Source organism: Coregonus lavaretus, assembly GCF_964263955.1.
Source record: "Coregonus lavaretus genome assembly, chromosome: 8".
NCBI classification, from domain to species: domain Eukaryota; kingdom Metazoa; phylum Chordata; class Actinopteri; order Salmoniformes; family Salmonidae; genus Coregonus; species Coregonus lavaretus.
Window position 1 is genome coordinate 32984187 of NC_139995.1, and position 288358 is coordinate 33272544.

General features: G+C 43.6%; 3 protein-coding genes and 1 pseudogene across 5 annotated transcripts in view; 3 read left to right on the top strand and 1 right to left on the bottom strand.

Annotated features, from left to right (window-relative positions):
- Nucleotides 1–3967: 3967 nt before the first annotated feature.
- Nucleotides 3968–142619, bottom strand: LOC311134335 (SLIT-ROBO Rho GTPase-activating protein 3-like; the record flags this gene model as incomplete). 2 transcript variants are annotated; one of them, XM_084167983.1, is made up of 22 exons in its annotated part: nt 3968–4408; nt 5674–5986; nt 6095–6244; nt 11351–11531; nt 21682–21755; nt 23545–23772; nt 24851–24956; nt 25856–25990; nt 26290–26367; nt 28700–28760; nt 29276–29306; nt 32189–32216; nt 35078–35162; nt 36549–36746; nt 37664–37765; nt 37990–38211; nt 40931–41059; nt 44289–44474; nt 58719–58781; nt 68727–68889; nt 92261–92456; nt 142553–142619. In XM_084167983.1, 22 exons carry the CDS (start codon nt 142617–142619, stop codon nt 3968–3970), a joined length of 3237 nt encoding a protein of 1078 aa, XP_084024109.1. The 2 variants fall into 2 exon arrangements, with proteins under 2 accessions (XP_084024109.1, XP_084024108.1); XM_084167982.1 differs by lacking the exon at nt 29276–29306 and adding an exon at nt 29817–29919.
- A 32537-nt stretch (nt 142620–175156) lies between these two features.
- On the top strand, nt 175157–190586 carry LOC311134018 (tRNA (guanine(6)-N(2))-methyltransferase THUMP3-like; annotated as a pseudogene). Its single transcript, XR_014615387.1, has 4 exons — nt 175157–175192; nt 188662–188739; nt 188916–189407; nt 190567–190586. The product of XR_014615387.1 is annotated as a tRNA (guanine(6)-N(2))-methyltransferase THUMP3-like (transcript).
- Nucleotides 190587–195647: 5061 nt separating this feature from the next.
- On the top strand, nt 195648–207543 carry LOC311133569 (prostacyclin synthase-like). Its single transcript, XM_084167076.1, has 10 exons — nt 195648–195757; nt 196899–197022; nt 197210–197385; nt 198406–198555; nt 199905–200032; nt 200944–201125; nt 203521–203674; nt 205547–205728; nt 206005–206156; nt 206499–207543. Exons 1-10 carry the CDS (start codon nt 195687–195689, stop codon nt 206647–206649), a joined length of 1470 nt encoding a protein of 489 aa, XP_084023202.1. The 5' UTR covers nt 195648–195686; the 3' UTR covers nt 206650–207543.
- Nucleotides 207544–218162: 10619 nt separating this feature from the next.
- LOC311133755 (potassium voltage-gated channel subfamily B member 1-like) overlaps nt 218163–288358 on the top strand; it is a gene marked incomplete at both ends in the record, with an annotated part of 103234 nt that continues 33038 nt past the window's right edge. The window contains one exon of the mRNA XM_084167307.1: nt 218163–218723. Coding sequence (XP_084023433.1) covers nt 218163–218723 — 561 coding nt within the window. The remainder of the gene's footprint in view (nt 218724–288358) is intronic.

Consider the following 288358-nt stretch of genomic DNA (forward strand, 5'->3'; position numbering starts at 1 on the left):
GCTAGTACTCTGGGGACGACGAACGCCGAAGCCTGCCCGAGCAAGGAGGAGGAGCAGCCTCGGCAGAATCCGTGACACAAGGGCATGTATATTTGCTAGTATAGTATAGTTAATTCATTTGTTTTACCTGCTGGATAAAAGGTCAGAAAAGGCCAATATGAGAGGGCAACGTTTTTTTATTTATTTGGACATAAGGGTTCTCAACATCCAAACATTGGCATGGTGTACATTACATCACAAGGGATTTAACCAATCAGCACTCATGAACAGATAGACACGTGTTAAAGAGAGAGAGCGAGAGAGAGAGCGAGAGAGAGCGAGAGCGAGAGAGAGCGAGAGAGAGAGCGAGAGAGAGCGAGAGAGAGAGCGAGAGAGAGCGAGAGAGAGAGCGAGAGAGAGAGAGAGAGAGAGAGAGAGAGAGAGAGAGAGAGAGAGAGACAGAGGGTAACAGTATGACGACAACTCACGCTCACCACCACAGGCACTTAGCCAGTTTGGTCTCTGAATGTCACTTCATAAACATTGTTATCTTAGCCAACATACAACATCCATTACCCAGGTTTAGCATACATTCCAGAAATCAAAACACTTCCTTGAACATCACATACAGCTCAGAGAAGAAGAGAGTTCACCAAGTGCCATATAAACCATGCAAGTAGAGGAGCTAGGATCCATTGACAGGCCCACTGTTGCCTACAACACTGCGATGGTGCATTCACTTCGAAGGATGAGTATATGAGTAGAAGAAGTAAAGGTTCAACCACAGCACAGCCAGTACACAGAGAGAAAACAGAAAGAAAGGATGAAATTATCAATCAGAGATGATTTCACTGAACGATGCCATAAATGAGTAAATGTACAGTAGTCCAAGTCTTCTTTATAAATCTCTTACCCCTCCAGCAATCAACTAGAGCATATTAGACAATCAATCATACAAGTAAATACTCAATTTCAGTCATTCTGGTAGTATGACATCTGAAGGGTTCATAGTAATTCCTCTATAGCAATGTGTACAGTACATATTTACATCATTCTTGTTTTCTTGACATTCCTCAGATGAAATGATATGCGGGAAGGTGTTACACAGGGGAAAAATATGATAAAAGTTTATATCAAACATGACTGACATACTATATTGTTAAAAATGTAATTATACAAGTTCATTAAAAACTGATGATGTGCACAAAAGGCACTTACTCCTTTTAGACGTACATAAACAAAATACTAATAAAAACATTTAAATGTGAAAACAGACTAGTTAGATAAAGATATACATTTTACTTCTGCAAATCAACATTTAGTATGTGCTTTACTTTATCTTTGAAAATACAGTTTATGTATGTTTGAGGAAAATTAACTTGAATGGACTCTTCAGAACTGTGGCTAATAAAAAAAAAGAAATGTAATGCTTGTAGTTCAACGGGACAAATAAAAAAATATTTAGTTGTCATCAGTGACAGTTCCTCTTGATGGAGAGCCCCATCTGTTACCCATACCTGACCAGTATCCACAGTACTTCTAGTTAAAGCAATACCATATATGACCAGCAGAGGGTGTAAGTGTATAACTTCTGTTGCTTGACATGTCTCTGCGTGCCTGCCTGTAGGCTAGAATCTACCCTGCAGGGGGCAGTGTAACAGATGGAGGTGGGCAAAACTCACTCCGCAATGTTGGTGGTAAACAAAACACACATGGCAAGCAAAAGACTGGGATGGGATCATGGCAACTTTTCCAGTGAAAGTATGTATCTCATAGGAAACTGTGTATGGAATCAAGATCTGCACACATAACAGTGGCTGAATAATGTAGATATGATTGATATTGGAATCACAGCTTGAGATTCAGGTTGATAAATCTGTCCTTGATTTATTGTTCCACCTTTGCTGCCAATTCACTTCCATTGCCCAAACGTTACTGCTACATGTTAGTGACAACAGGTATTCACATATTCCAAAATGGTGAACTACTAGGGTATAGCCCAACTCTCGAAAGCAAAAGGCCTAAACATTAAGTCACTTGTGCGTCTTACCGAGGAAAGGCACCACAACAGTCATTGTTGAATTGTCACATTGTTTGAGTCTAATGGTACAGCATAAAACATGCAGGGCAGGGCAGGGCATGCGGTATACAAGGCAGTCCAAACACACAACTATAGGACTGAGCAGAAGCAGGAGGGGGCTTAGGCCAGCTCAGGCTACAATTGAACCTGACAGCTACAGTATAGGCCTACAGTGACATCTTTTTCAGTATGGACTTACATTTCCTCGCTACAAAGGACTGAAAACAAGAAGTGGGATGAGACACTGGAACATGACAGTGAGGATGTTATAACCAATGGGAGGAGAGGTAAGGAAGGTAAGACCACTGTGCTACTGTTATTATATCACAACATTTACAGCTAACTTCTCAGGCAACACTGGAGTTGTCTAGGTAAGATATCACATTTCAGATCCAAAATAATATTGTAACAGTACTTTGCAGCATATTTTGCGCGTAAAAAGCATTACATAAATCAGACTCGAACAGGCAAGAGGTTGCTTTAAAGATGGCAAACTGTGTATAGTATGAAATCAGGTGCATCTAAGGAACTGTCATGGGCACAAATGTGTGTCTAGTTGTGGACTGACTTCACACAGGTTACTGTGTCAGCAGAAGACAGGCTCTTGTGTTGACCTCTAGAGCTGTTGGAACAGTGAGGGGCTATGGGGTAAAGGGCCATGGTCAACAGTATTCTCACAGTATTACAAACTCATAAAAGAGGGCTCAAACCTTACTGTGGCAAACTATGGTATAATACACTAATTTTACTGAATAATATCTTGGAAGTATTTATATGAGGATTGAGACAGCATTTCAACAACAATATAAATGGAATAAAAGCAGACTCAACTCAACTGGAGACTGACTTGGCCTTATTTACAGTGCATGCAGAACCGCTGTGGGCAGGAGAGAGAACATCAGGATCCATTTGAGTGAAGAAGTGCAAATGTAATTTTAACTCATAAATACAATGTGTGGTATGATGACATCCACATGTCCACATTTCTAAACACAACTGTCAGTGCTGTGATGTGTGTGAGATAGGGAAGAAAATAACAAAGGAAGCAGAACCCATTTTATATTTTGTCTTCGTTTGCTGGTTGACTATTTTCATTTTTTTTACAATGCTATTCACATCTCCTTGCCTGTTCCGTCTTGGCCTGTACAAGATAAAAAATACAAAATAAACATACTAATCATAAACTATATACAAATGAAACTACATTATGATCACAGGTTTCTTACAATTAGTTAGTATATTGGTTCAGTTTTCTGCATTTCATATACGTATACAATGTTGACATGTTGTTACTTTGTTGAACATCCCTTAAACTACAGTACAAACAAAAGGCATAACAACTTCAAGTAAGTCTCTATTTACAGCCAAAAGGCCGATGGCCATCTTGGTTACAGTCTCTTAGACTGAGTGTCCAATCCAGTCCAGAGAGAAGAGCGTCTCATACATACCAGTAAGGAGGGATCAGACATAATCTGGACAACCAGTGCAGGATGAAAACCAATGCCAAAATTCCACAAGTACTTCTTCACGTCTTGCAGTCAATGAATTTCTAAGCAGCGGGGCCACAGACTTTTAATTTTGAGGTAAAAACGAAAACGAAAAAAAATATTTTACTTTGAGGTGATTTTATTCATTATTTTCACGTCTGTTTTCACATCAAGCTTCACAGAGTGTTGAGTTAATATGCTATCAAACTCCTACAGCCTCTCCGCCTGCCATCACTATGGCAACTCAGGCTCACTCCAGGAGCTTTCTGATTTCAAGAAATAAAGTAAAACTCAAAACAAGGAGGGAGGGAAAATCCACACCTGATCTCTGAGAACACATTGACAACGCATCATCGCATTTCTATGGTCTTTCCTCTCACTCAAGCCGTTGCAACATGACAACCCTGAGTCTCCCTCAGAGCTACATGGTGCCTGACTGGTCCCCAGCTGCGTTAGCTGCGGAGCTAGCCACGGCAGTGCTGTTGGGGAAGATCTTCTCGGTGGGGGTGACAGCAGGGCTTCCTACCCCGGAGGAACTGGAGCTGGAGGAGCGGTGCCCGGTGGGGGGCGGGCGGACGGGCCTCATGGGCGGGGGGCGCAGCTGGGCTCCGGCCAGACGGGCCGACAGGGCAGGCTTGAAGGTGGACATCATCTCAGAGGTGGAGCTGCTGCTGCGGCGCATGGCGGCATCCGGGTCGCGGATCATGATGGTGTGGAGGGGGCTGCCGGGCTCCGAGTTCACAGGGTTCTTCATGGTGGTGTCCAGGGTGTCCAGCACCACATCTGGCGCCTGCTTGCCCGTGTTTTGGCGCTCCAGCTCACGCAGCTCATGTAGGGCCGTGGTCATGGTCTTCTCTATGTCCTGACATACACAAAATACACAGAAGATGTGAAAGGAGATAATTAATCTGATATAATTGCTAAGCCAAGCTAGGCTAAGTTTAGTTTAGCAATGGTAGTAGCCTGAGCCAGGGCTGCTTCACCGAGGCACATAGACAGACAGTACAGCAGGACATCACATCTGCCTCTGCTCTCCCAGACATCAGCAGCTCTCTATCTAGCCTCTCTCTGCTCCCTCTCCTCACACAGTACAACCCAACACAACGGCACCAAATGAAGAGATTAACATCCCCTTTTAATGGCTGCACACTCATTACCACAGTCACAATCACACACACACACACACACACACACAATCACACACACATGCACACTCTCTCTCACACACACACACACGTTTTGTTCTTCTATCCTCGTGGGGACCTAAAATGCATTTCCATTCAAAATCCAATTTTCCCTAACCCTTAACCCTAAGCCTAACCCTAACTCTTACCCTAACTTTAACCCTAACCTTAACCCGTAACCCCAACCCTTACCCTTAATTCTAACCCTAATTGTAACCCTAACCGTAAACCTAACCCTTAAGCTTAAAATAGCCTTTGTTTTCATGGGGATGTGGGAAATGTCCCCACAAGGGAACATTTTTCTTGTTTTACTATCCTTGTGGGGACCTTTGGGGATTTTAGGTCCCCACAAGGATAGACGAACCAACCCACACACACACACACACACACACACACACACACACACACACACACACACACACACACACACACACACACACACACACACACACACACACACACACAGTCATTAGCACAATCACACACACACTCAGGGTCATCAACATGGGCTCAGGCTAAAATAGGGCTCTAATAGGAGACCATTAGCTGCACTGATCATAACTTTTCCATTTCAAAATCTGCCTCTATTCCTTTTCCAGCTAGCCGACGCTGGGCTTGTGCAGCCATTATCAATGATCATTAGTACTCATTTCAGCATCAACATGAAATGCATTCTGCTCCGGTCTCTAGGGAATGAATATTCTCTGAGTGACTCTGCTGTGTTGAAGGTTTAGAAATACTGTCCTATAAATTAGTTTGGAATATAGTACAACATCACTTGTGCACCACTATTCAAAATATTGACAGGTGATTCCATTCCATATTGTGTGAGGTTCTATGACTGATAAGGTTACATGGCATGGGGAAAAGAGGCTATGCAGTTATACATTGGGCAGAGGTAATACTTTAGAACCTGGGGCTGATAGGACAGTGATGGCCATACCTCTGCCAGGGTATCAGCCTCCAGTGATTTGTGGTCCCCGAGACTGCTGTGGCGTGTGGCCCCTGGTACGTGCCTCAGGGGGTGGCCCTCGGGATAGGCCTTCCTGTCGGCATAGTTGATGCTGCCCGCGCTGCCAAATGTGCCCAGGCGCCTCTTCTCCGGGCTCTCCATGTAACTCCTGCTCACCGCCACCTTCTGGGGGCTACTGGGACAGGCTGCGGCCCGCGGGGGTGTGTCTGTGCCCCGGGGAGGGCTGTGGGTCTCTCCGCTGCGGTGCCGAGGGATGGCGGCCCCGTCAGAACGTAGCCTCACCCTGAGGAGAGAGACGACATCACAGTCACATAGAGTAGGATTAGGTTGGCCCTGGACACTGATCTAAAAAAAACATTTCAATAGGTATTCCTTCCCAGTCGTTACCCACCTCCCCATGACTCCTCCAAAGTTGCAGTCGGGGGAGTGTTCACACGGTGATGGGACGTCATTTTTGGATGAGGCCTTGTCATCCAGCAGTGGTCCGCTGCTCGCCTCGCTGTCCGCCTTCTGACTGAGATTATCTGAGAATGCATCATCCCTGAAAGGAGAGCGAGAGAGCAAGAGAGAAATAGATGAGAGAGAGTATGCACATTATTCATACAGTTGGTAGAGATCTTATTTAGACTGTTGTTTATTCAAACTAATTGGTCCATATTTACAGCGGGCTCTGGTTTTCAATCTGCAGTCAGTTTATCTGTTCCAGAGAGATACTGGAGCCACTTCACTGACTCCTTTTGAAAATTGATCATTCCAATGTATTCCTAACACAGAAAGTAGCAATACGATATAATAATCTGGCCTTACTGTTGATTCAACATCCAAATGGATTCATGAAACAGACACCAGCGATGATTAGTCACACTATAATTGGAGACTAAACGGCTCATCTTTCAAATGATTGCGTACATTTATAACAGGAATTCATATCTGAGGGTGTATTCAATGAATTCATTAGAGTTCTAAACTTAAACCATGCTCTGGCCTTCTCTTTAGCATCTTTACTTCTGCCTCTTAGCCTGATTGACTGACATCAAATCCACATTTAACTGTGTTACCACTTAAGGTGCACTTGTCAGTGAGGTGTCTTTGAGCGAACACATCAGGCATGAACACATCAAGCAGTCATCGTCGTCGTCGGGTGAGGTTGTGTCTCTCTCTGGCGGGAGGTAAGCTTGGCTTATATGGCTTATATACATAGTTTGGCCTTTGTCGAGTAAAGCTTAAACTATGTATTTAGATTGTAGTTAGGTATTGTAGGTAGTTATCGTGGGTTGTTGTATGTAATTATTGTAGGTTAGTATTGTATTCGGCTGAGCCCGGTGAAGCACGAAGCTAGCTAACCCACTACCTGGACTAGCTAGCGGGTAGCTACTGGTAACTATTAGTAACTGTGGATAGTTGTTTCACGCCTGAGAGTACCTGTAATTACGCCAGCTAGCTGCCTACAATAATTACATACAATATTGCCTACCATTCAGCTTTCAGTTTTCTAACCTCATAGTCTGAAGCGTTAACGTTAGGTAGTAAGTGGCTACTGTGCTTGAAATCTAGCTAGCTTGTTGCTACCTGGATAGCTACTAAACAATGGCTGGAACGACCTAGCAAACAGATGCGAACTGGCTGAGTCAATTCAGTGGCTAGCTTTGCACTTGGCTAGCTAACAGTAGCTGCTAGGGGTAAGTTATAACCTACATTTGTGTTTTGTTTTTACATACTGGTAGCCAGAGTCGTTCAAGGGAATTCTGGACATGGGTGACTAGTTAACGTTAGCTTGGCTCTCTCTGTGTGTTCGTGCCGTGGGAGGAGGGGTTTCTTCTTTGTCTGAAAGCAATGGCTAGCTAGTATGCTAACTATTATAGCTAACTAACTGGCTGAATAAGTTGACGACGGTCTCGCTCAAGCTGTCGGGACTAACCCACAACGTTAGACATGGACACAAACGATCTGCTTGGCGTGTTGACACACTGGTGGTTTGTTGTGGCCGAGAATTGGTGCTAAACTGTGTTGTTGGTGCCCTGGACGATTTTCACGGAAGAATACTGAACCAAGTTAGCTAGCTGAATAAACTAAGTTAGTCTATTCCTAGAAAACATTGAACCGCTGTTGTTTACAACAATTAGAGTTTCTAAGGTGGAAGTTGGGAGAGTTATATTTGGGTGTTTCAGTGAAACGTAAGTGAGGGAGGCCCCGCTCTCTCCTTTCCCAGATGTTTAGTTCATTTCATTCCGATCTCCTTTGCATTATTGTAGCCATTTTCTGTAGCCTGTCAACTATCCCTCTGTCTATCCCTGTTCTCTCCTCTCCGCACAGGCTATACAAACGCCTCACACCGCGTGGCTGCTGCCTCTCTAACCTGGTGGTCCCTGCACGCACCACCCACGTGGAGTTCCAGGTCTCAGGCAGCCTCTGGAACTGCCGTTCTGCTGCCAACAAGGCAGAGTTCATCTCAGCCTATGCTACCCTCCAGTCCCTCGACTTCTTGGCGCTGACGGAAACATGGATTACCACTGAAAACACTGCTACTCCTACTGCTCTCTCCTCGTCTGACCATGTGTTCTCGCATACCCCGAGAGCATCTGGTCAGCGGGGTGGTGGCACAGGAATCCTCATCTCTCCCATGTGGACATTCTCTCTTTTTCCCCTGACCCATCTGTCTATCTTCTCATTTGAATTCCATGCTGTCACAGTCACTAGCCCATTCAAGCTTAACATCCTTGTCATTTATCATCCTCCAGGTTCCCTTGGAGAGTTCATCAATGAGCTTGACGCCTTGATAAGTTCCTTTCCTGAGGATGGCTCACCCCTCACAGTTCTGGGTGACTTCAACCTCCCTACGTCTATCTTTGACTCATTTCTCTCTGCCTCCTTCTTTCCACTCCTCTCCTCTTTTGACCTCACCCTCTCACCGTCCCCCCCTACTCACAAGGCAGGCAATGCGCTTGACCTCATCTTTACTAGATGCTGTTCTTCTACTAATCTCACTGCAACTCCCCTCCATGTCTCCGACCACTACTTTGTATCCTTTTCTCACTCGCTCTCCTCCAACACTACTCACTCTGCCCCTACTCAGATGGTAATGCGCCGTCGCAACCTTCGCTCTCTCTCTCCCGCTACTCTCTCCTCTTCCATCCTATCATCTCTTCCCTCTGCTCAATCCTTCTCCCTCCAATCTCCTGATTCTGCCTCCTCAATCCTCCTCTCCTCCCTTTCTGCATCCTTTGACTCTCTATGTCCCCTATCCTCCCGGCCGGCACGGTCCTCCCCTCCTGCTCCGTGGCTTGATGACTCATTGCGAGCTCACAGAACAGGGCTCCGGGCAGCCGAGTGGAAATGGAGGAAAACTAGACTCCCTGCGGACCTGGCATCTTTTCACTCCCTCCTTTCTACATTTTCTTCATCTGTTTCTGCTGCTAAGGCCACTTTCTACCACTATAAATTCTAACCCTAGGAAGCTCTTTGCCACCTTCTCCTCCCTGCTGAATCCTCCCCCCCCCCCCCTCCTCCCTCTCTGTGGATGACTTCATCAACCATTTTGAAAAGAAGGTTGACGACATCCGATCCTCGTTTGTTAAGTCAAATGACACTGCTGGTCCTGCTCACACTGCCCTACCCTATGCTTTGACTTCTTTCTCCCCTCTCTCTCCAGATAAAATCTTGCGACTTGTGACGGCCGGCCGCCCAACAACCTGCCCACTTGACCCTATCCCCTCCTCTCTTCTCCAGACCATCTCCGGTGACCTTCTCCCTTACCTCACATCGCTCATCAACTCATCCTTGACCACTGGCTATGTCCCTTCCGTCTTAAGAGAGCGAGAGTTGCACCCCTTCTCAAAAAACCAACACTCGATCCCTCTGATGTCAACAACTACAGACCAGTATCCCTTCTTTCTTTTCTCTCCAAAACTCTTCAGCGTGCCGTCTTTAGCCAACTCTCTTGCTATCTCTCTCAGAATGACCTTCTTGATCCAAACCAGTCAGGTTTCAAGACTGGTCATTCAACTGAGACTGCTCTTCTCTGTGTTATGGAGGCTCTACACACTACTAAAGCTAACTCTCTCTCCTCTGCTTTTGTCCTTCTAGACCTGTCTGCTGCCTTTGATACTGTGAACCATCAGACCCTCCTCTCCACCCTCTCCGAGCTGGGCATCTCTGGCGCGGCTCACTCTTGAATTGCGTCCTACCTGACCGGTCGCTCCTACCAAGTGGCGTGGCGAGAATCTGTCTCCGCACCACGTGCTCTCACCACTGGTGTCCCCCAGGGCTCAGTTCTAGCCCCTCTCCTATTCTCGCTATACACCAAGTCACTTGGCTCTGTCATATCCTCACATGGCCTGTCCTATCATTGCTATGCAGACGACACACAACTCATCTTCTCCTTTCCCCCTTCTGATAACCAGGTGGCGAATCGCATCTCTGCATGTCTGGCAGACATATCAGTGTGGATGACAGATCACCACCTCAAGCTGAACCTCGGCAAGACGGAGCTGCTCTTCCTCCCGGGGAAGGACTGCCCGTTCCATGATCTCGCCATCACGGTTGTCAACTCCGTTGTGTCCTCCTCCCAGAGTGCGAAGAGCCTTGGCGTGACCCTGGACAACACCCTGTCGTTCTCCGCTAACATCAAGGCGGTGACCCGATCCTGTAGGTTCATGCTCTAAAACATTCGGAGAGTACGACCCTGCCTTACACAGGAAGCGGCACAGGTCCTAATCCAGGCACTTGTCATCTCCCGTCTGGATTACTGCAACTCGCTGTTGGCTGGGCTCCCTGCCTGTGCCATTAAACCCCTACAACTCATCCAGAATGCCGCAGCCCGTCTGGTGTTCAACCTTCCCAAGTTCTCTCATGTCACCCTGCTCCTCCGCACACTCCACTGGCTTCCAGTTGAAGCTCGCATCTGCTACAAGACCATGGTGCTTGCCTACGGAGCTGTGAGGGGAACGGCACCTCCATACCTTCAGGCTCTGATCAGTCCCTACACCCAAACGAGGGCATTGCATTCATCCACCTCTGGCCTACTGGCCCCCCTACCTCTGCGGAAGCACAGTTCCCGCTCAGCCCAGTCAAAACTGTTCGCTGCTCTGGCACCCCAATGGTGGAACAAGCTCCCTCACGACGCCAGGACAGTGGAGTCACTCACCACCTTCCGGAGACACTTGAAACCCCACCTCTTTAAGGAATACCTGGGATAGGATAAAGTAAACCTTCTACCCTCCCTTACCCCACCCCCCAAAAAAATATATTGTACATATTGTAAAGTGGTTATCCCACTGGCTATAAGGTGAATGCACCAATTTGTAAGTCGCTCTGGATAAGAGCGTCTGCTAAATGACGTAAATGTAAATGTAATGATTTGAATGATTTATCTGTGCCTTCTCTTTGTGATATTCAGTCAAGGATCTTCCATTAGTGTTACTGATGTGTGTGGCTAATGACATCAAAGCAAAAAGCTTTTGATACACCTGCCATGTCTAATTACTCTCAGGTTTATATCACTTTAGAGAGGGAGAATTGTTGAGGAAAACACTTGATTACTGTAAGACTGACTGTTTCCTGCCTGCCTGCCTGACTGACAGACAGATTTATGTCAGACTGCTCTTCGTCCATCGCTTAAGCTTCATGTTTATGAATGGATATTACTCACAGGTCCTGCACCACGATGTACTGATGTGGGATCAGTCCGTCCACACCGTTGTGCCGCCCCTCCCACCAGTCCTCAGAGGCGCGGTGATACAGCAGCAGTGACGCTCCCTTCTTAAAGGACAGCTCCCGGGGGGTGCGCCCCACATAGTCAAACTTAGCGATGGCCTCAATCTGCTCCAACTCTGTGGAAATAAAGAACAGCAGGAGAGAAACATAGTCACAACCTGGACCAGCTTCATTTCCTGATGTAATGACATAACTCACACCCCATTGAGATGTGTGGACTGAGTAGCCTACTCTACCCTGGCCTGTGTGTGAGGCCCAATCAAGCTTCACTGAGTTCATTAAGATAAATAAGGATCCCCTTGCTCTAATTACTAAGACCTAAACCATGTTGGCAAACAATGAGAGCATGGCTTCATGTTCTCAGACAATGAAATATCTGAGTTGAAGAAAAATAAAATGAGATGCAGCATTACGATAGAAACTCTATTCTCTAACAGGGAGGATGGTTACTGTTTGAGTGATACACTTCGATTCCAAGCATTGTTGTGAGTTGAAGAGCAGCTGTCATTGAGTACCAATCAACACCAGTGCCACCAATGAGCACATACACAACTCTACGCTCTATGCTAACACTGTAGTCTGATCAGGGAACACTACTATCCCAACAGCTAGTAAACAGGTTGACAACACATTCAATCCAATGACTTGGTCCTTTAATTACATTATGGGTCCCAACACACCAAACTACTCACACACCAATAGCCAGAAGAAACAACTTTCATGCTGTAGACAGCCTGTTGAAAGAACAGACACACAAAGGCACAGGCTCTATTTGTCTGTAAGCAAACATCAGTCACCATTCAACCCTGGACCAGAGGACATTAGAAGACCTGTCTCTGCTACAAGCCGCTCTGTTCCACAGCGACGGTGCCAAGGGAGGGGGTATGAGGGGTGAGGGATGTCTGCGCACGCATGCAAACACACACGCACAACACAACACACCCTGGGGCCAGGCTGATATCAATCACACAAAGAGCCTGATGACTTGGGACACACGCAACCTTGGGGACATGTCCCATAGAGGAGAGATTGACTTCATCACTACTTGTATTTGTAAGAAGTGTTGGCAAGCTGAATGAATCGAGCTGTCTGTTTAAACTACTAGCACACAGCTCGGACCCATGCATACCCCACAAGACATGCCACCAGAGGTCTCTTCACAATCCCAAAGTCCAGAACAGACTATGGGAGGCGCACAGTACTACATAGAGCCATGGCTACATGCAACTCTATTCCACATCAGGTAACTGATGCAAGCAGTAGAATCAGATTAAAAAAACAGATACAAATGCACCTTATGGAACAGCGGGGACTGTGAAGAGACACACACACACAGGTACAGACACACGCATATGCACACAAAAGATTGTACTCTACACACACGTACATCATAATATTGTTGCATGGTGGTATTATACAATTTGTATTGTAGATATATAGTAGAGTAACAATGTTATATGATGTACTGTTTTATGTGTGATGTAAGTGCCTTAATGTGTTTGGACCCCAGGAAGAGTAGCTGCTGCCTTGGCAGAAACTAATGGGGATCCATTATAAATACAAATACAAACAGAGATATGCACATGTAGTGTGTGTTCAAAATGAGAAAGGAATCTAAGCTAGTCCCCAGGCTGTCAGATTTCCCATCTAGATTTCCCTGTTGGGGTGGGAGGGTGTGTGTGTATGTGGCAGGACTGGCCTTGACCACTGGTACTACAGCCACAGGAAACAAAAACAGAGACAAGGGGTCAGTCGGGGTTAAACACATGTATAAAATAAATTGTCTCCCAACAGGAGATTTCCAAGTCAACCAGAAAGCCTAATCAGTTCCATTAGGAGCTCCATCCAGGGGTGAACTTACCTACAGTAACATGGAGAGAAAGGGAGGAAGAGGAGGAGGAGAATAGAGGAGGAAGATGAGATGTAGGAGGAGGAGGAGGAGGAGGAGGAGGAGGAGAATAGAGGAGGAAGATGAGATTGAGATTGAGTAGGAGGAGGTAGAGGAGGAGGAGGAGAGAGGAATAGGAAAGAGAGGGGTGGAGAGAGAGAGGAGGGAGAGAGAGACAGAAGGACATGGCAGGGTAACATTGTCTATCTTTGTCCCCCTCGTTAAATAGAGCTCTTTCGCTTCCTCAGAAACACAATAACATGTCTGCCTGTCTGTAGTGACGGTAAGATCCCTGTGATCATGACAATAACTCACAGTTTCTCTCCAAACAAGAGCAAATATTCAAAGCAAAAACACTAGCTGATGGCCACAATAGTCAAACTAGGCCCACAACGTGGTTTTATAGTATTTATATAGACCTCAAGTTCTAGATTCAGCTAGAAAATGTTGCTATGTCGGGCTATAGGACCATGTCTCTAGATCCAGTGTGAGGGCCAGGCTGTGTAGGGCGGCATTGCCTCAAGTCTGAGAAGAGCCAAGACAGGACCATGTGACTCTCATTCCCTCCAAGCACACTAATTAAACAGCGGGAGACCACGATCCAGCGCCAAGAGCTATGCCCTGCCTGGCCTGCCTGGCTGTGCCTCTGTACTCTCCTCTCCTCCCAGCTCTCTGCAGGCGGAGCTGTGTGGGGCAGTCAGCCTTTGTCCTGCTGTTTGGTTCAGAGGGCTGGGGAGGGTGTTAGCACTCATTACCGACACACCAATCACTACAGATGGGGCTTCCCGATAGGGTTACCCTAGCCTAGCTTAGCGTAGAGTAGTACACTACGGGCCTGCCCATTGAGAGCTAGCCGATAGCATCTCTGGTGTTGTTACTCATGTTTTGCGTTTAGCCCAATTATTCTGTCAGGGCTCTGAGCAGAAAAAGGAAAATACAAAAGGCACAAAGGAGGAAGTCCCATGGGACCCGTTTACTATCGCTGAACAAAGAGAGAGCAAAGGATGGGAGAGAGAGAGATATATAGAGAGAGAGCTACAATGGGAGAGAGGGGTAGAGGGATGGAGAGAGAGAACGAGAGAGAGAGCAAGAGAGAGAGAATAAGAGAGAGGTGGGGGTTGCCAACACACAACCTTGTCTCAGGCTTGAAGCATGATGTGTTCCTGTGCAGCCCTAAGCTGTCACAGTCTATCTGAGCTGTGCCTAGGTCTCTCCTTCAGTCTAAAAAACACACAGAATAAGGTCACTCAGCACGCAACTCCATCTACACAGCCTTCTTACACGCCAGATCACATTCATACTGAGCACATCCAACCATAACACGCAATACCTCTCCTGTCCCAATATCAACAGGGTCTATATCTATCACGGGCTTTGAAACAACCACATTCAACCTTAACCCTTTACACTCGTGGAAATTAGCCTACAGTGAGGGAAAAAATTATTTGATCCCCTGCTGATTTTGTACGTTTGCCCACTGACAAAGACATGATCAGTCTATAATTTTAATGGTAGGTTTATTTGAACAGTGAGAGACAGAATAACAACAAAAAAATCCAGAAAAACGCATGTCAAAAGTGTTATAAATTGATTTGCATTTTAATGAGGGAAATAAGTATTTGACCCCTCTGCAAAACATGACTTAGTACTTGGTGGCAAAACCCTTGTTGGCTATCACAGAGGTCAGACATTTCTTGTAGTTGGCCACCAGGTTTGCACACATCTTAGGAGGGATTTTGTTCCACTCCTCTTTGCAGATCTTCTCCAAGTCATTAAGGTTTCGAGGCTGACGTTTGGCAACTCGAACCTTCAGCTCCCTCCACAAATGTTCTATGGGATTAAGGTCTGGAGACTGGCTAGGCCACTCCAGGACCTTAATGTGCTTCTTCTTGAGCCACTCCTTTGTTGCCTTGGCCGTGTGTTTTGGGTCATTGTCATGCTGGAATACCCATCCATGACCCATTTTAAATGCCCTGGCTAAGGGAAGGAGGTTCTCACCCAAGATTTGACGGTACATGGCCCCATCCATCGTCCCTTTGATGCGGTGAAGTTGTCCTGTCCCCTTAGCAGAAAAACACCCCCAAAGCATAATGTTTCCACCTCCATGTTTGACGGTGGGGATGGTGTTCTTGGGGTCATAGACAGCATTCCTCCTCCTTCAAACACGGCGAGTTGAGTTGATGCCAAAGAGCTCCATTTTGGTCTCATCTGACCACAACACTTTCACCCAGATCTCCTCTGAATCATTCAGATGTTCATTGGCAACCTTCAGACGGCCCTGTATATGTGCTTTCTTGAGCAGGGGGACCTTGCGGGCACTGCAGAATTTCAGTCCTTCACGGCGTAGTGTGTTACCAATTGTTTTCTTGGTGACTATGGTCCCAGCTGCCTTGAGATCATTGACAAGATCCTCCCGTGTAGTTCTGGGCTGATTCCTCACCGTTCTCATGATCATTGCAACTCCACAAGGTGAGATCTTGCATGGAGCCTCAGGCCGAGGGAGATTGACAATTATTTTGTGTTTCTTCCATTTGCGAATAATCGCACCAACTGTTGTCACCTTCTCACCAAGCTGCTTGGTGATGGTCTTGTAGCCCATTCCAGCCTTGTGTAGGTCTACAATCTTGACCCTGACATCCTTGGAGAGCTCTTTGGTCTTGGCCATGGTGGAGAGTTTGGAATCTGATTGATGGATTGCTTCTGTGGACAGGTGTCTTTTATACAGGTAACAAACTGAGATTAGGAGCACTCCCTTTAAGAGTGTGCTCATAATCTCAGCTCGTTACCTGTATGAAAGACACCTGGGAGCCAGAAATCTTTCTGATTGAGAGGGGGTCAAATACTTATTTCCCTCATTAAAATGCAAATCAATTTATAACATTTTTGACATGCGTTTTTCTGGATTTTTTTGTTGTTATTCTGTCTCTCACTGTTCAAATAAACCTACCATTAAAATTATAGACTGATAATTTCTTTGTCAGTGGGCAAACGTGCAAAATCAGCAGGGGATCAAATACACTGCTCAAAAAAATAAAGGGAACACTAAAATAACACATCCTAGATCTGAATGAATGAAATAATCTTATTAAATACTTTTTTCTTTACATAGTTGAATGTGCTGACAACAAAATCACAGAAAAATGATCAATGGAAATCAAATGTATCAACCCATGGAGGTCTGGATTTGGAGTCACCCTCAAAATTAAAGTGGAAAACCACACTACAGGCTGATCCAACTTTGATGTAATGTCCTTAAAACAAGTCAAAATGAGGCTCAGTAGTGTGTGTGGCCTCCAAGTGCCTGTATGACCTCCCTACAACGCCTGGGCATGCTCCTGATGAGGTTGCGGATGGTCTCCTGAGGGATCTTCTCCCAGACCTGGACTAAAGCATCCGCCAACTCCTGGACAGTCTGTGGTGCAACGTGGCGTTGGTGGATGGAGCGAGACATGATGTCCCAGACGTGCTCAATTGGATTCAGGTCTGGGGAACGGGTGGGCCAGTCCATAGCATCAATGCCTTCCTCTTGCAGGAACAGCTGACACACTCCAGCCACATGAGGTCTAGCATTGTCTTGCATTAGGAGGAACCCAGGGCCAACCGCACCAGCATATGGTCTCACAAGGGGTCTGAGGATCTCATCTCGGTACCTAATGGCAGTCAGGCTGCCTCTGGCGAGCACATGGAGGGCTGTGCGGCCCCCCAAAGAAATGCCACCCCACACCATGACTGACCCACCGCCAAACCGGTCATGCTGGAGGATGTTGCAGGCAGCAGAATGTTCTCCACGGCGTCTCCAGACTCTGTCACGTGCTCAGTGTGAACCTGCTTTCATCTGTGAAGAGCACAGGGCGCCAGTGGTGAATTTGCCAATCTTGGTGTTCTCTGGCAAATGCCAAACGTCCTGCACGGTGTTGGGCTGTAAGCACAACCCCCACCTGTGGACGTCGGGCCCTCATACCACCCTCATGGAGTCTGTTTCTGACCGTTTGAGCAGACACATGCACATTTGTGGCCTGCTGGAGGTCATTTTGCAGGGCTCTGGCAGTGCTCCTCCTGCTCCTCCTTGCACAAAGGCGGAGGTAGCAGTCCTACTGCTGGGTTGTTGCCCTCCTACGGCCTCCTCCACGCCTCCTGATGTAGTGGCCTGTCTCCTGGTAGCGCCTCCATGCTCTGGACACTACGCTGACAGACACAGCAAACCTTCTTGCCACAGCTCGCATTGATGTGCCATCCTGGATGAGCTGCACTACCTGAGCCACTTGTGTGGGTTGTAGACTCCGTCTCATGCTACCACTAGAGTGAAAGCACCGCCAGCATTCAAAAGTGACCAAAACATCAGCCAGGAAGCATAGGAACTGAGAAGTGGTCTGTGGTCACCACCTGCAAAACCAGTCCTTTATTGGGGGTGTCTTGCTAATTGCCTATAATTTCCACCTGTTGTCTATTCCATTTGCACAACAGCATGTGAAATGTATTGTCAATCAGTGTTGCTTCCGAAGTGGACAGTTTGATTTCACAGAAGTGTGATTGACTTGGAGTTACATTGTGTTGTTTAAGTGTTCCCTTTATTTTTTTGAGCAGTGTACTTTTTTCCCTCACTGTATATGGATCGGGCCAAATTGAAATGTTTCTAACAGAAGAACTATAAAAAGCATATGTATGATCATGGTAGCAATTGAAAGAGAACACTTTGGAGATTATGGGGAAATGATCAGACCAAAGGTGAGGACATAACAGTTCAACTGACACAAGACTGAATCCAAACATTACACTGTCGATTTTATTCACATTTACATTTACTAATAATAACGAAATCTGAAGATACTCTGGATACATTTAGTAACATAATAAGAATATTCATGGCCATTTTGGGGTGGGTGCAACATAAGAAAAAACGGGTTTGAGTGAGAGGTCTAACTGGTGTCTCCAAGTGGCCACACACCTCTCCAAAGTGTGCACAGTTCCTAAGTAATTTCAATGCACTTTTATGACTCAAGGAAATAGCCTTCAAATATAAAGTACCTTTTTGAACTTTCTTAGCTTTGCCGTTGAGGAACTGAAGCAAGCACACTTGTAGTTGTTTTGTTTGGAACACAGCCCTGCCTCCCCACCATCACACAACTACTGTTGTTGTTTACGCAACGCAAAACCTTCCCATTATAAATCTCAATCTGGGTCAGGTGGGCATGATTTGAAAGCTTGTTCTGTTCCCAACATGATTAGCTAAATTATAAAATAGAATCTTACAGTGTTAGGCTTTCACAAGGCACTGCATACAAACATATTGTAATTTTGGTGAGCAAAGAATGGAGTGGAGATAGCTCCCGTGTAGCTCAGTTGGTAGAGCATGGCGCTTGCAACGCCAGGGTTGTGGGTTCGATTCCCACGGGGGGCCAGTATGAAAAATTTATACACTAACTGTAAGTCGCTCTGGATAAGAATGTCTGCTAAATGACTCAAATGTAAAATGTCATGAGTACATTCATTTCCGAGTTTGTTGCGCTTGGTAGTTGGTAGTTGTTAGACACGTTTAGAACAGCTGTCAGTTGAATCCCATAAAGCAATATACAGCGGACAGCCTGAATTCTGATGTCATATATAGTATGTTACTGTACAGCCACTGAGTTCCAATTGAGGCGCTTATCAATGACCAAATCTGCCATTTTCAACCCGTATAAGGGATGAGAGGGTCTGTGAGTGTAAAGGGCTAAAATCTTTTATAACCTTATATCAACTGCTCATCAGCTTTATCAAATCTACGATATATCTGCTGTTGTAATTGATATTACAAATCAATCTGTCCGTCTCTATGGGGGACATTGTGGTCCATACAGTGGGGAAAAAAAGTATTTAGTCAGCCACCAATTGTGCAAGTTCTCCAACTTAAAAAGATGAGAAAGGCCTGTAATTTTCATCATAGGTACACGTCAACTATGACAGACAAATTGAGATTTTTTTTCTCCAGAAAATCACATTGTAGGATTTTTAATGAATTTATTTGCAAATTATGGTGGAAAATAAGTATTTGGTCACCTACAAACAAGCAAGATTTCTGGCTCTCACAGACCTGTAACTTCTTCTTTAAGAGGCTCCTCTGTCCTCCACTCGTTACCTGTATTAATGGCACCTGTTTGAACTTGTTATCAGTATAAAAGACACCTGTCCACAACCTCAAACAGTCACGCTCCAAACTCCACTATGGCCAAGACCAAAGAGCTGTCAAAGGACACCAGAAACAAAATTGTAGACCTGCACCAGGCTGGGAAGACTGAATCTGCAATAGGTAAGCAGCTTGGTTTGAAGAAATCAACTGTGGGAGCAATTATTAGGAAATGGAAGACATACAAGACCACTGATAATCTCCCTCGATCTGGGGCTCCACGCAAGATCTCACCCCGTGGGGTCAAAATGATCACAAGAACGGTGAGCAAAAATCCCAGAACCACACGGGGGGACCTAGTGAATGACCTGCAGAGAGCTGGGACCAAAGTAACAAAGCCTACCATCAGTAACACACTACGCCGCCAGGGACTCAAATCCTGCAGTGCCAGAAGTGTCCCCCTGCTTAAGCCAGTACATGTCCAGGCCCGTCTGAAGTTTGCTAGAGTGCATTTGGATGATCCAAAAGAGGATTGGGAGAATGTCATATGGTCAGATGAAACCAAAATATAACTTTTTGGTAAAAACTCAACTCGTCGTGTTTGGAGGACAAAGAATGCTGAGTTGCATCCAAAGAACACCATACCTACTGTGAAGCATGGGGGTGGAAACATCATGCTTTGGGGCTGTTTTTCTGCAAAGGGACCAGGACGACTGATCCGTGTAAAGGAAAGAATGAATGGGGCCATGTATCGTGAGATTTTGAGTGAAAACCTCCTTCCATCAGCAAGGGCATTGAAGATGAAACGTGGCTGGGTCTTTCAGCATGACAATGATCCCAAACACACCGCCCGGGCAACGAAGGAGTGGCTTCGTAAGAAGCATTTCAAGGTCCTGGAGTGGCCTAGCCAGTCTCCAGATCTCAACCCCATAGAAAATCTTTGGAGGGAGTTGAAAGTCCGTGTTGCCCAATGACAGCCCCAAAACATCACTGCTCTAGAGGAGATCTGCATGGAGGAATGGGCCAAATACCAGCAACAGTGTGTGAAAACCTTGTGAAGACTTACAGAAAACGTTTGACCTGTGTCATTGCCAACAAAGTGTATATAACAAAGTATTGAGAAACTTTTGTTATTGACCAAATACTTATTTTCCACCATAATTTGCAAATAAATTCATTAAAAATCCTACAATGTGATTTTCTGGATAATTTTTTCTCATTTTGTCTGTCATAGTTGACGTATACCTATGATGAAAATTACAGGCCTCTCTCATATTTTTAAGTGGGAGAACTTGCACAATTGGTGGCTGACTAAATACTTTTTTCCCCCACTGTAGATAAAACACTGTCCCTGGTCTGACTAACCACTTTAATATTGAACGTCTCATTGCATGAATTAGATCCTCTATATATGAAGCTGAATGTTAACCCACGGCTACAGTACATTGGCGGTTTCTGCATGTCACGTACGTTGAAGAACGGGTCAGACCAAGGTGCAGCGTGAAATGCATCCATGTTTATTAAACCGAATAAACATACAAAACAACAACAGGCAACGAAAAGTGACGTCGGAAGGCTATACACACAAGCCAAACTCACCGAGCACAAAACAAGATCCCACAACACAGGCAGGAAAACTGGCTGCCTAAGTATGATCCCCAATCAGAGACAACGAGCGACAGCTGCCTCTGATTGGGAACCACACCCGGCCAAACATAGAAATACAAACATAGAATCAACACACACATGATATTCACACCCTGACCAAACTAACTAGAGTTCTATAGGTCAGGGCGTGACACTGCATCTGATCTCAATTATAATGGGAGGTCCAGTCCAGTCCAGACACACTGAGCTGCAGTGCTGCAGTACACAGCAGAGCCACAGCTGCCTGGGGAGGCAGACAGACAGATAGACAGACAGCAGGGCTACCAGATACAACCAACCCTCCATCTTTAACATAGACAGCACAGGCTATGCTGTTATGTCATACTTTAGTAGACTATAAGCATGTCTAGCACCAACACTAAGAGCCACAGCAGGATAAACAGCAGTGCAGTTACAAAAACAAACACAACCCAGAGAGTAATGAAACTTAAGACAACAGCAGGAAGGCAAGGGAAACAACACAAGCTTCAGGAGTTTTTCAACAACCAATTGGCTAATTCCGATTAGCTGTGTAGCCAGCTAGCTACAGCACATTTATCTTAATCAATCACCCAAACCGTTCCTCTACAGAGTGTCTGAAGAAGTAAAGGAACCCCATGTTACTGACCGTCATCACTGGTGTGTGGCTCGGTCCCGTTGTCAGCCTCATCGATGGTGCCTGGCTCACTGTGGGGGCTGTCACTGTGGACACAGAGAGCGAGATGGACAGTCAGTCAATGGTCAACTCAGACACACCCACAACACTTGCATAGGTTACATGGTACTAAACTAAGGAAAGATGAGTTACAGGTCATACTTGGATCTGTTCCAAGTAAGTAGGGGGCATTTATATCAGCATATTTCTCTAGAAAGTAGTACAAGTTACAGTTGGACCAGCTCCAGGTAAAGGATTCATTTTACTACAGGCCATAGGCCTACGAAAAATCAGAATATTGATGCACGCTAGCTTGTAAGCCATCCCTGTGAGTTTTGATATGCAAAACATTCCCAAGCAGTATTATTGGCATCTGTGTAATAGAAATATAGTACACAGACACACACATATTGACACCCCCCCACACACACACACAATCACCACATACGTTGCTGCTATTATTTACGACTATATTTATTCTGCAGCTCAGACACTTTTCCCTGGTTTCATGAACATATCTACCTCAACTATCACCAGTATATTATTATCTTAGGGTATTATATCCAAGCACTGTCTGTAAAAGCATGTGCTTGAGAAAATACCACCCCCATAGGAATGCACTCATGCTGCCTAGCATCCTCATCTCTACTACACACTCCAAATTCCCCTCTTCTCACCACATTATCAAGCCGGATGATAATGTAGTCTGTGAGAGACCATACCATATGCTGGAGCCGCCAGAAGCAGAACAGTCTAACTGTACTGGTGCTTAACCCAGGGTTACGCATGTGACATTATTGCTGCTTTAGCCTTAGCCATACAGTGTGTCTTCAGTGCTTGTCGTAAAGGTGTTGACCTCCCAGGTCTAGCTACAGTTGAAGTCGGAAGTTTACATGCACTTAGGTTGCAGTCATTAAAACTAGTTTTTCAACCACTTCACAAATTTCTTGTTAACAAACTCTAGTATTGGCAAGTCGGTTAGGACATCTACTTTGTGCATGACACAAGTAATTTTTACAACAATTGTTTACAGACAGATTATTTCACTTATAATTCACTGTATCACAATTCCAGTGGGTCAGAAGTTTACATACTCTAAGTTGACTGTGCCTTTAAACAGCTTGGAAAATTCCAGAAAATGATGTCATGGCTTTAGATGCTTCTGATAGGCTAATTGACATCATTTGAGTTAATTGGAGGTGTACCTGTGGATGTATTTCAAGGCCTACCTTCAAACTCAGTGCCTCTTTGCCTGACATCATGGGAAAATCAAAAGAAATCAGCCAAGACCTCCGAAAAAAATGTGTAGACCTACACAAGTCTGGTTCATCCTTGGGAGCAATTTCCAAACACCTGAAGGTACCACGTTCATCTGTACAAACAATAATACGCAAGTATAAACACCACGGGACCACGCAGCCGTCATACCGCTCAGGAAGGAGACGCGTTCTGTCTCCTAGAGATGAACGTACTTTGGTGCGAAAAGTGCAAATCAATCCCAGAACAACAGCAAAGGACCTTGTGAAGATGCTGGAGGAAACCGGTAAAAAAGTATCTATATCCACAGTAAAACGAGTCCTATATCGACATAACCTGAAAGGCCGCTCAGCAAGGAAGAAGCCACTGCTCTAAAACCACCATAAAAAAGCCAGACTACGGTTTGCACATGGGGACAAAGATCGTACTTTTTGGAGAAATGTCCTCTGGTCTGATGAAACAAAAATAGAACTGTTTGGCCATTTTACTAGGATTAAATGTCAGGAATTGTGAAAAACTGAGTTTAAATGTATTTGGCTAAGGTGTATGTAAACTTCCGACTTCAACTGTACTTCTCACCAGTACTCCTCTCCTCCAGTCATGCACTTCTCATAGACCGGCCCGTCCAGCTCACGGTGGCTGGGGAAGATGACCTCGTTGTGGATGATGATGGTCTTGATGACCTCATTGACATGCGCCTGGATGGCTACAGGGTCCTGTCCGTCGGGGATGGGCATCAGGGTGGGGCCAAAGCAGATGGCCAGGTTATAGGGATCCATCATGTTCTCATCGCTGTACTGGGATAGGCTGGAGGGGAAGAGAGAGAGAGATGAACCACTGAACTCCATATTTACAGTATGAGGTGAATTGATGGGTGGATCCATTAAACTCAAAGACCTACGTTTGCCAATAAAAGTGAGGCCTATCTGTTTCCCAAATCCTCTAATATAAAGAGGGTTGAGTATGGCTGTGACTGTAAAGACTCTACACTCTACAGTGGGTTGAGATCTACAACTTCCCTGAAGTAGCAACATGTCCTTTACTATCTGAGCTGAGATCCATTTTGGACCTCCACCCCATCTCAGTATAAGAAAATCCTTAAACCCCCTACCATTAGTTACCTTAACCCCCAACATCCCAACTTAGCTAGCACATTCCTCAGTCTCCCTGTTTAGTTGTAGCTTAGATTCCCACACCCATCCAACCTTAACACACCTGCCCTTAAAACTGAACAGTTTAACAGGCCTATTAATAAGCCATCCTGGTTTAGGGGGCAGTAAGCCCATCCTCCCTTCCAGCAGCATCCTAGTTAGGGAAAAGGCCTGTCCTTACACTCATCTGCTTTAAGAGGTGCTCTTAATCAGAACATAGTGGTGTGGAGCTGGAGCAGTAAAGACCTACAGTTGGTCCAGAGCCTAACTGTCTGAGGGGGGCATAAAACACAGAGGTAAAAGTCAGAATGTGGAATCAAACGCTTTGTTCTGCAGGGGAACCAAGCAAAGGGAGCATCAATAACAGCCCAATAAAACAGGACAGGTATATTACTGGGTTGATGGATGAGTTTCCGAGCAGGCACGTCAATAAGTTCTAAAGCGCTGCCGGCATTTGTGGTAATAAATAGGACGTGAACAGTAGGGCTGTTCAATAACTCTGGAAATCAATGTCTTTTCCTCTCTGAATACTGCAGCAGTGATTCACTAGTTCTGTTAATTTAGTGCAATACAGGGATTTTTCTATTCCCCAAGACTTTATAAAAGTTATAATTTCAGACCTTTACCCTATCCTGTTATACTGTATGCCCTTAGTATATAGGTACTCTGGTATAGGGACAACTCTATTCAACAACTGTGATATGTGAGTTGTTATGTCAATATGGTCGACTTACTGATTGAGGAACGCGAACAGGTATCTCATGACGATGATGACGGTGCGAGGAAGAGTCACAATAATCTGCTGGACGTGATGCGCTCTCTCAGCTCCAGACTCCAGTTCTGAAACAGAGGAAGACCAGAGCGTTATAACACCACCTGGCACTGAGATGAATGGGAGGAAGATACAGACCATGATCTATTGAATATACAGAATGAGCAGACCTTATCAGGGCGCTGGCAGTCATACTAAGGGTACAGTCATTTTATTTGATTTATTTAACCTTTATTTAACTAGGCAAGTCAGTTAAGAACAAATTCTTATTTACAATGACGGCCTACACCAGCCAAACCCGGACGACGCTGGGCTATGGGACTCCCAATCACAGCCGGTTGTGATACAGCCTGGAATCGAACCAGGGGGTCTGTAGTGACGCCTCAAGCACTGAGAAGCAGTGCCTTAGACCGCTGTGCCACTCGGGATGACAACACAAACACTCCTATTATTAATAGATAACCCCTCCTCATTTAAACTAGAGGATGTGGTGAGTGACTGGGCTATCTGGAGCAGGGGAAAACACAGCAAAGCTGCGCTGAGTTAGTAGACTGATGTGGCCCCCTCGCTCCTCTCTTCCTATTGGGTTTCTATTAAATCACAGGCAGGCAGACAGCCGTGGTGTTGAGATTGTTTCCATATGTTCCATACCCTGCTATACCATAAATAATTATCATAAATAATTGTGTGTAGGGTGTTGTGGTTGGGAAGTGATGATCTATCTGTGGACCTGGAGGGTGGCTTCTCTCTCTTCTATTCTGATTCTATCTCTACTAGTGACGTACCCACAGTCCATTAAGACAGAGTGTGAATAATCCAAAGGCATGTACTGTACCGTAGCCCCAATGGTGTTATTTCACCACCCAGATGGGTAGGGTTATGGTATCATTTCAGTTACCCTGAACACATTTACTACATTGACCAACAGTGTTCGGTGGGGGCACCAGGGGCTCTAGAGTCTACTCACTGATAGTAGAAATGAGGTCCAGGAAGCGTTCCTTGGGGAACAGAGGGTTCTCCAGGCCCCTGAAGTACAGCTTGAGGACCCCTGCCACTGAGTTGATGTCATGTTCATTCTGGTCTTCAATCAATGGGTCTTCACCTTGAAAAACAATTGCGCAGAGTAGAGTTATTATTTTGGAGTATCTGACCACTGCAACAGAACTGAATCTGTAAAAAGATGAACCATTAAAGACTTAATTACTGTACATAAAACATTTTAAAGAGGGATTAAAATTTTTTGCTTGCTACATGTAGGTCTTATATTCTAGAAAATAATATAAAGATATCTACTGTATGTCTGAAGTTCAATGGGTTTGTTGTGTTATTGATCCTGAGCTGTAGAGGAAAAACAAAAAGCTAATCTATCACCAATTACCCCCAGTCTCACTGCGGACCTACCTCTCTCAAATGAGTTTTTAATATCATTGACCTCCACCTGGGATCCAGGCACACGGAATATGCCCTGCTGCTGGAGCCCTGCAAGACATAGAAACATAATACTGAGTCCAAGGCTGAGCCTGAGCCCACCATTATCCCCAAACCCAAATGGCCGCTACATGAAAGACCAATGGGAAACACACAACAGAGAGCAGGAAATGTAATCTGGTCATAAATGGATGTGTTTTTTCTTCTTACAGGAGAGGGCCCCTCGGTTGGTCTGCTGCATATGGTTTCTGTTAGAGAACCCCTAATCAGTTTATGGGGGTTTCATTAGGTCTAGGGGGATAGGGGAAGGGAGGGGTCAGGGAGGGGGTACAGGCCTTGGGGCTACACCACTCTGGCTGGAGTCAGATGTGGTGGTAGACAGAAGGATGAAGATACGAGGAGGGAGGGGGGAGAGGGAAGGAAGTCCCTATGCGTGATGTGCTGCCACACTCCTGTCACAAATCAAATCAAATGTTATTTGTCACATGCGCCGAATACAATGTCCCCTGTAGCTCAGTTGGTAGAGCATGGCGCTTGCAACGCCAGGGTTGTGGGTTCGTTTCCCACGGGGGGCCAGTATGAAACTGTATGCACTCACTAACTGTAAGTCGCTTTGGATAAGAGCGTCTACTAAAATGTAAATGTGAAATGCGTAGACCTTACAGTGAAATGCTTACTTACAAGCCCTTAACCAACAATTACGTTTTAAAAAAGAATACCTAAAAAAATAAGAAATAAAAGTAACAAATAATTAAAGAGCAGCAGTAAAATAACAATAGCGAGGCTATATACAGGGGGTACCGGTACTGAGTCAATGTGCGGGAGCACCGGTTAGTCGAGGTAATTGACATAATATGTACATGTAGGTAGAGTTATTAAAGTGACTATGCATAGATAATAAACAGAGAGTAGCAGCAGCGTAAAATAGGGGGGGGAGGGGGCAATGCAAATAGTCTGGCTTGGGGGTAGAAGCTGTTTAGAAGCCTCTTGGACCTAGACTTGGCGCTCCTGTAACGCTTGCCGTGCGGTAGCAGAGAGAACAGTCTGTGACTAGGGTGGCTAGAGTCTTTGACCATTTTTAGGGCCTTCCTCTGACACCGCCTGGTATAGAGGTCCTGGATGGCAGGAAGCTTGGCCCCAGTGATGTACTGGGCCGCACGCACTACCCTCTGTAGTGCCTTGCGGTCGGAGGCTGAGCAGTTGCCATACCAGGCAGTGATGAAACTAGTCAGGATACTCTCGATGGTGCAGCTGTAGAACCTTTTGAGGATCTGAGGACCCATGCCAAATCTTTTCAGTCTCCTGAGGGGGAATAGGTTTTGTCGTGCCCTCTTCACGTCTGTCTTGGTGTGCTTGGACCATGTTAGATGGTTGGTGATGTGGACACCAAGGAACTTGAAGCTCTCAACCTACTCCACTACGGCCCTGTCGATGAGAAAGGGGCGTGCTCAGTCCTCCTTTTCCTGTAGTCCACAATCATCTCCTTTGTCTTGATCACGTTGAGGGAGAGGTTGTTGTGCTGGCACCACACGGCCAGGTCTCTGACCTCCTCCCTATACGCTGTGTCGTCGCTGTCGGTGATCAGGCCTACCACTGTTGTGGCATCGGCAAACTTAATGATGGTGTTGGAGTCATGCCTGGCCATGCAGTCATGGGTGAACAGGGAGTACAGGAGGGGACTGAGCACGCACCCCTGAGGGGCCCCCGTGTTGAGGATCAGCGTGGCGGATGTGTTGTTACCTACCCTTACCACCTGGGGGCGGCCCGTCAGGAAGTCCAGGATCCAGTTGCAGAGGGAGGTGTTTAGTCCCAGGGTCCTTAGCTTAGAGATGAGCTTTGAGGGCACTATGGTGTTGAACGCTGAGCTGTAGTCAATGAATAGCATTCTTACCTAGGTGTTCCTTTTGTCCAGGTGTGAAAGGGCAGTGTGGAGTACAATAGATATTGCATCATCTGTGGATCTGTTGGGGCGGTATGCAAATTGGAGTGGGTCTAGGGTTTCTGGGATAATGGTGTTGATGTTAGCCATGACCAGCCTTCAAAGCACTTCATGGTTACAGACGTGAGTGCTACGGGTTGGTAGTCATTTAGACAGGTTACCTTAGTGTTCTTGTGCACAGGGTCTACGGTGGTCTGCTTGAAACATGTTGGTATTACCGACTCACGTCCTTCACTTCAAGCTGAGAGCACTAGGGGCTGAGGTGTTAAATCATAGCAGGTATGTCTCAAGAGCTATAGATGTTTTAGTAAATGGATTACCTCTACCCAGAGGATATGTCATCTGTTATGAGGAGTTCACTGTGGAGTTCATATCTTTCTATTGGTGTTTTGAATACCATTCAATACAGTCAATACAGTAAATGTGTCATTTTAATAGACTTACCATACAAATTGATGTGTCGAATACAGCTCTCAACCACAAGAGGAATAGGTTGACCTGAATCCTGAGAGCAAATCATGGCAATAGTGAGAACAAAGCATGGATGACTGACACTAACTAGAAAAGTATTAACCACAAATACTATACTGTCCATATTGATAGATTCTGATGTTATTGTGAAGCATCACTGCATAATAAAATACATTTCAGCATACTGTGTATTCTATTAATCAGCGCATTGAGTATTCTAGGCCTACCCTGCACCCCGCCATAAGGAAACAAATACCTCTTCTTGATGGCTTCATAAACAGCAGTGTCCACCAACATTCATATGAGCACCATTAAAGTGACAGATAGAAACCATTGCTATTCACAGCCCCTCATTACAGCAAGAAAACAGTCATGAAACAAGTGGAGTAGCAGTGACATGCTATTGGAGCTCATTACTACGACTGCGTATGGAGGAGAAGGCAGAAATCAGCATGTAGAGCTATTAGTGTAATAGTTTTCAGGTGGCCCCACTCTACAGCACCGTGCCACGCGCCCTACCTCCCATCCTACTACCCCCACTGATAGTACCTGGTTGCGGGTACGGGCATTCCGTCTTCCCCTGGGGCAGAAAGCAGTGCAGCAAGGAGGTGCAGAGGAAGGGAAGCAGAGAAGCAACACAGTTAGAGAAGCACAGATGACAGACAGACAGAGCCCCCCCTGGAGGCCTGGAGGATAAGCACAGGTCAAGGGCCGCTGGGATGGCTTGAAATGCAGTGAGATGGGGTGCAGTGAGGGACAGAACCAACTAGCACAGGGCTCTCTACAGAGCCACTATGGGGACTATGAGACACAGTATCCTCACGTCTGAGGATAAGCAGAGGTTAGAGGTTTGTGCTACTGCTACATCTAAAAGGATAGGGAGACACTATTCCTCTGCCACCCTGTCTGTGTGCATCGTCAGAGCCATGGGAAGAAGTGGAGGTAAGGTTAAAGACAGTGGTTACAGGATGAGGTAGAGCAGTGAGCAGGAGGAGAGAGCAAGGGAGAGAGGAGGAGAGGACCCTAGCCACCCTCTCCCTCCAGCCCCACAGAGGGCGCTCATTCACACACCCCAGCCATGGGTGGGTACCTTGATGAAGGTCTCCATATTGCCGTTAAACAGTTTATGGTTATAGATGGAGCGCGGCCTAGGCTTCCGCATTTTCTGTGGTTTAGGGGGTAGAGTGGGGGGCCTGGGGAGATGACGGGTGAGGAGGGGAACAAAAACACCATATGCTGTGAAACAGTTGAAGGAACACACAAGGCTGAAATGTAGTTATAAAAACATCATCTCTCAACAGCCCTGACTTCCACCTTCCCAAATATCCCCCTCTGCTCTATTTATTTTTTGGGAAATGTGTGTAGGCGGGAGGAAGTGATCCATATCCGAATGTTGAAAATTCGACTAAAACTAGATATTTTATCACTTACTGGTGTGTGTTATTTAAACCTGATGGCTCTGCCCTGTAATTAACCCCTAGGCAGCGCTGGGCTGGGCAGGGCTGCTGGGAGTGTTGGGTCCCTGAATGTCTCTAGGGCTGGGGGCCCCTTCATAAAACCCACTCTGACTGACTTATTGAAAACATAAGAGAGGTTAATGACTCCTAATGTATAGCTGAATGTAAACATTATTAATCAGAGCTTATAAAATCAAGCACACCTGCTGATAGTTCAGGTTATCCCTCACATATACACTGAGTGTACAAAGCATTAGGAACACCTTCCTAATATTGAGTTGCACACCCCCCCTTTTGCCCTCAGAACAGCCTCAATTCGTCGGGGCATGGACTGTACAAGGTGTCGAAAGCGTTCCACTGGAATGCTGGCCCATGTTGACTCCAATGCTTCCCACAGTTGTGTGAAGTTGGCTGGATGTCCTTTGGGTGGTGGGCCATTCTTGATACACACAGGAAACTGTTGAGCGTGAAAAACCCAGCAGCATTGCAGTTCTTGACACAAACCAGTGTGCCTGACACCTACTACCATACCCTGTTCAAAGGCACTTCAATATTTTGTCTTGCTCATTCACCCTCTGAATGGCACACATACACAATCCATGTCTCAATTGTCTCAAGGCTTAAAAATACTTATTTAACCTGTCTTCTCCCTTTCATCTACACTGATGGAAGTGGATTTAACAGGTGACATCAATCAATAAGGGATCCTAGCTTTCACCTGGATTCACCTGGTCAGTCTATGTCATGGAAAGAGCAGGTGTTCCTAATGTTTCGTACACTCAGTACAGTGTGGTTAGCAGACCAATGGTACTTCGGCAAGGCCCATCATGGACAGGGCAAGCTAAAGTTTGCCTGGCTACCCAGACTCCTTGTTCTGGCCAAAGGCTATGCCACGCCCACGGACGTTAGTTTCTTCTCCGCAATGAGTCTGGATCTGAGTACCTCCCCGACCCTTCACCAAATGCAAACACATTTGGGGCCATCTGATTGGTCAAGAAACCGATGGGTTGTGCCAGAGCCAGAACACAAGTGGGTAAAGCGCCGGTCATTGGCATTGATACTCTGATTGGCTAGAGACGATCCAATCGCTGATGACTTTGTTTTGTACAATGCCCCTTGTGCCCCTCATCACCACAAATGATTTCAATGATGGCAGTCTCAGACTAAAGAATGTAGCGAACGATAGAGCAGTGGAAAAATTTAGTGTGAGTCGTCAGGCTAAACCAAAGTATCATTCCTACAAGATATTTAAGTCTTATCCAAATAATATGACAAAACATGTTAAAATACACTTAGGGATTTACTTCATTAATTTCACACACACACACACAAACAGGCACACACGTGCGCACACACACATTCACACCAAGTTGTCTGTGTCCCATAGATGGTAATTTGCCCTCAGAGGGAGGTAGAGCTGACAGTGTTCAGGTTTCATTATTCAGGGCCTGGCATGGCCCCACACAACACACACAACACACACACACACACACACACACACACTAACAGCTACCCAATATGCCTGTTCCATCTGCACTGCGGCCCTGGAGCCCTTCCCAGAGACAGACAGCCCTCTCCTCTCTGCCATCCACCCCGAACTCTAAACACAGCCTCAACCATTCTGCTCATTGTGGCTTTGCAACACATAATGCTTAGGTTTGTATTAACTCCTGGCAATAAGGTAAATGGAGCAGAAAATAACAGTTGTATGTGAACCAGATGCTCTGAGAACTCCATACTGTATGACCTGCAGTAGCTTGTTCCTTTGTTTTTTATCAGACACCCACTGACATCATAGTACCTTAAATATGCACCATGAACTTTGGATACATACATAGATGTAGGTTATGGTTCATTGGGGACTTTGTCTATTTGGCTGAAGACTTGAAAGGCATAGTGTAGGACTTTGTATATTTTACAGTCACATTTTTATATTCATCATACAATGATCATTATTACTCTAGGCCGGGATTTGAAATGGTTCAGTTATCTTCAGACATCTTACCTCGTAGTCCCACATTCAGCCCTTTCTCCTGCAAACACAGAAGAGAGAAATGTCATTAAGAATATGAGTGCATTGCATGCACAGTGCACAGGCTAACTCCTGCTTCTCTATCAGGGCTCAGTGAAGGATTTAATGGGAATAGTCAAAGCTATTGAGGGAGAGCTGAATGGTCTAGCAACAACAGCATCCCTGAGACAAAGGCATTTAGCTGTCGCTGTAGAAACCTCCTAGGGCATCCTGTGGGGTGCAGGCCCGCTGCCCGGGGGAAGAAAAGGGCTCTGGGTGGGAGGTGGAAGATGGAGGACTGGGGGTACAGGGGGGGTCATCTCACACTGGTGACACTGAGCAATGTCAGCGCCAGCTCACTGAGCCCTTTGTCCCAAAGCCCTGTGCATGTCTCAACACACACAGAGACACATGTGCACGCATAAACACCAAACCTAAACTTTCACAAATAGTTTCACTTTCTTTCAAACTTTCACGAAACCCAAACTTTCACACCCCCCCCCCCCCTCTCTCTCTCACACACACAACCAATACACGTTGTCTAGTCTCAGGTAAACACAAGACATTGAGTATAGGTTAGGCAATGAAGAAGTCAGTTAGGTCTTATTACTGTAATCCGTATCCATCAGAAGGGCTCTCCCACTAACCACAGCTCTAACAGCTGCATCTATGAACTCATTTCAAAGCCAATAGTTAATCAAGAGTTTATTAGCTAGTGTTGAAAAAAGCCCTTTGTCTATTAAATAGAATCCACTGAGCATTGACTGAATGTGCCTTGTTGTGTACAACAAGCAATAACAGTACACTGCACTATTCCAGCATTCTGTTGTTTCCTTTCTGTCAGCTTTAGAATGAGAGACGATAGTGATGACTGACCCATTTCTCTATACATGTTGGCAGTACAGATGCCATATCTTAATTTCATCATCCTGTTGCTATCAGACCATTTCTTACATGAATATGTTATGTTGATTGTCCTGCCATCCAGGTCTCCAGTTGGTCATTTTGTACATGTATGTTGTTTACGCAATCCAAAAACCGTCAATTATAAATCGCAATCTGGGTCAGGTGGGCATGATTTAAAAGCTTGTTCTATTGCCAACATGATTAGCTAAGTTATAAAATATGATCTTACAGTGTTAGGCTTTCACAAGGCAATTCAGAGAAACAGATTGGAATTTTGGGGTGCATAGAAAGGAGTCATGACTCATGAGTGCATTCAGGTGCGTGTGCCGCAGGAAATTTTCTTCACAATAAACAAACATTAGCTCATTCTGTTCAGAACAACCCAGGGTATGACGCCATGTCATCTTGTAACTGTACATCAAACATAGTGATCATAAACGTGATTTGGAAATGTGAACTGCACATTTGGACTCACAGGTGTTTGGCTTGCTTTATTACATCAAAGCGGTATTTATTATAATCCTCAACGTCTCATCTTTTAAAATACATCAAGTCATCTTAATTTATAGCATTTCCCTCACTAACAACAAATTAGTGAGGGATGAGGGCAGCTTCTTGTCACGCGTGGTGCTCAAGTTCAGAACGGCTGTCAGTCAAAACCCATACAGCGCTGTGAAGTGCAGAGTCAGTGTAAAGGGTTAAGTGTCTTATCGTAACTACAAGAATACAGCAGCAATTGGTGACTGAAGTACTTTTGTTCAAATGAGCAGAATGCTTTATGTAAAAGCTGCAAAGTTGTGGTCTCAATATTCTAAACCTACACATCAAATACAGCGCCATAATCTAACAATAGGCAATTCATCATTATGATGGTGTATTTTGTATGACTAGCTGTGAATTCTACCTGCGTTAAATTGAGATATTCATGGTGAACCTCTCTAAAGTATATAATACAGAAGATCTGTGATTTCCACTCAGAACCCAGGAGGGTAGCTATCCCAGCCATGTTGAGTAGTTTCCATGTTGACATAGTGCTGTAGTAATCTATACAGCTAGGTCTGATGTGTGCACCATGTGGTATTCTCCATGGTCACTAATAACACATTCATGCATGTACACACACACACACACACACACACACAAACATACACACACACACACACACACACACACACACACACACACACACACACGCTTAATGAGCAGGCTTGATTGATCACCTGAATAATTAAACATGGTTGGTACCTGCAGCCGCCATATGGGCTATGTTCACATGAAAACACATTCAAGCAGTACGAGGTATTAGTTCATAGAGATCTGAAGATGACAGAGGAACATTAGGGATGCCTAAACTGACGAGACAAATCCATGTCGACCAAGTTTGTGCACTGTCTGTGTGCATGAGGTGAAATTGTGTGTGTGTGCATGGCCTCAGTTGGTTGTGCCTGCTGTCCCTCTCTACTAGGTGAACCCCTGGTGCAGTAGCAGCTGCTGAGATGGGCCTGTGCTGCTGGGAGCTGGGACATCCTGACTGATTGGGCGTAAACTGCTCACGGCTGAGGTGACAAAGGTCTCCCTGGGAGGGGTCTCTGTGAGAGGGGCGGGGGTTTCTATTACCCACACTCCTCTAGGATCCTCCTAGAGGCTACAACATACCTCTTCCCTGGTTCCCTACTGCCCCTTGAGAAGACACAAGTCCCTGTGGTCTCCTCCCTCCTCCTCAGCCTGGTTCAGCTCTGCTCATTAGATAAGAGCTCCACAACACTACTGGGCCTGAGGGCGACCATTTTACAGACCCATGAAGTATCCCAGGGATTTCTGGTTCCTAATGAGCTAGGCGTTGACACGCAAGGCCTGGCGCCTGCCATTAACACCACTGTGACCAGGAGGAAGTAGGAGCATTAAGTGAAGGGGTGTCAAACTAACATTGATGTAAATAGACATAATGTCATTGGTGGAGAGACTGAGGGGCCTTACCTTCTCCCAGTGTCTGCTTCAGGAGGTCATGCTTGGCCTGCAGTTTAATGATGAGGTTGCTGCCGTTCAGGAACTCCTTGAATTTCTGTGAACTCAGACAGACCAGATGAAGGCATCAGTGAGTGAACAGCGCTAATGGGATGTGACTTGAACAGACGTAGCTGCCTACCATCCACCACCGAGGCCAGAGAACACATTCAGTCAGTTTCACTCTGAACGGAACAAACTCAATCTGTTCCAGGGATAATTGCATTTCCATGTGATTTCGAAAGCATGGAGCTTGTCATATGTGTATATGGAATAGTGTGATGGCTGATGGCTTGATGTTGATATGCAGTACCGTACACTGCAGTGCCCCGCACTAAGCTGACGCTCAAGGTCCTTTTAGTCAGGGAGTAAAGGCTATGGTAGTACAGCCAGGTCTGTTACTTAAGTGTGAAACAGATATAACAGGCAGTTGCCCTGAGACATGGCTCCATATCTTAGGGGCAAAACAATCAGGTATGAAGGCTATGTAAAACAGGCAGGTATGAAGGCTTTGTATAACAGGCAGGTATGAAGGCTATGTGTAACAGGCAGGTATGAAGGCTTTGTATAACAGGCAGGTATGAAGGCTTTGTATAACAGGCAGGTATGAAGGCTATGTGTAACAGGCAGGTATGAAGGCTATGTATAACAGGCAGGTATGAAGGCTATGTATAACAGGCAGGTATGAAGGCTATGTATAACAGGCAGGTATGAAGGCTTTGTATAACAGGCAGGTATGAAGGCTATGTATAACAGGCAGGTATGAAGGCTATGTATAACAGGCAGGTATGAAGGCTATGTATAACAGGCAGGTATGAAGGCTTTGTATAACAGGCAGGTATGAAGGCTTTGTATAACAGGCAGGTATGAAGGCTATGTGTAACAGGCAGGTATGAAGGCTATGTATAACAGGCAGGTATGAAGGCTATGTATAACAGGCAGGTATGAAGGCTATGTATAACAGGCAGGTATGAAGGCTTTGTATAACAGGCAGGTATGAAGGCTATGTATAACAGGCAGGTATGAAGGCTATGTATAACAGGCAGGTATGAAGGCTATGTATAACAGGCAGGTATGAAGGCTATGTATAACAGGCAGGTATGAAGGCTATGTATAACAGGCAGGTATGAAGGCTATGTATAACAGGCAGGTATGAAGGCTTTGTATAACAGGCAGGTATGAAGGCTATGTGTAACAGGCAGGTATGAAGGCTATGTATAACAGGCAGGTATGAAGGCTATGTATAACAGGCAGGTATGAAGGCTATGTATAACAGGCAGGTATGAAGGCTTTGTATAACAGGCAGGTATGAAGGCTATGTATAACAGGCAGGTATGAAGGCTATGTATAACAGGCAGGTATGAAGGCTATGTATAACAGGCAGGTATGAAGGCTATGTATAACAGGCAGGTATGAAGGCTATGTATAACAGGCAGGTACTCACAGTGAAGTAGAAGACCTCTGTCTCCTGCTGGTTGGCCCGTCTCTTGGCCACGTTCAGTTTGCTCATGTAGGTCTCAGAGGCCACAGACTTGATGGACTCAGTGGAGCGGCTATGCTGGAAGGCATCGGACACATCAAAGTCCTCCACAGTCAGCATGTCCTGCAGCGTCTGCATGGTGGCGTCCAGAGTCTTCCTCACCTACAGCAATGGGAACGATTCAACAACTGAAAAGATTGACAAACAAACCAGGATTTCCTCCTCATTCATCTGATCTAGGTCCTTTCTAACATAATAGGCCAGTTAGAAGCTTTTTAGCTCCAGGGTTCCCTATGACATGTGCAAGGTCAAGTGTGAGTGATCACTGGCATATCCAATTTCAAAGACAAATCGACCCTGAATAACAATGGAAGACCATTGACTGTAGCTGTATGACAGCTGGCAGCCTTCCTCTAGCCTAAAACAGGTACAGGGCTCATTCCTGGCAGTGTACCAGATGACCCGCCGGTCAGCCATCCATCAGAATAACAGCAGAATATGAAGAGCGTCTGGTCTGGCTGGATGACATGCAGGCTGTATGTAAAAGGGATGCAGGCTCTTTCTCTACAGCTCTGAGATTACCCGCCAGTTATATGAGACGTTATGAGACATAGGGAGATATGAGACAGAGCCAAGGCATAGCCATCAGGGCAGGCTTTAGCTAGCCAGCCAGGGCCATTAGCACCTCTGTTAGAACCTGCATCAACTCAGAGGGAGAGAGGTGTGTCTGTGTGTGTGTGTGTGTGTGTGTGTGTGTGTGTGTGTGTGTGTGTGTGTGTGTGTGTGCGCTGCCTGCTGAGGACTAGTCATCACAACACACAATATCCCATCAACAGTGATGCACTGTATCTACATGGATACAGTGCATCAAGTTCATTCACAAGCTGAATATACACTCTGCTCCCAGGGATTGTGTGTGGGCCACTGAAATGAAATCGCGATGAGAGCTGATGGTATCTAAAGACTGGCTGAGTTCGGGCGTGTCAGAGAGAGAGGTGACAGAGGCACAGAGGCTACAGGGCGGTCTCAGTGGGGGGAAGCAGCAGACACACTGTGGGGACGCTATCGTGAGCCCTCACCTCTTCGTTCTGGATCTTGAGCATGGTCAGGCGGGACTGCAGCTGGTGGTAGCGCATCAGGAGCTCAGTCTGCACTGGCTGCTGGGCACTCACCTGGCACACCTGAAGGGACGCATAGACAGAGAGGTATAGGCCGAGCAACTTGGTTTTTCACAAACTATCTCACAGGATTGGAAAAAGCATGCTTGCTGCTTCTGCTGGCATGAATGTGGTTTCCATGGTTTAACAAATATATTGGTTGTACTTGTAACTTGGATACATTTCGATAAAGATATAGTATGAATCTAGAAATGTACCAAATGTATCAGTCATTTAACACCTCTCACCTCGTCCCCCATGTGCGGCAGGTACTCGAAGCGCATGGGAGGGCAGAACACCTGGTTGTGCATGTCCATGATCTTGTGCTTGTCACTGCGGGAGTCCAGGTTGTCCACGGCATTCTCGACGATGTCCAGGCCCTCATGCCGACTAGTCTCCAGGTTGTACTCAGCTGACAGATAGGTCCTGAAAGTACGTGCCAGGCTGGCATGGTAGCCAAGGTCGCAGCACTATAGAGAGACAGTCATTATAGTTATATACAATAAATAACATAGGAGTAGAATATAATAAAGGGTTCGATCCCCGGGACCACCCATACACAAAAAATTTATGCACGCATGACTGTAAGTCGCTTTGGATAAAAGCGTCTGCTAAATGGCATATTATTATTATTATTATTATTATTAAAGGAGTTTGTCATGACCACATGACCTGACTGTAAGCATACACCTTGGGTCCAGAGGTTTCCAGCTCAGGTCACGTGTCTAAGAACATCCTGGCCCTAATTATGAACAACCTGACAAACCAGCCTGAATCCATGCCCTCATTATACACAAGTCAATGTGATAAACTCAGTCTTTAGCATGCATACGATTCAGTTACACAATTCCGCTCATTTTCTAAGAGCAAGTTACTAACCTGACCTCCAACATTAACTAAATTCCAAATTAGACACTGTTGTGGGTTGACAGGCAGAAATAGAATAATAGAATAGACCAAATTAGAAAAGCAAGTACAGTAGGACACCTAAGATAATTAGCTCAACCATGGAGCTGCATAAACTAACCTCATTACTATAGCCAAGTGGGTTTCTAAGAGGCTGGAGGGGCCTGAGTCTGACTGCTTTGTGATTCACTAAACGCTCTTTAAAATACACACAGGAAGTTGCGCTCGACTCCAATGATAAACCCCCATAGCAGCGATTGTTTTATAACAGGATCAGTGTACAATGAGGAAGGATATGGGAGCACAGAGCTCTTTATGGTACAGAGTTGTATTTCAACAGCCACATCCCATAAGAAACACACTGGCTGGCTGGAATGAGTTCCATGCTTTGATTTCATCAGGGTCCTATCATGAGTAGACTGCAGCAGGAGTGCTGACAGGCAGAATAGTGGTACTGCAGAACTGATGACATTGTTTACTTGCATGCAAAAGACGTCTGTATTATATTTCCATTGATTCGGATGGACAGGGCTGACTTCTTGCAGTGTGGATGTCTGTTTTGATGTCTGGCTGCTAGTGACTGTTTCTGTGTGGCATGACAAACAGGCCCTTATCCTCTGCCCAGCTTGTGGCGGCACAGCACAGCGAGTCATGCTCACAGTCCCTTTCCCTGCAGCGCGGCAGGATTTGGGATGACATGGCCCCTTTCGCTTGCCAGACACAGGAAGCTGCTCTAACAAAGTGACCCAGCACAGAGACACAGCCACCAATCAGAGGTCTCCGTCTGGCAGACCCCTGTGTAGCCTACAGCTCCTGGCTAGCTCTTTCACTCTTCACCCAGTTGATGTTTAGAACCATTTAAAGAGAAAAATCCTGGATGCAATCTATCTCATTGCCAGAAGTCTGGCCAGCCTCAAGCCTCTCAGTTCAATCGCATCATATGTTTCTAGGCATACAGTACTTTAAATATGCAGGATCTCTGTATCCAACTCCCTGACCTGTTCGGAGTATCAGGAAAGGCCAGGCAGGCCTGGGGCAATACCACAGTAACCACATAGCAGTAGACCGGCAGGGAGGTGGGGGAGGACATCTGGGGGTAGATCCACCAGGTAACCTGGGGCTGAATGATCCCTGCCACAACCACCAGGTAACATGAGGCTGAATGATCCCTGCCACAACCACCAGGTAACCTGGGGCTGAATGATCCCTGCCACAACCACCAGGTAACCTGAGGCTGAAAGATCCCTGCCACAACCACCAGGTAACCTGGGGCTGAATGATCCCTGCCATAACCACCAGGTAACCTGAGGCTGAATGATCCCTGCCACAACCACCAGGTAACCTGGGGCTGAAAGATCCCTGCCACAACCACCAGGTAACCTGGGGCTGAATGATCCCTGCCACAACCAGCAGGTAACCTGAGGCTGAATGATCCCTGCCACAACCACCAGGTAACCTGAGGCTGAATGATCCCTGCCACAACCACCTGGTAACCTGAGGCTGAATGATCCCTGCCACAACCACCAGGTAACCTGGGGCTGAATGATCCCTGCCACAACCACCAGGTAACCTGGGGCTGAATGATCCCTGCCACAACCACCAGGTAACCTGGGGCTGAAAGATCCCTGCCAACCACACTGGTCACACTGCTGCCTGCATACACAGAGCCTGTGTGTGTGTGCATGCGTGTGTGTGTCTGTGTCACCCAGGGTCATGTTTCACCATCAGTGTGTTTTGCTTGGCTCCCTGGGAGAGTGTGGTGTGTGACAGTGACAGGGCCACGCTCCGCTCCACGTCTCTCAGCACAGCTTCCAAAGGGGCCTTAGCCCTCCCAGATAGATGAGAGCATGACAGAGGGAGGAGAGGAGAACAGGGGTAAGAGAGGGAAGAGAAGACCAGGAGGAAGGCATTCTGACTGTCAACACTGAACCATTCCCTTGACAGGAAGTCATCATTTATATTCCAGAAGAATCATAACAATGCCTTTTGGGTGGTAACATACAGTAGGAGTGTAATGTATACCTGGCAAAGCCATTCAGTTAGGCATATAACAACAGTACTACTGGGTGGCTTAGAACAAAACTGTTGTGTTTGAGATTAAGAGACACAAAATGGAGGTAAACACTTTCAGTCAAACCAACAGAGCAGCTTGTACCAATACAGCAAATGGGCTGAGAACCGTGAAACAGATGGTGAGAATATCTAGTGTAGCAACGTTAGACCAACATTAGACAATCCCAGCTGAGAGACACAAACCAACCTGTGTGCCTATCGCATACTTACATCAATCATATCAGAGACATCGTGGATGTAGTATTTCGCCACAACGGCATTCGTTGCTGCCAGGTTCAACAAATAGTCATTGCGGGCTTTAGTGCACTTCAGCTTGTTTTCGGAGTACTTGGCTTGTCTCTGGGGGAAGGAGAGAGAAATGGAGAGCAGACAAAGAGGGGCTCAAATAGAGTCCATGAAATTAAGCAACATTGAGTGGGCTAAATGGTATTTGCACAATAACATAGGAGGATTGCTGTGCAGCCTTATGGCCTGGCATAGTGTTGTCAGGAAAGAGGTCAGAGGGGTCCACTGTAAGAGAGGTTCTTTAAGAAGCTTCCTGTAGACAATAACAGCATCATAAGTGGTCTACCCAGGCTGGTCCTTCACAGTCCCACCCTCACAGCCATTCTGTCTTTCTGCTAACACTTGGCACAACAATCTGCACAGCCCATATGTGAACAATGAAACAGCCATAAAATACTGTTTCGGTTCAGTTTGCTTGCAAACAAAAACAAACTCACACAAACATTCACTCTAGTGTTCTCCAATTGTGCTCACACATAAAACAAGTCATGTTTATAATGTGTCAATGAGAAGTAATCTACGAGAATGTGTATATTTCTCATTGCGCAGTAGATTCACAGTGCAAATAACACAAAGCTCTAGATGGTGCACCGTCTTTGTTGTTATGGTTAACTGGACATGTTGCATCTGCTTAAGGCATCCAGCTGGGAAATATTCAATGATTCATAAAACTGAATAAGTAGTCGTCTGCTGTTCACATAGCATCACTAATGGATGTTAGTAGACCGATACATAATGGTATTGACAAAATCAATTGACTTAAATGGAAAGCAGTGGCACAGAATCATTGAAACTTGGCTCACAAAGCAGGACTAAAGAGAGAGACAATTTAACAGCCAAACATTGACGTGTGTCTGCGTGTGTGTGTTTGAAACCACTCCTTATCCTCTTCCAGATGGATAATACTGGATAGCATGTACTTCAAATATACAGTGGGGAGAACAAGTATTTGATACACTGCCGATTTTGCAGGTTTTCCTACTTACAAAGCATGTAGAGGTCTGTAATTTTTATCATAGGTACACTTCAACTGTGAGAGACGGAATCTAAAACAAAAATCCAGAAAATCACATTGTATGATTTTTAAGTAATTAATTTGCATTTTATTGCATGACATAAGTATTTGATCACCTACCAACCAGTAAGAATTCCGGCTCTCACAGACCTGTTAGTTTTTCTTTAAGAAGCCCTCCTGTTCTCCACTCATTACCTGTATTAACTGCACCTGTTTGAACTCGTTACCTGTATAAAAGACACCTGTCCACACACTCAATCAAACAGACTCCAACCTCTCCACGATGGCCAAGACCAGAGAGCTGTGTAAGGACATCAGGGATAAAATTGTAGACCTGCACAAGGCTGGGATGGGCTACAGGACAATAGGCAAGCAGCTTGGTGAGAAGGCAACAACTGTTGGCGCAATTATTAGAAAATGGAAGAAGTTCAAGATGACGGTCAGTCACCCTCGGTCTGGGGCTCCATGCAAGATCTCACCTCGTGGGGCATCAATGATCATGAGGAAGGTGAGAGATCAGCCCAGAACTACACGGCAGGACCTGGTCAATGACCTGAAGAGAGCTGGGACCACAGTCTCAAAGAAAACCATTAGTAACACACTACGCCGTCATGGATTAAAATCCTGCAGCGCACGCAAGGTCCCCCTGCTCAAGCCAGCGCATGTCCAGGCCCGTCTGAAGTTTGCCAATGACCATCTGGATGATCCAGAGGAGGAATGGGAGAAGATCATGTGGTCTGATGAGACAAAAATAGAGCTTTTTGGTCTAAACTCCACTCGCCGTGTTTGGAGGAAGAAGAAGGATGAGTACAACCCCAAGAACACCATCCCAACCGTGAAGCATGGAGGTGGAAACATCATTCTTTGGGGATGCTTTTCTGCAAAGGGGACAGGACGACTGCATCGTATTGAGGGGAGGATGGATGGGGCCATGTATTGCGAGATCTTGGCCAACAACCTCCTTCCCTCAGTAAGAGCATTGAAGATGGGTCGTGGCTGGGTCTTCCAGCATGACAACGACCCGAAACACACAGCCAGGGCAACTAAGGAGTGGCTCCGTAAGAAGCATCTCAAGGTCCTGGAGTGGCCTAGCCAGTCTCCAGACCTGAACCCAATAGAACATCTTTGGAGGGAGCTGAAAGTCCATATTGCCCAGCGACAGCCCCAAAACCTGAAGGATCTGGATAAGGTCTGTATGGAGGAGTGGGCCAAAATCCCTGCTGCAGTGTGTGCAAACCTGGTCAAGACCTACAGGAAACGTATGATCTCTGTTATTGCAAACAATGGTTTCTGTACCAAAAATGAAGTTCTGCTTTTCTGATGTATCAAATACTTATGTCATGCAATAAAATGCAATTTAATTACTTAAAAATCATACAATGTGATTTTCTGGATTTTTGTTTTAGATTCTGTCTCTCACAGTTGAAGTGTACCTATGATAAAAATTACAGACCTCTACATTCTTTGTAAGTAGGAAAACCTGCAAAATCGGCAGTGTATCAAATACTTGTTCTCCCCACTGTACATGATTCACTAACTCAAATTGCACATGTCCATTATCATGCATCGGAGAAAAGGGGATTATGGCTTGATTGTCTCCTCTCCCTCTTCAACTTTGTTTGGAGGTAGCTAGGAGGATTCTGAATGAGACTGCCACTGTAGCCTGCAAAATTAAGTTACTAGGCAGCGCGAAGAGAAATAACGTTCATAGTTACAGCAAGTTAGAAATAGTGAGTGTGGTTGGTATGGTTCTCCTGGCAGCATCTCTGTAGAGATGGCAGCCTGAGGAGGGAGGAAAGCTGTCGGCCTGACAGCCTTTTGATTCCCTGAGCTGCACTGATAATGGAGATGCATTTGCATGAAGAAATTCCCCCTGAAAATCAAATCAAATTGTATTTGTCACATGCGTCGAATACAACGGCTGTAGGCTTTACCGTGAAATGCTTGCTTATGAGCCCTTCCCAACGATGCAGCTGTCAGAGTGCATGTATGTGTATGTGTCTAGCTGTGGACCCATGCTCTGGTCGGTCGGCTCCGTCTCAGAGTGGTGAGCTTACACAATGGACCTGCACCCACTCTCACACAGCCTTACTATCTTCTCATTCACGTACTACTAAGAGGGTCTCTCTGGCCCAAAATGGGCCCACCATGATTCAACCCGCCGCACAAAATACCACTTACGGAAGTGACTAGGCTGAAAACATACAGAACTAGCAGCAGTCCCAGCCAACAGCTCTTACGGTCATCAAGCCTTGGTGTCACCCTCACCTTCTCCTTCATCTTCTCGATCTTCCTGACAGAGCTGCGTCTCTGGGGCCGGTCCTCGTGGCGCAGCAGGTGTACGTTGAGGTCACCAGACTTACTGAACTGCTTCTCCTCCTGCTTCTCAGCGTCCTTCAGCTTGCTCTCAGCGCTGATGCTCTCTGTGTGGTACATGTGGTAGGTCTTCATCACCTGGAGGAGCAGGAGCAGGACACGGGAGGATGAGGAGGGTGTAACAAAAACTGGACATAGAGTGAACAAATGGGTGACCTGAGGTGACACCTAGTTTCAAATGTTTAATTTTAATCTACATACTAACAACAAGCTGCATGATATAGTCCCTTCAACTTTGACATGTGGAAGCTGTTATTTGCCCCTTTGTTGGCCTAAGCTCAGTGAGCGTACACACACGCATACACATGTACGTGCACACACACAGACACACACAAATTACACACACTGCAGGGTGTTTGTTTCTACTTCAGTGTTCGTGTCCCCCATATAGCGAGCAGATGCCAGTCAGATAATGTTTTCAATAGAGCATGACTGGCAGACAGACAGACAGACAGCACAGAACAGTGTCTAACCATCAGACAGACAGACAGACAGACAGACAGACAGACAGACAGCACAGCGGGTCTAACCATCAGACAGACCGACAGACAGACAGCACAGCGGGTCTAACCCTCAGACAGACACAGACAGACAGCACAGCACAGTGGGTCTAACCCGCTGTTCTGTGCTGTCTGTCTGTGAGGGTTAGACCCATTGTTCTGTGGTGGGGCCTCAGGAGGTCTTGGTGGCCCATTCTGCATCCTTGTAAAGTAGAGCCCTGATGTGCGCAACATCTTAAAATGCCTCCTGTGCGTGTTACTCGACAGTGAGGGAGACCCAGTACTATAACTAGATACACCCCAGGATGTTAGACTGACTGAGAGCCTGACATTAACGCTAGGTTGTTCTCTTCCAGTAGTTAATGCTCACTTTGTGTAGCATCATGTGACCGGATGGTATGGCTCCCTTTAATCTGGAAAGAGTACTAGACACTTATGAGACCATCACAGGGTTAATGGGTTAGTTTGGGTTATGTCAACTCACACACAGACAGAATCTCTACTATTTCCAGCTGACTGCTACTGTATGATAGTAAGGTTTCTTAGTCAGAAGAACAGCATATTTTCGTCATCTAGTCAATGCTTTGTTCAACAGAGCTCCACTGCACAAGGAGTGTAAAAAAAAAAGACAAACATTTGAAAGACAAACACTTCAAAGAAAAAACACAAAGCAAAAACAAACTCTAATCTACTCTGGTATATGACAGAGCTCAATGTAGAAACAAGTCACTCCAGTATTTCGAGAAACTAGGCTAGCAGTGTGCATCCCTAGGTTGGCAACCAATTTCTCCAACAACGTGAAAATAAAATAGGGTTTCCAGTCAACTTTGAGCAGCAACTAAAAGACCTGCAGCTAAAGACAAAGTCATTTGCAGGAACATTGAGGTGAGGCAGGGTTTACCTTCCAGGAGGTGTGTGTATGTGTGTGGTTACTGTATGTCTCCACTCAGACAATGCCCTAAGGCAATTTTACTTAAGAACACGCTCTCTGTTTTTGCACCGATGAAAGCTACCAGGAACATATTCCATTGTGGATATACAGACAGACGTGATTTCCACTTAAAGTGAGCCGTGGCTGCAGCATTGAAATGTTAATGCTGAGACCTCACCCAACCTAACATGACAGACAGATAGCACAGCACAGACAGAACAGAATAGTGGGTCTAACCCTCAGACAGACAGACAGACAGACAGACAGACAGACAGACAGAACAGAACAGTGGGTCTTACTTTTAGAATTGGAATTTGGTTTACTTTCTGAATTGCCTGGAATTGCAATTTCCACTTAAAGTGAACTGTGGCTGCAGCATTAAAGAGACCTTACCCAACCTAACATGTTTCCGCAAATGTGCCACTTTCATATTTTATTCTGTGTTCTATGAGCCTGTGAATTAAAGCCAAATAGTTTTCCCGTAGTTTTTCAATTGGAAAATATGAATGTGTTGTGTGAGGAGACCTGTCACAATAAACATGTCCATTATGACTAACAATTACCATGACAGTCAGAGGAGCACCCCGGAATGAAACTGGAGAGAGATGGAGAAACTGGGCCTGTTGTGGCACTGAGACGGTCTGTATCAGACTGTTATGCTCATCTCAGACCCAGGGTGGAGACTGAGAGAGCACATCATCTCCATCATTTTCTTAATTTGTTGAAACAAATTTACTACCAGGGTGGTGTGGTGCTGCATTCATTAGACAAACAGCCTCTAGTTGAATAACAAATGAACCAAGTGAACTGCAGCAGGATTTTTGGTTCCTGTACTGTCTGGATCAGCGCAGCCAGGTGAGTAATTGACTCTGTGATCCACTAAAGAGATTGAAGCTCTTTGCTCTCATTTCTCATTTCAGATTCACTATATGTAATTCAAGCCACGAGCATCAAGCCTCACGCCCTCAAATCAATATCTGTCTCAGCAGCAGCAGCAGCAGCAGCAGATACTTTAAACAATGTTTGAACAATAGCTTAAGCCTTAAATCACACCCCTCTGTGTTAGTGCATGTGAAAGGCATTCACAAGGCATTCTGCAATTCTACTTCTGACTAAATATGTGGTATCTGAGGAATTTATGACTTTGCTAACGTTTTCAAATGGTATCTTGGAGGATGTTGATTCAGCTTAGGGAAGCATCTGGGGAGCAGTTTTATAGGGGCACCCCATAAAACAGAGGAAGTCTGTTGTGTGGAGTCATGGGATTGGTCTGTATGGGAAAACACCCATATCATGGTAAAGATTATAAATACTTGGTTGAGACAAAGGAGGATAGAACAACATATTATTTTTGAGTCATTGTTCTCCAGATGCCTGGAGACGTCTGTAAACTTATGCTGAAATCTTGTGATATAAATAAACCTTTATAATCAAAGTACAATGTAAGCGGACTCCTTGGTCTCACAGCAAAGATTAGCATTATTCTTTATAAACAACAGAAATGGCGGCGAGGAACGTTTGGGACGTGATGCGTCTCTCCAGTGTTCCATTCATGTGCGGCGAAGTGACTCCCGCCCAAGACGCCGGCTCATAAGGTGAGATTTCTCACAATTTTGTGCGCTGGTTGGTTCGCTTGCTTATGGGTGTGTGCGCTGGAGAAATGTACAGTTTAAAATACTTATGTGTGCAGATTTTGCTGTTATTTGCTGTGGGATAGGAGTCCGTTCTAAAAATTCTAAATTTGCTTGCGCTGGTAACAACGCAAACAGGGGGGGAGTGTCTATAACTATTGAATAATATAATGAAGGAATAAGGCCAGGGTAAATGTATACAAATTAGACCATTGCGAATCTATGGAAGCCCTCTAACGAGGCGATCATTAGGATGGGCCGAAAATCCTAAAAACACGTTAGGTGTATTTAGGTGAGTCCCGGGGGCTTGAGGTTGTGGTATATATATTCGGTTGCAAGTTACCTCTCAACATGTGGTTGACTAATTATATGATTGATGTGACCGCTCATCGACATGTCCGCGACCTCGTGGTAGCAGAAATTTAGGAACAATGGAATTATACGGCGCAATGTAGGTAGCATACTGCCTTAGAGGTCCATAGGAATGGGACGAGCCTCTTAAACTGTGTATGTATGTGTGTATGGGAGAGAGAAAAATGGTGGAGTGGAGACGTGTCTGAGCTGTGTGTCAACTCATGTTGGGATGGAATTTGTGTTGGAGATCTTGTGAGTCTCCGTGGGTGAGAACGTTGGTGGTTGTTAACTATATGTGAGCCCCCTGGAAGGACGTTAAGGTTAAAAATGTCATGACTCTCTATAAAAAGAGAACGTTTACTAACTATTAGAATATCATGAGCCTACAGGGAGGAGTTTTTAATAGTGTATAGAGATGTTTTGTAATGGATAAGAAAATAACTATAAATCTGCAGATTAGGATAAAGGGAAGTTAAGACACTTCAAAGTAGGATTTGTGTTCAATGTCTTATGTGGTTTGTGAGCTCTGTTAAATGTTACTGTTTGCCTCATGAAGAACGGAGGTAAAGTTGGCGTGTCTACTTTCTGTTGTTTAGCTGGGAGGGAGCTCCATCCACTCTGAAATCGTATTGGTGTATGAACTACGCATGCGCGTGATTTTATGACCTTAGAGTTACGTAGGGCAAATATGCCACTCCCCTGTCTGCACTGAGCTGCTGGGAGACGCAGACTCAGAGCAGACAAAGAGAGAGAAGATTTAGACACTAATAGTGTATTCTGGTTGTTAAATCGGCTGTTGTTTAGCGATGAAACTGTTTTCTTGAGACCTATCGAATTGATAAACTATGTTGACGGATTAAAAATAAATAAAATAAAATGTTATTGAGCTATTTATACTATTCTTGAGTTAAGTTGTTTGCTTATTTCTTAGAGCGAATGTGACTAGAGGGGTATTGAATGGTTGTAATAACCCAGTGAGTGCAAAAACTACTAAATTATTGTCTGTTTCTTTGTTCTTCTGTCATATGAGAGAGGAAGGAGGAGACAGAGAGAGAGAGAAAGTGCTGACGTGTACATCACGCGACAGGGTGTGCTGCGACAGGGTGTGCTGCAACAGGATCAAGTCAAACTAAGGCCAGTACTGTTCTATTTACAAAACTTACCTTCCCATACAGGATATTTTGTGTGCCTAGCATATTTGATGTTGTGACAATTTGACAGGGACTTGGCAACAGACTGATCAATTGATGTAATTGCATATTGGAGTTTTTGTGAATAAGTTGGTTTGATTAGAGTTGTGTTGGGAATCGAGTACTGACATTATTCTGTAAAATTAAGGTCATTGGGTGCTTATTAAGCAATTGGTTTGTGAGTACTGTAGTGTTGCTGGATTATAGGTCTTTCTTTTTTGGATTGCTCTGAAGTTGACTACTTTCCTTTACTTTTCCTGATCGGATGTGATAAGATTGCCACTAATTAATAAATTGGTAAAATAAATAAATTTGAGAAGAAAAAAAAAAGAAGAAAAAAAGTTTTATAGATATATTGATTGATTGATTAATTACTTGTTTAATTAAATAAAAAAATAAAATAAAAATTAAAAAATTAAAAAGGGAGGGACCCATAAGCTATATAGTCTAAAATAATAAAATAATTCACAATAAAGGAATATAAAAGAGTTGTTACAATGGGGAAAAAGGACATAAAAACTATGAAAGTAATTACTCCTGTTGATGTAGTACAAAATAGTAATCCTCTAGTTAATGGTATTGCAAGGTTATCTGGAAAATGGAATAAACGTTGGCCTGACATTGAACAACCATGGCCAGTGGAAGGGACTCTTAACCCTGACGTCATCAACATAATGAAAGTGCTTCTGTCAATTCATAAGGCAGATCAAAAGAAAGGGGGAAAAAGGGAACAACGTAAAGAAAAGAGACAAAGAGAGCTGGGTGTTCTTAAGCTGTTTGAAAATGAAGGACAAAAACTGATGAAAGATACCAACGATAAAAGAAACAAAGATATAGAGAAAATTGTAAAAGCAGTGAAGGTGACAGAAAAACTAATGACAGAAGTCAGTACACCTTTCTCACATACGGATTCAGCAAAAAGACCCCCACCTTATGAGAAAGAAGTAGAGTTTAAGGACGTCTATCCTCAGCTTCCAGTGATCATTCAGGAGGGTGATTATTGCATCAGAGATGAAGATGAACGAATAATAGAGAGAGGACAAGCAGAAACAACCATAAAAATGAATCCAAACTCCAAAAGTAAGAAAAAAACGAGATGTCTGGAAACTAAGGGTGGAGTGAGGTTCAGGAGGATGGAACTTGATGATGATGATCAGAGTGATTCAGAAGAGATCATGGGTGGATATGACCCTGTGATCAGACGGAGGTTGGCCAGAGCGGAAAGAAGGGGTGATGGATGTTTGAAGAAGAAGAATACAAGATATTCCAGTTCTGATGAAAGCGAAGATGAAGACAGCGATAAAGATTTGGAGATTAAAGATGCTTCATATTCAAGAGGATTTTATCCTACAATGACTAGCACAGAAGAAATAGAAAGAGATATAGACCGATGCGTATCATGCCTGGATAAAGTGAATAATTTAGAAGAAGTAAGAGAACTGGAACAACAACTCAAGAAGCTGAAGATACAGAAGAAAAAACTGCTGAGAAAAGGACCCCAAGAATTGGAGAAAAAGTATACATTGAGGCCAAGGAAAGAGGGCACCAGTAAGAAGATGATGCCAGTGATCATTCAAGGACAAAACCTAGAATATAAGCCTTTTCAAAATACCGATATGTCAGATATACTTGAGAAGCTGCCTACTCTTCAAGATGGAGCCTATCCTTGGATTTCAAAATTGGAAGAAATTATGGTGGGAACACAGTCAGCCATAGGAGACATTAAGATACTTTTGGCTAATCTCCTTGGGATTCCAGATATGGAAGAAATATTTCAGAGAGCTGGACTCAATAGATATGTGGGGACTGCAGTGAATGATCCTGAATTGTTGGCTGCAAGTAGGAATCGGCTGTGGAGAGCACTGAAAGATATGTTTCCAACAAATGTGCATCCTGACAACATTCTGATTGATCCACTAGGACAACAAGAAAATCCGAGAGCCTATGTGTCAAGAGTCCATCAAGTGTGGAGAAATATTACCGGAAATGATCCAGATGTGAGTCAAATTGAGCAGTCAATTTTGAGAGCTAAACTGCAGATGGGACTGCCCTCACCAGTAAGGAGCAAACTGGCAGAGGTGGTTGGACTTGGAAGCATGACAAAAGGCGTCTATACAGATCATATAGCCCATCAAGTGGATCTGTACAGGAAAAAGGAACACAACCAGAAATAACAGGACCAAGAAACTCTCAGAAAACTCAATCAAATACAACTGGTGGAGAATAAGAAGGAGAAGAAAAGCTTTGGTTATGAAGAATCAGTGTGCACCAAATCAACAATCACTGCCACAGCTTCAACCGGACCAGTTCCAACCGCAATTGTACCAGCCACCAATAGTGGTACCAGTTGTTTCATATCCACAGCCAGTTTCTGGACAGACACAGAATTGGAGAGGAAGAGGAGGAAGATTTAAGCCATACTTTCAGCAATCTTAAGAAGTGTGTTATAATTGTGGACAGGTTGGTGACTTTGCTGTGAGTGTAATGGGCCAGAAGGAAACACTAGAAAGAATTTCAGAGGAAGATACAGGAGCAAGTGAAGATCATCTGGAGGACAGGTGAACCCCTATAGGGGCCCGGAGCAAGGATTCTAGGGGTGCCCAGAAGATCCGAAAGGGGGGTGTCAGCTAGCTGGTAGCATCAGGACCGGAAAAAGATCCAACAATTGAAGTGAAAATAAACAACGGACTATGGGAAGTGATGATGGATAGCGGAAAGGCTTTTATCTGTGTTCAGCCTGAAGAGGTTACACATCTCCCTATGTCCAATCAACTCATTAGGACAATCGGATTCGAGGGAGTAAAACAGCTGATTCCTCTTACGGAACCAATTGAGCTCTGCTATAAAAATCTAAAAAATTACAATACCCATACTGGTATCAGAACATACACCTATTGCATTGTTGGGAAGAGATGCATTGTGTAAGTTGAACTGTACAATAAGATGTACACCAGACGGCTGTCTGGTAGAAGTGCCAAAGGAAAAGGTTTACCAATTGTTGATGATGACAGAGATGGATTTGTCTTTAGTATTCTGGATTAGAAATCTCAGTGAAGATTCTTTAAAGAAGGCTAAGGTTAGGAGAAAGATTACAAAGGAGTAGGGTTTTTGGGAACCATATTGGCTTGAAAAGATTGACTATATCATAGGCAGGAGGAAAATCTGTCTGAAAAATAATGTTTACAGGGGGTAACTGTTATTCTTGGTTACATTCCTACACCAAGAGGTGCATAAGATGTCAAACTAAGCTAAAAGATGCTCAGTCGTTTGCCAAGTCTGTGTGTAAAGAAGTCATAAGCAGGTGGGGATTACCCGATCACATATCCTAAAATTAGTGGGAAAGGAATTTGTGGATAAATCAGTGAAATGGTTTTTGAAAAAATGAAGAGAAAAGTCAGATTAAAAAGTTACGAAAAATAGGGTTGAAGTAACTCTGGGACAGTCAGCTCAGCTCCCATGTAAGTGCACGAGAGAGAACAGTGGTGAAGGGAAATTTAGAGTTCAGTGGGAAGATAGATATGGCAGGAGTTTAGATCTGTTAGGAGCAGTTGCATTGAGAAAGTATGCGTTGCTGAATGATAAGAGAAGAATGAAGATTGAGGGTGATTGCCGTATCTATATTTACAATTCCCAGCAGGAAGATCAAGGTGATTATAAATGTATTTTTTATAATCAACAGTTTGAAAGTGAGGGATTAGAGTTGGGACTGAGAGTTGATGTAGTGACACTAGTGGTGATAGATGGAAATACAAGTAAAGAGTTCAAAGCTTTAGGGAGAATGGATGAATCAACAACAATGACATCAACACTTCAGCCTATTATAACAACAGTGAGAAGCAATTCAACTCTTTCAACATTGACAGTTATTAAAGCTATAAATGTATCACATTTGATTACAAGGGAGCCAATCGCTCCAGCACCAATTTTAGAGGAAAAGACTGTCATTAGGGTTAGGATTGGTGGTACAGCTCATCTTCCTTGTAGATGTGAGAGATGGAGTGGGGTGGTGACGTTCCTCCCACATGGAGAGATAATTATGGAGAAGAAGTGTTGTTATCAGGACCAGAAGTAGAAGCTGTGCCCCCTAGTCAAAGGAAGTATATTTTGTACAACGATATGAAGTGGAAGAGGGTTATGAGTGATTGCTCACTTATTTTGCGTAATGTTACATGGAAAGATCAGGGAGAATATATGTGTACTTATTTAGTGCAAGCATTAAAGTTTGTTCCGGCTAAGAATTATTGGTTAAAAGGCTATGTAACTCGTAAGGTGACGCTTATGATGGAAGATATGAAGTCTGTTGAAGCTTCCACAGTCACCAAAGGAGTTCAGGAGAAGTATATTACAGTAGCCACTCCAACAGTAAATAATACACAGAGGATATCTGTAACTTTCCTACTGGAAATAGTTAAGAGTATTAATACATCAACTAAAGCAACTATTTTAATAGCAACTTTGAAAGAGATTAATGGTACGACGGCAATAACAAATTTAGGAAATATGACACAGACACCAACAACAACTTTTCTGAAACTAAAGGATGTAGCAAGAGTGACTCAGGAGTTTATGATACGGATGGAGAGTGCTGTCAATGGTAGTAAGGATAGTGTTGAGATAGGAGAGCAGATGGTAGTAGAGAATGATGTAGATTCATCTGAAATAGTGCAGAATACTATCATGGAGGTACAGGATGAGTTCTTTGATTTTAATGGAAGACAATAAGATATATCTGATCAATACCGCTCGTTAGGGAAGAGAGAAACTAAATGGAAGGCATATGGATTTGATTCTTCTGTTTTGCAAATTAAGGATGGATGGGCAGGTAGGAATCTTTGGTTCCAGCAGTTAATTCATTCTGTAAGATCAGTGAGGAATCTTGAGGGTCCATGTCTGTTGAGAATTCCAGCACCAGGCACATGGGGGTCTATCTTAGAGACGATAGCTAAACCTCTATCAAGTACGTGTCAATCTTATGCTTTATCATGGCTGTTGTATCAGCAACAATCATTAACAGATACAATAATGTCGTTGTCGAAACATTTGTTTAGGCCTAGGTTTAAGTGTTCTTGGTTAAATGAATTACCCTATGTGAATTTGTTAGATGGGAAGGGAAATCAGTTAACAGCGATTCCTGAAGCATTGGAGGTGAAACCAATGAGGGCTAAAAGCTGTTTTTGTTCTAATAAAACATATGTTGGAAAGGGTATGTTTATGGGAATATCAGATTGTGATGATTATATGATGACTTTGGGTAAGCATGAACATAAGGTTAGTAATGATAAATATAATGTAACTTTTTATGTTCCAGTTAGTAAGAAGAGCAGGACTTTGATGGTGAAAGATCAGCTTTTGCCTGGTAATGTGACTATTGGGAATTTTAGAGATATTTGGTGGGTTTGTGGTGATAAAGCGTATATATTCTTACCCTATGGATGGACAGGATGTTGTTACATGTCGACGTTGAAGCTTACATATGAGGTTTTTACCATTAAAAGAGGGGAAGCACCGGACACAGATAAATCTGAGTCTAGGTTTGGAAATAGGGTGAAAAGGGACATGGCGGAATTTCATAGTCTGGAAGCCTACCATTGGAGGATAAGTCTAGGAGAGAAGTGGGGACTGGGACTTTTTCCATGGTATGGTGTAACATTTTTGGCAGATCACATTGATAATATTACCTATACTTTGCAGGGTTTTGCAAATGAAACGATAAGAAGGTTTAACCTTCTGTCGAATACTCAAAGAAGTCACAGACTGATGCTGTTGAAACATGACATGGCTCTTGACTATATTTTAGCAAAACAAGGTGGCTTATGTTTGGCTATGAATTTGACGGGGGATGATTGTTATACTTTGATCCCAGATAGTTCCGATAATATCACTAGTGTTATAGATGAATTGAAGAATATAAGGGATGCGTTTGGTAGATCTGAAGGAGCTGGATGGTCAGCGAAGGCTTGGTTGCAAGATCAGTTAGGCCCAGTGGGAGCAGTGATGGTTCAGATTTTAGTAGCAGCTCTGAGAGCGATGTGTGTGATGTTTTGCTTTTGTACATTGTTATTGACTTTTGCGAAGGCTATGATATTGAGATGGGTTGGAGTTGTGATGCCTGGAGATAACACTCAGATGCCGTTGTTAACTGTTACTGATCTAGATGAAGATGAACAAGTGGGACTGGATGGAGTATTGATGGATAGATATCCATTTTGAATATCCGATTATTTTTCAAATGTTTTAAATATTAGTGTGATTTTAGTATTTTGTGATGAATCAAAGGGGGGAAATGGTATGTGATTCATTTTATATATCATTTTTATATTTTTAGTTGATATTGATGTTTAAATTTGAATGTGTTGTTTTGCAAAAGATACTGTTTGGTCTTTTCTTTTCTTCCAGAAGCATATGGGGGAATGTGTAGAGGGGATTCAAATACTCAAACATGGACAATATGAAAGGACAATATGAATGGACTGGAGGAAGTGGAACAAGGAAGGTGTGGAAATGTTCCGATTCCATCATCAACGATGCATTGGAAGTCGACACTGCTGAGGAGATGATGTGTAGTGGACTACATTCCAGTGTCTGCAATGATATATAGACATATTTGCATGTGTAATACATAATTTGTGTCATATTCTTTCTGTATTAATTTTTGTAGAATGATATTTGCTGTTATTGGGTACATGTGGGGATCTCAGATGTTTTTGTTTATTTCGTGGATGCTTAGGGGTCTAGGCAGGGATAGAGAGAATCCACAGGAGGGTCCGATGGGTTGACCAGCCTGAATGTGGACATTTTTGATTGTATTTTGTTTGCTGAGGCTTTCATGTGTATTCAAATTGCATCATAGTTTCAAATGCATTGATAAAGATTTATGAATTGATCTGGAGTACTTAGGTGGTTGCCTGGGGCAGAGGGGCCGTGAGAGAATTTTACTGTCTTGATCGATTGATGGATATTTGGAAAGAAGGCTGCCAGACAGGTTTTTCGCTCTCACACTCCATAAAGATTTGTTCATATTTCATAGAAATGTATTTAGACTCCATAGAAAAATGTGTTTTTGGTTTATTGTTAAAGATACTCAATACGATAAATTGTTATTTGTCATAATCCTATTCTTTTTGTTTTTGAGACTTAATTTGTCTCGAAGGGGGGAATATGTGGTATCTGAGGAATTTATGACTTTGCTAACGTTTTCAAATGGTATCTTGGAGGATGTTGATTCAGCTTAGGGAAGCATCTGGGGAGCAGTTTTATAGGGGCACCCCATAAAACAGAGGAAGTCTGTTGTGTGGAGTCATGGGATTGGTCTGTATGGGAAAACACCCATATCATGGTAAAGATTATAAATACTTGGTTGAGACAAAGGAGGATAGAACAACATATTATTTTTGAGTCATTGTTCTCCAGATGCCTGCATACGTCTGTAAACTTATGCTGAAATCTTGTGATATAAATAAACCTTTATAATCAAAGTACAGTGTAAGCGGACTCCTTGGTCTCACAGCAAAGATTAGCATTATTCTTTATAAACAACAAATACATTGTTGCTTGCAGTCCATAAGATCGGTCATCTGATTACCAATTAGCTAAAAGCGTCAAATGTTCTAGGAGCTAAATTGCTCCGCTTGTTTTTTTGGCGCCCGGTGCTTTCCAACTGAAATTGTATACAGAGAATAACTATATCAATAGTGGAAACCATAATCATCATTATCATCGCCATCAGAGTCTTTCAGAAAAAAGTAACTGCTGTAGGTTTCTGATTAGTTCGATTTTTGATTGGGCACCACGAGGCAAATGGGGCTCGAAGACGAGAGGGACAATTTGAGAGCCTCTCCCCATTATCATAAAACATTATCATGGCTATTCTATCTGATAGCAGCCAACATATTTAGCCAAGCCATGGCTGGGCTGGGCCTAGCTATTGAAGAGCAGGGGGAGTAGGAGAATAATGATATGTTCCTCTGTCTGCTCTCTGATGCATTTGGACAATTCTGGCTGTGACCTTGAAATGCACACCACTGCTGGAGCAACCCCCCTGAGCTGTACCCCACACAGGGTAGTGGCTTGGACACCAGTTAAATCCACTTCAATCAGTGTAGTTGAAAGGGAGGAAGAAGGATTTTTAAGCCTTGAGACAATTTAGACGTGGATTGTGTATGTGTGCTATTCAGAGGGTGAACAGGCAAGACAAAATATTTAAGTGCCTTTGAACGGGGTATGGTAGTAGGTTCCAGCCACACCGGTTGGTCTCAACAGTTTCCCGTGTGTATCAAGAATGGTCCACCACCCAATGGACATCCAGCCAACTTGACACAACTTTGGGAAGCATTGGCATCAACATGGGCCAGAATCGACACCTTGTAGAGGCCATGCCACAACGAATTGAGACTGTTCTGAGGGCGACTCAATATTAGGAAGGTGTTCTTAATATTTTGTACACTCATTGTATATTTTACTTTACTGGGTAAGGGCTATAGTGCATTACAGGTGAAAGTCTGTCTTTGGTCCTTTGGCCCTGATCTTTGTTGATTATCTTTTTGTTTCTCTTTAAAATTAGGTACCTATTTGTAACTCTCTACAACCCCTTTTCACGGCGTTGTGGTGGACATGTCCTTTGATAGCCTGTCACTCATGACATCAGATTAATAACTCATCCAGTCTGCTGTCCTTGGGGGGTAGCTAGAGGACTGCTGAAGCTGCCTGGAGCCTCTCCAGACATGGGCACAGTGTCTCCTTCAGTATCAACTTCACAACTCGAAAGGCGGGCACAAGCACAGTGTCACACAGTGTGCCCTTCATTTCTCCCTGGTAACAATGGAAAGTTTACAGAAGAGTTAATAAGGCACAGAGAGAAGCCCTGACGGACACATAGATACAGTAGACCCGATGGTAGAGCAAATGGTGGTTAGAGAGTTTGCATTCCTGTTACTTTGGGCCCAGCCACTGGCATCAGAACAGCCTGCAATGTGGATGTGATTTGAGCTGCAGCCTGCAACTGGCCCACTTGGAGAGAAATGCAATGTTCCATTCCATCATTATAACAATCACCCTCCCCCTCCTCCTCCTCCTCCTCTCTCCCCCTCCCCTTCCCCCTCCTCCCCTCCCCCTCCCCTCATCCCCCTCCACCTCCCCCGCCTCCTCCTCCCCCCCTCCTCCTCCCCCCTCCCCCTCCTCCTCCTCCCCCTCCTCCTCCTCCTCCTCCTTATCATCCTCTCCATCTGAGCTAAACACTGCAGTTGGAGAGAGAGAGAGAGACAGAGAGAGCGAGCAAGCGAGAGATAGAGAGAGAGATGGAGAGAGAGAGAGCAAGAGAGCGAGACGGAGAGAGAGAGAGAGAGAGAGACAGAGAGAGACAGAAAGAGACAGAGAGAGCGAGCGAGAGAGTGAGAGAGAGAGATGGAGAGAGAATGAGAGAGACAGAAAGGGAGAGAGAGAGACAGACAGACAGAGAGACTGAGACCGAGAGAGGAACGCTAGCCTCATCACATGGCTCTCAGTAGAGGCCCTGATACTGGCTGTGTCTGGATGAAGGGATGCATCGAGAGGAGAGAGGGATGGATTCTGACAGGGGGGAGAAGATGGGTTTTGTTGTACTCACAGTGTAGAGTTAGTTTGATTCTGACGTGAGGAGGAGATTGATTTAGTTGTACTCACAGTGTAGAGTCCATTTGATTCTGACAGGGGGGGGGGGAGATTGGTTTTGTTGTACTCACAGTGTAGAGTTCGTTTGTCACTTTAACCAGCTCCTCGTGCATCTGAATCCCAATGTCCTTGCTCTGAAAAACAAGGGGTTGGAAAACAGTTAGGGCCAATGCACATCAATCAATGCACTGCCATGTATTAACAAATAGCAAAAATAGTGATGAATATCCTGTACCAAGAAACTGACAGGAAATGTTTTTCAGTGTGTGGGTGGTGATCGACACTGGATCGATTTGAATCTTGACAGCAGGTTAAGAAGGTGTACATACAGTACAGAGAGAGACACCCTGAGAATGAGCATAGAGTATAAACATGTGATGGATGGACAGAAAAAGAGAGACTTCCTGCCAGACCAGCCAGTGGAACACAATCAACCACTAGACTAGTGAATTAACTACTTCCCCTCTGGCCTCGCTCTCGCTGTGTGAAGAGTGCTGGAGTGTGTGTGGTTTCATGTTCCACCCCGCGCTGCCTCTTCTTGTGATTATTACATGTGGGCTATGTTTAGCTACTGATGTTTAGGTGTTGATTGTTAAAGCTGCTGTTCAGTTGTGATGCTTGATGGGTAAATGTCACATCCCTCTCCTTATGAACTGCCACCTCTGATCTGTACTGAGTGCATGGGAAAACACCCCCACTCAACGGCTGAACCATCAACATCAGCAGGTATAGTGTTACCACTTACAGTGGGGGAAAAAAGTATTTAGTCAGCCACCAATTGTGCAAGTTCTCCCACTTAAAAAGATGAGAGAGGCCTGTAATTTTCATCATAGGTACACGTCAACTATGACAGACAAATTGAGAAAAGAAATCCAGAAAATCACATTGTAGGATTTTTTATGAATTTATTTGCAAATTATGGTGGAAAATAAGTATTTGGTCACCTACAAACAAGCAAGATTTCTGGCTCTCACAGACCTGTAACTTCTTCTTTAAGAGGCTCCTCTGTCCTCCACTCGTTACATGTATTAATGGCACCTGTTTGAACTTGTTATCAGTATAAAAGACACCTGTCCACAACCTCAAACAGTCACACTCCAAACTCCACTATGGCCAAGACCAAAGAGCTGTCAAAGGACACCAGAAACAAAATTGTAGACCTGCACCAGGCTGGGAAGACTGAATCTGCAATAGGTAAGCAGCTTGGTTTGAAGAAATCAACTGTGGGAGCAATTATTAGGAAATGGAAGACATATAAGACCACTGATAATCTCCCTCGATCTGGGGCTCCACGCAAGATCTCACCCCGTGGGGTCAAAATGATCACAAGAACGGTGAGCAAAAATCCCAGAACCACACGGTGGGACCTAGTGAATGACCTGCAGAGAGCTGGGACCAAAGTAACAAAGCCTACCATCAGTAACACACTATGCCGCCAGGGACTCAAATCCTGCAGTGCTAGACGTGTCCCCCTGCTTAAGCCAGTACATGTTCAGGCCTGTCTGAAGTTTGCTAGAGTGCATTTGGATGATCCAGAAGAGGATTGGGAGAATGTCATATGGTCAGATGAAACCAAAATATAACTTTTTGGTAAAAACTCAACTCGTCGTGTTTGGAGGACAAAGAATGCTGAGTTGCATCCAAAGAACACCATACCTACTGTGAAGCATGTGGGTGGAAACATCATGCTTTGGGGCTGTTTTTCTGCAAAGGGACCAGGACGACTGATCCGTGTAAAGGAAAGAATGAATGGGGCCATGTATCGTGAGATTTTGAGTGAAAACCTCCTTCCATCAGCAAGGGCATTGAAGATGAAACGTGGCTGGGTCTTTCAGCATGACAATGATCCCAAACACACCGCCCGGGCAACGAAGGAGTGGCTTCGTAAGAAGCATTTCAAGGTCCTGGAGTGGCCTAGCCAGTCTCCAGATCTCAACCCCATAGAAAATCTTTGGAGGGAGTTGAAAGTCAGTGTTGCCCAGCGACAGCCCCAAAACATCACTGCTCTAGAGGAGATCTGCATGGAGGAATGGGCCAAAATACCAGCAACAGTGTGTGAAAACCTTGTGAAGACTTACAGAAAACATTTGACCTGTGTCATTGCCAACAAAGGGTATATAATAAAGTATTGAGAAACTTTTGTTATTGAGCAAATACTTATTTTCCACCATAATTTGCAAATAAATTCATTAAAAATCCTACAATGTGATTTTCTGGATTTTTTTTCTCGTATTTTGTCTGTCATAGTTGACGTGTACCTATGATGAAAATTACAGGCCTCTCTCATCTTTTTAAGTGGGAGAACTTGCACAATTGGTGGCTGACTAAATACTTTCCCCCCCACTGTAATAGCCTATATGATGTGGTCAAATACAATCATGCAGTTCATTGATGTCTTTCCATCTATCCATGCAAGTAGATGACATCAGTAAAGCTTAGAAAAGGCACAATCAGATGTTTAATCTTTCCCTGTTGTCAACCAATGTCCAGACTGTCATTCTGTCATGTTATGTACAGTGTTGTTTTTCAAAAGGAGCCTTGAGAAATAAGCTGTAACTGATGGAAGCTTGACTTGTCAGTGAAATTGAGTTCTCCTAACAGCCTTCAAGATGGATCAGGACTCTGAGTAATGTGTTTTACAAAGGACATACACTCAGTGGCCAGTTTATTGGGTACACCAACCCGTTCACGAAAATGGTTCGCTCCTACAGACAGTGAGTGACATGGCCGTGGCAGACAGGCATCGAAGCATTCAGTTACTGTTCGATTGAATGTTAGAATGGGCAAAACAAGAGACCTAAGCGACTTTGAGCGTGGTATGATCGTCGGTGCCAGGCACGCCGGTTCCAGTATCTCAGAATGATGCGACAAACAAAAAACATCCAGTCAGCGGCAGTGGGTGAAAACAGCTTGTTGATGAAAGTTCGAAGGAGAATGGCAAGAATCGTGCAAGCTAACAGTCGGGCCAAAAACAGAAAATAATGGCGCCGTACAACAGTGGTGTGCAGAACGGCATCTCGGAACGCACAACTTGTCGGTCCTTGTCACGGATGGGCTACTGCCACAGACTACCACACCGGGTTCCACTTCTGTCAGCTAAAAACAAGAATAAGCGGCTCCAGTGGACCCGCGCTCACCAACACTGGACAATTGAGGAGTGGAAAAACATTGCCTGGTCCGACGAATCCCAGTTCCTGTTGCGTCATGCTGATGGCAGAGTCAGGATTTAGTGTAAGCAGCATGAGTCCATGACCCCATCCTTCCTGGTGTCAACGCTACAGGCTGGTGGCAGTGGTGTAATGGTGTGGGGAATGTTTTCCTGGCACACTGCAGCATTTACAGCCATCCCACACAACTTAGCTATTGATGATGAGAGTGGGAACACACCTGGTATTGTGGGAGCTCAGTGAGAGAAAGTAATTGCTAGCATGGCTGTACGTGCCACAGAAAGCAATCTGTTCCTAGATTGAGACTACAGGGGCGTGTGAATCCACCTACACAACACATTACTGTGTTCACAGAAAACGAAGTAGGCACACAAAGGAAATAACACCTTTACTAACTTCACAGAAGTACGACTCTGACTAACCTTTTCTCAGAAAAGTTTTCTAGAGCAGAGACCATGAGTAATTACTCTCTCAAACTCTCACGGTTAACAGTACCTTTCATTACTACCCACACACACATGTAGGACGTTTCACGCTTCCATATTGTCCCCAAAGCCTCCACTGTCTAAGAGTCCCTACTGTTCCAGGCCCTAGCTCTGTGTATACTGAATCTGATATATGGTCCCTTTATGTCCATGTCTGCTAGGATTTATGGTTCTGCCTGCTATGGTGGCCCTCTGTGGACATAAATCATAATGGAGGGTAATACTGTGGGATCGATAGAGTCAGCAGCACTGCTACACACTGACTCTACAGCACAGAGCCAAGCACCAGGGCTGATCGCTAAACACACACAAGCCTCATACACTCACACTGAATCACACACACACATACACACACAACCATATACACATACACACAAACACACACACACACACAAACACACAAAGATGCACATAAGCTCGCACGCAGGCACACATACACCCTTTTCATGCTTGACCGCACATCATCTATTTTTGTATGGGTTACGCAGAACAGGTTGAATTCATATCCATAACAACCAAGCCCTAACATACGCAGGCTGATGACGAGTCAAAATTGGAACATGGAATCAATCATGGAGGGAGGGGCTCATAGCAACAGGAGGAGGGGCCAGCTGAGATGGAATTTTCGGAGCTTTCTTTGATTGGACAATGCTTGTGTCCCACTAAACCCTTTAAAATATATTGAGAAAAGATGGAGAGAAAGAGAGAGAGAAAGAGAGATGTAGCCAAATTGTTATTTTCTTTTACCGTCATCATCAGAACTGGGAGGACAGGGAACATGTCCTGTTAAATCAGATATGAAAGAGCCTTGCCCTGAATGTGATAAGAAATACAGTACCGGTCAAAAGTTTGAACACACCTACTCATTCAAGGGTTTTTCTTCATTTTTTTATTTTCTATATTGTAGAAAAGTAGTGAAGACATCAAAACTATGAAACAACACATATGGAATCATGTAGTAACCAAAAACAAATCAAAATATATTTTATATTTTATATTATTCAAATAGCCACCCTTTGCCTTGATGACAGCTTTGCACACGCTTGGCATTCTCTCAACCAGCTTCATGAGATAGTCACCTGGAATGCATTTCAATTAACAGGTGTGCCTTCTTAAAAGTTAATTTGTGGAATTTCTTTCCTTCTTAATGCGTTTGAGCCAACCAGTTGTGTTGTGACAAGGTAGGGGGGTATACAGAAGATAGCCCTATTTGGTAAAAGACCAAGTCCATATTATGGCAACAACAGCTCAAATAAGCAAAGAGAAACAACAGTCCATCATTACTTTAAGACATGAAGGTCAGTCAATACGGAACATTTCAAGAACTTTGAAAGTCACACTTAACCAGCATGGCTAATACAGCATTCTGCAGTGATACGCCATCCCATCTGGTTTGCGCTTAGTGGGACTATCATTTGTTTTTCAACAGGACAATGACCCAACACACCTCCAGGCTGTGTAAGGGCTATTTTACCAAGAAGGAGAGTGATGGAGTGCTGCATCAGATGACATGGCCTCCACAATCCCCCGACCTCAACCCAATTGAGATGGTTTGGGATGAGTCGGATCGCAGAGTGAAGGAAAAGCAGTCAACAAGTGCTCAGCATATGTGAGAACTCCTTCAAGACTGTTGGAAAAGCATTCCAGGTGAGGCTGGTTGAGAGAATGCCAAGAGTGTGCAAAGCTGTCATCAAGGCAAAGGGTGGCTATTTAAATAATCTCAAATTTAACATATATTTTGATTTGTTTAACACTTTTATGGTTATGTGTTATATGTGTTATTTCATAGTTTTGATGTCTTCACTACTTTTCTACAATGTAGAAAATAATTTAAAAAATAAAGAAAAACCCTGGAATTAGTAGGTGTGTCCAAACTTTTGACTGGTACTGTATGTGAAAGCCTCCTGGCAGCTGTTGAATGGCATTTGTATGCATGAGTGGCTGTAATGTCAGACACTGCAGAGAGAGAGAATGTAGAGCAGAGCAGAGCGGGGAGTGGACAATCCTGATGCAACACACAGTAAGAATATAGATGTGACAAGTCAGATAGTGCTGGCCTACAAATAATACATTCATGAAATGCTCTCTTCTCTCTAAAAAAGAGGGAAGAACACAGTGCAGCCTGATTCTATTGTTTGTTCCATTTGTCTTGACTGGATTTTGAACTGTACACCCCACTGAGACCTTGCAGTTCTCGACTGAGCCATGGCTCGACATGGGTGCTTTAATTAAGCAATAATGCACGAGGGGGTGTGGTATAGCAGCCTATACCATAACCTATACCACACCCCTGGGTAGCCTAACGGTTAAGAATGATGGACCAGTAACCGAAAGTTTGCTGGTTTGAATCCCTGAGCCGACTAGGTGAAAAACATTTTTTTTTGTCATACCGGTGGTATACGTAAGGGATAATCGACGAGGGGCTATGCGGAGTGGAATGCAACTGACCTTCCACGGAGTTGCATTATTTTCCAGAGAACGCATAGAGCCCCGAGTTGATTATTCCTTTTATACCATGGCTATAATTTAACACATTTGCTGCTAGAAATGTGTTCATTTGCTGGTAGAAATGTGTTCAACATCCTCTGAAGTAGCTAGCAAGTTTACTAGACAGCTACAGTAGTTGCTGTGGTAACCAAACAAACAGACTTGCTAGTTTATCTAACCAAACCATCAGTCCTAGCTTGCCATTATGAAAATTAAATAATGCCAATAATGTTTTCAATTCAACTTTTGCTTTCATAAGCAGCTCAAACATAGAACATGTAAGAATAAACTACAGCCATTGAATTCTACTGTGCAAATATACTGTGCGTTATTTAAGCAATAAGGCCCGAGGGGGTGTGGTACAGTGGGGAAAAAAAGTATTTAGTCAGCCACCAATTGTGCAAGTTATCCCACTTAAAAAGATGAGAGAGGCCTGTAATTTTCATCATAAGTACACGTCAACTATGACAGACAAAATGAGAAAAAAAAATCACATTGTAGGATTTTTTATGAATTTATTTGCAAATTATGGTGGAAAATAAGTATTTGGTCAATAACAAAAGTTTCTCAATACTTTGTTATATACCCTTTGTTGGCAATGACACAGGTCAAACGTTTTCTGTAAGTCTTCACAAGGTTTTCACACACTGTTGCTGGTATTTTGGCCCATTCCTCCATGCAGATCTCCTCTAGAGCAGTGATGTTTTGGGGCTGTCGCTGGGCAACACGGACTTTCAACTCCCTCCAAAGATTTTCTATGGGGTTGAGATCTGGAGACTGGCTAGGCCACTCCAGGAACTTGAAATGCTTCTTACGAAGCCACTCCTTCGTTGCCCGGGCGGTGTGTTTGGGATCATTGTCATGCTGAAAGACCCAGCCACGTTTCATCTTCAATGCCCTTGCTGATGGAAGGAGGTTTTCACTCAAAATCTCACGATACATGGCCCCATTCATTCTTTCCTTTACACGGATCAGTCGTCCTGGTCCCTTTGCAGAAAAACAGCCCCAAAGCATGATGTTTCCACCCCCATGCTTCACAGTAGGTATGGTGTTCTTTGGATGCAACTCAGCATTCTTTGTCCTCCAAACACGACGAGTTGAGTTTTTACCAAAAAGTTATATTTTGGTTTCATCTGACCATATGACATTCTCCCAATCCTCTTCTGGATCATCGAAATGCACTCTAGCAAACTTCAGACGGGCCTGGACATGTACTGGCTTAAGCAGGGGGACACGTCTTGCACTGCAGGATTTGAGTCCCTGGCGGTGTAGTGTGTTACTGATGGTAGGCTTTGTTACTTTGGTCCCAGCTCTCTGCAGGTCATTCACTAGGTCCCCCCGTGTGGTTCTGAGATTTTTGCTCACTGTTCTTGTGATCATTTTGACCCCACGGGGTGAGATCTTGCGTGGAGCCCCAGATCGAGGGAGATTATCAGTGGTCTTGTATGTCTTCCATTTCCTAATAATTGCTCCCACAGTTGATTTCTTCAAACCAAGCTGCTTACCTATTGCAGATTCAGTCTTCCCAGCCTGGTGCAGGTCTACAATTTTGTTTCTGGTGTCCTTTGACAGCTCTTTGGTCTTGGCCATAGTGGAGTTTGGAGTGTGACTGTTTGAGGTTGTGGACAGGTGTCTTTTATACTGATAACAAGTTCAAACAGGTGCCATTAATACAGGTAACGAGTGGAGGACAGAGGAGCCTCTTAAAGAAGAAGTTACAGGTCTGTGAGAGCCAGAAATCTTGCTTGTTTGTAGGTGACCAAATACTTATTTTCCACCATAATTTGCAAATTATGCAAATTGATTTTTTTTCTCAATTTGTCTGTCATAGTTGACGTGTACCTATGATGAAAATTACAGGCCTCTCTCATCTTTTTAAGTGGGAGAACTTGCACAATTGGTGGCTGACTAAATACATTTTTTCCCCACTGTATATGGCCAGTATACCACGGCTAAGGGCTGTTCTGGACACAGCCCTTAGCCCTATTATATTGGCCATTTACCACAAACCCCCGAGGTGCCTTATTACTATTATAAACTGGTTACCAACGTAATTAGAGCAGTAAAAATACATGTTTTATAAAGGCCTTGAATGTTTATAAAGGGAAATAATGCACACTCTAGAATGCCCTTCAAGCCAATCAGAAACAAGTATTCAACAATGCCATGGTATAAGGTCTGTTATAAACTGGGTGGTTCGAGCCCTGAATGCTGATTGGCTGAAAGTTGTGGTATATCATACCACATACAGCGGTTCCTTTTTATAAACATTCCTTTTTACTAATCTAATTACATTGGAAACCAGTTTATAATAGCAATAAGGCACCTCGGGGGTTTGTGGTATATTGCCAATATACCACGGGTAAGGGCTGTATCCAGGCACTCCGCGTTAACCGTGGTATATTGGCCATATACCACACCCCCTCGGGCCTTATTGCTTAAATATACCACAGCTTTCAGCCAATCAGCATTCAGGGCTTGAACCACCCATAATTACATGAAAATGTTAGCGAACTACCTGTAAAAGCGTCAAACATGTCCTTATCAAAAAGCTTGTGAGACCTTGAGAATGTTCCAGAGGTGTGAGAAACCAGTTATTACCATACCAGACAGGCAACCTAGACAACCAGTACTGGTTCACAGTCCAGCAGAGGCCATGACTAACTGGTCTAGCTCTAACCAGACTCAGAGGCTACTAAACTGTGGTCCTCTGTAGCTCAGCTGGTAGAGCACGGTGCTTGTAACGCCAGGGTAGTGGGTTCGATCCCCGGGACCACCCATACACAAAAAATGTATGCACGCATGACTGTAAGTCGCTTTGGATAAAAGCGTCTGCTAAATGGCATATTATTATTATTATTATTATTATAAACCTCCAACAGAGAACACCTCACTGAGGGGAGATACTACAACAAAGACCTGTGTCTTTTTCCCTGGACAGATCAGGTCTAGAAAAGGCCTAAAGTTTTTCCTGGTCAGGTCAAAGGTCAGATCACATGGTCAGGAAAATGGCACTATCTATGAGGTATTCATTTATGACTGTCTGGATATCAGAAATCTTGGGCATCACTGGGTCTTTCTTTCATGGGCTGCTTGATTCACTTGTAGCCTATTCAGCTCTCTCCTCCATTAATTTGCTTGACAGCTACAAATCTACGCAGCATATTTCTTTAACATGTTATTCATTGTCACCTCTAGGCCTGCCAGTGAGTGCGCATAGCTCCATTCATATTACCAGCCAGAGGAAAAGCTACTTGAGGACAGTTGACTGACTGACAGGAGGCTGTGTTGTTCTGTTTTCAGCCCTGGCTGGTGCTCTCTACAGCATGTGTTGCTTTTCCCCCAATTCACATTCCTGCTGACACACACACGCACAGTAGTGTGTGAATGGAGGATGGCAGTGCGGGCTTGGTCTCACCTCCAGGAAGGCCTGCCAGGTGTAAACAGGGGTCTGGTGTTTGGGTTAGACCTCAGTCAACCCTGCTACTCCACTACTACTCCACAGGCCACATGGAACCGACAGAGGTATACAATGTGCTGACACACGGGTCAGCTGGTAATGCAGCCGCTCAAAAAACATCACTGCTCACATAGTCTCAGAGTAGCCTACCGTCATTCTGTATACTAAAGTTAGAGTATGGAAAGGATGGAGGCAAATTGCTTTCTTTCAGACTCATTTCAAAAGGCCTGGTTTGAAAGCTGGTTTGAATGCGGTTCTAACCAAAAAAGCAATGAGGCCTGGTGTTATTTGTGTATGATTACGATCTTAGAGAAAGACCAATCGACATGCCCATTACTGCTCAGCAAACTCACGATAAAAGCCAGAGCTCTTTTGTATCTTTGCCTCTGACCACATGGGCACTGGTGATAAGGAAAGGAGTAAACAGAGGGACAGACAGAGGGAAGGACGGACAGAGGGATGACTGACGTATTAACTGACCTTCTTGAAGAGGCGGATGACATCCTCGCTGATCTGGGCAAGGCGGACGATGACGTTGTTGGTGTAGATGTCATTGAGGGTGGCGTGGTCCCTGCTCTCCCTCCTGGTCTGGTTCAGTACCAGGTACCAGCAGTTCACACTGGACAGCAGGTGCTGGTCCTTCCTGAATACAACACAGAGAGGAAGTGACATTAGAGTGATTAGCAATGCAAGTGTTACTGTAACATACTGTACATACCTGTGGTATGTCTCTGCTTTTATCATTTCAATATTTCAAAGGTCTACTATCTGATTAGGGAGTCTATTCAACAGGCTCAACTGATAGGGGTATAAACAGACCAAAAGTGATGGTCAGAGCAAATCTCTGAACTCCCACAGCAGAACCCTTTGACACCACCCTCATAATTCATTTTCATTTTGTGCACCAGACAGACTGACAGGTTGATGACTTGCCATTAAGTTGAGCATAACCCATCCCCAGTAAATGTGAGTGAGTACATTACCCACGGTTGCACTGGGTAGTCAACACCCACGCATGCATTATGATTTTGTCTGTGACAGCTTTTGTTGGAGTAAGAAATTAGGGCTACTAAGGCTGATTCCAGTTCACACTAAACAATACAGCTGCTGCATGATCCCATTGTTGGCTGACTGCAGAGACTTAACAACACTGACATCAGACATCATAGCACTCTCTCTCTGCCTCGGTCTCTCCCGACTCTCTCTCTCTCTCTCACTCTCCATCTCTCTCTACCTCTCTACCACTGACCCTATCTCTCTTCCTCTCTCCATCCTTCCCTCCCTCATTCCCCCTCTCTATCCCCCCTCTCTCTCTCTATCCCTCTATAGTGATCGCACTAGGCCAGAACAGACGCCATTAGTTTCTCTTGCAGCGCTCTGGTCTGACACGGCATCGATTACTTAATTCCTTAACGCTGGTAACCATAATGAACCTGAGAGACATGCACACACACACACACACACACACACACACACACACACACACACACACCCCTGTCCCCACCCCTGTCTAAACCCTATCTCAACAGTAATCAATCAACAAACTCTGGGGAAGAGGACAAAGAGGAGAGAGGGGTCTGAGGCAGAGTGAGGGAGATAGCAGGATAGGGCTTCACTGAGCCGGGGTGAAAACTGCACATGCAATTACTGCAAATAAAAGGGATGAGCACTAACATCAAAGGCTCCCCTCTACAGAGCACTTCCGCAATGTTAATCACTTCTAATGAAGCTGATATCTGTCTGTTCCAGAGTGCTGCTACCATTATCCCCCACTTACCCCCACAGCAAAACACCACAATGTACACAGCTAACATGCTGTACAGCCATATGGTTCTACCACAGCCATACATACTGACACTCGATGACTCTGGTGAGATGCTATTGCAGGTAAACTCAGCTGTCCCAAGATTAATCTCACCATTTGCAAAGGGATTAACGGTCTCAGAGAGACTAGATAGAGGAAACATTAGGCCTGTGGGTGACTCTCTAACCACAATACAAACTCAATGTGGTGAAACATGTTCTCCTTGTCTTCTGGGATGGCCGATTTCCTGTTTCGGCACCTTATTCTGCCGGCACCTTATTCTCAACCAGTTCTGGTTGAGTCACCTATCTGGCTATGAGAGCTGCAGCTCCTCGCTGTGTAATTGGTGTTTGTGGATGAGAGGCCAGAGATGCTTAATCACATCCTTAAGCACGACCAGGCTCATACACACACACACACTCTCTCTCCCCACTCCCAGTCGCTCTCTCTCTCCCTCTCTCTCCCTAGCCATCCAAACAACAAGGCTCTATTCACAGGGCTCCCTGTCTGAAGTACTGTACTCCTCCTCTGCTCGGCTAGGCAGGAACGCTGAGCAGGCATCTCCAAGCCCCTGTAATCCCTGATAAAATATTCATCTGCCCGTAAAATCACTGTTTTCCCTGATTATTAAAATAAAGTCAGCTGTTTAGCGTGACAGCAGCTCAGGGCTAGTTGGGTGTTGCCTGGGAGAGTGAGAGAGGGAGAGGGAGTTCCAACGCTCTGTGACAAAGCAACTGTGTGTTCAAAGGCGCTGAGGTATTTGGGCATCTGGGTCCACAGCCTCAGCCTTATTATTATTCACTAGAACAAGTACAGAGTTTTGAGCTACATACATACAATACCTTAGCTGCCTATTCATTGTGACTTTCAATGCAGCATTGAAACTGCAGACGCTGCAAAAACCCACCCACACCACGAGACCATAATTATAAGCAGAGCCTCCGAAAAGAGACACATCTGAGAATCTGGCCAGGCCTGTCACCGTTTCTCTGGGTCCTGGGTTAAACCCTTTTCCTGAGGAAATAGACAAAAGCAAGAAAGCTCTCTTCTCCCCAGCTGCTATCTTCATTTCACAGGAAGTGGGAGCAGAAGGCAGGCAATTAGACCTGTGTGGCTGCAGCAGGACACATCTCTTCTCCGAGAGGGAGGGAGGGAGCTGAATATTTTCAACCAGTGATAGATGCAGCCCACTGTGGCCCTGGTTTTATAGTACTAGAGCACAGGGTTGCAAACCCACAGGTCACAGCTCTAGTATAAGTCATACAGGGCCTCCTCATTCTCAGACCTCACACTTTACACTATATCTCCTCCCTGTGTCTCCAGGTCGGCTGCAGCCAGCTCTCCTTCCTGTCTTTCTGGATGGTTGAGTGTCAGTCAGCAGCCTGACTGCAGGGTAATACAAAGCTTCAAAGGGTTCAGTCCCCCCAGTCATTATGGAGTCGGGTATCATTAACATGGAGAGGGTGGAGGATGAGCTCCCTGGCTCTCTAGAGGAGTGAGGGGTAAGGAGAGGGGAGAGGAGAGGAGAGGAGAGGAGAGGAGAGGAGAGGAGAGGAGAGGAGAGGAGAGGAGAGGAGAGGAGAGGAGAGGAGAGGAGAGGAGAGGAGAGGAGAGGAGAGGAGAGGAGAGGAGAGGAGAGGAGAGGAGAGGAGAGGAGAGGAGAGGAGAGGAGAGGAGGAGAGGGGAGAGAGGATAGGAGAGGGGTTAGGAGAGGGGTTAGGAGAGTGGAGGAGAGGAGAGGAGAAGAGAAGAGAAGAGAAGAGAAGAGAAGAGAAGAGAAGAGAAGAGAAGAGAAGAGAAGAGAAGAGAAGAGAAGAGAAGAGAAGAGGAGAGGGGAGAGGAGGAGAGGGGAGAGGGTATGAGAGAGAAGAGAAGAGAAGAGAAGAGAAGAGAAGAGAAGAGAAGAGAAGAGAAGAGAAGAGAAGAGAAGAGAAGAGAAGAGAAGAGAAGAGAAGAGAAGAGAGGAGAGGAGAGGAGAGGAGAGGAGAGGAGAGGAGAGAGGACAGAGGAGAGGGGAGAGGGGAGAGGGGAAAGGAGAGGGGAGGGGAGAGAGGAGAGGAGAGCCTCTCTACAGCATCTGGCTCATCTGTTAGGACAGGGATTACCTAACTTTTTCACTCGGGGCCCCCCTTCCAGCATTGGGGAACATACCGCAAAACCCCCCCCCCCCCCCCCTCTGTGTGTGTGTGTGTCTTTGGAATCTGAAAATGCCTTGCTAATCATTTAATTCTCCATAATGTAGTCTATACCCTTAACAAGTTTAAGTGATGTGTAGAAAAATGCTCACTCTTTATTCACGGAAGCATAGGACTTCCACAAGGAAGTGTGCATTATTAATCACACCAGGGCTGCTTCCCAAATGGCACCCTATTCCGTATATAGTGCACTACTTTTGACCAGGGCCAAGAGCTCTGGTCAAAAGTAGCGCACTATATAGGGAATAGGGTGCCATTTGGGACGCAACCCATAACTTAGAGCTCTTTAAAGAGCTTTTAATCCGCTCTGCACTGCTTATCTCAGCAGAACCTATTTTTTGGGGAAGGAAGGCAGTGCCAACATTTGATAGCAAGCAGCTGCAGACTAGGCCAGAGCAATGTGGTGGTGGTCCTGCTCTGACCCCACCACACCACCGAGGAAAGACTCAGTGATGGGCGCTGTACAGATGATGAGGGGCTGTACAGTCAGTGGGCTGGGTAGGACTGGTTTGCACACAGATCAGAGGACATATGGTTCTCATTTATGTCCGTAGGTTATAAATGGATTGGTTCAATGCTATCTGTATAGAGAGAATATGATGTACAGAACATACTGGAGTCTATCCTAAGGAATATTCATTCTAACCACTTGGGGGAATGCAGATTGGCAGCCCATGGTCTGCCTCTGACCCAAAGGCAAGTACGCCAACCTAGCAACCCTATGCATAACGCATAGCATTCTGCTGGGAGTCACTGGGAAATTGATGCCCTCTCATACTCATAAGCGTATGAATAATTTGTGAAGGAATTACTGGCACGTGACCATGAATACTGCGCATTAATTATCAGCCGTTCAGGCTAAAGCTTAATAAGGCTTCCTTGCTGATTGAGTTATCTGAAATCCTTTTATCAAATAACATCCATAAAGACATAGGATATTTTTACATTGCAGAAGGGGTCAGTATTTGGACCAATTAAGAAATTAGATATTAGATTAAATGTCAAAGGCAATCAATAGAACTTAGAGTTATGGGCTGTAGCCCATAGCATGTAGCTACATACTGCATTGCAGGATGGTTTGGTTTTTAATATGAAACAGTACAGTTCTTATTTATAATGAAAAACCATGTAAAGTCAGTCTTTCATGTTTTGCAGTAACTGGTACATGTTTTGTGTTTTGTAGCCAGACAGGGAGCTGGACAGATATTGCAGGCAGGAACATCAAATGGAACGGGGTTAAGACAAATAAGAGGAGGCCACCAGAGTGATTGTAGTTAAACAGAACGAGCATGGAGGAGACAGTCTGGCTCAGCGCGATACCAGGGCAATCATTAATGATGACCCCTTATACCCACACACACACACGCACGCACAGACACACATACACAGACACACAACACATGCACTAACACACACACGCACGCACAGACAGACACACATACACAGACACACAACACATGCACTAACACACGCAGGCACGCACAGACAGACACACATACACAGACACACAACACATGCACTAACACACGCAGGCAGGCACAAACACGGTCACACACACGGACACAAACACGGTCACACATGAACAAGATTGGACGTTAATGGAAGCTTTATCTTATCTCTCTCAGACAGGTTATGTTTCCTTTCAATATTACATGAGCTGCTTTCTAATGGCTTGATTTCTAATCCCTGTTTTGACTGACCATATTCAGCCATTTTAATTTAATAGGGTGTGATTAAAATCCCCATTTAATGATTAACCCTGAAATGTTTCCTCAATCAATGTCTTTTGTCTGTCTCATAGACATTGAAGACCATTCAATGAGCAATAGGAAGTGCCTGAAGTCCCACAGACACAATGGTTTAAAGTGATAGTTCACTCCACAATCAAACTTGATTTGATCTCTAAGTGGTCTAATGTCAAGATGAGTCCATGTCCCATGTCATCTGTTGTGTTGATCTAGCTATATGCAAAAAATGAAAAAGATAGGCACCATCTAAAGGGTAGAGACAAGCCCTCGCCCACTCTCTGACAGTGAGGCAACCATTTAATGGAATAGCAAATAGACTTCTGGTGGTTGGTGTTTTGGTGTGGGTTGGTTGGGTTGACTGGGACCAGACTGACAGATCTCAAGCAGAGACCCAGGTAGGCTGGAGCAGTACACTCTTAGAAAGAAAAGTGCTATCTAGAACCTAAAAGGGTTCTTCGGCTGTCCCCATAGAATAACCCTTTGAATAACCTTTTTTGTTTGCAGGTAGAACCCTTTCGAGTTCCATGTAGAACCCTTTCCACAGAGGGTTCTACATGGAACCCAAAAGAGTTCTACCTGGAACCAAAATGGGTTACAGCCGAAGAACCCTTTTGTAGGTCTGAGTTGAGCTGAGCTGCAGGGATCTCTTGCATACTTATGCCCTTGGCTTCTCCTTTCATGTGGTCCAATCGGAGGGGGAGTGTTGGGATGCTTCACCCTCATCTTAATTAGTCTAACGAGAGATACTAGAGCTGCCTGATATGTTAATGTAGATGAGCCAAGATGAGACCGAGCAGACAGAGAAGCTGTAAACTACAGTGGCGCTGGGCATTGTATCAGTGACTGCTGTCGTAAACTCAGCTCATAAAGCCGCGTTTGTACAGTGTGGGTTAAACCAACAGGACCGGGGAAGCGACCCAGCAGCTCAATGTGGACGTCTGCCCTGGCCAGGCCAACCAGAGTCTTTAACTGTGCAGTCTTCATTTCCCATAGTGTTGTGCAGTGCAGAGCAGAGGCAGCGGACTGCCATGCATGAGTTGCTAGGCACCGGAGGGGTCGTGCTGTTCATGGCCTATTCTTCCACAGAGAGCTGGGCTGCTGGGGCAACCTCACAACTCAGAAATATCCACAGAGAGACAGGGAGAGATAAAATGAGAGTTGGAGCTTGTTTGTGTTTAAACTAATGAGACAGTAAGAACAGGGTAAAAGACAAGTATCCATATTACATACGTGGGTGATAAATACTGTAACTGTATATACACTAGACGTTGTGCCCAGAGTTTACTTACGAAGTGAGGGTCTTTAACAAGGCCACTGTCAATGCTAATTGGTTGAACATTTTTATGGCTGTGTTTTGTCTTTGTTAATGGAGTCCAAAGGAAGCCATTTTAGTCATTTAGCAGACGCTCATATCCAGAGCGACTTACAGTTAGTGAATCCATCTTAAGATAACTAGGTGGGACATCTTAAGATAACTAGGTGGGACAACCACATATCACAGGCATAGAAAGTAAAAAAATTCCTCAATAAAGTAGCTATCAGTAGAGTCAGATGTGGCCCTCATAAAGAAGTGTGTGTAATCAAAGTGTCAACCCACAAATATCCAGTGTGTGTGTGTGTCTCGCCGGATATCTACACACAGCCAAAGACTCTGTGGCTACAGACTTGTAGATGGCTGCTTTACACTGCAGCACTATGAGTGAGTACAGTGGTTGAGGCAGTCTTGGCGAAGGCATTGAGGTGGCAGAGGGAGATGAGATGCAGAGTCTGGTAAGAACTGTGTGGCTGCTGCCTGCTCTTCAACAACTGTTTGGATTGGTCTACTAGAAGATCTACTGTACAGTCAGTGCAAATGTGTTGGTTAAGCCAAAGCGTCTGCAGCAGCACAGGCCTGTTAACTGTCTGCCTGGCCTTGGGGACCCTGGTGCAGGCTGCCTCCTCTAGAACAGCTGGCCTCAATTACTGAGTCAAATCCCCATCCAATTCCACAGGGCCTGAACTCACTGGACGATACAAAGCCCTCTGAAACACACCCTCTCTACTCTACTGCCTGCACTGACATGCAATGCTTCATAACTACTGTTATGATCACTGTTATCACATTAACCTAGTTAGCCTTTAGAATGTGTCAAAGTGTAGCTTGCTATTATATTCAAAAGTTGGGAGTACAGTTCATACTGTACAGACAGAGAATGAGGAGTACATTTTGCAGCATACGACCACACTGTAATCAAATGCTGCATTGTAAAGGCTGGGGCTGGCTAACAAGCTGCAAATCTATCACTGGCAGCCCACCATGGCAGAGAATAATCAAGTTATCCATTGATGTAATAGGAAACAAGGCCCATTCTCTTAGCATGCATGGCCGCGGCCATGCCTGGACCCTATAGGATAATACTGGTGAAGGCCTGGCTGGCTGTGAGTCCCTCCTCAGCCCAGAGCTACAGGAACAGGAGCTTTATATGGGGATATTCTGGAGTACTGATACATCAGCTTTGCCAATTAAAATTGAGGTTTCATCCAGAATGAGATTCCTTTTTTATCGCCTTTGGATGGTTTGAGATTTCTAAGGAGTAAAGAGGAAAAATCATTTTCGCTTGCATATTCTAAGAAGGATGTTTATATCCTAAGGCTATCGGTTTTAGAAAGATTACAGTGAGAAAGAGACAGCGTGGAGTAGTATCAGATCTGGCCAGAAAACTTGGCAAGAATGGATGTATATTGAACAAAAATATAAACGCAACATGTAAAGTGTTGGTCCCATGTTTCATGAGCTGAAATAAAAAATCCCAGAAATGTTCTATATGCACAAAAAGCTTAGAATTAAAAAGTTATGGTTGGATATTATTCATCCTAATCAGACAGGTTTTTTACATGGACGATACATTGGAGATAATTTAAGAGAAGTACTGGAAACAATAGAACACTATGAAAAATCTGGGAAACCCGGTCTGGTATTCATAGCTGACTTTGAAAAGGCTTTTGATAAAGTATGACTGGAATATTTCAATTTTGGAGAATCTCTTATACAATGGGTTAAAGTTATGCATAGTAACCCTAGGTGTAAAATAGTAAATAATGGCTACTATTCCGAAAGTGTTAAACTGTCAAGAGGAGTAAAACAAGGTTGTCCACTATCGTCATATCTATTTATTGTGGCCATCGAAATGTTAGCTATTAAAATCAGATCCAACAATAATATCAATGGGCTAGAAACAAAGGTGTCATTGTACGCTGATGATTCATGTTTTCTTTTAAATCCACAATTTGGATCCCTCCACAGCCTCATAGAGGATATAGATAATTGTTCTAACCTCTCTGGATTACAACCAAATTATGATAAATGTACTATATTATGTATTGGATCACAAAAAAATACAACTTTTACATGACCGTGTAGTTTACTAATAAAATGGTCTGACAGTGAAGTGGACATATCCCGAAAGAAAGAAATGGTCTCACTACAATAAATGTTAATAGAAAGTTAGCAAAAATAGTTAAGATCTTGCTACCATGGAAAGGAAAATACCTGTCTATTTGTGGAAAAATCACCCTGATTAACTCTTTAGTCATATCCCAGTTTATCTATTTGCTTAGGGCCTTGCCTACACCTAGCGACTTGTTTTTTAAATTATATGAGCAAAACATATTCCATTTTATTTGGAACGGCAAGCCAGACAACATTAAACGGGCCTTTTTATATAATGAATATGAATTCGGAGGGCAGAAATGATTAAATATGAACACATTAGACCTCTCACTAAAGGCTTCAGTCATATAAAAGTTATACTTAAATCCGAACTGGTTCTCTAGCATATTAGTAAGAATGTCTCACCCCATGTTCAAGAATGTGCTTTTTCCCTTTATTCAGGTTACAACCTCTCACTTTCGGTTGTTTGGAAATGAAATAATATAAAAAAATATAGCTATTTTTAAAACAGACATAGAAAGTTGGTTGCAATTTCAGTTTAATCCATCAGAAAAGACAGAACAAATATTACAACAAATACTATGGTTAAACTAAAATATACTAATTATAATTGATATAAAAAATAATATTTCTGGAAAAATTGTTTAAAAACTGTATAATCTTTGTAAATTATATCATAAATAGGACTGGAGGAGTTGTCACACATGCAGCTAACAAAAATATATGGATATGTCTGCTCTAGTCAAAATTACAACCAACTATTTGCAGCATTACCGCAAAAATGGAAGAGGCAAGTGGAAGGGGGAAAAAGTAAGGAACTTGTCTGTCGGCCCTGCATTAAAGACCAAAATTGGTTAAAGAATATTGTAATAAATAAAAAAGTATACCAGTTTCATTTAAGGACCAACAAATTGCCAGCTGTGCCATATAGATTGCTAAATAGTTGGGAAGAGGTTTTCGATGTACCGATTCCAGGGCACATGGTTTATGAACTGATACACAAAACAATGCTGGAATCAAAATGTTGAGTTTTTCAATTTAAATTATTATTCAAAATTCTTGCAACCAATAGAATGTTATATATATGGGGCATACAACCATCCCAGCTCTGCAGATTTTGCTGTGAAGAGACAGAATCATTAGATCATATGTTTTGGTACTGTCCATTTGTAGCTTGTTTTTGGTCGCAGGTTCAGGAATGGCTGACAAATTGCAACATTTACCTGGAGCTAACTCTACAAATAGCACTGCTGGGTGATTTAGAACGTAATAGTCAATTGATAAATAATATAATAATACTCTTAGCAAAAATGTTTATCTTTAATTTACAATCTGTAGAATCTATGAGAATAGAAAGGTTCAGAACTTCTGTGAAACATCACAGCACAGTTGAAAGATATATGGCAAATAGAAATCAAAACTGGATGGTGTTCAGAGATAGATGGGAGGGGATGAGTGGAGCTGAAGGGTGGGACTAAATATAACAAGATAACTAATGTAAAATATACTGTGTCCGTAAAATGTAAATAGGTTCAGAACTTTTGTGAAACAGCACAGTTTAAAAATATATGGCAAATAGAAATCAAAACTGGATGGTGTTCAGAGATAGATGGGAGGGGATGAGTGGAGCTGAAGGGTGGGACTAAAAATAACAAGATAACTAAGGTAAAATATACTGTCTCTGTAAAATGTATATAGTATGTATAAGCTGGAAGTAGAAGCCTAAGTGTTGTTGTCCATTAGTTTACTCCAATTAGAGGAGGGGTGGTAAGGTTTTAAGAAAATAATAAAGGAAAAGATATACACTACCAGTCAAAAGTTTGGACACACCTACTCATTAAGGGTTTTTCTTTAATTTTACATTGTAGAATAATAGTGAAGACATCAAAACTATGAAATAACACATATGGAATCATGTAGTAAACAAAAAAAGTGTTAAACAAATCAAAATATATTTTATATTTGAGATTCTTTAACTAGCCACCATTTGCCTTGATGACAGCTTTGCACACTCTTGGCATTCTCTCAACAAGCTTCTTGAGGTAGTCATCTGGAATGCATTTCAATTAACAGGTGTGCCTTCGTAAAAGTTAATTTGTGGAATTACTTTCCTTCTTAATGCGTTTGAGCCAATCAGTTGTGTTGTAACAAGGTAGGGGGGTATACAGAAGATAGCCCTATTTGGTAAAAGACCAAGTCCATATTATGGCGAGAACAGCTCAAATAAGCAAAGAGAAACGACAGTCCATCATTACTTTAAGACATGAAGGTCAGTCAATGCGGAACGTTGCAAGCGCTATGATGAAAGTGGCTCTCATGAGGATCGCCACAGGAATGGAAGACCAAAAGTTACCTCTGCTGTCGAGAATACAGTGGGGGAAAAAAGTATTTAGTCAGCCACCAATTGTGCAAGTTCTCCCACTTAAAAAGATGAGAGAGGCCTGTAATTTTCATCATAGGTACACGTCAACTATGACAGACAAAATTAGAAAAAAAAATCCAGAAAATCACATTGTAGGATTTTTTATTAATTAATTTGCAAATTATGGTGGAAAATAAGTATTTGGTCACCTACAAACAAGCAAGATTCTGGCTCTCACAGACCTGTAACTTCTTCTTTAAGAGGCTCCTCTGTCCTCCACTCGTTACCTGTATTAATGGCACCTGTTTGAACTTGTTATCAGTATAAAAGACACCTGTCCACAACCTCAAACAGTCACACTCCAAACTCCACTATGGCCAAGACCAAAGAGCTGTCAAAGGACACCAGAAACAAAATTGTAGACCTGCACCAGGCTGGGAAGACTGAATCTGCAATAGGTAAGCAGCTTGGTTTGAAGAAATCAACTGTGGGAGCAATTATTAGGAAATGGAAGACATACCAGACCACTGATAATCTCCCTCGATCTGGGGCTCCACGCAAGATCTCACCCCGTGGGGTCAAAATGATCACAAGAACGGTGAGCAAAAATCCCAGAACCACACGGGGAGACCTAGTGAATGACCTGCAGAGAGCTGGGACCAAAGTAACAAAGCCTACCATCAGTAACACACTACGCCGCCAGGGACTCAAATCCTGCAGTGCCAGACTTGTCCCCCTGCTTAAGCCAGTACATGTCCAGGCCCGTCTGAAGTTTGAAACCAAAATATAACTTTTTGGTAAAAACTCAACTCGTCGTGTTTGGAGGACAAAGAATGCTGAGTTGCATCCAAAGAACACCATACCTACTGTGAAGCATGGGGGTGGAAACATCATGCTTTGGGGCTGTTTTTCTGCAAAGGGACCAGGACGACTGATCCGTGTAAAGGAAAGAATGAATGGGGCCATGTATCGTGAGATTTTGACTGAAAACCTCCTTCCATCAGCAAGGGCATTGAAGATGAAACGTGGCTGGGTCTTTCAGCATGACAATGATCCCAAACACACCACCCGGGCAACGAAGGAGTGGCTTCGTAAGAAGCATTTCAAGGTCCTGGAGTGGCCTAGCCAGTCTCCAGATCTCAACCCCATAGAAAATCTTTGGAGGGAGTTGAAAGTCCGTGTTGCCCAGCGACAGCCCCAAAACATCACTGCTCTAGAGGAGATCTGCATGGAGGAATGGGCCAAAATACCAGCAACAGTGTGTGAAAACCTTGTGAAGACTTACAGAAAACGTTTGACCTGTGTCATTGCCAACAAAGGGTATATAACAAACTATTGAGAAACTTTTGTTATTGACCAAATACTTATTTTCCACCATAATTTGAAAATAAATTCATTAAAATTCCTACAATGTGATTTTCTAGATTTTTTTTCTCCCATTTTGTCTGTCATAGTTGACGTGTACCTATGATGAAAATTACAGGCCTCTCTCATCTTTTTAAGTGGGAGAACTTGCACAATTGGTGGCTGACTAAATACTTTTTTTCCCAACTGTATGTTCATTAGAGTTACCAGCCTCAGAAATTGCAACCCAAATAAATGCTTCACAGAGTTCAAGTTTACATTTTAGTAATTTAGCAGACGCACTTATCCAGAGCGACTTACATGAGCAATTAGGGTTAAGTGCCTTGCTTAAGGGCACATCGGCAGATTTTTCACCTAGTCGGCTCGGGGATTAGAACCAGCGACCTTTCGGTTACTGGAACAACGCTCTTACCCACTAAGCTACCTGCAGCCCCAAGTAACAGACACATCTCAACATCAACTGTTCAAGGAGACTGTGTGAATCAGGTCTTCATGGTCGAATTTCTGCAAAGAAACCACTACTAAAGGACACCAGTAATAAGAAGAGACTTGCTTGGGCCAAGAAACACGAGCAATGGACATTAGACCGGTGGAAATTTGTCCTTTGGTCTGGAGTCCAATTTGGAGATTTTTGGTTCCAACCGCTGTGTCTTTGTGAGACACACCTCCAGGATATGTAAGGGCTATTTTACCAAGAAGGAGAGTGATGGAGTCCTGCATCAGATGACCTGGCCTCCACAATCCCCCGACCTCAACACAATTGAGATGATTTGGGATGAGTCGGACCGCAGAGTGAAGGGAAAGGAGCCAACAAGTGCTCAGCATATGTGGGAATTCCTTCAAGACTGTTGGAAAAGCATTCCAGGTGAAGCTGGTTGAGAGAATGCCAAGAATGTGCAAAGCTGTCATCAAGGCAAAGGGTGGCTATTTGAAGAATCTGAAATATAAAATATATTTTGGTTACTACATGATTACAAATGTGTTATTCATTGTTTTGATGACTTCACTATTATTCTACAATGTAAAAAATAGTAAAAACTAAGACAAACCCTGGAAGGAGTAGCTGTGTCCAAACATATGTGTGCCTTACCAAATAATGTCCAATCAATTGAATTTACCACAGGTGGACTCCAATCCAGTTGTAGAAACATCTCAAGGATGATCAATGGAAACAGGATGCACCTGAGCTCAATTTCGAGTCTCATAGCAAAGGGTCTGAATATTTACGTAAATAATGTATTTCTGCTTTTTATTTTGAATACATTTGCAAGAATTTCTAAAAACCTGTTTTCGCTTTGTCATTCTGGGGTATTGTGTGAAGATCGTTGAGGAAAAAAAACAATTCAATCCATTTTAGAATAAGACTGTAACGTAAAAAAAACTTGGAAAAAGTCAAGGGGTCTGAATACTTTCCGAATGCACTGTATATATATATATATATATATATATATATATATATATATATATATATATATATATATATATATATATATAAAACATTTTTTTATTTTTTTTCAAGAAAATCTGTGGGGGATTGGAAATGATGCAGACAATACAGTTGAAGTCGGAAGTTTACATACAGTGAGGGAAAAAAGTATTTGATCCCCTGCTGATTTTGTACGTGTCACGATCGTCTAAGGAGGAGGACCAAGGCGCAGCGTTGAAGGTGAACATATTATTTATTATACTGATCACACGATCAAAACAACAGACGATAACGTGATGTCTACGGTTTAACACAAACCAAATAAGAACAAGAAACCACAAACACAAAGGAAAAGACAGACAGTTTAAATATGGCTCCCAATCAGAGACAACCAGCTGACACTCGTTGCCTCTGATTGGGAGTCACTCAGGCCAACATAGAAATACAAACTAGACCCCCAACCTACAACACAAAACATAGAAACTAACACCCTGGCTCAACATACGAGAGTCCCCCGAGCCAGGGCGTGACAGTACGTTTGCCCACTGACAAAGACATGATCAGTCTAACATTTTAATGGTAGGTTTATTTGAACAGTGAGAGACAGAATAACAACAAAGAAATCCAGAAAAAAGCATTTCAAAAATGTTATAAATTGATTTGCATTTTAATGAGGGAAATAAGTATTTGACCCCTCTGCAAAACATGAGTTAGTACTTGGTGGCAAAACCCTTGTTGGCAATCACAGAGGTCAGACGTTTCTTGTAGTTGGCCACCAGGTTTGCACACATCTCAGGAGAGATTTTGTCCCACTACTCTTTGCAGATCTTCTCCAAGTCATTAAGGTTTCGAAGCTGACATTTGGCAACTCAAACGTTCAGCTCCCTCCACAGATTTTCTATGGGATTAAGGTCTGGAGACTGGCTAGGCCACTCCAGGACCTTAATGTGCTTCTTCTTGAGCCACTCCTTTGTTGCCTTGGCTGTGTGTTTTGGGTCATTGTCATGCTGGAATACCCATCCACGACCCATTTTCAATGCCCTGGCTGAGGGAAGGAGGTTCTCACCCAAGATTTGACGGGGCGTCCATCGTCCCTTTGATGCGGTGAAGTTGTCCTGTCCCCTTAGCAGAAAAACACCCCCAAAGCATAATGTTTCGACCTCCATCTTTGACGGTGGGGATGGTGTTCTTGGGGTCATAGGCAGCATTCCTCCTCCTCCAAACACGGCGAGTTGAGTTGATGCTAAAGAGCTCAATTTTGTTCTCATCTGACCACAACACTTTCACCCAGTTCTCCTCTGAATCATTCAGATGTTCATTGGCAAACTTCAGACGGGCCTGTATATGGGCTTTCTTGAGCAGGGGGACCTTGCGGGCGCTGCAGGATCTCAGTCCTTCAGGGCGTAGTGTGTTACCAATTGTTTTCTTGGTGACTATGGTCCCAGCTGCCTTGAGATCATTGACAAGATCCTCCCGTGTAGTTCTGGGCTGATTCCTCACCGTTCTCATGATCATTGCAACTCCACGAGGTGAGATCTTGCATGGAGCCCCAGGCCGAGGGAGATTTACAGTTATTTTGTGTTTCTTTCATTTGTGAATAATCGCACTAACTGTTGTCACCTTCTCACCAAGCTGCTTGGCGATGGTCTTGTAGCCCATTCCAGCCTTGTGTAGGTCTACAATCTTGTCCTTGACATCCTTGGAGAGCTCTTTGGTCTTGGCCATGGTGGAGAGTTTGGAATCTGATTGATTGATTGCTTCTGTGGACAGGTGTCTTTTATACAGGTAACACGCTGAGATTAGGAGCACTCCCTTAAGAGTGTGCTCCTAATCTCAGCTCGTTACCTGTATAAAAGTCACCTGGGAGCCAGAAATGTTTCTGATTGAGAGGGGGTCAAATACTTATACTTATTGATGCAAATCAATTTATAACATTTTTGACATGCGTTTTTCTGGATTTTTTTGTTGTTATTCTGTCTCTCACTGTTAAAATAAACCTACCAATAAAATTATAGACTGATCATTTCTTTATCAGTGGGCAAACGTACAAAATCAGCAGGGGATCAAATACTTTTTTCCCTCACTGTACACCTTAGCCAAATACATTTAAACTCAGTTTTTCACAATTCCTGACATTTAATCCTAGTAAAAAATCCCTGTCTTAGGTCAGTTAGGATCACCACTTTATTTTAAGTGATAGCAGAGAGAATTATTTATTTCAGCTTTTATTTCTTTCATCACATTCCCAGTGGGTCAGAAGTTTACATGCTACCAAATACTAATTGAGTGTATTACCTTTAAATTGTTTAACTTGGGTCAAACATTTCGGGTAGCCTTCCACATGCTTCCCACAATAAGTTGGGTGAATTTTGGCTCATTCCTCGTGACAGAGCTGGTGTAACTGAGTCAGGTTTGTAGGCCTCCTTGCTCGCACACGCTTTTTCAGTTCTTCAACCACACATTTTCTATAGGATTGAGGTCAGGGCTTTGTGATGGCCACTCCAATACCTTGACTTTGTTGTCCTTAAGCCATTTTGCCACAACTTTGGAAGTATGCTTGGGTCATTGTCCATTTGGAAGACCCATTTGCGACCAAGCTTTAACTTCCTGACTGATGTCTTGAGATGTTGCTTCAATATATCCACATACATTTCCTTTCTCATGATGCCATCTATTTTGTGAAGTGCACCAGTCCCTCCTGCAGCAAAGCACCCCCACAGCATGATGCTGCCACCCCTGTGCTTCACGGTTGGGATGGTGTTCTTCGGCTTGCAAGCATCCCCCCTTTTCCTCCAAACATAATGATGGTCATTATGGCCAAACAGTGCTATTTTTGTTTCATCAGACCAGAGGACACTTTTCCAAAAGTACGATCTTTGTCCCCATGTGCAGTTGCAAACCGTAGTCTGTCTTTTTTATGGCTGTTTTGGAGCAGTGGCTTCTTCCTTGCTGAGCGGCCTTTCAGGTTATGTCGATATAGGACTTGTTTTACTGTGGATATAGATACTTTTGTACCGGTTTCCTCCAGCATCTTCACAAGGTCCTTTGCTGTTGTTCTGGGATTGATTTGCACTTTTCGCACCAAAGTACGTTAATCTCTAGGAGACATAACGCGTCTCCTTCCTGAGCGGTAGGACAGCTGCATGGTCCCATGGTGTTTATACTTGCATACTATTGTTTTTACAGATGAGCGTGGTACCTTCAGGCGTTTGCTCCCAAGGATGAACCCGACTTGTGGAGGTCTACAATATATTTTCTGAGGTCTTGGCAGATTTCTTTTGATTTTCCCATGATGTCAAGCAAAGAGGCACTGAGTTTGAAGGTAGGCCTTGAAATACATCCACAGGTACACCTCCAATTGACTCAAATGATGTCAATTAGCCTATCAGAAGCTTCTAAAGCCATGACATCATTTTCTGGAATTTTCCAAGCTGTTTAAAGGCACAGTCAACTTAGTGTATGTAAACTTCTGACCCACTGGAATTGTGATACAGTGAATTATAAGTGAAATAATCTGTCTGTAAACAATTGTTGGAAAAATTACTTGTGTCATGCACAAAGTAGAGGTCCTAACCGACTTGCCAAAACTATAGTTTGTTAACAAGAAATTTGTGGAGTGGTTGAAAAACGAGTTTTAAAGACTACAACCTAAGTGTATGTAAACTTCCGACTTCAACTGTACATTGATGGAAGCCATAATCTATCTGCAATATTAAAGCTGATCTACCCCCAAAATGTATATTTTTAAATAAGCATATTTCTCTAAAATGTTGTGCACAAATTTGTTTACATCCCTGTTAGTGAGCATTTCTCCTTTGCCAAGATAATCCATCCACCTGACAGGTGTGGCATATCAAGAAGCTGATTAAACAGCATGATCATTACACAGGTGCACCTTGTGCTGGCGACAATAAAAGGCCACTCTAAAATGTGCAGTTTTGTCACACAACACAATGCCACAGATGTCTCAAGTTTTGAGAGAGCGTGCAATTGGCATGCTGGTTGCAGGAATGTCCACCAGAACTGTTGGCAGAGAATGTAATGCTAATTTCTCTACCATAAGCCGCTTCCAACGTCATTTTAGAGAGTTTGGCAGTATAACCAACTGGCCTAACAACCACAGACCATGTGTAACCACACCAGTCCAGGACCTCCACATCTGGCTTCTTCACCTGCGGGATCGTCTGAGACCAGCCACCCGGACAGCTTTTTTTAATTTTTTTATTTCACCTTTATTTAACCAGGTAAACCAGTTGAGAACAAGTTCTCATTTACAACTGCGACCTGGCCAAGATAAAGCAAAGCAGTGCGATAAAAACAACAATAGGCTAGTTAGTATTAACACTGGAATGATAGATGTGCAAGAGATGATGTGCAAATAGAGATACTGGGGTACAAATGAGCAAAATAAATAACAATATAGGGATGAGGTAGTTGGGCGGGCTAATTTCAGATGGGCTGTGTACAGGTGCAGTGATCGGTAAGGTGCTCTGACAACTGATGCTTAAAGTTAGTGAGGGAGATAAGTGTCTCCAGCTTCAGAGATTTTTGCAATTTGTTCCAGTCATTGGCAGCAGAGAACTGGAAGGAATTGCGGCCAAAGGAGGTGTTGGCTTTGGGGATGACCAGTGAGATATACCTGCTGGAGCGCAGACTACGGGTGGGTGTTGCTATGGTGACCAATGAGCTAAGATAAGGCGGGGATTTGCCTAGCAGTGATTTATAGATGACCTGGAGCCAGTGGGTTTGGCGACGAATATGTAGTGAGGACCAGCCAACAAGAGCGTACAGGTCACAGTGGTGGGTATTATATGGGGCTTTGGAGACAAAACGGATGGCACTGTGATAGACTACATCCAATTTGCTGAGTAGAGTGTTGGAGGCTATTTTGTAAATGACATCGCCGAAGTCAAGGATCGGTAGGATAGTCAGTTTTACGAGGGCATGTTTGGCAGCATGAGTGAAGGAGGCTTTGTTGCGAAATAGGAAACCGATTCTAGATTTAACTTTGGATTGGAGATTCTTAATGTGAGTCTGGAAGGAGAGTTTACAGTCTAACCAGACACCTAGATATTTGTAGTTGTCCACATACTCTAGGTCAGACCCGTCGAGAGTAGTGATTCTAGTCGGGTGGGCGGGTGCAAGCAGCGTTCGGTTGAAGAGCATGCATTTAGTTTTACTAGTGTTTAAGAGCAGTTGGAGGCTACTGAAGGAGTGTTGTATGGCATTGAAGCTCGTTTGGAGGCTTGTTAACACAGTGTCCAATGAAGGGCCAGATGTATACAAAATGGTGTCGTCTGCGTAGAGGTGGATCTGAGAGTCACCAGCAGCAAGAGCGACGTCATTGATATACACAGAGAAAAGAGTCGGCCCAAGAATTGAACCCTGTGGCACCCCCATAGAGACTGCCATAGGTCCAGACAACAGGCCCTCCGATTTGACACATTGAACTCTATCTGAGAAGTAGTTGGTGAACCAGGCAAGGCAGTCATTTGAGAAACCAAGGCTATTTAGTCTGCCAATAAGAATGCGGTGGTTGACAGAGTCGAAAGCCTTGGCCAGGTCAATGAAAACGGCTGCACAGTACTGTCTATTATCGATCGCGGTTATAATATCGTTTAGGACCTTGAGCGTGGCTGAAGTACACCCATGACCAGCTCGGAAACCGGATTGCATAGCGGAGAAGGTACGGTGGGATTCGAAATGGTCGGTGATCTGTTTGTTGACTTGGCTTTCAAAAACTTTTGAAAGGCAGGGCAGGATGGATATGGGTCTGTAACAGTTTGGATCTAGAGTGTCACCCCCTTTGAAGAGGGGGATGACCGCGGCAGCTTTCCAATCTCTGGGGATCTCAGACGTTACGAAAGAGAGGTTGAACAGGCTAGTAATAGGGGTTGCGACAATTTCGGCGGCTAGTTTTAGAAAGAAAGGGTCCAGATTGTCTAGCCCAGATGATTTGTAGGGGTCCAGATTTTGCAGCTCTTTCAGAACATCAGCTGTCTGGATTTGTGTGAAGGAGAAGCGGGGGGGGGGCATGGGCAAGTTGCAGCGGAGGGTGCAGAGCTGGTGGCCAGGGTAGTGGTAGCCAGGTGGAAAGCATGGCCAGCCGTAGCAAAATGCTTGTTGAAATTCTCGATTATTGTAGATTTATCGGTGGTGATAGTGTTTCCTAGCCTCAGTGCAGTGGGCAGCTGGGAGGAAGTGCTCTTATTTTCCATGGACTTTACAGTGTCCCAAAACTTTTTGGAGTTAGTGCTACAGGATGCACATTTCTGTTTGAAAAAGTTAGCCTTTGCTTTCCTAACTGCTTGTGTATATTGGTTCCTAACTTCCCTGAAAAGTTGCATATCGCGGGGGCTATTTGATGCTAATGCAGTGCGCCACAGGATGTTTTTGTGCTGGTCAAGGGCAGTCAAGTCTGAGGAGAACCAGGGGCTATATCTGTTCTTAGTTCTGTATTTTTTGAATGGAGCATGTTTATTTAAGATTGAGAGGAAATTACTTTTAAAGAACAACCAAGCATCCTCTACTGACGGAATGAGATCTATATCCATCCAGGATACCTGGGCCAGGTCAATTAGGAAGGCCTGCTCGCTGAAGTGTTTTTGGGAGCGTTTGACAGTGATGAGGGGTGGTCGTTTGACCGCGGACCCGTTACGGACGCAGGCAATAAGGCAGTGATCGCTGAGATCCTGGTTGAAGACAGCGGAGGTATATTTAGAGGGTAAGTTAGTCAGGATGATATCTATGAGGGTACCCATGTTTACGGATTTAGGGTTGTACCTGGTAGGTTCGTTGATAATTTGTGTGAGATTGAGGGCATCTAGTTTAGATTGTAGGATGGCCGGGGTGTTAAGCATATCCCAATTTAGGTCACCAAGCAGTACGAACTCTGAGGATAGATGGGGGGCAATCAATTCACATATGGTGTCCAGGGCACAGCTGGGGGCTGAGGGGGGTCTGTAGCAAGCGGCAACAGTGAGAGATTTATTTCTGGAAAGGTGGATTTTTAGAAGTAGAAGCTCAAACTGTTTGGGCACAGACCTGGATAGTATGATAGAGCTCTGCAGGCTATCTCTACAGTAGATTGCAACTCCACCCCCTTTGGCAGTTCTATCTAGACGGAAAATGTTATAGTTGGGGATGGAAATTTCAGAATTTTTGGTGGCCTTCCTAAGCCAGGATTCAGACACTGCTAGAACATCAGGGTTGGCGGAGTGTGCTAACGCAGTGAATAACTCAAACTTAGGAAGGAGGCTTCTGATATTTATGTGCAGAAAACCAAGACTTTTACGGTTACAGAAGTCAACAAATGATAGCTCCTGGGGAGTAGGAGTGATACTGGGGGCTGCAGGGCCTGGGTTAGCTTCTACATCACCAGAGGAACAGAGGAGGACTAGAATAAGGATACGACTAAAGGCTTTAAGAACTGGTCTTCTAGTGCGTTGGGTACATAGAATAAAGGGGGCAGTTCTCCGGGCGTTGTAGGAAAGATTCAGGGCATTATGTACAGAAAAGGATATGGAAGGATATGAGTACAGTTCAGGTAACCCTAAGCGTTGGGTAACAATGAAAGAGATAGCGTCACTGGAGGCACCGATTGAGCCGATTGAGCCGGTCTCGGCGTGTATGGGGGGTGGAACAAAGGAACTATTTGAGGCAGTTTGAGAGGGACTAGGGGTTCTACAGTGAAATTGTATAATAAGAACTAACCCAAACAGCAATAGGCAAGGCATAATTGACATGGGAGAGAGGCATAAAGCAGTCACAGGTGTTATTAGAGAGAGCTAAGACAACAACTGGAAATAGCGATAACGTTTGGACTAAGGCTAAACAGAATAAACAGGACAGGGTACCGTGTAAAGGAACAGTCCAGCAGGCATCAGCTGTGCAGCTGAGTGATCATAAGGTCCAGTGAACAGCAATATGTGAGTCCGAGAGCAGTTCAAATTGGTGCTTCAGCACAGCTAGCAGGGAGCACAGTTGTAGTTTGCGTGTGCTAGCGGGCCGGGGCTGGCAGATGGATCTTCGTGGTCGTCGCAACGGGAAGCCTGTTGAAACCACATCAGAATATTTCGTCGGCAGACCAGTCGTGTTGGATCGGCGGGGCTCAGTGTCAACACTAGGAGGTCCCGTCCGGTTGACAGAGAGGTAGATAGCCGGGAGATGGGCCTGAGGCTAGCTCAAGGCTAACTGGTGCTTGCTATAGGGCAATGGTAATCAGCCAACAACAGGTTGCAGCTAGCTAGCTGGTTGCGATGATCCGGCGCTAGGGTCCAGTGATTCCGGCAGAAAGCTGATGAAACTGTGGAATTTCTGCACAAACTGTCAGAAACCGTCTCATGGAAGCTCATCTACGTGTTCGTCGTTCTCACCAGGGTCTTGACCTGACTGCATTTCGGCGTCATAACCGACTTCAGTGGGAAAATGCTCACCTTCGATGGCCACTGGCACGCTGGAGAAGTGTGCTCTTCACAGATGAATCCCAGTTTCAACTGTACCGGGCAGATGGCAGACAGTGTATATGGCGTCATGTGGGTGAGCAGTTTGCTGATGTCAACGTTGTGAACAGAGTGCCCCATGGCGGCGGTGGAATTATGGTATGGGCAGGCATAAGCTAAGGAAAATGAACACTTTATCGCATTTTATCGATGGCTATTTTAATGCACAGATACTCTGACGAGATCCTGAGGCCAATTGTTGTGCCATTCATCCGCCACCATCACCTGATGTTTCAGCATGATATTGCACGGCCCCATGTTGCAAGGATCTGTACACAATTCCTGGAATCTGAAAATGTCCCAGTTCTTCCATGGCCTGCACACTCACCAGACATGTCACCAGTGGAGGCTGCTGAGGGGAAGAAGGCTCATAATAATGGCTGTAACGGAGTAAATGGAATGGCATCAAACCATGTGTTTGATGTATTTGATATCATTCCCCTATTCCGCTCCAGCCATTAACACGAGCCCGTCCTCCCCAATTAAGGTGCCACCAACCTCCTGTGCATGTCACCCATTGAGCATGTTTGGGATGCTCTGGATCGACGTTTACGACAGCATGTTCCAGTTCCCGCCAATATCCAGCAACTTTGCACAGCCATTGAAGAGGAGTGGGACAACATTCCACAAGCCACAATCAACAGCCTGATCAACTCTATGCGAAGGAGATGTGTCGCGCTGCATGAGGCAAATGGTGGTCATATCAGATACTGACTGGTTTTCTGATCCACGCTCCTACTTTTTAAAGGTATCTGTGACCAATAGATGCATTATCTGTATTCCCAGTCATGTGAAATCCATAGGTTAGGGCCTCATTTATTTATTTCAATTGACTGATTTCCTTATATGAACTGCAACTCAGTAAAGATCTTTGAAATTGTTGCATGTTGCATTTATATTGTTGTTCAACGTAACTTCATGTGTACTCAACAAGTTCACACGCTCTCAGACAATACAAAAACAAATCTGCACACCCAAGCACACACACAAACATAGAGTAGACACGTGTGCAAGGCAAGTAGACCCACAAACACATGCTCACACGCACACACACACACACGCACACACACTCACACACTCTCTCCCTTGCTGCCTCAGATACAGTTTAAATGTTTGTCTCAGTTTGAAGCTAGGTAGTCTCTAGCCATGTCGTGGTCTCATCTCTGCAGGGAGGGGAACTCACTTGAACTGGTGGTGTTCTCTGGAGCTGCGGATCTTGTTGGAGAATCGCTCTGCCAGTTTCTCCAGGCTGCGGGAGTACTCCAGCTGGATCTCAGCCTTGCGGCGGAAGAAGTCCTGCAGGTCCTGCAGCAGCTGGATACGAGACTCGGACTGCTGCTCCAGGCATTTGAACTGCTCCACCAGCTGGTTACGGATCTCTGTATATCAAAACACAAAACAGGAAGTTGGCAAGAGTCAATCAGGGTCATCGTCTCCAACAGATCAAGGTATGGGGAGGGATTCAATCAACCCTTCCTTCGCTATGTTTGCTATCTTTGTTGTCACGTGCTCCCCCAAATGTCTCTGAAACCATCTATCTGAAAATAGTTAATGTATTTGCTATTTTACACCACCCCAAATCATTCTGTGGATTTATTCAAAAAGGATTTAAAAAAGTGCAAAAGAGACATTTCACTTTATCTTATTATGGGTTTATAATAATTCTGTTATGATATTTGTGCCAAGGATTATTTTCCAACTGTGAAATAGGTTACGGAGGGCAGTAAAATCTCATTAACACTCACACAGTTTCTTATTTTTTAAACCGGGAATGTTTTCCCTCAAATTGCTGCCAATAACATTGTAAGTTAACATTTTGTAAAGTTAGTGTGGGAGAAGTGGAGAAATTATTTTTATCGATCAATAAAGACAAACCTCCTGGCATTGATAACTTAGATGGAAAGCTACTGAGGATGGTAGCTGACTCTATGGCCACTCCTATCTTTCATATCTTTAATCTGAGTCTAGAGGAAGGAGTTTGCCCTCAGGCCTGGAGGGAAGGCAAAGTCATTCCGCTACCCAAGGGTGGTAAAGCGGCCTTTACTGGTTCTAACAGCGGACCGATCAGCTTGTTGCCAGCCAGCTCTTAGCAAACTGTTGCATTTTTTTTGGGACCAAATGTGACCCGTTTCAAGAAGCTAGGCGTATGCCGCACGTCATTACTTCAAAGGAGAGGATTTTTTTTTTTTTTTTTTTTTTTTTTTTAATGATTTCTTATCAAAATGCGTTTTGGGCAGAAATGCTTTCTGGAACATGTAAACTTTCATGTGCCTTAATAACAAATGTGTATGCCATCTGTAAATACGAATACAATTGTTAAATTACGAGCCTAGTTGGTTTGGCCACGGAAAAGGAAAGGAAGCTTCCCGTTTGCCGTGATTGGCTGAGATAATGGATGGGCTGGACATGCTGAGAGATGAGTTCGGATTGGTCTGCCATGTAGCATACTTCTGTCTATAACGTGAGCTGCTCAGTATGTGAAGATAATCCTTTCTACTGCGGCTTTTTTGAAAGATATAACGTTAGCCATGGACTGCTCTCAACAACATTGCTGCCCTGAATTTAGCAGGCGCTACAGACAAAGATCAGTGGGAAAGAGTTGTGATTGACTACTACTACGGTCAGTGTGAAATGGAGTGACTTTACACAATGTGGGCTAAACAAGCTGTAACTACAAACAAAACATGACACGTGCCGAATACAACAGGTGTAGACCTTACAGTGAAATGCTTACTTGCAAGCCCTTAACCAACAATGCAGTTCAAGAAAAAGAGTTAAAAAAATATTTACTAAATAAACTCAAGTAAAAAATAAAATAAAAAGTAACACAATAAAATAACAATAACGAGGCTATATACAGGGGGTACCAGTACCGAGTCAATGTGCGGGGGTACAGGTTAGTCGAGGTAACTTGTACATGTCAGTAGGGGCAAAGTGAAAGTGGGGGGGGGGGTGTCAATGTAAATAGTTTGGGTGGCCATTTCATTAACTGTTCAGCAGTCTTATGGCTTGGGGGTAGAAGCTATTAAGGAGCCTTTTGGACCTAGACTTGGCGCTCCGGTACTGCTTGCCGTGTGGTAGCAGAGAGAACAGTCTATGACTTGGGTGACTGGAGTCTTTGACAATTTTTTGGGCCTTCCTCTGACACCGCCTATTAGATAGGTCCTGGATGGCAGGAAGCTTGGCCCCAGTGATGTACTGGGCCGTACGCACTACCATCTGTAGTGCCTTTCGGTCGGATGCCGAGCAGTTGCCATACAAGGCGGTGATGCAACCGGTCAGGATGCTCTCGATGGTGCAGCTGTATAACTTTTTTGAGGATCTGGGGACCCATGACAAATCTTTTCAGACTCCTGAGGGGGAAAAGGTGTTGTCGTGCCCTCTTCACGACTGTCTTGGTGTGTTTGGACCATGAAAGTTTGTTGGTGATGTGGACACCCATGAACTTGAAACTCTCGACCCGTTCCACATGTGAATGGGGGCGTGTTTGCCCCTCCTTTTCCTGTAGTCCACGATCAGCTCCTCAGATTGAGGGAGAGGTTGTTGTCTCTGACCTCCTCCCTATAGGCTGTCTCATCGTTGTTGGTGATCATGCCTACCACTGTTGTGTCGTCAGCAAACTTAATGATGATGTTGGAGTCGTGCTTGGCCACACAGTCATGGGTGAACAGGGAATACAGGAGGGGACCAGCATGGCAGATGTGTTGTTGCCTACCCTTAACACCTGGGGGTGTCCACATACAAAAGTATGTGGACACCCCTTCAAATTAGTGGATTCGGCTATTTCAGCCACACCCGTTGCTGACAGGTGTATAAAATCAAGCACACAGCCATGCAATCTCCATAGACAAACATTGGCATTAGAATGGCCTTACTGAAGAGCTCAGTGACATTCAACGTAGCACCATCATAGGATGCCACCTTTCCAACAAGTCAGTTCGTCAAATTTCTGCCCTGCTAGAGCTGCCCCGGTCATCTGTAAGTGCTGTTATTGTGAAGTTGAAATGTCTAGGAGCAACATCGGCTCAGACTCGAAGTGGTAGGCCACACAAGCTCACAGAACGGGATCGCCGAGTGCTGAAGCGCATAGCGCGTCAAAACCTTCTGTCCTAGGTTGCAACACTCACTACTGAGTTCCAAACTGCCTCTGGAAGCAATGTCAGCACAATAACTGTTCGTAGGGAGCTTCATGAAATGGGTTTCCATGGCTGAGCAGCCGCACACAAGCCTAAGATCACCATGTGCAATGCCAAGCGTCGGCTGGAGTGGTGTAAAGCTCGCCGTCATTGGACTCTGGAGCAGTGGAAACGCGCTCTATGTGATGAATCACACTTCACAATCTGGCAGTCCGAAGGACTATTCTTGATTTGAGTATGCCAGGAGAAGGATACGTGTCACAATGCATAGTGCAAACTGTAAAGTTTGGTGGAGGAGGAATAATGGTCTGGAGCTATTTTTCATGGTTCGGGCTAGACCCCTTAGTTCCATTGAAGGGAAATCTTAATGCTGCAGCATACAATGATATTCTAGACAATTCTGTGCTTCCAAGTTTGGGGAAGGCCCTTTCCTGTTTCAGCATGAAAATGCCCCTGTGTACAAAGCGAGGGCCATACAGAAATGGTTTGTCATGATCGGTGTGGAAGAACTTGACTGGCCTGCACAGAGCCCTGACCGCAACCCCATCGAACACCTTTGGGATGAATTGGAACACCGACTGCTAGCCAGGCCTAATTGCCCAACAGCATTGCCTGACCTCACTAATGCTCTTGTGACTGAATGGAAGCAAGTCCCCGCAGCAATGTTCCAACATCTAGTGGAAAGCCTTCCCAGAAGAGTGGAGGCTGTTATAGCAGCAAAGGGGGGACCAACTCCATATTAATGCCCATGATTTTGGAATGAGATGTTTGACGAACAGGTGTCCACATACCTTTGGTCATGTAGTCTATTTTTGACATTGCTACTATGCAAATATGCAAGTAACCATTTAACTGTACCATTTACACCTTCTGTATCCTGTGCATGTGACAAATTAACTTCGATTTTATTTGATATAGTGTGTGTTTACCAGAGACGGTAATGTGAAGAACAACATGATCTGCACCAAAGTCAGATTAGGATATAGGCCAAGGACTAGATAAAGTATATTTTTACTACTACTTTTACCACTTTTAGTCTTGAAATCTTTGATTATTTACTACACTACATTACTCTGTTTAGCACATGGCCCCACATGTGACTCCTTAAAGAGATGGGTGAGGCTTAAGAGGGTGTGAACGATTCTGAATGGGTGTAGACAAAGAAGAGCTCTCCAGTAGGTGTACCAAAACATTCAAGGGCATTTTCTAAAAAGTGGGGTTACAAGTTTATCAACTTTGAAAGCAGAATTACTTTCCCATTGTTCCTCAACTGCAGTCTATGATATACAATTTTCTAGCTCTGAATCTCTACTTCTATCCAAAAAACACAATTTCAAATGTTGCTACGTAGGACCGAATCCAGGTGGTAGGGTCACAACTACAATGCTATTTCGCTGTAAACAAATTGACAACAGACTTTCAGCATGCTTATACAGTGCATTCGGAAAGTATTCAGACGCCTTGACCTTTTCCATATTTTGTTACTTTACAGACTTATTCTAAAATGGATTGAATCTGGGGGTTTTCTCATCAATCTACACACAATTACCCCATCTATGACAAAGCAAAAACTGTTTAGATATTTTTGCAAATGTATTAAAAATGAAAAACTCAAATATCACATTTACATAAGTATTCAGACACTTTACTCAGTACTTGCTTGAAGCTCCTTTTGCAGGGATTACAGCCTCAAGTCTTCTTAGGTATGACGCTACAAGCTGGGCACACCTGTATTTGGGGAGTTTCTCCCATTCTTCTCTGCAGATCCTCTCAAGCTCTGTCAGGTTGGATAGGGAGCGTCGCTGCACAGCTATTTTCAGGTCTCTCCAGAGATGTTCGATCGGGTTGAAGTCCGGGCTCTGGCTGGGCCACTCAAGGACATTCAGAGACTTGTCCCGAAGCCACTCCTGCGTTGTCTTGGTTTCCGCCCCAGTCTGAGGTCCTGAGTGCTTTGGAGCAGGTTTTCATCAAGTATCTCTCTGTACTTTCCTTCGTTCTTCTTTCCCTCGATCCTGACTAGTCTCCCAGTCCCTGCCGCTGAAAAACATCCCCACAGCATGATGCTGCCACCACCATGTTTCACTGTAAGGTTGGTATTGGCCAGGTGATGAGTGGTGCCTGGTACCCTCCAGAGTTCAATCTTGGTTTCATCAGACCAGAGAATCTTGTTTCTCATGGTCTGAGAGACCTTTAGGTACTTTTGGCAAACTCCAAGCGGGCTGTCATGTGACTTTTACTGAGGAGTGGCTTCCGTCTGGCCACTCTACCATAAAGACCTGATTAGTGGAGTGCTGCAGAGATGGTTGTCCTTCTGGAAGGTTCTCCCATCTTCACAGAGGAACTCTGGAGCTCTGTCAGTGTGACAATCGGGTTCTTGGTCACCTCCCTTACCAAGGCCCTTCTCCCCCGATTGCTCAGTTTGGCCGGGCAGCCAGCTCTAGGAAAAGTCTTGGTGGTTCCAAACTTCTTCCATTTAAGAATGATGAAGGCCACTAGGTTCTTGGGGACCTTCATTGCTCAACACAATCCTGTCTTGGAAGTGTGCAAAGCTGTCATCAAGGCAAATGGTGGCTATTTGAAGAATCTGAAATATAAAATATATTTTGATTTGTTTAACACTTTTTTGTTTACTACATGATTCCATATGTGCTATTTCATAGTTTTGATGCCTTCACTATTATTCTACAATGTAAAAAATAGTAAAAATAAAGAAAAACCCTTGAATGAGTAGGTGTGTCCAAACTTTTGACTGATAGTGTAACAAAATGTGGAAAAAGTCAAGGGGTCTGAATACTTTCCGAATGCACTGTAAATACTATGCATGCCAGTTTCTCTTGGCTAAGAGTTGAGATTGACTGTATCACTTCTTCTTTGTATAATAATAATATGCCATTTAGCAGACGCTTTTATCCAAAGCGACTTACAGTCATGTGTGCATACATTTTTACGTATGGGTGGTCCCGGGGATAATGTTATAAGAAACATTAATGTGTTGAAAATTCCAAATTGTTTGCATAGTCAACTTACACACAGTTCTGACACACACACTTACCCCACCAGACAGGCCAACAGGGATCTTTTCAAAGTCCCCAAATCCAGAATAAATTAAAGAAAGTGTACAGTATTATATAGAGACATTACTGCATGGAACTCCCTTCCATCTCATATTGCTCAATGAACCGCAAACCTGGATTCAAAAAACAGATAAAGCAACACCTCACGGCACAACGCCTTTCCCCTATTTGACCTAGATATTTTGTGTTTATGTATTGATATGTAGGCTATGTGTGCCGTTTTTAAATGTATGTAGTTCGGTCCTTGAGCTGTTCTGTCTATTAATGTTCTGTATTATGTCATGTTTCATGTTTTGTGTGGACCCCAGGAAGAGTAGCTGCTGCGACTTCCTCCGAGGCTGCCTCCCCTCCTTGTTCGGGCAGGCTTCGGCGTTCGTTGTCACCGGCCTACTAGCCACTGCCGCTCCATATCTCATCATTCCATTTGTCTTGTCTTGTCAATTACACACACCTGGTTAATATCCCCTCATAAGTACATGTATAAGTGTTCCCTCTGCCCCCTTGTCCTTGTGGGTGATTGTTATTTGTGAGTTGAGTGTAGCTCGGTTGAGCTACCCGTACGTTGTATTTCCGGGGATATTGTTCCCCGTGTGCCTGTATTTTGTTGACGCTATCCAGCGTAACTGTGTCCTACGGAATAAACTCTGTATTCTGTGATTTACCCTCCTGCGCCTGACTCCTTCAAATCACATTCTCACATGCAACACCTCATGGGGATCCTAATAAAATACAAAAAGTTGGCTTAAAAAGTAACAGTTTTCACCTTGCACACCTAACAACCATGAAATGTCTGGTCACATATTTCCAAGCATATTTCCAAGCAGCTCACACAAGTGTTTCCCTCTCTAACAACCCTCAGGCAAAGCTATCAATCAGCACCACACATCATGTCTGAAAGAGTTGGAAGCTTAATGTTGTTGGTCCCTGAGTTGTAGTGTAGTAGTCTTTTCTGTTTTCAAACAGACTGTGTTTACCCTGTTTCCACCCTGGGCTATTGAACATCTCTTTAGGAAGATGAGACACGACCGCCTGCTGAATGTAATGTAGTGTAACGGCTCCAGAGCTGAGCTGAACTAAGATGAGTTGTGTGAGAACTGGCTTCAGGAATTCGTACAGCAGTGGACCTATAATCAACTGCTGTCAATGAGTAGGTGCATCAAACCCTCGCTTGGACTAAATCCTGTATCAGAAGCAACCAGCATCTATGAGGGGAACCTGACACTGGCAGTCTCACTGCAGATACTTGATGCTGGTGGGTACCCAGGAGAGAAACCTGAGTCTTCATCGGCTTTGTAGTGTTGTCATTGAGATCCAACTCTGCCTCGACTAAAGAACAAAGACTGGCCTATTTTACAGAACAAACCAGCAAACCTGAGATTCCTCTTTCTGATCTGCATAAATGAGCTCCTGTAAACAAATGCAATAAAAGGGAAATATTATTTGAAAGCAAAATAATACTGACTAGCTACTGGATTGAAAGGTGGTATCACTAGCCAACAGAAAGGGAAAGCCTTGACCTGCGGAATCAAAGCTTTTTCATGTGTAATACAGTATGTATTAAAGGCTCTTTATTTATTTTTTTTTTTTTTATTTTTTTTTGGGGGGGGGGGGGGGGGTTCTTGGGCAAAGAGTGACTGTAAGCTTAAAGAACAGTGATATGGGATGACGGGGGCAGAGCAGCTAGATGTTAAATAGGATTGGCACCGTCCATTTACCTGGTGCACAGAAAGGTTCAGATGCCTTCATCCTTTGTTTGTGTTCTGTAATACAAGGTGAAGCTCTTTCACTGCTGCAGGCTTCAGAGCACTGCTTGGAGAAAGAATGTGAGTAGGTTATTCTTTGCTGAGGCTTAGAGAATAGTTTGAGTCTTGGATTTGTCTGAGGTCAACAGAAAAGCCTATCATTGTGGCTTCATGTACTCCAGGAAAGATCAAAACTAGGAGGTCCCTGGGAAATAGCTTTGTCATAGGACATTAGACATATCACATGCCATGGGGGTGACACTTTGAACGGCAAATGTACTGGTAACTGCACAGCACCACCACAGCAAAAAACATGTTTCCAAGCTGCGGAGGGTGTAATTTGGTCAGCCAAGCCCTACCAGTGGATATATAGTCTGTGACTTAGCGAAGGGAAGCTAGCCATTTGTGTTTATCATCTGTCCCTGTGATGTTGTGCTGCCTGGCCCCAGGCCCGAGCGGCATGCTACAATCTGTGGTTAACCATTGTCCCAGCCCTTCTCTTTACCCAGGTGCCTCCCTCCCTCACCCTCCTAGCTTCTGTGGCTTCAGCCTGCAAGGGCCTTCATAGAGGTCTCCTTAAACCAGTACCATCCCTGGAGATGCCTGGCTACTACTACTACAACACACACATTCCAATCCATACTTCCAGGTACTGTGAGCCTTTCCCCGACCAAATGACAGACTCCTTTCTTTCTATTATTTTCTCTCGTTTTCCCTCTCAGCACGTAGGCTCCAGTGACAAAACAAGCAGAGCCAGGAAAAACGCCCCAGAAAAATCTGACACCGATTCGCATGAATGGCAGGGAGGACTTTTTAAAACACTCTCATAAAAAACGGGGGACTGTGAACCAGCAGCTGCAGCGGTGGATTTGACAGACGATTTTGAAAAAATAGGTCACGCGTGCCAGAAGTGTGTTCTCGCCTCTTAGAAACCATGAGCAATTGCAGAATTATTCCCGATTCCTCGTTTTGCGCCTCCTCTGTGGTTTATTTGAAGTGTCTGTACCCTCGGTGGTTCTTTTCAATCTGTGAAGAGGGGGAATGCTGTGAATTTAGGCCTGCAGTTACAGACAATGCTTTGCCCTTTTGAACAGTACCAAAACAAGTCTTGTAGCCAGCATTACATCAGTTCAAAGAAACATTTTCAAAATGGACCATTTAACAGAATCAAAAATAAACATTCTGGATTATGTGTAAACATCAATGGTTTATGGAATTAAAAGGAATCCATGACATCAAATGTAAACTGCTTGATTATTGGCTATGGCCCAATACTTTGAGAGCATAGCAATCAAGTTATTTGAAAAAAGGAGCTTGTTTGAGGCTGTGAGCACCCTATTTGAAATTAAAATGAGAATTTCAAACAGTGTTTTTGGTTCACTTGTTCATGCATTTGTATGGATAATAAGCATGGACTACTCCCAGTCTTGGGGATAGGGGGAGGGAAGATGGTGGTAATTCAAGGGGAGATGGAGGTAATTAATGTCCACAAAATGAACAAGAGCACTTCTAATTAGATGTAGGCCATAAGAACAACCTTTAATTGAAGGGTACAATTTTATTGGCTTTGACACTGTTGTTTGATTAGGCAATGCAGCAATTACATACGACAAGTGTGCAGCATTTCTTCTCTACACGTGTTTCCATGTGGAGATAGGGCTGAGACAGAAATAGCCTGATGAGGCAATTCTACCACAATTACATATGAGGGAGGGAAGCTACTTACTGAACAATATTGCTCCTACAACAGAGCAGCCCTTTTGTCTATTTACAACACTTAATTTGGGAGTTAACTACCATACACTGTCTGAGTTTGATACCAGAACAAAAATTCAAATTCAGCACAGATACCTAACAGTAAGATCATCCGTGGCAGATGCAGGCCACATTATACATTACATTCAAGTTCAGCAATCAGTACTCTAGTAAATGTATTTTGCAAACAGTGTCAAAAATGCCATCTTATTTTTAGCTCTGCGCATTTGCTGCAATCTTTGAGTTGATCATCAACTATCTGTCACGATCGTTTAAGGAGGGGTCAGACCAAGGCGCAGCGTGAAATGCGTACATGTTTATTTAACTGATAAACACACGACAAAACAACAAACCAACGAAACGTGACGTCCTACGGCTACACACAAAACAAGCCTACTCACGGAACAAGATCCCACAACTAACGAGTGCCAATAGGCTGCCTAAGTATGATCTCCAATCAGAAACAACGAGCGACAGCTGCCTCTGATTGGGAACCACACCGGCCAACATAGATCTACACATACTAGATCATACACATAGATATACACAACATATAATATTCACACCCTGACTCAACATATAAGAGTCCCCTGAGTCAGGGCGTGACAGTACCCCCCCCCCCAAAGGTGCGGACTCCGACCGCACAATCTTTACATAACAGGGTAGGGGCCGGGTGGGCATTCCGCCTCGGAGGGGGATCCGGCTCCGGGCGTGACGACCACATACTCTCCGCCTCCCTATTGCACCCCTGGTCTGGTCTGGACCTCAGCGCGCTGCTTCCCCTCTCCTTCCTCCCACGATACTCCAAGCCCTGTCTGAACCCTGGTGTGGGAGACCCCGAACCTGGAGAGGAGCTGACGTCTGGGTCTGGACTGGAACCGCTGACCGGAGCTGGACCGGGCGCCGGTGGAGCGGACCAGTCAGGCTCCAGACTGGAGCAGCTGACCGGAGCTGGACTGGACCCCGGTGGAGCGGATTGCTCTGGCTCCGGAGTGGAGCAGCTGACCGGCGCTGGACTGGACCCCGGTGGAGCGGATTGCTCTGGCTCTGGAGTGGAGCAGCTGACCGGAGCTGGATCAGGCACCGGTGGAGCGGACTGCTGTGCCGTGCCGGACTGGCGACACGCACCACTGGCTTGGTGCGAGGAGCAGGAACGGGCCGGGCCGGACTGGCGACACGCACCACTGGCTTGGTGCGAGGAGCAGGAACAGGCCAGGCCGGACTGGGAACACGCACCACTGGCTTGGTGCGAGGAGCAGGAACGGGCCGGGCCGGCTGGCGACACACACCACTGGCTTGGTGCGAGGAGCAGGAACAGGCCGGGCCGGACTGGGAACACGCACCACTGGCTTGGTGCGAGGAGCAGGAACGGGCCGGGCCGGACTGGCGACACGCACCACTGGCTTGGTGCGAGGAGTAGGAACAGGCCGGGCCGGACTGGGAACACGCACCACTGGCTTGGTGCGAGGAGAAGGAACGGGCCGGGCCAGACTGGTGACACGCACCACTGGCTTGGTGCGAGGAGCAGGAACAGGCTGGGCCGGACTGGCGACATGCACCACTGGCTTGGTGCGAGGAGCAGGAACGGGCCGGGCCGGACTGGGAAGGTGCACTGGTGACAGAGTGCGTATCGCCGCATACCTGGGTTCCTTTATTAACCCCCGCTCCTTCTGCTGCCTAACCAGCTCCTCTCTCTGTGCCTCTACTTCCTCATTTTCCCTACGAGCCTCCTGCAGTGCCTCCTCTTGAATGGATCTCTCTCGCTCTATTCTATCTATCAGCCCCCGTAATATGGTGGCCTCCTCTCTTACCCTGCAGATCCAATCCTTCTCTCTTTCTCGGCACTCCTCCTCCAGTGAGGACTCCTCCGGGAGCCCCCACGAGTTAGGGAACAGAAACTCATCGTCGTCGTCGTCATCTTCCGACTCCTCAGTATAATACTGTTCCCACTCTTCTTCCCATGGTCGTAGGGAATCAATCTGGAAACCCACCGGGTGCAGTGGTTGGGGCTCCTCTCTCTCGCTCCCCGACCACCCCTTTAGCCACCCCCAAAAATTATCTTGAGGCTGCTTCTCGGGCTTCCTCCTCGGCCGGCTTCTGTGTTGCCATTGCTCCTCTCCTGCCTGGGCTTCCTTCTTCGCCCAGGGTCCTTTTCCCGCAAATATCTCCTCCCAAGACCAAATCTTCCCCACCTGTGTCCAGGGTGTTCGGTCCTCCTGGGCACGCTGCTTGGTCCGTGTTTGGTGGGATCTTCTGTCACGATCGTTTAAGGACGGGTCAGACCAAGGCGCAGCGTGAAATGCGTACATGTTTATTTAACTGATAAACACACGACAAAACAACAAACCAACGAAACATGAAGTCCTAAGGCTACACACAAAACAAGCCTACTCACGGAACAAGATCCCACAACTAACTAGTGCCAATAGGCTGCCTAAGTATGATCCCCAATCAGAGACAACGAACGACAGCTGCCTCTGATTGGGAACCACACCGGCCAACAGATATCTACACATACTAGATAATACACATAGATATACACAACATAGAATATTCACACCCTGACTCAACATATAAGAGTCCCCTGAGTCAGGGCGTGACACTATCGTGCTTCTCCGCAGCATAAATCGATATCAAATGATTGTACCAATCCAATCACTACCGCACTTTAAAAAGAATGTGACTTTTCTGGCAAGCCAAAGTGATGAGGCAGTATTACTGTCTCTCCCTGAAAGTTATTGGCGTCACAGGCTTCATTCATTATGCAGTTAAGCATGCAGACAGATGGGCCTTTGTGGAGAGGCATCAATCCACAAGCACTTGTTTATCCCTGAACAGCTTTCTCTGTATTGATGAAACTGTAGGGCTGTGTGGATGTAACTTGTGTGTACAGTGAATATGTCTGCAATAGAGAATGCACTCCGTACAGTACAGTACTGGCTTGGGCGATATACCATTTATACCGTATACCGGGGTATTTTGAAATAACGACGGTATGATTTTCAATACTGTTAAAAATAATATTGTTTTTTATTTATTTATTTATTGGGGGGGGGGTTGGGGGCTACACCGCTGCTTATAACTATAAGTTCAGTATAACTATAAGAAATCTAAGATGTGTCAAATAAATTATATCCAGCTCAGGGCTCCAGCTATGCATTTGGTTGACTAACTTGCTAGCTAAGTGGCTAGATGTCAAGATCAAGCTTTTTGGTTACAGCAGAGACATTCAATCCCCTCCTGGATGGACCAAGATCCCTGTTGCCTAAATTGTTTTGTGCATCAAAAATAATAAAAAAATATATATATTTAATTTGTGCACTTCCGGTAATACCGTATACCCTGGTATGTATGGTACAGAAACGGCATGACAGTATGAAAATCTGGATACCGCCCAACCCTAGTACAGAATGAATGCTTCTCTGAATGTATGTATGAAAGACTGTACTGAGGTGCAATTTGCATGCCGGTAAACTCTTACTAATGTAAAACATTGTCACGACTTCCTCCGAAGCTGCCTCCCCTCCTTGTTCGGGCAGGCTTCGGCGTTCGTCGTCACCGGCCTTCTAGCCACTGTCGCTCCATATCTCAGCATTCCATTTGTCTTGTCAATTACACACACCTGGTTCATATTCCCCTCATTAATCAAATCAAATCAAATTTTATTTGCCCCATGCGCCGAATACAACAGGTGTAGACATTACCGTGAAATGCTTACTTACAGCCCTTAACCAACAATGCATTTTTTTTTTTTATAAAAAAGTAAAATAAAACAACAACAACAACAAAAGTGTTGAGAAAAAAAGCAGAAGTAAAATAAAATAATAGTAGGGAGGCTATATACAGGGGGGTATCGGTGCAGAGTCAATGTGCGGGGGCACCGGCTAGTTGAGGTAGTTGAGGTAATATGTACATGTGGGTAGAGTTAAAGTGACTATGCATAAATAATTAACAGAGTTGCAGCAGCGTAAAAATATGGGGTGGGGGTGGGGGGGCAGTGCAAATAGTCCGGGTAGCCATGATTAGCTGTTCAGGAGTCTTATGGCTTGGGGGTAGAAGCTGTTGAGAAGCCTTTTGGACCTAGACTTGGCGCTCCGGTACCGCTTGCCATGCGGTAGCAGAGAGAACAGTCTATGACTAGGGTGGCTGGAGTCTTTGACAATTTTGAGGGCCTTCCTCTGACACCGCCTGGTATAGAGGTCCTGGATGGCAGGAAGCTTGGCCCCAGTGATGTACTGGGCCATACGCACTACCCTCTGTAGTGCCTTGTGGTCGGAGGCCGAGCAGTTGCCATATCAGGCGGTGATGCAACCAGTCAGGAAGCTCTCGATGGTGCAGCTGTAGAACATTTTGAGGATCTGAGGACCCATGCCAAATCTTTTCAGTCTCCTGAGGGGGAATAGGCTTTGTCGTGCCCTCTTCACGACTGTCTTGGTGTGTTTGGATCATGATGTGGTGATGTGGACACCAAAGAACTTGAAGCTCTCAACCTGTTCCACTACAGCCCCGTCGATGAGAATGGGGGCGTGCTCAGTCCTCTTTTTTTTCCTGTAACCCACAATCATCTCTTTTGTCTTTGTCGCGTTGAGGGAGAGGTTGTTATCCTAGATCAGCGTGGCAGATGTGTTGTTACCTACCCTTACCACCTGGGGGCGGCCCGTCAGGAAGTCCAGGATTCAGTTGCAGAGGGAGGTGTTTAGTCCCAGGATCGTTAGCTTAGTGATGAGCTTTGAGGGTACATGTATAAGAGTTCCCTCTGCCCACTTGTCTTTGTGGGTGATTGTTTCATGTGAGATGAGTGTAGCTCGGTGGAGCTACCTGTACTTTGTATCCGGGGTATATTTTCCCCGTGTGCCTGTATTTGTTCCAGTGCGCCTGTTTTGCGCACTGGACTGTTGACGCTATCCAGCGTAACTGTGTACTACGGAATCAACTCTGTATTCTTTGATTTACCCTCCTGCGCCTGACTCCTTCAAATCACACTCTCACAAATATGTCCTTCAGTTTATATTGTAGATTACCTCCCACCAGCGCACCTCAGCTTGGCTCTGCTGTCTCATGCCCATATCTTAACCAATGTCAGATCTCCAATAATCATATCTTTAGTTTGTCAGGAATGTCTAAATCACAGTCAATTAACAAGATGTTGGACTTATTTGCACTTTAAGCACTTGCACTTTTTTATGCAAATGCTGGTCCAACCAAATTCAGACATTTTAAGACTTTGCACTTATCCTGCCGACTTGTTTGTAATTATTCTGTAAATATTTTTGTTGTTGTTGTTTTTGTGTTTTGTCTGTATGTACTTTTGACTGCTGCTAAATGAATTGCCTCTTGAGGGCATAACGTTTTCTGAAATCCCTTGCTTAATTAATGCATCTACGTAAATCTGTGTGACAAAGTTGCCTAAGTCTTACTTTGCATTTTCTTTGTTCAACTCACACATGATATTAACTGCAGTAGTCTGTGTATGACAAATGTTATCAGGCAGGTGTGACCTGCAGTCAGAGAGGTCCTAGCTCATTAACCAGCCCTGTGAGAGCAGAGGGCAGAGATAAGGAGTAGGGATGGGCATTTTACCTTTTTTGACTGTTCAAGTAGTCGCATAATTTTTTTTCGAGTACTGGAATAAATAAATAAAAAAGCTATAGATCAAGGAAAACATTTGTCTATATGCCAACAGAGCTCAACAATGCCTAATTTATCATAACCATTACAGAGAACAAATCCTAATTGATAAATTGCCTCAAATATATTTAGTCAATAAAAAAACAGGTGCCATTTCAGATTAATTTATTGAAACTGTAATATCAACTGGTTATGTTATATCGTGGTACACAATCTTCAAAAAGGTAGTAACCTCAGCAGTGTGGCGCTTGCTTGAAGAAGCCTATGGCTGTGCAATGGCATAGCCTAGTTTTGTTAATTTAACAGACAAGACGCTCTTATTTCCCGAGCCCTTAGCATTGTCAAGACACCTATTTTAGTGCTAAATAATTTGCATCTCGCGTCTAGAACAGTTATTCTTAAAGAGTGATCATTTAAAACGGTGCTCAATTTGGCAAGTTGAAAGACAAATTTTTCAGGGTTACAAACCAAAATCTCTCTTCTTTTCGATATACAGACATTTGATTGAGTTTATTATGCCATGTCTTTGGAATGAATTAACAATTCTACATTGAACACTGCATGTGGATGAATTATGGCCAGGACATCTGTTAGGCCTAGGCTTAGTGATACTGATGAAAATACGCTCTGTCTTTATCAAATTAATGTATAGCCAATGTTGACTTTGTGGCTGTGGTAACTAGTGACAATGGCAAAGTAGCCTAAGCAAAAATTATTCCAAAACTGCATCTCATTGTCGGAACACATATTTCCATACTTCTGTTAACCAGTCCATTTAGAATTTGTGATAAAACTGTCGTAATTTGACAAGGAATGTAGCTCGTGTATGCCATCAGTTAGATACGTTTTTATAGGCATTTATTTCTGTAGATGCACTCAGCACGCATGTGTAGAGGGAGAGGTCAGAACGTAAAAGTGAGACATGAAAGGGAAAGGACATTTAGGGAGGAGAACTGTGTGATGCTTGGCTTGGTTTCTTTTTTGTTATGTCCTGCAAATGCACATGTACAACTGGAACACTAGAGTCAAAGCACATTAACGTTGTCTAGTTTTATAGTATTTGAATAAAATGTGATATCTGGTTAAAGATCAATTTTGATATCCGTTCAAGTACTCGATTACTCATGCCGATCCCTAATAAGAATGGACCACTTCAACTCTGACCTTGGGATGATACATCATCATTATCACCGCCTAGCCTAAACCTCCACTGCCACCACCACCACAAGGCACCTGCTCAATAAGATCACTACACCATCTGGGACAAAGTCCCAGGACAGGACAGGAATTATAAAGTCAGTGGACTCTGTCTGTCAGTCGCACCAGAGAGCAGGATGACCTCCAAGAACAATACCAGGATGTAGGAGATCCCTGAACTTTGACCTCTCCACAGAAAAAAATCATATAATGGCAGCTGCAGGGCGTTGTAGTAATGTGTGCTGAGCATGACTGCAGCCGGCCAGAGAGCAGAAGGCCGGGGGAAAGAGAGAGTGAAAATAAACAGTCAGCCCAGACCAGACCAGGCCCAGGTTAGAGTGAGGACCTGCTCCACAACTCCATGTTTTAGCTCCCGCAAGTCATAAATCTCACTTAATCTAAGATATTTTTATCTTCCTCTGTGGTTTCCTACAGAAAATCAGGAAAAGGGCCCACAGATGCAGCGTGGAAATGTAGCACAAGCACCATATTGTTCAGGAATTTCAACAAAGGCTTTATAGAGGGTTAACGCAATTAGCATAACATACTACTTTTTCCACCCATCTTTTCATTCACAAATGCAAGAATCCTGGTTTCTGATAGTCTCTAGTGTGGATGTACAATCTGCCTATCTCAATATAATATATGAGGATATCTTTAAACCAGTAATAAAGACATCACAAACATCAGAGGGTACGTCATTACCCTACGGTCGTTAAGCTCAACCTGTGCTTCCTAGAAGTCGTTCCAGGACACTGCTGAAGCGCCAATGCAGTAGTTTTGTGCACAGCTGCCATTTTGGAAGGTTACATAACGACTCCTCCAGGCAATTAAGTTGGAACAGAATTGATTAACCTCCTGCGGCTGCATTAATGTCACTTCATTACCACCAAGGACCTGAGCAGGTCTGGAAAGGGGTGGGGGGAGAGGGGTAAGGATGGGGGTGGGGTGAGAGAGAGCGAGAGAGAGAGAGAGAGAGAGAGAGAGAGAGAGAGAGAGAGAGAGAGAGAGAGAGAGAGAGAGAGAGAGAGAGAGAGAGAGAAAGGTAAGGATGGAGTGGGGGGGTTGACATACAGAGCATCTGAGGAAAAATGTTGGGGTGAGGAACAGTGCACAAATGAGAGGAAACGTCAACACACAAACTGGTGTGTCCTGTGTGCACGTGTGTGTCCTGGAGTGTGTGTCCTACAGAGCATCCTCAGGGTGGCTTGGCTGGGGAGTGGGGAGTGAGGAGAAAGGCACGGTGTGAGCCAGCCTATGCAACCAGTGTGCAGTGGAGCAGACTGCTTTAGCCTGATAGCCCTGGTGGCTTGGCTGGGGAGTGGGGAGAGAGGTACGGTGTGAGCCAGTTAGTGCAGCCAATGTGCAGTGGAGCAGACTACATTAGTCTGATAGCCCTGGTCATCTCATCTCACACAGGCCACTTACAGACAGACAGACAGACAGACAGACAGCAGAAGCCATTTCCCATCATCTCCATGCCACACTCTCACAAGACGCAGCTGTAAACATGGTTGGTTTCACCTAGGGCTGTGGCGGTCAAAAAATGTTGTCAGCCGGTTATTGTCATGCAAAAGACTGCCGGTCTCATAGTAATTAACCGTTAATTAAGATAAACACGTTTGGCATCTTCAGGCCTCCACGCATACAGCTGCATACAAGCCACTGATGCGCGCCTTTCGAACATCTACAGTCTAATAAATCAATTGAATATGCACCATCACAATAAATCCATTATTTATTTTAGGCAGGTCTAAAGAAACATTATGATATGATGAAAATGTATATCAGAAGAACAGAATATGAGTTGGCCTACTGTATGTTATCTGGCTATGTGCCATACCATAGGCTATAGGCTTGTTCATTTAGCAGATAAGATATTCGTATAAGTCCCGTGTCATTATTTTTATAATATATGATTTTATAGTAAGAAGACGAAGAATATAACTGAACTTAGCTGAATAGAAAATATAATTTCCCCATTCCAGAGCGAGTGCGCATATGAAGTGGCTATGTTGAGGGTAAAAGTGATCATTTGAAACAGGTCCTATACAGTAGATGTATTATTTATTTGGCAGTTGTGAATGATACACACCTTAGAATGTCTTAGAAATCAAAACATATATGGGCTGCATGGTGCGACTACAGGCTACTGATGATTTGAGAAAGTCGCAAAAAAAGCTTGCGCTCTGTTCCTTGACTGGTTGACTCAGGCTACACACGCTGTTATCTCAAGTGATCACATTTTCACCAATTAGACCATTCTCAATTGAATCTTGTGTTTACTAATATGTAAAATTTGTTTTGATTTAGAATGGTCCGTTATCAAATGGGCAGGAACAGGGGCAGGGGGAAAAATACATGTCATCTGTATGCACTGGAATAGCGAAAGAAGGCCGCTTTCCCACAGGTTCATTTTTCAATCATGCTGGGTAGGCTACTCCTGTTACAGTGGGGAAAAAAAAGTATTTAGTCAGCCACCAATTGTGCAAGTTTCCCACTTAAAAAGATGAGAGAGGCCTGTAATTTTCATCATAGGTACACGTCAACTATGACAGACAAATTGAGAATTTTTTTCTCCAGAAAATCACATTGTAGGATTTTTTATGAATTTATTTGCAAATTATGGTGGAAAATAAGTATTTGGTCACCTACAAACAAGCAAGATTTCTGTCTCTCACAGACCTGTAACTTCTTCTTTAAGAGGCTCCTCTGTCCTCCACTCGTTACCTGTATTAATGGCACCTGTTTGAACTTGTTATCAGTATAAAAGACACCTGTCCACAACCTCAAACAGTCACACTCCAAACTCCACTTTGGCCAAGACCAAAGAGCTGTCAAAGGACACCAGAAACAAAATTGTAGACCTGCACCAGGCTGAGAAGACTGAATCTGCAATAGGTAAGCAGCTTGGTTTGAAGAAATCAACTGTGGGAGCAATTATTAGGAAATGGAAGACATACAAGACCACTGATAATCTCCCTCGATCTGGGGCTCCACGCAAGATCTCACCCCGTGGGGTCAAAATGATCACAAGAACGGTGAGCAAAAATCCCAGAACCACACGGGGGGACCTAGTGAATGACCTGCAGAGAGCTGGGATCAAAGTAACAAAGCCTACCATCAGTAATACACTACGCCGCCAGGGACTCAAATCCTGCAGTGCCAGACGTGTCCCCCTGCTTAAGCCAGTACATGTCCAGGCCCGTCTGAAGTTTGCTAGAGTGCATTTGGATGATCCAGAAGAGGATTGGGAGAATGTCATATGGTCAGATGAAACCAAAATAGAACTTTTTGGTAAAACTCAACTCGTCGTGTTTGGAGGACAAAGAATGCTGAGTTGCATCCAAAGAACACCATACCTACTGTGAAGCATGGGGGTGGAAACATCATGCTTTGGGGCTGTTTTTCTGCAAAGGGACCAGGACGACTGATCCGTGTAAAGCAGGGTTCTTCAATTCCGGTCCTGGAGGGCCGAAACACTTCTGTTTTTTTATTTCTACCTGGTAGTTAATTGCACTCACCTGGTGTCCCAGGTCTGAATTAGTCCCTGATTAGAAGGAGAGGATGAAAAACAGAGGTGTTTCGGCCCTCCAGGACCGGATTTGAAGAACCCTGGTGTAAAGGAAAGAATGAATGGGGCCATGTATCGTGAGATTTTGACTGAAAACCTCCTTCCATCAGCAAGGGCATTGAAGATGAAACGTGGCTGGGTCTTTCAGCATGACAATGATCCCAAACACACCGCCCGGGCAACAAAGGAGTGGCTTCGTAAGAAGCATTTCAAGGTCCTGGAGTGGCCTAGCCAGTCTCCAGATCTCAACCCCATAGAAAATCTTTGGAGGGAGTTGAAAGTCCGTGTTGCCCAGCGACAGCCCCAAAACATCACTGCTCTAGAGGAGATCTGCATGGAGGAATGGGCCAAAATACCAGCAACAGTGTGTGAAAACCTTGTGAAGACTTACAGAAAACGTTTGACCTGTGTCATTGCCAACAAAGGGTATATAACAAAGTATTGAGAAACTTTTGTTATTGAGCAAATACTTATTTTCCACCATAATTTGCAAATAAATTCATAAAAAATCCTACAATGTGATTTTCTGGAGAAAAAAAATCTCATTTTGTCTGTCATAGTTGACGTGTACCTATGATGAAAATTACAGGCCTCTCTCATCTTTTTAAGTGGGAGAACTTGTACAATTGGTGGTTGACTAAATACTTTTTTTCCCCACTGTATTTCACTCCAAGCATCAACCACTGTTTGAGGAACATGCAGCCTCTCGCTACGCGACAGGTGATATTCCGACCAAACTCTGTATGACACGTGCTCTCCAACCCTGTTCCTGCAGCTACCCAGTGCTTAATTTGGGAAACCAAGTGAAATCTGTTCGGGAACATCAATAATAACATGTTTTCACAACTAAACATATTTAATTAAACTGTTGATAGCCCCTCTCTCTGCACGCTTGAGAAAGAAATGAAGGAGAGAGAGGAGGAGATGTAAATGCACGGTGTTGAGATATTCTGTAGCTAAAGGTAATGTGTCAGCCTATTAATTATGAAAATATAAAAAATACCCTTTTACTAGGCTATTCAAAATCAAATACAAATTCACTATAATTGTAGGCTAACTATGTAAGCCGCCCTGCACAATCAATGAACAAACAGCATCGCCTAGGCCTATACATTCTCTCCCAGACTCATAGATAGAATGTTTGGAGTGTAGCAAAAGATAACCAGTCCATCCAGTAAGCATAATAATTCAATCCACACTCAAAGTCGACTACTAGAATTTGTTCAATTTTGGAGTATAGGCTAGACCAATTATGCACCAAAGACATCTTAAATCAGCTTTTTAAAAATGTTTTTCTGCCTTGTGTAAAATGCGGTAGGCTATGTATTGTATAACGGCACAATCATTATAAAAATAAAAAAATACATTTGGGCTTGGGCTCATATATACATTTACATTTGAGTAATTTAGCAGACGCTCTTATCCAGAGTGACTTACAGGAGCAATTAGGGTTAAGTGCCTTGCTCAAGGGCACATCGACATATTTTTCACCCAGCCATCTCGGGGATTCAAACCAACGACCTTTCGGTTACTGGTCCAACGCTCTTAACCGCTATGCCTATGCGTATGCATAAGCTCTAATATGGGGGTTTTGAATTAATCATCACCTTAGAAAGCGCTGTCCATTTCGTTGTGTTAGGCTTGAAACAACATCCACAACAACCATGTTTTACACTGTTTCAACCTGCTGTTGAACTTCTTTCTTCAAATTGATCAATCATAGCGAAGTGAGTTTTAAAAGCAAGATACTGTTTTGATGATAAGTGTTGATGTGATTTTCGATTGCATTTGCATTGATGTCAGAGTGGTTAGAGGGACAATAAAAGCCATGAGTACCAGTCCATTAGCGACCTACCAATGCATGTCCAGAGTGCATAAGATTACTGTGAATCAACGGTCACATGGATTTTTATTGCGGTCATGACTCATGACTGCCGGTGTGGCGGTAATACGGTCACCGCAACAGCCCTAGTTTCACCACAGGGCATTACAGTCCCCCATTATGACCTCAAACACTGTTGCCTGTTATGGTGAGTGGAGTGCATCATCTCAACAGATCATTTCTGATCCTTCATGTTGGCTGGCACCCACATGAGGAGGAGAGATGCAGGAATCCAAATGGGGATCCTGGGGGAAGGTGCGTGTGTGTGTGTGTGAGCGAGATCAAAACGTTTGCAGTGCATCTGTGAATACTCCATTATAAAGAGAGGCATTAGTAACAGACACTGAGCCTCAGCCATGCTTTGTGACAAAGGAGGTGAGAAATACTCCAACACAGCCGATATGAATATGAATATGAATGAGTCGGAGAGTCGTGGGTGTAAAGGGAAACACAGGAGGTTCATGGGTTTGTGTAACATCTGGGTGCGCGCATGAAAAATAAACAGCCTCAGAAGGAATTAGCCTCCTTGGCAACAATATCCCAGGCCTGCCATACCATTGTGGCATAACTCACACACACATGCATTACACACACATGGAGCACATACACACACACAGAGCACACACACACATACGCAGCAGACAAAAGTGTCTGCCTCCGAGCCAAATTCACTCATCTAATCCCCTACACAGCTTTGCAATATCTGGCCTCTCTACTGCAGAGCTTACAGTCTCCTTGCTCTCTGCCAAATGCTCATGAAAATCAGCTTGGAGTAGACTCTCATACTGCACATGCCTGATGGCAATAGCCTAACCTCATCATCGCACTCTTATCGTCTTCCATTGCTGACTGATAGCTTTAGGTAGGTGTGGTAGACATGGCATCCCTGTCTGTGTAACCCTCTCTCCCTCCTCCTCCAGGATCAGTTTTCCCCTCTTCCTCTGTGTCTAATCCCTGTTGTAGGGCACTGTCTGTCTGTCTGTCTGTCTGTCTGTCTGTCTGTCTGTCTGTCTGTCTGTCTGTCTGTCTGTCTGTCTGTCTGTCTGTCTGTCTGTCTGTCTGTCTGTCTGTCTGTCTGTCTGTCTGTCTGTCTGTCTGTCTGTCTGTCTGTCTGTCTGTCTGTCTGTCTGTCTGTCTGTCTGTCTGTCTGTCTGTCTGTCTGTCTGTCTGTCTCTCCCTCCCTCCCTCCCTAGTGCCAGCCCTCTCTGTCTGTCTGCCCTCTCTCTCCAGTGGCTGTTACACCCAGACCACTGCAGCACGGCACAGCCTCTCTGCTCTGGTACCACATAAGGCAGTAGCAGCATAGGCTGATCAATGGCTGGCCAGGACCCAACTGATGGAGCATCCTAAAGAGATCCGTGTATGTCAGCCTATTTATCATGTATCCCTGGTCATTATCTTCTGGTTCTTATTAGGAACTCCTGTTGAAATGAGATTGATACAGTTCAACCCAGGGAGGGATAAATATTCCTTCTGCATTGAATAAACGTTTGTCACATGCTTATAGGTGAAGTAGCCCTATGTCTTCTTGATGACGCAATCTCAATCGCACTCCACACTGCCCTTTCCCACCTGGACAAAAGGAACACCTATGTGAGAATGCTGTTCATTGACTACAGTTCAGCGTTCAACACCATAGTGCCCACAAAGCTCATCACTAAGCTAAGGACCCTGGGACCAAACACCTCCCTCTGCAACTGGATCCTGGACTTCCTGACGGGCCGCCCCCTGGTGGTAAGGGTAGGCAACAACACATCTGCCACGCTGATCCTCAACACAGGGGCCCCTCAGGGGTGCGTACTTAGTCCCCTCCTGTACTCCCTGTTCACCCACGACTGCGTGGCCAAACACGACTCCAACATCATCATTAAGTTTGCTGACGACACAACAGTGGTAGGCCTGATCACCAACAACGATGATACAGCCTATAGGGAGGAGGTCAGAGACCTGGCAGTGTGGTGCCAGGACAACAACCTCTCCCTCAATGTGAGTAAGACAAAGGAGCTGATCGTGGACTACAGGAAAAGGCTGGCCGAATAGGCCCCTGTTAACATCGACGGGGCTGTACTGGAGCGGGTCGAGAGTTTCAAGTTCCTTGGTGTCCACATCACCAACAAGAGGAGGGCCCCAAAAATGGTCAAAGACTCCAGTCACCCAAGTCATAGACCGTTCTCTCTGCTACCGCACGGCAAGCGGTACCAGAGCGCCAAGTCTAGGACCAAAAGGCTTCTTAACAGCGTCTACCCCCAAGCCATAAGACTGCTGAACAATTAATCAAATGGCCACCCGGACTATTTACATTGACACCTCCCCCCCTTTGTTTTTACACTGCTGCTACTCGCTGTTTATTATCTATGCATAGTCACTTTACCCCTACCTACATGTACAAATTACCTCGACTAACGTGTACCCCCGCACATTGACTCGGTACCGGTACCCCCTGTATATAACCTCGTTATTGTTATTTTATTGTGTTACTTTTTTTGTTACTTTTCTTTTTACTTAAGTTTATTTAGTAAATATTTTCTTAACTCTTTCATGAACTGCATTGTTGGTTAAGGGCTTGTAAGTAAGCATTTCACGGTAAGGTCTACACCTGTTGTATTCGGCGCATGTGACAAATAACGTTTGATTTGATTTGATGTGTAACAGTATTGCTTCCGTCCCTCTCCTCACCCCAACCTGGGCTTGAACCAGGGACCCTCTGCACACATCGACAACAGTCACCCTCAAAGCATCGTTACCTATCGCTTCACAAATGCCACGGCCCTTGCAGAGCAAGGGAAACAACTACTTCAAGGTCTCAGAGCGATCGATGTCACCCATGGAAACGCTACTAGCGCGCACCGCTAACTAGCTAGCCATTTCACACCGGTTACACTCAACCCCCCTTTGACCTCCTCCTTCTCCGCAGCAACCAGTGATCCAGGTCACAGCACCAATGTAACAGTATTGCTTCCTTCCCTCTCCTTGCTCCTTGTGCAGAGCAAGGGAAACAACTACTTCAAGGTCTCAGAGCGAGTGACGTCACCGATTGAAGCGCTACTAGTGCGCACCACTAACTAGCTACCCATTTCACACCAGTTACACATGGTATGGTGGAGATTTGCCAATCATAATCATAATATTATGTGAAAATTGCTTGAGTGAAGTATTATTTGATTGGTGATATATCTTGATTCCCTTTCAATTGCCTATGCTTTCTATCTCGATTTCTTCAAACAGTTACCTATTGAGTGGAACACTGTGACATACTGTATCTAAAAGGAAGGAAACATGGGGGGAAATAATAGGACCTTTAGACTGTAAATGTCATCGCCACATCACAAGTCCAGAAGTTCAGAGTCAGACAGACCACTTCACAGTGAGAGAGAAATCACGGCCAGCCTCTTTCGCTCTCTCTCTCTCCCTCTCGCTCTCATCTTTCATAACCATTGATTTTCTCTCCTTCCTGAGTATCATCATCACAGTGTCAGTATGCTACACAGGGCTGAAGCTTCAGGGAAGCAAAGACCCTGGCGCACCAGACACGTCCTTTCACAACACCAGCCGTCAATCACAGCCGTATCCAGGCACCAGCTGCCATGGAGGACTACGGAGAATGGGCCACATGGTGTCTCCATGGCAACACAGGCGTGCACGGGTCTCTTGGGAGCAGCTGATTGGAGGAGAGCAGGGTGGGGGAATGTGGATTGGTGGGGGAGTGGGGTGAGAAGGCACGTGTAGGTTAACTTCTTGCGACATGACATGAATGTTATTCTCTCTTTCTGTTTCTGGGTGTATAGCAAGCTGAGGCATTGGATGTATCAAATAATGTCAATATAAAACGTAATCTTGTGTTATTCCTTTGTATTATTGCTGCTCTGAAACACATCCCTTAGCAGAGTTAGTAAATACAATGGCTTTATATCTCCCTAGCACTAACCCTGAACATCCTTTGGAGCGATACAGTACTGTCTTGGTGCAGCTAACGTTTTTATGTACAATATATGTCATCTTCTACAATCACATCATTTATCAAATGCACTATACCTGCCATCTAAATTGGCAATATTGTAGAGCATGATGTCTGATTAGAGTATTTTAACAGGTCTAGCCATTATGATATTGATGCTCTATGGCAAAAGATGTATTTGGAGCCAAAGTGTTTCCCTGCCAGACTAATGCTCATACATTAGAACTAGACCGTTTCCACAGAGGTCACATGCTGCCTCAGAACAGTAAGCTGAAAACACAGGGAGACCTCATGTATTCTGGGAGAATACTGTACCACCACCACAGCTACATACAGCAGCTACAGTAGAAAGAGGAACTTCCTATATATGACATAAAACAAGGGCCAGACCGAGAGAGACTAGAATCTGAAGTCAAATATCTACTGTTTGCTGATGATCTGGTGCTTCTGTCCCCAACAAAGGAGGGCCTACAGCAGCACCTAGATCTTCTGCACAGATTCTGTCAGACCTGGGCCCTGACAGTAAATCTCAGTAAGATAAAAAAGGTCCAGTTGCCAGGACCACAAATACAAATTCCATCTAGACACCATTGCCCTAGAGCACACAAAAAACTATACATACCTCAGCCTAAACATCAGCGCCACAGGTAACATCTACAAAGCTGTGAACGATTTGAGAGACAAGGCAAGAAGGGCCTTCTATGCTATCAAAAGGAACATAAAATTCGACATACCAATTAGGATCTGGCAAAAAATACTTTAATCAGTTATAGAACCCATTGCCCTCCATGGTTGTGAGGTCTGGGGTCCGCTCACCAACCAAGAATTCACAAAATGGGACAAACACCAAATTGAGATGCATGCAGAGCAGAATTAGGCCGATACCCGCAAATTATGAAAATCCAGAAAAGAGCCGTTAAATACTACAACCACCTAAAAGGAAGCGATTCCCAAACCTTCCATAACAAAGCCATCACCTACAGAGAAATGAACCTGGAGAAGAGTCCCCTAAGCAAGCTGGTCCTGGGGCTCTGTTCACAAACACAAACAGACCCCACAGAGCCCCAGGACAGCAACCCACCCAAATCATGAGAAAACAAAAAGATAATTACTTGACACATTGGAAAGAATTAACAAAAAAACAGAGCAAACTAGAATGCTATTTGGCCCTAAACAGAGAGTACACAGTGGCAGAATACCTGACCACTGTAACTGACCCAAACTTAAGGAAAGCTTTGACTATGTACAGACTCAGTGATCATATCCTTGCTATTGAGAAAGGCCGCTGTAGGCAAACCTGGCTCTCTAGAGAAGACAGACTTATGTGCACACTGCCCACAAAATGAGGTGGAAACTGAGCTGCACTTCCTAACCTCCAGCCAAATGTATGACCATACTAGAGACACAAATTTCCCTCAGATTACACAGACCCACAAAGAATTCAAAAACAAACCCAATTTTGATAAACTCCCATATCTATTGGGTGAAATACCACAGTGTGCCATCACTGCAGCAAGATTTGTGACCTGTTGCCACAAGAAAAGGGCAACCAGTGAAGAACAAACATCATTGTAAATACAACCCATATTTATGTTTATTTATGTTCCATTTTGTACTTTAACTATTTGCACATAATAATGACATTTGAAATGTCTTTATTCTTTTGGAACTTTTGTGAGTGTAATGTTTACTGTAAAAAATGTTTCTTGTTTATTTCACTTTTGTTTATTACAGTTGAAGTTGGAAGTTTACATACACCTTAGCCAAATACATTTAAACTCAGTTTTTCACAATTCCTAAACATTTAATCCTAGTAAAGATTCCCTGTCTTAGGTCAGTTAGGATCACCACTTTATTTTAAGAATGTGAAATGTCAGAATAATAGTAGAGATAATTATTTATTTAAGCTTTTAGTTCTTTCATCACATTCCCAGTGGGTCAGAAGTTTACATACATTCAATTAGTATTTGGTAGCATTGCCTTTAAATGTTTAACTTGGGTCAAACGTTTCGGGTAGCCTTCCACATGCTTCCCACAATAAGTTGGGTGAATTTTGGCCCATTCCTCCTGACAGAGCTGGTGTAACTGAGTCAGGTTTGTAGGTCTCCTTGCTTGTACACGCTTTTTCAGTTCTGCCCACAGATTTTCTATAGGATTGAGGTCAGGGCTTTGTGATGGCCACTCCAATACCTTGTCTTTGTTGTCCTTAAGCCATTTTGCCATAACTTTGGAAGTATGCTTGGGGTCATTGTCCATTTGGAAGATCCATTTGCGACCAAGCTTTAACTTCCTGACTGATGTCTTGAGATGTTGCTTCAATATATCCACATAATTTTCCTTCCTCATGATGCCATCTATTTTGTGAAGTGCACCAGTCCCTCCTGGAGCAAAGCACCCCCACAGCATGATGCTGCCAACCCCGTGCTTCACGGTTGGGATGGTGTTCTTCGGCTTGCAAGCCACCCCTATTTTCCTCCAAACATAACGATGGTCATTATGTTCTAAATTTGTTTCATCAGACCAGAGGACATTTCTCCAAAAAGTACAATCTTTGTCCCCATGTGCAGTTGTAAACCGTAGTCTGGCTTTTTTATGGCGGTTTTGGAGCAGTGGCTTCTTCCTTGCTGAGCGGCCTTTCAGGTTATGTCGATATAGGACTCGTTTTACTGTGGATATAGATACATTTGTACCTGTTTCCTCCAGCATCTTCACCAGGTCCTTTGCTGTTGTTCTGGGTGTCACGATCGTTACAGGAAGTGGACCAAGGCGCAGCGTGATAAGCGTACATTCTTTTAATGAGTACACACACGAACAAAACAATAAACGATACGTGAAGTCCTAGGGTTAAACACAAACCTTACGGATCAAGATCCCACAAATGACAAGTGCACAACAGGCTGCCTAAGTATGGTTCCCAATCAGAGACAACAAGACACAGCTGCCTCCGATTGGGAACCACCCCGGCCAACACAGAAATACACGATCTAGAAAAGAACACATAGAAAACAAAACATAGACACTACACATAGAAACTAACACCCTGGCTCAAAATATAAGAGTCCCCAGAGCCAGGGCGTGACACTGGGATTGATTTGCACTTTTCGCACAAAAGTCATCTCTAGGAGACAGAACGCGTCTCCTCCCTGAGCGGTATGACGGCTGTGTGGTCCCATGGTGTTTATACTTGCGTACTATTGTTTGTACAGATGAACACGGTACCTTCAGGCATTTGGAAATTGCTCCCAAGGATGAACCAGACTTTTGGAGATCTACATTTATCTTGGCTGATTTCTTTAGATTTTCCCATGATGTCAAGCAAAGAGGCACTGAGTTTGAAGGTAGGCCTTGAAATACATCCACAGGTACACCTCCAATTGACTCAAATGATGTCAATTAGCCTATCAGAAGCTTCTAAAGCCATGACATCATTTTATGGAATTTTCCAAGCTGTTTAAAGGCACAGTCAACTTAGAGTATGTAAACTTCTGACCCACTGGAATTGTGATACAGTGAATTATAAGTGAAATAATATGTCTGTAAACAATTGTTGGAAAAATTACTTGTGTCATGCACAAAGTAGATGTCCTAACCGACTAGCCAAAACTATAGTTTGTTAAAAATAAATTTGTGGAGTGATTGAAAAACGAGTTTTAATGACTCAAACCTAAGTGTATGTAAACTTCCAACTCCAACTGTATCTATTTCACTTGCTTTGGCAAGGTAAACATATGTTTCACATGCCAATAAAGCCATTAAATTGAATTCAGAGAGGGGGGGGGGGGGGGGGAGAAACAATGAGGGGGGGGGGGGGGGGGGGGAGAAACAGAGAAATAGAGAAAGAGAGACGGGGGTAGCGAGAGAGAGGGGGAGAGAGAGGCTCAGGGGCATGTGAGGAAGAGCAAGCCTTGTGCTTCCTGTCCAGTATCCTCCATGTCCGCTGCTCTCTGGCCATCTCCAGCCCACAGTCTCTGGAGACCCCCAACCAACTGACCAAGCAAACATGCCCTCAAAAAGAACTGCATTTCTGTGATGGTACTTTACAATGGCTGCCAGTGTACCATTACCTACAGATCAAGAGTGCCTAGTAGTCTACTTTAAACACCAGTAATGTACTGTCTATTTAAGCATGCAGATCTGAAAGCTCTTACTTAGACACACTCAACAGATGAGTTTCTCTCTTTCGTGTGTCTCTCACTCTTCCTTTGTTAAGGAAAATAATCGCCTCATCCAGAAAGAGTCATCAATTATTCACTGCAATCCTTCTCAGTGTTTGCCAGGAGTGACATGTGGGTCCAGATCAGAGACAGTACAGTGGTGATGAGAGACTAGGGCATAGTAATGTAATAATAATGCCCTGCTGTGCTGGGAGTCCTGGGCCAGTGTGAAAAGCTGAGAGTCATGAATGCCTATAATTGGGAATGCACTACTGAGGCCACTGGGACCAGACAGTGTTGACAGTTGAGACAGTGTAAGAGAGCAGAGCAGGACACTGGAGACCCCATCCATAGACAGACTGGATTGTGACTTAACGTCAGTGTTGGAATCTATTCTGCAGGGGGGCTCACCTGTAGAGCACAATGGAGTAATTCACAAAACACAGCTTAAAGTCTCCCCTGTGATCCACAGTCATGAGCCTGCCTCAGACATTCCACAGGGCTACTTGTTAAAACAATCCTCTCTGCACATGGATTCATCGTTGAGCCATAGTACAGTATAATGTATGTGTGATGTCAAGTGAATGTATAAGCCAGGGGTGTCAAACTCATTTTCACCGCGGGCCGCATTCAGTCTTCACTGAGATCCATAGGGCGACGCTTAAAATTGATGATATTTCCTTGCCGTCAAAATCTGCAAAACATAGTTCTCCATCCATCGCTTTTGGAATTTCCAATGCTCCCTGACTATCTAGCTTTCGTTTTGATGACTGTTAGCAAGCTGGACAGAGTGAAATTACTTTAAAAGTAGGTCCATTATCATTTCTACACAGTTTCGATTTGGTTTGAGTCATTTCAATGTCGATTATAATATTTATTTTACTCAAACCACCCACAGGCCAGATTGAATGGGATCGTAGGCCGGGGCCCTGAGTTTGACGCATGGGGTATAAGAAAATGATTTAGCTCCACAGTGCTCTTGATCTAATATATCCATCTAGAGTAGACTGCTAGCAGTTTCGCCACCTATGTTTAGTCACTTGACAGATGTGCTCTTCTAGATCTTCCGTAATGTATAATGGGAGTCTGTGCTGCGATGCTACAGTACATCTCAGCTGTGCTGCTAATAGCTGTCTCAGCTAATTTGTGTTTTTTTCACTTATTAACAGTGTTTTATGGCACATGTGCTTTATTGCTATATCATATTGTTAATCAGCCAGGGGTAATTAGGAGTTTATTAATAACTAAACATTTTTACTTTTTCTCTCTTCCTATTTTGTGAAGTGCAGTAGGTCTAGCTAAGAGTTGGCAGTGTGCTGTTGCTAATGTTACTGGTTTTAGGAGGGTAGTGTTATTTTAGCACTCCTCACCGCTGGCCATCTCAGTGACAGAGAGGTTAAATCATCTGAAAAGTAGAGTGGCCCCGCTGTGTCCTCCATGGAAATTCCTTGGCTAGGAACTAATGTGGCCTCAAGACCATGCAATAATTTCCCCTGCCTGGCCGTGCTCCCTGAGCACACACTTATTTTTGGGATTTTCTTTCTTCCTTTTCTGTAATGGTTTTTGAGGCTTTTGTCTCATTCACAATTCTTTCGAGCACATAAAGCTGACTGCACGCTGAGTTGTGTGAGATCCTGTATTGAAATGGCAGTAAGTATTCAGGAAAATTAAATCTCATTCCAGTCGCATACTGACTGTATGCCAAAGTGTACTACATCAATGCCGAGGCAAACATAATGCTTGAACCTGGGGACGAATCTGTTATTGTAACAGACAAATGAGAAAGTAATACCCTGCAGATCACTCATTAAGCAGAAGCATTTGCTTTTCAACAAAGGTCTGATTATTTCTGTAATCCATGGAAAATGTATACAAACTAACAATTTATTGTGAGCAGCTGCAGTCACTTCAGATTTGGCCAATTGGGACCAGGACAACTACAGTACAGCAAACACTGATTGCATTGGCTAAGTTGACCAACACATTGACCTTTATGGTGAGGCAGGGCCTTATCATAGTTTACAGTGATATAATGTAGACCAGTGTTTCACAGATGGTGGTTTGGAACTTGGGGACCATAGACATCATATAAACTAAATAATTGGTTGGGACACACTGGTTGGTACTCACGGCCCAATTCCTTCACACTAGTCTCATTACGCTGTGGCCAGAAATCTTGTTTTGATTATTAGGTGGATCATGGCACAGACAACTAATGACAACTGATCTAGAAGCATTATTAATGCCAAATATTCATACTGTTGATTATAGTTGGTTATCAACAAAGGGAAATAAGAAGCTCGTCATCTTGGGCTTACCCGGAGACATAATCAGTGGTGGAAAAGGTACCCAATTGTCATACTTGAGTAAAAGTAAAGATACCTTAATAGAAAATGACTCAAGTGAAAACCAAAACAAACAATAGACAACTATTGCAAAATATACTGTGTCCGTAAAAGTGCCTTCGGAAAGTATTCAGACCCCTTGACTTTTTCCAAATTTTGTTAAGATACAGCCTTATTCTAAAATGGATTAAATAAAAACAATTCCTCAGCAAGCTACACACAATACCCCATAATGACAAGGCGGAAATAGGTTTTTAGACATTTTTGCAAATATATTACAAATAGAATACAGAAATATCTTATTTACATACACTACCAGTCAAAAGTTTGGACATACCTACTCATTCAAGGGTTTTTCTTAATTTTTACTATTTTTTACATTGTAGAATAATAGTGAAGACATCAAAACTATGAAATAACACATGGAATCATGTAGTAACCAAAAAAGTGTTCAACAAATCCAAATATATTTGAGATTTGAGATTCTTCAAATAGCCACCCTTTGCCTTGATGACAGCTTTGCACACTCTTGGCATTCTCTCAACCAGCTTCATGAGGTAGTCACCTGGAATGCATTTCAATTAACAGGTGTGCCTTGTTAAAAGTTAATTTGTGGAATTTCTTTCCGTCTTAATGCGTTTGAGCCAGTCAGTTGTGACCTTTTTCTCCTAAATGGGATTATACGTTTAACAACTTCTTAAGCAGCATTACTTCCCCATGTTGTTTTCTCCAACCATAGTGTATGACATACAATTTTGAAGGTCCGATTGTACTTAAATAATTGCAGCCTTACCGCAAAAATGGAAGAGGAAAGTGGAAGGGGGAGAAAGTAAGGAACTTGTCTGTCGGCCTTGCATTAAAGAACATAATTGGTTAAGGAAAACTGTAATAAAAAAAATAAGTATATCAGTTTCATTTAAGGACCAAAGGATTTACAGCTGTCCCATATAGATTGCAAAATAGTTGGGAAGAGATTTTTTGATGTACCGATCCCATGGCTTGTGTTTATGAACTTATACGCAAAACGACACCAGATTCAAAACTTAGAATCTTTCAATTTAAATTATTATATCAAAATTCTTGCTACCAATAGAATGTTATTTATATGGGGGATACAATCTTCCAAGCTCTGCAGATTTAGCTGCGAAGAGACAGAATCATTAGATCATTTGTTTTGGTACTGTCCATTTGTAGCTTGTTTTTGGACACAGGTCCAGGAATGGCTAAAGGATTGCAATATTTACCTGGAGCTAACCTTGCAGATAGCATTACTGAAAATGCTATTGATCGATAGTAAATCGATCAATAACATAATAATACTTTTAGCAAAAATGTTTATTTTCAATTCACAATCTGTAGAAACAATGAGAATAGAAAGGTTCAGAACTTTTGTAAGACATCACAGTACAGTTGAAATATATATGGCAAATAGAAATCCTATATGGATGGTGTTAAAAGATAGATGGGAGGTGTTGAATGGAATTGAAGGATGAGACTAATAACAACTAACAACAAATAATAACAAGATAACTAATAATGTAAGCATACTGTGTCCATAATAAGTATATAGGTTGTAGGTTGGGGGGCTTTTGTGAAAGAACACAGTTAGAAAGATATGGCATATAGAAGCAAACCGGATGGATATCATGAAAATGATCAGAGAGGTTGAGAGTAGAGGAAGTTCAGGAGAAAAAACAAATAAAATATAATTATTGTAAAATTGACTGTGTCCATAAAATGTAGATAGTAGTTATAAGCTGGAAGTAGAGGCCTAAGCATTGTTGTTCACTAGTTTACTCCAAGTTGGGAAAGGGTGGTAGGGTTGGAAAGTAATAAAGGGGAATATATATATTTGTTAGAAGAAAAGAAAAAAACAAGAAAAAAAACAGGTGTGCTTTCTTAAAAGTTCATTTGTAGAATTTATTTCCTTCTTAATGCTTTTGAGCCAATCAGTTGTGTTGTGACAAGGTAGTGGGGGTTTACAGAAGATAGCCCTATTTGGTAAAAGACCAAGTCCATATTATGGCAAGAACAGCTCAAATAAGCAAAGAGAAACGACAGTCCATCATTACTTTAAGACATGAAGGTCAGTCAATAAGAAACATTTCAAGAACTTTGAAAGTTTCTTCAAGTGCAGTCACAAAAACCATCAAGCGCTATGATGAAACTGGCTCTCATGAGGACAGCCACAGGAATGGAAGACCCAGAGTTACCTGTGTTATTTAATAGTTTTGATGTCTTCACTATTATTCTACAATGTAGAAAATAGTAAAAATAAAGAAAAATCCTGGAATGAGTAGGTGTTTCCAAACTTTTGACTAATACTGTATATATACAGTTGAAGTCGGAAGTTTACATACACTTAGGTTGGAGTCATTAAAACTTGTTTTTCAACCACTCCACAAATTTCTTGTTAACAAACTATAGTTTTGGCAAGTCGTTTAGGACATCTACTTTGTGCATGACACAAGTCATGTTTCCAACAATTGTTCACAGACAGATTATTTCACTTATAATTCACTGTATTACAATTTCAGTGGGTCAGAAGTTTACAAACACAAAGTTGACTGTGCCTTTGGAAAATTACAGAAAATGATGTCATGGCTTTGGAAGCTTCTGATAGACAAATTGACATAATTTGAGTCAATTGGAGGTGTACCTGTGGATGTATTTCAAGGGCTACCTTCAAACTCAGTGCCTCTTTGCTTGACATCATGGGAAAATCTAAAGAAATCAGCCAAGATCTCAGAAAAATAATTGTAGACCTGGAAGTCTGGTTCATCCTTGGGAGCAATTTCCAAACGCCCGAAGGTACCATGTTCATCTGTACAAACAATAGTACGCAAGTATAAACACCATGGGACCACGCAGCCGTCATACCGCTCAGGAAGGAGACGCGGTCTGTCTCCTAGAGATTAAAGTACTTTGGTGTGAAAAGTGCAAATCAATCCCAGAACAACAGCAAAGGACCTTGTGAAGATGCTGGAGGAAACAGGTACAAAGTATCTATATCCACAGTAAAACGAGTCCTATATCGACATAACCTGAAAGGCCGCTAAGCAAGGAAGAAGCCACTGCTCCAAAACCGCCATAAAAAAGCCAGACTACGGTTTGCAACTGCACATGGGGACAAAGATCATACTTTTTGGAGAAATGTCCTCTGGTCTGATGAAACAAAAATATAACTATTTGGCCATAATGACCATCGTTATGTTTGGAGGAAAAAGGGGGGGGCTTGCAAGCCGAAGAACACCATCCCAACCATGAAGCACAGTGGTGGAAGCATCATGCTGTGGGGGTGCTTTGCTGCAGGAGGGAGTGGTGCACTTCACAAAATAGATGGCATCATGAGGAAGGAAAATTATGTGGATATATTGAAGCAACATCTCAAGACATCAGTTAGGAACTTAAAGCTTGGGCGCAAATGGGTCTTCCAAATGGACAATGACCCCACGCATACTTCCAAAGTTGTGGCAAAATGGCTTAAGGACAACTAAGTCAAGGTATTGGAGTGGCCATCACAAAGCCCTGACCTCAATCCTATAGAAAATGTGTGGGCAGAACTGAAAAAGTGTGTGCGAGCAAGGAGGCCTACAATCCTGATTCAGTTACACCAGCTCTGTCAGGAGGAATGGGCCAAAATTCACCCAACTTATTGTGGGAAGCATGTGGAAGGCTACCCGAAATGTTTGACCCAAGTTAAACAATTTAAAGGCAACGCTACCAAATACTAATTGAATGTATGTAAACTTCTGACCCACTGGGAATGTGATGAAAGAAGCTTAAATAAATCATTCTCTCTACTATTTTTCTGACATTTCACATTCTTAAAATAAAGTGGTGATCCTAACTGACCTAAAACAGGGAATTTTTACTAGGATTAAATGTCAGGAATTGTGAAAAACTGAGTGTAAATGTATTTGGCTAAGGTGTATGTAAACTTCCGACTTCAACTGTACATAGATTTTATATATAAAATCTATATATCTATCTATCTATGTATGTATATATATATATATATATATATATATATATTTACAAAATATATATACTTTTACTTTTACTTTACGATTTGTTTTTTAAATATACTTAAGTATTAAAAGTAAATGTAATTGCTAAAATATACTTAAGTATCAAAAGTAAAAGTATAAATCATTTCAAATTCCTTATTGTCACGTTCGCTTAAGGAGGAGGACCAATGCGCAGCGTTGAATGCGTACATATTATTTATTAAACAGATCACCCGATCAAAACAACGAACGAAACGTGAAGTCCTTCGATACACACAAACCAAAAGGAACAAGAAACCACAACACCGATAGTTAAATATGGCTCCCAATCAGAGACAACCAGCTGACACTCGTTTCCTCTGATTGGGAGTCACTCAGGCCAACATAGATATACAAAACATAGACTTACACACCCTGGCTCAACATAACATAGTCCCCAGAGCCAGGGCGTGACAGTACCCCCCCAAAGGCGCAAACCACAACAGGGGAGGGACCGGGTGGGCACTCCGCCTCGGCGGCGGATCCGGCTCCGGACATGACCCAGGCACGGGTTGTGCTGGACTGACGACGCACACCCCTGGCTTGATGCGTGGAGGAGGAACGGGCCGGACCGGGCTGACGAAGCGCACCCCTGACTTGGTGCGGGGAGCAGGAATGAGCCGGACCGGGCTGACGACGCGCACCACTGACCTGGTGCGGGGAGCTTGGATGGGCCGGACTGGGCTGGCGACGCGCACCACAGACTTGGTGCGGAGAGCAGGAACGGGCCGGACAGGGCTGACGAAACGCACCATAGACTTGGTGCGGAGAGCAGGCACGGGCCGTGCCGGACTGACGACGCACACCACTGGCTTGGTGCGGGAAGCTTGGATGGGCCGGACTGGGCTGGCGACGCGCACCACAGACTTGGTGCGGAGAGCAGGAACGGGCCGTGCCGGACTGACGACGCACACCACTGGCTTGGTGCGGGAAGCTTGGATGGGCCGGACTGGGCTGGCGACGCGCACCACAGACTTGGTGCGGAGAGCAGGAATGGGCCGGACAGGGCTGACGACGCGCACCACAGGCTCGGTGCGAGAGGCAGGAACAGGCCGAACCGTACTGGGGACACACGCCACTGGCCCTATGCAGGGATCAGGAACGGGCCGGACCGGACTGGTAATACACCCCAGTACCTCTCGCCGTGCCTCCACACTTTCCCTCTCCTCTGTGACCAGTGGCCCCCTTAACCTGGCGGCCTCCTCTGCACACCCGCTGGACCGCTCCATCGCGGCCTCCGGCTGCCCCGTTGTCCACGTCGTGAGCCCCCCCCTAAAAAATTTCTGGGGTTCTCTCCTCCCCGTGGACCAGGCCTCCCTAGCTCTCGCCAGACTCTCGATCCATTGCTTCATAGACCAGCCTCTCTCCTCTTCACTTAGCGTGGCCCAGCCGAAACTCCTACTCCCCTGATCCCAGGTCCTTCCTCTCTCCTCTTCACGCTGCTTGGTCCTGTCTTGGTGGTTTCTTCTGTCACATTCGCTTAAGGAGGAGGACCAATGCGCAGCGTTGAATGCGTACATATTATTTATTAAACAGATCACCCGATCAAAACAACGAACGAAACGTGAAGTCCTTCGATACACACAAACCAAAAGGAACAAGAAACCACAACACAAAGTGAAAAGACCGATAGTTAAATATGGCTCCCAATCAGAGACAACCAGCTGACACTCGTTGCCTCTGATTGGGAGTCACTCAGGCCAACATAGATATACAAAACATAGACTTACACACCCTGGCTCAACATAACATAGTCCCCAGAGCCAGGGCGTGACACTTATATTAAGCAAACCAGATGGCACGATTTCCTTTATTTCCGGATAGCCAGTGGCACACTCCAACACTTAGACAATCATTTACAAATGAAGCATGTGTGTTTAGTGAGTCCGCCAGATCAGAGGCAGTAGGGATGACCAGGGATGTTCTCTTGATAATTGCGTAAATTGAAAAATTTTCCTGTCCTGCTAAGCATTCAAAATGTAACGAGTACTTTTGGGTGTCAGGGAAAATGTATGAAGTAAAAAGTATATTATTTTCTTTAGGAATGTAGTGGAGTAAAAGTAAAAGTAGTCAAAAATATTAAAAGTAAAGTACAGATAACCAAAAAAACTACTTAAGTAGTATTTAAAAGCATTTTTACTTAAGTACTTTACACCACTGGACACAATGCAATAATATTATCTCTACCACCTAATACAACTGATGAATATTGCAAAAGACCCATATGAATTAATCAATGCAACTAGATTACAATCGTTTGGCCCCGAGAGTGTTGGTTTGATTGCATAAAGCAATCTGAGGCTGTGTGTACCACTTGGCCTTGTTACTGTAATACCTTACACTGCATGGATGGCTTGCTGCATTGATCTCGCTCTATTTGATCACAGAGAAGCTGCCTTGTAGCCTGGAGCAAAACAGACAGACACTCCCAACTTCGCATAATTCAAATGGGATGTCATCATTGTTAAACCAAAGCTCATAGTCAATAAAATCAGCAAGCCTAAAACTAAAGATTGAGACGGCTTGATATGAAATAATAAAGCACATGCCTTGTTAAGCACGTTCACTTTTTACATGCCAGCAGCGCAGCCATGACAAATTTGGGATGTAAACAAAATATATATTCTGGAACCAATGTTTCCAGATTTCTATTAAATATGACCAATACTTAATTACAATAGGAGTGAAATAGTTCCTTCCAAAAAATGGTAATTGGGTATGTTAAAAAGCAGCTTTTCTCTGTTGGAATGGTGTGGGCGTACCTAGGGCTGTGACAGTCATGACATTTTGTCAGATGGTTATTGTCATGCAAAAGACTGCCGGTCTCACGGTAATTGTCCATTAAATAACATAAACACATTTACCATCTCCAGGCCTCCACGCATACAGCTGCATACAAGCCACTGATGAGCGCATTTCGAACATCTACAGTCTAATAAATCAATTGAATATACACAAACACCATAAATCCATTATTTATTTTAGGCAGGCCTAAAGAAACATTATGATATGATGAAAATGTATTTCAGAAGAACAGAATATGAGTTGACCTACTGTATGTTATCTGGCTATGCGCCATGCCATATGCAGTAGGCTTATTCATTTAGCAGACAAGATATGCTTATAAGTCCCGTGCCATTATTTTATATTATAGGATTTTATAGTAAGAAGAATATATTTGAACTTAGCTGAATAAAATAGAAAGGATATTTTTCCCATTCCGGAGCGAGAGTGTGCGCATATGAAGTGGCTATGTTGAGGGTAAAAGTGATCATTTGAAACAGGTCCTATACAGTAGATTTAGAGTTATTTGGAAACTTCAGTCGTGAATGATACAAACCTTAGAATGTCTTAGAAATCAAAACATATATGGGCTGCATGGTGCGACTAAAGGATACAGGATTTGAGAAAGTCGCCAAAAAAGCTTGCGCTCTGTTCCTTGCCTCAGGCTGCACATGCTGTTCTCTCATCAAGTGATCATATTTTCACCCATCAGACTATTCTCAATTTAATCTTGTCTTTACTAATATAGAATGGCCCATTATCAAATGGGCAAGAACAGGGGCAAGACAAAAAATACATGTCATCCACACTGGAATAGCGGAGGAAACTTTCCCGCAGGTACGTTTTTCACGCATGTAGGGTAGGCTACTCCGGTAATTTCGCTGCGTGACAGGTGATATTCCGCCCAAACTTTGTATGCCATGGGCTCTCCAACCTTGTTCCTGCAGCTACCCAGTGCTTAATTTGGGAAACCAAGTGAAATCTGTTCAGGTACATCAATAGTAACATGTTTTCACAACAAAACACTGTTGACAGGAGAGGAGAGAAGGGAGGAGATGGAAACTCACGGTGGTGAGATATTCTGTAGCTAAAGGCAATGTGTCAGCCTATTAATTATGAAAATATAAAAAATGCCCTATTACTAGGCTATTCAAAATCAAATACAAATTCGCTATAATTGTAGGCTAAATCTGAATTTGTTTAATTTAGGCTAGACCAATTATTTACCAGGGTGGTCACATGTGCTAGCAAGGCAGAGGTCCTGGGTTCGAGCCTCGGTGTGATCCGAATAAGGAGGAAGTGGTACTCGCTAGGAAAGCAGCGTGACGGCCTTTACATGGGCGTATACCGGTCATTAATAATATTCATGAGAGTAGACCGCTGATTGGCCAGCTCATCGTCTATGTGGAAATAGCAAGCATTTTTAAAACGTACTGTTTGAGGTGGGGTTTTTTTTAAGTGTTTTTTTTTCTCCAATTTATGCTTTGGCCACAAATATGAGTATAGGATTAGTCAACAACATTATTTGGGTATGAGTTAACTAAATATGTTAACTTTTAAAAGTGAGATTTTCACTGGACAGTTACTTTAAAAATAATATGCTAAGGCAAAACAGAAGAACACAGAGGGATAATCAGAAAAAATATTTAGGCATAGTATTGTTCCGTTCCAAGCTCAACTTACTAAAGTTCTTAATAGGGAATTATTGTCAGATGTGCAAAATAGTATTTATTCTCTAACCATTCACATAATTTCACTGAAAGGCTGAAGACTAGTTGTACCTGTGCAGTACGTACAGTACACATCTCTGACTGTATCTCAGTAATAGTAATGGTGTGATCAGTAGGGGTGACTCTAAATATCCCAGGGGTGTTTAGCAGACCTCTGGGTAACATTGACATTACACAGACAGAGTGCTTTTGGGCATACCTGCTACATGAGATGTTCATCAAATCCCACTCAGGTTTTTATTGAATCTGAAGAGCAGGTTGAGTTTGTTTGCTTTTGGTCTGGCTGAGGAGAATCTGCAGAGAACGGCTTCTCAACAGCCCAGCAGTAGAAACCTGAGCCCAAAGGTGTGAAAACTCCCTTGACCAGACTACAGAGAGCTGCCTGCCTGCAGTAACATGACCCTGTTTCCTCTGCACCGTGTGTGTGTGTGTGTGTGTGTGTGTGTGTGTGTGTGTGTGTGTGTGTGTGTGTGTGTGTGTGTGTGTGTGTGTAGGCATGTGTGTGTGTGTGTGGAAGGCTGCCAACAGGACAGGCAACCTACTGCCCCCTAGCAAGGGCTGGGCATAGGGGGAAGAGGGAAAGAGAACAGCCCAACATAAATAACAGACAAATCTAATAAAAATGGACCATTCACAAGACAACCACGCCATGGGAGCTGCGCCATAAGGCCTGGCTACACAACTGAGTGGTTTAGAAGGAATTATGAAAGGGGAGAAAACAAGCGGTGGAAATGCGGCAGAAATTTGTTTTTTATCAAGCCAATCTAGCAGAGAAGGAAGCTGTAATGGATGAACAAGAAGGAGCTGAGATTAGAGTATGTTGTGTCTCACCCGATAGTGGGCACAACACAAACACCTCAGATTATGTAAAATAGGGTCTAAGCTACAACCTATGTGAATATGAAAAAAAATCACAGTTTACGCGTTTTTAGATAATTTACGTTCACAAGGTAAAAAATAATAATAATTCAAGAAATTATAAAATAGTTTGACAACCCTGTTTGTAAGCTTTAAAATTAAATAAATCTCAAACGTTAATATTTTTCAGTGACGAAGACATGGATGTCTCATGGTAGGGTGGGGTATTCAAAATGGGTCAACTTTGAGCATCTCTCTTAAATGTTTTGGCAAAGTAACTTTCTGACCACTTTTACCATGGGCAAACATGTACGGAAAGTTTCGTTCAAATTAAAATGGGTGCGGTCAAAAAGTGATTGAAATCAAATGGAACTACCCTCATACATCTTCATCCTCGTGAGCTCAAATGACTATTAAAATAATTCACTGATAACTTACTGAAACCATTCTATTAATGTTCTATCAATACAAGCCAAGCAACCTTGCAGGAGCCAGCTGTGCTGTGCCATGGCCTATCAGAAAGGCACCACTGATCATCAATCCCCTCTCTTTCTTGTATACATCATCCATACCGAAAACGCAATAACTCACCATATAACAGGTGCCACTTCACAAACTGAATCTAATTATGGTAGCAAACAGTGGCTGGTCACTAGAGAAAGAGAAACCTGCCATTGTTAACCAACTGATGTCAGAGCCCCCCTGTGTTGGTGGCTGGAGACCCTCTGTGTGTTTGAGCAGCTGAGAAAGAGTGATGAGGCGGATTTCTCCATAAATTAGCATCAGTCTCTCTCTCCCTTACTCTCTTTCAAGGCCTTGTCTTATACACAGCCAGGCTTTATGGAACAAGAGCAAAGCTCCCATGGCAGCTTCAGGTGTATGCTGAATAATAAATGGTTGAATGAACAAAACTGCCTTCCAGTCGTCACAGTGGCATGGCAGAGAGAGAGAGGAGCCATACTGGAGAGGTCTGGCCAATGGCAAGCTAAAGACGAGAGATGTTGTTAACTAGATCCCAGTGCCTACTTCTAGTGAAGGTACACACTCCAATCCTCAGTACTTATTATTTCAATGCATTGCCTGCCAAAATGTCAAGCGGTCTGAAAAATCTCCAAATGCACTGTGTATATATATATACACTACCAGTCAACGGTTTGGACACACCTAGTCATTCAAGGGTTTTTCTTTATTTTTACATTGTAGAATAATATTGATGACATCAAAACTATGAAATGACACATATGTAATCATGTAGTAACCAAAAATATATATTTGAGATTCTTCAAATAGCCACCCTTTACCTTGATGACAGCTTTGCACACAGCTTTGCACACATTTTCCCATTCCGGAGCGAGAGTGCGCGCATATGAAGTGGCTATGTTGAGGGTAAAAGTGATCATTTGAAACAGGTCCTATACAGTAGATGTATTATTTATTTGGCAGTTGTGAATGATACACACCTTAGAATGTCTTAGAAATCAAAACATATATGGGCTGCATGGTGCGACTACAGGCTACTGATGATTTGAGAAAGTCGCCAAAAAAGCTTGCGCTCTGTTCCTTGCCTCAGGCTGCACATGCTGTTCTCTCATCAAGTGATCATATTTTCACCCATCAGACTATTCTCAATTTAATCTTGTCTTTACTAATAGGCTATGTAAAATTAATATGTCGTTTTAGAGAATTTGGCAGTAGGTCCAACCTGCCTCGTGTAACCACGCCAGCCCAGGACCTCCACATAAGGCTTCTTCCCCTGCGGGATCCGGGATCGTCAGAGGGGGGAGGGCAGGGTGCTGAGGAGTATTTCTGTCTGTAATAAAGCCTTTTTGTGGGGAAAAACTCATTCTGATTGGCTGGGCCTGGTTCCCCAGTGGGTGGGCCTATGCCCTCTGAGGCCCACCCATGGCTACACCCCTGCCCAGTCATGTGAAATCCATAGATTAGGGCCCCCTGCAGACCCCTCGCGCCCCACAGTTTGGGAACCACTGGTCTAGCTGACGGAGTCAGTACAGGTGCTTCAGTGCCAAGACTGAGAGACTAAAAAACTGCTTCTATTACCAGGCCATCAGACTGTTTACTAGCCATCATTAGCCGTCTACCAGGTCATGCACACTCACTCACACAAATCACACACACAAGCTATCACACAGCCAATGCTGCTGTCCCATGTCATAGAGACTTGAACCACTGGACACTTCTCGTTTCACACTGAGTATTTAAATACTGTATTCCCGGACAAAGCCCATTCTAATATTTCTACTACTGTACTTTGTATTTAGTCACACTGTTTATACACATCATATATTTATTTATATACTGGATTCTTGACATATATAGCTCACTCTAATATACTGTATCTACATTTTACATTTTAGTCATTTAGCAGAATCTACTGCTGTATATCATTCTTATTATATCGTGTTAAATTCTTCCGGTGTACATACGTATAGATTGCATTTTGATTACTGTTACAGTGCTATATGATTTGTTAAATGGATTCTTCCTGAAGTTCTTGATTTCCTATTATTTGTTTTTTGTACTTGTTTGATATTTTACTGCATTGTTAGCAGCTAATAACATAAGCATTTCGCTGCACCCGCTATAACATCTGCTAAACTGTGTATGCGACCAATAAACTTTGATTTGATATAAGGCAACATTAGGTTTCACTTCCATTATTACCAGCAGTTACATACATACAATCTCAGTAGCAGTAATCCTCCAGTGGAAGTTCCCCCTCTCCTCTCATCATCTCCTAGCATCTGAGGGGTCTCAGGGGATCATCAACCATAAGCTCCTACAGCACAGCATAAGTGGAACCACTGTCAGAGGGGAGCTTTCCCTCTCTCACATTGCAACTCAACCCCGCCCACTTAGCAACACTGATGCTTAGGAGTGTCCTACCCTTTCTCTTGGCGCCTGTTCAGTCACTTATCACACTATACAGCTTACACATATTAATTAGGTGGGTGCTTATATCACACATGTGAATTGGAAATGTTTTTTTTGCATATGTAAAATTTGATTAATTGTTCAGCAGTCTTATGGCTTGGGGGTAGAAGCTGTTAAGGGGCCTTTTGGTCCTAGACTTGGCACTCCGGTACCGCTTGCCGTGAGGTAGCAAAGAAAACAGTCTATGACTTTGGTGACTGGAGTCTTTGACAATTCTTTGGGCCTTCCTCTGACACCGCCTAGTATATAGGTCCCTCTGTAGCACCTTACGGTCAGATGCCGAGCAGTTGCCATACCAGGCGGTGATGCAACCAGTCAGGATGCTCTCGATGGTGCAGCTGTAGAACTTTTTGAGGATCTGAGGACCCATGCAAAATCTTTCCAGTCTCCTGAGGGGGAAAAGGAGTTGTCGTGCCCTCTTCACGACTGTCTTGGTGTGTTTGGGCCATTATAGTTTGTTGGTGATGTGGACACCAAGGAACTTGAACCTCTCAACCCACTCCACTACAGTCCAGTCGATGTTAATGGAGGCCTGTACGGCCCTCCTTTTCCTGTAGATCACGATCAGCTCCTTTGTCTTGCTCACATTGAGGGAGAGGTTGTTGTCCTGGCACCACACTGCCAGGTCTCATGTTTTGGATGGCTTACATTATTTACAGCATTTCTGAAGCGTTCAGGCTTCTCTAGCATGCTAAAATATTCCCTGTCTTCCCATTTTTACAGTAGTAGAAGACAGTTCAGATTGATCAAGATGGATTCTCTCTCTCTCTTCATTATTCTTAATGATCTAGCTCCATCTCTTATTTGCCTCATTTGAATTTCACACCCCAAGGCCACTACCCTCAGATGCATAGGAACACAGTGACAGCAGCACGGGGCTGGATTATCTAGGATGGCACTGGGTGAAATTGCATCATTGATATCATCATCATAGAAAACATGTCTCGCCCAGCCCAGTGATAAACATGGTGAATAACAGATTGACACGCTTGACAATAATAAGATACTAATCCCCAGCTTCAACCCAGACGGAATTCCCTAATAGCCTTTATCTCAGGCCTAAATCACAAATCCAATCTCTCAGTCTGTGATCCATTACTAAATTAGAGATAATCCCAGACTTTGAAATCAATGAAACAGAACTATGTACAGAAAGGTGCAGTGAGACAGGTCAAGGCAACATAAGGATAGTTGATGCCAGCCAGTGTGTTCATCCACACTATTATAGGGTGTGAACAGTGAGAGTAAACACATTCAGTCTAATTGATCACAGATCATATACAGTATTGTCACCACGCCTTTAATACTGTATGTGTCACACCCTGGCTCTGGGACTCATTATGTTGAGCCAGGGTGTGTGCATTCTATGTGTTCATGTTCTATGTTGGGTGTCTAGGTTGTCGATGTCTATGTTTGTATTGAGTGACTCCCAATCGGAGGTAACGAGTGTCAGCTGTCGGCTCGTTATCTCTGATTGGGAGCCATATTTAAACTGTGTGTCTTCACCGTGTGTTTGTGGGTTTTTGTTCCTAGTCAGTCATTGTCACTGTGGACTTCACTATCGTCATTTATGTTGTTGTTTTCGTGGTTGCTTTAATTAAATAAAGTCAACATGTTCGCTAAACACGCTGCGCCTTGGTCCGCTTCCTTAGACGATCGTGACAGAAAAACCCACCATACCAGGACCAAGCAGCGTGTCCAGGAACAGGCAACCTGGACGTGGGAGCAGCGTCGGAGGGTCGAGAGGCAACCCCAATAAATTTTTAGGGGGGGGCACACGGCATGGACGACGGGGCTGACGGAGGCAAAGATGGGGCGAATCCAGGAGGCCACCAGGCCAGGGGTACACCGCCCTGTACGTCCTGTGCAGATGCCTCACACAGAGTGTGTGAGGGTAGGCATTCAGCCAGGACGGGTGGTGGCCGCTGTTCACTCCAGGCCTCCTATCCGTCTCCACAGCCCGGTCCGGCCTGTTCCTGCCACCCGCACCAAGTCTACGGTGCGCGTCGCCAGCCCGACCCGGCCTGTTCCTGCCACCCGCACCAAGTCTACGGTGCGCGTCGCCAGCCCGACCCGGCCTGTTCCTGCCACTCGCACCAAACCTACGGTGCGCGTCGCCAGCCCGGTCCGGCCTGTTCCTGCCACTCGCACCAAGTCTACGGTGCACGTCGCCAGCCCGACCCGGCCTGTTCCTGCCACTCGCACCAAACCTACGGTGCGCGTCGCCAGCCCGGTCCGGCCTGTTCCTGCCACCCGCACCAAGTCTACGGTGCGCGTCGCCAGCCCGATCCGGCCTGTTCCTGCCACCCGCACCAAGTCTACGGTGCGCGTCGCCAGCCCGACCCGGCCTGTTCCTGCCACTCGCACCAAACCTACGGTGCGCGTCGCCAGCCCGGTCCGGCCTGTTCCTGCCACTCGCACTAAGCCAGGGGTGCGAGAAGTCAGCCTGGTAAGGCCCGTTCCTGCTCCACGCACAAAGCCAGGGGTGCGAGTCGTCAGCCTGGTAAGGCCCGTTCCTCCTCCACGCACAAAGCCAGGGGTGCGAGTCGTCAGCCTGGTAAGGCCCGTTCCTCCTCCACGCACAAAGCCAGGGGTGCGAGTCGTCAGCCTGGTAAGGCCCGTTCCTCCTCCACGCACCAAGCCTACGGGGTGCGTCGTCAGCCCTGTCCGGCTCGTTCCTGCTCTCCGCACCAAGTCTGTGGTGCGCGTCGCCAGCCCATTCCGGTCCATTCCTGTTCCACGCACCAAGCCAGGGGCGCGTGTCGTCAGTCCGGCTCCGGCCAGCGGGGCTAGACAGGACCAGGGGTACTTTGGGGGGTGTATTGTAGGGTGGTGGTCAAGGCCGGAGCCAGAACCGCCACCGAGGAGGTATGCCCACCCAGCCCTCCCCTGTTTGGGGTTTTTGAGGCGCGGTCGCAGTCCGCGCCTTTAGGGGGGGGTACTGTCACACCCTGGCTCTGGGACTCATTATGTTGAGCCAGGGTGTGTGCATTCTATGTGTTCATGTTCTATGTTGGGTGTCTAGGTTGTCGATGTCTATGTTTGTATTGAGTGACTCCCAATCGGAGGTAACGAGTGTCAGCTGTCGGCTCGTTATCTCTGATTGGGAGCCATATTTAAACTGTGTGTCTTCACCGTGTGTTTGTGGGTTTTTGTTCCTAGTCAGTCATTGTCACTGTGGACTTCACTATCGTCATTTATGTTGTTGTTTTCGTGGTTGCTTTAATTAAATAAAGTCAACATGTTCGCTAAACACGCTGCGCCTTGGTCCGCTTCCTTAGACGATCGTGACAGTATGGCCCAGAGTAAGACATTCAGTCAAATAAACTAAACCTACTTTTGCCTAATTAGAGTCTGGGCAGTAGGTAGCCTAGCGGTTAGAGCGTTGGGCAAGTAACCGAAAAGTCGCTGGTTCAAAAACCCGAGCCGACAAGGTGAAAATTCTGTCGATGTGCCCTTGTGCAAGGCACTTAACCCTAATTTGCTCCAAGGGTGCTCTACTACTATGGCTGACCCTGTAAAACAACACATGCACCTACCTGCTGTATGTGACAATAAAATATATATAGATTCTCTAACGCTGCGTTTAGACAGGCAGCCCAATTCTGATCTTTTTTTTCACTAATTGGTCTTTTGACCAATCAGAACAGCTCTGAAAAAGCGCTTACGTAAAAATATCAGATGTGATTGGTCAAAAGAACCAAGAGGCAAAAACACAACATGGCATAAAGATTCATAGAAATTATCATAACATTTCACTATAAGCTGCATGAAAAACAACATCTGTATATATTTGTTTCATTACACCTTAAGAGCCTATCATCCACATGAGAAGACCCATCAGCCAGACCCAGATATGTCCCCTGTGAGAGTCAGCTGTCTGGACTCTGGGGAGATGTGTTTGATGCCCTGATAGAGTAAAACATCTGTTCAGAGCAGAAGCCACATACGCCTGAATACAGACCCTAAAAGACCTGCAATGTTGTTCAGTCACAGCACAGACAGCAAAGACCCCCTTCCCCTCCACCTCACTCTCACTCACACACACACACACACAGATCAGCTTGATGCTCAGAGGGTGCTCTGTGACTTCATAAACATCAGCCAGCTTGAGGCAGAAAAACACACATACTGTAGGGGTATGTCATGCTACAGTATGTTTATATTTAATCCAGCTATATTAATTATAATGACACTCTGAGAGCTGGGATATTTCCTCCAAGGAATTCTGGCACATGGATTTTTTATCATATTTCCAATGCAGGCTACTATTGTTTGTAGCCTATTCCCAAGGTGGCACATGCAATATAATGTAGATTACCGTATTAATCATTCATCTATGTGTGTGTGTGTGTGTGTGTGTGTGTGTGTGTGTGTGTGTGTGTTCTCAGTCAACTTACCTTGTAAAATAAGAGTAATAAAATAAATAAACACACTGACCCTAAAACAAACCAGACGGAAAAGCCCATGTCCGAGTCCACCTTTCTAAATCTTTACTATGACCCATCCGTCTTCTAGGGTGCATCGTTGAAGAATGGACCTCAGCTATGAATCATATTATCATAAGGAGGAAACATTTGAACGTTTGGGGTTTCTCCCACATGTCCACTGGCCTTATTAATGGGCCCTAATCAATAGGCCGACAGAAGTTCATTGACATATCACCTGCAAAACAGCTACAAAGAATAGTGGTGCTGATGATAAAGGTGACCAAGCTAACCACCACTGGCCAACCCAATCTGCCTGTTCTCATAGACTAGACGTAACATAGTAAATGTAAATATTGGACACTCAAATTAGTAATATATTTTATGTTTTGGTATGGTTACATAAGACAGAAGGTTACTTAAGGCAAAAACTAAAGTAGGGTGGTTGGTCGGGGTGGATGGGTAAGCATATAACGCGAATGTATAGAAACCAAAAGGTTGCTTGTTCAAATCTCATCACAGACAACTTTAGCATTTTAGCAACTTCTTACTACTTTTTAACTACTTTGCAACTACTTAGCATGTTAACTAACCCTTCCCCTAACCCTTTTATCTAACCCTTCCCTTAACCCTTTAACCTAACTCCTAACCTTAACCCTAACCCCTAGCCTAGCTAACGTTAGCCAGCTAGCTAACGTTAGCGTTAGTTACCTAGCCAATTCTAGCAAAAACAAATTGGAATTCATAACATATCATACGTTTAGCAAATTCGTAACATATTGTACATTTTCAAATTCGTAACATATTGCACGAATTGCAATTCGTAACATATCATACGAAATAGATTATGGACATCCACAAATTAATACATCCCATACGAAACATAACATCTCATACTAAATGGCAAGATCGGATTTACATACAGAATAATACGAAATGCTCTGAGTCCAGGTTGACCCAATGAGTAACCTAATTTATAGCAGGCATGAAGATCCAACGAGTGATGGACTCTCAGTCTACTGCTCTACTGCACTCAGAACTGGCAGAGGCACAAAAGCAAAACGTTATTTACTTATGATTCATTGAAATGCTGTATTGCGACTATTTGTTTCAAAATACAGTAGCCTTTATGCGTTCCCACTTTTGTCCCATGTGTCATTTAGCTTGCAGGGCTATTTATGCAGACACAAGATCCAAAAATTTTTTCTAATTTGCATATCTTTTATTACCCACCTTTGACTTGCGTTTCATATTCTCCTATGATCTCCTTGTCCTTCTTGACTCTAGTTTGAGATGACATTTTTCCTGAGATATGAGGTTGAGACTCGGTGAGATGTCGAGGCTTGCTCGAGAGGTCCTCTTATGATTCTCGACTCTTGCTGCGTTTTTCTCCGTATTCTCTGCTGTTTGTGTCCAATTAGTTCAATGCAACAAAAAAATCGTAACTTTCCAAGTAACACTTGACACTAAATAAAGAAATGCAACGCGAAATTCTATAGTTAGCTCCCCTAATGTTCACCTGCATAGGGCTTGTATGTCTCTCTCTTAAGTATTATGCTTATGTGAGAGAAGAGGGGCTCGTCCTTTCTTGAGATAGCATGCCATCCAAAGCAAAAGCTGCAGCGGAGAAAAACAAAACCATTCTACTCATAGCAAGAAAATGATGGACATAAAATGATGGGAGTGTAGGCAAGTCGTTCACCCATTCCGGTGGTTGGTGTTTTCTAGTGGCCAAAAATGAATAGTTGTGCGTGCGCAGTGGACACGGATCATTCTTTGATTAGCTGTGCGCGCTCTGAAAATATGCGCTGCTGGGTGAGATGAATTGAGTCGAACATCATACGAGTCTCTCTCTCTCTCTCTCTCTCTCTCTCTCTCTCTCTCTCTCTCTCTCTCTCTCTCTCTCTCTCTCTCGCTCTCTCTCTCTCTCTCTCTCGCTCTCTCTCTCTCTCACACAAATTTTGGTGTGTGAAATGTGGTATCTTTTTCTTAAATTTGATATCTTGCATTTTCTTCAATATTGGCTAAATAGTGTCTTATTCTGCCATTCTAGTGTCTTATTCTGTCATAAATGGTTGTTTATTATGCTGTAATCATTTAAATGCAATCAATGGCCATGATTAGGTGACAGGCACTGCTATTAAAAGCTCTCAGTCAGTACATTTTTCAATGTTCTCCTGCTTTGGTTTTTGTTAACCAATAACTTACATTCACATTCATGTTTATATTAGAAGGTGCATTGGCCCAAACATATTTATAATCATCTATTCAGAGAGAAACATAGCAAACACCCTTCTTGCCATGGCAACCCACCTCCAGCAGTGCTAACACACATTAATATCAACAGCACTAAAGTTCCTCCTTTGTGGCGAGGGAGAGCCTTTGCTGTCTTTTGACTCTCAGGTTAATGTGTGCAGACACCACACACTGTTATATCACACACACTTGATATGTAGGTCCTGTAGTGGGGTGGGAGGGCAGCAGTCATGTACTGGGGGTGGAATGTGAGGGGAAAATGCCTGACTCAGTGTGCACGACTGCATGTTGCTTGGATATGCAATATGTGTGTGTGTTAGGGGGACATAGTTATGCAAGGCCAGTGTCGTGTTGATAGTTAAAGGTGGACTAGTGCTGTTTGTTCCAGAGGTCTGCACAGCCATGGGAGATATGAAGGCCTATCATGTCAATAATTCACTGTGACTGGGATTATTCATTAAAACCCTCTGCACCTCTTTAGTACCAATGAAACTGGAAAACACATGATTTATCTTCATGGTACTTCCTGCTTTAAATAAAGGTTAATTGTTTACTTATTTAGGCCCATTGCCCCATGAGGAACATAGGCCATCAACGATGCCTCTCTAGCGAACTTGACTTTGGGCAGTCTTCTCCTTCTCATTCCAGGAGTAGTCAATCTTTCTGTGCTCTGGTTAGATGGAAAAATAAATACAAATAAAGGTTAGAGGAAAAACAATCATCATATGAAGGACTGCACACATAAACACACACTCAACGTATGTTGGATCTGTCGTTTCCTTGCTCTTGTTTTGATAAATAGAGATGTCATAGACACAAATTATGCAATGTGTTACACAGCAGAATATTTATTTTAGGCATGGCAATAGGGATGTGAATGTAATACTTGCTGTGCCAATGTTATTGTAACTGAGCCCTAAACATTGTGTTGGCGCAGGATCTGAGTGTGAAAAATGGTCTAGAACACAGTAGAAACAAAGGAATATAGGATTGATGGAACTCAAAACTCTCATTGGAGATGGCTAAAAATATAAAGTACTCTTACATTATTCTAAACAATGCAATGAAAAGTAACAGTCCTCCATTCTAAATTGTTCACACACGTCTGATTCTCACATTTGGTTCAACTGTTCGTAGCCAATTAAAGCTATACCACATTTGCGCTTTCCACAACATTCGCAGCCTTCTAAATCATCTGTTACAGTAGTGCCAAAATGAGTTGTGTTTGTTTGTTAGGCTGGCTGGCTCTTCCTTCCTGCACACCTGTCTGCTATGTTAAATGGGGGATGGCAGTGGCACACTATACTGTACTTACTTGTCTTATTCCTTTAAAGGGCCTCAACGGTGCATCTCCAGCGAACTCTGTTCTGGGTGGTTTTCTCGACTTCATTCCAGGTGGTTCCTTCCATCTTCATCTCCTCCTCATTCATCATTCTCAATGTCTTCTTTGGGTGAATCACAAAGCAGATAATTCTGGGAATATGAGGAGAAGCAACATTTTTGTGACTTATTACCGTTATGAACGTAGAAACTTGCAGTTTGTATCTGTGCTAGAATGGTTTAAAAGGCCATCAAATCTAAAATAAAACAATTATCCCACCGGTGCATCCCTACAAATGTCATACAATTGACTCCAGGCTATGCTTAAAAAACGCTCTTAACCCAGATAGAAAGTACAGTGGCTTGCGAAAGTATTCACTCCCCTTGGCATTTTTCCTATTTTGTTGCCTTATAACCTGGAATTAAAATGTTGATGATTTTTTGGGGGTTTGTATCATATGATTTACACAACATGCCTACCACTTTGAAGATGCAAAATATTTTTTCTTGTGGAACAAACAAGAAATAAGACAAAAAAACAGAAAACTTGAGCGTGCATAACTATTCACCCCACCAAAGTCAATACTTTGTAGAGCCACATTTTGCAGCAATTACAGCTGCAAGTTTATTTGGGTATGTCTCTATAAGCTTGGCACATCTAGCCACTGGGATCTTTGCCCATTCTTCAAGGCAAAACTGCTCCAGCTCCTTCAAGTTGGATGGGTTCTGCTGGTGTACAGCAATCTTTTAGTCATACTACATTCTAAATTAGATTGAGATCTGGGCTTTGACTAGGCCATTCCAATACATGTAAATGTTTCCCCTTAAACCACTCGAGTGTTGCTTTAGCAGTATGCTTAGGGTCATTGTCCTGCTGGAAGGTGAACCTCCGTCCCAGTCTCAAATCTCTGGAAGACAAACAGGTTTCCCTCAAGAATTTCGCTGTATTTAGCGCCATCCATCATTCCTTCAATTCTGACCAGTTTACCAGTTCCTGCCGATGAAAAACATCCCCACAGCATGATGCTGCCACCACCATGCTTCACTGTGGGGATGGTGTTCTCGGGGTGATGAGAGGTGTTGGGTTTGCGCCAGACATAGCGTTTTTCTTGATGGCCAAAAAGCTCAATTTAGTCTCATCTGACCAGAGCACCTTCTTCCATATGTTTGGGGAGTCTCCCACATGCCTTTTGCGTGTTCGCTTATTTTTTTATTTAAGCAATGTCTTTTTTCTGGCCACTCTTCCATAAAGCCCAGCTCTGTGGAGTGTACGGCTTAATGTGGTCCTATGGACATATACGCCATTCTCCGCTGTGGAGCTTTGCAGCTCCTTCAGTGTTATCTCTTTGTTGCCTCTCTGCTTAATGCCCTCCTTGTCTGGTCCGTGAGTTTTGGTGGGCGGCCCTCTCTTGGCAGGTTTGTTGTGGTGCCATATTCTATCCATTTTTTAATAATGGATTTAATGGTGCTCAATGTAATGTTCAAAGTTTCTGATATTTTTTTATAACCCAACCCTGATCTGTACTTCTCCACAACGTTGTCCCTGACCTGTTTGGAGAGCTCCTTGGTCTTCATGGTGCCGCTTGCTTGGTGGTGCCCCTTGCTTAGTGGTGTTGCAGACTCTTTGGCCTTTCAGAACAGGTGTATATATACTGAGATCATGTGACACTTAGATTGTACACAGGTGGACTTTATTTAACTAATTATGTGACTTCTGAAGGTAATTGGTTGCACCAGATCGTACTTAGGGGCTTCATAGCAAAGGGGGTGAATACATATGCACGCACCACTTTTTCGTTATTTATTTTTTAGAATTTTTTGAAACAAGTAATTTTTTCATTTCACTTCACCAATTTGGACTATTTTGTGTATGTCCATTACATGAAATCCAAATAAAAATCCATTTAAATTACAGGTTGTAATGCAACAAAATAGGAAAAACGCCAAGGGGGATGAATACTTTTGCAAGGCACTGTATGTAGAAATGATAATGGACCTATACATTTAGAAATAACTGTCCTTTTTTCTGGCCCACAAATATATTTTGACAAACAAATCAGTCTTAAGAAAACTGTGTGGCCCTCCGTTGAATTTCAAAATACATGCCAAAATTATTGCCCATCCGTTCTAGGGGAAGGCGATATAACTGATTAGGTGACTATTCATGCCCAGTTTGGAGGCGCAAAGTTTGGTGCAGGGGTTTAGTTTCCATCTGCCATTTATAAGCTAGAAGATGCTTGTTGAGGCATTCTTAAGTGCAGCTTTAAGATAAAGAAGCTGCAGCACACTGTGAAGTGTTAGACAGTTTATTGTATATTTTTCCATTTGTAAATATTAATGTGCTTTGCTGTAAATGAAACACCTGAAAGACTGTTGTCCAGTGCCTTCCTGCTATCTCCCTTGGCCATGAGACGCGTTACTGTCTCACATCTTGAAATACAATAGATTTTATGTAGCAATCTTTCCGGATATGGATTCTGCAGACCAATGTAAGGTAGAGTAAAAATTTGATTTTGTAATGATTCAAGACCTTCCTCTCTAGACACTTTGAAATGGAAAATAATGTCCATCGTTCTTGACCTCGCTAATTGCTTTACCAACCCACAAGATTTGTCCGAGGTTGTCTTATCAGGTGCACAAATTGTTTACGTATCACCCTCCATTGATTCTTGGAAGATAGTTAGCTAATGATTTTTAAATGACTCTGATGGCACTCGAAAGTAAAGCTCATAATTGTGCCTGAGCCTTATGTCAGTGGGTGTGGGAGTAGGTTTCGACACCAGCTTGGCACAGTGCTTCCATCTATGAGGACATGCTAGTGCATAAATGAGGTGTGGAGATGAAACAGTCAGTCTGAAGAGTCTCTCTAAGCCCCAGAACATCAATTCCCACTCATCTGGGCACACTCTTAACATGACCCTGATGCCTCCCCAGGAATAATGACTGTAAAAATAGGATGTGGTTTCTCCCCCCGCCCAGCCCAGTGCTGTCTGAATATATTTTCTGGCTGATGAACACCTACCTGCCTAAGGAGAATACACAGCCCGGTTCCCAGTGTTTGTGTACCCTCTGTTGTTGTATAATAAATGCCCATCCGTATGTGTTACTGTCTACTGTACCTGTGTTGTACTGCAACTCCTGTGGAGGGCCTGTGATGCTGACCAGCTGTGTTGGAGCGCTGCAAGACTTAGAGAAGAAGACCCCCTAGAAGGCCAGAGTAATACCACGATGGATTCTGCTCCTTTGTTTACCACAAAAAAGTTGGAGCATAGCCCCACCTCTCCTCTCCCCCCATTGCTCGGCATTTCAGGGGGGAAAGCCTGGGAAACTATGACATCACTGTTTTTCAGGCACAAAGATCCATTGTGAAGCCCCCTTCAGTATTTCATTCTAAAGAGCCAGTGGGAGCCACTGCTAGTCTCCACACCAAACTGAGGCACAAGGGAAACAATGTCCGCACCCAGGGATTCTGTCTGGGCCTTGTCAGAGAAACAGAATTAGAATAATACTGTGAGAGAGAAAAATAACGAATATAATAGAGCATTTTGGTATTTGAAAATTCCCCCACTACATAATGAGGTTAATTCCTGTGGTGCGTAAACAAGTGGAATGAGTGTATCTCTCTGTAGAGACTTTCTATAATATGCTACATCATTTGCTTTTCCTACGAAAAACTATTTTTATTACAACTGTACACAAAAAAGTGGTGCCGCTACAAATGCAGCAAATTATCTTTACTTCGGAATACTGCATGTACAATATGCTTAAAAAGCAAATAGTGTACAATCCGGCAATATTACACCTTGGGATCAGTAGCTAAATAAACAACAGATTTCTGACATATTACACCACTGGGAGAAAGGAGAGTGTAATCCTCTGTAGAAGTAAAGAGGTAGAAGTGTGAGATTGAATACCCAACTAGACCATTGACTGCTGGAGGTCAGAAGTCAGGGAGTTTGTCAGAGCTCTGAGATTGCAGAGAGGGGGAAACGCTGCCAGGAGAGCTCCTTCCCAGTGTTCTCCTCTCGTCTCCTCTCGCTCCCTCCATCCATCCATGGATGGCTTTGCATGGACATTACAGCCTTTCATATCACCAATAATCCCTGAGAAATGGCTAAAGCTCAGTGCACTCACAGGCTCAGAGCGATCCCTAATGGGAGCTATATACTGTCTCCAGTACTGCAGGATTGGTTTCCACACAGTCCATACTGGGTATGTAAACATTGTTACTCACAATAGACATTTCATACCTGAATGGAAAATAAAATGTGTCCTGTCACTTTTTGTCTATTGCTTCCATATTGTTGGTGCCAACATTTGGTTCATAGTGATACAGTTTAAATTAGCTCTCAGTTCACTGAAATGACATTTTCTTGAAGGTCTGCTCTACAGGGTGACAAGAACAATCCTGACATTTGAGAAATGTTACTCCAGTGAGAGGAGATTCCTTTTGATAGAACTCAAAATAACTCTCAGCTTTGTGTCTCTGGAATGCATGAGTTGAATGCTGACATAAATTATATGTTTGGTAAAAATATTAACTATATCCATGCCAAATCATTAGTATAATATAACGATATTCACTGGAACTTTGTTGCTCCTCTATTACCCCAATAATGTTTTCAGTGTGCAGAAGAAAAAATGATTGATACCCATTTGTTGGCATTGTTAGTGACCCATTCTTTTACATTTATTCCACACTCTAAAAATACATAAGAACATGTCTTGTTATGGTCACATTAATAGTCATTACCCAAGCTGTACGTGCAGCCGTACACTCCTCAGAAATCTGAAAAATGTCCTGCATCATAAACTGGCCTCAAAGTTTTTATTTGATGGTGCACATCTGTCTCTCAGCTGCAGTGGGCTATGTATTGTTCTTTGTCACTGTTAAGTGAATTCAGGTCATGAGTCACTGATTTCATTTATTCAACTCAGTGAGAGCGGCTCGGGACTCTGGCTAAAGGAATCTGAGGCCTTGACTGAAATCCAAGGGGGAGGACTGGAGGTCTATACTATAGTAATCATTTTAAGGAGTTCTCTGATAATAACCCTGATGCCAGGTGTCTGCCTATGCTTACAATAAAATATTGTTCATGGTACAGCGAATAACGGAAATGTGTGTTCTGCTCTCACTACTCAACTCCCCCAGATGAGATGGCACACCAACAGTTGAGAGGAGCTTATTAGCACAGTTCTTCTAGCAGTCACTTCTCCCCTTATGAGTAATACCACATTGAGAGAACCCGAGGAACACTCTCAACAAAGACCCTCTAAATCCCTAAGGGTTTTTCCTTCATCATACAAGATTGCTTAGAGCTCCCTTTCATGTTAGTGAATAAAGTGACACTGGAGAGCCAGAGCCTGCATTCTCAGCTTCACTCAGAGTGGGAGAGTATAGTCCAAACACTGAGAATGGAGAAGTGTTAGAGGTTGCCGCCCAAATGGCACCCTATTTATTTTATAGTGGACTACTTTTGACCAGGGCCCATACGGAATAGGGTGCCATTTGGAACACATACTGAGTGTGACTATAGTTATCCAGACAGACACTCCATGGCCCTCTGACAGTCAGCAGAAGTAACAGGATTGGAAGCTCAAATTGTGCTAAATGGATGACCCCTGGATCAGAGGGGAGGGGCAGACAAAAGGAGTGTCACCATGGCCCCTTATGAGTGACCCCAGGGCTGTGGGATGCTGACAGATTACTACAATAGGGATGGACAGACTGTTTGGTACAAACACACAGGGGTTCCTCATACTTAACCCTAAGATGAGTTACCAGATCTCATCCTATGTTCTATTGGGTTTTTATATGCCTCTATCTACAGTGTTCTCCTCTCATATAATTTGTATAGCTGTAATAACATTATTTAATATAATACTGATGTATTTATTTAGAACTTACCTATCTGTTTAAAGCTCCTGCAGTTTGAGATTGTTTTTGTACAAAGTTCCTGAGAAAATATATCTCTGACCAACTGTCTGCAGCACCATACAGCCAGTTGCTGTGTGGGAGTCTTCTTTCCTTGGCATCAACACACACCCACGGACCTCTGACTCCACACTGACTAATCTACAGTATGTGTTAGAGATAGAACTTTAAACATGTAGGAGTACACAACTGTCTTAGCTTAATTAGCAAACTCAAGTTATGTTTAATTGATATGGCTTAACATGTAAAGAGTACCGCAGGATGGTGTGCTTCTTGCAAATGTAAAGTTATAATTAAGTATAATTTCTTTGTGTGTGACATGACCAGAAAAAACTGTGAGCTCTTATTATACCTATAGCTAGTTAGAACACATAGTTACAATACCACTATCTGTTCACCACTTTTCACAAAGAAAAAATCTGATTACTTTCCCTAACATACAGAGTACATACATGTAGCTGGCCTAGTGTTGGATGATGAGTTATCCAATTTGTAAGTCGCTCTGGATAAGAGCGTCTGCTAAATGACGTAAATGTAAATGTAAATCTATGGCACTGACCCAGACTTCCAGCTGATGACAAGCTCTGCTGCTCATCTCTCATCACACTTTCACATGGGACAATGAATCAAAGATGGAGATGTGACACACAGAAACAGACAATTATTCTACTAACCATTCGCTGGATAAGCATGGGTAACTGCTAAGGATGGGTAGTGAAAGGAAGAGAGGAAGGTGATGATGGATTTTCAAAACCCCAGATGTATAGGACTGACCTGACTACAACTATGGTCTGAACAAACAAAGACGTATATGCAATATAGGTGTGGAAAATACAAATGTATGATTTTTACAGAGTGCAGAGGTGACACTTAAAACATTATAGGCTTTCATCCCCCCCTCTTGGATATGGGATGTCTTATACAGTTTAATAATAAGCCACTTTATCGAACATAAATATTCCTCTCCTTTTCTGTAAACAGTGGATAAACAGACTGACTACCCTTCTATTGAGAGCTCATTTTCCCTGGCAAGCCTTTAGGTTCCCCTAATTACAAACACAACGTAAGCTAAGAAACGTACACTGGCCATGGAGAGAGAAGTATGACAAATAAGTATAGACCCTTTTCCAGTACACGACACACTGACGTCACTTACAGATGCGCACGACTCTTGGTGGCAGTAAGAAAGCCATCGCCACCTGCGCCCATTCAACATAGCCTAGATTGATGTTTTTATTACTTCTAAACAAAATAACTTTTTGGGTTTCTCATACGCTTACAATGATGTTTTGATACTTGCTTGAACAGTCGCTAATATTATATTTGGTTGTGATCTTTGCAAAATTATTTTGGATGCAGCAGTTGTTAGCTAAAATGCTAACGCTTGTTGATATAGGCTGTAGCAACAGCTAGCCAAAGAGCCATTTTACTGGTTGAAGTTTAAGTGTTTTTTAAGTATAATGCAGTTGATTTGCGATGATGACACAAACATTATATTAAGCAGAACATTCATACGAGCCTTCAAATCCAATTGTAATCCAAAAGTAGTGTGAAATGCACTCATAAGCGATATATAAGATCCCCTTTGTTCTGCCACCAACTTGTGCACATTGCTCTCGTGCGGCAATGTTTGTAAACACAGAAAGGGTCTATAGCAGGTTTGATAAGTGTCCCCTTTTCTCTTTTCCTTTCAACCCTTTCTATATTTTCCCCTTTCTTCTCTTCTGTTTGGGGTTGGGGGTGAGAGTGGGAGCGTGTGTGTGTGTGTGTGTGTGTGTGTGTGTGTGTGTGTGTGTGTGTGTGTGTGTGTGTAGTATGGCTGGCAGAGTGGAGTGTGTGATGGATAGAGGATCATGTGTGGTGGATAGGCAGGCAGGCAGGCAGATCTCCCAGGCAGGCAGGCAGCTACAGCCCCTCCAGACCCCATGCAGCAGGGAGCAACAAACAATCCTATCTGGACCACAGAAACCCAGTCATGTGGTACAGGCTGCCATGGTGTTGTTTCTCTTGTTTCTCTCTCTTTTTAGAATATCAACTCAAGCATTCATTCGCACCGTCTCAGTGCTACGTTAGATTGAAGGCTAGAAAAGACTAATAGTACAAAGCTGCTTTTCATTAATGCACAGCAAAACAATTCCCTTAGATTGGGTTTAACCCCTAATCTCTTTGGTGGGCTTGGCATGAGCAAACCTTGGGATTTTAAATGTCATTTTAAGTTAAGTTATTACTCACATCCAGATATATTGCAAATAACTTTAAGTCTACAGCATGTAAAGCTATTTGTGGTATAATCCCATTCTTGTCACTGTAGCTGTCACGGTTTCGGCTGCCTCTCTCCCTTGTTCGGGCAGGCTTCGGCGTTCGTTGTCTCCGGAATACTAGCTGCCACCGTTGTATGTTTCATGTTCGTTTGCTTTTGTCTGATTGTTGTCACACCTGTTTTCATTTAGTGTCATTAGTGTCCTATTTAGTTCTCGTTGTGTTTGTCAGGTGTTGTGTGTTATTGATTTTTGTCAGTCGTGTTTTTCGCTCGGTTGAGCTTCTCTCCACTGCGCTGGAGTTATTTCGCACCTGTTCTGTGCGCTGTTGTTCATTTTCGCCTTCGTGCGTATTTCGCCTTCGGGCAAGTGTTGTCCGTTTGCCGTGTTTGGCATTAATACAAGTCTGTTGGATTATCCGTCTGCGTCCTGCGTTTGATTCCACCACTGCACCTACAGCACGCGTTGACAGTAGCTAACATGTGAAGTCCCTTGTTGGTGTTATCTATATATTAACAGTTCAATATTTTAAGTTCCAGTCAACTGTTGATATCTGCTTGCCAGTTCTGTAGGCTTTACGTCTAGGCTATTCACCTGTGGTTCACTAATGCCCTCTACCGGAGATATTGTAAACTAATTGCATGCTTCCTATAATCTTTGCCCATGGTTGTGAAATCCTGGGAATTTACCAAATGGGAAAAATGTGTGGGGATTTTTGCACACTGACTACCCTTTTATTCTCTTTGTCAACAAATTAGACATACTCTTCCATACAAATAATAAGAGGCTTTATTTAGGTTTTGAACTTCAATGAAATAGCCTAACATTGTACTTGTAGCCTACTTTGTAACATTGCTCAAATTATCAATTTCAAATTATTTTCTTATGTGCACCTGACCCACTCCTCCAAAAAATGAATTTATTTAGCTCTCTGTCCTTGTTTTGTTATTTTTAAATCCTTAGTTGCTCACGCAGACATGTCCATAATTCCTTCCTTTGGGTCACTGTGAAGCTGGTGTGGTGGACCCTTCGGTACTGTGAATCTGTGTGGTGGGATTTGAAGGATCACAGAGGCGGTTGGTGACAAGGCCTCAGATGCACAGATCCCCTTCCACCAGAAGAATGGAGAAATGTGCTGGCATGGTTGCCATATCCCATCCCCATTCCAAAGGCCTTTCTTGGTAGAAAACTTTGCCAGACTTGCCAGAACTTTGACTTCTTAAAGATTGAGGTGGTGTGAGAGGGTAGAAATCACATAGTATGCACTGTTGATCTGTTCTCCAGAAAGTATTTGTTTCCCAATATGCTTTGGATCCAGAATGGACAGTTGAAGTCGGAAGTTTACATACACTAAGGTTGGAGTCATTAAAACTCATTTTTCAACCACTCCACAAAGTTCTTGTTAACAAACTATAGTTTTGGCAAGTCGGTTAGGACATCTACTTTGTGCATGACACAAGTAATTTTTCCAACAATTGTTTACAGACAGATTATTTCACTTATAATTCACTGTATCACAATTCCAGTGGGTCAGAAGTTTACATACACTAAGTTGACTGTGCCTTTAAACAGCTTGGAAAATTAGAAGCTTATGATAGGCTAATTGACAACATTTGAGACAATTGGAGGTGTACCTGTGGATGTATTTCAAGGCCTACCTTCAAACTCAGTGCCTCTTTGCTTCACATCATGGGAAAATCTAAAGAAATCAGCCAAGACCTCAGAAAAAGAATTGTAGACCTCCACAAGTCTGGTTCATCCTTGGGAGCAATTTCCAAACGCCTGAAGGTACCACGTTCATCTGTACAAACAATAGTATGCAAGTGTAAACAACATATCCCACTGGCTATAAGGTGAATGTACCAATTTGTAAGTCGCTCTGGATAAGAACGTCTGCTAAATGATGTAAACGTAAACCATGGGACAACGCAGCCGTCATACCGCTCAGGAAGGAGACGCGTTCTGTCTCCAGGAGATGAACGTACTTTGGTGCGAAAAGTGCAAATCAATCCCAGAACAACAGCAAAGGACCTTGTGAAGATGCTGGAGGAAACAGGTACAAAAGTATCTATATCCACAGTAAAACGAGTCCTATATCGACATAACCTGAAAGGCCGCTCAGCAAGGAAGAAGCCACTGCTCCAAAACCGCCATAAAAAAGCCAGACTACAGTTTGCAACTGCACATGGGGACAAAGATTGTACTTTTTGGAGAAATGTCCTTTGGTCTGATGAAACAAAAATATAACTGTTTGGCCATAATGACCATTGTTATGTTTGGAGGAAAAAGGGTGGAGCTTGCAAGCCGAAGAACACCATCCCAACCGTGAAGCACGGGGGTGGCAGCATCATGCTGTGGGGGTGCTTTGCTGCAGGAGGGACTGGTGCACTTCACAAAATAGATGGCATCATGAGGAAGGAAAATGTGGATATATTGAAGCAACATCTCAAGACATCAGTCAGGAAGTTAAAGGTTGGTTGCAAATGGGTCTTCCAAATGGACCCCAAGCATACTTCCAAAGTTGTGGCAAAATGGCTTAAGGACAACAAAGTAAAGGTATTGGAGTGGCCATCACAAAGCCCTGACCTCAATCTTATAGAAAATTTGTGGGCAGAACTGAAAAAGCGTGTGCGAGCAAGTAGGCCTACAAACCTGACTCAGTTACACCAGCTCTGTCAGGAGGAATGGGCCAAAATTCACCCAACTTATTGTGGGAAGCTTGTGGAAGGCTACCCGAAACGTTTGACCCAAGTTAAACAATTTAAAGGCAATGCTACCAAATACTAATTGAGTGTATGTAAACTTATGACCCACTGGGAATGTGATGAAAGAAATAATACTATTATTCTGACATTTCACATTCTTAAAATAAAGTGGTGATCCTAACTGACCTAAAACAGGGAATCTTTACTAGGATTAAGTGACAGGAATTGTGAAAAACTGAGTTTAAATGTATTTGGCTAAGGTGTATGTAAACTTCCGACTTCAACTGTATGTTGCTGCGTGAATTGGCTTGACACAAAACTAAAATAAAATAAAATCAAATGTTATTTGTCACATACACGTGTTCAGCAGATGTTATTGCGGGTGTAGCAAAATGCTTGTGCTTCTAGCTCCGACAGTGCAGTAATATCTAACAATTTCCCACCATATACCCAATACACCCAAATCTAAGTAAGGAATGGAATTTAAGAATACATACATATATGGACAAGCAATGACAGAGCGGCATGGACTAAGATATAGTAGAATATTATAGAATACAGTATATACATATGAGATGAGCAGAGCAAGATATGTAAACATTATTAAAGTGACTAGTGTTCCATTTCTTAAAGTGGCCAGTGATTTCAATAGGCAGCAGCAGCCTCTAATGTGCTAGTGATGGCTATTTAACAGTCTCATGGACTTGAGATAGAAGCTGTTTTTCATTCTCTCGGTCCCAGCTTTGATGCACCTGTACTGACCTCGCCTTCTGGATGATAGTGGGGTGAACAGGCAGTGGCTCGGGTGGTTGTCTTGATGATATTTTTGGCCTTCCTTTGACATCGGGTGCTGTAGGTGTCCTGGAGGGCGGGTAGTTTGCCCCCGGTAATGCGTTCGGCAGACCGCACCACCCTCTGGAGAGCCCTGTGGTTGTGGGCGGTGCAGTTGCCGTACCAGGCGGTGATACAGCCCGACAGGATGCTCTCAATTGTGCATTTGTAAAAGTTTGTGAGGGTTTTAGGTGCCATGCCAAATTTCTTCAGCCTCCTGGGGTTGAAGAGGCTCTGTTGCGCCTTCTTCACCACACTGTCTGCGTGGATGGACCATTTCAGTTTGTCAGTGATGTGTACTCCAAGGAACTTGGAGCTTTCCACCTTCTCCACTGCGGTCCCGTCGATGTGGATAGGGGGATGCACCCTCTGCTGTTTCCTGAAGTCCACGATCATCTCCTTTGTTTTGTTGACGTTGAGTGAGAGGTTATTTTCCTGGAACCACACTCCCAGAGCCCTCAACTCCTCCCTGTAGGCTGTCTCGTCATTGTTGGTAATCAAGCCTACTACTGTTGTGTCGTCTGCAAACTTGATGATTGAGTTGCGTGGTTAACCACGCAGTCATGGGTGAACAGGGAGTACAGGAGGGGGCTGAGCACGCACCCTTGTGGGGCCCCAATGTTGAGGATCAGCGAAGTGGAGATGTTGTTTGCTACCTTCACCACCTGGGGGCGGCCCGTCAGGAAGTCCAGGACCCAGTTGCACAGGGCGGGGTTCAGACCCAGGGCCTCAAGCTTAATGATGAGCTTGGAGGGTACTATGGTGTTGAATGCTGAGCTATAGTCAATGAACAGCATTCTTACATAGGTATTCCTCTTGTCCAGTGTTGCAGGGCAGCTTCAGTGTAGAGTTATTTTTATTTGTATGTTGCTTGCTGTAGGTTACTGCCACTTCCTCTTTGCTCTTGACATCCTGTACAACTTGCTTGGCTGTCTTGTACAGCGTTTCCATTGTTTGCAAACGTATGTCCTTGAGGAGAAGGTTAAGCCCATGAGCTACGCACCCAATAGGTGTAGTGAGGGTAGGCCTCCTCCACTTGTGCCCAGGCAGCCTTCATGTTTGCTGCACTGTCAATAACAACAGCAAACACCTTATGTGGTCCAACGTCATTGATGACAGCTTTCAGCTCATCAGCAATGTTTGTGTGTGTGTGTGTGTATTGTCCCTTGTGACTGTTGTCTTGAAAACCAATGGTGGAATAGTGGAGACTGTAATTTAGGATGCAATCCCCTCGTTCATTTTACCACACCTAAGAGATAACAGCAACACTGTCTTCCTTCTCTGTTGTTTCCTTCGCCTTTCCTTGCACTCTGTTGAACTCAGCTTCCAGCAAATTAGTAGACAGAGCATCTCTGTTGGGAGGAGAGTATCCAGGGCAAATAATATTGAAGAATCTCTTCCAGTACACATTCTCTGTGAGCATGAGGGGTGAGCCTGTGGCATATATAGCTCGAGCCAGGCAGTCATCTGCATTCTTGTGGCTATGGTCTTCCATCGTATGGCAGAACAATGGTTCTCGTGAGCTTTGATATAATGTTGCATTCTTGCATTTGGTTAAATGTACCTGCAACTTTGTGGCATTCTTTACATATTGCTTTGTACAATAGTTGCACATGTACATAGTCTTCCCATCATCATTAATGGCTGGGGTGAAATGCTTCCACACATCTGATACTAAACATGGCATTCTTACACCCATAGAAATAAAGGGGGAAATAATTATGAATGTTTAAATTACACATAACAGCATGAAACAACATGCATTTTAAAGGTAGCCTACAGAAGGATTTCCCAACCCTCTCTTCGGGCTCAACAGACCTTTTACAAGCCTTTGACTAATTGAATCAGGAGTGCCAGTTTAGGGTTAAAACATGTATTGTATGGCAAAATTAAAGGGAATCTCCTTTTAAAAAGATGAAATACACGAGTGCTTTTAAAATTCCCTACATTACAAACAGTCCTTCGAAAATGTGCATGGACATTTACCAGAAATGTCCCTTTTTGCCACAAGCTGCTATACCAGCTACTAGATGAAGCTAGATAATGTTCGCTAGACAACTTTGTCCATGATAATATAATACTAACACGTGTCAACAAAAATACGTTTATCTACTGACTTATTTGTATTTATCCACAACTCAGTGAAAGGAACATTAAACGCGGAACTTTCTATTTTCGTTGATGCAACCCGGATGTACTCTATTACCCACATGGGTTTGTAGTTGTTTGAGGAAGCATGAGACAACAAGCTGTTATGGGTGGAAGATGGCACATTGATGCCATCTGTTGGTAAATGTTCATTACTGCAACTCCAGTGTTTTACCGGTGTACTTGAGATACCCGGATGTATTGCAATATACTGAACAAGACTGGTTACTCGCATCAATGCCTCTGCCTCGTTATTTAACATTCAAACATGGTGTCAGAGTCGGATAACTAACCATGCTTTCCGCAAATTAGAGTCACCTGTTCTGGTTTTAAAAAGCTTAGTTGAGTAAAACTTCTCCGGAATTGTCCTTAGCTAGATTGAGTTTGCTAGTTAGCTTCAGTGTTGTTAGCACCGTTTAGACATGGCAGCGAACATTTCCCCTCCCGCCGTTATGAAGCTCAGCGGAGATTGGAGCACAAACTGGGATACGTTTAGAGGTGAATGGGAGGACTATGCACTAGCAACGGGACTTCGGGAAAAGGACGATGAGGTAGTGGCTGCCACTTTGAGGACTATAATGGGAGCAGAATGCCGACACGTATACAAACACAACCTGAACCTAACAGCAGCTCAGCAAGGTAACGCTACAGCTATTCTTGATGCTCTCGAACTTTACTTTAAGCCAGCAAAGAACGTTATCTACGAGCGTTATGTTTTCGGTTGTTGCAAACAGGAGGACGGGGAGTCCATTGACAGCTTTGTCACTAAGCTAAGGGAAAAGGCAGCTACATGTGACTATGGTGCTTTAAGAGATGAACTGATCAGAGACAAGATAGTGCTTGGCATAACTGATGAGGGCACTCACAGACGTTTGCTGAGAGAACGTGACCTGACACTAGTCTTGGCAGTGGAGACATGCCGTGCAGCAGAGCTTACAGATATACAGATAAGGTCCATGGAGCTAGAAAGGCAACATATGGACAATGTCAATGCTACATTCAGGCAGCCAATAAAGAAATTCCCTTTTGCCACAGCTAATGCTAATACTACAGCCAACTCTGCAGTAGACAACCCCAATGCATGCCGATATTGTGGCATTTCTCATGGACGAGGAAAAGAACACTGCCCAGCCTATGGAAAAATATGCAAATCCTGTGGTACAGCTAATCACTTCGCAAGGGCCTGCATGAAAAGCAAGAGAAAGGAGGGTAAAGTGCACTCTATTGAAATAAACACAGATGAAGGGAACAACAGCACAGAGGATGTATATGCTAGCGAGTGCATAGGGGCAGTAAGGGCAAAAGGAAAAAAATGGTTTGTCACTCTGCTACTTAATAATAAACCACAGCAATGCCAGCTAGATTCAGGGGCCACATGTAACGTTATGAGCCTTAAAGATAAAAGGAGGCTCGCGCCCAGAGACAAACTCACACAGAGTAGCACCAAGCTGAAACTGTATTCAGGCCAGTTCATGACCTCTTTAGGCCTGTTTGTGACAGAGTGTGTTTTACGTGGCCAGAAACACACTCTTGAGTTTGAAATAGTTGAGGCTAGTCAACAGCCATTACTGTCAGGTTCTACATGCGAGCGCCTTGGGCTTATTAACTTCACCATCCCAGCTGATCTTAACATTATAGACAAAGTCCAGGCTGGGCCCCTGAGCAAGGAGACTCTCCTAAGCAAGTACCATGATGTCTTCAACGCACCGGTCGAGTCAGTTCCCGGCGAAGTCCACTTTGAGTTGGATGCAGCAATCCAGCCTGTCCAGTGTGCACCTCGCAATGTACCAGTGGCCATGAAAGCAGCTACAAAGGCTCAGCTTGACAAATACGAAGCAGATGGCCACATCATATCCGTCACCGAGCCTACAGACTGGATAAGTAATATGGTTATCGTCAAGAAACCAGACAAGCTACGGATATGCATAGATCCTAAACACCTCAACCGGGCTCTGAGACGTTCACATTACATTATGCCCACGTTGGAGGATGTTCTTTACAAGCTCCCAAAGGCCAGAGTCTTCACGCTCGTGGACGCCAGAGATGCCTTCCTGCAGTGCAAGCTTGACGAGCCCAGCAGCTACATGACCACCTTTTGGACACCCTGGGGCAGGAAGAGGTGGTTGAAGCTCCCGTTTGGTGTCTCCGTGGCTCCAGAGGTGTATCAGCGGAAACAGCACGAGCTGTTGATGGGACTCAGCGGCGTGGAACCCATAGCAGATGACATCCTCGTAGTGGGCTGTGGGGACAGTGATGAGGAGGCAGAATGTGACCATGACGCCAAGCTGCTGGCCCTGATGGTCAGATGCAGACAGGTCAAGCTAAGGCTAAGCATAAAAAAGCTTCAGTTTAAAGTGCCAGAGGTTCGCTTTCATGGGCACGTCTTGTCCTCCACCGGATTGAAGGCGGATCCAGAAAAAGTGAAGGCTGTCTTGGATATGCCCCACCCATCTGACGTGAAGGCAGTGCAGCGCTTCGTCGGATTCGTCACCTACCTGGCCAAGTTCCTACCGCGGCTCTCTGAAGTGTGTGAACCACTAAGGAGGCTCATGGACAAGGACACCATCTGGCATTGGCTCCCAAAACATGACACAGCGGTGAGGGAAATAAAACAACTGGTCACCCAGACACCTGTACTGCGATACTACGATGTGTCAAAACCTGTCACGATTCAGAGTGACTCAAGCCAGTATGGACTGGGCTGTTGCCTCATGCAAGAGGGCCAGCCTGTGGCATTCGCCTCTAGGGCACTCACTCCAACAGAGCAGAACTATGCCCAGATAGAGAAGGAGTGCCTCAGCATTGTATTTGCATGCCAACGCTTCCACCACTACCTGTACGGGCGTGACAATATTACCGCAGAGACAGATCACAAGCCCCTTATTGCTATATTCAGCAAGCCTCTCCTGAATGCCCCGAAACGACTGCAGAGCATGCTACTGGCCCTACAAAACTACAACCTCAAGGTGGTGTATAAGCCAGGGCCAGAGATGTATGTGAGTGACACGCTCAGCAGGGCTACTGCATCAGGCACTCACACACGCTCCATGCATGAACAACACGCAGTGTGCAGCTTACAAACAGAGCAAGTGGATGTTGAACACATCAACCAGGCTGACTACCTCAATGTTACGGACCAGCGCCTTATACAAATCAGACAGCACACAGACAGGGACGAGCAACTCCAGGCATTGAGGTCTGTGATTCTGATGGGCTGGCCCGACTGCAAGGAAGAAACTGCTTTAGCCACCAGAGAATATTGGCCAGTCAAAGAAGAGCTCAGTGTTCAAAACGGAGTCATATTCAAGGGTCAGAGAGTCATTATTCCCCGGTCTCTGCGCCCTGAGATGTTGGCGCGCGTGCACTCAAGTCACATAGGAGGTGAGGCCTGTTACAGACAAGCACGTGACACACTGTATTGGCCAGGAATGCAGAGTGAAATCAAAGACTATGTCAGTAAATGCACAATCTGCAATGAATATGCCATTGAGCAACAGAGAGAGATGATGATGTCCCACGAGCTACCAATGCGCCCCTGGCAGATAGTAAGTCTAGATTTCTTCCAGCACAGTGGCAAAGACTTTCTGCTGGTAGTTGATCATTACTCAGACTTCTGGGAGATTGACCTCCTCCCCGACCTCTCAGCAGAGACAACGATCAAACGCTGCAAGGCTCAGTTTGCCCGCTATGGCCAGCCAGATAGGGTAATTTCAGATAATGGACCCCAATTCTCCGGATGTGAGTTCCGAAAATTTGCTGCAGAATGGGAATTCGAGCATGTCACTTCATCACCACGACACCCAAAAGCTAATGGGAAGGCTGAGTCGGCAGTCAAAATTGCAAAGAACCTCTGCAAAAAAGCTCTGCGAGAGGGCAAAGATGCCTGGAAAGCAATCCTGCAATGGCGCAATACCCCGACAGAAGGCATGGATAGCAGCTCGGCCCAGCGCCTCATGGCACGGCGTTTAAAAGCAGCTCTGCCAGTAGCAAGCACTCTCCTGGAGCCATGTGTGGTGACAGACGTGCTGGTGAAGCTACGTCACAGAAGACAGGTCTCCAAGTTCATCTACGACAAATCAGCAAAAGACTTACCTGAGCTCAGGGTGGGTGAAACGGTGCGAATGAAGCCACTACCAGGGGACCGGACGGGCCTCTGGAGACTCGGATCCTGTGTACAGAAAGTGGCACCACGCTCCTACTTGGTAGAAGTGAATGGATCACTGTACTGTCGTAACAGGGTTGACCTTCGGATTGCTGAGCCAGCATCCACTCAGAACTCGGATGGTCATAGGGGTCGCATGACAAAAGACGGAACCCCAGCAAGTCACATGGGGCCTGAGGCACTGGGCAAAGAGCCAGGGGATCACAGGTCGGCCACTCCCTCGCCCATCAATACTCCCCTTAGACAGTCAGGTGACACGCCTGTGCGGGAGCCCGCAGTCCACGCAGACAAGCCCCCTGTCTTTTCACGCTGCGGGCGTCTGTCCCAGCCACCAAAAAGACTTAATCTGTAGGTTTCCCATTAGGGATTGTTGACAGACAGAGATAAAAGTGAAGAGAGTATCAAAATGTGTTAAGTGGTTAATAAAAAAATAAAAATAAAAAAAATACTTAACTGTTCATGTTGGAAATTACTACTAGGTTTGTTTTGTTAGTGAATTGACAGTTCCTGTCCTATTTTATAAAAGGGAAGATGTTATGGGTGGAAGATGGCACATTGATGCCATCTGTTGGTAAATGTTCATTACTGCAACTCCAGTGTTTTACCGGTGTACTTGAGATACCCGGATGTCTTGCAATATACTGAACAAGACTGGTTACTCGCATCAATGCCTCTGCCTCGTTATTTAACATTCAAACATAAGCTATGCACTGTGAGCTTTTATCCAGCAATACACCGGTAGGCTTCACCAAGCAAACAACCTTTTGATTCAAAGGAATGCTGATGGATGTTACTAGACGCTTGATAGATGTTGCCAGAACATTTGACACGAGTAGCTTCAGCCAAGTAGCTAGCCATAATAGCAGAGATTTGAAATGTGCTTGTTGAGAAAAGATTTCAGTCAAGCTGTGATAATAGAGTTCATGTGTTTCTAGTGATTTGTCCTACTGTAACCCCGTGGTGAATTGCTCTATGTATGCATAATGTTGTTTCTAAATTCCTTCTCCAGGTACATTCCTGCTTCTTGTAGTCACTGGGAACATTGAAGTGTAGTATTTATCTACTTATCCAGTGACTGGCAGCCTATAGTAAGTACCACAGCGTCACAAGACAGTAGGGACGGGCAGCAGTGCCCTCTGGCGGTGGGAGTGGAAACAAGCAGCCAGTCTGCCAGTGATGAGGAGATAACCTGTGACAGCTTGAATTATCACGTGGTCAAAGCTACTGTTCTTCGTACTCAGACTTATGTGGAGTTTGCTAGAGACAAAGGAAATCTGTTTGACAGATGGCACACTGCTAGTAAGGTAAATTATTTTAACACTCTACGGGAGTTAATCTTGTTAGAAGAGTTTAAAAATTGCTTACCCGAACGCATTGTAGTTTACCTAAACGAACAGAAAGTATCCTCACTGTCGGAAGTATCTGTATTGGCAGACGACTTTGTGTTGATGCACAAGAGCGTGTTTTCGGCTCGTACGGAGAGCAGGGCCCACTCTTAGCCCTAGTCGATCAGCAGTACATCCAGTACGCCCGAAAGATGTGCGTCACTGTTTCTGTTGTCATAAGGTGGGACATATGGTTAATGATTGCTCCTGCTAAAACGCAAACGGGGGATGCCTCTGCACGCCAGGCCGCCAACGAGTGTTGGGCTGATTCATACAGTTGTACGGCCGGAATCAAAACAGATGCCTCATAGTAAATGTGGTTTGAAAGTCCCAGTCCCAGATCGCAGTTATGAACCGTTCATTTTTGAGGGGTTTGTTTCCATATCAGATGACGAAGCGTCTCCGCGTCGGGTTAGAATCCTTAAGAGATACTGGTGCGGCGCAGTCGTTCATACAATTTGATGTGTTGCCCTTGTCCGATAATACACATTGTGGTTCCAGTGTGTTAGTACAGGGAATTGAAATGGGATTCGTCCCAGTGCCATTGCACTTTGTGAACGTACTTTGTGAACGAGTCAGTCAGTGGATTATTCAGAGTTGGAGTACATCCTATGTTGCCAGGAAAAGGTGTGACAGTTATAATGGGCAACGATATTGCCGGAGGAAAGGTGATAGCCGTATTGGAGGTATTAGATGAAAGTGACCAGTCTCTCTCTGAGGAGCTGGCACAGTTATCCAGATGTATTGCACCACCTGTTTCTGGTTGTAAAAGCCAGTCAGTTGTGTTTTCTGACAGATACTCTTTTTCTTTGTGAGTATGGATACTGTGGTGTCTTGTTTTTGTGTACTCACTTGTATGCTGTCTAGTCCATATTGGACCTATGTTGTTTGTTTGTGCCTGGGAAAAGGGGGGTTTAGCAAGTGGCCCTTGGGCATACACTACCCGTAGGAAAACCTTGTCTAAACACACTACTTAGACCTGAGCGGACCACCCACTGTATTTTTGTATGTTTAGCAGTAAGCTGAGCGGTTCTTGAGGCAGGCAAGATCATTTTACTTTTTTTTTTACTTTATTGTTTCATTCCTTGCGTCCAGCTCAGCCCCTTTTCCCCAAACCGTTTACCAGACGCTCAGCCCCTTTTCCCCAAACCGTTTTCCAGACGCTCAGCCCCTTTTCCCCAAACCGTTTTCCAGACGCTCAGCCCCTTTTCCCCAAACCGTTTACCAGACGCTCAGCCCCTTTTCCCCAAACCGTTTACCAGACGCTCAGCCCCTTTTCCCCAAACCGTTTACCAGACGCTCAGCCCCTTTTCCCCAAACCGTTTACCAGACGCTCAGCCCCTTTTCCCCAAACCGTTTACCAGACGCTCAGGCCCTTTTCCCCAAACCGTTTACCAGACGCTCAGCCCCTTTTCCCCAAACCGTTTACCAGACGCTCAGCCCCTTTTCCCCAAACCGTTTACCAGACGCTGCACTTGATTAATTTATGAAATTGCTTCTTCCAATTATTGATAAACATGCACCTGTTAAGAAACTGACTGTTAGAACTGTTAAGGTTCCATGGATGGATGAGGAATTTAAAAACTGTATGGTTGAACGAGGTGGGGCAAAAGGAGAAATTTAGAAATTATGTGACTAAACTCAACAAAAAGAAGAACAACCTGTATATGAAGCCAAGATCAATGATATAAAGACTGATAGAAAAAAAAACTTGAGTACTTTAAATGAAATTATGGGCAGAAAGACAAACCTCTTTAATCAGATCAGATGGCTTATTCATCACAAAACCATTTGATGTTGGCAATTATTTTAATGATTGCTTAATTGGCAAAGTCAGCAAACTTAGACAGGAAATGCCAACAACGAACAGTGAGCAATCATATTCATGCATAAAAAATACAAATAATTAAAAGAAAAGCATTGTCAGTTAGAATTGTGTAAAGTTAGTGTGGGAGAGGTGGAAAAATTACTGTTATCGATCAATAATCACAAACCTCCTGGCATTGACAACTTCGATGGAAGGCTACTGAGCATGGTAGCTGACTATATGTCCACTCCTGTCTGTCATATCTTTAATCGGAGTCTAGAGCAAGATGTTTATCCTCAGGCCTGAAGGGAAGCCAAAGTCATTTCTCTACCCAAGAGTGGTAAAGCGGCCTTTACTGGTTCTGACAGCAGACCTATCCGTTTGCTGCCAGCTCTTAGCAAACTGTTGGAAAAAATTGTGTTTGACTAAATACAATGCTATTTCTCTGAAAAACAAATTGACAACAGACTTTCAGCAAGCTTATAGAAAAGGGCACTCAATTTGTACTGCACTGACACGGTGGGGGTTCCAAGGGTGGCTTTTGACCATTATTTTGGATTCCTCATGTTTAACTCATTGTTGATAAAGTTTGGTCCAAATAGGATGTTAGGTACTATATTTATTGAATATGATATAAATTAAAATTGACAATTTGGGTGCAATCAATTAGCTTAATTTCTCAGAGATCAAATTATATTTCAGCAAAATGTTTCCGGAATGCTTATCTTCTGTTTCTAACTTCAGAAACAATTTTCAAATAATCTGAGATGATGCGTGTCATGGTTTGCAGAAATGACATGGAACGACCCATACAATTTTAAAATGCAATATTGGTGTACAATTTCTATTTAAAATATCAACGGGATGCAAAAGTGACTTTATTCGTGGAACGACCCATGCTACCTTCCATGAATAAATAAAATCACAATGAGATTTCCTGAACTTCTGGTTTGGGTGGCAAACCCATTTTCTTGGGAACGCAAGTATGAAATGGTTTTGTTAAGTCTACACCTAGTATCTTCTCTTGTGAGAACAGAATAGTTTGCCAGATGGTCCGTCATAGTTTTCACATGAAATCTGACAGAGACTTACTGGGAATGCCATCCAAATTACCTGTGAGTCATGACATATGTTTCAAACCCCGTGGCTTTAACAGTCTAGGGTGGATGGAAAAGAGACCCGTAACATAACTCATGTGAATTATAATATTGATAGGAGAGATCCACTCTACTTCTGTAACTCTACTAAATATCTATGGGCCAAACATTGATAACCCCTCTTTTTTCAAAAGAGTCCTTGCCCTGATTCCAGATATCTCCCATACTAATCTGGTCATTGGAGGGGACCTTAACTGTGTACTAGACCAATATTTGGATAGATCCTCTACCCGGCGAACCCCTACCTCCTATTCATGCGAATTCTTGAATACCTACATAAAAAATTCGAACTTATTTGATTGAATCCTATTATACATAGCACAGTCCGAATCTGGAAGCAAATTAAAGTCCACTTTGAGCTTAGACCAATATCATTCATGCTCCCTGTTGCCAGGAATCCCTCCTTTGCCCCCTCTAACCTTGATAACACCTTTGAGCGATGGGGAGAGTTGGGGATAAGTACCATAGGGGATTTATATATAGGAGGGACCTTTGCTTCCTTTGAATCGCTGAGGGAAACTTATAACCTTCCCAGAAGTAACTTTTTCAGATACCTACAAATTAGAGACTGTTAGAAAACACCTCCCAACATTTGGGAATGCTAAACCTTCCATGTTTGACAGATGCATAAAAATATGCCCCACCTCAGACAAACTGATATCTCGTCTATATGACGCTTTTCAATCTGCTAGCGCACCCTCTACTGATGCCATTAAGGCAAAATGGGAGGAAGAACTAGGGACTGACATTTCGGTGGCAGACTGGGAGGATAACTTGGAGTATATCCACACCTGCTCCATTAACTCCAGACATCGTCTCATACAATATAAGGTATTACACAGATTACACTATTCCAAAACTAAACTGCATAGGATATTTCCTGATACATCCCCTATGTGTGATAAATGTCAGGTTGAGCAGGGTACACTACTCCACTGCTTTGCCCTATACTCTAGCCTGTATGGTTATTGGTGTGGAATTTTTGGGGTCCTCTCTGAAGTTCTGGAGACTTCAAAAGACCCAGACCCGCTTCTGATAATCCTGGGAGTGTCCGATTCCCTAAACGGATTAACCAACTCCCAAAAACAACTAATCTCTTACAGTCTCATTTCGGCAAAAAAATTAATCTTGTTGTTTTGGAAAAGGAGGGAAGCGCCCTCTACCAAATTATGGCTCAGCGAATTGGCAAACACTGTACACTTAGAAAGATTAGATATATTCTGAACAATAAATTATCAACATTTGATCAAATCTGGCAGCCTTTCCTCTCTTACTTGGACCAGCCGGCGCTGTGAATCTGTACTTTTTAATGCACTCTCAATTGTCATATTGTAATCTACCTTTGGGCAGCGTGTGCTGGCCCCGCCACCCGAGCAGTCGGGAGGGGAATAGGGTGGAATAAGGGGGGGGGGGGGATAAAGGGGGGTATAAGTGGGGGGGTTACATCTACCCTTTTTCTTTCTACCTGTCCCTGTTCTGTATGTCGTGTTTTGTAATATTTGTTTTGTGCCCAGAACTCTGGGTCTTGTTGTTCATGTCTGTTCTCTTATGTTTAGATAAGAACTGTACACGTGTCTTTCATACCTATACACCATTCTTGTGTGTGTTCAATAAAAAATATTTGAACGGAATTATGATATTGACAAGGAACAGTGAGAACAAAATACACCGACAACCATATGCTACCATCAAACACAAATTGTTTATTATAAACACACGGTAAATGGTTTGGGGAAAAGGGGCTGAGCTGGACCCAAGGAATGAAACAATGTTTTTTTTTTAAACTAAACTGATCTTGCCTGCCTCAAGAACCGCTAAGCTTACTGCTAAACATACAAAAATACAGTGGGTGGTCCGCTCAGGTCTAACTAGTGTGTTTAGACAAGGTTTTCCTACGGGTAGTGTATACCCAAGGGCGACTTGATAAACCCCCATTTTCCAAGGCACAAACAAACAACATAGGTCCAATATAACCTCCTGAGTGGCGCAGTGGTCTAAGGCACTGCATCGCAGTGCTAGCTGTGCCACTAGAGATCCTGGTTCAAATCCAGGCTCTGTCGTAGCCGGCCGCGACCGGGAGACCCATGGGGCGGCGCACAATTGGCCCAGCGTCGTCCAGGGTAGGGGAGGGAATGGCCGGCAGGGATGTAGCTCAGTTGGTAGAGCATAGCGTTTGCAACGCCAGGGTTGTGGGTTCGATTCCCACGGGGGGCCAGTATGAAAAATAATATATGCACTCACTAACTGTAAGTTGCTCTGGATAAGAGCGTCTGCTAAATGACTAAAATGTAAATATGGACTAGACAGCAAACGAGTGAGTACACAACATCTGGTTAGCCTCCCGAGTGGCGCAGTGGTCTCTGTCAGAAAACAGAACTGACTGGCTTTTTAAAACCAGGGGATGTGACATGGTAATGAAAAACCAGAAACAGGTGGTGCAATACAGAGGATTGGTCCACCTCAGCAATCAGCAGATGAACGGATGTCGGACAGGTGGGACACCCCAACGACCACCAATCAGGAAAACAAGGCACACCTGTGATTAGGGCTGAAGGAGTATAAAACATTTTTTTTTTAATTTTAAAATGTATGCACTCACCAACTGTAAGTTGCTCTGGATAAGAGCGTCTGCTAAATAACTCAAATGTAAGGAGAGGAAAAACAAATACACATACAGGATACCTATATCCGTAACACTCCCACCCTTAAAAGAGCAAACCAACAATGGTTTGCGACTCATGTACTATCACAACACACAAAACAAATTCAAAGAGTAAAAGCATCCTCACGGGATAGAAAATAAATCCTATATCTCTAAACACGAGACAAAGCATCTGCCATCACATTATCCGAACCCTTTTTATGGCGGATCTCCAAATTATATTTTTGCACAACAAGTGCCCAACGCATAAGGCATTGGTTCTGGTTGTACATACAGTGGAGAAAAACTAAGGGGTTATGGTCAGTATACACTATCACTGGTAGTGCACTGGAACCAACATAGACTTCGAAGTACTGCAGAGCTAACAACAAAGCTAGAGCTTCTTGTTCAATGGTTGAATAGTTAGTTTGACATTTGTTAAATTTCCAAGAAAAATAACAGACAGGATGGTCCACTCCACTCTGGTCCGGCTGCAGTAGAACAGCACCAGCACCTCTGGCACTAATATCTACCTCAAGTGTAAACGGCCGTTAAAAATCTGGAGCAGCAAGAACAGGGGTACTGCATAAGAGTGCTTTAGCAGTGTTGAAAGCAGTGTGACAATCCACAGACCATACAAACTTTCCCGCAGGACTGAGCAAATCCATTAATGGAGCAACTACCGTAGAGAAATGTTTACAGAAACTATGGTAGTAGCCAACCATCCCTAAAAAGCGGCGTAGCTCTCTTCTGGTGGTAGGTGCTGGAAATGCAGTTATAGCCGAGACCTTGGCATCAACAGGGCGCACCTGACCATGGTCGACCTGTTTCCCGAAATAAGTAACAGTGGCCTTCCCAAACTCGCACTTTGCTAGACGTTCACACACTACCCTTAGTGTTAATATGATCTGACCACTCAGTTGAATAAATTACCAGATCATCAAGGTAAGCACTACAATTAGGAACTCCAGCCAATACGGTGTTAACATTTTTACATTTTAGTCATTTAGCAGACGCTCTTATCCAGAGCGACTTACAGTTAGTGAGTGCATACATTATTATTTTTTATTTTTTCATACTGGCCCCCCGTGGGAATCGAACCCACAACCCTGGCGTTGCAAACGCCATGCTCTACCAACTGAGCTACATCCCTGCCAGCCATTCCCTCCCCTACCCTGGACGACGCTGGGCCAATTGTGCGCTGCCCCATGGGTCTCCCGGTCGCGGCCGGCTACGACAGAGCCTGGATTCGAACCAGGATCTCTAGTGGCACAGCTAGCACTGCGATGCAGTGCCTTAGACTACTGCGCCACTCGGGAGGCTAACCAGGTGTTGGAAAGTGGCTGGTGCGTTCCGCATCCCAAATGCCATGACAGCATATTGTAGGAAGTTGTCTGGGGTCACAAAGGCAGAGATGTCGGAGGCACGTGAGGTTAACGGCACCTGCCAGTAACCTTTTAGAATATCTAGGTTGGTTACATAAGTAGCAGCACCAACAGTGTCAATACAGTCATCCAGTCTGTGTAACGGGAACGAGTCGGGCACTGTGACAGAATTTACCTTTCGATAGTCTGTACATAACCTGGATATCCCATCAGGTTTGGGAACCAGAATGCACGGAGAACTCCAAGGACTTGAACTTGGCATAGCCAGGTTATTCTCCAGCAAATAACCGACCTCATCCATCATTATCTTTCTTTTAGAGACATTGACACGATAAGCATGATGGTTGATAGGTGCAGCATTTCTAACATTAATGTCATGTTCTAACACATTTGTGCACGTAGGAACATCATTAAAAAGACATGGAAAGCTGTGTAATAGCCTCACAATATCATCTGACTGTCCGTCCGTTAAATGAATCAGGCTTGACGGGAGAGACAGCAGCATCTCTGAATTGGGCAATCTAGCACACTGCTGCTGAGTATTGCGCAACTCTAAACCATCTCCGTCCACATCATTAACATGACCTCCCACTACAGCCGCAGCAGCAATAGAGACAGCCGTTTCGGCCAGTTTCTCTGGACTGTCTATCTGGGTGACGGGTCTGGTGTGGTATGTCTTCAACATGTTAAGACTCTTTTTCTTTGTGAGTATGGATACTGTGGTGTCTTGTTTTTGTGTACTCACTTGTTTGCTGTCTAGTCCATATTGGACCTATGTTGTTTGTTTGTGCCTGGGAAAAGGGGGGTTTAGCAAGTGGCCCTTGGGCATACACTACCCGTAGGAAAACCTTGTCTAAACACACTACTTAGACCTGAGCGGACCACCCACTGCATTTTTGTATGGTTAGCAGTAAGCTTAGCGGTTCTTGAGGCAGGCAAGATCAGTTTAGGGGTTTTTGACTTTATTGTTTCATTCCTTGGGTCCAGCTCAGCCCCTTTTCCCCAAACCGTTTACTGTGTGTTTATAATAAACATTTTGTGTTTGACGGTAGCATATGGTTGTCGGTGTATTTTGTTCTCACTGTTCCTTGACAATATTCTAATTCGCATGAGTTATGTTACGGGTCTCTTTTCCATCCACCCTAGACTTTTAAAGCCACGGGGTTCGTAACATAAACGTTATGTTACAAACCCCCCACGTAGGCTTTCCAAAAAGGCATCCAAATCAAAAGTAGCCATTTTCAGCTAGCAACACGATCTGACGAATACTGCACACGAAACCAGCTAGTCACAGCTGCCAAGCTCAACACTGAACCAGACACTGAAAAATTTGCATGAGTATCAATGAGAGTCAACCTCTGATTCCCTAAACACAGGTACTAAGGTGATCTGTCTACTAATATCAAAAGTAGCAGACGACACAGCTGGTGAGGACGGCTCACTAGCAGGCATAGCAGACTAATCTCGCTGTCTCTTCCTCCAGTTCCATTTTACGCATCTCCAGTTCTTGATCAAGTCTAAGCATCTCCAGTTCCATCTTACGCGTCTCCTGTTCTGCCTCTAGCTTACGCATCTCCAACTTTTCTCGCCTGATTTGTGCCCTCTCTTCCGCCTACATTTGGAGCTGTGTCCAGCAGACATCCATCCTGGCATCACTGTTGGACAGTGGGGAGAGTGGGTCAAAACGGGGCAATGTGGCTGGAGCCTTAGCCTCGCCCTCGTCCTCAGACGCCGACGGGCTTACAGGAGCAGCAGCCACATCCTCTACAGGAGCTGCAGGCTCAGGCGGCGGTAACTCAAGCACTCGCTCGTTCAATAATACCTCTAACACCACTTTCCTAACTTCCGCTTTCACTAAAACCCTCGGTATGGGTATAGAAAAGTGGTCAGCCAAACCCTGTAGATCCACTCTACGGCAATTATCAAAAACCCATGCCTGCTAGGCAGAGTTGCAAAGAAAAAGCCATATCTCAGACTGGCCAATAAAATTAAAAGATTAAGATGGGCAGTCTGAGATATGGCTTTTTCTTTGCAACTCTGCCTAGAAGGTCAGCATCCCGGAGTCGCCTCTTCACTGTTGACGTTGAGACTGTTTTGCAGGTACTATTTAATGAAGCTGTCAGTTGAGGACCTGTGAGGCGCCTGCTTTTCAAACTAGACACTAATGTATTTGTCCTCTTGCTCAGTTGTGCACCGGGGCCTCCCACTCCTCTTTCTATTCTGGTTAGAGCCAGTTTGCGCTGTTCTGTGAAGGGAGTAGTAATCGCTGCTAAACGTGCTTCAACAATGTACTGAGTAAAGGGTCTGAATACTTATGCAAATGTGATATTATTACTATTATTTTAATTTTTAATTAGCAAGAAATTCAAAAATACTGTTTTTGCTTTGTCATTATTGGGTATTGTGTGTAGATTGAGGCAAAAAAAAACGGTTTAATCCATTTTAGAATAAGGCTGTAATGTCACAATGTGGAAAAAGTCAAGGGGTCTGAATACTTTCAGAATATACTGTGTGTATATATACACACCAGTCAAAAGTTTGGACACACCTACTCATTCAAGGGTTTTTCTTTATTTTTACTATTTTTTACAATGTAGAGTAACAGTGAAGACATCAAAACGATGAAATAACACATATGGAATCATGTAGTAAACAAAAAAGTGTTAAACAAATCAACAAATATTTTTAATTTGAGATTCTTCAAATAGACACGCTTTGCCTTGATGACAGCTTTGCACACTCTTTTTTTTACTAGAAAATAGTAAAAAAGAAAAGAAAAACCCTTGAATGAGTAGGTGTGTCCAATCTTTTGACTGGTACTGTATATATATATATATATATATATATATATATATCTATCAACACCTCCCCCATAAGCATTCATGTCTCTTCTATATATGTTATAGCATTGTATTGCTACTGCTGTATAGGGGTAAGGTGACTAGGCATCAGGGTCTATGATAAACAGAGTAGAAGCAGTGTATATAATGATTGTATGTGAGTGTGTGTGTAAATGTGTAAATGTATATGCATATTTTGTGTGTGTGTGTGTGTGTGTGAGCAAATGGAGTGAGTATTTGTATGTGTTGGAGTATCAGTGTGTGTAGTGTGTAGGGCCCTGTGAATGTGCATAGAGACTCAGTCTGCGTAGCCATTTTTTTAGCTATTTAGCAGTCTTATGGCATGGAGACAGAAGCTGTTCAGGAACCTGTTGGTGTCAGACTTGATGCACTGGTACCGAATGCCGTGCGTAAGCAGAGAGAACAGTCTATGGCTTGGGTGGTTGGAGTCTTTAATGATTTTCCGGGCCTTCCTTTCACAACGCCTGATATAGAGGCCCTGGATGACAGAGAGCTCGGCTCCAGTGATGTACTGGGCTGTCCGCACCACCCTCTGTAGTGCCATGCGATCGAGGGCGGTGCTATTGCCATACTAAGCAGTGATGCAGCCAGTCAAGATGCTCTCAATGGTACAGCTGTATAACTTTTTGTGGATTTGAGGGCCCATGCCAAACCTTTAATTTCCTGAGGTGGAAGAGGCGCTGTCACACCTTCTTCACGACTGTGCAAGTGTGTGTGGACCATTTTAAGTTCTTAGTGATTTGGACACCGAGGAACTTAAAGCCTTCGACCCGTTCCACTGCAGCCCTGTCGATGTGGATGGGGGCGCGCTCACCCCCCCCCCCCCCCCATTTCCTGTAGTCCACGATCAGCTCCTTGGTTTTACTGATGTTGAGAGGGAGGTTGTTGTTCCGGCCCCACACTGCCAGGTCACTGACCTCCTCCCCGTAGGCTGTCTCATCATCGCTGGTGATCAGGCCTACCACCGTCGTGTCGTCAGCTTGATGATGGCGTTTGAGTCGTGCGTGGTCATGCAGTTGTGGGTGAACAGGTAGTACAGGAGGGGACTAAGCACACACCCCTGTGGGGCCCCCCGTGTTGAGGGTCAGCGTGGCAGAGGTGATGTTGCCTACCCTCACCACATGGGGTCGGCCTTCGCAGGAAGTCCAGGATCCAGTTGCAGAGGGAGGTGTTCAGTCCCAGGGTCCTAAGCTTGGTGACGAGCTTGTAGGGGACAATGGTGTTGAATGCTGATCTGTAGTCAATGAACAGCATTCTCACATAGGTATTCCTCTTATCTAGGTGGGTGAGGGCAGTGTGGAGTGCAATTGAGATTGCGTTGTCTATGGATCTGTTGCGGTATGTAAATTGGGAGTGGGTCGACGGTGTCTGGGATGATGGAGTTGATGTGTGCCATAACCAGCCTTTCAAAGCACTTCAGGATTACAGATGTGAGTGCTACAGGGCGGTAGTCATTATAGCATGAAGCCTTAGAGTTCTTGGGAACAGGAATGATTGTGGTCATCTTAAAACATGTGGGGATTACAGACTGGGACAAGGATAGGTTGAAAATTACTGTGAATATACAGTGGGGAAAAAAAGTATTTAGTCAGCCACCAATTGTGCAAGTTCTCCCACTTAAAAAGATGAGAGAGGCCTGTAATTTTCATCATAGGTACACGTCAACTATGACAGACAAAATGAGAAAAAAAACTCTGGATAAGAGCGTCTGCTAAATTACTCAAATGTAAATGTATATATGAGCCCAAGCCCGAATGTATTTTTTTTTTTTTATAATGATTGTGCCGTTATACAATACATAGCCTACCGCATTTTACACAAGGCAGAAAAACATTTTTAAAAAGCTGATTTAAGATGTCTTTGGTGCATAATTGGTCTAGCCTATACTCCAAAATTGAACAAATTCTAGTAGTCGACTTTGAGTGTGGATTGAATTATTATGCTTACTGGATGGACTGGTTATCTTTTGCTACACTCCAAACATTCTATCTATGAGTCTGGGAGAGAATGTATAGGCCTAGGCGATGCTGTTTGTTCATTGATTGTGCAGGGCGGCTTACAGAGTTAGCCTACAATTATAGTGAATTTGTATTTGATTTTGAATAGCCTAGTAAAAAAGGGTATTTTTTATATTTTCATAATTAATAGGCTGACACATTACCTTTAGCTACAGAATATCTCAACACCGTGCATTTACATCTCCTCCTCTCTCACCTTCATTTCTTGCTCAAGCGTGCAGAGAGAGGGGCTATCAACAGTTTAATTAAATATGTTTAGTTGTGAAAACATGTTATTATCGATGTTCCCGAACAGATTTCACTTGGTTTCCCAAATTAAGCACTGGGTAGCTGCAGGAACAGGGTTGGAGAGCACGTGTCATACAGAGTTTGGGCGGAATATCACCTGTCGCGTAGCGAGAGGCTGCATGTTCCTCAAACAGTGGTTGATGCTTGGAGTGAAATACAGTGGGGGAAAAAAGTATTTAGTCAGCCACCAATTGTGCAAGTTCTCCCACTTAAAAAGATGAGAGAGGCCTGTAATTTTCATCATAGGTACACGTCAACTATGACAGACAAATTGAGAAAGAAAATCCAGAAAATCACATTGTAGGATTTTTTATGAATTTGGAAAATAAGTATTTGGTCAATAACAAAAGTTTCTCAATACTTTGTTATACAGTGGGGAGAACAAGTATTTGATACACTGCCGATTTTGCAGGTTTTCCTACTTACAAAGCATGTAGAGGTCTGTAATTTTTATCATAGGTACACTTCAACTGTGAGAGACTGAATCTAAAACAAGAATCCAGAAAATCACATTGTATGATTTTTAAGTAATTAATTTGCATTTTATTGCATGACATAAGTATTTGATCACCTACCAACCAGTGAGAATTCCAGCTCTCACAGACCTGTTAGTTTTTCTTTAAGAAGCCCTCCTGTTCTCCACTCATTACCTGTATTAACTGCACCTGTTTGAACTCGTTACCTGTATAAAAGACACCTGTCCACACACTCAATCAAACAGACTCCAACCTCTCCACAATGGCCAAGACCAGAGAGCTGTGTAAGGACATCAGGGATAAAATTGTAGACCTGCACAAGGCTGGGATGGGCTACAGGACAATAGGCAAGCAGCTTGGTGAGAAGGCAACAACTGTTGGCGCAATTATTAGAAAATGGAAGAAGCTCAAGATGACGGTCAATTACCCTCGGTCTGGGGCTCCATGCAAGATCTCACCTCGTGGGGCATCAATGATCATGAGGAAGGTGAGGGATCAGCCCAGAACTACACGGCAGGACCTGGTCAATGACCTGAAGAGAGCTGGGACCACAGTCTCAAAGAAAACCATTAGTAACACACTGCGCCGTCATGGATTAAAATCCTGCAGCGCACGCAAGGTCCCCCTGCTCAAGCCAGCGCATGTCCAGTCCCGTCTGAAGTTTGCCAATGATCATCTGGATGATCCAGAGGAGGAATGGGAGAAGGTCATGTGGTCTGATGAGAAAAATATAGCTTTTTGGTCTAAACTCCACTCGCCGTGTTTGGAGGAAGAAGAAGGATGAGTACAACCCCAAGAACACCATCCCAACTGTGAAGCATGGAGGTGGAAACATCATTCTTTGGGGATGCTTTTCTGCAAAGGGGACAGGACGACTGCACTGTATTGAGGGGAGGATGGATGGGGCCATGTATCACGAGATCTTGGCCAACAACCTCCTTCCCTCAGTAAGAGCATTGAAGATGGGTCGTGGCTGGGTCTTCCAGCATGACAACGACCCGAAACACACAGCCAGGGCAACTAAGGAGTGGCTCTGTAAGAAGCATCTCAAGGTCCTGGAGTGGCCTAGCCAGTCTCCAGACCTGAACCCAATAGAAAATCTTTGGAGGGAGCTGAAAGTCCGTATTGCCCAGCGACAGCCCCGAAACCTGAAGGATCTGGAGAAGGTCTGTATGGAGGAGTGGGCCAAAATCTCTGCTGCAGTGTGTGCAAACCTGGTCAAGACCTACAGGAAACATATGATCTCTGTAATTGGAAACAAAGGTTTCTGTATCAAATATTAAGTTCTGCTTTTCTGATGTATCAAATACTTATGTCATGCAATAAAATGCAAATTAATTACTTAAAAATCATACAATGTGATTTTCTGGATTTTTGTTTTAGATTCCGTCTCTCACAGTTGAAGTGTACCTATGATAAAAATTACAGACCTCTACATGCTTTGTAAGTAGGAAAACCTGCAAAATCGGCAGTGTATCAAATACTTGTTCTCCCCACTGTATACCATTTGTTGGCAATGACACAGGTCAAACGTTTTCTGTAAGTCTTCACAAGGTTTTCACACACTGTTGCTGGTATTTGCCCATTCCTCCATGCAGATCTCCTCTAGAGAAGTGATGTTTTGGGGCTGTCGCTGGGCAACACAGACTTTCAACTCCCTCCAAAGATTTTCTATGGGGTTGAGATCTGGAGACTGGCTAGGCCACTCCAGGACCTTGAAATGCTTCTTACGAAGCCACTCCTTCGTTGCCCGGGCGGTGTGTTTGGGATCATTGTCATGCTGAAAGACCCAGCCACGTTTCATCTTCAATGCCCTTGCTGATGGAAGGAGGTTTTCACTCAAAATCTCACGATACATGGCCCCATTCATTCTTTCCTTTACACGGATCAGTCGTCCTGGTCCCTTTGCAGAAAAACAGCCCCAAAGCATGATGTTTCCACCCCCATGCTTCACAGTAGGTATGGTGTTCTTTGGATGCAACTCAGCATTCTTTGTCCTCCAAACACGACGAGTTGAGTTTTTACCAAAAAGTTATATTTTGGTTTCATCTGACCATGTGACATTCTCCCAATCCTCTTCTGGATCATCCAAATGCACTCTAGCAAACTTCAGACGGGCCTGGACATGTACTGGCTTAAGCAGGGGGACACGTCTGGCACTGCAGGATTTGAGTCCCTGGCGGCGTAGTGTGTTACTGATGGTAGGCTTTGTTACTTTGGTCCCAGCTCTCTGCAGGTCATTCACTAGGTCCCCCCGTGTGGTTCTGGGATTTTTGCTCACCGTGATCATTTTGACCCCACGGGGTGAGATCTTGCGTGGAGCCCCAGATCGAGGGAGATTATCAGTGGTCTTGTATGTCTTCCATTTCCTAATAATTGCTCCCACAGTTGATTTCTTCAAACCAAGCTGCTTACCTATTGCAGATTCAGTCTTCCCAGCATGGTGCAGGTCTACAATTTTGTTTCTGGTGTCCTTTGACAGCTCTTTGGTCTTGGCCATAGTGGAGTTTGGAGTGTGACTGTTTGAGGTTGTGGACAGGTGTCTTTTATACTGATAACAAGTTCAAACAGGTGCCATTAATACAGGTAACGAGTGGAGGACAGAGGAGCCTCTTAAAGAAGAAGTTACAGGTCTGTGAGAGCCAGAAATCTTGCTTGTTTGTAGGTGACCAAATACCTATTTTCCACCATAATTTGCAAATAAATTCATTAAAAATCCTACAATGTTATTTTCTGGATTCTGATTCTCAATTTGTCTGTCATAGTTGACGTGTACCTATGATGAAAATTACAGGCCTCTCTCATCTTTTTAAGTGGGAGAACTTGCACAATTGGTGGCTGACTAAATACTTTTTTTTCCCACTGTACCTGCCAGCTGTTCTGCGCATGCTCTGAGAACGCGCCCTGGAATACCATCGGGCCCCGCGCCCTTGCGGGTATTGACCTGATTAAAGACTTTACTCACGTCTGCCTCGGAGAGCGAGATCACCCAACTTCTGGGTCGGTGGCGGCCCTCACACCCGGCACAATGTTGTTATTGTCAAAGCGTGCATTTTGAGTTTGTCTGGTAAAGAGGCATCGTTGGGCAGATCACGGCTGGGTCTTCCTTTGTAATCCGTAATGGACTGTAGCCCCTGCCACATGCGGCAGGCGTCAGAGCCAGTGTAATATGATTCCTCTTTATTCCTATATTGCCCTTTTTCTTGTTTGATGACTCTAGGGAGGTCATAGCAGGACTTCTTGTACTTTTTTCTGTCCTCAGCCATAGCCTCAGGGTTGTCTGCGACAGACCTGTGCGCGGTAGCCCTATCCTTTAGTTTAGCGCCAACCTCAGTGTTAATCCAAGGCTTTTGATTGGGAAAGCATCGAAACGTAACTGTCGCCGATGCATTTCCTAATGAGGCCGGTGATGGAGGAGGTTAGCTCGTCTACGTTATCGGCGGAGTCCCGAAACATATTCCAATCAGCGCTAGCAAAGCCATCCTGTAGCATAATCTCTGATTCTGGAGACCATTTCTAAACGGAGTGAGTCAGGGTAATTCCTGTTTTGAGCTTCTGCTTGTAAACAGAAAGTAGGAGTACGGAGTCATGATTTGATTTGCCGAATGGCGGACGAGGGAGGGCCTTGTATGCTTGCTTGTGGATAGAATAACAGTGGTCTAGGACTTTATCGCCCCTAGTGGTGAGGGAGATGTGTTGATGGAAGTTGGGCATCACATGTCTTTATGACGCAGAAATAAAATCGCCGGCAAGAAGAAAAGTGGTCTCTGGATGTAAGTTTTTCTGCTTGGTTATAGCCTCGTACAGTTCGTTAAGTGCCAGCTTGTTATATTTCTTGTCCTGAGGTGGAATGTATCCAACAGTCACGATAACAGCTGAAATCTCCCTTGGGAGGTAAAAGGGTGAATTGCTGTAGAGACTTTTGTCCTTCTGGCAAGTTCTCCCATCTCAGCCAAGGTCCTTGTTGCCCTGTTGCTTAGTTTGGTCGGACGGCCAGCTCTAGGCAGAGTCTGGGTAGTTCCATATTTTTTCAATTTCCCAATATTGGAGACCACTGTGCTCTTGGAAACTTTCAACACCATTCCCCAGATATACACTCAGTGTACAAAACATTAAGAACATCTTCCAATATTGAGTTGCACCTAAATTCGTCGGGCGCGGACTCTACAAGGTGTCGAAAGCGTTCCACAGGGATGTTGGCCCATGTTGACCCTAAATGCTTCCCACAGTTGTGTCAAGTTGGCTGGATGACCTTTAGGTGGTGGACAACACGGGAAACTTTTGAGCGTTAAAAACCCAGCAGTGTTGCAGTTCTTGACACAAACCTGTGCGCCTGGCACCTACTACCATACCCCGTTCAAAGGCACTTAAATATTTTGTCTTGCCCATTCACCCTCTGAATTGCACACACACACACAATCCATGTCTCAATTGTCTCAAGGTTTAAAAGCCTTCTTTAATCTTTCTCCTCCCTTTCATCTACACTGATTGAAGTGGATTCAACAAGTGACATCAATAAGGGATCATAGCTTTCACCTGGTCAGTCTATGTCAAGGAAAACGCGGGTGTTCTTAATGTTTTGTATACTCAGTATATAATGGGGCAATTTAACCATTACACATAACAAATCCTAATTGCTATGATAAATTAGGCATTGTCGTGCACTGTTGGCATAGGCCTATAGATAAATGCGCACATATTTATTTCCAGTGCGAGCCTTGTGTTAAACATTTTTATTCCAACAGTCAAAATATTGGCAAATGCCCATCCCTAGTATCAGTTCTCATTTGTGCCACAAAAAAAGTTTGCATTTGAAACAGTGGTCAGGTAAAGAAAACCAAAGCATGGGGGGGGGGGGAATTTGGGTGCAATCAATTATCTTAATTTCTCAGAGATCAAATTGTATATCAACAAAATAATGTTGCATGAAAATTTGGGGTAGGTGCAATATAAGACAAAACAATGACAGGGGTTTTAATGAGAGGCCTAACTGGTGTCTCCAAGTGGCCACACACACCTCTCCAAAGTGTGCACAGTTCCTAAGTATTTCCAATGAACTTTTATGATTCAAGAAAGAGCCTTAAACTATAACGTTTTTTTTTAAGGAGAAAAAACATTCCTTTAATTAACAATAATATGTGAGAACAGCATTTTTGGTGAACAAATGTTTCATTTTGGCATTATAATAAGGTTGGTAGCAACATGGAAAATCGTTGTGGAAATCTGTTGCAGCTGAAGTCGACTACAAAATCCACAATGCAATGCTCTCTCTATGGGCTGGCTGGCAAGCTAGCTAGCAAATGTAGCTGCACACAATAATACCAAAGACAATATCCGCATGAAAAGTAGCTAGTTGGCTGTAAAATCGCCTAAACAGACTGCACTATCAATTTAGGAGTCTACAATCTCACCATGTTCAACCTGCAGATCAATGTGCCTCACAGTGGAGTCTTTAATATGTCTTCTTCTTCTTCTTCTGTGGGTTTTATGGCGGACTACATCCAAAAGTTGTATTGCCGCCACCAACTCGACGTTTTGAAACCAAAATAAAAATAAATCCATAATGAATAGTGATTCTAACAATCCACCCTAATTAAAAATAGTACATTGCCAAAACAAACTAAACTCCCACTTCTTCCTCCTTTTAGTTCTCCATACCTCCCTTCTGAGGCTATAGGACCTGAGAAGGTAGAACGACTCTTGCTAATATTCCATGTAAGTCCCTTGCTGTGAAATATTTCAGCCCCAGGAACCGCTCTGCCGCAATCACAATGATTTCAATCTTCCTCGATCTTTTCTCCACCTTGGCAGTGCCCTTTTCACACTTCTGCATATGAAATGCTCTGTGCAACCCTGACTTTGCCACCTCATTCTCTTTTACCCTTGTGGGGCATTCAGAAGACGTGGCTTCATGATTCCCACAGCAATTACAACATGTCACATTGTCTTCACTTTTATAACACATATGATATTTTCCACATCTTGTACATCTCGGCTTCTCCCTTCGGCAAACACTTTCTACATGACCAAAAGCTTTACAACGTTCACACTGCATTGTTATTGGGATAAATGTTCTAACTCTGTAGTTAATATACCCTAACCGCACTTCATTAGGGATGGACTCCATTTCAAAAAACAAAATAACATAAACTCTTCACTTTTTCCCCATTCACCACTCGATTCATCCGAAGTGCTTCAATCACTCCAGGAATATGTTTCATCTCTTCCAAATCAACTAACCACGAAACGCCAGATATAACCCCCTTAAGGGGTGCCTGTTCCGAAGCGACACACACAACACTTCAAACTTACCAAATCGATTAAGACACAACGCACGTTCCTTCTGATCCGCAGAATGACAAAAAATCAAAACAAGCCCGCCACTCGTGATCCTCACATCCTTCACTTTACCCAACACTCTCTCCACCAGTTTGGATAACTCAAATGGTTTCTTCAAGATTGGTACTCTGCTCAGCTGCTCCTTATTAACAAGACATACTTAAAGGGTCATTCTCATCACTGTACCCTACTTTGCTCCGTTTTCCATTCTTTTGAACAATACTCAAATTCTCCTTGATTCTACCGCCATTGTATTCAGATTCCACTTCATCATCCGCTTCCGCCATTTTCTGTCTCCATCAGCTACCCGTTCTCAGAGTGGAGTCTGACATTCGCAGCGGCAGATATACTTCTGAGGAGATGGGAAACGTTTCCCATGTTACGTCAATGGGCCGTACGGTGCATTCTGGGCGATTCTGAGACAAGGAGAGCTCTCTTTCAAGGGAGTTCAAAAACCCAACATTAGCACAAATGTAATCAACAAGAAGTACAACATTACAAATCTTTTCCGAGATGTGAGATAATTAACTTGCTATCTGTAATAATGTATAGCTTTGGAATCGTGATATTACGGACTTCCGAGGAAAATAGGCATGTTTCTCAACATATACACTGACTTTGAGAAGGGATTGCGTGACTATTAGCAACGTGAACACGATTGGTCGATAGTCTGCTGGGTGGGGCGTTATACTTCCTTCTTTCATTGGATTCCTATCTCCTTTCTATAATATCTCTGGCAATGCATCACGCAATGCACCCTGGACTAAAGAGGCAGACCTGTAGGAAAAATGTGCTAGACCCTCCATTAAAATTACACATTTCTCAAGGTAGGAATGTCGCAAAAATATGATCAATGGATCATTCGAGAGAAGACATCGTCCCCAGTTATGACATCTGCCAGTGTTGAAATCTGACATGATATACGTTTTCGCGATCTAAAAGTCCTATTCCTATTAACTTCCAGTGTAGTGAGAGCGACTTTATCGCAGTGCTACGTCATACCGGAGAGATTTCCGCCTGCTTTTTTATCTATTTAACCTTTATTTAACCAGGTAAGCCAGTTGAGAACAAGTTCTCATTTACAACTGCGACCTGGCCAAGATAAAGCAAAGCAGTGCGATAAAAACAACAACAACACAGAGTTACATATGGGATAAACAAAACGTACAGTCAATAACACAATAGACAATCTATATACAGTGTGTGCAAATGTAGTAAGTTATGGAGGTAAGGCAATAAATAGGCCATAGTGCAAAATAATTACAATTTAGCATTAACACTGGAGTAATAGATGTGCAGAAGATGATGTGCAAATAGAGATACTGGGGTGCAAATGAGGAAAATAAATAAATATGGGGATGAGGTAGTTGGGTGGACTAATTACAGATGGGGTGTGTACAGGTGCAGTGATCGGTAAGCTGCTCTGACAACTGATGCTTAAAGTTAGTGAGGGAGATAAGAGTCTCCAGCTACAGAGATTTTTGCAGTTCGTTCCAGTCATTGGCAGCAGAGAACTGGAAGGAATGGCGGCCAAAGGAGGTGTTGGCTTTGGGGATGACCAGTGAGATATACCTGCTGGAGCGTATACTACGGGTGGGTGTTGCTATGGTGACCAATGAGCTAAGATAAGGCGGGGATTTGCCTAGAAGTGATTTATAGATGACCTGGAGCCAGTGGGTTTGGCGACAAATATGTATTGAGGGCCAGCCAACGAGAGCGTACAGGTCACAATGGTGGGTAGTATATGGGGCTTTGGTGACGAAACTGATGGCACTGTGATAGACTACATCCAATTTGCTGAGTAGAGTGTTGGAGGCTATTTTGTAAATGACATCGCCAAAGTCAAGGATCGGTAGGATAGTCAGTTTTACGAGGGCATGTTTGGCAGCATGAGTGAAGGAGGCTTTGTTGCGAAATAGGAAGCCGATTCTAGATTTAACTTTGGATTGGAGAGGCTTAATGTGAGTCTGGAAGGAGAGTTTACGGTCTAACCAGACACCTAGGTATTTGTAGTTGTCCACATATTCTAAGTCAGACCCGCCGAGAGTAGTGATTCTAGTCGGGCGGGTGGGTGCAAGCAGCGTTCGATTGAAGAGCATGCATTTAGTTTTACTAACGTTTAAGAGCAGTTGGAGGCTACGGAAGGAATGTTGTATGGCATTGAAGCTTGTTTGGAGGTTTGTTAACTCAGTGTCCAATGAAGGGCCAGATGTATACAAAATGGTGTCGTCTGCGTAGAGGTGGATCTGAGAGTCACCAGCAGCAAGAGCGACATCATTGATATACACAGATAATAGAGTCGGCCCGAGAATTGAACCCTGTGGCACCCCCATAGAGACTGCCATAGGTCCAGACAACAGGCCCTCTGATTTGACACATTTAACTCTATCTGAGAAGTAGTTGGTGAACCAGGCGAGGCAGTCATTTGAGAAACCAAGGCTATTTAGTCTGCCAATAAGAATGCGGTGATAGACAGAGTCGAAAGCCTTGGCCAGGTCGATGAAGACGGCTGCACGGTACTGTCTTTTATCGATCACGGTTATAATATCGTTTAGGACCTTGAGCGTGGCTGAGGTGCACCCATGACCAGCTCGAAAACAAGATTGCATAGCGGAGAAGGTACGGTGGGATTCGAAATGGTCTGTGATCTGTTTGTTAACTTGGCTTTCAAATACTTTCGAAAGGCAGGGCAGGATGGATATAGGAATGCCAATAACTCAGATACATGTGAAAACATGAAATTACCCAGGGAATTGAAAGAACATCACTCAGAGATGAAGAAAAACAGTATAACATTCAAAATGGGTGAAGCTTTCCTTTAACTCCCCTAGCTGTGCCTTTGAGGAACTGAAGCAAGCACACTTGTAGTTTTGTGTTTGTTTGGAACACAGCCCTGCATCCCCACCATCACACAATTACTGTTGTTATATACGCAATCTGAAAACAGTCCATTAGAAATCCATCGGGTTGGCATCATTTGAAAAAAAATTATACTGCCAGCATGACTAGCTAAATTATCAAATACAATCTTAGTGTTACGCTTTCACAAGACACTTTAGAGAAACACATAACCATAGTAATTTTGGTGTGCATAGAATAGAGTCATGAGTGCATTCAGCCCTAGCTACTTTGTTGCTTAGACAAAGTCATTTCTGAAGATTCTTATTTATTTCACGTGATTAGTAATTCATGTACGTTCTCCCTCATTTTAAGGTCAACACTGTTACCTGAACTGAACTCTTGTTTTAATGTTTTTTAAATATTTTTTTCAAAATAAACATTGAACATCTAAAAGTCAAATCATAGTGTAAAAGCAGGTGAGCTGTTTCTACTCTTTTTGGCCAATTGTGGGTGTTTTGTGGTTAGAAAACTGAGGGGGTCGAGCATAACACGTCAACCCTATTACTCATAGACAGGTAACCTCGAAATGTTTTAACAATTTCAAAAACAATTGTGAAGCTTGCATTAAATTGCCCCTCTCTGTTGCACATAACAAGCGTCCATTCCCCCTGTCACAAGGGGACTTAGTGTCTTCAGAAAGTATTCACACCCATTGACTTTTTCCACATTTCGTTGTGTTACAGCCTGAATTTAAAATAGATTAAATCGAAATGTTGTGTTACTGGCCTACACACAATACCCCATAATGTCAAAGTGTAATTATGTTTTTAGGAATTTTTACAAATGAATGAAAAATGAAAAGCTGAAATATCTTTAGTCAATAAGTATTCAACCCCTTTGTTATGGCAAGCCTAAATACGTTCAGGAGTAGAAAATGGCTTAACAAGTCACATAATAAGTGTGCAATAATAGTGTATATAAAAAAGCAGACATTAAATATCCCTCTGAGCATGGTGAAGTTATTAATTACACTTTGGATGGTGTGTCAATACACCCAGTCACTACAAAGATACAGGCGTCCTTCCTAACTTAGTTGCCGGAGAGGAAGGATACCACTCAGGGATTTCACCATGAGGCCAATGGTGACTTTAAAACAGTTACAGAGTTTAATGGCTGTGATAGGAGAAAACTGAGGATGGATCAACAACATTGTAGTTACTCCACAATACTAACCTAATTGACAAAGTGAGAAGGAATACTGTACAGAATAAAAATATTCCAAAACATGCATCCTGTTTGCAATAAGGCACTAAAGTAAAACTTCTAAAAATGTGGCAAAGAAATTAAGTTTATGTCCTGAATACAAAGCGGTATGTTTGGGGCAAACACAACACATCACTGAGTAACACTCTTCATATTTTCAAGCATGGTGGTGGCTGCATCATGTTATGAGTATGCTTGTCATTGGGAAGGACTACGGAATGTTTTGGGGATAAAAATAAATGGAATAGAGCTAAGCACAGGCAAAATCATAGATGGTTCAGTCTGCTTTCCAACAGACATTGTGAGACAAATTCACCTTTCAGCAGGACAATAACCTAAAACACAAGCTAAATCTACACTGGAGTTGTGGCCTAGTTACAGTGGCCTAGTTACAGTTTTGACTTAAATCGGCTTGAAAATCTATGGCAAGACTTGTAAATGGCTGTCTAGTAATGATCAACAACAAACTTGACAGAGCTTGAAGAATTTTTAAAAGAATAATGTGCAAATATTGTACAATCCAGGTGAGCAAAGCTCTTAGAGACTTACCCAGAAAGACTCACAGCTGTAATAGCTGACAAAGGTGATTCTAACATGTATTGGCTCAGGAAGTTGAATACTTATCTAATCAAGATATATTAGTGTTTTGTTTTTCAAAAATGTTTCACAAATGTTATAATTTTTCTTCCACTTTTACATTACAGAGTATTTTGTGTAGACAGTTGACAAAAAAATTACAATTAAATCAATTTTAATCCCACTTTGTAACACAACAAAATGAGGAAAAAGTCAAGCGGTGTGAATACTTTCTAAAGGCACTGTATGGCTATAGTTATTTTAGTCATTTTTCTTAATTTAACCTCATGAAATGGAATTCTGTTTTTTATTAAGTTGGGGAAAAAACCAAATTACATTACCCAAAATCCACTCTATAGGTGGAACAACCCAGCCTACATTTACTATTACTGTAACTCCAGAATTAGTCCAATATCCTTTCATCTTGATTTACAAGTATTGCAAAACCATATGATGTTTTATTGGCTACTTTATTATGACTATCACAAGAGCATTGTGATTATGATTAAATAAGGATGCTATTGAAACTGATTTTAAATTCTTTATAAAACCTCAATCTTTAGTGTGGTCATCAAACTTTTGATTAACTTTGCACACATTTACAATGGTTTGTTTACCTTGTCTGTGACCATACCATTGAATAAATTCAAAATATAGCCTAGCTTTTTTACCAGTGCCTCCTCTTTCTAGGTGCATACTCTGAGGTCTGTGGACAACTTGTTTGTTGTGGTTGAAGAGTATGACAACTATCAGTTTAAAGACTCAAAGGTATGTCTCTTTTTATTACAGCACAGCCAATAAGGAACCTGAATTCATACAGCTCTTACACTTTCATTTAAACTATAACATTCACGTTGGTAATGAAAGACCAGTCCCCTACACTTTATAACGTGCCTCTCCCTCTCAGGGTATTTGATAGAAACATTACCAGTTCTGTCCAACAGGATGAGACATTGGAGGACTTGCAGAAGCTGGCCTCCAAGCTGCCATGGACCAATGCATTGAAGGTCTGGAAACTGAACACCTCTCTGAAGAAGAAGAGGGGACCCCATAGACGGTCCCAATGGGAGAGTAGGGAGAGATAGAGACCGAGGCAAAGCCAACAAAGCCGTTGTGGAGAGGGACGCCGTGGAGACTGTCACCACGGAGACAGAGAAGCTGGAGCTTGAGGCACCTACTGCAGGCCAGGGCGTGGGGGCGAGGGGAGGCCGGGTCACCTGACCTGGAGAACAGCCCCCAGAGTGCGCAGCAGACGGTGGAGGGGCAGGAGCCAGAGGGGCAGGAGCCCAGGGCGAAGGTTCTGAAGTTATGTGTGACGTGCAGCAGAGCAGGAGACAAACACAGCTTCTCCCCAAACGAGACCACCAGGGACTTTGGTGGCGCCGTGCAAGACTTCTTCCAGTGGAAAGCGGACATGACCAAGTTTGATATCGAGGGTAAACATAACATAACATTGCAGCCTGTTCCAACGGGACTGGCACCCACTGAATTCCTCTGCCCTAGCCAAAAGAAACCCTCTTGCTCACATGCTTGTCAAGATAAGCCTGTGAGACACATAACTCTTGAATTGATTACGTTAAAAAGAAAACAAAGAGGGAAGGAATAACAGTTCTGAGTATAAATATTTTCCATCTAAATAAATAGGTATGGTCACGTAATGTGATGTATATAAAAACAAAGAGAGTCACACACTCCATATGTATAACCTCCCAGTCATTTATTGGGTAAAAAAACACCCAACGTTTCGGCACAGTGATGCCGAGACTGGTGTTTATTTACCCAATAAATTACTGGGAGGTTATACATATGGAGTGTGCGACTCTCTTTGTTTTTATATCTTCAAATCAAATCAAATTTTATTGGTCACATGCGCCGAATACAACAGGTGCAGACATTACAGTGAAATGCTTACTTACAGCCCTTAACCAACAGTGCATTTATTTTAAACAAAAAAAGTAAGAATAAAACAACAACAAAAAAAGTGTTGAGAAAAAAAGAGCAGAAGTAAAATAAAGTGACAGTAGGGAGGCTATATATACAGTAAAATAAAGTGACAGTAGGGAGGCTATATATACAGGGGGGTACCGTTGCAGAGTCAATGTGCGGGGGCACCGGCTAGTTGAGGTAGTTGAGGTAATATGTACATGTGGGTAGAGTTAAAGTGACTATGCATAAGTACTTACTTAACAGAGTAGCAGCAGCGTAAAAAGGATGGGGTGGGGGGGCAGTGCAAATAGTCCGGGTAGCCATGATTAGCTGTTCAGGAGTCTTATGGCTTGGGGGTAGAAGCTGTTGAGAAGTCTTTTGGACCTAGACTTGGCACTCCGGTACCGCTTGCCGTGCGGTAGCAGAGAGAACAGTCTATGACTAGGGTGGCTGGAGTCTTTGACAATTTTGAGGGCCTTCCTCTGACACCTCTTACAGTTTATTCACCGTTAGTCAGCACCTCTACACTAAATAATTTTCTCTGGGTGTGCACCAGCTCATGCTTTTTATTACACGTAATGTGATGTAAAATCAAATGACTCAAGTTTCTGGTCATTGAAATGGGTGATGAGTGTGTTTCCATTATATTTTCTGTGTGTGTGTTACCAGGTCCTGCTGAACATCAATAATGTTGAGGTAGTGATTGGCATTGCCCTGGCAGAGGAGTCTCCACAGAAGAAACATCACCCACTTTGGACCCACCACGCTGCGCTCCACCCTGTGCTATGGCATGCTCAGGTCTCCTACTCTCCCTCCATTCACAATCATTACAGTCAAGCTAAACACACAAAGTTCTCTCTACCTCATGCTGGCACTGTGATAATGCATGGGTGCAATACAGATTGGGATAAAGGGACCCCATTATGTGATTTCTTGATGCAACCTGTTTTGATATACACACAATATATACAGTAGTGCTTCATGTAAAGTATGTTTCCTCTAATTGATTCATATATGTGAAAATCATATTTGGCATAAAGACAAATGTGATATTTGTGAGTCTCTCTCATTGTACAGACTCCGTAAGCCTCAGGCACCTGATGTTATACTTGATCCCATGTGTGGAACTGGAGCTATACCTTTGGAGGTAAGACGGAGAATCACATAATGTTTTGAAAAAAATCAAATTTGACTACGGTAACTGACTTTGCCTTCCATGAAGTAGTAATCAGATAGTATAGCCTACTGAGTAATTGAATGTCTCTACCAGGGAGCCATTGAATGGCAGCACGCGTTTCTACCTGGCCGGAGACAACCATGACATGGCAGTGAGCCGCACAGTCAACAACATCTGTCACATCCAGAAGAAGAGACAAGGGCAGGTGAGACAGCAAATCAAACCATACATAAGTGACTTCATGTGAATAGTCACCCCTCACAACATAGAAAATGATGGCTTTGATGTTGGATCATGCAAGACAAAGTGATGAGATCCCTTTGATCGTTAGTTGTGTTAAATCTACAGTGCATTCGGAAAGTATTCAGACCACTTTACTTTTTCCACATTTTGTTACGTTAAAGCCTTAATTCTAAAATTGATTTAATCGTTTTTCCCCATCTATCTACACACAATACCCCATAATGACAAAGCAAAATGGTTTTTAGACGTTTGCTAATTTATTTACGGAAATATAACATTTACATAAGTATGCAGACCTTTGCTATGAGACTCGAAATTGAGCTCAGGTGCATCCTGTTTCCATTGATCAACCTTAAGATGTTTCTACAACTTGATTGGAGTCCATCTGTGGTAAATTAAATTGACTGGACATGATTTGGAAAGGCACACATCTGTCTATATAAGGTCCCACAGTTGACAGTGCATGTCAGAGCAAAAACCAAGCCATGAGGTCAAAGGAATTGTCCGTAGAGCTCAGAGACAGGATTGTATCGAGGCACAGATCTGGGGAAGGGTACCAAAACATTTCTGCAGCATTGAAGGTCCCCAACAACACAGTGACCTCCATCATTCTTAAATGGAAGAAGTTTGGAACCACCAAGACTCTACCTAGAGCTGGCCGCCTGGCCAAACCTTACAAAGCTCCAGAGTTCCTCTGTGGAGATGGGAGAACCTTTCAGAAGGACAACCATCTCTGCAGCACTCCACCAATCAGGCCTTAATGGTAGAGTGGCCAGACGGAAGCCACTCCTCAGTAAAAGGCACATGACAGCCCGCTTGGAGTTTGCCAAAAGGCACCTAAAGGACTCTCAGACCATGAGAAACAAGATTCTCTGGTCTGATGAAACAAAGATTGAACTCTTTGGCCTGAATGCCAAGCGTCACGTCTGGAGGAAACCTGGCACCATCCCTACGGTGAAGCATGGTGGTGGCAGCATCATGCTGTGGGGATGTTTTTCAGCAGCAGGGACTGGGAGACTAGTCAGGATCGAGGGAAAGATGAACGGAGCACAGTACAGAGAGATCCTTGATTAAAACCTGCTCCACAGCGCTCAGGACCTCAGACTGGGGTGAAGGTTCACCTTCCAACAGGACAACAACCCTAAGCACACAACCAAGACAACGCAGAAGTGGCTTTGGAACAAGTCTCTGAATGTCCTTGAGTGGCCCAGCCAGAGCCCGGACTTGAACCCAATCGAGCATCTCTGGAGAGACCTGAAAATAGCTGTACAGCGACGCTCCCCATCCAACCTGACAGTGCTTGAGAGGATCTGCAGAGAAGAATGAGAGAAACTGCCCAAATACAGGTGTGCCAAGCTTGTAGTGTCATACCCAAGAAGACTCAAGGCTGTAATCACTGCCAAAGTTGCTTCAACAAAGTATTGAGTAAAGGGTCTGAATACTTATGTAAATGTGATATTTACTTTTTTTTATTTTGAATACATTTGCAAACATTTCTAAAAACCTGTTTTTGCTTTGTCATTATGGGGTATTGTGTGTAGGTTGACGAGGGGGAAAAAAACAATTTGATCAATTTTAGTATAAGGCTGTAACGTAACAAAATGTGGAAAAATCAAGGGGTCTTAATACTTTCCGAATGCACAGTATAAACTCCCCAACCCTGCAGTACACCCAGGCTGCCCATAGACACGGTGCAGTGGGACCTGTGTCATCTGCCCATGAGAACCAGCTCAGTGGACATCATTATCACTGACATGCCCTTTGGGAAGAGGTAGATACCACTGTACTGTTTCAATTAACAACACTCAACGTTGACTAAACCTCCCAGATATGGGTCATTTATTAATGGAATGTATTCATATTGTTTACATGGCTGACGTGTACTTTGTGTGGTTTTCTTATACAACTGGGACCTGTATCCGCCCTGCGTAAGAGAAATGGCTTGGGTGTCCAGACCAGGCTCAGGGAAGGCTGTCATCCTGACCCAGGATAAGAAATGCTCTCTTACGTAAGACTGTGTAATTCGTGGTGGAGTGGGGTGGATAGACGTGTCTCCTAACCTGTCTGTACCGGATGGCATCAGGTAAATTTCCAGAAAATGAGTAGTTGAGGAAGTTGTATCATATTGATTTCATTAATCCACACCACTATTGTCTTTGTGAACAAACCTGTTGTGAGAGTATAGTATGGACTGAGTCTACTCTGTTTCTGGTGTACATGGGCCCTTGGCCAGATGGCTTTTCTCCAACAATATTGTGGTGTTTTAGCGTGAATGGTTTGTGCAATGAGTGTTTTGTGACGGGGTGTATCTGTCTCCCTCAGGCCATATCGAGGATTGAAGGACTCTGGCGGAAGCATCACACTGTCTGGGTCAATGTAGGTGGCCTACACGCAGGAGTGTTCCTCCTCAAACAGACCGCAGGGATCTTTGGCCAAACCCCAGAAGACGTCCAGGAAGCACTAGAAGAAAAAGCAGCAAAGGAAAAGGAGGATAAGTTTACATTTACATTTACATTTAAGTCATTTAGCAAACGCTCTTATCCAGAGCGACTTACAGTTAGATGCCAAGTTAAGCCCCACCTATACAGAAATAGACTTTAGAAATGGCAGAAAAAATTACCTTTTGCCGTTATTTATTTGATGAACCTATTTTGCCAGTTTTTTTTTGTTCAAGGTCCAAAAGTGAGTATGTCTCATAGGGAAGCATTTCCTACGTTTTTTCTGTATTGTTATTGACAGATGACGTTTGGGTTAAGTGAAAAAAAGTTGGCGGCCTATTTATTACAACCAGTTTCCTTTTCATGTTAAACCCCAGCGTTATAAGAAGTTGTTGTGGTACATCTGAGTGCCAGTTATATAAATGCAATTCATTAATCATCCACGGTTCTTTTAGCTACAGTAGGTAAGCAAGGCTATTGATTTACACCCCCATTGTGTTGTTGAGGGAATCAGTTGAATTACCACACCTCTCCATTCCATTGACGACTTGTTGGTAGGTTCTGTAAGATGACTCTTATGGTCAATAAAACCTGTTTCCAAACATGCCTAGATCAGTTAATGTTGATGTAATGGATTTTTTTTAATGACACTTACAGACTATACACACTCACTCATGCATCACCCAGCTGCATAATCAGTGACAACAGTGTCTCATCCTTACATCAGTTACGTCTGCTGCTGTTGCGAAACAGATACACCTTTGATGTGACATCAGTCTACCTCTTTTTACATTTGTGAGTTTGACACATTACCACATCATCAACTGAAATAAAAGTGACTGCATGCTTTGTCTACATATGACAGACTAGGTACATTTCAGCTTATTTTATTGAAATATCCGTTTTAAAATGTTGACCTGAATAGCATGTAAGTAAACAGTGTCATTAATTGAGGTAAGCAACCCATGATGTAGCCAAGTACCTCAACTCCTCCACGGAGTTGAGTGCTGCCTGGAGTTTTTGTAATTAACCTCCAACTCCTTCCAGTCCCTGTGCAGTTGATACTTTAAAAAATGTAAATTCTTAAACCCTTACCATGTACCTATGTTTGTCCTCTGTTGCGTGCCTTTGTTTGCTGAAACCATACTTTTTAATAAAACGTCAATCAAGGACAACCACTGACTGTTTCCTTATTGCTGTTGCTCTAAAACGGCAACTCCGCACGAATGGGATCGTGCCAATTGATTATCAATGAGGAAACAGTCGGTGGTTGTATTTGATTCACGTTTTATTAAAAAAGTATACATTTTAGTAAACAAAGAAAGGCAACAACAACAGGACACACTTAGGTACATGGTAAGGGTTTAAGAATACAACAAATTGAAGTATGGACTGCATAGTGAGTCAGAGGTAAAAAATACATAATTTTAATTCTCTGCGCTATTGTTGACCACCGGTGGAGTATCATTATTTGGGATATTATCAAGGCTAATCTGATTACAATCATACACATGGGTGGGTTTGTTTTGTTTAGGCTTGGATGTATCTGGAAATAGATCTAAGGCTCTATTCAATTCCTAACCCTGAGTATCAGCTTTATAGCACCGTTGACAATTAAAGGCAATGTTCCCGCGGTCGCAGAGACTGCATTCACGGTAAACGCTGCATATGTCGGCGCAATCGTGAAATTACCTTGACATTTTAACACCGATCTTCCGCTATATCTAGTCGTAGGCCTACGTGAACTCGTGCAGATAGGTAGATGGATGAGGCAACATGCAGCGTGACGTCGGCGAACACCCTCGAACGCCTTCATTGGATGACGACAAAATAAATAGCACTATGTCTGGTGAAGCCTGTAGTCTTAAATTATTCAGACGTATTCACTGCTGCGCACCAACGTGCAGGTACATCTTTCTAGAAATTGCGCTATGATTTGGACGATACTTTTGCTTGTCCAGGGCATACTTCTCTTATTCATACTTGTTTCGAAACGCTCCAGGTGAGTACACTTTTCTAAAATCAATGTTCTACTGGGCTAATTTCTATGCATGCACTACATACATTAAATACGACATGCATGCTTTCTGTATTATATTGTGGACTTTTCGAACTTGTTTCCACCTGTGCACATAATGTTATTTTCTTAGCCCACTAGTTTACTTATCTAATAGGTGTATTGCCTACCCAGCATAAACTAACCCAGCATGAAGTTGTATTTACCATAAACCTAAAGTAGTCCAGATACAGCTTGATAATAGCATAGCTGTATTGAACAATAGATTAGTTAAATGAGCTGTCTGCTGTCAATTCTTTTTGAGAGGGAAGGTTGAGATAATTCTGAGATTAACCAAAAACCAAGAGATTTACTATAATAAATTAACACGTTTGATCATGTCTTTGTAATATTGTATCATATTTCACTTGGCTTAACTCATCCACAAACCACTAAACCATTTGGGACACATCAAAGCATGCACTTACGCTCTTAGTTTAGTGGCCTGTTCTATTAACCATTTACTCTCCCAAGCTGTGTTTGGAATGTGGTTAAACAGCTAGCCATGGTATAGAGCAGTGTTTCCCAACTCCAGTCCTCGAGTGCCCCAACATCACACATTTGTGTTGGAGCCCTGACAAACTCACCTGATTCAACTCATTGATGGTTTGATGATTAGTTGACAAGTTGAATCAGGTGTGCTTGTCTGGGGCTACAAAAAAATGTGTACTGTTGGGAGTACTGGAAGACTGGAGTTGTTATACACTGGTATAGATGGACCACTTACATGAGAAATCTAAAGGACTATTTTCACTGGCTAGTCTTAAATGTAAACTTATGTGTGTCAAGGGTTCATGAAGGCACTGCTGTTTTCATCCTTGCTTACTGCTTTGGATAAACTGATGGGCTCATTCTATTATAAATGTTATTGGGAGAGTTCCGGCTTTAAAACTTCTTGGCTAAGCTGTATCTATTTTACTCACAGCTGTGTCACAGAATGTACTGATAAGAGCCAGGCATGTGTATATTGAATAGTCAATTGATTTCGGATACAGTTACTATATCAACAGACAAAATCTGTTGGTATGAACAAATATGGGTTTGAATATTAGCAGTTCAAAATTACATGTTTTTTCTTTCTATACAGGTCAGAGAAAGAGCCACCTTTAGACAAAGGAGTTATTCCATGGTTAGGCCATGCCGTTGAGTTTGGAAGAGATGCTGCCAAGTTTCTAACCCGTATGAAGGTGAAGCATGGTGATATCTTCACGGTAAGAGTGGTGATATGAAACTCATTCCTCAATATCATCTACGTAAAATGTATGTGCCTGAACCTGATCGTCTATTCCTGCCTGTTCTTTCCTAAATTCCTGACTACATCGACAGTAAATTTAAATTCTTCACCATTCAGGATGAGTGTTGGTGTGTCCCACTTATTGATTCTGTGTGTGTGTGTAGGTGCGTGTGGCTGGGCGCTATGTGACAGTGCTGCTGGACCCCAACTCTTATGATGCTGTGATAGAGGACTCTGTGTCCCTGGACTTCACACGCTACGCACAGGTTCTCATGGACAGAATCTTCAGCCTGCGGCTCCCCAATCACAACCCTGCTGTAGAGAAGGCCATGATAAAACAGTACGTCCCTATCCTTAGCACTGTGTCACATACTCCATTCTGTGGGCCAGCCCAAAAACAGCTGTACATGCCCATTGATACGGTCAGAGAATGACACATTTAAGTTTTGACATATAGACGATTAAGGACAGCATTGTCCAGCCAATAACTGGATCCTTACACAGGTATAATATTCAACTCTGTGTGTGATGTTGCTCCCTGGCTCCACCGTAGTCTAACTCAGGCACCTCCCTGAGACAGAGAGGTGCCTGGGACCAGGGATTACCACATCGACATTCACAGATATCACTACCATCACTATGGCCTGATTAGCCTCATGTTATTGTTTATAAATGCATACTGTGTCAGAGTGCGAAGCAAATGTACTCACCTCCCTCTATGCTGTTGATTGGCACTGTTGTGGAACTATCTCAGAATATCTAGGCCATTGTGTAGGTTACAGTGCTATAGTGCTTTTCTTCTGGCTTTGTAGAGCATAGACGACAAGCTCTCTGGGCGGCAGGTAGCTTAGTGGGTAAGAGCGTTGTGCCAGTAACCGAAAGGTCGCTGGTTCTAATCCCCGAGCCGACTAGGTGAAAAATCTGTCGATGTGCCCTTAAGCAAGGCACTTAACCCTAATTGCTCCTGTAAGTCGTTCTGGATAAGAGCGTCTGCTAAATGACTAAAATGTAAATGTAATGGATTTTGAATCTACAGAGCAGCATTGTACCCTGCCACACAGGTGTACTGCACTGACATAGCCTCCATTTTATAGTTCAGACTGATCAGGTACAGTATTTCCACAGGCAACACCTGTGTTTTATGGTGTTTTTCCATAGAGGCGTGATACTACACCTGTCTTCACAGTGCCATTACTTAGGTAAATAAGCCTTGTCCGAGCCAGAACAACCCATAGTACACCCCTGGACAGAACACTAGTCTAGGACACCATTAGGTAAAAGTGAATTACAGGTTTGGCCTTGATGACATCATATATGACGAACAGTCCTTTCTCTTGACCTTAAACCTTTGTGTCCTCAGGCACTTTGAGGGCGAGAGCCTGTCCTGCCTCAGCAGCACCATGCACCACCACCTCCAGTCCCTGCTGCTGCAAGCCCAGAGTCCCTGTCACAACCAGACCGACTGGAACACGGACGGGCTGTTCAGCTTCTGTTACAGTTTTCTCTTCAGGTACGAACGGAAGAGTTCCTATACCTCCCTCCCTTCTTCACTCATTCACCCACGCATCCCCAAGGGCCTACGTCAAACGCCTTGGATAAACAGTTTACGTACCAGCCCATTCCACAAGCCACTTGTTTGTAAATACACCAGGAAGAATGTTTAGTCACACATGAGGCATCTAATGAAATGAAAGCGCAGTGCCACTCATGAAGCTCCTGTTCCAGGCTGCCCTTCCTGTAGAACTCCGCTGCCTACACACTTTAAAAGGGGTTTTATTTATAGCGTTGCCAGAGATGTTTGAGTTGGTCATTTAAACATTCAGCGTCCAAATGGGGACCAGATGATTTGGTCCTGACTTCTCTTAGCATTAGGCAACATCATTACTTAATAGGTCAGACACTGTGAAGCAAGGGTTCTCAAAGTTGGGTCTGCGGGCGTACTGCATGGGGTCCACAGGCAGATCTCAAAATATAACATTAATAATGTTATTTTTTATTAATATTACTAACAACAACAGATTACAATTATTTTGGCCAGATTACAATTATTTTGGCCAAGGGATATAGTAATCTACAATTTACAGTATGATCTAAACCCTGGGCAACATGGGCCTGGGTCACAGGGATATTGGTATCCACAGTACTCCACCAATTATACATTTTTCAAGTCGATATTTCTTGTATTTCCCAAAAATGTTTTGTTAACATAAATGCACTGTAATTTAAGCTTTAAAACGGCATAATGTGCAGAACTGCAGAATATTAGCTTGAAAACTGCTAAATTGTCTCCAATGCCAAGAAGAGGGCCTTTAAAAATGTCCTTCCCAGGGACAGAGACTTGGTAGAAGTCCTTGTATGCTATTTTTATGTCACTCGAGCTGTGTTCTAATTATGTGGGGGTGCCTGATGAATTTACTATCCGAAAGTGGTCCCCGGCCCCAAAACGTTAAAAAAACCCTGCTGTGAAGTCATCAGGGATGAAGAAGAGGAAGATTTATGCTAAATGGGAAGTTTATACTAGTAATACCCCACACTGAACAGTTCAGGTGGCTGGGCGGTGGCCGGTGTGAAACAGGAAATGTTCCTGTTGACCTTCAGTGGGAGGATGCCACTGTGGGTAAGGTATTCGTCCATCGATAGAATGCTGATCTTAACGATCACTTAAAGCTGAAATCCTTAATGATTCTTCCATGCCTGTTTGCAATATTACAACAACAAAGAAGTTACTGCAAACAATGAACACAATTTTTTCCCCTCTGACATAATTGTGCGTGCGATAGAAGAGCACACTTATGTACTGCATTTTTTTTGTTTTTTTCAACATGCCACATACTCACCTTCCCACTCTCTCTCCCTCAGGGCAGGGTACCTCACACTTTTCGGAGGGGAGCAGAACAACAACAGAACAGACCCCTCTGACGTCTATAAGGAGTACCGCAAGTTTGACAACCTCCTGACCAAAATGGCCAGGACCACACTGAAACCAGGTGACTTCATGAAACATTATGAGCCACAAGGTTTTACATCTGTGGAAAGGTACAGTGGCAGCTTGGCGTGGGAGTTGATCAAAAAATAGGTGTGTCCGATCTTAGAGCTTAATTCAGTTTGGATGTGGTATTATAGTTTGAATGTTTTACCCTGTTGTATTATAAAGACTGAATAGGGGAAGAATTAAATCTGTATTATCCAGATCACTTTACATGACTCAACTTTTTATACATATCATTGAGTCAGCTGGCTGTTTGTGATTTGTCATTGTATGGACTCACTGTGGTGACATCATCAGTAAAAGGGCTTTAGTTTGTTTTTTGGTTGCCATGGTGCGGTCACTGCAGTGAATTACTTTATCTGAGTGGGTCAAATGTTTGAATCCCATTTCCGACTCACATTGGCTTAATTACTCATGGTCCCTATGTCGTTTCTTCTCAGTTATACACCTGCTTCATCTACAGGCTCTATCTGATGTCCCTTGGCACACCTGTCTGTGTTCTCACCCTCTCACTGTCACCTGTCCTTTTCACCCTCTTCTATCTGATCTTACTGTTCTCTAACTATACATACTATATTTGTTTGTACCTCCCGGCTTACTCCCACATATCTCCTGTTTCTGCCCTACCCGTGTCACTATTTTCACCTCTTTCTATTCATATGGCATATTTGTGGATCTGTCTTACCTTGCATGTCACACCTATAACTCACTCTTCATGTTTCTCATGTTCATGTTACCCACCTCTCCCACCCGTATCTGTGTTTTAATGATTATGTCACGTGTATCTATCTATCGACACTTGACTCACTAATCAAGGTAGCTCAGTCTGATCTCATCTGTTTTACCAATGTGTGTGTCTGTGTTTATTCTTGACTCACCTGCCTGTGTGTTCCTGTGCGTGTGTGTCAGAGGAGAAGCGGACCGCCCAGAAGGTGAGGGGGCGTCTGTGGGAGCTGTTGGCCCCGGTGGGGCTGGGAGAGGGCTCCGGGTCCAGCCCCTGGCTGAGAGGCTACAGGCACCTTCTGCAAGAAGAGGGCACTGACGAGGAGACTCAGAGGAGAGCCCTGCTGCTGCAGCTCTGGGCCACACAGGTGAGTCACAGTGACTCCCCCATCTCACCTCCCCTCCCTAAGAGGAGTAGTGGCCTTTTTATTGTCACAAATCAAGCGCTGCCCAGCTATTTAAAGCTGTTCTGAATAGGTCTTGTGAATGATTGGTGAAAATCCTTGTTCCATTGCACCCATAGAAAAATTCCTTTCTATTCAATAGCTTTTTGGAGGTGGGCCAACAATGATACCTAGTAATACAGCAGCATGTCCTCCTGGCTAGCAGCCATCTTAAACATTAAAATGTTCCAATACAAAGACACTCGCATGCCAATGTTAGATGCTAGACTCGATTGGTTAGGGTTGTTACCCTTTGTGGAATTCAGCTACCCACAAGGTGTGCCTCTCAAATTCTGATTCTACTGTACCAGTTTGTCAGCAACACCTTACACTTTGTCCAACCATTGTAGAATACATTTGTGATAAGTGATTTATTTTTAAAAGACTATAAATAAATACTAGCACATGCTGTTCTTTAAGATGAATACTAATGCTGTATTCTCAACCATTGGAGTGTATGGAAAAACCCTAGAACAGTTAGACCTTATTTTAGTGTTGTTATCTTAGAGGGGACAGACATCCTATCCCTATGTTAGACTACTCCCAGTGGGCTCCAACTAAACATGGCCTCAGTGGGATTTTCTCAAGCTCTCTTTGCTGCTAGAATTGTTGTCACAGAGCTACTATGGTCTGCTCATCCTGCTCTAGCAAGGACTTCCCTACTTAAAGATGCAAATGGATGTAATACTAATCTTTACCACAAGAGTGCACTAGTAGCCTCTTTATGGACTGTAGATAAAAGTGCCTGATGCCAGCTAAACAGACACAAAGGTGTCTTCGGGTATATCTGAACACATTATGATACCAAGTACATTCTGAGTACTCAGCTCCTGCTTAGCATGGTTGGGGTCAATTCCATTTAAATTCTAGTCCGTGCAGGAGGTACACTGAAATTCCAATTGTCTTCAATGCTTTTCAATGAAGAATATTCTGAATTGGAATTTGGTTTACTTTCTGAATTGAAATGGAATTACCCCAACCCTGCTGCTTAGACATTTTACTTCACCCATTGAGCACTGATAACTGCATCTACAATTTCCCACAGACACATGATCTACCATCATCATGCAACCCTTGATTGTCATTTTTCAGTTCCCCTAAGAATGTAGTGAAGAACATAATGTGTTACCACAAAAATAACTTGTGTATTGTATGTAACTCCTAGATAGTGTATAGTGTAGCATATTACATGGCTAGTGCTGAGCGATTAACCGAAATGTCGTTGTTTTTTTTTTTACAACTAATTGACCGACGTCGGTTCAATTATTTGAATTCCATTTCCTTCTGGTTTTTTCTGTGAGCTCGATGTACAGTTTCTATAGAGATAAATCAGATCGAACTTGAACAGTGCGATGGCGTTGTAGTGGTAATTAACTACAATGACCATAATCCATTATGCACCTGCTTAAACTTGTCCGGTCTGTGCGAAACAAGAGAACACACTATCGAGAGGGATAGAAAGTGGAGTGCTTCGTGAGCCAGAAAATACATTATCTAAGTGATTGGTAGTTGGCATTCAGCAGTCATAAAAGTATGCCTTATTTCCTTTTTGAAGAACTATTAAAATAGTGATTTTGTCAGATCGCATAGAGCAGCTCTATATGAGATGATGACTTGGAATAAAAGAATAAAGTCATCAAATAAAACAAATATTTGTATTAAAGTAATGTGAATAAATTATGGTAAATGAGTGATAATCAGTAATGGGCAGTCACTACCATCATGGGACTTTTGTTAATTGTTTTATTCTGTGTTACAGCTTTCAACTCACACAATGCATAGTGCATTTAATGTCTAATCTTTTTTTATTGAAATCAAGAAACTTGATAGTTTTTTTAAATAATCGAACCCAAACCAAACCGACCCCAAAAAGCACAAATCGCTCAGCACTATACATGGCAAACATTGTTTAGTCTGGAGGTGATGTAAATTCAGTGGTCTTTCCACTCATGTACAAACACAGACAGATGGCCAGGATAGCCCAGTGTGCCCTCGAACACTCCATATTGAGTCTCTTTGGTGTCTAATGGCTTTCCTTTTAAAGTAAACCATTACAGCACTTACCCCCTGACAGTAGCCAGAACATGGTTCTCTATCATAGACACAGGAAAGGAACCGGTCTAATTCATTAGGCCTTGTGATTTAACTATATTAACAAGTGATGGTTGCCCCTATGAGAGAAAATAGTAAGAGCTGGCATGTGGTGTGTAATGTTCTCTTATCCTGTTACTTAATTGCTACCTGCAGAGTCTAACTGAGAACCATCGGAAAGGGAACTCACTGTGCCATTGTCTTCATGTCAACCTTCATTTGTTGCCAGGGTAACGTTGGACCTGCTGCATTTTGGCTGTTGGGTTTCCTGTTGACAAACCCTGAGGCCATGAGGGCGGTGAGGAGAGAGTTCAGCAGCATCTCTGAGCAGGACTCTGCACAGTGTCCCCTACTGGACCGGCTGCAGCACACGCCTGTGTTTGGTGAGTGTTTCTTGTTTACTGGATCATCTGCACAAAGACAAGGAGCTTCATCCCTATGGGCAAATGTACCCTAATGAACAGAGTATTTCTGTTTTGAAATCATGAGGGAAAAGAGGGTGGGTGGGTGGGAGGAGAGATTGGTTGTGTGTGTGTGTGTGTGTATATATATATATATATATATATATATATATATATATATATATATATATATATTAGTACCAATCTAAAGTTTTTCTTTATTTTTATTTTCTACATTGTAGACTCAAAACTATGAAATAACACATGGAATCATGTAGTAACAAAAAAAGTGTTAAACAAATCAAAATAAATATATTTTATATTTGAAGTTCTTCAAATAGCCACCCTTTGCCTTGATGACATCTTTGCACACTCTTGGCATTCTCTCAACCAGCTTCATGAGGTATGCGTTTGAGCCAATCAGTTGTGTATACAGAAGACAGCCCTATTTGGTAAAAGACCAAGTCCATATTATGCAAGAACAGATCAAATAAGCAAAGAGAAACGACAGTCCATCATTACTTTAAGACATGAAGGTCAGTCAATCCGGAAACGTTTCTTCAAGTGCTGTCGCAAAAACCATCAAGCGCTATGATGAAACTGGCTCTCATGAGGACCGCAACAGGAATGGAAGACCCAGAGTTACATCTGCTGCAGAGGATAAGTTCATTAGAGTTACCAGCCTCAGAAATTGCAGCCCAAATAAATGCTTCAGAGTTCAAGTCACAGACACATATCAACTGTTCGGAGGAGACTGTGTGAATCAGGCCTTCATGGTCGAATTGCTGCAAAGAAAGCACTACTAAAGGACACCAATATGAAGAAGAGACCTGTTTGGGCCAAGAAACACGAGCAATGGACATTAGACCGGTGGAAATCTGTCCTTTGGTCTGGAGTCCAAATTGGAGAATTTTGGTTCCAACCGCCGTGTCTTTGTGATACGCTGTGTGGGTGAACGGATGATCTCCGAATGTGTATTTCCCACCATAAAGCATGGAGGAGGAGGTGTTATGGTGTGGGGGTGCTTTGCTGGTGACACTGTCTGTGATTTATTTAGAATCACCCAACCTCAACCCAAGTGAGATGGTTTGGGATGAGTTGGACCGCAGAGTGAAGGAAAAGCAGCCAACAAGTGCTCAGCATATGTGGGAACTCCTTCAAGACTGTTGGAAAAGCATTCCAGGTGAAGCTGGTTGAGAGAATACCAAGAGTGTGCCAAGCTGTCAAGGCAAAGGGTGGCTATTTGAAGAATCTCCAATATAACAACATTTTGGTTTGGTTACTACATTATTCCATATGTGTTATTTCATTGTTTTGATGTCTTCACTATTATTCTACAATGTAGAAAATAGTAAAAATAAAGAAAAACCCTTGAATGAGTAGGAGTGTCCAAACTTTTGACTGGTACTGTGTGTGTGTGTGTGTGTGTATGTGTGTATATATATATATATATATATATATATATATATATATACATCACACTGTTCCCAGGTGAGTGGCCACACATACAGTAGTCTTTGCCTGTGACCCTAATAAGCTCAATGACTAAAGGACCAGGGCAGATCCACCTGCTCAGGCCCTGAAAGTTGCTCTCAATTATCTAATGGCTCCCATGTCACCATCAACAGGTGCTCTAACCTCCAGTGCAAATAATGACCACATAAGGAAAGTGCCACTAACCTGAAGATGGAAACCTGCCTTGAGCCCTTTTTTAAAGTGTAACTCCTCTTCAGGGACTCCTCAAATGAGAATGACCTTGGCGAATCTATTACGCGGACATAACCCCTGTATGCTTAATGAGTCTGTGTACATTAGTGTTCATCCTCTTCTTTTCTTTGTCCTCCCCCCTCCCAGACAGTGCCTTAGAGGAGACGCTGAGGCTCAGTGCTGCCCCCTTCATCACCAGAGAGGTAGTGCAGGGAAAGACCCTGCACATGGCCAATGGGCAGGAGTACCAGCTCAGGAGGGGGGACAGAGTGTGTCTGTTCCCCTTCATTAGCCCTCAGATGGATCCTGAGATCCACCAGGAACCACAGGTATGGATGTCAGTTGCCTCTCACACATGAACAAAGAATAGCTCCCTAATAAGTTACACAGCTGCGTCATTGCGTTGTCCTTCTCCACCCTACAGTACCAGCCAGTTCGTGGAATACACAGGGAAATTGTAGTAAATAATTGGGTAATAACAGGCTAATATTGCCATATGATATGGTTGTGTGCAGCAGGAAGCGTGGGGGAACAGTCATGTGTGATCATCATTTGTCAGCATGAGCTGGGTTCACTGCTTTACCTCCCTGCGTTTCCTGTCATAGAGATTCAAGTACGAACGCTTCCTCAACCAAGACGGATCTGTGAAGAAGGACTTCTTTAAAGGAGGGAGACTGCTCAAGTACTACACCATGCCATGGGGCGCAGGCACCAACGGCTGTGTGGGCAAACGCTTTGCCATCAGCTCCATCAGACAGTGAGTGTTTGAGTGTTCCTTGTCTTAGGGGGAGGTCAGAGATCCCCACTTCACCCAAATCAAGGACATTACTTAAATCTGGTATTGATTATCTCACCTTACAGCAAATGCCATTAAAGGAAGATGGAAGGCTTAGCAGCTGTCTTTTACTAAGCAGGTGTCTATGCAAGATTGGGTTACAGTGACATGAATTTCACTGCTATGCAAATTGAACATGCCAAAAGATAATATAAATGGATTCTGCAAAAACTGGTGTGTGCAATGGTCAATGTTACAGTTTAGGCACGTTTGTAGTGTATTATGCCAACAACTCACCTATTGTGTGTCTATCTGTGTGTTCAGGTTTGTGTACCTGGTGCTGTCTCATCTGGATCTGGAGCTGTGTGACTCAGAGGCTCAGATGCCAGAGGTGAACACCAGTCGCTTTGGGTTTGGAATGTTGCAGCCTGAAGGAGACCTGGCCATCAGATATAAACCTAGACATTCACATTGAAGACAGGGTGTTGATCTCTCAAACCAGAATAATTTCAAAATGTTAATGACATATGTCCATATAATGTCTTGTATCTATTTTTGTATCAGCACAAATGTACAGTGTAATGTTATTTATCTTTAATTGGAATGTATATATTTCACTTTAAAATAATCATTTCATAACAATAACATATTGTTTTTGTTCTAGACTATTTTGTTTGTAAAATAAGTTGTATCAATGATTAACCTGGCTCCATAAAACCAGCTTCAAGTGTTTAAAGTGCATTACATATACACTATTGCACCACCTCATTAGTAAAACATTTTCACAACATAACATACATTTGGAGCTTATCCCAGTGATTAAATAGTGTTCCAAATCATCTCCAGTCCCATGATGGTTGTGGCCATTGCATCAGGGAACTATTTGGTGGATGCTTTGAGAGTAATTGGGCAGCTGGTGCTCTTTAAACAGATCAAACCACACATTTGTCACACTAACCATGTTTCCATCCACAGTATTTATGAGAGTGAAATCATACCTATTTTATCATAATAATCAGCTGTGATGGAAACAGGAAATGTCGGTACATTTAAAAAATAAAATGCCGACATAATTTGTTCGTTCGACATGGTGGGATCTTTATGTCAAATTCATTATGGCAGAAATGGCGGTGGAAACGCCTTTATACGAAACGCCTTTATACTGCAAATATTGATATAACTATCATATCGAAGTGAATTTGGAGTCGCACGATGATATGGTGTGTGGTCCTCCCACTACGACTCAGGAAACCATGCAGTTTTTTAGGCTACATGTGGAATAACTTGAATTTCACAGGGTGATGAAAGAAAATGCATTGTGATATTGATGTTCCTTTTCAATAAATATCTAGGGTCTTATTCTAGTGACATGATGATAGATGCTTGACTACCGTTTGACAATACAAATATTCTTGCTCTTAGACTATCCACAATAATCTCATGTAGACTAGCCTACCCGCACTGTAATTGCGAGCTGTTGTCTAGAGCGCACGTGCCAAGACCATAGTAGGCACATTTACTATTTAATGCAACAGTTTTTGTGACAAAACTATCGGTAGAGTTGAAAATGCGATGGAAACACATTGAACTTTAGGTTTTTATTCGGTACATGAAAACTTAAACGAAGAAGTACGTTTTGTGTGCGCTACATCATCACGCAGTAATTTTTATCCAGAAGTCCATTTGACGGAAGCACACCACTGCTGGGGAAAATGCGCATATTTTCTTATTGCAGTTTTTTGAATATTCGCATGAAAATCTGTCGCCAAAAGGGATTGAACGTTATTTATAATAAGGGTTACATGGAGAAAATTAGACCTGAAATTAAAATGGCTGGCCCTCCCTAAAGCGAAATACAGTGTTCAAAACATTAAGAACACCTTCCAAATATTGACTTGCAACGAAACTGTCCCTGTTTGCAAATTATTACATCCGAGACGTCATTAGGAATCTAAGCATGGTACTTTCAAAAGTTAGGTCTACCTTTCCACTCCAGACAGAGTAGGCCTACCGACGCAGAACGTAAGTTTAACTGCTGGTTACATGGCTTAACCCAACGAGAGGTCACAAGTGTTTCCCTAGAAGCTGTCTGGGTATAAACATCTTCTATTGTACAAAAAGTGAATAGTTTAAATCAATTGATAGTGACAGAATTAGATTACTTCTCAAGCAAAGTCAATTTTTTGTCTAGCCTCTGATATCTCCATATCGGAGTCACGTCTTTCCCGGGTATTTTACAGCTTGTTTCTAGCATAAAGCATCGCGGACCAAAGCGCTGTTATAGATCACTTTATATATTTTATCTTCTTCAAAATCGTAAACTAACAAGGGGTACGCCTGTGCTTTTCGTCATTTTCTTTAATAAAAGGTAGGCCTACAGCATAACCTCTCATACCCCCTCAATTCGAGTCTTGGTTATAACTTAACAGACACAGAGGTAGGCTATTTAAAGAGTGCATGGTGGGTGGAGGAATTGACCGACAAATCTATGGATATAGCAGGCTATAACCTAATTTCGTCTGTCAAACAGGTAGTCCTGCCTATTATTTCTTAAATAGGAAGAAATAGGCTCCAACCCAAAACCCTCTTGTTAGTAAAGTCTAAATAAAAATGAAGACGTTGAAATTAATTATGTCTACTCGAATTTGCCTACTTTCAGTACCATGAGCTGTCCATTTCCGAGTGATTGTTTCGCGCCTGCTGCTTCACGTTTCAGCACCACAATGTAAATTACTCTCATCTGTTTTATTGTGAGGTCAATAATTCTGATAAATACATCATGGGCAAGAAACATATTGTTTTTAATAAAATCAATTATAGTAGTAGAAAGCTATCAAAGTTGACCTGTGGTCCTCCTCATCTCTGCACTCTCCTTCTCAAACTGAACGGAACATAGGCTATAGGCTAGTCTGTGCGCAAGATATTGCGTTTTTTGGACTAAGCCTAATAATGCCTTTTCCAGCATGATGGAGCACCTTGCCATAAGGCAAAAGTGATAACTAAGTTGCTCGGGGAACAAAACATCGAAATTTTGGGTACATGGCCAGGAAACTCCCCAGACCTTAATCCCATTGAGAACTTGTGGTCGATCCTCAAGAGGCGAGTGGACAAACAAAAACCCACAAATTCGGACAAACTCCAAGCATTGATTATGCAAGAATGGGCTGCCATCAGTCAGGATGTGGCCCAGAAGTTAATTGACAGCATGCCAGGGCGGATTGCAGAGATCTTGAAAAAGAAGGGTCAACACTGCAAATATTGACTCTTTGCATAAACTAAATGTAATTGTCAATAAAAGCCTTTGACACTTATGGAATGCTTGTAATTATACTTCAGTATACCACAGTAACATCTGACAAAAATATCTCATAACACTGAAGCAGTGAACTTTGTGAAGACCAATACTTGTGTCATTCTCAAAACTTTTGACCACGACTGTAGTTTTATGTACACTATCCCAGCAACTATCTTAGAAATATACTGCTAAAAAAAATAAAGGGAACACTTAAACAACACAATGTAACTCCAAGTCAATCACACTTCTGTGAAATCAAACTGTCCACTTAGGAAGCAACACTGATTGACAATAAATTTCACATGCTGTTGTGCAAATGGAATAGACAACAGGTGGAAATTATAGGCAATTAGCAAGACACCCCCAATAAAGGAATGGTTCTGCAGGTGGTGACCACAGACCACTTCTCAGTTCCTATGCTTCCTGGCTGATGTTTTGGTCACTTTTGAATGCTGGCGGTGCTTTCACTCTAGTGGTAGCATGAGACGGAGTCTACAACCCACACAAGTGGCTCAGGTAGTGCAGCTCATCCAGGATGGCACATCAATGCGAGCTGTGGCAAGAAGGTTTGCTGTGTCTGTCAGCGTAGTGTCCAGAGCATGGAGGCGCTACCAGGAGACAGGCCAGTACATCAGGAGACGTGGAGGAGGCCGTAGGAGGGCAACAACCCAGCAGCAGGACCGCTAACTCCGCCTTTGTGCAAGGAGGAGCAGGAGGAGCACTGCCAGAGCCCTGCAAAATGACCTCCAGCAGGCCACAAATGTGCATGTGTCTGCTCAAACGGTCAGAAACAGACTCCATGAGGGTGGTATGAGGGCCCGACGTCCACAGGTGGGGGTTGTGCTTACAGCCCAACACCGTGCAGGACGTTTGGCATTTGCCAGAGAACACCAAGATTGGCAAATTCGCCACTGGCACCCTGTGCTCTTCACAGATGAAAGCAGATTCACACTGAGCACATGTGACAGACGTGACAGTCTGGAGACACCGTGGAGAACGTTCTGCTGCCTGCAACATCCTCCAACATGACCGGTTTGGCGGTGGGTCAGTCATGGTGTGGGGTGGCATTTCTTTGGGGGGCCGCACAGCCCTCCATGTGCTCGCCAGAGGTAGCCTGACTGCCATTAGGTACCGAGATGAGATCCTCAGACCCCTTGTGAGACTATATGCTGGTGCGGTTGGCCCTGGGTTCCTCCTAATGCAAGACAATGCTAGACCTCATGTGGCTGGAGTGTGTCAGCAGTTCCTGCAAGAGGAAGGCATTGATGCTATGGACTGGCCCGCCCGTTCCCCAGACCTGAATCCAATTGAGCACATCTGGGACATCATGTCTCGCTCCATCCACCAACGCCACGTTGCACCACAGACTGTCCAGGAGTTGGCGGATGCTTTAGTCCAGGTCTGGGAGGAGATCCCTCAGGAGACCATCCGCCACCTCATCAGGAGCATGCCCAGGCGTTGTAGGGAGGTCATACAGGCACGTGGAAGCCACACACACTACTGAGCCTCATTTTGACTTGTTTTAAGGACATTACATCAAAGTTGGATCAGCCTGTAGTGTGGTTTTCCACTTTAACTTTGAGGGTGACTCCAAATCCAGACCTCCATGGGTTGATAAATTTGATTTCCATTGATAATTTTTGTGTGATTTTGTTGTCAGCACATTCAACTATGTAAAGAAAAAAGTATTTAATAAGATTATTTCATTCATTCAGATCTAGGATGTGTTATTTTAGTGTTCCCTTAATTGTTTTGAGCAGTGTATAACTTTGTTCTGTGCTTCTCCTAGCATTCACTTCAGAGCCTATAGCAGCCAAACTCAACTGGCGGACCGCGGTCCGGGTCCGGACCCAGAGAAGGGTCATTCCGGACCGAACAACATCGCATTTTGTTATATATACGTCAATACATTATTTTTAGACAGCTTAAAAAAAAATCTACCGAGCGCAGCGGCCTCTTTAACTCAGCAACCTCTCTTTCTCGCGCTCTCTCTCGAAGCAACGCCCACCTCTACTAGTGCCCCGTCTAATCCAATCGTGTGGTTATATGCAAATACCAGAGGCCGCGTTTTACCCAATCACATTAATCAAAATATCCTAAGTGGAACCTTGGGACAAGCAGGCAGAAATTACATTAATCCAAATATCCTCCGCGGAACCTTGGGACAAGTAGGCATAAAGAAAAATAAAGATTTGACCGCGGTTCAACTGTAAAGATCACAGATAGAAGGAGCTTAGTTACCAGTATCTTAGTTAATATGGCTTGTTAAAAAAAAAAGATAAGTTGAGTCTGAAAACCGTATTTTCAAAGACGTGTGGATGGAACAGTATTTAATCATTCTCCCCGCAACTAGCACAAAACCAATGTGCCTGATATGCAGTGAGTCCGTAGTTCTCGTGAAAAGTGCCAATGTTTAGCGCCATTATGACACCAGATATAGTAAATTCGATCAGACGTATCCCCTGAACACTGAGGTGAGAACAAACAAGATTAACCAACTCAAATCCCAAAATGAGAGGTCCACCAAAATCATTATCAATTCTCTGAGAGCCCAACAACGTGCAATGGAGTGTTTACTGAGGTTTTGGGAAAACACAAACAAAAACATTTTCAGACGCTGAGATGGTAAAATAATGCATGTGTGAAGTTGCTGACACCTTGCTTGAAGGTAAACAAAAAGATGAGCTCAGGGGAAAGATCAAACAGATCCCACTGTCAGATTCCACAGCAATGAGGATAACTGAAATATTAGCTGAAGATTTTACTTCACAACTTGATGAGGCCATTCAGAATGCAGCATGCATTTCATTAGCTGTGGATGAATCAACAGATAATACTGATAATGCCCAGCTTCTGGTGTTTGTCAGATTTTATAAAGAAACAAAGAAGGAATTCTGTGAGGAGCTGTTGGGTTTAACAAATCTAGAAGCACACACACGGGGAGAGGATATCCATGAGATGCTGACAAAAAGGGGGATAGATCTGAAGTCAGTGGTTTCCATCACCACAGATGGAGCTCCAGCCATGATAGGAAGAGGGAGGGGACTGGTTGCATGTTTGAAAGAGGACCACCCTGACCTGGCATCATCCATCAATCTGTCCTGTGTGCCAGTCTGGGAAAATAGTATTCTGAGGTCATGACAACGATGATGAAACTGATCCAACTTTTTGAGAGCAACATCATCCCCACAACAGCGCCTGCTACGAGGCATTCTGACAGAGGCCAATGCCAGTTTTGATGACTTACTACTGCACAACAATGTCAGATGGCTCAGCAAAGGCAGGGTTTTGGAATGCTTTTAGGCCATTCAGGAGGAAATCAAAGCTTTCTTATCAGAGTAAAAGAGTGACAAGGCAACTCAGTTTTCTGAGTTTTTGGTAGATGAGGAGAAGATGGAAACAGTTGCATTTTTGACAGACATTACATCACACATTAATCAACTGAATATGAGCTGCAGGGATGGGACAACACAGTGTGTGATATGATAACAGCAGTCTGGGCTTTCCAGAAGAAATTGGAGCTTTTCAAGAATGATCTCCAGGGAGAACTTGTCTACTTCCCCAATCTTCTGGTGCAAACGCAGGGAGACAAAGATGTTCCCAACCATGTTGATTTCATCCAGAAGCTGATGGATAACTTCTAGGCTCGCTTTGATGACTTCATGTCTTAAAGTAATGGTGGACTCTCATTTCTCTTTGCTTATTTGAGCTGTTCTTGCCATAATATGGACTTGGTCTTTTACCAAATAGGGCTATCTTCTGTATATCCCCCCTACCTTGTCACAACACAACTGATTGGCTCAAACGCATTAAGAAGGAAAGAAATTCAACAAATTAACTCTTAACAAGGCACACCTGTTAATTGAAATGCATTCCAGGTGACTACCTCATGAAGCTGGTTGAGAGAATGCCAAGAGTGTGCAAAGCTGTCATCAAGGCAAAGGGTGGCTACTTTGAAGAATCTCAAATATAAAGTATATTTTGATTTGTTTAACATAGTTTTGGTTGCTACATGATTCCATATGTGTTATTTCATAGTTTTGATGTCTTCACTATTATTCTACAATGTAGAAAATAGTAAAAATAAAGAAAAACCCTGGAATGAGTAGGTGTGTCCGAACATTTGACCGGTACTCTATATATACAGTTGAAGTCGGAAGTTTACATACACCTTAGGCAACTACATTTAAACTCAGTTTTTCACAATTCCTGACATTTAATCCTAGTAAAAATTCCCTGTTTTAGGTCAGTTAGGATCACCACTTTATTTTAAGAATGTGAAATGTCAGAATAATAGTAGAGAGAATGATTTATTTCAGCTTTTATTTATTTCATCACATCCCACTGGGTCAGAAGTTTACATACACTCAATTAGTATTTGGTAGCATTGCCTTTAAATGTTTAACTTGGGTCAAACGTTTCGGGTAGCCTTCCACAATAAGTTGGGTGAATTTTGGCCCATTCCTCCTGACAGAGCTGGTGTAACTGAGTCAGGTTTGTAGGCCTCCTTGCTCGCACACGCTTTTTCAGTTCTGCCCACACATTTTCTACAGGATTGAGGTCAGGGCTTTGTGATGGCCACTCCAATACCTTGACTTTGTTGTCCTTAAGCCATTTTGCCACAACTTTGGAAGTATGCTTGGGGTCATTGTTCATTTGGAAGACCCATTTGCGACCAAGCTTTAACTTCCTGACTGATGTCTTGAGATGTTGCTTCAATATATCCACATAATTTTCCTTCCTCATGATGCCATCTATTTTGTGAAGTGCACCAGTCCCTCCTGCAGCAAAGCACCCCCACAGCATGATACTGCCACCCCCGTGCTTCACGGTTGGGATGGTGTTCTTCGGCTTGCAAGCCACCGCCTTTTTCCTCCAAACATAACAATGGTCATTATGGCCAAACAGTTCTATTTTGTTTCATCAGACCAGAGGACATTTCTCCAAAAAGTACGATCTTTGTCCCCATGTGCAGTTGCAAACCGTAGTCTGGCTTTTTTATGGCGGTTTTGGAGCAGTGGCTTCTTCCTTGCTGAGCGGCCTTTCAGGTTATGTCGATATAGGACTAGTTTTACTGTGGATATAGATACTTTTGTACCTCTTTCCTCCAGCATCTTCACAAGGTCCTTTGCTGTTGTTCTGGCATTGATTTGCACTTTTTGCACCAAAGTACGTTCATGTCTAGGAGACAGAATGCATCTCCTTCCTGAGCGGTATGACGGCTGCGTGTTCCCATGGTGTTTATACTTGCGTACTATTGTTTGTACAGATGAACGTGGTACGTTCAGGCATTTGGAAATTGCTCCCAAGGATGAACCAGACTTGTGGAGGTCTACAATTTATTTTCTGAGGTCTTGACTGATTTCTTTTGATTTTCCCATGATGTCAAGCAAAGAGGCACTGAGTTTGAAGGTAGGCCTTGAAATACATCCACAGGTACACCTCCAATTAACTCAAATTATGTCAATTAGCCTATCAGAAGCTTCTAAAGCCATGACATCATTTTCTGGAATTTTCCAAGCTGTTTAAAGGCACCGTGAACTTGGTGTATGTAAACTTCTGACCCACTGGAATTGTGATACAGTGAATTATAAGTGAAATAATCTGTCTGCATGTCACGATCGTTTACGGATGAGACGGACCAAGGCGCATCGTGATAAGCGTACATATTTATTAACGTACTGAACACGAACAAAACAACAAACAAAGGATACGTGAAGTCCAAGGTAGACTAATAACATACCTATACGGAACAAGATCCCACACAGACTGGTGCCAAACGGCTGCCTAAGTTTGGTCCCCAATCAGAGACAACGAACTACAGCTGCCTCTGATTGGGAACCACCCTGGCCAACATAGATCTACACGATCTAGAAACTCAAACATAGAAAACTAAACATAGAAACTACACACCCTGGCTCAACATTTAAGAGTCCCCAGAGCCAGGGCGTGACACTGCAAACAATTGTTGGAAAAATGACTTGTGTCATGCACAAAGTAGATGTCCTAACCGACTTGCCAAAACTATAGTTTGTTAATAAGAAATGTGTGGAGTGGTTGAAAAACTAGTTTTAATGACTCCAGTGTATGTAAACTTCCGACTTCAACTGTAGGCCTTAACAGTTTGTGAATACCGTTTGTCACCGTTATTGTGCAATTAATGTATTGTTTAGTGTTGTGTTGTGTAGTGGCTTTGCTGGCATGCATATTTTTATTTTTTTATATTTAATATGAGTTTGCACCACCAAGATGTACATGCTAAAATCGCCACTGATATAGCCTAATAAGCAACTAATTGTAAAACACTAAGAAATATTTAATTAAAAAATTTACAAATTATATGACCCTCCCCTGGACTAGATTTAAAAACTACTAAACTCTCCCCTTGACTGAAATTGAAAAATCATGACACTCCCCCATTTTCCTCCAGGTAACCACACGAATAATCTCATAATGTAGGTTTTACCCGCACTGCATCTGCAAGCTGTGGGCTAGAGCGCACTTGCCAATACCAGAGTGAGCACATTATATAACGCAACCTTTTTTGTGGCAAAACCATCAGAGTTAAAAATGCGATTGAAACCGATTGAACCTGTATTTTTTATTCGGTACATGTAACTGTAAAAGTTATTTTATGTGCACTACGCCATCAGCACAGCCTTTTATCCTCAACATGTCAATTTGAAGGAAACACATCTCTGGTGAAACAAAGCGCATATTGTTTTTATGCGGATTTTAGAATATTAGCATGAAAATCTTTTGCCAATTGGATGGAAACTTACAGACAGACACCTGTCCTCTCTTGCGCACAATAGTGCTGAACCCAGTGATTGCTGCTTGATTTGTAGTCTTTATGGTTTTGTGTCATTGTGTATATATTGGCAATTGATCATGCCCACTGCAGGAGAGACCAAAACAACTGTGCCCTGCCAATGTAAATCTTGTTAAATAAATGTTTACACTCTCGTGCACACTGTTCCATGTCCCAAAGAGTGGTGCACAGAGAGAGAGCAACTGCGTAATTTCTCATCACCCTGAAGCCTGAAGGTTACCTATTTATGTAGTAAATGTATTGCCTCATGATTGTTTCGTGTTTACTAGCTTTTGCAAGACTCTGGATTATAGAGGATGTAAGCGCAGCCCCTTTGACACCGAATGGGTTAAACCCCCCCGGCAGTGCAGCTTCTGGTTGGAGGAGCGGAGCCTCGGCGAAATCAGCCCCTGCAGAACCCCGCTGGAGCGTAGGCGGTGATGCACGCCACAGGCACACAACTCAGCAACCAGGTATAGAGGAATCGGTGCATTCACAGCATACTTGTTGAGCCGTTCCAAAAGGGAAGAGCAGGACACGAGTTTGACCTGAGATTTTACAGCGCATGTAACCCGCTTTTAAACATGTCTGATGCGGGGGTGATGTCTCTAAAAACAGCCTCCAATAGACAGGCGGTGAGCGGAGCAACAATTCAGCGCAATGGCTTTTTAAGATGTTGAAATGTTTCTTCTTATACTCTCAGGCTAAAAGGAACATATGTAAGTAACATGACTATAATATCTGTTATAATTTTCGTCTTCATCTGTTGCACTTTGACTACCATAATGTTGTAGCTAGCCTATCCCATCTATAGCCAATCTATAGGCCTATCATGGTTATGATCAGACCATCGATAGGAGGAATTCAAAATGTGAATAGAAATTGTGTAATTTCTTTCGCTTTTGTGAACCATCGGACTTTAAAATTACATATGCACTTTTGGGCACATTATTTGACTGATCCAAATGTTTTAGCCAAAGCCTAACCGAGCAATGTTTAGAATTATTTTTTAAAATTAAAACTCAGATATTTTCCCACAAACAACTGATTAATGATTACACTAATGTCGAGTCTGTTTTGCGCAAATTATAGTAGTTTATATAAGCTACATGGCAGTTGCTTATTGCTCTAAATAGACGATTAAAAAAACTTTGGTGTGATTTAAATGCTGTGAATTTTCAAAAATATACATAATTTATTATTTGTTTATGATAACCTGCGTTTTTTGCTCAAATTAAATAGAATGCTAGGTCAAGATAATGATTTGCATTGTTTGCAGAGTAGGCCTACTTTAGTTTTCGCTGAGTCTGGACTCCCCTGCTTATCTATGTTAGTAGGGCTAATACTGTATCTCTTTAGGGAGATGAGTTCAAGAACACCTTCAAATGTCAGGTCGCAGCTGCCTCGCTCTCGTGAAACCCCGCTCTTTTATATGGCACTAAAGTTAAATGATTTCAGCGCCGAAGTAAAGGGACAGCGCACAGCGTGGAAATTTGATGGTTTTCTCTACTGACAGTTTTAGGCGTTGTCAGCACTGGACAGCGCTCATGAGTAGAGTCGATTATATCATTGGCTTTCCCCACTCCGTTCACTCATCAGCGAGGAAAGCGGCTGAGCATCTTAAAGCTGATTAAATTGTTTGTTTGGTTCTCTAATGAGTGGATAAACCACCTGACATTGTGTGAGAAACGTTCTCTATCAGGTCTGTAGGTCATTGGGTTCGATGGTAATTTTATATAGTGACCCATGATGTTTCTCTTTTCCTCTTTTCGCAGCCACAGGAATGGGGGAGAACAGACCCTAATGTAGGACCGTGTCTTCTGGACCTGTCTGACCTTATAGTTTCTGACATTATTCAATCTCAAGTGGCCAAACGTCTTGAATGAGGATGAATAAAGGGGGCTCTCGGTCGACCACCTCGCTTCCACCCGAGCCGGTGGAAATCATCCGTAGCAAGTCGCACTCCCGCCGGGTGACACTCAATGTTGGGGGTCTTCTCCATGAAGTTCTATGGAGAACGCTGGACAGGTTGCCCCGAACAAGGCTGGGCAAACTACGAGACTGTAACACTCATGAGTCTCTCATGGAGATATGCGACGACTACAGTTTGGATGATAATGAGTATTTTTTCGACAGACACCCTGGGGCTTTCACATCCATTCTGAATTTCTCCCGCACGGGAAAGTTGCACATGATGGAGGAGATGTGTGCCTTGTCATTCAGTCAGGAGCTGGACTACTGGGGTATAGATGAGATCTACCTGGAGTCCTGCTGCCAGGCCAGGTACCACCAGAAGAAGGAACAGATGAATGAGGAGCTCAAACGAGAGGCCGAGACTATGAAGACCAGGGAAGGCGAGGATTTTGATACCACATGTTGTTCCGAGAAGCAAAAGAAACTTTGGGATCTCCTGGAGAAGCCAAGTTCATCTTTAGCTGCTAAGGTAAGCACTAAGTCAGGTAAGCTACCTCTTCAAGTTTGTCTGAACTTTTCCATGTATGGGCTTATTGCTCTGCCATGCATTGCGTGTCATCTCGATTTAAGTGGATCAGCAATGAATAAGCAAATGTAACTTGACCTAGGTCCTCCTAGGTAAACATTATTGGTGGCTTACCGCCAGTCTACACGATTAAATTTAGTAATTTGTATTACATTCAACAAAGAATAAAAAGGTGCCACATTTTGTTGACTGAGTCAACCAATATGAACAGTGTTGCATTGAATACTTTAAGTTTCTAGACTTGTAAGTGCTATGACTCATACTATGAGTGTGTTTGTGAGGAAGCAGGTCATTGCAGGTTGACTTCATGAGGTTGACGTAAACCCTTTTGTGGGTCGTGGTCCTCTGTAGCTCAGCTGGTAGAGCACGGCGCTTGTAACGCCAAGGTAGTGGGTTCGATCCCCGGGACCACCCATACACAAAAAAAATAAAATAATGTATGCACGCATGATTGTAAGTCGCTTTGGATAAAAGCGTCTGCTAAATGGCATATTATTATTATTTGTGGCCTCTGATGCCTGGGTGGCTCCCATCACCTCGGAGCCAGTGCTTTTAATCTGTCATGTTCAACGGCTGGGGAGAGCTCCTGGGAAAGCACTATATTCCACTTCTCCTGTACTAATGAATGAATGTAGCCGAGGGATCGCCTCTCAATACCAATACAGAGGTAGAGGTGTAAACTGAGCATTCGGTCCATCATGACAGACTGATATGATATTATGCATGTATCTGATGTTGCCCTCATATTTAAAACATAGAATACTTATTTTTGTCTGGAGACAAGTGGGCAGTAGCCTACTGAGAAGTGGGAAGCACAGGTACAAGGACCAGTTCGTGATTGAACGCATGCAGTTCTAATGATCTTTTCCCTCTCTGTCGGATTCAGACTCCAACAGTCTCTGATTTCAAACCCAGTGTGATTCCTATAGATGTCTCGAACTGAAGAGGCAACCTGTTTCAGGATGTTAGTTCATATTTTTATTGGCAAATTGAAAGAGGAAGGAGAGAGAAATATATCTGTCACGATCGTCGATAGAAGCGGACCAAGGCGCAGCGTGATATGCGTACATCTTTTAATGAGTACTTTAAATACAAGACAACAAAACGATACGTGAAGTCCTAAGGTTAACAAACACAAACCTTTCCGGAACAAGATCCCACAAATGACAAGTGCAAAACAGGCTGCCTAAGTATGGCTCCCAATCAGAGACAACAAGCCACAGCTGCCTCTGATTGGGAACCACCCCGGCCAACATAGAAACACATGAACTAGAACAAGAACATAGAACACTAAACATAGAAACTAACACCCTGGCTCAACATATAAGAGTCCCCAGAGCCAGGGCGTGACAGTACCCCCCCCCCCCCCAAAGGCGCGGACTGCGACCGCGCCAACTAAACCCAACAGGGGAGGGGCCGGGTGGGCATTCCGCCTCGGAGGCGGATCCGGCTCCGGGCGTGACCACCACTCTCTAGCTACCCCCCCGTAGCGCCCCTGGTCTGGTCCCGCTGGCTGGAGCTGGACTGGACATCGGTGGAGCGGATTGCTTAGGCTCCGGTGTGAAGCAGCTGACCGGTACCTGACCAGGCACCGGTGGAACAGGCATGGACTGTGCCGGACTGACGACGCGCACCACTGGCTTGGTGCGGGGAGCAGGAACAGGCCGGACCGGGCTGGCGACGCGCACCACTGGCTTTGTGCGGGGAGCAGGAACAGGCCGGACCGGTCTGGCGACGCGCACCACTGGCTTGGTGCGGGGAGCAGGAACAGGCCGGACCGGGCTGACGACACGCACCACAGGCTTGGTGCGGGGAGCAGGAACAGGCCGGACCGGGCTGGCGACGCGCACCACTGGCTTGGTGCGGGGAGCAGTAACAGGCCGGGCCGGTCTGGCGACGCGCACCACAGGCTTGGTGCGAGAGCAGGAACAGGCCGGACCGGGCTGGGAACATGCACCACTAACTTAGTTCGGGGAGCAGGAACGGGTTGGGCCGTACTGGGAACACGCACCACTAACCTAGTGCGGGGAGCAGGAACGGGCCGGACCGGACTGGGAACACGCACCACTAACTTAGTGCGGGGAGCAGGAACGGGTTGGGCCGTACTGGGAACACGCACCACTAACTTAGTGCGGGGAGCAGGAACGGGTTGGGCCGTACTGGGAACACGCACCACTAACTTAGTGCGGGGAGCAGGAACGGGCCGGACCAGACTGGGAACTGCACCACTAACTTAGTGCGGGGAGCAGGAACGGGCCTGACCGTACTGGGAACACACACCACTGGCCTTGTGCGGGAATCAGGAACGGGCCGGACCGGACTGGTGACACACACCACTTGCTTGGTGCGAGGAGCGGGACTGGGTTTCCTCATAAACCTCCGCTCCCTCTGCTGCCTACTCAGTTCCTCTCGCCGTGCCTCCACACTCTCCTTCTCCCTCCTGACCAATGGCCCCCGTAACCTGGTGGCCTCCTCTCCTAGTCCACAAACTCGCCCTGTAGCTGCCTCCAGCAGCCCCGTCGTCCATGCCGTGTGCCCCCCCCAAAAAATTTATTGGGGTTGCCTCTCGCCTGTCCGACGACGGCCCGGTTGGCGCCGCTTCTCCTCTCCTGCCTGGGCATCCTCCCTCATCGCCCTCCGGTAGCGGACGGCCTCCTCCTCGGTGATCTTCCCCCAACCGAGGAGGACATCCACTAGCGTTACCTCCGGCGTTTGCTCCTGGACACGCTGCTTGGTCCTTATTTGGTGGGATCTTCTGTCACGATCGTCGATAGAAGCGGACCAAGGCGCAGCGTGATATGCGTACATCTTTTAATGAGTACTTTAAATACAAGACAACAAAACGATACGTGAAGTCCTAAGGTTAACAAACACAAACCTCTCCGGAACAAGATCCCACAAATGACAAGTGCAAAACAGGCTGCCTAAGTATGGTTCCCAATCAGAGACAACAATTCACAGCTGCCTCTGATTGAGAACCACCCCAGCCAACATAGAAACACATGAACTAGAACAAGAACATAGAACACTAAACATAGAAACTAACACCCTGGCTCAACATATAAGAGTCCCCAGAGCCAGGGCGTGACAATATCTTACTGGAGATATGCATCTCAGGTGACTGGAGAAAATCGATGCATGAATCAAAACCAATACATAAATGTAACTCTTCAACTGATTATAGTCAGTTTAATTGAGTATTCAAACTTATTCTGGTCCCACTCTTATTTTTGGATGTCATAATGAGTGTATGTAGTTGGGAAATGATTCCTGGTAAAATTATCCTTGACGAAATGTATCGGCTCATAGCTCATGCTGCAGCCATAAAGCAAAGCAACACATTCACTGGGCTGGATCAATGGACACAGTCATGTTAAGAGATCTACTGTTTTATTATGTCAATATTCCATTTACATTAATAATAATAACTCAATAACATGTTCTGAACACTACAACTGTAAATAGATTGAGTAATAATTCGGAAAGTGTGGGTCACCAAACTTTACAGTTGGTACAATGCATTGGGGCAGGTAGCATTCTCCTGGCATCCGCCAGACCCAGATTCGTCCGTCGGACTGCCAGATGGTGAAGCGTGATTCATCACTCCAGAGTCCAATGGCTGCAAGCTTTACACCACTCCAGCCGACGCTTGGCATTGCGCATGGTGATCTTAGGCTTGTGTGCGACTGCTCGGCCATGGAAACCCATTTCATGAAGCTCCCGACGAACAGGTCTTGTGCTGACGTTGCTTCCAGAGGCAGTTTGGACCCCTGCCCTAGCAGATCTATTCAACATGTCTTTAACGACTTGTGAAATACCTTTTGTATGGAAATGTGCCTGAGTGACCCCTCTTCATAAAGCTGGTAAATAACTATAGTTCTATATCAGTAATCTGTTCAATAGCAAAATTCTTTGAGAAATTAATACATTCCCAAATGTGTCAGTACCTAGATACATTTAATTTAATTTCACCCTTTCAATCTGGTTTTAGACCCAACCATTCTACCACTACAGCATTAGTGAAACTTACTAATTATATACATTCTTCATCTGACCAAAGCAAACTAACTGGTGCCATCTTTAGTGATTTATCAAAAGCATCATTCTATCTTACTAGGAAAACTTGAACAACAACAGCGGCGGAGAAGATGGCTGCCGTTTTACAGCCCTCTAACCAATTGTACTATTATGTGTGTTTTTCCGCGTTATTTGTAATTTATTTTGTACATAATGTTTCTGCCATCGTCTCTTATAACCAAAAAGAGCTTCTGGATATCAGGACAGCGATTACTCACCTCGTATTGGACGAAGATTTTTTCTTCAACGAGGCGGCCGCGAAGGATATCATACAGACACCCGACAAGGCCCAAATCCCCGTCATTCGCGTGAGGAAGAGACGGAGATATCGTGGATGTAGATCGGGGTGCCTTGTAAGGATCCGACGGCGAGCGAGTAAACTGCCTCTTCCATCAATCCTATTAGCCAACGTTCAATCTTTTGAAAATAAAGTGGACGACTTAAGATTACGGTTATCCTACCAACGGGACATTAAAAACTGTAATATCTTATGTTTCACCGAGTCGTGGCTGAACGACGACAATGATAACATTCAGCTAGCAGGCTATACGCTACATCGGCAGGACAGAACGGCTGACTCCGGTAAGACAAGGGGTGGCGGTCTGTGTATATTTGTAAACAACAGCTGGTGCACAAAATCAAATACTAAGGAAGTCTCGAGGTTTTGCTCGCCTGAGGTAGAGTATCTTATGATAAGCTGTAGACCACACTATTTACCAAGAGAGTTTTCATCTATATTTTTCATAGCTGTCTATTTACCACCACAAACCAATGCTGGCATTAAGATTGCACTGAATGAGTTGTACAAGGCCATTAATCAACAGGAAAACGCTCATCCAGATGCAGCGCTCCTAGTGGCCGGGGACTTTAATGCAGGGAAACTTAAATCCGTTCTACCTAATTTCTACCAGCATGTTAAATGTGCAACCAGAGGGAAAAAAACTCTAGACCACCTTTACTCCACACACAGAGACGCATACAAAGCTCTCCCTCGCCCTCCATTTGGCAAATCTGACCATAACTCTATCCTCCTGATTCCTGCTTATAAGCAAAAACTAAAGCAGGAAGCACCAGTGACTCGGTTAATAAAAAAGTGGTCAGATGACGCAGATGCTAAGCTACAGGACTGTTTTGTTAGCACAGACTGGAACATGTTCCGGGATTCTTCAGGCAGCATTGAGGAGTACACCACATCAGTCACTGGCTTCATCAATAAGTGCATCGATGATGTCGTCCCCACAGTGACCATACGTACATACCCCAACCAGAAGCCATGGATTACAGGAAACATCCGCACTGAGCTAAAGGGTAGAGCTGCCGCTTTCAAGGAACGGGACTCTAACCCGGACGCTTATAAGATATCCCGCTATGACCTCCGACGAACCATCAAACAGGCAAAGAGTCAATACAGGTCTAAGATTGAATCGTACTGCACTGGCTCTGACGCTCGTCGGATGTGGCAGGGCTCGAAAACTATTACAGACTACAAAGGGAAGCACAGCCGCGAGCTGCCCAGTGACACAAGCCTACCAGACGAGCTAAACCACTTCTATGCTCGCTTCGAGGCAAGCAACACTGAAGCATGCATGAGAGCACCAGCTGTTCCGGATGACTATGTGATCACGCTCTCCGTAGCCGATGTGAGTAAGACTTTTAAGCAGGTCAACATTCACAAGGCCGCAGGGCCAGACGGATTACCAGGACGTGTACTCCGAGCATGTGCTGACCAACTGGCAAGTGTCTTCACTGACATTTTCAACATGTCCCTGACTGAGTCTGTAATACCAACATGTTTCAAGCAGACCACCATAGTCCCCGTGCCCAAGGACTCTAAGATAACCTGCCTAAATGACTACCGACCCGTAGCACTGACGTCTGTAGCCATGAAGTGCTTTGAAAGGCTGGTCATGGCTCACATCAACAGCATTATCCCAGAAACCCTAGACCCACTCAATTTGCATACCGCCCCAACAGATCCACAGATGATGCAATCTCTATTGCACTCCACACTGCCCTTTCCCACCTGGACAAGAGGAACACCTACGTGAGAATGCTATTCATTGACTACAGCTCAGCATTCAACACCATAGTGCCCTCTAAGCTCATCACTAAGCTAAGGATCCTGGGACTCTGCAACTGGATCCTGGACTTCCTGACGGGCCGCCCCCAGGTGGTAAGGGTAGGTAACAACACATCTGCCACACTGATCCTCAACACGGGGGCCCCTCAGGGGTGCGTGCTCAGTCCCCTCCTGTACTCTCTGTTCACCCATGACTGCATGGCCAGGCACGACTCCAACACCATCATTAAGTTTGCCGACGACACAACAGTGGTAGGCCTGATCACCGACAACGATGAGACAGCCTATAGGGAGGAGGTCAGAGATCTGGCAGTGTGGTGCCAGGACAACAACCTCTCCCTCAACGTGACCAAGACAAAGGAGATGATTGTGGACTACAGGAAAAAAAAGAGGACTGAGCACGCCCCCATTCTCATCGACGGGGCTGTAGTGGAACAGGTTGAGAGCTTCAAGTTCCTTGGTGTCCACATCACCAACGAACTATCATGGTCCAAACACACCAAGACAGTCGTGAAGAGGGCACGACAAAGCCTATTCCCCCTCAGGAGACTAAAAAGATTTGGCATGGGTCCTCAGATCCTCCAAAAATTCTACAGCTGCACCATCGAGAGCATCCTGACTGGTTGCATCACCGCCTGGTATGGCAACTGCTTGGCCTCCGACCGCAAGGCACTACAGAGGGTAGTGCGTACGGCCCAGTACATCACTGGGGCAAAGCTTCCTGCCATCCAGGACCTCTATACCAGGCGGTGTCAGAGGAAGGCCCTCAAAATTGTCAAAGACTCCAGCCACCCTAGTCATAGACTGTTCTCTCTGCTACCGCACGGCAAGCGGTACCGGAGTGCCAAGTCTAGGTCCAAAAGACTTCTCAACAGCTTCTACCCCCAAGCCATAAGACTCCTGAACAGCTAATCATGGTTACCAGGACTATTTGCACTGCCCCCCCACCCCATCCTTTTTACGCTGCTGCTACTCTGTTAAGTATTTATGCATAGTCACTTTAACTCTACCCACATGTACATATTATCTCAACTGGCCGGTGCCCCCGCACATTGACTCTGCAACGGTAGCCCCCTGTATATATAGCCTCCCTACTGTCACTTTATTTTACTTCTGCTCTTTTTTTTCTCAACACTTTTTTTGTTGTTGTTTTATTTTTTTAAATAAATGCACTGTTGGTTAAGGGCTGTAAGTAAGCATTTCACTGTAATGTCTGCACCTGTTGTATTCGGCGCATGTGACCAATACAATTTGATTTGATTTGATTTTGATTTGATTTGATAATATTGGTTTCACTAACAGATCACTAAACTGGTTCCATGCATATCTTAGCAATCGAAAACAATGTGTTTTCATAGAAGGACACAAATCACATCTTCTTGGACTCAGTAGAGGAGTACATCAATGTTCAGTATTGCCCCCCCTCTCTCTGCTTTTCTCTATATTCAGAAATGAATTGCCTCTAATTTGTCAGAATACACATTATCACTTACTGTGTATGCTGGTGATAGTGCTCTATACTTCAGGTTAAAATATTCTGCAGATACAAGCAACTCTCCAAGATGATTTTTACACTTTACAAAAATGGTTTCTAGCAAATAATTTGGTTTTAAATCAAACAAGTCTAATATCATGCAGTAGCGGTGTTTGGGTAAAATCACTGGAGAAGCCAAGCCAGGGAAAAAAAAGCCATATTACAACCTATGTGTTGTGATAGTTGCGTTGTTTTCTCTTTTTTTAGTTCATATGCCTTGACACAGTGATACATAGGCCTAAGTCTGAGACAATAAGAAGACACAGTGGAAGAATACCACACCTTTGTTTCATTACAAACCGTAGAGCAACATCTGTCACGTCTCAGAGTCCAAAAAGCATATTGCATGTAAAAAACAATTACATGTCTTACAGCATGGTCAATCAAGTTAATGTTACCGACATTTTCGGACTACTAAACAACTATTGATTTAGAACACCTGAGAGTTACCGCAAGTCACAAAGAAAACAGGAGCTGCCTCCACTATTCAAGCACCATTTCAACTTCAACATTTCAACATCATCAAATCACCTATGCTTAGTCTAATACAGCGACAACTAAAAGATTCCAAAAACAATTTAGTCCAATCAAAGTAAGCTAAATATAATTCTAATAAAATGATAGTCGTCACGTGCCGAATACAACAGACCTTACCTAAAGGACAAATAGTAACACAATTACATAACACTAACAAGTCTATATACAAGGGGTACTGGTACTGAGTCAATGTGCAGGGGTACGGGTTAGTCGAGGTAATTGAGCTAATATGTACATGTAGGTAGGGGTAAAGTGACTATGCATAGATAATAAACAGAGAGTAGAAAATCAAATCAAATCACATTTTATTTGTCACATACACGTGTTTAGCAGATGTTATAGCGGGTGTAGCGAAATGCTTGTGCTTCTACCTCCGACAGTGCAGTAATATCTAACAAGTAATATCTAACAATTTCACAACATATACCCAATACACACAAAACTAGTAAGGAATGGGATTTAAGAATATATACATATATGGACTACTAATGACAGAGCGGCATGGACTAAGATACAGTAGAATATTATAGAATAGAATGCAGTATATACATATGAGATGAGTAGTGCAAGATATGTAAACATTATTAAAGTGACTAGTGTTCCATTTCATAAAGTGGCCAGTGATTTCAATAGGCAGCAGCAGCCTCTAATGTGCTAGTGATGGCTATTTAACAGTCTGATGGCCTTGAGATAGTAGCTTTTTCATTATCTCGGTCCCAGCATTGATGCACCTGTACTGACCTCGCCTTCTGGATGATAGCGGGGTGAACAGGCAGTGGCTCGGGTGGTTGATGTCCTTGATGATCTTTTTGGCCTTCCTGTGACATCGGGTGCTGTATGTGTCTTGGAGGGCGGGTAGTTTGCCCCCGGTAATGCGTTCGGCAGACCGCACCACCCTCTGGAGAGCCCTGTGGTTGTGGGCGGTGCAGTTGTCGTACCAGGTGGTGATACAGCCCGACAGGATGCTCTCAATTGTGCATCTGTAAAAGTTTGTGAGGGTTTTAGGTGCTAAGCCGAATTTCTTCAGCCTCCTGAGGTTGAAGAGGCTCTGTTGCACCTTCACTACACTGTCTGCGTGGGTGGACCATTTCAGTTTGTCAGTGATGTGTACGCCAAGGAACTTGAAGCTTTCCACCTTCTCCACTGCGGTCCCGTCGATGAGGATAGGGGGGTGCACCCTCTGCTGTTTCCTGAAGTCCACGATCATCTCCTTTGTTTTGTTAATGTTGAGTGAGAGGTTATTTTCCTGGCACCACACTCCCAGAGCCCTCACCTCCTCTCTGTAGGCGGTCTCGTCATTGTTGGTAATCAAGCCTACGACTGTTGTGTCGTCTGCAAACTTAATGATTGAGTTGGAGGCGTGCTTGGCCACGCAGTCATGGGTGAACAGGGAGTACAGGAGGGGGCTGAGCACGCACCCTTGTGGGGCCCCAGTGTTGATGATCAGCGAAGTGGAGATGTTGTTTCCTACCTTCACCACCTGGGGGCGGCCCTTCAGGAAGTCCAGGACCCCGTTGCACAGTGTGGGGTTCAGACCCAGGGCCTCAAGTTTAATGATGAGCTTGGAGGGTACTATGGTGTTGAATGCTGAGCTATACTCAATGAACAGCATTCTTACATAGGTATTCCTCTTGTCCAGATGGGATACGGCAGTGTGCAGTGTGATGGCGATTGCATCGTCTGTGGATCTATTGGGGTGGTATGCAAATTGGAGTGGGTCTAGGGTGACAGGTAAGGTAGAGGTGATATGATCCTTTACTAGTCTCTCAAAGCACTTCATAATAATAATAATAATAATATGCCATTTAGCACACGCTTTTATCCAAAGTGACTTACAGTCATGCGTGCATACATTTTTGTGTATGGGTGGTCCCGGGGTTCGAACCCACTACCTTGGCGTTACAAGCGCCGTGCTCTACCAGCTGAGCTACAGAGGTGAGTGCTACAGGGCGATAGTCATTTAGTTCAGTTACCTTTGCTTTCTTGGGTACAGGAACAATGGTGGCCATCTTGAAGCATGTGGGAACAGCAGACTGGGAAAGGGAGAGATTGAATATGTCCGTAAACACACCAGCCAGCTGGTCTGCGCATACTCTGAGGACGCGGCTAGGGATGCCGTCTGGGCCGGCAGCCTTGCGGGGGTTAACATGCTTAAACGTCTTAATCACGTCGGCCATGGAGAAGGAGAGGCCACAGTCCTTGGTAGTGGGCCTCGTCAGTGGCACTGTGTTATCCTCAAAGCGGGCGAAGAAGGTGTTTAGCTTGTCTGGAAGCGAGACGTCGGTGTCGGCGACGTGGCTGGTTTTCCTTTTGTAGTCCGTGATTGTCTGTAGACCCTGCCACAAACGTCTCATGTCTGAGCCGTTGAATTGCGACTCCACTTTGTCTTTATACTGATGTTTTGCCAGTTTAATTGCCTTGCGGATTGAGTAGCTACACTGTTTGTATTCTGCCATATTCCCAGTCACCTGCCATGGTTGAATGCGGTGGTTCGCGCTTTCAGATTTGCGCGAATGCTGCCATCTATCCACGGTTTCTGGTTAGGGTAGGTTTTAATAGTCACAGTGGGCACAACATCACCTATACACTTCCTGATAAACTGGAACCCGGAACATATCCCAGTCCCTCTGTAGTGCCTTGCAGTCGGATGCCATGTGCCATGTGGCTGTCCATGGTACTGATTTCTGTGTGTGTGTGTGTATGTGTGTGTGTGTGTGTGTGTGTACAGTGGCTTGCGAAAGTATTCACCCCCCTTGGCATTTTTCCTATTTTGTTGCCTTACATCCTGGAATTAAAATGGATTTTTTGGGGGTTTGTATCATTTGATTTACAAAACATGCCTATCACTTTGAAGATGCAAAATATTTTTTATTGTGAAACAAACAAGAAATAAAACAAAAAAACTGAAAACTTGAGTGTGCAAAACTATTCACCCCCCCAAGTCAATACTTTGTAGAGACACCTTTTGCAGCAATTACAGCTGCAAGTCTCTTGGGGTATGTCTCTATAAGCTTGGCACATCTAGCCACTGGGATTTTTGGTTCATTCTTCAAGGCAAAACTGCCTCAGCTCCTTCAAGTTGGATGGGTTCCACTGGTGTACAGCAATCTTTAAGTCATACCACATATTCTCAATTGGATTGAGGTCTGGGCTTTGACTAGGCCATTCCAATACATTTAAATGTTTCCCCTTAAACCACTCGGGTGTTGCTTTAGCAGTATGCTTAGGGTCATTGTCCTGCTGGAAGGTGAACCTCCGTCCCAGTCTCAAATCTCTGGAAGACTGAAACAGGTTTCCCTCAAGAATTTCCCTGTATTTAGCGCCATCCATCATTCCTTCAATTCTGACCAGTTTCCCAGTCCCTGCCGATGAAAAACATCCCCGCATGATGGTGTTCTCGGGGTGATGAGAGGTGTTGGGTTTGCGCCAGACATAGCATTTTCCTTGATGGCCAAAAAGCTCAATTTTAGTCTCATCTGACCAGAGTACCTTCTTCCATATATTTGGGGAGTCTCCCACATGCCTTTTTGGTGAACACCAAACGTGTTTGCTTATTTCTTTCTTTAACCAATGGCTTTTTTTCTGGCCACTCTTCCGTAAAGCCCAGCTCTGTGGAGTGTACGGCTTAAAGTGGTCCTATGGACAGATACTCCAATCTCCGCTGTGGAGCTTTGCAGCTCCTTCAGGATTATCTTTGGTCTCTTTGTTGCCTCTCTGATTAATGCCCTCCTTTGGTCCGTGAGTTATGGTGGGCGGCCCTCTCTTGGCAGGTTTGTTGTGGTGCCATATTCTTTCCATTTTCTAATAATGGATTTAATGGTGCCCCGTGGGATGTTCAAAGTTTCGGATATTTTTTTATAACCCAACCCTGATCTGTACTTCCCCACAACTTTGTCCCTGACCTGTTTGGAGAGCTCCTTGGTCTTCATGGTGCCGCTTGCTTGGTGGTGCCCCTTGCTTAGTGGTGTTGCAGACTCTGGGGCCTTTCAGAACAGGTGTATATATACTGAGATCATGTGACAGATCATGTGACACTTAGATTGCACACAGGTGGACTTTATTTAACTAATTATGTGACTTCTGAAGGTAATTGGTTGCTCCAGATCTTATTTAGGGGCATCATAGCAAAGGGGGTGAATACATATGCACGCACCACTTTTCCATAATTTATTTTTTTGAATTCTTTGAAACAAGTACTTTTTTTCATTTCACTTCACCAATTTGGACTATTTTGTGTATGTCCATTAAATGAAATCCAAATAAAAATCCATTTAAATTACAGGTTGTAATGAAACAAAATAGGAAAAACGGCAAGGGGGATTAATACTTTCGCAAGGCACTGTATGTGTGTGGGTAAGTGATGTGGTTGGTTGGAGTGAAGCCAAATCCAAACTGGCTTCCCTTTACTCTTTTTTTTGGTGTGCCAGGACCATTCACAGTTGAGCTCACTCAGTTTAGCTCAATGCTGATTGGCTATTATTGCATAATTTTTTATCAAGGGAGGCAAAATGCTTGCTGGCTTCCCTTGCAATCAATGCTATGGGCAATATCCTCTTTTTGACCAGACAGCATCAGATAGATTGGCTACACATACAGCGACAGAGGGGCACTGTTTCTCTTCACCACGAGGCCAATGGTGACTTTAAAACTGTTACATCGTTTATTGGTTGTGATAGGAGACAACTGAGGATGGATCAACAACATTGTGGTTACTCCATGATACCAACCTAAATTACACAGTGAAAAGATGGATGCCTGTACAGAATACAAATATTCCAAAACATGCATCCTGGTTTGCAATAAGGCACTAAAGTAAAACTGCAACAAAAAAAATTTCCTGATCACGCTCTCCGTAGCCAGCAAGACCTTTAAACATGTCAACATTCACAAGGCCACGGGGCCAGACGGATTGCCAGGACTTGTACTCCGAGCATGCGCGGACCAACTGGCAAGTGTCTTCACTGACATTTTCAACCTCTCCCTGACCGAGTCTGTAATAACTACATGTTTTAAGCAGACCACCAGTATGGTGCCCAAGAAAGCGAAAGTAACCTGCCTAAATGACTACCGCCCCGTAGCACTCACATCGGTAGCCATGAAGTGCTTTGAAAGGCTGGTCATGGCTCACATCAACACTATCATCCCGGAAACCCTAGACCCACTCCAATTCGCATACCGCCCCAACCTATCCACAGATGACGTAATCTCAATCGCACTCCACATTACCCTTTCCCATCTGGACAAAAGGAACACCTATGTGAGAATGCTGTTCATTGACTACAGCTCAGCGTTCAACACCATAGTGCCCACAAAGCTCATCACTAAGCTAAGGACTCTGGGACTAAACACCTCCTTCCTGACAGGCCGCCCACAGGTGATAATGGTAGGCATCAACACATCTGCCACGCTGATCCTCAACACGGGGGCCCCTCAGGGGTGCGTGCTTAGTCCCTTCCTGTACTCCCTGTTCACCCACGACTGCGTGGCCAAGCACAACTCCAACACCATCATTACGTTTGCTGACCACACAACAGTGGTAGGCCTGATCACCGACAACGATGAGACAGCCTATAGGGAGGAGGTCAGAGACCAGGCAGTGTAGTCCTAGGACAACAGCCTCTCCCTCAACGTGAGCAAGACAAAGGAGCTGATCATGGACTACAGGAAAAGGAGGGCCTAATACGCCCCCATTCACATCGACGGGGCTGTAGTGGAGCAGGTCGAGAGTTTCAAGTTCCTTGGTGTCCACATCACCAACAAACTATCATGGTCCAAACACACCAAGACAGTCGTGAAGAGGGCACGACAACACCTTTCCCCCTCATGAGACTGAAAATATTTGGCATGGGTCCCCAGATCCTCAAAAGGTTCTACAGCTGCACCACCGAGAGCATCCTGACCGGTTGTATCACTGCCTGGTATGGCAACTGCTCGGCATCCGACCATAAGGCGCTACAGAGGGTAGTGCATACGGCCCAGTACATCACTGGGGCCAAGCTTCCTGCCACCCAGAACCTATATACTAGGCAGTGTCAGAGGAAGGCCCAAGAAATTGTCAAAGACTCCATCACCGAAGTCATAGACTGTTCTCTCTGCTACCGCACGGCAAGCGGTACCGGAGTGCCAAGTCTAGGTCCAAAAGGCTCCTTAACAGCTTCTACCCGCAAGCCATAATACTGCTGAACAATTAATAAAATGGCCACCCAGACTATTTACAGTGACCCCCCCTCCCCCTTTGTTTTACACTGCTGCTACTCGCTGTTTATTATCTATGCATAGTCACTTTACCCCTACCTACATGTACAAATTACCTCGACTAATCTGTACCCCCGAACATTGACTCTGTACCGATACCCCCTATATATAGCCTCGTTATTGTTATTTTATTGTGTTACTTTTTTTGTTACTTTTCTTTTTACTTTAGTTTATTTAGTAAATATTTTCTTAACTCTATTTCTTGAACTGCATTGTTGGTTAAGGGCTTGTAAGTAAGCATTTCACGGTAAGGTCTACACCTGTTGTATTCAGCGCATGTGACAAATTAAATTTGATTTGAATATAAAGCGTTATGTTATGGGGTAAAACAAACACAACACATTACTGAACACCATTCTTCATATTTTCTAGCATGGTGGTGGCTGCATTATTTTATGGGTATGCTTGTCATCGGCAAGGACTAGGGAGGGTTGTTTTTGGATAAAAATAAACAGAATAGCGCTAAGTGCAGACAAAATCCTAAAGGAAAACCTGGTTCAGTCTGCTTTCCAACAGACACTGGGAGAGAAATTACCCTTTCAGCAGGACAATAACCTAAAACACAAGGCCAAATATACACTGGAGTTGCTTACCAAGACGACATTGAATGTTCCTGAGTGGTCTAATTACAGTTTTTACTTAAATCGGCTTGAAAATCTATGGCAAGACTTGAAAATGTCTGTCTAGCCATGATCAACAGCCAATTTGACAGAACTTTAATAAGAATAACATGCAATGCTCTACCCAGAAACTAATGAAGTTTGGACCCAGAATGGGACTTGAGCTATGAGAAAGAATGCTTAGTGTTTTTGCCCAGCCAGTACTAATTACATAACAGCCTCCTCTGTCTTCAACTGCAGACAGCCTGCCATTGACTGCCTCATGTATTTAGTAGATGCTCATATCCAGAGTGACTTACAGGAGCAATTAGGGATAAGTGCCTTATTCAGGGGCACAACAACAGATTTTTCACCTGGTCGGCTTAGGGATTTGAACCAGCGACCTTTCGGTTACTGGCCCAACGCACTTAACCACTAGGCTACCTGCCACCCCCAGGAAGACCTTGCTGGTGCTGCACTAAAGCATGTCTCAGCATGTTTCTGCCTCATAGACCGCAGTTCACTCTCAGGGGCATCAGCATCATGGCCATGCAATAAGAAAGGCTCACAGTACATCAGATGGTTGTAGCCTGTACACTGCCATCTTACCATACATTAGAACATCTGACCTGCTCACATCTGACCATAAACCTCACTTTGAGACGATATTTGGTATTTGGTATTTTATTAGGATCCCCATTAGCTGTTGCAAAAGCAGCAGCTACTCTTCCTGGGGTCCACACAAAACATGAAACATGACATAATACAGAACATTAATAGACAACAGCTCAAGGACAGAACTACATTAAAAAAAGTTTTTTTTACAAAAGGCACACACAGCCTACATATCAATACCTACACACAAACTATCTAGGTCAAATTGGGGAGAAGCGTTGTGCCATGAGGTGTTGCTTTATCTGTTTTTTGAAACAGATGAGATGGAACAGAGTTCCATGCAATAATGTCTCTATATAATATTGTACGCGTTCTTTAATTTGTTCTGGATTTGGGGACTGTGAAAAGACCCCTGGTGGCATGTCTGGTGGGGTAAGTGTGTGTGTCAGAGCTGTGTGTAAGTTGACTATGCAAACAATTTGGGATTTTCAACACATTAATGTTTCTTATAAAAAGAGGAAGAGATGCAGTCTGGCATGCATAGTATTTATATCAGCCCTCTGATTACAATGAAGAGCAAGACGTGGCACTCTGTTCTGGGCCAGCTGCAGCTTAACTATGTATTTTCTTTCAGCACTCGACCACACGGCTGGACAATACTCAAGATAAGACAAAACTAGAGCCTGCAGGACTTGCTTTTTGGAGTGTGGTGTCAAAAAAGCAGAGCATCTCTTTATTATGGACAGACCTCTCCCCATCTTTACAACCATTGAATCCATATGTTTTGACCATGACAGTTTACAATCTAAGGTAACACCAAGTAATTTAGTCTCCTCAACTTGTTCAACAGCCACACCATTCGTTACCTGAGGTCTAGAACTTAGGGAATGATTTGTACCAAATACAATGCTCTTAGTTTTAGAGATGTTCAGGACAAGTTTACTACTACACCCATTCCGAAACAGACAGCAACTCTTTGTTAAGGGTTTCAGTGACTTCATTAGCTGTGGTTGCTGATGCGTATATGGTTGAATCATCAGCATACATGCTTTGTTTAACGCCGGTGGCAGGTCATTGGTAAAAATAGAAATGAGTAGAGGGCCTAGAGAGCTGCCCTGCAGTACACCACACTTGACATGTTTGACATTAGAGAAGCTTCCATTAAAGAAAACCCTTTGAGTTCTATTAGATAGATAGCTCTGAATCCACGATATGGCAGCGGTTGAAAAGCCATAACACATACGTTTTTTCAAAAACAGGTTATGGTCAATAATATCAAAGGCTGCACTGAAATCTAACAGTACAGGTCCCACAATCTTCTTATTATCAATTTCTTTCAACCAATCATCAGTAATTTGTGTCAGTGCAGTACATCTTGAGTGCCCTTCTCTATTAGTATGCGGAAAGTCTGTTGTTAATTTGTTTACAGAGCAATAGTATTGTATTTGGTCAAACACAATTTTTTCCAACAGTTTGCTAAGAGCTGGCAGCAAGCTTATAGATCTGCTGTTAGAACCAGTAAAGGCCGCTTTACCACTCTTGTGTAGCGGAATTACTTTGGCTTCCCTCCAGGCTTGAGGACAAAGACTTTCCTCTAGGCTCAGATTAAAGATGTGACAGATAGGAGTGGCTATAGAGTCAGCTACCATCCTCAGTAGCTTTCCATCTAAGTTGTCAGTGCAGGAGGTTTGTCATTATTGAGCGATAACAATACTTTTTCCACATCTTCCACACTAACTTTACAAAATTCAAACTTGCAATGCTTTTCTTTAATTATTTGTTTTTTTATGCATGAATACGATGGCTCACGGTTCGTTGTTGGCATTTCCTGCCTTAGTTTTCCCACTTTGCCAATGAAGTAATCATTAAAATAATTGGCAAAATCAAATGGTTTTGTGATGAATAAGCCATCTGAATTGATGAAAGATGAATTTGCCCATGATTTCATTTAAAGTACTCCAAAGTTTTTTTTCCATCATTTTTTATATAAGTGATCTTGGCTCCATAATACAGTTTGTTCTTCATTTTGTTAAGTTTAGTCACATAATTTCTCAATTTGCAGTAAGTCAGCCAGTCAGGTGTGCAGCCAGACTTACAGTGGGGAAAAAAGGTATTTAGTCAGCCACCAATTGTGCAAGTTCTCCCACTTAAAAAGATGAGAGAGGCCTGTAATTTTCATCATAGGTACACGTCAACTATGACAGACAAATTGAGATTTTTTTTCTCCAGAAAATCACATTGTAGTATTTTTAATGAATTTATATGCAAATTATGGTGGAAAATAAGTATTTGGTCACCTGCAAACAAGCAAGATTTCTGGCTCTCACAGACCTGTAACTTCTTCTTTAAGAGGCTCCTCTGTCCTCCACTCGTTACCTGTATTAATGGCACCTGTTTGAACTTGTTATCAGTATAAAAGACACCTGTCCACAACCTCAAACAGTCACACTCCAAACTCCACTATGGCCAAGACCAAAGAGCTGTCAAAGGACACCAGAAACAAAATTGTAGACCTGCACCAGGCTGGGAAGACTGAATCTGAAATAGGTAAGCAGCTTGGTTTGAAGAAATCAACTGTGGGAGCAATTATTAGGAAATGGAAGACATACAAGACCACTGATAATCTCCCTCGATCTGGGGCTCCATGCAAGATCTCACCCCGTGGGGTCAAAATGATCACAAGAACGGTGAGCAGAAATCCCAGAACCACACGGGGGGACCTAGTGAATGACCTGCAGAGAGCTGGGACCAAAGTAACAAAGCCTACCATCAGTAACACACTACGCCGCCAGGGACTCAAATCCTGCAGTGCCAGACGTGTCCCCCTGCTTAAGCCAGTACATGTCCAGGCCCGTCTGAAGTTTGCTAGAGTGTATTTGGATGATCCAGAAGAGGATTGGGAGAATGTCATATGGTCAGATGAAACCAAAATATAACTTTTTGGTAAAAACTCAACTCGTCGTGTTTGGAGGACAAAGAATGCTGAGTTGCATCCAAAGAACACCATACCTACTGTGAAGCATGGGGGTGGAAACATCATGCTTTGGGGCTGTTTTTCTGCAAAGGGACCAGGACGACTGATCCGTGTAAAGGAAAGAATGAATGGGGCCATGTATCGTGAGATTTTGAGTGAAAACCTCCTTCCATCAGCAAGGGCATTGAAGATGAAACGTGGCTGGGTCTTTCAGCATGACAATGATCCCAAACACACCGCCCGGGCAACGAAGGAGTGGCTTCGTAAGAAGCATTTCAAGGTCCTGGAGTGGCCTAGCCAGTCTCCAGATCTCAACCCCATAGAAAATCTTTGGAGGGAGTTGAAAGTCCGTGTTGCCCAGCGACAGCCCCAAAACATCACTGCTCTAGAGGAGATCTGCATGGAGGAATGGGCCAAAATACCAGCAACAGTGTGTGAAAACCTTGTGAAGACTTACAGAAAACGTTTGACCTGTGTCATTGCCAACAAAGGGTATATAACAAAGTATTGAGAAACTTTTGTTATTGACCAAATACTTATTTTCCACCATAATTTGCAAATAAATTCATAAAAAATCCTACAATGTGATTTTCTGGATTTTGTTTCCTAATTTTGTCTGTCATAGTTGACGTGTACATATGATGAAAATTACAGGCCTCTCTCATCTTTTTAAGTGGGAGAACTTGCACAATTGGTGGCTGACTAAATACTTTTTTCCCCCACTGTATTATTTAGATACTGACTGTTAGCATTGGTGGCCTAAAGCAACACCCCAAAAGAAAAGGCTTTAGATGTGCCAAGTGCACCTGCAACCACAACACTTCAATAACACTTGACATAAGATCTTCTCTAAGCATTACAGGGATATGGCTCTGAATATATACAGCAACACCTCCCCCATGAGCATTTCTGTCTCTTCTATAGATGTTATATACTTGTATTGCTACTGCTGTATCATCAAATGAATTATCTAAGTGAGTCCCAGAAATTGCTAATATATGAATGTTATCTGATGTTAGCAAGTTATTGATTTCATTAACCTTATTTCTAAGGCTACATATATTCATATGGGCTATTTTCAGCCCTTTCCTGGGTAGCTTATCAGAGATAGACATAATATGGAAAAGAGCAAACAAAGCAAGATAAAAAAAATATACATTCAGCAGTCCATTAATCAATTGGTGTGTGTGTGTGTGTGTGTGTGTGTGTGTGTGTGTGTGTGTGTGTGTGTGTGTGTGTGTGTGTGTGTGTGTGTGTGTGTGTGTGTGTGTGTGTGTGTGTGTGTGTGTGTGTGTGCGTGCTGCGGGGTTGAAGCTACGAACCCATAGGCTTGGCTCTCTCATCCCTTCCAGGAATCTGGGAGGGAGGGTGGACAATGATTTATCCGTCATTGTTATCATGGATTCACACACAGAACTGATGTCCTCTCTCAATGACTTACAGATTGCTGTCATCTTGCCGTTCTCCTGTTTCAACTCATTGAGCTGACCCTGGGAGAACTGCAAGCTGTTCTTCAGGTCCTGGACCTCTCTGGTCAGGTCGTCCATTCTTTTATTAGTTGAATCCACCAGTATTTGGACAAAACACTTAAAGCTATTTTCTTGTTGTTGTAACAACTGCTTGTTGAATTATTTTTGTCCGTTTAAAAGATCCTATGGTGAGCAGCCAGCCAGTGAGTGAGGAGTTAAGTGAGCATCCTTCTGGGCTGAGGTTGACAGCTCTATGTGCTCTGTCAGGGTGAAGCCATCAACAGTGTTCTACAGCTCCTGCCAGGTCCCATATATTTTCACCCAGTATGGGCTGACAAGATCATTGTTTTAAGCCGGGGAAGGAAATCGATGACAATTGCATTAAGATAAAAGGTAAGTCAGGTTGGGTGAGGACAGGACACACCCTGTACAGGCAGGCAGGGGAGAGAGAGGCTGAGAGGCAGAGTAGCGTGTGTGGACCGCTGGACCGCTGGCCGAGGAGATCTCTTTCTCCGCAGGAGAGAGTGTGGCTTCACACGCTAACTTCCAGGCCAACCAGTCTCTCTCTCACACTGAGCCCAGCATGACTTGAGGATGGATGGTCACACTAGAAGAACAGTACAGTAGCATGGTGGGGTTTATGTTATATAAGTGATTAATGCCGCAGTTGCTTTATGACTACTAGGACCTAAGAATAGACTAGGGATGGATGGTTTTGAATGTGTGTGTGTGTGTGTGTGTGTGTGTGTGTGTGTGTGTGTGTGTGTTTGAGAGTAAAGGTGTGTCTGCTGTGTGCTGACAGGATGTGTGAGAGACTGTCCTATGATGTGTGTTGCAGGAGATGTTTTTGAGGGGTCGATGGTGTCTGGCAGTCTTGCTGAGGTGCTTTCTGAATGCCTATAAATCCATTGCACACAGCCTTTCTGCTGCCTGGCTGATTCAATCACCATATATCTCTCACCAGCCTGACGCAGAGGGCTGCTTGGCACACTGACAGACAGACAGACAGACAGACAGACAGACAGACAGACAGACAGAGAGCACTGAGGGCCAGGCTATCTTCCCCAGGCTCTATCTCTCTTGCTCTCGTCTCTCCATCTCACCTCTCTGTCTCGTCTCTCCATCTCACCCCTCTTTCCTCTTCACTCTCCATCACTTGTTTCTTTCCTCTCTCTTACACGCTTACTCTCTCTTGCCGTCCCTGTTTCTCATTCTCTCTCTCTCTCTGCTCTGATTATTCAGATCAGAATAACTTAAATCAGCATTTCAGCACTCTTTAGCAGAGATAGTGATATAACATATAAACTAGAACAGAGATGAAATGATACAAAAAATACAATACAGTAATTAATATAAACCCTTACACAGATTTGAAGTAAACATACAAACATGCCTAATCATGTAAAATCACCATAACACTGGATCTATTAAGAGAGTCTTCTTCGTCAGTCAGTTGGTTTGTTTTGCTCCGATGTCGATGTCTCATTTAATTATTAATGTCATTTCTTATGTCTCACTTTCAGTGCTCTCACAGAACAGAAAATTAACCTTCTCATGCAGCACCATTCCCCACACTTACAGCCAAGCCTACTGCACCTGGGTATGCTGCATAGATGAGGCCTGAGACATACTGACCCACCATAGCATTTGACTTTTATTTGTGATGGTTGCTCCTGAGATCATTCCCTTGCAATGTGTGTGTAAGAACAAGTGTGCATTGATTATTGATGTTTTCTCCAGGTAGCAAAGATAGTGTTGGAAGAATTTGAATGAATCTCTTTTCTGACGGCTGAAAGCCAAAGCAAATCAATTTACATATTTTGTCTGCTTTTAGACCTGTCCCATATTACTAGAGGAATGTGTAGCCTTGGTGAAGGTGCTGTGGTTCTCGTAGGTGACTCTCTTTGTGTAAATAAACCCATATACGCCCCTAAAGCATAGCTTAATCTTTGAGATTCTTAACCTTTCGATTCTACCTGTTACTGACAGATCTTTAAACTGTGTATTTTTATTGTTTACATTTTAAATCCATGACCACAAGGGAACAGCCTTCAGAGATGCTCCTCTTCACTACGACTTACATTTACGTTATAGATTTTTGACATGTCTTTGATAGCATTTGATCAATGTGTAGCAGCACATGGATGGGGGAGATAGGCCAAATAAACTAAAAAGCCCTAGCAGAGGAGCCTCTAATCGATCGAGAAAATCTCCCCCATCAGTATGCTGCTGAGAAGGGGATTAAATTGTTTGTGTTGTTGCCAGTGTGTGTTCCGTATGTCTCATATTTTCTAAGCCTGGTTGATTTCTTCAAGCCTTAAAAGACTGCGTCTCGCTGCAATCACAGTAAACCACTGAGATAGCAAAAGACTACATGAAGAGTTTCATTCTAAAACGCTATATATCCATTTTCTGAAATGTTGGAAAATTAGCTTTTATTGTTTAAAGAACTTATGAAAGAAAGGAAAGGGAAAGAGGATACCTAGTCAGTTGCACAACTGAATGTAGATTCACTGGTGTGTTTTTTCACTATCTAATCATGGCATGGGGTTGTTCAATGACAGACATGTATTTGTTTAAAATCTATCACTTGATGGTTTCATTTCAGAGAGACAAATAGTCATGTTTTTTTGCAACACTATGTATCCACCTCACTCTCATAGAAATAAGTAGTACTGTTAGGTTTTACACAGTCAAATGTAACAAATGACATTTTTAATAAAAAACTGTACAAATGATACATTTGTGACATCAATATATATATATATTTTTTTTTTAACATTATTATTTACTACAGTAATATGAGATCTGTATGTAAACATTTACATTTGACATTTTAGTCATTTAGCAGATGCTCTTATCCAGAGCAACTTACAGTTAGTGCATTCATGTTAAGATACTGTAGCTAGGTGAGACAACTACATATCAGAGTCAAATATGTGACTCGTTTCAGGAAACTACGCGTATGTCGCACGTCACTACTTCACAGGAGAGCCATTTTGAACGTAAACTTTCTTTTTTAAATCAAAATATGTTTTTTGGCAGAAATGCCTTCTGGAACGTGAACTTTCATGTACCTTAATAACAAACTTGTATGCCATCTGTAAATACGAATATAATTATTAAATTATGAGCTTAGTTGGTTTAGCCATGGAAAAAGACAGGAACCTTCCTGATATCCAAGATGGCATAGCAGTGCGGTCGTGTTCTTTGTTGTGTGTGTGTGTAAATAGCCTGTTTTTTGGTATTTTTTGTACATATTTCCCTATCACACTTTTCATCCTTCTACAAAATATACTTTCCTGCAACCCGCCTCACTCAATGTGGAACGGATTCTATTATTGACTTACCTTTTATCTAGAATCTCCAGTTGATACCAGCTAGCCAGCTAACTAGCTACTTGCTATTAGCCACCGTTAGCGGTTTTCACCCAGAACATCTGATTTTCTGCCGGAATAACTGGACATTAACACCGGATCGCAACTAGCTAGCCGCAACCGAATTGGATGTTGTTGTGTTTTTTTGTTTTTTGGGGGGGAATGGATCAGCTTAATATTGCAGATAGATTGTATCTTCTATCAATGTAATTGTCTGCATCACTTCCAATCCCCCATGTTTTTTTTATTTTTTATATATATATATATATATATATTCCCCTTTATTACTTTTCAACCCCACCATCCCTCCCCCACCTGGAGCAAACCAGTGAACAACAACGCCCAGGCCTCCACCTCCGGTCCACACCCACTACCTACACCTCATGGACAGAGACAATCCTACAATAATTCTATTATATATATATATATATTTTTTTTTATTTTATTTTTTTTTTGCTCCTGAACTTCTTCTACTCTCAACCTCTCCGATCATTTCCATGATGTCCATCCGGCCCGCCTCCAAACGCCACATCCCTCTAACTGTGCTCCCCCCCAAAAGCTCCCAACATACAACCCATATACTTATTATGGACACAGTATGCCCACATTATCAGCTATCTTTGTTATTATTTGTTGTTATTTGTTATTAGTCCCATCCTTCAACTCTATTCAACACCTCCCATCTATCTCTTAACACCATCCATATAGGATTTCTATTTGCCATATATATTTCAACCGTACTGTGATGTTTTACAAAAGTTCTGAACCTTTCTATTCTCATTGCTTCTACAGATTGTGAATTAAAAATAAACATTTTTGCTAAAAGTATTATTATATTATTGATTGATTGACTATGACTTTTCAGATCACCCAGTAATGCTATCTGCAAGGTTAGTTCCAGGTAAATATTGCAATCCTTTAGCCATTCCTGGACCTGTGTCCAAAAACAAGCTACAAATGGACAGAACCAAAACAAATGATCTAATGATTCTGTCTCTTCACAGCAAAATCTGCAGAGCTGGGAAGATTGTATCCCCCATATAAATAACATTCTATTGGTAGCAATAATTTTATATAATAATTGAAATTGAAAGATTCAAATTTTTGAATCCGGTGTCGTTTTGCGTGTCAGTTCATAAACACTATGCCATGGGATCGGTATGTCAAAGATCTCTTCCCAACTATTTTGCAATCTATATGGGACGGCTGTCAATCCTTTGGTCCTTAAGTGAAACTGATATACTTTTTTATTTATCACAGTTTTCCTTAACCAATTATGTTCTTTAATGCAAGGCCGACAGACAAGTTCCTTACTTTCTCCCCCTTCAACTTTCCTCTTCCACTTTTGCGGTAAGGCTGCAATTATTTGGTTGTAATTTTGGGTAGAGCAGACATTTCCATATGTTTTTGTTAGCTGCATGTGCGACATAACTCCACCAGTCCTACCGATGATATCATTTACGAAGATTATACCTTTTTTAAACATTCTGTCAAAAAATAAAGGTTTTTTGTCAATTAGTATATTTGAATTTAACCACAATATTTGTTGCATTATTTGTTCTGTCGTTTCTGGAGGATAAAATTGAAATTGCAACCAACTTTCTATGGCTTGTTTTAGAAATAGTGACATTTGGGAGATTATTTCCTTTTCAAATAACTGAAAGTGAGAGGTTGTAATCTGAATAAAGGGAAAAAGGCCTTTCTTGAACAGTGGGTGAGACAATCTTACTAATTTGCTTGAGAACCAGTTCGGATTTAAGTATAACTTTTGGATGACTGAAGATTTTAGTGATAGGTCTAATGCTTTAATATTTAATAATTTCTGTCCTCCGAATTCATATTCATTATATAAATATGCTCTTTTAATTTTGTCTGGCTTGCCGTTCCAAATAAAATTGAATATTTTTTTCTCATATAATTTAAAAAACTGTTTGCTAGGCGTAGGCAAGACCATAAGCAAATAGGTAAACTGGGATAATACTAAATAGTTAATCAGGGTGATTTTTCCACAAATTGACAGGTATTTTCCTTTCCATGGCAGTAAGATCTTATCTATTTTTGCTAACTTTCTATTAAAATTTATTGAAGTGAGATCATTTATTTCCTTTGGGATATGTATTCCGAGTATATCCACATCACCATCAGACCATTTTATTGGTAAACTACATGGTAATGTAGAAATTGTATTTTCTAGTGATCCAATACGTAATATAGTACATTTGTCATAATTTGGTTTTAATCCAGAGAGGTTAGAAAATGTATCTAGATCCTCTATGAGGCTGTGGAGGGATTCTAGTTGTGGATCTAAAAGAAAACATGAATCATCTGCGTACAATGACACCTTTGTTTTTAAGCCCTGTATTTCTAATCCTGTGATATTATTATTGGATCTGATTTTAATAGCTAACATCTCGATGGCCACAATAAATAGATATGGAATTGGATGTTGCTGTTTGGCTAATCACCACTGCCCCTGAACCAAGCACCAGCTAGCCTTGAGCCAGGCCCGTATCCCGGCTATCTACCTCTCTGTCTACCGGACGGGAGTAGCCAGCTAACTAGCTACTTGCTGACGAAATCGTCTGATGTGATTACAACAGGTTTTCCGTTACGACGTCGACCACGAAGATCCATCTGCTAGCCCCGGCCCGCTAGCACACGCTAGCCGTGGCCTCTTGCTCGCTAGTGCTATAGCAGCCCCCGAACTACCTCCGAACTCTCCTATTGCTGTTCACCGGACCTTATGATAACAGCTATACAGCTGATGCCTGCTGGACTGTTCCTTTATACGGTACCGCATCCTGTTTATGTTTAGCCTCAGCCCAAACTTTTCCACATTACCAGCTATTGTCTTAGCTCTCGAATAACACCTGTGATTGCTTTATGCCTCTCTCCCATTTCAATATGCCTTGTTTATTGCTGTTTCGGTTATTTCTTATTGTACTATTTCATTGTAGATCCCCTAGCCCAGCTCAACCTGCCATAGATAGCTCCTTTGTCCCACCCCCCATACACGCGGAGACCGACTCAATCGGTGCCTCCAGTGATGCTATCTCTTTCATCATTACCCAACGCTTAGGTTTACCTCCACTGTACTGATATCCTTCCATATCCTTTTCTGTACATAATGCCCTGAATCTATTCTACAACGCCCGGAAACCTGCCCTTTTTTTTCTCTGTACCCAACGCACTAGAAGACCAGTACTTAAAGCCTTTAGCCGTATCCTTATTCTACTCCTCCTCTGTTCCTCTGGTGATGTAGAGGTTAACCCAGGCCCTGTAGCCCCCAGTATCACTCCTACTCCCCAGGCGTTATCATTTGTTGACTTCTGTAACCGTAAAAGCATTGGTTTCTTGCACGTTAACATCCGAAGCCTCCTCCCTAAGTTTGAGTTATTCACTGCGTAAGCACACTCCGCCAACCCTGATGTCATAGCAGTGTCTGAATCCTGGCTTAGGAATGCCACTAAAAATTCAGAAATGTCCATCCCCAACTACAACATTTTCCGTCTCGATAGAACTGCCAAAGGGGGTGGGGTTGCAATCTACTGTAGAGATAACTCTGCAGAGCTCTATCGTACTATCCAGGTCTGTCCCCAAACAGTTTGAGCTTCTACTTCTAAAAATGCACCTTTCCAGAAATAAGTCTCTCACTGTTGCCGCATGCTACAGATCCCCCTCAGCCCCGAGCTGTGCCCTGGACACCATATGTGAACTGATTGCCCCCCATCTATCCTCAGAGTTCGTACTGCTTGGTGACCTAAACTGGGATATGCTTAACACCCCGGCCAACCTACAATCTAAACTAGATGCCCTCAATCTCACACAAATTATCAATGAACCTACCAGGTACAACCCTAAATCTGTAAACGTGGGCACCCTCATAGATATCATCCTGACAAATTTACCCTCTAAATACACCTCCGCTGTCTTCAACCAGGATCTCAGCGATCACTGCCTTATTGCCTGCATCCGTAGTGGGTCCGCGGTCCAACGACCACCCCTCATCACTGTCAAACGCTCCCTAAAACACTTTAGCGATCAGGCCTTTCTAATTGACCTGGCCTGGGTATCCTGGAAGGATATTGACCTCATTCCGTCAGTAGAGGATGCCTGGTTGTTATTTAATAGTGCTTTCCTCTCAATCTTAAATAAGCATGCCCCATTCAAAAAATTCAGAACTAAGAACAGATATAGCCCCTGGTTCTCCTCAGACTTGACTGCCCTTGACCAGCACAAAAACATCCTGTGGCGTACTGCATTAGCATCGAACAGCCCCCGCGATATGCAACTTTTCAGGGAAGTCAGGAACCAATATACACAATCAGTTAGGAAAGCAAAGGCTAGCTTTTTCAAACAGAAATTTGCATCCTGTAGCACTAACTCCAAAAAGTTTTGGGACACTGTAAAGTCCATGGAAAATAAGAGCACCTCCTCCCAACTGCCCACTGCACTGAGGCTAGGAAACACTGTCACCACCGATAAATCTACAATAATCGAGAATTTCAACAAGCATTTTGCTACGGCTGGCCATGCTTTCCACCTGGCTACCACTACCCCGGCCACCAGCTCTGCACCCTCCGCTGCAACTTGCCCATGCCCCCCCCACCGCTTCTCCTTCACACAAATTCAGACAGCTGATGTTCTGAAAGAGCTGAAAAATCTGGACCCCTACAAATCAGCTGGGCTAGACAATCTGGACCCTTTCTTTCTAAAATTAGCTGCCGAAATTGTCGCAACCCCTATTTCTAGCCTGTTCAACCTCTCTTTCGTAACGTCTGAGATCCCCAGAGATTGGAAAGCTGCAGCGGTCACCCCCCTCTTCAAAGGGGGTGACACTCTAGATCCAAACTGTTACAGACCTATATCCATCCTGCCCTGCCTTTCGAAAGTATTTGAAAGCCAAGTTAACAAACAGATCACCGACCATTTCGAATCCCACCGTACCTTCTCTGCTATGCAATCCGGTTTCCGAGCTGGTCATGGGTGCACCTCAGCCACGCTCAAGGTCCTAAACGATATTATAACCGCGATCGATAAAAGGCAGTACTGCGCAGCCATCTTCATCGACCTGGCCAAGGCTTTCGACTCTGTCAACCACCGCATTCTTATTGGCAGACTAAATAGCCTTTGTTTCTCTAATGACTGCCTCACCTGGTTCACCAACTACTTCTCAGATAGAGTTCAATGTGTCAAATCAGAGGGCCTGTTGTCTGGACCTCTGGCCGTCTCTATGGGGGTGCCACAGGGTTCAATTCTCGGGCCGACTCTATTCTCTGTGTATATCAATGATGTTGCTCTTGCTGCTGGTGAAGCTCGGATCCACCTCTATGCGGATGACATCATTTTGTATACATCTGGCTCTTCATTGGACACTGTGTTAACAAACCTCCAAACGAGCTTCAACGCCATACAACACTCCTTCCGTAGCCTCCAACTGCTCTTAAACACTAGTAAAACTAAATGCATGCTCTTCAACCGAACGCTGCTTGCACACGCCCACCCGACTAGAATCACTACTCTCGGCGGGTCTGATCTAGAGTATGTGGACTACAAATACCTAGGTGTCTGGTTAGACTGTAAACTCTCCTTCCAGACTCACATTCAGCATCTCCAATCAAAAGATAGATCTAGAATCGGCTTCCTATTTCGCAACAAAGCCTCCTTCACTCATGCTGCCAAACATGCCCTCGTAAAACTGACTATCCTACCGATCCTTGACTTCGGCGATGTCATTTACAAAATAGCCTCCAACACTCTACTCAGAAAATTGGATGTAGTCTATCACAGTGCCATCCGTTTTGTCACCAAAGCCCCATATACTACCCACCATTGTGACCTGTACGCTCTTTTTGGCTGGCCCTCACTACATATTCGTCGCCAAACCCACTGGCTCCAGGTCATCTATAAATCACTGCTAGGCAAATCCCCGTCTTACCTTAGCTCACTGGTCACCATAGCAACACCCACCTGTAGTCTGCGCTCCAGCAGGTATCTCACTGGTCATCCCCAAAGCCAACACCTCCTTTGCCCGCCATTCCTTCCAGTTCTCTGCTGCCAATGACTGGAACAAACTGCAAAAATCTCTGAAGCTGGAGACTTATCTCCCTCACTAACTTTAAGCGTCAGTTGTCAGAGCAGCTTACCGATCACTGCACCTGTACACAGCCATTCTGAAATTAGCCCACCCAACTACCTCATCCCCATATTGTTATTTATTTTGCTAATTTGCACCCCAGTATCTCTATTTGCACATCATCTTTTGCACATCTATCATTCCAGTGTTAATATGAAATTGTAACTATTTTGCACTATGGCCTATTTATTGCCTTACCTCCATAACTTACTACATTTGCACACACTGTATATATATGTTCTTTTGTATTTTTGACTTTATGTTTTGTTTACCCCATATGTAACTCTGTGTTGTTGTTTTTATCGCACTGCTTTGCTTTATCTTGGTGAGGTCGCAGTTGTAAATGAGAACTTGTTCTCAACTGGCTTACCTGGTTAAATAAAGGTGTAATAAAAAATAAACAAATCACATTGTATGATTTTTAAGTAATTAATTTGTATTTTATTGCATGACATAAGTATTTGATCACCTACCAACCAGTAAGAATTCCGGCTCTCACAGACCTGTTAGTTTTTCTTCAAGAAGCCCTCCTGTTCTCCACTCATTACCTGTATTAACTGCACCTGTTAGAACTCGTTACCTGTATAAAAGACACCTGTCTACACACTCAATCAAACAGACTCCAACCTCTCCACAATGGCAAAGACCAGAGAGCTGTGTAAGGACATCAGGGATAAAATTGTAGACCTGCACAAGGCTGGGATGGGCTACAGGACAATAGGCAAGCAGCTTGGTGAGAAGGCAACAACTGTTGGCGCAATTATTAGAAAATGGAAGAAGTTCAAGATGTCGGTCAATCACCCTCGGTCTGGGGCTCCATGCAAGATCTCACCTCGTGGGGCATCAATGATCATGAGGAAGGTGAGGGATCAGCCCAGAACTACACGGCAGGACCTGGTCAATGACCTGAAGAGAGCTGGGACCACAGTCTCAAAGAAAACCATTAGTAACACACTACGCCGTCATGGATTAAAATCCTGCAGCGCACGCAAGGTCCCCCTGCTCAAGCCAGCGCATGTCCAGGCCCGTCTGAAGTTTGCCAATGACCATCTGGATGATCCAGAGGAGGAATGGGAGAAGGTCATGTGGTCTGATGCGACAAAAATAGAGCTTTTTGGTCTAAACTCCACTCGCCGTGTTTGGAGGAAGAAGAAGGATGAGTACAACCCCATGAACACCATCCCAACCATGAAGCATGGAGGTGGAAACATCATTCTTTGGGGATGCTTTTCTGCAAAGGGGACAGGACGACTGTACCGTATTGAGGGGAGGATGGATGGGGCCATGTATCGCGAGATCTTGGCCAACAACCTCCTTCCCTCAGTAAGAGCATTGAAGATGGGTCGTGGCTGGGTCTTCCAGCATGACAACGACCCGAAACACACAGCCAGGGCAACTAAGGGGTGGCTCCGTAAGAAGCATCTCAAGGTCCTGGAGTGGCCTAGCCAGTCTCCAGACCTGAACCCAATAGAAAATCTTTGGAGGGAGCTGAAAGTCTGTATTGCCCAGCGACGATCTGGAGAAGGTCTGTATGGAGGAGTGGGCCAAAATCCCTGCTGCAGTGTGTGCAAACCTGGTCAAGACCTACAGGAAACGTATGATCTCTGTAATTGCAAACAAAGGTTTCTGTACCAAACATTAAGTTCTGCTTTTCTGATGTATCAAATACTTATGTCATGCAATAAAATGCAAATTAATTACTTAAAAATCATACAATGTGATTTTCTGGATTTTTGTTTTAGATTCCGTCTCTCACAGTTGAAGTGTACCTATGATAAAAATGACAGACCTCTACATGCTTTGTAAGTAGGAAAACCTGCAAAATTGGCAGTGTATCAAATACTTGTTCTCCCCACTGTATATGCTCTCTTGGGTAAATAAATGAAACTAGCTCCAGTTGGCTAATCTTTTTGAGTGTGAACTGTATTGCTGTACTGTATTGTATTATACTGTATTATATGGAATGGAATTACGCACATCATTCAAACCATGATAAAGCAGAAGAGAACATGCAATTCTAGTGCAGCACATGCGGCCTACAAAGTTACAAGTATAGGCTAGCTAAGTTTATTTTAATTTTGAAATATAATAGGGCCTATTTGTATAATTAGTAGGCTGACGCATATATACCTTTCATAATAGTTCTCCTAATGTTATTAGACTACTTCCTATTTCTCTCTCTATTGTTGCTTCATGACTTCCTCGCTTTCAACAGTTAAATGAAATACATTTTGTTGTCCTTATATTCCTCATTCTAATGACATCCTTGAATAATATAGGACTAGAATTAGATGCAGAAGGCCTTCACTTCTCTTCACGAAGATTGAATGGTTATGGGGCTGAATAAATGACTGCTATAGCCTACCACCATCACGCGTTTGCTTTTTTTTTTAAACTACCCATTCTGTTGGCTGCTGTATTTAACATTCAGAAAAAAAGAGCTATTGATATAAAAAATGCTAAAACAATTATGTCCAGCAAGCTATTCTAGTCTAGCTTTTCCTGCATGGGACTCCAAGAGCTAAGGAGTGTTTTTTAAGGAGAGAGGCCGGCGGAGCTCAGGTGCGTGCGTATTGCGCAAGAGACAGAGGGTATAAGTTAGAAGCTTATTATGCATAGCCCATCATTAATTAGCTAAATATAAGGCTAATACTGCATTTGAATTTATTACCTGAAAGAGGTAGGCTAGGACTTATATATATATATATATATATATATACACACAGTACCATTTAAGGGTTTTTCTAATTTTACTATTTTCTACAGTGTAGAATAATAGTGAAGACATCAAAACTATGAAATTACACATATGGAATCATGTAGTAACCAAAGAAGTGTTAAATAAATCATAATATATGATGATGAGATGATAGGTCTACATGCATTGTGAAGTGGCGCAGTGGTCTAAGGCTAACTGTGCCACTAGAGATCCTGGTTCGAATCCAGGCTCTGTCGCAGCCGGCCGCGACCGGGAGACTCATGGGCGGCGCACAATTGGCCCAGCGTCGTCCAGGGTAGGGGAGGGAATGGCCGGCAGGGATATAGCTCAGTTGATAGAGCATGGCGTTTGCAACGCCAGGGTTGTGGGTTCGATTCCCACGGGGGGCCAGTATAAAAAAAAAAAAAAAATGTAATCACTAACTGTAAGTCGCTCTGGATAAGAGCGTCTGCTAAATGACTAAAATGTAAATGTAAATGTAAGTGCGCTCCATACTGAGATGGGCTGTCTGTCCCAACCCTGAGCGTTGATTCATGCAGAGGCCGTAGAGAAGCCAGACTTAGACATCACATACAGTTGAAGTCAGAAGTTTATATACATCTTAGCCAAATACATTTAAACTCAGTTTTTCACAATTTCTGACATTTAATCCTAGTAAAACTTCCCAGTTTTAGGTCAGTTAGGATCACCACTTTATTTTCAGAATGTGAAATGTCAGAATAATACTAGAGAGAATGATCTATTTCAGCTTTTATTTCTTTCATCACATTCCCAGTGGGTCAGAAGTTTACATACACTCAATTAGTATTTGGTAGCATTGCCTTTAAATTGTTTAACTTGGGTCAAACGTTTTGGGTAGCCTTCCACAAGCTTCCCACAATAAGTTGGGTGAACTTTGGCCCATTCCTCCTGACAGAGCTGGTGTAACTGAGTCAGGTTTGTAGGCCTCCTTGCTCACACATGCTTTTTCAGTTCTGCCCACAAATGTTCTATAGGATTGAGGTCAGGGCTTTGTGATGGCCACTCCAATACCTTGACTTTGTTGTCCTTAAGCCATTTTGCCACAACTTCGGAAGTGTGCTTGGGGTCATTTTCCATTTGGAAGACCCATTTGCGACCAAGCTTTAACTTCCTGACTGATGTCTTGAGATGTTGCTTCAATATATCCAAATAATGTTCCTTCCTCATGATGCCATCTATTTTGTGAAGTGAATCAGTCCCTCCTGCAGCAAAGCACCCCCACAGCATGATGTTTCCACCCCGTGCTTCATGGTTGGGATGGTGTTCTTCAGCTTGCAAGCACTCCCTTTTTCCTCCAAACATAACGATGGTCATTATGGCCAAACAGTTCTATTTTTGTTTCATCAGACCAGAGGACATTTCTCCAAAAAGTACAATCTTTGTCCCCATGTGCAGTTGCAAACCGTAGTCTGGCTTTTTTATGACGGTTTTGGAGCAGTGGCTTCTTCCTTGCTGAGCGGCCTTTCAGGTTATGTCGATATAGGACTCATTTTACTGTGGATATAGATACTTTTGTACCTGTTTCCTCCAGCATCTTCACAAGGTCCTTTGCTGTTGTTCTGGGATTGATTTGCACTTTTCGCACCAAAGTACGTTAATCTCTAGGAGACAGAACGCGTCTCCTTCCTGAGCGGTATTACGGCTGTGTGGTCCCATGGTGTTTATACTTGCATACTATTGTTTGTACAGATGAACGTGGTACCTTCAGGCATTTGGAAATTGCTCCCAAGGATGAACCAGACTTGTGGAGGACTAAAATAGATTTTCTGAGGTCTTGGCTGATTTCTTTAGTTTTTCCCATGATGTCAAGTCTGTGAACAATTGTTGGAAAGATTACTTGTGTCATGCACAAAGTAGATGTCCTAACCGACTTGCCAAAACTATAGTTTGTTAACAAGAAATTTGTGGAGTGGTTGAAAAACGAGTTTTAATGACTCCAACCTAAGTGTATGTAAACTTCCGACTTCAACTGTATAATTTAATAGTTCCATTTTACGCCATGCTGTCACGCCCTGACCTATAGAACTCTAGTTAGTTTGGTCAGGGTGTGCATGTTTAGTTCTAGGTTGTTGTATATCGATGTTTAGATTCTAGTTGTTATACTTCTATGTTTGCCTGGGTATAATTCCCAATCAGAGGCAGCTGTCGCTCGTTGTCTCTGATTGGGGATCATACTTAAGTAGCCTGGTTGCAGTCCTTGTTTGTGGGATCTTGTTCCGTGTAGGCTGGTTGTATAGTCCATAGGACTTTCACGTCACGTTACATGGTTTTGTTGTTTTTGTATGTTTATTCTATATAATAAACATGTACGCTTTTCACGCTGCACCTTGGTCCGACCCGTCTCTCAACGTGCGTGACAGAAGATCCCACCAACAATGGACCAAGCAGCGTGTCCGGGAGAAGCAGACACCTTGGACACAGGTGGGGAAGAGTTTTTGGACATGGGAGGAGATTGTGGCAGGTAAAGGACCCTGGGTGAAGGAGGATGCCCAGGCAGGAGAGGAACACAGAAGGCGCCGGCCGAGGAGGAAGCCCGAGAGACAGCCCCAATAAAAAATGTTGGGGGGGCTAAAAGGGTGGTCGGGGATCGATAGAGAAGAGCCCCGACCACTGGCTCAAGGAGGAGTCCTCACTGGAGGAGGACTGGGCGCGGAGAGTAAAAGACTGGTACAGTCGGAGATCTCTAACGACAAATCCCAGTCAAGTAAACCAAGTGCCTGCGTCTCGCACCAAGCTAGTGGTGCGTTCTCCCAGTCCGGCACGGCCCGTGCCCATTCCACTGGTGCCTGGTCCAGCACCGGTCAGCTGCTCCACTCCGGAGTCAGAGCAGTCCGCTCCACCGGTGCCCAATCCAACTCAGGTCAGCGACTCCACTCCAGAGTCAGAGCAGTCCGCTCCACCGGTGCCCAGTCCAGCGTCGGTCAGCAGCTCCACTCCGGAGCTAGATTAGTCCGCTCCACCAGTGCCCAGTCCAGCGACTCCACTCCAGAGTCAGAGCAGTCCGCTCCACCGGTGCCTAGTCCAGTTCCGGTCAGCGGCTCCACTCCGGGTCCAGACGTCAGCCCCTCTCCAGGTTCGGGATCTCCCACACCAGGGTCCAGACAGGGATCGGTGCATCGTGGGAGGACTGAGAGGGGAAGCTCCGCGTTGAGGTCCAGACCGTTCCAGGGGTACAACGCGGAGGCAGTAAGGGAGAAGACATCACGCCCGGAGCCGGAGCCGCCACCGAGGCTGGAAGCCCACCCGGACTGTACTGTCACGCCCTGACCTATAGAACTCTAGTTAGTTTGGTCAGGGTGTGCATGTTTAGTTCTAGGTTGGTTGTATAGCCCATAGGACTTTCACGTCACGTTACATGGTTGTTGTTTTTGTATGTTTATTCTATATAATAAACATGTACGCTTTTCACGCTGCACCTTGGTCCGACCCGTCTCTCAACGTGCGTGACACATGCTGTTCATATAAATAATGTATTATAATTTACCTGTTTCTCACAGTTAAGGGAGTGGTTTTGGGTGGTAAATCTCGGTAACTGGGTCCCTGCCATTCAACCCTAATACACACACACACACACTGACCAACCCCCTAATAATGCAGAGAGTGTTCTAAGACTGCCTAAATACCTTACAGTATGTAAGGGCTCCTAGCCGTTACACACACACTGCCAGTGTACCTGTGTGGGTAGAAAAGTGATGTACTGCAGGTAAGTTCCAATGGTGACATAAGAAGGTGAGAGGTCAAACGTGAGGAGATGTGAATATGGCTGCTGTATTGCAGGCTGCTAAAGCCCCTCATTCATTATTTACAGATGTCCTGTCAACCTGGCCGTAATGTAGGCCTAATCATCACTCAACTAAAGACAGACATGGCGGCTGAGTAAAACAGACGTTTCTGAAAAATAGGAGATGGAACCTGAAGCAGGTGACTAACTAGCACAGAGGGTGACTGTAACTAGCACAGAAGGGTGACTGTAACTAGCACAGAAGGGTGACTGTAACTAGCACAGAAGGGTGACTGTAACTAGCACAGAGGGTGACTAACTAGCACAGAGGGTGACTGTAACTAGCACAGAGGGTGACTGTAACTAGCACAAAGGGTGACTGTAACTAGCACAGAGGGTGACTGTAACTAGCACAAAGGGTGACTGTAACTAGCACAGAGGGTGACCGTAACTAGCACAAAACCATTCAGGAGTATAGCCAGGCGCTTACTGTGAGAGCCAAAGGGTCAAGGTTCCTCAGGATGCTCAATAGGCCTCACAGGATGAGGAAAGTCCCACATAAATATACTGTAGTAGTAAATCCATACATTAGCATTTAGTTATGAAATAGTATAAACTAAATGGTTTTTTAACTACAGCTGACTGGTGCATTTAAAAACACGGTCAAGCACCACTCTGCAGGAATCTGAATCACGGCTGTAATAGCATGCCCTCTGATTATATTGTTGTCTGACGGCAGATTTTTCCTATCTACAGTAAGCCGAAGGGCAACATGTAATTTAACCTACTTGTCATCAGCCTGTGATAGTGGAACAAAGAGATGGCTGATGTATTTTGAATTTGCTCACAACAACTACACACTACACAACACCCTCATCCAGGTTGACATACACTGTCAAGCACCAGCTCTAGTGTGACATTGGAGCTACACCTCCACTAGATCAGTCTAGAAGAGTTTCCTTTGTCCAGCTCCAGAAGTAGGGTGTCATCACACACTGTCTGCTTAACATCTGAAGCCATGACATGCTGTGGTTGTGTGGTGTGGTTGTGTGGTGCGGTTGTGTGGTGCGGTATTGTGTGGTGCGGTATTGTGTGGTGTGGTTGTGTGGTGTGGCCGAGAGGAAGAAGGTAAAAGAAAAATCTTTAAAACCTTCAGAGTGTAGAGAGGTATCTGGGACTGGGTATGAAAGAAGAGAAGTTTGATATAAAGGTGTTCTCTGAGAGGAAAAGGCAGGGACAATAGTACCATATCCCTGCTGTTTGGCTATTATGATTCAGTGGATGAGCACTGAGCAGAATGTTCTTTTAGAATAACAGTACTCTGCCTCTCTCTGTTCTGTGCTGTGGATGGGGGAGATCATGTGGTGTGTTGTGGCATATAAGACTGAACAAACACATTGAAATAACACAGTGTTTCTCCCATTCCTATTCCCTCGGCCCATTACCTCTCTGCTGTGCTGCTGTCCCTCCCTGCTATCACACAGAGGTGTGGCAGCCATGGTGGGTATAGTGCTATAGTGGTTGCCAGCCTGGCAGCTGTAATTACCTGAAACTGACACACAACCCAACGCCGGTAAACTCCATGGAGGAACAATCAACAACAGGGTTCAATTAACAGAAGATCACCTGTAGACTTACAGTAAAGCTGTAGGGAATCATGTTTTGGTGCAGACAATTTAGATTAAATAAAGCTTTATTGTGGACTTACCTAACGTAGCAGGTGTAAAAGAAACACCTGAGCTGCGTTTCTTTCTTTCTGGTCCTGACAGGGGGAAAAAATGTTGGGAGAGGTTCTCTTCTGCAGTGTTCAACCAATCCAGTAAATGTGGAGGAGGAGTTAAGATGGAGTGTTAACGTCCAAAAGTTAACATCCAAAAGTGTCACAGGCTCTTTCCATTTCCCCTGAAAACCGGATGCATCCGGTTGGGTCGACCCCACTGAGGGTGATTGTGGACTGATCTTATCATTATCCATTGTGTTGGTAGTTATTGGGGATATATAACAACTGAAATGAATTGTATGTTCAATCATTTCTCATACTCTCCTATCATCCCTATGTATAAGCTCAATATGCATTTAAGAGAATTCTCCAGTTTTTAGTTACATTCTGTCAAACTCAGTTGGCAGCAATATACAGTAGGATTCGTTTTTTGTTTTCCCCTTTCACTAAGCAATGTTTCTAAAGTGCAAATGGAAAGTCAATCAGAGTTAGTTAGAGCAGAACAACATTTCCAGCCACACATGACTAGGAAATAGCAGAGTGGGTGAGAGAGCAGAGCAGAGCAGGCGTAAAGACAGATGGGTGAGAGAGAAACCTGCTGTTATCTAAATGGGGCTCTCTCTATGGCCTCTGCTCTTAGACAAACACACGCATACAGAAGACAGAGCAGTCAGCAAACACACAAGCCCTGTCAACATCATCAAGTACAACCCATAAGCCAAAACACAGCCCACACAGTCAAATTTGACAGAATTAATGTAGATTTGGAGGGAAATCTGCACACTGATTTGAGCGGTACATTTCAATACATTTCATGGTACTTGGACATACAAATGATTCCTTTATGAAAAGTGAAAACGGTTAATTAATGACAAGATCAATGGAGCGGTTGATAGTTTGTTGCTAAGCACGGCTCCAGAAGGCATTAGTGGGATAATGGTGGTCTTCATGTTGGTTGTGTGTGAAGGGGAGTGGGGTCAGGGGACTTCCCAGTTAGTCCCAGAACTATAGATGAGCTCTGATCCAGATTTAGGCCAGTATGGGTGATAACGCGGTCCACGGGTGCCTATATAGGCCTCCATTGATCTACCGACTTTCCATTCACCTACACAGACTGGGGAAGAATAGCGATTGCCATAGAGATCGGCCTATATTTCCAAGGCGATGCTCGGCCACCTGGTGAAAGGGAAACAGTCAGAGAGAGTTCAACTGGATTTCTCAATCAATGCCTCCTCCTCCTCCAACCACTCTTAACCTTTTACTGCAGTGGGCTAAATCAGGGTCACACAGAGTGATTCTTGGTAGTCTTAAACAAATCTACTTTTAAACAAAGTAAACATCTCACACACATGGTCATGAGCTTAAAAAAAAAGAAACCTGTACAATGTCAGATATTCAGATGAAATGTATTCAATTTTGAGTTTGCATCCCAATATTACACTTTACAGTACCAGTCAAAAGTTTGGACACGTCTACTCATTCAAGGGTTTTTCTTTATTTTTACATTTTAGAGTAATAGTGAAGACATCCAAACTATGAAATAACACATATTGAATAATGAAGTAACCAAAAAAGTGTTAAACAAATCAAAATATATAATATATTTGAGATTCTCCAAATAGCCACCCTTTGCCTTGATGACAGCTTTGCACACTCTTGGCATTCTCTCAACCAGCATCACCTGGAATGCTTTTCCAACAATCTTGAAGGAGTTCCCACATATGCTGAGCACTTGTTGGCTGCTTTTCCTTCACTCTGCCGTCCGACTCATCCCAAGCCATCTCAATTGGGTTGAGGTCGGGGGATTGTGAAGGCCAGGTAATCTGATGCAACACTCCATCATGCTCCTTCTTGGTCAAATAGCCCTTACACAGCCTGGATGTGTGTTGGGTCATTGTCCTGTTGAAAAACAAATGATAGTCCCACTAAGCCCAAACCAGATGGGATGGCGTATCGCAGACAGTTTCACCAGCAAAGCACCATCACACCTCCTCCTCCGTGCTTTACGGTGGGAAATACACATGCAGAGATCATCCGTTCACCCACACCGCGTCTCACAAGGACAAGGTGGTTGGAACCAAAATTATCATATTTGGACTCCAGACCAAAGGACAAATTTACAGTGGGGAAAAAAAGTATTTAGTCAGCCACCAATTGTGCAAGTTCTCCCACTTAAAAAGATGAGAGAGGCCTGTAATTTTCATCATAGGTACACGTCAACTATGACAGACAAAATGAGGAAAAAAAAACGTTTTCTGTAAGTCTTCACAAGGTTTTCACACACAGTTAATGGTATTTTGGCCCATTCCTCCATGCAGATCTCCTCTAGAGCAGTGATGTTTTGGGGCTGTCGCTGGGCAACACGGACTTTCAACTCCCTCCAAAGATTTTCTATGGGGTTGAGATCTGGAGACTGGCTAGGCCACTCCAGGACCTTGAAATGCTTCTTACGAAGCCACTCCTTCGTTGCCCGGGCGGTGTGTTTGGGATCATTGTCATGCTGAAAGACCCAGCCACGTTTCATCTTCAATGCCCTTGCTGATGGAAGGAGGTTTTTACTCAAAATCTCACGATACATGGCCCCATTCATTATTTCCTTTACACGGATCAGTCGTCCTGGTCCCTTTGCAGAAAAACAGCCCCAAAGCATGATGTTTCCACCCCCATGCTTCACAGTAGGTATGGTGTTCTTTGGATGCAACTCAGCATTCTTTGTCCTCCAAACACGACAAGTTGAGTTTTTACCAAAAAGTTATATTTTGGTTTCATCTGACCATATGACATTCTCCCAATCCTCTTCTGGATCATCCAAATGCACTCTAGCAAACTTCAGACGGGCCTGGACATGTACTGGCTTAAGCAGGGGGACACGTCTGGCACTGCAGGATTTGAGTCCCTGGCGGCGTAGTGTGTTACTGATGGTAGGCTTTGTTACTTTGGTCCCAGCTCTCTGCAGGTCATTCACTAGGTCCCCCCGTGTGGTTCTGGGATTTATGCTCACCGTTCTTGTGATAATTTTGACCCCACGGGGTGAGATCTTGCGTGGAGCCCCAGATCGAGGGAGATTATCAGTGGTCTTGTATGTCTTCCATTTCCTAATAATTGCTCCCACAGTTGATTTCTTCAAACCAAGCTGCTTACCTATTTCAGATTCAGTCTTCACAGCCTGGTGCAGGTCTACAATTTTGTTTCTGGTGTCCTTTGACAGCTCTTTGGTCTTGGCCATAGTGGAGTTTGTAGGTGTGACTGTTTGAGGTTGTGGACAGGTGTCTTTTATATTGATAACAAGTTCAAACAGGTGCCATTAATACAGGTAACGAGTGGAGGACAGAGGAGCCTCTTAAAGAAGAAGTTACAGGTCTGTGAGAGCCAGAAATCTTGCTTGTAGGTGACCAAATACTTATTTTCCACCATAATTTGCAAATAAATTCATTAAAAATCCTACAATGTGATCTTCTGGATTGGCTTCATAAGAAGCATTTCAAGGTCCTGGAGTGGCCTAGCCAGTCTCCAGATCTCAACCCCATAGAAAATCTTTGGAGGGAGTTGAAAGTCCGTGTTGCCCAGCGACAGCCCCAAAACATCACTGCTCTAGAGGAGATCTGCATGGAGGAATGGGCCAAAATACCAGCAACAGTGTGTGAAAACCTTGTGAAGACTTACAGAAAACGTTTGACCTGTGTCATTGCCAACAAAGTGTATATAACAAAGTATTGAGAAACTTTTGTTATTGACCAAATACTTATTTTCCACCATAATTTGCAAATAAATTCATTAAAAATCCTACAATGTGATCTTCTGGATTTTTTTTCCTTAATTTGTCTGTCATAGTTGATGTGTACCTATGATGAAAATTACAGGCCGCTCATCTTTTTAAGTGGGAGAAGTTGCACAATTGGTGGCTGACTAAATACTTTTTTTCCCCACTGTACATTGCTCATGTTTCTTGGCCCAAGCAGGTCTCTTCTTCTTATTGGTGTCCTTTAGTAGTGGTTTCTTTGCAGCAATTTGACCATGAAGGCCTGATTCACACAGTCCCCTCTGAACAGTTGATGTTGAGATGTGTCTGTTACTTGAACTCTGTGAAGCATTTATTTGGGTTGCAATTTCTGAGGCTGGTAACTCTAATGAACCTATCCTCTGCAGCAGAGGTAACTCTGGGTTTTCCATTCCTGTGGCGGTCCTCATGAGAGCCAGTTTCATCATAGCGCTTCATGGTTTTTGCGACTGCACTTGAAGAAACTTTCTTGAAATGTTCCGCATTGACTGACCTTCATGTCTTAAAATAATGGTGGACTCTCATTTCTCTTTGCTTATTTGAGCTGTTCTTGCCATAATATGGACTTGGTCTTTTACCAAATAGGGCTATCTTCTGTATACCCCCCCCTACCTTGTCACAACACAACTGATTGGCTCAAACGCATTAAGAAGGAAAGAAATTCCACAAATTAACTTTTAACAAGGCACATCTTTTAATTGAAATGCATTCCAGGTGACTACCTCATGAAGCTGGTTCAGAGAATGCCAAGAGTGTGCAAAGCTGTCATCAAGGCAAAGGGTGGCTATTTGAAGAATCTCAAATATAAAATATATTTTGATTTGTTTAACACTTTTTTGGTTACTACATGATTCCATGTGTTATTTCATAGTTTTGATGTCTTCACTATTATTCTAAAATGTAAAAAAAAAAAAATAGAATAAAGAAAAACCCTTGAATGAGTAGGTGTGTCCAAACTTTTGAATGGTAGTGTTTATACATCACAGAAGACTGAAATATAAGAAAACTGTTTGACATAAAAAAAAAAAAAAAAGATTTTCATCCTTAAAAAAAAAAAAGTATCTTTATTAATTATGAAATTATGAAAAATATTAATAACATTCCACACATGAAGCCAAAGATGGCGCTTTTGGTCATTGACTGCAGGAAAGGGCTACACTCTTCAGGGGAATTACCCATTCAAACAAAGACATACAATAATGATGGATAGAAAACAGGATGAAAAGTCTGTAAGAGAGAGGGAAACAGGAACAATCTGCCTGTGTTTGATTGTCTGATGGCTTCTGTATTGACAGATCACACTCCAGATAGGGCACTCACGAAAATCTGACCTGGAGGACATGGGAAGTATCTGTGTGGTGATTCTAGTTCCTGTTCCCTGGTCCCGTACATTATTAATGTGATGTTTGATCAGGGAGATTCAGAAGAACCATGCAGGAGAGGAGAGCCCTGGTACATTCTTAGTGGTGACTTAGTGACTCAAGGAACCCTGGAGAAACTCAAGGAAGCATTGCAGTCAGTGGGTTCATATATGCACCTTTGGTTAGTTGACAGGTTCTTGGAGGAACCTTTAATGTTTCAATGTAGCCAAGGGTTCCTAGAGGAACCCTGGGCTGGAGGTGTGGCTTAGTAAGGGCGTGGCTTTCAGATATACATTTTTAGGCCACCAGTGTGAGTAAAAGTCATTCCTTTTCATCTGTTCTGTTGTATTGCCGTCCCATGTTAAGGTTGGACACTGATGTGTTGAAGCTTCAATGAGGCTTACAGAAGTGTATGAGTTCCTCAAGAGCCTATGCAAATCCCAATGTTGGAATAGTTACCACTTTATTACTATATGTAATCAGCAATGCTATTATTAATATTATATTTGAACATGTAATATGCATAAATATTCAAATAATATTTAAATTTGCAGTGTACAAACTTAAGATGATGAACAAGAATTACATTTACTCTAACGGGTGGCCAAAAATAACTATCTGAAAGCCACATCTCCAATAAGCCACACCCCCAATCTTTTGATAGGCTGCCACCTCCACAATATATTGTTTAAAAGGTTCCGGTTTAAACCTTTAGACAGAGGTTCCTTGAAGACCCTTTTCAGAGGGGTTCCACAAGGAACCTTTTTGAACTGGAAAGGATCCCCTTGTGTGGCAATTTTTAGAACCCCAAGAGTGCACTGTAAATAGTCTACTGCTGTAGGCTGCAGCCTCCCTGGTGTGACAGCTCTACACAGCCACAAGCCTCTACCTGGGAGAGGCTTCAGCGTGTGTGGGTGTGTGTGTGTGTAACACACTCTCCCTCGGGGCTTCTATAAATACATAGTCGTAGACAGGCACACACACAGAGATCTAGCTAATATATTCCCCTCCATTACATACACACACGTATACAGATGCAGGTAAGCACACACACACACAAATAGACACATCCAGGTTATGACTTAACTAATTAATTGTGACAGGGATGGAAGCATTTGATCATGCTGCATCAAACTGTTTGGCAATCACCTGATTTCCCAAAGCTAGCACATCATATTCAACTAAATACTGTAAAAAGCCTGCTGTATTGGTACCGAAGATAGGACAGCGTCTGTTTTAACATGACACCTGAACGAGCTCATCGGCAGAGAGAGAGAGAGAGCGAGGCAGTCTAGTCTGGATAGACAGACTGTACGTAGGTGTTAATGGCTGAGATAGACTGGTGTCCATGGTGACAAGAGAGGCTCTGGCATTTCATAATGTTCTCTGACTCCACAGTAATGTCCATTGGTAGTTAGGCTCTAGTCTAGACATGACAGACGATAACAGAATCCGAAATCTACAGTCGAAATAGAGCCCTGAGTTTTGCCTAACAACATGACTTGACCAAGAACTCTTACGAGGTAATTGAGGTAGCTATGTACTGCTGGTCTCAGAGCATTTCGTATTATTCTGTATGTAAATCCGAGACACTCCATTTAGTATGATATGTTACGTTTCGTATGGTATGTATTAATTTGTGGATGTCCATCACACATTTCGAATTATATGTTACGAATTACAATTCGTATTATATGTTACGAATTTCACAAAAACATACAATATTTTATGAATTGCTTAACGTACAATATGTTACGAATTTGCAAAATGTATGATATGTTACGAATTCTAGCTAGGTGGCTAACGTTAGCTAGCTCGCTAACGTTAGCTTGGCTAGGGGTTAGGGTTAGGGATAGGGTTAAGTTTAGGAGTCAGGTTAAAGGGTTAAGGTTAGAGGAAGGGTTAGCTAAAAGGGTTAGGTTTAGGTGAAGGGTTAGCTAACATGCTAAGTAGTTGCAAAGTAGCTCAAAAGTAGTAAGTAGCTGTTAAGTTGCTAATTAGCTAAAATGCTGTTGTCCGTGATGAGATTTGAATGTGCAACCTTTGGGTTGCTAGACCGTTGCGTTATATATGCCCACCCATCCACCTCGTTAACTATATGCAGTTATATATGCCCACCCATCCACCCCAACCAACCACCCTCCTTTCGTTTTTGCCTTAAGTAACCATCGGTCTTATGTATCCAGTGTGTGTCTCGGATTGTGTCTCGGATTGACGTACAGAATAACACGAAATGCTCTGAGACCAGGTTGATGTACTGTACATATAGGTAGGGGTAAAGTAACTAGGCAACAGGATAGGTAATAGACAGTAGCAGCAGCGTATGTGCAAAAACGTTAGTGAGTTAGTACAAAAAAAGGGTTAAAGCAGGTAGTCCGGGTGGCCCTTTGTTGAGCTATTTAGCGATCTTGTTTAGAAGTCTTATGGCTTGGGGATAGAAGCTGTTCAGGGTACAGTACGTCAATATAGGTACAGTATAGGTACAGTACGTCTGTCTTTTCATGTAAATGTATTCATTATGGAGATCCTCTTTTCATACTCACAAATTACTGTACTCTTGTTAAACACTGATCCCAGGATTGGAGCAATGATTCCATAGTGGTCAGCCATGCTGTGTCGTAATGATATCCCCCACCATGAGGGGTGATTATAGGTGGTGTCCTGATCCCTGACTGTGGCACCATATTGGACTAGCTAGTTACTGGGTACCTGGAGCCCAGCCTGGAGCCATTAAGCAAGGAGAAACAGACAGGCAGCAGAGACTGTCTAGAAACAAAACTCCGCTCACAGTGCAGGGGCTGGCACACTGGCCAAAATTCAAAACTTCACAGCCTGACAATGCATGGATCATAAGATGAAGAATGGCGTGTGTGTGTGTCTGTGCCTATGTGTGAGAGAGAGGGGGTGAGAGAATGAGAGAGACTTTTCTAGGTCAGCACAGGGAAGCGTTGTATCTGGTTCCATTTCTATTTAAAGATGTAATATCCAGAAATCACTCCACCATTTCCTGGTTGCTACAATTCTAATAGTTCACCTAATTTCAGTTTATGTGACAAAACAAGTGTAGAGAATCAAAATCCACAAATTCTACAGCACAACGGCAGTCATGTCTGAAGTGTAAAACTACTAATGACTCAATAATTCATGCCTTCTGGAAATGTTACAAAATTCAAAAGTTATGGGTGGAGATAGAAAGATGGATGTCAGAGGTATTGCAATGTACATATACTTTTAATTCGTCTGTCTGTATATTTCAAGACATGACATATGAGGGTGCAGTGAGATACCCGATGGGCTGGACAATACTCTTCTCATCAATTATCTTTAAAAAACAAACAATCAAAAACTGGAAATCAGCCAATTCTCCGCCGTTCACGCAATGGAAAGGTCAAATGCTTTATTATCTAAAAATTGAAAGAGCGTGGGCGACGGAGAGAAACAAAATGATACAGTTTGAGGCCATGTGGCAGAAAGTGATGCGGGCGCTGGAGATAGGGGTGGGAGCTAGTGGGTCTGGGCAGGTGTGATGTTGTGATGTTTGCATGATGTTGTTTGTGTGTATGTTTTATATTGTTTATAAAATATACATATACAGCTCTGGAAAAAAGTAAGAGACCACTGCAAAATTATCAGTTTCTCTGGTTTTACTATTTATAGGTATGTGTTTGGGTACAAATAACATTGTTTTATTCTATAAACTACTGACAACATTTCTCCCAAATTCTAAATAATAATATTGTCATTTAGAGCATTTCTTTGCAGAAAATGACAACTGGTCAAAATAACAAAAAAGATGCAGTGTTGTCAGACCTAAAATAATGCAAAGAAAATAAGTTCAAGTTCATTTTTAAACAATACTAATGTTTTAACTTAGAAGAGTTCAGAAATCAATATTTGGTGGAATAACCCTGATTTTCAATCACAGCGTTCATGCGTCTTGGCATTCTCTCCACCAGTCTTTCACATTGATGTTGGGTGAATTTATGCCACTCCTGGCGCAAAAATTCAAGCAGCTTGGCTTTGTTTGATGGCTTGTGACCATCCATCATCCTCTTGATCACATTCCAGAAGTTTTCAATGGGGTTCAGGTCTGGAGATTGGGCTGGCCATGACAGGGTCTTGATCTGGTGGTCCTCCATCCACACCTTGATTGACCTGGCTGTGTGGCATGGCGCATTGTCCTGCTGGAAAAACCAATCCTCGGAGTTGGGGAACAATGTCAGAGCAAAAGGAAGCAAGTTTTCTTCCAGGACAACCTTGTACGTGGCTTGATTCATGAGTCCTTCACAAAGACAAATCTGCCCGATTCCAGCATTGCTGAAGCAGCCCCAGATCATCACCGATCCTCCACCAGATTTCACAGTGGGTGCGAGACATTGTGGCTTGTAGGCCTCTCCAGGTCTCCGTCTAACCATTAGACGACCAGGTGTTGGGCAAAGCTGAAAATTTGACTTATCAGAGAAGATGACCTTACTCCAGCCCTCTACGGTCCAATCCTTATGGTCTTTTGCAAACCTCAGCCTGGCTCCTCTTTGCTTCTCATTGATGAAGGGCTTTATTCTAGCTTTGCACGACTTCAGCCCTGCCCCTAGGAGCCTGTTTCGAACAGTCCTCGCCGTGCACTTCACCCCAGCTGCCGTTTGCCATTCTTTTTGTAGGTCACTTGATGTCATCCTATGGTTGTTGAGTGACAATCGAATGAGTTGGCGGTCATCCCGGTCAGTAGAGAGTAGTTTTCGCCCTCTGCCGGTCTGGAGCTTTGTTGTCCCCAATGTCTGCTGCTTGACCTTGTTCTTATGAACCGCCATCTTTGAAATTTTAAGGATGGAAGCAACCTGACACTCACTGTATCACTCTGCCAGTAAAGCCAGAATTGAACCCTTCTTTTCCTCACTCAAAACTTTCCTTTTCAACTCTTTTGGCATGGTCAATAGTTATTTTTTGATTGATATTACTTTTTAGGTACTATTAGCACTGTTTTTGCCATCCAGCGGGTCCTATTGCAAGAGGATAGAGATGACCAAAGCAGTGGTTTTTATACTTTCCCTCGTTAACTACAATTTGGTTCAGGTGATCACCTAATCAGTACCTAATTCAGTAGAATGAGGTGTGCCTGTGTTGGAATTCAACAGACACTGGAATGGAATGGCTGTCATACATGTAGTGATGCTGATTTAAGAAAAATCTGCAGTGGTCTCTTAATTCTTTCCACAGCTGTATATAAACAGATCTACAGCTTCTTAGACTTGCTTTCAATGAGAATGACATACAGTGCATTCAGAAAGTATTCAGACCCCTTGACTTATTCCACATTTTGTTATGTTACAGCCTTATTCTAAAATCGATTAAATAAATAAAAATCCTCTTAAATCTACACACAATACCCCATAATGACAAAGCAAAAACAGATTTTTTGAAATATTTGCTAATTTATAAAAAGGAAAAGACAGAAATACATAGGTATTCAGACCCTTTGCTATGAGACTCGGAATTGAGCTCCTTGAGATGTTTCTTCAACTTGTTTGGAATCCACCTGTGGTGAATTCAATTGATTGGACATGATTTGGAAAGGAACACACCTGTCTACATAAGGTCCCACAGTTGACAGTGCATGTCCGAGCCAAAACCAAGCCATGAGGTCGAAGGAATTGTCCGTAAAGCTCTGAGACAGGATTGTGTCAAGGCACGATCTGGGGAAGGGAACCAAAACATGTCTGCAGCATTGAAGGTCCCCAAGAACACAGTGGCCTCCATCATTCTTAAAAAGAAGACGTTTGGAACCACCAAGACTCTTCCTAGAGCTGGCCGCCCGGCCAAACTGAGCAATCGGGGGAGAAGGGCCTTGGTCAGGGATGTGACCAAGAACCCGATGGTCACTCTGACAGAGCTCCAGAGTTCCTCTGTGGAGATGGGAGAACCTTCCAGAAGGACAACCATATCTTGCAGCACTCCACCAATCAGGCCTTTATGAGTGGCCAGATGGAAGCCACTCCTCAGTAAAAGGCACATGACAGCACATTTGGAGTTTGCCAAAAGGCACCTAAAGACTCTCAGACATGAGAAACAAGATTCTCTGCTCTGATGAAACCAAGATTGAACTCTTGACCTGAATACCAAGCATCACGTCTGGAGGAAACCTGGCACCATCCCTATGGTGAAACATGGTGGTGGCAGCATCATGCTGTGGGGATGGGAGACTGGTCAGGATCGAGGGAAAGATGAATGGAGCAAAGTACAGAGAGATCCTTGATGAAAACCTGCTCCAGGAGGACCTCAGACTGGGGAGCAGGTTCACCTTCCAACAGGACAACGACCCTAAGAATACAGCCAAGACAATGCAGGAGTGGCTTCGGGACAAGTCTCTGAATGTCCTTGAGTGGCCCAGCCAGAGCCCGGACTTGAACATCTCTGGAGAGACCTTTAAATAGCTGTGCAGTGATGTTCCCCATCCAACCTGACAGAGCTTGAGAGGATCTGCAGAGAAGAATGGGAGAAACTCCCAAGCTTGTAGAGTCATACCCAAGAAGACCCGAGGCTGTAATCGCTGCCAGAGGTGCTTCAACAAAGTACTGAGTAAAGGGTCTGAATATTTATGTAAATGTTATATTTCCATGTGAATTGGGTTGCCCAAAAAGTTACATATTGCAGCTGTAAAACTGAACATATAAGGACACAATTTTACTTTGTTTTAAATTGGTTCTGTGGTAGGATGAGTTTGCAATACAAAAGCCCTTACATTGTCTGACACTTTGGTATATTGTAATTCAGCCAACAGTAAGCTGATATACAGGTTGCCAAACTAAAGGAAACACTTGAGTTAATGAGGGATACAAAGTATATTGAAAGCAGGTGCTTCCACACAGGTGTGGTTCCTGAGTTAATTAAGTAATAACATTCCATCATACTTAGGGCCATGTGTAAAAATGTCCAGTTGCCCATTATTTTGGCTACCATGGCTAGAAGAAGAGATCTCAGTGACTGAAAGAGGGGTCTCAAAGGAGCATAGGGGGTTTAAAGGGTGTGTGTGTGTCTCAGTCACCAGATCCCAACCCAATTGAACACTTATGGGACATTCTGGAGCAGTGCCTGAGACAGTGTTATCCACCACCATCAACAAAGCACAAAATTATGGAATTTCTTGTGGAAGAATTGTGTCGCATCCTTCCAATAGAGTTCCAGACACTTGTAGAATCTATGCCAAGGCACATGGAAGCTGTGCTGGCAGCTCATGGTGGCCCAACGCCCTAGTAAGACACTTTATGTTGGTGTTTCCTTTATTTTGGCAGTTACCTGTAGTATGCATGTTAGAGAGAGGTGTGTGGTATGTCAGTCGTCGTCACTGCTGTGAGAGACCTGCTTCGGAGCAGATAGAGAAATACCTGGAGAAATACACTAGGAAAATTAAGGCAGGGCCTATATGAACGTGAGTGAGGAGCATAGGTCATGTCCCTGGGGTCACTCTATGCTAATATCTGTGGTACTACTGACATCAGTGACATGTTGTTTAACAAGGATCCTCTCCTTTCTTTACAGTGCTGGCTACATGGGAGCTAATGCTAATGTATGGTGTTAGTGGTGGTGACCTGAAACACTGTCATATCACTGGTGGGTGGCCTGTGTGAGGCTCATCCATCCCAACTCAATTAAAGCTGATGAAGTCTACTTTATTCCATTCTAATGATGTTACTAAAGCAATATCCAGGGAGGAGTATCCCGTAGTTATAGTACAGTAGGTTACTACCCACTTGAAACCCTATGGCAACTCTGCACAGGGAATGATTGACATCTGAGGGTGTTTCTCATTCAATTATATGCTCTCAGAGGTCCAACTCAATTATCTTTCTGATTGAATACTGCTCTTAAAGCCAAGCAAAGTGGCTGCCCATTAGAAACAGTGGGAAAGGTGGTTACTGTAGTGTACTATATGTGAGTCGGTGCATTGTGTCTGTATGACTATATTACAGTGTAGTGTGGGTGGACTGACTGTACGAGACTCAATGACAATCCCATTAATCTGCAGGCAGGCAGGAGTCCCAGTGGCCCCCTTCCTTCCCTCCCCAAGCAGACAGCTGGAGCCTCCATCCCACTCAGGCTCTGCTCTACCTCCCATCTCCAGCCCCCGCAAACCCCTCTCCCCTAGTCACCATGGAGCAGCCGGGACACAGGGATATTTCTGCCTGTTTCTTTGAGCATGTCTAGAGCTAAGTGGGCCATGCCATGCTCCTGTCACTGTGCTATGTACTGCTGGGCCTGCAGCCGGTGGAAGATCAGGGGCTGGCCGGAGATAGGATGCATCTCCAGAGAAAGAAAGGAAGTAGAGACAGTGAAAGTAGAGGGAAGGGGTAACGGGGAAGGACAGTGAAGGAGAAAGTAAAGAAAAAAATGAAAGTAGAGTAAAGGAAAGGCGAGGGAAGTGTAGGAGGTGAAAGAAAAAAGGTGGAAAGAAAGAGGAAAATATGTGATGAGTGGGTAGGAAGAGAGAGAGAGAGAGAGAGACAGAATTGGAAAACAACAAACGAACAACAACATGAAGAGCTATCTATCCAAAACAGGTAAACCACTTCTCCAATCTTTTTGACCCTATAGCAAAGAACAAACAGCAAAAAAATATACATGATCAAATGCAAATCTTAGAATCAAATATTAAAGACTACCAGAACCAACTGGATTCTCCAATTACATTGAACGAACTACAGGACAAAATACAAACCCTCCAACCCAAAAAAGGCCTGTGGTGTTGATGGTATCCTCAATGAAATGATAAAATATACAGACCACAAATTCCAATTGGCTAAACTTAAACTCTTTAACATCATCCTTAGCTCTGGCATCTTCTCCAATAGTTGGAACCAAGGACTGATCACCCCAATCCACAAAAGTGGAGACAAATTTGACCCCAATAACTACCGTGGGATATGCGTCAACAGCAACCTTGGGAAAATCCTCTGCATTATCATTAACAGCAGACTAGTTCATTTCCTCAGTGAAAACAAAGTACTGAGCAAATGTCAAATTGGCTTTTTACCAACTTACTGTACGACAGACCATTTATTCACACTGCACACCCTAATTGACAAACAAACAAACGCAAAGTCTTCTCATGCTTTAATGATTTCAAAAAAGCTTTTGACTCAATTTGGCATGATGTTCTGCTATACAAATGTATGGAAAGTGTGTAAGGTTCTGTATTTATTTTCTTACTTCACCTTGTGTTCTTGAACGTAGCCCTGTTTCTTTCTGTTCTTGAACGTAGCCCTGTCTTTAATTTTTGTTCATTGATTTCACCTGTGTTAGTTACGCACCTGGTCTCATCAGCTCCTTATTTAGTTCAGTTCATTCTGTTTGTTCCTTGTGAGGTATTGTTCGTTTTGACTCTACTAAGCCTTTTCCTAGCTCGTTTAGGTGAACCAGTTATAGCCTTCAGTCCTTATTTTGATTCACCTGCCTGTTAGCCTACCTGTGTATGACCATTGCCCGCCTGTGACCACGATACCTGCCTTCTGTGAAGGCAAAATAAACACCTGCCGCGCTCTGCGCGTGAATCTACACCTTTTTCTCCCTGAGTATTCAATACAAAGTGGTGTTGGGGGGGAAAACATACGACATTATAAAAGCCATGTAACAAACAACAAGTGTGCGGTTAAAATTGGTGAAAAACACATTTCTTTCCATAGGGCCGTGGGGTGAGACAGGGATGCAGTTTAAGCCCCACCCTCTTCAACATATATATCAACGAATTGGCGAGGGCACTAGAACAGTCTGCAGCACCCGGCCTCACCCTAATAGAATCTGAAGTAAAATGTCTACTGTTTGCTGATGATCTGGTGCTTCTGTCACCAAACAAGGAGGGCCTACAGCAGCACCTAGATCTTCTGCACAGATTCTGTCAGACCTGGGCCCTGACAGTAAATCTCAGTAAGACGAAAATAATGGTGTTCCAAAAAAGGTCCAGTTGCCAGGACCACAAATACAAATTCCATCTAGACACCGTTGCCCTAGAGCACACAAAAAACTATACTTACCTCGGCCTAAACATCAGCGCCACAGGTAACTTCCACAAAGCTGTGAACGATCTGAGAAACAAGGCAAGAAGGGCCTTCTATGCCATCAAAAGGAACATAAAATTCAACATACCAATTAGGATCTGGCTTTGTCAACATCGTTGATGAACGAGAAGGACCAAGGCGCAGCGTGATATGCCAACATGTTTATTTAACGAATAAACACAATGCCAAAACAATAAACTAACGATACGTGACATCCTAAGGTACACGGAACAAGATCCCACAACCCACTAGTGCCAATAGACTGCCTAAGTATGGTCCCCAATCAGAGACAACGAGCGACAGCTGCCTCTGATTGGGAACCACTCTGGCCAACATAGATCTAGACATACTAGAAAACCAACATAGAAATACACAACATAGAACATACACACCCTGACTCAACATATACGAGTCCCCTGAGTCAGGGCGTGACAGGCTTAAAATACTTGAATCAGTTATAGAACCCATTGCCCTTTATGGTTGTGAGGTCTGGGGTCCGCTCACCAACCAAGAATTCACAAAATGGGACAAACACCAAATTGAGACTCTGCGTGCAGAATTCTGCAAAAATATCTGTGTACAACGAAAAACACCAAATAATGCATGCAGAGCAGGATTAGGCCGATATACCCGCTAATTATCAAAATCCAGAAAATAGCTTCTAAATTCTATAACCACTTAAAAGGAAGTGATTCCCAAACCTTCCATAACAAAGCCATCACCTACAGAGAGATGAACTTGGAGAAGAATCCCCTAAGCAAGCTGGTCCTGGGGCTCTGTGCACAAACATAAACAGACCCCACAGAGCCCCAGGACAGCAACACATTTAGACCCAACCAAATCATGAGAAAACAAAAAGAGAATTACTTGACACATTGGAAAGAATTAACAAAAAAACTGAGCAAACTAGAATGCTGTTTGGCCCTAAACAGAGAGTACACAGTGGCAGAATATCTGACCACTGTGATTGACCCAAACTTAAGGAAAGCTTTGACTATGTACAGACTCAGTGAGCATAGCCTAGCTATTGAGAAAGGCCGCCGTAGGCAGACCTGGCTCTCAAGAGAAGAAAGGCTATGTGCACACTGCCCACAAAATGAGGTGGAAACTGAGCTGCACTTCCTAACCTCCTGCCAAATGTATGACCATATTAGAGACACATATTTCCCTCAGATTACACAGATCCACAAAGAATTCGAAAACAAAACCCAATGTTGATAAACTCCCATATCTACTGGGTGAAACACCACAGTGTGCAATCACAGCAGCAAGATTTGTGACCTGTTGCCACAAGAAAAGGGCAACCAGTGAAGAACAAACACCATTGTAAATACAACCCATATTTATGTTTATTTATTTTCCCATTTGTACTTTAACTATTTGCACATCATTACAATACTGTATATAAACATAATATGACATTTGAAATGTCTTTATTCTTTTGGAACTTCTGAGTGTAATGTTTACTGTTAATTTGTTTATTTCACTTTTGTTTACTATTTACTTCACTTGCTTTGGCAATGTTAACATATGTTTTCCATGCCAATAAAGCCTTAAATTGAAATTGAATTGAGAGACAGAGAGAGAGAGACAGAGAGAGAGAGACAGAGAGAGAGACAGAGAGACAGAGAGAGAGAGAGAGAGAGAGAGACTGCTCTCCTCCTGTCCTCCTTCACCCCTCTATTTTCTCTCTCCCTCCCTTGTTTCTCTCCTGTCGTCCTCATGTACACTACTCCTTAATCTCTTTGTTCTCCAAACCATTTCTCTCTGTCTTTATCCCGTCTCTTATACCCCTTTTTTTCTGGCATTTTCTTTCTCATTCCTGTATCTCCCCCTCCCCTTCCTCTCTCTACCCCCCGGCCTCGCTTATCCCTTTTGACATCTCTCTTTCCTCTGCTTTTCCCGCCAAGCCCATCCTCCACCTCGACAGTTGTGTAATGAAGATTACACAGCCACATTGCTGACTCAGAACATGCATTGAATATCACTGCTCTGCAGATCTCTCATGTGGCATGTGTTTACAGATATTGATTTGGTGTTATTATTATTTGCCCTCATAAATGACCAGAAGTCATTGTCTGGCAGTCTATTGTGAGTGGAGCTTGGTTTCCCAGGCTATCTTTAGCGGTGTATTGTAGCCCAGGAGAATGAGACCTCTGAGTGGATGGACCTTAGGTAAACTGAGAAGTGTGATTTCAATAGAAAGGGTTAGTGATCTGTGGGAAACTCGTCTCCCTCACCAACCATTACGTTAGCACACTTGTGGTTCCTGAGGCAGCCCAAAGAGCAAGCAATCTAGCTAGATGGAGAGCTGAGAGACTGCTCAACTGGGACAGAATTTACCTATTAGATTTTTATCTGTTTATCTGTTTTATTTTTATCTACCTATTAGATGATTTATCTGATGATTAGACCTTGTGTGATTGAACAGTCACATACAGTACATGCATAAGCCAGGGATCAATCTCTTTCATTTCCATAAAGATCCCAGAGCCCTCACAATAATTACATTGGTGAATGTCTGCTCCTTGTTTGCTGCTACAGAATGTCTCTGCACATTGGCCTATACCAGGGCTCTCCAATCCTGTTCCTGGAGAGTTACCCTCCTGTAGGTTTTTGCTCCAACCCCAGTTGTAATTAACCTGATTAATCTTATCAACCAGCTAATTATTAGAATCAGACACGCTAGATTGGGGTTGGAATGGAAATCTACAGGATGGTAGCTCTCCAGGAACAGGGTTGGAGAGCCTTGTCCTATACTATCTATAGCTTTATCAGGACACCATAGAGTCGTACAGACAGAGCCAATAGTAACCACATGGAGACTAGCGACTGGAGAGCTACCTCTTAATCAAGGCCATGATTGTGAGAGGACACTCCACTGTCACCTTGTCACCCCAGAGAGGACAAAAATACCTGCATCAAACATTCATGTCAATCTCCCTCTTCGTCTCTCTTTTACTCATCCTCAAGACTGAATAGCCACCTCAAAGGGAAGGTTTACTTGAGACTGAATGGTCAACTTTAACTGAGGACTTTGCTTAATAATGCTATTATGTAATGCTGTGTAGTCTTTGCCCACTGGCGCAGAATTTCCATTGGGACAGTACAGGGGTCTGAGGAAATGAGAGGATAAGGCTGGTGATTAGATAGTGTTCATCACCCCTCAGCCCAGATCACACTCAGTATTTACAGGGAAATCCCCCGGGTCTATTCCATGAAAACTTTGGGTGCATGGATTACGTCTGCTACAGTTTTACAAAATCTCCCAGGATTTGCTTTCTAATCTTAGTCTGATCTCGTATTCTCTGAGTCTAATGCCAAAAAGTGATTAGAGAAATGCCTGCAATGGCTCATGTTTTGGCATAATATCCTACTTGGAAAGAAATGTAATGACAAAAGGCTTCGAATAAAAGCCTAGTCGATATGTAGTTGTTACTAATGAGAGTTAGAAAGCAATAGGCAGGAAATGAAGAACACAGAGCGAATAAATAGCATGTTGATTGGAGGAAGAAGTTGAATGGCTTTGGTAGTGTAAGTAGAAAGGAGCCAGGCAGAGGACTGTGAGGAGAAACAGATGTAGCGAGAGGATCAGGGATTACAGTAACAGTATCAACTGCTTCTCAACAGCTTCTCAGCATCTCACGCTGAGAGGACAGGTCAGTGTTAATGGTCTCTAGTCAGGAAGTCAAGGCCAAGAAAGAGGGCTCAGAGGAGTGGCTTGATTTCAGAACAGGACAGGGTTCTTGAGCATTACCAATTTAGGTTTCTAGCGTGATGGGAGTAATCATTCTGAGGAGCTAATGTGACAATTTTGACAATGGAAGTCACTTCAAGTCAGGTAGTTGGACTGTCGAAGTCAAAATCTAACATTCTCTGCAAGTAAGACAAATGTCCAATAATGCAGTGAAATGATGGGTTCATGTAGTGAGAACACTGCTGTGTGCAGTAAGTCAAGGAAAGTTCAGAGCTGGAGGCGTCAAGGTACCAGTCGAAGTTGCAGAATGACAAATTATATCTGATAGATACAGAAACAGACAAACATCAGCAGGCTAACAGGTAGACAGACTGACAGACAGACAGAATACCAAACAGACACAGTAACATACAGTTGAAATCGGAAGTTTACATACATCTTAGCAAAATACATTTAAACTCAGTTTTTCACAATTCCTGACATTTAATCCTAGTAAAAATTCCCTGTCTTAGGTCAGTTAGGATCACCACTTTATTTTAAGAACATGAAATGTCAGAATAATAGTAGAGAGAATGATTTATTTCAGCTTTTATTTATTTCATCACATTCCCAATGGGTCAGAAGTTTACATACACTCAATTAGTATTTGGTAGCATTGCCTTTAAATTGTTTAACTTGGGTCAAATGTTTTGGGTAGCCTTCCACAAGCTTCCCACAATAAGTTGGGTGAATTTTGGCCCATTCCTCCTGACAGAGCTGGTGTAACTGAGTCAGGTTTGTAGGCCTTCTTGCTCACACACGCTTTTTCAGTTCTGCCCACAAATGTTCTATAGGATTGAGGTCAGGGCTTTGTGATGGCCACTCCAATACCTTGACTTTGTTGTCCTTAAGCCATTTTGCCACAACTTTGGAAGTATACTTGGGGTCATTGTCCATTTGGGAGACCCATTTGCGACCAAGCTTTAACTTCCTGACTGATGTCTTGAGATGTTTTTTCAATATATCCACATAATTTTCCTTCCTCATGATGCCATCTATTTTGTGAAGTGCACCAGTCCCTCTGCAGCAAAGCACCCCCACAGCATGATGCTGCCACCCCCGTGCTTCACGGTTGGGATGGTGTTCTTCGGCTTGCAAGCAACACCCTTTTTTCTCCAAACATAACGATCGTCATTATGGCCAAACAGTTCTATTTTTGTTTCATCAGACCAGAGGACATTTCTCCAAAAAGTACGATCTTTGTCCCCATGTGCAGTTGCAAACCATAGTCTGTCTTTTTTATGGCGGTTTTGGAGCAATGGCTTCTTCCTTGCTGAGCGGTCTTTCAGGTTATGTCGATATACAGTGGGGAAAAAAAGTATTTAGTCAGCCACTAATTGTGCAAGTTCTCCCACTTAAAAAGATGAGAGAGGCCTGTAATTTTCATCATAGGTACACGTCAACTATGACAGACAAAATGAGGAAAAAAAATCCAGAAAATCACATTGTAGGATTTTTAATGAATTTATTTGCATATTATGGTGGAAAATAAGTATTTGGTCAATAACAAAAGTTTCTCAATACTTTGTTATATACCCTTTGTTGGCAATGACACAGGTCAAACGTTTTCTGTAAGTCTTCACAAGGTTTTCACACACTGTTGCTAGTATTTTGGCCCATTCCCCCATGCAGATCTCCTCTAGAGCAGTGATGTTTTGGGGCTGTCGCTGGGCAACACGGACTTTCAACTCCCTCCAAAGATTTTCTATGGGGTTGAGATCTGGAGACTCCAGGACCTTGAAATGCTTCTTACGAAGCCACTCCTTCGTTGCCCGGGCGGTGTGTTTGGGATCATTGTCATGCTGAAAGACCCAGCCACGTTTCATCTTCAATGCCCTTGCTGATGGAAGGAGGTTTTCACTCAAAATCTCACGATACATGGCCCCATTCATTCTTTCCTTTACACGGATCAGTCGTCCTGGTCCCTTTGCATAAAAACAGCCCCAAAGTATGATGTGTTCACTCCCATGCTTCACAGTAGGTATGGTGTTCTTTGGATGCAACTCAGCATTCTTTGTCCTCCAAACACAACGAGTTGAGTTTTTACCAAAAAGTTATATTTTGGTTTCATCTGACCATATGACATTCTCCCAATCCTCTTCTGGATGCACTCTAGCAAACTTCAGACGGGCCTGGACATGTACTGGCTTAAGCAGGGGGACACGTCTAGCACTGCAGGATTTGAGTCCCTGGCGGCGTAGTGTGTTACTGATGGTAGGCTTTGTTACTTTGGTCCCAGCTCTCTGCAGGTCATTCACTAGGTCCCCCCGTGTGGTTCTGGGATTTTTGCTCACCGTTCTTGTGATCATTTTGACCCCACAGGGTGAGATCTTGCGTGGAGCCCCAGATCGAGGGAGATTATCAGTGGTCTTGTATGTCTTCCATTTCCTAATAATTGCTCCCACAGTTGATTTCTTCAAACCAAGCTGCTTACCTATTGCAGATTCAGTCTTCCCAGCCTGGTGCAGGTCTACACTTTTGTTTCTGGTGTCCTTTGACAGCTCTTTGGTCTTGGCCATAGTGGAGTTTGGAGTGTGACTGTTTGAGGTTGTGGACAGGTGTCTTTTATACTGATAACAAGTTCAAACAGGTGCCATTAATACAGGTAACGAGTGGAGGACAGAGGAGCCTCTTAAAGAAGAAGTTACAGGTCTGTGAGAGCCAGAAATCTTGCTTGTTTGTAGGTGACCAAATACTTATTTTCCACCATAATTTGCAAATAAATTCATTAAAAATCCTACAATGTGATTTTCTGGATTTTTTTTCTCAATTTGTCTGTCATAGTTGACGTGTACCTATGGTGAAAATTACAGGCCTCTCTCACCCTTTTAAGTGGGAGAACTTGCACAATTGGTGGCTGACTAAATACTTTTTTTCCCCACTGTAGGACTCGTTTTACTGTGGATATAGATACTTTTGTACCTGTTTCGTCCAGCATCTTCACAAGGTCCTTTGCTGTTGTTCTGGGATTGATTTGCACTTTTCGCACCAAAGTACGTTCATCTCTAGGAGACCGAACCCGTCTCCTTCCTGAGCGGTGTGACAGCTGCGTGGTCCCATGGTGTTTTTACTTGCGTACTATTGTTTGTACAGATGAACGTGGTACCTTCAGGTGTTTGGAAATTGCTCCCAAGGATGAACCAGACTTGTGGAGGTCTACAATTTCTTTTCTGAGGTCTTGGCTGATTTCTTTTGATTTTCCCATGATGTCAAGCAAAGAGGCACTGAGTTTAAAGGTAGGCCTTGAATTACATCCACAGGTACACCTCCAACTGACTCAAATGATGTAAATTAGCCTATCAGAAGCTTCTAAAGCCATGACATCATTTTCTGGAATGTTCCAAGCTGTTTAAAGGCACAGTCAACTTATTGTATGTAAACTTTTGACCCACTGGAATTGTGATGCAGCGAATTATAAGTGAAATAATCTGTCTGTAAACAATTGTTGGAAAAATTACTTGTGTCATGAACAAAGTAGATGTCCTAACCGACTTGACAAAACTATAGTTTGTTAACAAGAAATGTGTGGAGTGGTTGAAAAACGAGTTTTAATGACTCCAACCTAAGTGTATGTAAACTTCCAACTTCAACTGTACATATTATCAGACAGACTATCAGACTTACAGACATACAGACAAGCAGGCAGGCAGTGGTCTGTGCCACAGCAGCTCAGCAGGGAGAAGGCAGATGAGTAGGAATTTGTTGGGAAGGGGTGGGGGAGGAGAGGAGGATGACAGCCGCAAATTAAAAGTCTCAGCGTGGCTCCGATTGATTCACTTTATAAAGTGAAGCGTTGTGGTCTCGGCTGCATGGGGCTGTGATTACTTCCTCATTAGGGAGAGGCAGTAAAGTATTGTTGACTGGAGGAGGGGGAGGCTGGTGAGGGAGTGTTACAGGGCTCTCCATGTTTGGCAGGGGCTGTCTGGGCCAGCGTGCCGGAGTGACAAGCTGTTTACTCGACGCTGAATGGATGTGGGCAGTGTGCTGTGTGTCACCCTCAGTCTGACGTCTGTTTAACCTTCCCTCTGCCAGAGTGTGGAGACCCCACTTCGCTAACCATGTCTGGGTGACTGGAGAGCTACAGCTAGGGCCAGAAAACAGGGAAGACATTTTGTTTCCTCTCTCTCCTTGCCTTCATATACCCCTCTGTCTTGTATCCCTATTTTATAGATGTCCATAGTTGTTCAGGGATGCGTATCTCTCTCTCTCTTAAACAGAGACGTTCTCCCTCTCTCTTTTGCTCACTCCCTTTTCTCCTCCTTCCCATCCTCTGTCTCAGCAGCTCCAGGATCCTTGTGATGACAACTGCATTACACACATCCTGTTGTAATTTAGGGTTCTGTTCTGCTTGCAAATCACACTGCCTGTTTCTCACTCTTTATACAAGCGGGATGTGCTGGCCGTTCAGACTGGAGACGGGCTGCCTGGCATGGTCTCCGCTGGCCCCTTGCCAGCCTGGGGGCCACTACGACCACTTCTCACTCTCACAACCATATGACACAGCCAGTTTGAGGTTGGCAACGGGGAGTAGAAAACTTTAACTTCTAAAAGTCTAAGCCGTTGGGGGAGGGGGTATGTTACTTAGATTGACGCACGGCTGCGTCAATAGACTCTTAAGGATTAAATGACTGTTCATACCTCCATTTGTGTGTGTGTGTGTGTGTGTGTGTGTGTGTGTGTGTCTGTGTGTGTGTGTGTGTGTGTGTGTGCCGTCACATTCTCAACGAGGCAGCAGAAGCTTTAGGTTTTTCCTTATCAATTATTTAATCGAGAGCACCACTTGAGTGGCGTAATCAAATCCCTCCCTCGTTTTATTTTTCTAGGTCTCTCCAGCCTGAGAGATTGAGAGGAGGTTTGGGAGAGGTGATCAGAAAGTCACTTTGACACACAGTCTCTGCAGGGTGTACTGGGCCACTTAGGTCCAACTGATCTTACTGATAGTGATACACTTACTCACCAGCTCCCATTCATCAGAGTGCTATACTAGCTCCCCATAGCCAGAGTTCACAGTAATCACTCCTCCACTAAAAAGAAAGAGAGTTTCTTTCCACTCCTTTTAGCCCTCATTGTTTTTCTGTAGAGATTGAGAGGTGTACTCCCGCTGCTATATCCCACCACCCCCTCTCTCTCTCTCTCTCTCTCTCTCTCTCTCTTTCTCGCACTCCCTCGCTCGCGCTTTCGTGCGCTCTCTCTCTCTCCCGCTCTTTCTTTCTCCTACTTAAAAAAAGTTTTAAAGTTAATTCCCTGCAATTCTATACATTTTGCCTTGGGGCAGAGAGAAGATTTTGCAATTTTATAACTAATTCCCTGCAATTCTACACATTTTGCCATGGGGCAGAGAGAAGATTTTGCAATTTTATAACTAATTTCCTGCAATTCTACACATTTTGCCATGGGGCGGAGGCAAATGTTTGCAGTTTTTTAAATGATAACTGACGATCAATGGGCCTGTCGGCCTGTCACCCTGTCGGTAATTCGACCATGCTTACTACAAGTTTAGATAGCTGGCCGCTAGACTAATTTACCAATCAAAAAATGTTTTGCTGGCATGGGCTAATTACAGTGAGGGACACTCACTGTATATAAATTATATACACTACGAGTCAAAAGTTTTAGAACACCTAACTTTTGTCCAAACTTTTGACTGGTAGTGTCTATATATATATAATATATGCCATTTAGCGTACGCTTTTATCTAAAGCGACTGTACTCGAACTCTTTGAATTACTGTATTCGACAGAGCGTGAACTGGCTTCACAGTCACTGCCTGTTTGGAATAAGTCCATCTTAATGTCTAATTTGTAATTAATGGCTACATTTGTGTCAGCTGCTCTCTAAGCCACGAAGGAGTGTTCATGTTTAAAGGTTATATCCTCTAAACTGCTCCCATTGTAAATGACAGACTCTAACACTCTTTCCTTCTCTTTTTAGGCCATACACATCCCTGATGGCACAGGCCATAAGCTCAGAAAATACTTGAAAAAGCATGTTTTGTTTTCATTATAAAACTCTCTGGGTCTGTAATTGGGGAAAAGCACTGCATTGACAGAAAAAGTTGACTCCTGCTTCTCTACATCCGGTGGTGGGTTGGTAATTATTTAAAAGCTGCTTTTCTAATTTTAATTGAGGTGTTTGTAAAAATAAGTCACAATTTCTCACCTGCCTGAAGAGAGCTTCCACTGGGCTTATGGCTAACATTATCACACATGTACACACACACATTCACACGCACACTTTCACGTATACACACCAATGTGTATGCAGTGGTCTCAGACTGACCCATGAGAGAGAGAGAGACATCCCCTTTCTATTTATGACCATTCACTAGGACAGGAGGGTTCAAATATAGACCCAGTTATCCTCTCCACAGTCCTCACCCACTGAATTATTCAACTACAGACTGACTGCTGCACGGAAGAGGTGTGTCTCTTCTAGACAATGTAATATTCACTTTGTGTGTGTGTGTGTGTGTGTGTGTGTGTGTGTGTGTGTGTGTGTGTGTGTGTGTGTGTGTGTGTGTGTGTGTGTGTGTGTGTGTGTGTGTGTGTGTGTGTGTGTGTGTGTGTGTGTGTGTGTGTGCACGCGTGCCCGCCCGCATGTGTGTGTGTGTGTGAATAATATTCAATGTGTGAATAATATCAATGTGTGAATAATATCAATGTGTGAATAATATCAATTTGTGAATAATATCAATGTGTGAATAATATTCAATATGTGAATAATATCAATGTGTGAATAATATCAATGTGTGAAGAATATAAATGCTTGAATAATATCAATATGTGAATAATATCAATGTGTGAATAATATTCAATGTGTGAATAATATCAATGTGTGAATAATATCAATTTGTGAATAATATCAATGTGTGAATAATATTCAATATGTGAATAATATCAATGTGTGAATAATATCAATGTGTGAAGAATATAAATGCTTGAATAATATCAATATGTGAATAATATCAATGTGTGAATAATATCAATGTGTGAATAATATCCATGTGTGAATAATATTAAATGTGTGAATAATGTCAATGTGTGAATAATATAAATGTGTGAATAATATAAATGTGTGAATAATATCAATGTGTGAATAATGTCAATGTGTGAATAATATAAATGTGTGAATAATATTAAATGTGTGAATAATATCAACGTGTGAATAATATTAAATGTGTGAATAATAGCAATGTTTGAATAATGTCAATGTGTGAATAATATTAAATGTGTGAATACTATTCAATGTGTAAATAATATCAATATGTCAATAATATTAAATGTGTGAATAATATCAACATGTCAATAATTTTCAATGTGTGAATAATATCAATGTGTCAATAATATTCAATGTGTGAATAATATCAATGTGTGAATAATATCAATGTGTGAATAATATTAAATGTGTGAATAATATCAATGTTTGAATAACATCAATGTGTGAATAATATCAATGTGTGAATAATGTCAATGTGTGAATAATATCAATGTGTGAATAATGTCAATCAGTGAATAATATCAATGTGTGAATAATAGGGATAGAGTAATGTAAGAGTGAGACTTGATAAGAGACAAATGGAACAATTGATCTACATGTAACAGGAGATCGCATGGTCAAATGTGTCTTTAGTTCAGAAGTATTACCAGAGGTAGTAAAGTTTTCTGCTGTGTCGGATGAACAGATAATACCCCAAGGGAGAAGGTCATCAGTGCTCTTACATGTCAGAACCAGACTGCAGGTTATTTGAATGTTTGCTCATTTTTATTTCACATCACAGATTTTATAAAGGGCTGACAAACTGACACTTAGAGTAAAGTGCCATCATGGATTCAATACCAACCATTACAGATAATGGCTTTGAAAAGGAAAATGTATCTGAGACAGAATGGATACACTGGAAAGATACACTGGAAGAGATGGTCATCAGGATAAGAAGGCAAGAAAAGTGGTGAGAAAAAGAACGAAAGAGCAGAGTGATGTTGTCAGACTAGTAACAATCCAGTAACTCTATAATCACCAACTGGTGAGCAATGAGTAGGTTGTCATGACTACAATGACCGACCGGCCCGGTGCGGCACGGCGAGAACAGTTAGATCATTTTCTGCTGATGTGCCCACAGTTACAGACCATTGTGGGAGCTCTACACCAGTGTTACAGACCACTGTGGGACCTCTACACCAGTGTTACAGACCACTGTGGGAGCTCTACACCAGTGTTACAGACCACTGTGGGAGCTCTACACCAGTGTTACAGACCACTGTGGGAGCTCTACACCAGTGTTACAGACCACTGTGGGAGCTCTACACCAGTGTTACAGACCACTGTGGGAGCTCTACACCAGTGTTACTGATAGAGTGGGTCTCAGCTGGACCCTAAGGCGGCTATAGAGACACTGCCTCTGGTGAATTGGCGGGTCTGAAATAAACGTTAAAGGCTTTAAGTGGGTAAACAGACACTGTCCTAAATGGGCCCTCCACAGGCTACAGCTCACTGGACAGGAGAATACTTATCCACCTCTCATCAGGGCCGTTGATCGTCAGAGGTCTAGAGGAAAATATAGTGGACCTGCCGACAGCAGTGTCCAACCAGGCCCCTCTCCCCCGTCTAACCACATACTGTATAGCTAGTCACCTGGGGGCACAAAGCACTCTCCAGTTTCAGGAAAAACCCTGTGGGTCCATCCATCCTATGTTTTGCTGTAACAACCTGCTGTGGCATCGAGTGACAACACCCTTTATGGAAAACACCAAACATGACAGAACAGGTCGCTAGCGACACCGGAGAGGGACATGTTAGTGACTGTTAATTAGCTGTCAACGGACACACAATCAGCGGAGGCATCTTTTCGCTTCACGTTGTTCCCAGCTTGGCACAGTGGCTGATATCGAGCTTCAGGATGCAGATGCTGCCAAGCGATAACGTGCAGGCTGTGATCGGTAACCTTGGAGATGACCAATCAAACAACAGGGTTTAGTCACAGGAACTCTGAGATTTACATCGATACAGAATGGCAAGGATCTAGCGGTCACCATGTTTCTGTGTTGTTTCTCAATTAATGTTGGCCCAACGTTTCTGGCCCATCTCAGTCTGGGCCTTCAGCACTAACAGCCACGTCATTCCAAGAAATGTGCCTTATCTTAAGCTATCGTGAAACAAATTCGAACATGGTTCATAACCCTTGCCCTTAGCCCTGTGTAGTTTAATCTCTAACTTGTATGTGCCCTCTGATTCTAATCAATGTTTGCATTGAACCTTATTGTGGCCATACAATGGCTCAATGGCTGCCCACTGGGCACACACTGGTTGAATCACGTTGTTTCCACATCATTTCAATTGAATTATGTTGAACCAACCAGGAATAGACGTTGAATTGACGTCTGTGCCCAGTTGGTGTTTGATAGCCCTCCTGTCACTCCAGACGTTTCCACATGTGTTAGTCACTCTAATCATAATCAAATCCTCACATTGTGAGTCAGCTAATCCCCATGTTATAAACGGCCTCCAAGGGGAGAAAGAGGGAGAGAAAAAAAGCAAGAGAGAGACATCATTAACCAGCCATACGTCCTTTACCAGTCATACAACTGATCTAGTGCAGGCCAGTGACATGCAGGGAGCCCTTGCCCCTATTGTACAAACCACCCACAGGGGAGCATGCTCATGCATTCACACACAAATACTCTCTCTCTCTTACCTGCCTACACCCGCTAATGAGCTTTAGCACAGCTGAGAGGCAGAGGCATGCGTTCAGAGTTACACCCACCCACACACCCACCAACCCACACACACACACACACACACACACACACACACACACACACACACACACACACACACACACACACACACACACACACACACACACACACACACACACACACACACACACACACACACACACACACACACAGACACACAGACACACACACACACACACACACAAATACACACACACACACACACAAATACACACACCTCTTTCCCGGTGACAGCACCACCATGTCACAGCTCCAGAGGACACAGCCCACTACCTGGGAGCCCAACCGTCAGGACAGAGGTGGGAGGGGAAGGTTGGGTGGTTTATATGTGCTCGGTGGGGGTCACATCTGTGCATGAGGTCGGGGGTCTTGTTGATTTAGGCGATGTTCGTTGTCATTGCCCCGTGATTGCATAATCACAGTCAGCCCTTCAATGTGACAAGGGAGGTGATGAGGGAGGAAGTGAAAAAGAGGGGAGAATAGTTTGGGGGAGTTTGAGGGTAGACTTGCAAACACCTGGGTCACTCCCGATTTGGAACTTTCCTAACAGACTGTGTTCCCCATGGGTGTAAATGTCTTTGCCTACACTGTACTCTACCCCATGGTATTCTCACGTCGGCCTGAGGAAAATTCTGTGTTTACTGGCAGTAGCTGGGTAATTCCATCCTTTCCATTACGTTGTCATTCATAGAAAAAAAAAAATATATAGATTTATGTGCACCCATTCTGCCCAGACTAAATAGCTTGAGATGGTGTGAGTGTGTGTGTGTGTGAGAGAGAGACAGACAGACAGACAGACAGAAAGAGTGAGAGGGGGAGAGAGAGAGAGAGTGAGAGAGAGGGGAGAGTTCCCTCTACAGACAAGATCAGGTGGTGAAATGGGCGAGCGGAGCCATGATTAAGTGCAGTGGAACTGAATCCATACTCTCTGTGGCCCAGGAGACAGGGCCATAAAAATAAAAAATAAAACATCCCATCCTATAGCAGGCTTTATAGAGCAATACAATCCTATTATATTTATTCTCCCCTCCAGTACCTATTACCTGCCCTGGTGGGGAGTGTAGGGGAGCTGACCTCACTGAGTTCTCTCTTCCTGTTTCGTCTACACCCCTCATCGAATATTTTAAGAAGTATTCAAATAAAGAGATGTATCTACCAATCCAAGGAGAGGAAAAGGTGGGAGCTTGACAGCCCGCCGTTATGCTTTGTGGACAACGAATCCCATTGTTAGGGCGGAGACACAAGCATCTCGTCAATATATCCAGTATCTCTGGCTAAACTAGCTGGCTAGCTGAACTATGCTAGTGGTCGTCCTCATTGCCAAACTTTATAAATACTGCACCCTCAACATCAAAACTCCTTTGCTAGTTATACAATCATGTAACTAATAAATTAAATGGAAAGAAACTTGAAAATTATCCAAGTTCAGTTTTGAGATACACTGGCATAAACTGCGTAGGGTTAGCTGGACATTTCTGACTGGTCTTGGAACTGTGACAATGGGCAGCCTCTACCCGCTTGGCTCGATGGGACAGACTGTACAGAGCATTTGGAAAGTATTCAGACCTCTTCCCTTTTTCCACATTTTACATCCTTATCCTAAAATGGATTACATTGTGATGCGTGATTTGAAGGAGTCAGGCACAGGAGGGTAAATCACAGTATACAGAGTTTATTCCGTAATCCAGTGCAACCAGTCCAGTGCGCAAAACAGGCGCATTGGAACAAACATGCACACGGGAAAATACCCCGGCAATACAAAATACTGAGCTCAACCGAGCTACTAATCCTCACAAATAACAATCACCCACAAGGACAAGGGGGCAGAGGGAACACTTAAACAAGTACTAATGAGGGAAATATGAACCAGGTGTGTGTAATTGGCAAGACAAGAAAAATGGAATGATGAGATATGGAGCGGCAGTGTCTAGAAGGCCGGTGACGACGAACGCCGAAGCCTGCTCGAACAAGGAGGGGAGGCAGCTTCGGAGGAAGTCGTGACATACATAAAAAATGTTCCTCATCAATCTACACACAATACCCCATAATGACAAAGTGAAAACAGGTTTTTAGAAATGTTAGGAAATTTATTTAAAAAAAAAAACAGAAATACCTTATTTACATAAGTATTCAGATCCTTTACTATGAGACTCCAAATTGAGCTCAGGTACATCCTGTTTCCATTGATCATCCTTAAGATGTTCATACAACTTGATTGGAGTGCACCTATGGTAAATTTTATTGATTAGACATGATTTGGAAAGGCACACACCTGTCTATATAAGGTCCCACAGTTGACAATGCATGTCAGAGCAAAAACCAAGCAATGAGGTCGAAGGAATTGTCCGTAGAGCTCCGAGACAGGATTGTGTCGAGGCACAGATCTGGGGAAGGGTACCAAAAATGTCTGCAGCATTGAAGGTCCCCAAGAACACAGTGGCCTCCATCATTCTTAAATGGAAGAAGTTTGGAACCACCAAGACTCTTCCTAGAGCTGACCACCCGGCCAAACCGAGCAATTGGGGGTTAAGGGCCTTGGTCAGGAAGGTGACCAAGAACCCGATGGTGACTTTGACACAGTTCCTCTGTGGTGATGGGAGAACATTCCAGAAGGACAACCATCTCTGCAGCACTTCACCAATCAGGCCTTTATGGTAGAGTGACCAGACAGAAGCCACTCCTCAGCAAAAGGCACTTGACAGCCCGCTTGGAGTTTGCCAAAAGGCACCTAAAGACTCTCAGACCATGAGGAACAAGATTCCCTGGTCTGATGAAACCAAGATTGAACTCTTTGGCTTGAATGCCAAGCCTCACATCTGGTGGAAACCTGGCACCATCCATACGGTGAAGTATGGTGGTGGCAGCATCATGCTGTGGGGATGTTTTTCAGCGGCAGGGGCTGGGAGACTAGTCAGGATCAAGGGAAAGATGAACAGAGCAAAGTACAGAGAGATCCTTGATGAAATCCTGCTCCAGAGCGCTCAGGACCTCAGACTGGGGCAAAGGTTCACCAACAGGACAATGACCCTAAGCACACAGCCAAGACAACGCAGGAGTGGTTTCAGGAC

Coding starts and splice junctions, on each gene's coding strand:
- LOC311133569 (XM_084167076.1), top strand. CDS start 195,687: ATGATTTGGACGATACTTTTGCTTGTCCAGGGCATACTTCTCTTATTC. Junction 205,729..206,004: donor AGATCCACCAGGAACCACAG/GTATGGATGTCA, acceptor TTCCTGTCATAG/AGATTCAAGTACGAACGCTT. Junction 206,157..206,498: donor GCCATCAGCTCCATCAGACA/GTGAGTGTTTGA, acceptor CTGTGTGTTCAG/GTTTGTGTACCTGGTGCTGT.